This window comes from Magallana gigas, chromosome 5 (genome assembly GCF_963853765.1).
Source record: "Magallana gigas chromosome 5, xbMagGiga1.1, whole genome shotgun sequence".
In the NCBI taxonomy this organism is placed as follows: domain Eukaryota; kingdom Metazoa; phylum Mollusca; class Bivalvia; order Ostreida; family Ostreidae; genus Magallana; species Magallana gigas.
The window spans coordinates 556,395-844,752 of NC_088857.1; the positions used below are offsets into that span (position 1 = coordinate 556,395).

The 288,358-nt window shown below is 33.8% G+C and overlaps 11 protein-coding genes and 4 long non-coding RNA genes across 32 annotated transcripts; 2 read left to right on the plus strand and 13 right to left on the minus strand.

Moving 5' to 3' along the window:
• Positions 1–8,595: 8,595 nt before the first annotated feature.
• Positions 8,596–17,757, minus strand: LOC109620526 (microfibril-associated glycoprotein 4). The gene is made up of 5 exons (XM_020073154.3): positions 17,411–17,757; positions 16,673–16,797; positions 16,020–16,116; positions 11,294–11,461; positions 8,596–10,775 (listed from the first exon to the last, which is right to left on the minus strand). Exons 1-5 carry the CDS (start codon positions 17,703–17,705, stop codon positions 10,525–10,527), a joined length of 936 nt encoding a protein of 311 aa, XP_019928713.3. The 5' UTR covers positions 17,706–17,757; the 3' UTR covers positions 8,596–10,524.
• Positions 17,758–23,530: 5,773 nt separating this feature from the next.
• LOC109618963 (uncharacterized) lies at positions 23,531–28,317 on the minus strand. The gene is made up of 3 exons (XR_010714431.1): positions 27,892–28,317; positions 24,198–24,321; positions 23,531–23,762 (listed from the first exon to the last, which is right to left on the minus strand). It is a non-coding gene; the product is annotated as an uncharacterized lncRNA (long non-coding RNA).
• A 4,708-nt stretch (positions 28,318–33,025) lies between these two features.
• LOC109619623 (uncharacterized) lies at positions 33,026–36,445 on the minus strand. The gene is made up of 2 exons (XR_004600362.2): positions 33,562–36,445; positions 33,026–33,187 (listed from the first exon to the last, which is right to left on the minus strand). It is a non-coding gene; the product is annotated as an uncharacterized lncRNA (long non-coding RNA).
• A 2,518-nt stretch (positions 36,446–38,963) lies between these two features.
• Positions 38,964–41,784, minus strand: LOC105342798 (uncharacterized). The gene is made up of 5 exons (XR_004598375.2): positions 41,489–41,784; positions 41,114–41,275; positions 40,361–40,544; positions 40,017–40,213; positions 38,964–39,411 (listed from the first exon to the last, which is right to left on the minus strand). It is a non-coding gene; the product is annotated as an uncharacterized lncRNA (long non-coding RNA).
• A 15,592-nt stretch (positions 41,785–57,376) lies between these two features.
• LOC105320538 (uncharacterized) lies at positions 57,377–63,166 on the minus strand. Of its 2 annotated transcripts, XM_066085633.1 has the most exons (7): positions 63,028–63,166; positions 62,253–62,522; positions 61,680–61,925; positions 61,419–61,490; positions 61,074–61,217; positions 59,935–60,132; positions 57,377–58,732 (listed from the first exon to the last, which is right to left on the minus strand). In XM_066085633.1, exons 1-7 carry the CDS (start codon positions 63,092–63,094, stop codon positions 58,443–58,445), a joined length of 1,287 nt encoding a protein of 428 aa, XP_065941705.1. In that variant the 5' UTR covers positions 63,095–63,166; the 3' UTR covers positions 57,377–58,442. The 2 variants fall into 2 exon arrangements, with proteins under 2 accessions (XP_065941705.1, XP_034313602.2); XM_034457711.2 differs by lacking the exon at positions 59,935–60,132 and having other exon boundaries at positions 63,028–63,161.
• Positions 63,167–64,309: 1,143 nt separating this feature from the next.
• LOC105320528 (lysophospholipid acyltransferase 2) lies at positions 64,310–77,511 on the minus strand. Of its 4 annotated transcripts, XM_011418484.4 has the most exons (12): positions 77,296–77,511; positions 73,915–74,060; positions 71,720–71,890; positions 71,112–71,222; positions 70,446–70,575; positions 70,243–70,272; positions 69,780–69,870; positions 69,419–69,520; positions 69,103–69,206; positions 68,585–68,785; positions 67,859–68,010; positions 64,310–67,398 (listed from the first exon to the last, which is right to left on the minus strand). In XM_011418484.4, the coding sequence occupies exons 1-12, from the start codon at positions 77,371–77,373 to the stop codon at positions 67,287–67,289; spliced, it is 1,428 nt and encodes a 475-aa protein (XP_011416786.2). In that variant the 5' UTR covers positions 77,374–77,511; the 3' UTR covers positions 64,310–67,286. The 4 variants fall into 4 exon arrangements, with proteins under 4 accessions (XP_011416786.2, XP_034313687.2, XP_034313696.2 ...); XM_034457796.2 differs by lacking the exons at positions 73,915–74,060; positions 77,296–77,511 and adding an exon at positions 72,944–73,018; XM_034457805.2 differs by lacking the exons at positions 73,915–74,060; positions 77,296–77,511 and adding an exon at positions 72,664–72,908.
• LOC105320530 (protein PHTF2) lies at positions 75,689–97,369 on the plus strand. Of its 8 annotated transcripts, none has more exons than XM_066085636.1 (16): positions 75,689–75,822; positions 83,951–84,169; positions 85,471–85,527; positions 85,803–85,872; positions 86,054–86,150; positions 86,736–86,850; positions 87,852–87,973; positions 89,333–90,281; positions 90,716–90,964; positions 92,072–92,117; positions 92,338–92,593; positions 92,881–92,977; positions 93,240–93,371; positions 93,676–93,762; positions 93,909–94,160; positions 94,549–97,369. In XM_066085636.1, the coding sequence occupies exons 2-16, from the start codon at positions 84,128–84,130 to the stop codon at positions 94,699–94,701; spliced, it is 2,724 nt and encodes a 907-aa protein (XP_065941708.1). In that variant the 5' UTR covers positions 75,689–75,822; positions 83,951–84,127; the 3' UTR covers positions 94,702–97,369. The 8 variants fall into 8 exon arrangements, with proteins under 8 accessions (XP_065941708.1, XP_065941706.1, XP_065941711.1 ...); XM_066085634.1 differs by lacking the exon at positions 75,689–75,822 and adding an exon at positions 79,304–79,441; XM_066085639.1 differs by lacking the exon at positions 75,689–75,822 and adding an exon at positions 79,304–79,441 and having other exon boundaries at positions 90,716–90,943.
• Positions 97,370–102,570: 5,201 nt separating this feature from the next.
• Positions 102,571–113,653, minus strand: LOC105320526 (uncharacterized). Of its 2 annotated transcripts, none has more exons than XM_066084829.1 (11): positions 112,679–113,653; positions 111,083–111,145; positions 110,433–110,575; positions 110,043–110,120; positions 109,597–109,683; positions 109,384–109,494; positions 108,570–108,704; positions 105,114–105,263; positions 104,823–104,904; positions 104,599–104,723; positions 102,571–103,467 (listed from the first exon to the last, which is right to left on the minus strand). In XM_066084829.1, the coding sequence occupies exons 1-11, from the start codon at positions 112,734–112,736 to the stop codon at positions 103,033–103,035; spliced, it is 1,467 nt and encodes a 488-aa protein (XP_065940901.1). In that variant the 5' UTR covers positions 112,737–113,653; the 3' UTR covers positions 102,571–103,032. The 2 variants fall into 2 exon arrangements, with proteins under 2 accessions (XP_065940901.1, XP_065940900.1); XM_066084828.1 differs by having other exon boundaries at positions 102,571–104,439; positions 112,679–113,651.
• Positions 113,654–123,773: 10,120 nt separating this feature from the next.
• On the minus strand, positions 123,774–137,376 carry LOC105328197 (uncharacterized). 5 transcript variants are annotated; one of them, XM_034457820.2, is made up of 12 exons: positions 137,261–137,376; positions 133,919–134,101; positions 133,695–133,757; positions 133,469–133,614; positions 133,064–133,138; positions 130,002–130,088; positions 129,701–129,811; positions 125,921–126,055; positions 125,619–125,768; positions 125,422–125,494; positions 125,208–125,332; positions 123,774–124,208 (listed from the first exon to the last, which is right to left on the minus strand). In XM_034457820.2, the coding sequence occupies exons 2-12, from the start codon at positions 134,058–134,060 to the stop codon at positions 123,885–123,887; spliced, it is 1,431 nt and encodes a 476-aa protein (XP_034313711.2). In that variant the 5' UTR covers positions 134,061–134,101; positions 137,261–137,376; the 3' UTR covers positions 123,774–123,884. The 5 variants fall into 5 exon arrangements, with proteins under 5 accessions (XP_034313711.2, XP_034313708.2, XP_065941824.1 ...); XM_034457817.2 differs by lacking the exon at positions 137,261–137,376 and adding an exon at positions 134,992–135,051; XM_066085752.1 differs by lacking the exon at positions 137,261–137,376 and adding an exon at positions 134,992–135,044 and having other exon boundaries at positions 133,919–134,019.
• A 2,411-nt stretch (positions 137,377–139,787) lies between these two features.
• LOC136275339 (uncharacterized) lies at positions 139,788–141,320 on the plus strand. The gene has a single exon (XM_066084173.1). It carries the CDS (start codon positions 139,788–139,790, stop codon positions 141,318–141,320), a length of 1,533 nt encoding a protein of 510 aa, XP_065940245.1.
• An 11,261-nt stretch (positions 141,321–152,581) lies between these two features.
• On the minus strand, positions 152,582–155,644 carry LOC136275570 (uncharacterized). Its single transcript, XM_066085142.1, has 5 exons — positions 155,501–155,644; positions 154,802–154,883; positions 153,301–153,425; positions 152,958–153,162; positions 152,582–152,863 (listed from the first exon to the last, which is right to left on the minus strand). Exons 1-5 carry the CDS (start codon positions 155,573–155,575, stop codon positions 152,631–152,633), a joined length of 720 nt encoding a protein of 239 aa, XP_065941214.1. The 5' UTR covers positions 155,576–155,644; the 3' UTR covers positions 152,582–152,630.
• Positions 155,645–155,830: 186 nt separating this feature from the next.
• Positions 155,831–160,868, minus strand: LOC136275340 (uncharacterized). The gene is made up of 7 exons (XM_066084184.1): positions 160,778–160,868; positions 160,569–160,673; positions 160,335–160,480; positions 159,140–159,217; positions 157,399–157,485; positions 157,204–157,314; positions 155,831–155,986 (listed from the first exon to the last, which is right to left on the minus strand). The coding sequence occupies exons 1-7, from the start codon at positions 160,866–160,868 to the stop codon at positions 155,831–155,833; spliced, it is 774 nt and encodes a 257-aa protein (XP_065940256.1).
• A 1,608-nt stretch (positions 160,869–162,476) lies between these two features.
• LOC136275507 (uncharacterized) lies at positions 162,477–169,944 on the minus strand. Its single transcript, XM_066084918.1, has 11 exons — positions 169,756–169,944; positions 169,579–169,641; positions 169,326–169,471; positions 165,907–165,978; positions 165,556–165,642; positions 165,329–165,439; positions 164,618–164,752; positions 164,349–164,498; positions 164,160–164,244; positions 163,943–164,067; positions 162,477–163,348 (listed from the first exon to the last, which is right to left on the minus strand). Exons 1-11 carry the CDS (start codon positions 169,850–169,852, stop codon positions 163,037–163,039), a joined length of 1,383 nt encoding a protein of 460 aa, XP_065940990.1. The 5' UTR covers positions 169,853–169,944; the 3' UTR covers positions 162,477–163,036.
• A 1,281-nt stretch (positions 169,945–171,225) lies between these two features.
• On the minus strand, positions 171,226–185,832 carry LOC136275856 (uncharacterized). Its single transcript, XM_066085959.1, has 10 exons — positions 185,705–185,832; positions 185,495–185,602; positions 185,099–185,418; positions 184,764–184,850; positions 184,538–184,648; positions 173,656–173,790; positions 173,312–173,461; positions 173,093–173,177; positions 172,881–173,005; positions 171,226–171,999 (listed from the first exon to the last, which is right to left on the minus strand). The coding sequence occupies exons 5-10, from the start codon at positions 184,568–184,570 to the stop codon at positions 171,709–171,711; spliced, it is 819 nt and encodes a 272-aa protein (XP_065942031.1). The 5' UTR covers positions 184,571–184,648; positions 184,764–184,850; positions 185,099–185,418; positions 185,495–185,602; positions 185,705–185,832; the 3' UTR covers positions 171,226–171,708.
• A 23,480-nt stretch (positions 185,833–209,312) lies between these two features.
• LOC136275456 (uncharacterized) lies at positions 209,313–250,493 on the minus strand. Of its 2 annotated transcripts, XR_010714023.1 has the most exons (4): positions 250,240–250,493; positions 214,939–215,039; positions 214,551–214,650; positions 209,313–209,413 (listed from the first exon to the last, which is right to left on the minus strand). It is a non-coding gene; the product is annotated as an uncharacterized lncRNA (long non-coding RNA). The 2 variants fall into 2 exon arrangements; XR_010714024.1 differs by lacking the exon at positions 214,551–214,650 and having other exon boundaries at positions 250,240–250,489.
• Positions 250,494–288,358: the final 37,865 nt, after the last annotated feature.

Sequence of the window (288,358 nt, forward strand, 5' to 3'; positions counted from 1 at the left end):
CGATTTTTAATTAATGATTATGAAGACAAACAGCTTTATTTTTCATATAAAAGTTCAATGAATTCTCAGAAATTTTGGGTTTAGAATCAAATAAAAAGGACATTAAATAATGATAAATCACTGTTCATTAAATCAGGTCATTAGTGATCACTCTTGCTATTACGTATGAAGATATTGTAGAAATACACAACTGTCACTGTAAGTCTTTTTAATCTCCTTGAGATGCAACCCAAATGTAGAAACCACTTTGTCCAATAGTTGTTTCACAAGCAGTTTATTAAAAAGCATGATCGTATAGTTTTGCCGAAGTTGCAACATTAATAAGAAGCAGCCAATATTAAATATATCTAATTCATAATCTAAATCAAAATCTCTAATACCACACCAAATAAATATCCTATCTAACATCATTTTACAGGGGATTATGTAACATGTTATTTATGAATGACAGTTCCGACGAGGTCAGCACATCTACAATGATCATGAGTTAACATTTAGTGTTCAATTTATATTTTACTTATCTTAGTTGATAAAATCCACCGAAAAATGACAATCATATACAGGGAGGGGGGATGTAAAATTTCTTCATATAGTCCTTTTTTGCAAAAATGTTTAATGCTTACGCAGGTTAAAAATGCTGCACCTACAATGTTGGTTCTCTTGGATATCTCTAATGAGATATAAGAATATTCACAAATAAGGCTAATTCGTTAAGAAAAACTGGTCGACTGCTATGCAAAGTTTTAATCGACATTGGCAAAGCATACTGCAATCAGAAATCCTACGCAAGCTACCACGGCACAATGACTAAACATCCATTATTAAAAAAAACATGTCTGTTAACCTTGTTGGATTTAAACGGCAATCTACTTTTGAAATGATTACATCAAAGTCGATGAATTTTTTTTTATTTCAAAACTTTCAAGAACAGTTTGATAATCATACAAACGTTTAAATCAGCACTTGGAAAACGTTGTATTAAAAGAACCCATTAAATAAACATGCAATAAAAATTTTGAATTAAAAAACAACAACCACAAAAGCTTTTTACATTTAAGTTTATTGTCTGTCGCCACTACCCTATGAATGTAAAACATATGTTTATGGGAATCGATCAAAATGAATGGGTAACATATTATATGATTTCACATAATATCATGATGAAAACAAAAATCCAAAGCAACGATTCCCGTGCAATTTTCGACTTTTTACATTCATAATATCAGATAATGAACAGAATTCATGATGCCATTAAATTAAGAGTCAAAAGTCATCTATTATTTGAATGTCTGCATACACGAAACATATGAAGTAAAGTACATCCTGATGACAAAGTATATAAATAATTTATCTAATGATCCTCTGCTGACCAGTCACACCCGTCATGAGCTCTTTGTCGTAATCGGGGAAACACCCTGGAAACGTCCGTAGACAATATGGTGATTAATAATGGTCTAACAATTTGTATGACGAAGTCAGTCAGCATGCGACCCAGTGGAAGATTGTATTTGCTGACAAGGTCGTTGTATCGACCATAGAACCTACGAAAAGATGACTTCAAACGAGACTGTTTTATCAACTTGTTTGTCAGTAGCTTGCTTAGTCTTAGAAACTGTTCATACAAAGAGCATGCCCTTGTGAATCGAATTACCTGAGAGACTAAAACACGATATGCAGGTGATGAAGGTATATTGCTACATAAGTAAGGAAAGTTAACTATGGAAAAATTGAACTCATCACGTTTATCATAAAGTTATGTTGTAAAATTACAACCAGTGTCCATTTTCAGTAAAATATCCGACTATTAAACAGATGACGCAGACTCAGTGGTATATTTTATTTCAAGTTCACTGGAATATATCGAGTCGACGTAAGTATGGAAATAACAATTGTTAATTGATCATTCGTCGTCAATATACCTGAATGTCGAGTAGAAGGCCACAGCGAGTGATTTATTTATTTCACGTGCAAGTTTTTGAATAAATTCTGCTTCATAAGAATACAATAATAGGTCTGCTAACAATGGGTGACAATTATGATAGTGACATGTGTTTCAATTGAACATATACACATTGCAATATAACAATGGGGCACAATTGGTACTCATGGGTATTCCATCAGATTGTTGGAAGACTTGATTTCCAAAAACTACATAGAGCTTACTTTGTTTATATTAAAATCGCTTATTTTGAAATTCCCCTTATTTTGAAATAGAAATAAATCCCCAGTTTCTTTGCATTAAATTAACGGTTATAATGAAATCGGCTATTTTGAAATATTCCTTTTTTGAATTCACTGATCGGTCCCCAGAGGTGATGATGAGTTGTTTTCATAACGGTTATATTGAAGTACTTTCTCGGTGCCGGACATCTCATCGAAAGACATCTCTCCGAATGCGACAACTCATCGAAAGTAAAATTCACCGACGCAACATGTCAACGAAAGACAACTCGTGGATGACGACAACTCGTCGATATAAATTGAAATAAGAATATAAATGTTTGAACACTTTTCAGGTTACTGTCTTCATTTTATTCTCAGTCACGATATGGCTGAATGAGGAAGCGATTTTACATTAATTCTTTCGCAAAGGAATAAAAACAAATTATCTTACAATGGTTTTACTTACATTTGTGATCGGAAAAAAAATGTGACTTGTCGTAAGAATAACGTTCTTAGTAAGTACATGGATTTATACCGTTTTCAGTTTAAACTTAGGTGCAATTGGCAACTACCCGTATTTACTTGATCGTTTCAACATTCGGCGAACGAGTCGCGATTGGCAATTATTTACCATACAGGCACGTCACATCGTTTTTGAAAGTGTGTGTGTGGGGGGGGGGGGCAGACTCGTTCGAAAATTATTGAAAAGCATAAAAAAGAAATAAAATTCCAAAATCCTAAAAATCCTAATCCGTGGGGGGGGGGGGGGGGTCTACTTTTTCACTTTTATTTTAACTTTCGATAAGTTTCGATGAGTTTCGATGAGTATCGATGTATTGTTGTATCCATGAGATGTCTATTCCATGACTTGTCGTATCGATGAGCTGTTCCATCGGTGAGTTGTTGCATAAATGAATTTCCACATATGAGGCAATAAAGCCTAAAATATTTTGAGCCGAGGAGCCTCTGAAAGGGGTGATATTAACATTATATCTAATATGTTAATGTTTATTTCAATGTGTTTTTTTTTTATTTCTGAACAAAAGAGTCCATGTTAATTGATATTGCTAAGGTTGATTACTATATCGTCACAAAATATCTGACATCCGTTTTAAACGCCATTTTGTTCCGAATAAATAACAATCTGTCATGGCACAACGTACTTTTATACCATGTAATACAATCTTCTGACGAGGGAGATGAGGGAAGAAAGAAATCACTAAAACGCTTAGAAAATATGTCAGTTTTGTTCGTGCATTAAGCTTTCAACTAACATTGATTATCAGCTGTTTTGTACGGAAAACATGAAATATAAATGACATTCCAGCGTTACAATATACGCCATTTTTTCAAAGGGCGATAACTCTAATATACAGTACATTTGTGCAAAATCGGCCATCTTGTCCACATCGGATGACTACGTCAGATACATTTTCCTTCTTTCATTTTAGAAAAGGATTTGATAATGTCATTAATGTACTGATGAGCGGTGACAAGGAGATGAGCGCTTTCAATGTTTTAGTGCATTTTAAACACATATTTCACAGTAGTTTTTTCGTATTTACAAAAAGAACAAAATTAATATCTGCATCACAATGTTATATTTATTTTTTGTGACGTTTAACATTAAAGGTACGCGTTGGTTAAATCAATTGTAGTGTTATATGTTATCTACAATCTGTACAGATTCCATCGTTCATTGATGTGTTGATTTCTGTTGCTGAATTTTACAAAATTATTTAGCCTAGGGTTACCAACCTAAAAGATCGAAATTCTCTTATAACAGTAAAGATACAGGTTAATTTATCAATAATTAATTAATTATGACTCATAAAAATGCAATGAATATTGAAGCCATTTGTGCATGTGTCACATTTTTCTAATAACACTGAAGTGGTAAAATTTGATAGACAGTTGTGAAATTGGGGTTATCTCCCTTTTCTCATAGTTTGTTTCAAATTGTTATTTCAGATTGTTGATATTAATTTAGTTACAGTTCTGGCACTATAAACTAGAGACACTAGGTTTAAGTGCCTGTAAACAAGTCACTTTTCACTTACCATGATTTTGTTAATAACATCATTTTCAGACAACCCACATCCTTGTTTATCATTTAACTTTTTTCTTTAAAACATCTATACAATTGTACAAAAGGTATTAAGGTAAGTACATGTACTATTTAAATGTACTATGTCACGTTTCTTTATATGTTATGTGTATGTGTTATGTGTGTGTTTTGTGCTGTGTGTGTCTTGTCTTATTGTCTCACTACTATGTGTTCGATCAAGAATTCTGTCAAAACAGCCAATATAAACATGATAAATATAGTTTCATTACATTAATAAAATATTAACCCACAAGTTTGTGTTTCAAGAGGAGAGGAGGGAATATAAATGACACAATGACAATGTCAAATCATGAAAACGAACAAGAAGAAATCAGTGAATAAAAAAGCCTTGCTAAAAACAATCAAAAGAGGATCATTAAGATTAAAAAAATTGAAATTAAAAAAAACCCAAGCGAATATAAAGAATTCGAAAACTCTCACTTCATAAAAAAAGTTTCAGCAAAATTGAAACTATATGAAAACCTTGCTGAAAATTGAAGTTGAAGTTTCATGCATAATTTCTGCAATGCGGAAACCATTATATCGATATAGCAAGTATCCGTTATGTTTCAGTCAGTCAGCTGAAAGTATAAATTAGTCTAAGATTCCTTATTGAAATGTATGAAAAGTTGTGTAAATTATTATGGGGATATCAACCAGTTTCGGCATATTCCCGATAGGTTTCATTATGTGAAAACATTAAGTTGAGGTTCCAAATGGTTAACGCATCGCTGAAACCATTACATTGTACTAAACATTTATCTAATTTGAGTAGTAATATATCAATTATGTTCAGCACGCTGATGATTATATGTACAGTAAGTTCCAGCATGACTGAAACTATATGTATATATGAAACTTTTTTAAATGTGGAAAATAAAACTATTCACAAGTGTACTCTCTCTCTCTCTCTCTCTCTCTCTCTCTCTCTCTCTCTCTCTCTCTCTCTCTCTCAAATAAGATAATACAGGCAAAAATCAAATATGAATGTGCCAAATCAAATAAATAATTTGGATATCGGATGATGGTTATTTTTGTTCATAATTTTTTATGATTTATCAAATCCTTCATCTTATGTAATGGGCCATGTGTATTTTGTATGGATTGCAGGGTAGGTTTCATTAAGGTTAAGTTGAGGAAACTCTTTCTAAACAACATGTATCCCAATCGTATATGGAGGTTGAAACTATGCAGAAACTCAATGTTTCAGTCTGTTTCAGTTGCGAAACCATTTACATTCGTCGACAGCCTAAGTTTCCGCACTGCGGAAACTTAATGAAGCTTTAGGTTTCCATGTTGAAACCTGTCAAAAACCTAAAGTAACCTTAAGTTCACGCAAAGTTTCCGAAAGGTTTCTGCAGCGTTGAAACCAGATTTTTCATCCAATGTCTGAATTCAAAATTCTCATTCAAGAAATACCCGACTTAAAAATAGAGCTATTAACAGTGCATTCAACAGGCATGTATGGATTGCAGGGTAGGTTTCAGTAAGGTTCAGTTGAGGAAACTATTCGTAAACAATATGTATCCCAATCGTATATGGAGGTTGAAACTATGCAGAAACTTCAAGTTTCAGTCTGTTTCAGTTGCGAAACCATTTGGATTCGTCGACAGCCTAAGTTTCCGCACTGCGGAAACTTAATGAAGCTTTAAGTTTCCGTGTTGAAACCTGTCAAAACCTAAAGTAACCTTAAGTTTACGCAAAGTTTCCGAAAGGTTTCTGCAGCGTTGAAACCAGATTTTTAATCCAGTGTCTGAATTCAAAATTCCCATTCAAGAAATACCCGACTTAGAAATAGAGCCATTAACAGTGCATTCAACAGGCATTAACATCATTAACCTAAACAATCATTGAAAGAACAGCTACGTGCAAAAAAAAAAACAATAATAAAAACAGCGACTTAATCAAAAAATAAAAAGAAACGAAGAGCGTACATACATGAGAAGAAACATGAAAAGAAAGAGGAAGGTGGTATGGAAGGAGGAGAGGGTTAAAAAAACAACAAAATATAGTATTTTTAGATAAAAGTGCACAGTATAATATCTTCAAATATGTATTGAAAGATTTGGAGAAATAGCTGGATGTTTTATACCGTGAAAAAAAGGTTGGAGAGAAAGAAAAAGAGGGTGTGAAAGTTTTAAATTTTGAGAGAAAGAACTCGAGGAAAACCGTATGATTTTAAATTAAGAGAAGTTGTATACACTTTAAAGGTCACGTAATGTGGGAATTAATAGCATTATACCTGTTAATAATGCTGTTCTATCTCTTGTCAATTTTAAAATTTTATACAGTCCTTGTAAAAGTACAATTTCTATTTTAATATTAGATAATATGGGTTTTTGAGGTCATAATCAATTAAAAGAGCAGTATTTGAATTCTGAAAACATGACAAAGTTGCGTGATGCCACAACAAAAAAGGGCATGCATTTTTATGGAGTAAACTTCAGAACAGATGCCAATATTTTTTACCGCTGGAATAAGAGAAGTGAGTTACAGCAAGGCAAATAGATATGTTTTTACTACAAAAGACATTCTTAATGAAATACTGTGGATTAATTATTTTTTGTAGGGAGCAATATTCGTGGCTTTCGTGAGTAACCCTTGTCAGCGAATTTACATCCTTACGAGCCTATACACACCGTTTGTTTAACAATTATTAAAGTAATCCTAATTACATTACCATCGAAATACCATAAAAATTGGAGTAGTGTACTTTGTTATTGAATACTAGGGCTTACAATAATTACAAATGCATGTAACTTAAATATTCCACAGTTACTTGGTGTAAAGATCCATCTGAACATTGACCCTTTTGTTTAAAAAGATAAAGTAATACCTATATTGTAATTATATGCCAAACAATTATTTTCAATCGCTTATGAATGTGCATAAAAATATTTCTCATTACATAACATAACCATATTGTTCGAATAATACTAATGAATTACCTTGCGCAGTTGTCAGAATGCTTTCTCTTCTACAGCGCAGGGTCTGGTTTCCAACGTGGCCAAACATTTTTTGCCATACGTCAAATCTTAAGAAAGCATTAAATCATATAATTTTGTCCTTCAGATAGGGATGCGTATGGCAATATTTACACATTTTTAGATTATTAGGTCATCTGAGCTTAGTCACTCGGGTGACCTTTCGCAATTGGTCTTCGGCCATCATTGCTCGTTGTGCGTCGTTAACAATTTTATATTTTTAACTAAAAACTACAAGGCCAATTGTATTATTACCATTTTTGTGCGTAGCATCTCTATTGTAAATTCTAAATTGTGAAAAGTATGGTTCTACCACTCCTGGGGCGCCATAATCGCGGCTAAAAATGCAAAAAAGTCAAATCTTCAAAACTCGTCTTCTCTTTTACCACACATGTGAGGAAAAGTTATGATGTCCATGATACCTTTTACTAAAATTTTGAAATTCATGGCCCGAGGGTCAGAGCCAATATGGCCATAAAGGAAAAATGTATTAAATGTTAGAATTTTTTCTGTATTCCCATACACATGTATATCTAAAAAATCTAAATGCATAGTTATAACATCAATCAAGCTCTCTACTTAAATTGTAAAATACCTGGCCCCTGGGACTGGAGTTTTAGCCCTAGGACTGGCCAATATAGCCATATAATGAACATGTACTAGTATTAGATTTGGGAAATTCTGCTTCTTTACTCCCATATATGTTTGTGAAAAACTAAAAGCACAATTTTGATGTTTACGAAGTTTTCCTCATGAATTGTTAAATTCATAAATACTTAGACAGGCGTTTAGGACCTAGGGTGGGGCCAATATGGCCATATAATGAAATTATATTAAATGTTTAAAAAATTTCTTCTCTACTCCAATAGGTATTAGAGAAAAACTGAATGCATGGTTATGATTTCCATGAACACCTCCAACTAAATTGTGATATTTATGGTTTCTTGGTCAAAGGTTCAGGTCCTAGGGGTCAATATGGCTACATACTGAAAATATATTGATTTGATATGCTTTTTTACTACCACTGTCTTTGGAGATCAAGTCATGCATTGTAATTATGTTCATAATATCTTGATATTAGAGTGTAAAATTAACTGCTCAGAATTATAAAGTTGATAAATACAACGTGTTAGTTACAGAATTTAAGCGTAATTCATTCCGTGGTATTTGTATACTTTGCGAATTCAGAGGTTATATACATAAAAACTGCGAGTACAAGAAAGAACGTTTAATCTGCATGCTAACACATTACACAGTACAGAAAGTCGTATAGAGATAAGTGAGTTAATAGTAAGCATTTATTCAATTCTTTTAACATTTTGATCAGGTTAATATGTATCACACAAAAGCATAACATTTTCAGTTTGTGTAAGAATACATAAACAATATTCCTAAAGAATTCGAACAATGTTAATGAGACACTACAGACCAGTTTGCGCAAAAACAGTTTTCCCATAACTTGAAAGAATTTTCTTCTAAAGCTAAAACTTTGAACTTTGTAAAAATCACGCTTTGTAAATTCTTAGAGTTCTCAATTTATAGCTAAATTGCAAAACTTAAGACGGCCTATGCCGTGAAAAAATGACAATAACAAACTGACATCATCTAAAAAATACAGTAAACAGTAAATATTGCTAGCCCAGCATTTAGTTCAGCACTATATGCACATGGCTTGTAGACATATCGGCGTGGCTTTCAGCAGGAGTATAGAATGACCACGAATTTCTGTAAATTTGGCTAGAAATCGATCATGTGAGACGGAGACAAAACACAGGTGCGAACTATATATCTTGAACAGATAAAATAATAATTGATATTTCTGTATCATCAATGCATCGTTTTATTTAAAGAGTATTTTAACATCTTAAGATCCGCCAAACATTTCTATTTCCTTTGGTGGCTCATTTCAAATAATGCTCTAAGATCACAACAAGAGTGAACATTTCCTAACATTCAGAGCTAAGCCGGACGCATTATTTGTCATTTGCATGATTCTTTACATGAAGTATGTTCACTACCTATTTATTTCTATAAAAATATCTTAAAAATTCATTAATAACTGAAGTCATTCAAATTCGCTTGATCCAAAAAAAAAATTCAACTTTCGAGTCGATATGGTATGAATTCTGAAACATCAATGATTCAAACTTTCAGTGCATGCACGACTTCTATGCTTTTACTGAAATGTTTTAGAAATGAAAGAAAAAAAAACAGACGAGGAAAATTAGCTTCAGCGTTCAATTCTCAAGTCAAATGGTTTTCTCATGTTGAATTCCAACCCATTGAATTTGTTGGTTTAAACGTTTACCTCTTTTATGTCGCCGTAAATTTGAAATAATGATTTCTTTTTATAATCTAATGCACTCGTTATATACACGTATCATAACCAACAATAAATTGTAATATACGTTCCGTTTTATTAAAACATGAGATAATTAGATGAAGCAAAATTTTCAAATTGATAATAAAGGTTACCTTAGCAATCTTAGTCTACTGGTTTGACAAAGCTGACCCTTCCCTCTTTAAATTAAGAGAAACAGTGTATTCTGTAGAGAGTGTGATGCAGTTTGACATTATTTACTTGACCTTTTTAAAGAAATCCCAAACAAAATGTTAAGTTTGTTAGTGTCATTATATACTTTAAATATACTTTGACCTTCAATTTATGAGAGTTTCAAATATGCATTAACTTCTATTATTCCCCTAAAAGCAAGCTCAAAGTCAAGGTATGTCTAAATACATATCTAAACTTGGTATATTTACTATGTGAGAAAATAGCAGGACCAATAAAGTTGACAATGGTTTCCTCGGGGTGTCAATTTCAACTCTTACCCTCCCAAACAGGCACTATTTTTTTATTATATTTAATGTCTAAATTTTAAAGAAAACTTAACTGTTTTATATAGGAATGACGTGAATTCTATGGCGAACCGTACACGCATAATTTATGCGCATATAAAAATTCGTTCTGTTACCCGTTGCTAATGCTGAAAGTAATAGAACGGATTATCAACTGCGTCAAACCATCAGTATTTAACATGAAAGTATAATTATAAAAAACAATGTTGCCTATCATGCATTTTTTCTTGTAATGTTTTCTTCGGTATTTTATTCTCAAAATTTTTGTAACATACTGTGATAGCTTTGATTTTCCGTTATTTAAAAAAAACACTCTAGTTATACATTTAACAGTGCTGTTTTTGAGAACATTTTAAATCATATGTAGCAAGTTCATCCTTTAAATATGTTTATAGCCGGATAGTTTCTCTTTTATCTTCGCCTTAACATCATAGATGTTTTCTTAATCATATCTCCTTTTAACGGTTTCCAAGGATGTTCCCAAGATGATGACGCATAGGGGCCGTTCAGGAAAATTAAGGAACAATGATTAAACCACCAGCCGCCCTTCCATGATGAAGCACAATTCGTATTAGGGCTGTTGTCATTATCTCTGTCTAGTGTACTGAATACCATGCCCTTATTTGTGTAGTGTGGATAAGATGATAGGACCATCATGTTACCTGGTAAAAAGCAACAGAACCATCTGAATATTTCAAAGTATTTTAATGATATCTAACATAAAAGTAATAACAATTTGAGATCTTTTAAAAAAAAAAAAAAAACAATTCAAACTTGTATGTCAAAGAACATTTTTATGATTTTTGTGGATGTCTTAAAGTATGTTTTTATGGGACTGGTCATACTCTTTAAAAGGAATGAGAGACTTAAATATATATATATATATATATATATATATATATATATATATATATATATATATATATATATATATATAGATAAAAATTAAATAAGAAAACACGAAAAACGTTCAATATAGCTTAAGCGCTTTCATTTTTAAAAATGAAAGCGCTTAAGCTATATTGAACGTTTTTCGTGTTTTCTTATTTAATTTTTATCTATAACTCGCCGACCACTGTGGATTTTATTGTGTTTCAATATATATATATATATATATATATATATATGTATACAAAATATGAGTCAAAGAGAATTTCTTTTCAAATAAGATATTACATACCAAGGGTTCCACTCGCCTGTCCTTCAACAAATAGCCTGTAATTGTCATTTTCGCTGGAAACTGAGAATGTCTCATACAGTTCAAACAAGGTGGTATTGTTTGTAAGAGTTATTGATACATACAATGAGCTGGTATTAGTTTTTGTCAACTCATGAATGACATCATTTCCTACAAAATATAAGACATCAATGAATTACAAGTATGAAAGTACCAATGTACTGGGAGTTGACATCAGAAAAATGTTAATACATTATTGAGCCCAGCAGAAAAAGCTAATAAACCTTTGCTTTATCAAACGGGTGATGCGTCATCAAATACTTCAGCCCTTAGCTTCAACGCTTCGAAGATTTTTTAGCATTTTCCACGTAACTGTACTACCAAAAATTTATTCAATTTTTTTTGGAATATTTAAATTACAAATATAAACAATGAGTGTAGTTTATCAAGCTGCAAATCACGTTTGCTATCAAAGAATTCATCCGGACGACATGATAAAAACCACAACACTTTGGTTGTATTTCTATGCAAGGACGTACCGAAATAATGCCCCCAATACTTTTAATTCAACACCAGTAAGCATCCTTATTCAATATTTTCAATAACGATCATTAGGCTAGTTTTTTATAACACAAACAACTGTTCCTAGTATTAGTCAATTTAAACTGGAGTTTTCTTAATGTTGTGCATGTCAACAAACTTAATCATTCAAGTCTTCTGATCAATATTTCAATTTAATTAAGTGATTAAGCTTTAAGAAATATTATTTAGAGATAAAACATTATTTCAAGGTTATTTCAGTAAAACGTTACATTAAACCAATTAAGATTTATCTCTGAAATGACGAACTTGACGAAATTGTAATGCGGAAGGTCACAATAACTGCATAACACAACGTTGCATCATCAATTCGGGTCATAAAGGTGTTATTTAAAAAGCCTCATAATATAGATCAAATTTTATGAGATAAATTAAACATCTATACTTGTGTGATTTTATTTATATCCAACTCTTTTACATAAGTTACTTTTGTTTGGCAAGCCTCGCAGGTATACACACACACCTTATCAACTCATTGTATAAAGCAAATATAAAATCACACAATATAAATATCCTCTCTCTCTCTCTCTCTCTCTCTCTCTCTCTCTCTCTCTATCTCTCTCTCCCTCTCTCTCGACATATATACATATGGTAACGTCATATTTTATTCTGACAATCGGCAATGGCTAGCCTGCAACGCGCAATGCAGCGATAGACGACGAAGGCAACACCAGTAAATCTGACACTGCGAGTTTATTAGAAAGCCCCAAGGTTTATAAATAGTAAAAACAGGTAGCATAATTCATACATGGGGCATAATATCACCGGAGGATGTTTGGGAAATGGTCTAAGTGCAATATTAAACTCGTGATGTCTATGCTGACAAAATAACGGAGATTTGTTTAAACATTTCTTATTTTTACTTTTTAGTTGTTTATTTTTATGTAAACATCGAAAAAAGTTTTTTTTTTTCTGGCAACATTGATTATATTATTCCTATTAGAAAGAATAAATAGTGCCATCTACTTTGTGTCAGCCAAAATTTCATCAACCGAAGGCTAACCCTAGTAAATATATGTATGATATATATAGAATATCACACTGTTGTTTTGCTCTCGGCCCTGGAATCTGCCCAAGCGGTTGGTATCAGCCCAAGCCCGAAGGGCGCGGGCCGATACCATCCGAGGGCTGATACCAGGTACCAGATCAAAACAACAAATCAAAGACTTTTATTCAAATTCCAAATAAGGAATATAATTTATCATGAAAAAGCTATAGATTTTTTTCGGATTTACAAACTTTTTTGTTTTCATTCCTTTTTATATGTGTTAAAAATTGTAAGAGTTGCCGGACTTTGTTGACAAACAATCGTTATTTGAAATACAGTAGAGGGAGTCTGTCGTCAGAAATGAAGCACTATCTTCTAGAATTCAAATTATCGAGAGAGAATCTTCAATCCTACGCAGCTTCGTAATGAGTTAAATTCTTTCACTGGGATTTTGTTACTTTCCTGTCAAATTCCATTCATAAAAATTCATAAGTTGGTATAGCAAGTTGTTTGAGAACATTCATAAGAACGTCCATTACGCACTTCAACCACTTAAATTTTACAGCCTGATCTCTGGGTTTTTTAAGATTAAGTCTCGTTCCATCCTTCTCTATATCCTTCATAATTTAAATGTTGATTGATATTAAATAAAGCGTGCCTTTGTTCTAAATACACTACCGTTGTGTAGGTTACCTCTCCTTACTTAGATACATATCGCTCTTTGGCGCTATTTTTGAATTATTTTTCAATTTTCGGCAATAAACAAAAATATTCAGACGTGTAAGGTGATGTTTCGTATTATTTATCGTTATTCTATCGTTATTTCACAAACTAGTCTTCATCTAAAGCGGAGATATGTGGGAATTATCGATTTCAAATTTGAGGGCAATACACACCCTTAACGACGGGCTGAGACAGATAAATATCAGCCCCGAGGGCGATACAGCCCTAGCTTCCGGTTGCTGTCTCACCTAGTCCAAAACACGTGTATCGGGGCTGATACACTACTAGGTATATGATATACATGTAATTCAACAAGGCCTTTATTTTAAAAAAAAATGTGAAAAAGTTCAACTTTATTTCAAAAATTGTGAAGTCGTTTAATTTTTTATATGTTGAACTGTTCCTTCTTGCTAGAGGTTCTTCGTGAATCAAAGTATCAACTCAGTATGTATGAGTGATTGAGTGAGAAACTAGCCTATCAAAGTAATGGTAAGTTAAAGTTAATCACCTAAAACGAAAGATAAATACATTATTTTTGTAAGGACATGACGAATTAGAAATAATTATTTATGTGCTTATGTTTCTTTTTTGTTTCAAAACTTGTTCATAAAACGTCTTTACTAATATGTGATGAACAATTGTTTTAATTGTTTAAATCAGACTCCATAATGAAAATGTTGAATTTATTCATAAAATCTTATTTGACTTCACAGATTTTAGAATCTATTGTAACGAAGTAATAACATGTTTTTTCAACAACCTAAAACGTTTTGATATATCTTCCATATAAGTAAGTAAGTAAATCATGAAAAAATTACAATAACAAACCGTGGACCATCTCAAAGATCCATAAAACGAAATACAAATTCAAAGCAGAGCAACACGGGCCTCCAAAAAGATAGAGGTAGGATCAGGAGCCTAGAAGGTGTGAGCATCCTCTGCTAAACGGTCACACCCGCCGTGTGCTCTTTGTCGTAATGGGGGGGGGGGGGTCGGAAAAGTCCGTATACAATTAGGTATTTAATTATGGTCTAACAATTACAGTAGTATGAAAAACGTCAGTCAGCGTGCGACCCAATGGAAGATTGTATTTGCTGACAAGGTTATTTATCGACCATAGAACTTACGAAAAGATGACTTCAAGCGAGACTGTTTTATCAACTTGTTTGTCAGTAGCTTGCCTCGTCTTAGAAACTGTTTATACGAAGAACATGCCTTTGCATATCGAATCAACTGAGAGACAAAAACACCATATGCAGGTGATGAAGTTATATTGCTACAATTCACTATAGAAATCAAAGTACTAAAGTACTGACGGGAGTTGATTTTATCAATTATCATTTATTTTAAAATCAGCGATATATGTGATTATGCATGGTAAGAAGTATCAGTATTCGAAATATTTCTGAGAAATTGTATGGATCCAGGCAAGATTGAACTCTAGTTTTGTTCAACCAAACGCTCGACTGTCTCCGTTTATCTCCGACAAGCAAGAGAGACTCTCTGTTTTGTCGGATATTAACGGAGACAGCCGAGCGTCTGGTTGAACGAGACAAGTACATTGAGGTCTAGCGTATGAATACATGATACGACTTCAAAAAAATATCTAAACTGTTTGTACCATTTAAAATCTTACTATTTTCATGGTATTAATAAATAGGTTTTCTTGAAAAACATTGCTTCAGAATACATTGCATCGAATTTATCGATTATTTTCAGGAACTAAGTGTTGTCAGCGGTATTGATTTGTGCTTAGGTCTAAACACTGTTTCACTTTCGGTTTGCCCGAGTAAGTGCAAAGGAGAGTTGATTAAAATCAACTCCAAAAAATGAAGTCATCGGATGACGCAGAATCTGTAGTATCTTTTATTTCAAGTTCAGTGGGATATATCGAGTCGACGTAAGTATGGAAATAACAGTTGTTAATTGATGATACGTCGTCGATATACCTGAATGTTGAGTTGAAGGCCACAACGAGTGATTTATGTTTTCACGTTCAAGTTTTTGAATAAGAATACAAAAATAGATCTGCTAACAATGGGTGACAATTATGATAGTGACATGTGTTTCAATTGAACATATTCACATTGCAATATAACATATTATTGTCACGACCGGCCCAACGGAACTATATGTCACTGTTTTAAATTTTAATACAAATATAAAAGTCAGCGTGAAAGTTCAGTTTGTTTATCCTGAAAGCTTTAAATATGAATTGAGCACATTGTAAGGGAAAGTTCAAAGAAATGTTTTAAAGAAATCTGTGTCATTAAAAATACGCAGCCTAAAATGGCTTCTAAAGAGACTTGCGTAAGTCGTTACATAATAACCATTTTAAAATATATTAATAATGATGATAATAATGATAATAATAATAATAATAATAATAATAATAATAATGATAGTATGAACGCTTACCAATCCAGTATTCACCAGTAGCCGAACCAAATCCATTTTTGTAATCGTTCCAGGTCCTATTGAAATTTACAGATCCATCAAATCGATTCTGAATATTCTGAAGAAAAATATGACCATATTTCATAAAGCTGGTAATAGTTCGATAAAAATCCAAGTGATCAACCTATCAATTATCATGTCATTGGTGACATGAGACTTTTTGGCAATATATTTTGACAATTTCAAGTGTCTATAATAAAACGAAGAGTTTATTTGGTAACGTTTAGTCCAAAACGTTTCATCAATTTACAAATCAATACGAAATGAATAAATGTATGTCAAAAATAAAAGAGATTTTTGTCCGAATGTTGCAAATTATATTAATATAAGTAATAGAAAATAGTTAAAAAGTTGTAATTACATTCAAAATGTGTTTTCAATATACTGTCAATTACCTCATTAGATTATATCACACCATGAAACTAAACATCCCATACCCATAGAATGATTCAATATTCCTTGAATAATATGTCAATCAGAAGGAGTTGCTCTACATGTCAACTAGATATAACAAATCTTATTATTTCTAACACCAAATTCTTAAGTGTCATATGTTGATCGCATTTAACGTTGAGCATGTTTGTGAATGACATATTGTGATTGTTATAACTTACTGTCCATCCTCCTCCTATTGTTTCCATGTCGCAGATGACGTCCGTGCTAGCGCCCCCTGATGGGTAAATTCTATAAACACCAGAACGTCTGTGTCCAGCCTGATACACCGCCTGGCAGTCTTTAGCTAAGTATAAAACAGACAAATTGCACATTTGAATTTAGTCACAGCCATGATTTGGAGATTTTGAAATTATTTTAGCTCTATCCGTAAACCATCTACATAACGAATCAATATAATTAAACATGCATGTTATTGACCTATTGTCTATTAACTACATATCTTTGAAAATTCTAGTTAATGTAATGATTTTGTAATTTAGTAAATAACAAAGAAATTGCAAGACGCTTTATTAACATTTTCGACCATAGTCTTCCTTTCCATCTAGCAATTTGTTTTATGTATTGCACGTTTGAGCGCTGATCAATAACAGAAACCTAACATTTTCTAAAGTAATGCATATATATATATATATATATATATATATATATATATATATATATATATATATATATATATATAACACCATTGTCAATCTCACAATTTTATTGACAGTCTTCAGAGAGTACCAAGCATTTAATTTAATACCTACCACATAAAATATCCATCTTACTGTTTTTTACCTCTTTCACACCATTGATTAAAGACTACAGGATATAAGCAACATTCATGCATACAATTTAGCTTCTAAAACGTAACTGCAACATTGATGTTTGAATAATTTTTTAGATCAGCTTACGTTTACAATCCAAGTCATTAGAAGAATAGTATCTCCAGCCTTTCTCCTCCACGGAATTGACCAGTGTAAAACAAGTGTGAGCTCTACATTTCTTCGTCTTGAAGTTGAATCCATAATAGCTGCAATTTGGCCCACACATAGAGGCGCAGTAAAGGACAGACATAGAAGGACTCTCCGAAACTAGGGAATCATTAAACAGTTTGTCATCGTGAAAAGAGTTTGCTTTGAAATTTTTACTCACAATGGCCAAAGACGATGGACAGACAAAAAGCAGAAGCACAACAACGCCTGTCATAATTCTCGTCTCTACACTGCTTACCACTGCGTGGTTTTCATAAATATACAGGCTAAGCGTAAATTAAAGAAAATTATCATTTTGGTTGGTGGATGTAAAATGAAAAACAAATTCTATTGGTTGAAATATTTTATCGATCAACTTAATTCCAACAGTGTAACTGAATCAATAAAACATGAAGCATAAATCATGGCCATCTTGTGGAAATCGAATGTTTTAGTATCAAATAACATAACCTGAGTATACTTTGTGTAAGTATTGTGAAAGTTTCTTAGAAGTAACAAAAATGATGCAGGGAGTAAATATAAGTATAACTTTAATACTAAACCTTTATGAGACAATTATAAATAAAATATGAAACCCCTTTGACCATATTTCTTAATAACATAATGAAGTTCATCTTTGCTTCATGATTAACCATAAAAACTACATTGAACTACGCAGATGCTTAAGGAGGTTTGCTCCTCTCTTTTTGGTAACTATTTTATGTCATCTCTCATGTAAAAATTTTGCATTATATATTGATTCGATTTATTGATTTATATTTTATAATGCCATATATATATCATATCAAAAAAATTGTTAACATGATATAATTTATATACAGAGTTTAGTAAGAGATTACACTTTGTGGCGGAAGGTTTTTAAGAAGAAAATGAACAATTTTAATATTTCAGTAGTTTTACAGTACTGTTACTTTAGCCTCCTAATTTTCAGCGCAAACTAAACTTCCAGACAGTTTGTGTATTACGATACACTGTATTTATGTTGTTCTGAAAAACATTTTCAACAATATTTTGATGTAGGCTGATATAGACTGAACTTGCGAGGTCGATACCATCTTTCTGCATGTGTCTTTGGCCGATATTGCTGGGCAGGGGTCCATATAGTCACATATTTATTGTATAATGATGTCCATATTAGTTATGTTATATAATTATCCGATTAGACAGTCGTATTTCAAATACCTAGTAATTGTGGTGCACTAGCTAAACTCAGACAGCCTGATTTCTTAAGATATTTGCGTAATTATCCAAAGAAGACGATCAAGATCAGTTGACAGTAAAGACTCATTGTGAAGGGACAATTCTTAAGAATCTTAATTTTACCTGGTTTTCTTAAAACCAGTGAAAATTAAAAATATAATTTATTTGTATATAAGGTAGTTACCCACAAATGGGTCTTAATAGAATGTGCAATACAAAGCCCTGGTGACTTGATCAAAGCCATAACAAAAGCTTACTCATATGGTACTGTATAGAGAACATAAATAATTATAGAATATTAATTCATTTTAAAAACACATTTGTGAATAAATGACGCTTTGTTTGCTAATAATGTATAATATTATAACTTGAGAGGAAAAGGTGATTGAAGGAGGCAAATATTTTAGCATCGTCAAATTTGGAATAGATAGTTGTTTGACGGTCTGTTATTGTCATTTTTTTACATAGTGAAATATACTGGTCCAGTCCATTACCAGTATCGGTGAGGTCTTGATTACTGGTGTATCTTTCGCTGTTATGATGATACATTTTTACAAATTTTGAGTGATTATAAGTAATGATTACATTTTGAGTTTTTACAATTTCTTTGAGATTAACGCAAATTGTAATATTGCAAATGTTATAAATATGTATTGAGAAATGTATTCTAATTTCTTGGAACCTAACGCACATACATTTAAATTAATAAAATTTCAAATGAAAATTGTTAGATCTGTGTTATTATTTTTTTCCTGTTCCTCCCCTGGTACGTCTTGGTTGATGTGTTTAAATTAAATGTTAATTAAACTCAAGTCATGATGACAGGATGAGCCTGTGTTATCCATTCAACTGATAACTGAAATGTTGGACATTGTTAGAGATGCATGAAAAGCACAAATACGTTTGATTGCACGAACAAAGTGCTTGTAAACATCTTTATAAAATATTAATTATAAAAAAGTAATTACAAATGATGAAGGGCGAGGATTTCAAAGGAAGAAGTCTTTAAAAATATCCCTTTAATGATGTGCCATTCCCTGTTCATCAAGCAAAACCAATCTCAAATTAGTTTCTTTATAAAATGATAATTTCAAAATGCACCGAAGCATCATTCCATGCATTAATAAAACATAACGTACCATTCCGTGAAATTCATTTCAAAACACTGCAGGTAATTACAAAAAAAAAAAACGTTCTGAATTTGAAGTAAAACACAATGTGGTTTTCTGTATACAATGCTCATTTTATAATGTACCATTCTGTGTAAATCAATTAAAATGGGAACAGGGAATTGCAGTAAAAGAATTGTCTAAATTTTACGTAAGACGAATATGTCTATTTCTTTATAAAATTTTCTTTATATATTGCACCAGTCTGTGTAAATCAATCAAAATAAACCATAAATAATGGAGATGAATGCAGTGAAACAGTTCTCGGAATTAAAAGAAATGCCCAATATTTTTAGTATATAGGAAGACTGCGATTTAGGATAAAAAGATTTCAAGAAATTGACCATTTTACACATTTTCTTAAGATTTTGTGATTCTACATAATAATAAAAGCTATATATTTAAGCAATTCAAAAGCAGTCTTTGCTGCTGCGTTTTAATCAAGCACAGTATTAACTGTTTACACAATGCAAATTCAATACAGTCATTTTAAAACGTACAAAACCTCACTGGTAACCAATAAAGAAGTATTAGCTAAGAAAATTAAATATATGAATAAAAATCTTGTATTAGTTCTGTTATCGATATATTTTCATATAATTCGGTTGATTTAATTTACGGGATGGGATTTCATCCTTAATGAAAATGATAATTTTAAAAAGTATCGGAAATTGCATGCGGCCTTCTTTTTGACTAAAACTGGTATAAAAGAGTTTTTAGGCACAGACACTTGGTGCAGATATTACTGTCTAATGATAGCATCTAGTCTGGAAAAGACGTTTTGACCTTAACCTTTGACTTAATATCGAAACCACTATTCTATTTATTCCGAAAGACACTCTGTGGGATATATATGCATCATAGGGGCTAAAAGGATGATATATTAGTGCGGACAGATGATGTAAGACGGACACGTACGTCATATTGCTGATCAAATTACCACTGATCCCTCTGGCTGATGGTGCAGCATAACCAAAATATTTATTATACCCGCACTATCTAAAGGAAGTTCCGGTATATTGTTGTTACTCTGTTCCGTCCGTCCATCCGTCCGTCTGTCACATTTTACTTTCTCAAACTGCTCTTACATCTTATAAACCAGCAATCTGAACTCTTAGAGTTTGATTTGGGGTATCATGTTGTTTTGTAAAAAGGTTTCAAATATTCTCTGGTAGTCCTGGGGGTCAAATAATTGGTCAAAAATGACGTTTTTTCCCAAAAAAAACCTTCTTCCTCGAACTCCTCCTACATTTTCAACAGTAGACAAATCATCTCTTGGAATATGTTTTAGGGTATCCTATAGATGCGCAATAAGGTTTCGGAATTTTCAATTTTGTTCTGGGGGTCAACTAATTGCTAAAAAATGACTTTTTTTTTTTTACAAAAAAAACTGGTTTCATAAACGTAATTTTCTTTTTGCAGTAGCCAAATGATCTTCTAGAATATGATTGGGGGTGTCATATTGAAGTGTGATCAGGTTCCAGAATTTTTTTTTTTTATTATGGGGATCAGTGGGCAACAAAAAATGACGTTTTTTTTTGCAAAAAAAAAGTATGGTTCCCAGAACTCCTCTTACAACTTTTGGGGTAGCTACGTCATCTCTTGGGATATAATTGGGGCTGTCCTATAGATGTGCAATAAGATTTTAAAAATCTAAATTTCATCCAGGGAGTCAAATAGTAGCAGAAAATTGACGTTTATCACTCAAAAAACCCCATAGATCCCAGAACTCCTCTAATGATTTAATGGATAGACACATCATATCTTGGGATATGATAGGGACTGTTCTATAGATGTGCAGTAAGGTTTTAAAAATTTAAATTTCATCCAGGGTCAAATAGTAGCAGAAAATTGACGTTTATCACTCAAAAAAACATAGATCCTCGAACTCCTCTTATGATTTAATGGATAGACACATCATATCTTGGGATATGATAGGAACTGTTCCATAGATCAATGAAGATGTGCATTACGGTTTAAAAAAATTAAATTTAACCCTGAGGCCCATTACCTACATATCTTTTGATGCCCTTTAAGGATCAAGAATATATATGGTTCAGGGGTGGGGATCTTAACCGTTTTCGAGATATTCGTGTACTTCCTTTTCGAGAGGGGTCATGTCCACCTCCGGGGCCCATGACCTACATACCGTTTGATGCCCCTTGACACAAGAAACAAGAATATATATGGTTTAAGGGTGGGGATCTCAACTGTTTTGAAGATATTATGGGATTTGCTGTTTGAGGGGGTCAGGACCACCCACAGGGCCCATGACCTACATAACATTTGATGCCCTTTGACATTAGAAACATGAATATATATGATTTAGGGGTCATGATTATAACAGTTTCTGAGATATATGGTAATTTCAAATTCCTGTAGGGGGGGGGGGGGGTGGGGATGACCCCAGGGGTTAGATCTAATAAACCCTATATATTGCCAGTAACAGTCAATATATATATGATTATGAAAACCCTATATTATTATTTTTGTCTGTTTTCAAGTTACCATTTGAAATAGAGTCTACGATTCTTCCTACAAGATTCAATGTTAGACCCCACACCCTTTTGACACCCGTTAGGGTCATGACTTACATGCCATAATGATCTGATGCGCCATGACCTAAGGAGGAATAATATCTTTGGATTAAGGTGGGGATCTCAATGGTTTTTATGATATTTGATAATTTCAGGAAGAGCACTTGGGATCATGACCTACATACATGTACCATCTGAAATGCCTTGAACAAAGAAACAATAATATAATATGTTCATGATATGTGATTCAATTTAAGAACCCAGATATAGATCAATCATCTATGTTTTGTAATACTTCCTATGTATATATACATGTATTAGTTTGTGTTTTGTTCTATACTATTCATGTTCTTGACTGTAGTATGGCTTAGTCTTATTTTAAATTACATTAAAAAATGGTCAAATATATGACTTGGAACCCCCATCCCCAAACAAACTCAAATATAAACCGGCCCTCCCCCCTTAATTGTCGAATGATCTATTAAATCAAAATATAATTTGGGTGTCTAAAAACTTAAATAAACTGGTAAAAAATGTTATTCTTAAAAAAAAAAATACTTTACACCTTGCATAATTGACAAATGATCTATTGAGATATGATCAGAAGTCATATTTCTACCTTGGGATCAATAACTAGTATTCATTGACAAGTTAAAATTCATAACAATAAATAATTCAAATTATAAATGTTTATACTCCAGATTAATCCCCCCCCCCAACCTAACCGGGTTCTTAAGATTCAGTCTTCTTAATGCATTCTTACATGTGTGCAGTAGCAAACATTAAATCATTTCTTGATTGCTTTTTCTCTCTCGATGCACATTAACATTTTGAAATTTCTTAATACATTTTTTAAGATTTATAAACAAAATGTTATATGCATGTGTATTCGCCAATTTGAGGCAATTGTAAAGTCTCCTAAACAAAGGAGTGACATCATTAGGCTAGGAATTACCCACATGGATCAAACACTACTGTACTAACATATGAATAAGATAAAATACTTTATTGGGAGTTGATTTTAATCAACAGGGTCAGGGTCAAGATGGGGTCTGTCACAGATTTTCGAGCGGAATTAATTACAATTTATATTTACTGTAAGACAAAGACTAAGACAATATTTTACATTGTTTTTTAACATATTTAATATAGTTTGAATCAATACATATAGAAAGTAATTGTCCTAGTATGGGAACTGGTAAGGTCCTCCACTGTTGTCTATTGCCACTTGGTCTTGACAAGAATGGACTGGTGAGGTCCTCCAATGGACAATGTTCTCTACTGGCCATTTGGTCTACACAAGACGTCACCAATATTCGGCCACCATCGATGAAATTGGTTTACACAATAGATGGAACAAGGGACCTGCGCCAACATAGTACACAAACACATTAAGTACATGACAAAAGCAACTGTGGCTTTTACACCAATACGCACCATACTTTACTTACAGGCTATACGATCATGGATGACACACTTAGCATAGACGCTTATTATACACAAAATACTGATATTCAGTCTTAAAGAAGACTTACTATAAAGCATGTTAGCTTTTACACTCACAAAATACTAACTGAATTACTTAAATGCAGTGTTGCATAATACTACTCATGATTACAAAGGGAATATGACCATAATAGTCCGCCATACTTATAATAGATTCAAACAGGTGTATCTAAACATAGACATTTAAATTCAAACGTAACAAATAAGCATAAAAACGATTGAAATACCATGACTGGGTGTTTTAGGACAGTAATGAACGAAATGACGATAAAATTGACAATTAATAAACCTCACCTCAGAAAAAGCCAGTACCAGGTTCACCCCAGAGTAAGCACACAGCTATTTATATTAACAAACAGCATAGTGACTGAATGGTATGCACAAGAGAAGTATAAGAACGTCCTTCCCTCTGGACTGCCTGTAATGAAGAATAATGACCCCCGTAGAATAATGACCGGGGGTCATTTTTCGACGTAGAATAATGACCCCCCTAGCTGAAGAATAATTGGATTTTTCTGAAGAAAAAAGACCCAGGGGTTATTTTTCTTCATGTTCAACATGAAGAAAAATTACCCCCATAGAAAAATGACCCCCCCCCCCCCCCGTAAACATGAATAGAAATTGGTTACACCGTATCCAAGATATGACGTTGAAATTTACTTAATTTTTTGCACTCTGTTCAACTGATTTTGAAGTTATAAACACCGAATTTGTAAATAAATCGCTGTATATAGTTTTTCATATCCGTAGCAGGCACACAAAAAACACTCTTATATTGCCACAAATTGATTGTTAACAGTTACGTCACTTCTCTCATCGACATACGTCGGGGAATGACGCAAATAAAGACAGATTCATACACAATGAGGATATTGTGTGATAATTAACGAACAATAATCATGAAAGAATAATTGTTGTAATAATATAAGCAATATTCACTGGTGAATGAATTGTCAATCTTAGAATGATACATGTATATATCTTTATGGAAAAGGACTAAGGGGACAAATAACGTTCGATTATAATATGTAAAGATTTTTTCTAAAAGCGTTGATAAGAGGTTAGGGCCCATGTTAGGGGTTTATATCCCCCTTGATTTTGATCACACGATCTTTATTGTATCCAAAGTTACCAATGCTCATACAAACTATTAATGCATTAATCATCTTGATATTAACTAAACTTACTAAAGTATGCCGACGATAATGTAAAATATATTTTCTGTACGAGTACTTTCAATACTTTGACGATTTTCCTTATTGGCTGTTAACTTCTACTGGCGTAATGGCTGCTGTCAGTGCCTACTAATTTCAGCTTGGTTATAATGCCTAACAGTGGAGTAAACTTTTCATAATTTTAGTTTCATCATTAATTCCGCGTGATGCACTTGCATACCCAGCAGTTTGTTATAGTGGAAATTCTAAATGCAAGTATAATTCATGAACAATAGGAAGAATATAAAAGATGCGACGGCGAAGCGCGAAGATGCAAAGACGAAAGTGCCAAGTTGCGAAGGCGAAGAAGTGATACTATTATCGCTTCTTTGCCTTTGCAACTTCGCACTCTCGCCTTCGAATCTTCGCGCTTTCGCCTTTTTAGCTCACCGAGACGAAGTCAAGGGGAGCTTATGCTATACTCCCGGCGTTGACGTCCGGAGCTGGTTAAAGTTTTATATATGTATTATCATATTACATATATATTTTTGTATCATATGATACAATATGTATAATATAATTGTATTATATAATATTTTATTTTATCCCATTATATTGTTTCATTTGATATGATACAATGTTGTATCAAATTATATTGTATCATATAATACAATATCATATTATTTATCAAATATGATACAATATCATACAATACAATATCATACTGTATTATACAATATAATAACACATGTTTCAATGTTATGATGTATTATTGCAATATGATAGTGTTTCATATAATACTATATTGTATTGTGTTTTATGATATTGTATTATTTGATCAAATACAATAATGTATAACACAATACAATGTCATATCATACGTTACAATATCATATCTCACAATTTTTTTACGGTATTGTATGGTATTATATGATAAATATTGAAAGTATGATAGGATGCAATTTTTAATTTTATATTACTGTATTGATTAACATATGATCATATGATTATCATACAATTTTTTAACAGATGATATGCGATAATGTGTCAAAACAGAATCCATGAATATCCAAGATCATAAAGGATGGTTTTCATATAATATGATAAAGGTGGTCTCATAAAGGTGATGCCTCATAAAGGTGATGCCTCGTCGCGGTGAGCCTTGTAATCTGTGTTTATCTATATTCTATCGTTGCGGAGCTCTCTACCGTTTAAGGGTTCCGAGGCATATTTTGGAAATTTTGTTTTTATAAAATTAATAAAATTAAATTATTCAGAGGGATAGGGTCCGGACACCCTCTCCCCTTTTACTGCATGAAATTATTAACATTGAATTTTCCCGGGGGACGGACCCCCTCTCCCCCCTCTAGATCCATGCATGAGCAAGGAGTGTCGCATAATGAAATTAGAATGTTACTGTGTTTGGTCCACGGTAAACAGACGGCTGGTAAGTGATAGGAGTCTGGAAGTGCACACATGTTTTTACACATTATGGTGGACATTAAATTTTGTGTGGAGTATATAATGATTAGGCATAGCCAGCACTGGTAAACATATATGTCACATGTACACATTGAAATATTTATAAACATTCATAGTAAGCGCGATGGCCTAGCGCATGCGTAACAATAATAGCCTGGATTAATCGAAAAACCTTGGCGAGTACGGTGCCTGCATTAAATTCTATGTAATCGACCGAGACTTGCTGAATGCAATCAAAAAAGGCGAAGGCGAAAGTGCGAAGATGCGAAGGCCAGAGTGCGAAGTTGGGAAGGAGCGATAGTAGTATCGCCCCTTCGCCTTCGCACTTTAGGCATCACATCTTCGCGCTTCGTCGTCGCATCATCGCACTTTTGCTCCTTCGCCTTCGCACTATCGCCTTTGCAACTTCGCATCTTCGCCCTATATTAAGGTCGGAGTGGCCCTATCGGAACACCATATACTTAGATATATGTAAATGTAATTGGTAATTAAAGGGGCACGATTTTGGTCAAATTCTATTTTTCTGTTTTCATTATTTACAATGCTTAAGGAAAGCATTTCTACTGATCAAATGATTTGAGGTCAGTTGTAAAGTTATAGGCAAGATACATGGCTCACAATTCTTTGTCATGTAAACAAGGTTCGTGCCCTGTTGTTGTTTACATAAGTTCAATATACCAGTAAAACATCTTTTTTCAAGCTGATTTGTTTATCTTCTTATTCATTTTAAGCATAAATAAACAGTTCCTTACGTTTAACGCATTCATTAGGTCTAAAATTAGAATTTTCACTTCAACATTCAAGATGTAACGAATGACACTCAAATGTTGGTTGCCTATTAAAAATACCTTACTAAAGCATTGGGAACATTAAGATCGGAAAATTTTTTTTTGACTAAAATCGTGACCATGCCCCTTTAAGATGACAACCATACCCCGATGCAATACGTCAATGTCTTGTTATAACGGTAGGATTTTAATTTTCTAAGCTATACCCCTTCTTTCACTTTAAGTTTATTTGAATATGAATTATAACTTCCGTTACTTTCTGTAAACTGCAGCAGTAAAAATTACAATAGTGTAAAGACTATTTCACAAATAATAAAAAATATACTGAAAAACTTTAATCTACAAGGGGGTCATTATTCTACAGGGGTCAATTTTCTTCATGTGGAGTGTGCTCATTTTTATGAAAATGACACTTATTCTTCAGGCAAAGGAGTCATTTTTCTACGTAGAATAATGACCGGGGGGTCATTTTTCTGCGTAGAATAATGACCGGGGGGTCATTATTCTACGTCGAAAAATGACCCCCGGTCATTATTCTACGGGGGTCATTATTCTTCATTACACCGCGTCCAAACTGATACTGCACGGACTGGCGGGTTTAAGGCCCGGTGAACTGAGGTTCAATATGGGTATTTACAAATACGTTTGACTAAAACACTAAGGGGCTCACCACGGGATATGTGGTAAAGTTAAAATACGAAACTAAATATATACAATGATGAATTTTAATGTGACAGGGTCAACTTAACAGTGCAAGTCTGACAAATGAAAAAAATAACTTTTGCAACTAAAATGACAGAAACTTTACAGATGCAATAGGATAGGTAACGACGATAAGCTTATTTGAATATTAAAAGATGATGATACAGTATGCTGTCAAAGGGAGATCACATTTAGAAAGTGAAAGTAGAACTTGTGTATGCTGGCATCTCATTATATTGTGCTACTGCTACTATATGTATTATGCTTACCTATATTGGTCAGCATCATAATGATAATCCAATTAAAACACAATAATGAATTCCTTTAGCTTATCTTAACTAATCCCTTTCTGTATATGGAAAACACAGACATGTATGTATACACGAAAACCCATCTAATCGAAGAGCTGGGTAAAACTAGTACCCGCTAATGATACCTGCAGACTTGTGTTGTGTACGTTACTTCAGACAAAGATCAGTTATTTGTAACATGCATGTATTTTTATGACCTAGTCACCATTTTATTAGGTAAATAACAGCTTTAAGGTGGTGCAGGACACCTGCATATTCTGATGTATACTTCCTATTGAGATAAACAATAAAGTATATTAAATATTTAAAATTAAATATTTTCAGGGGGGGGGGGGTCTGGACCCCTCACTCCCACCCCTTCTCTAAATCTGTGCACACGATGATGTACATACGTATGCACACAGAAGCAAATCTAAAACCGGCAACCGCCACGAGGAGGGGGCATAATTTCATTTTCAATTTTGTTTGTAATAATTATGTAGATCATTATACTTTCTATGACATGAAATGTTAAGATTATTGATTAACTGAAAATTCACTGCAAACAGTTCAACCCCAATTGCACATTAAGTGCTGTTCATGTGTATTATCATATAGGAAGGGATCTCACCCGTCAGTTATGAAAATCATAATTTTTAAATGTATTACCGGAGTTTGCATGTGTCCTTCATTTTTAAATAAACTGGTACAATACAGTGTTATTTAGGGGCAAACACTTGGTGCGGGTATTACTGTCTAATGACAGCATCTATTATTCTTTTATAGTCACGTTACAAAACATGAGTAGATTAAAAGTATGCTGGGTAGACCAAAAGCATGTAAATTGATAAATATGAAGAAGGTATTACTTTTATGATGGTTCAAAAGGGGTAGAGATGATTCCTATCGTAGTATCTCCCTTAAATCTGGCTATTGGTACTTTGCGGAACGGAACGGAACGGAACGGAACCAGTTAAGAGGCCCCAAAAGGGGAAACAAGATTTATTTTAAACGTCATTATTTCAATTTAACTTATCGTAAATGGAAGATTGTTTTACAAATTTTGCTGTTTTAATGAATTGTGTATTACATAAAATATGCTACTCATTGCTCTATAAGTCAATACACGCTTCTTTCCCGAGAAAACCTAAAGTCACTAGTTGTTTTATGATGTTTGATTGACACTGTAAATATAAAGTTGAGGTTTAAACCAGACTCAATTAATCTGTGTGTGTAACGTCGATGAAAATTACTTAAGTAATCTTTCTCCTGAATATATTTCTTCTGATTCCGTTCCGTTCCGCAAAATACCATTACCCGTGTGGATATTGGTATTTAACGGAACGGAACGGAACCGTTTAAAAATTTTTAAATAAAGGAAAACATCATAACAACTACTAGCTGTTTGTTTATTTCTATGTTCTTTTGAGATAAATGAAGCAAATCATTTCATCAATTCAAACATCTTGCATATGTGCATATCACTCCTGTGTTGTGTACAGCTATAACTTTTATTTCATCTATGATACTACATTACTTACACGGATGATATTACTAGTTTATTCACAAAGCTAGCAATAACGCAATGTGCATCCCATATTACGTAGAATTCTAAAATATAACGAGCACATTCGCAAGGAAAAAGTTTAATATTCATCACTTACCTTCCGTCTGAACAATTTTCTTTTGGTTCCGTTCCGTTCCGCAAAATACCATTACCCGTGTGGATATTGGTATTTAACGGAACGGAACGGAATCTTTCAAACTTTTTAAATAATGGAAAATATCATAACAACTACTCACCGTTCCTTGAATTTTTTATCAGATTCTTTAAAGATGAATGAGTCTATCAATCAAATCAATTCAGTCATCTTATGTTTTTGCTGATTATTAATTTCAGCGTTTGTGTGCGTGTGCTGCATACAACAACAACTTTGTTTTCATTTTTTATCAATTTTATATCATTGTCACGGCAGAACTAACTAGTTGGTTAATTAAGCTAGCAAAAACACAATGCTTATATCAAGTAGAATTCATATAATACCAAGATCATTCGCAGCGCAGGGATAATATCGATAAAATACTTGATAGTCTTATTTGAAATAAATTTGAATGAATGTTGATATAACAAATGTTGTTACCATACTTATAAATAATTTTCTTCTGGTTCCGTTCCGTTCCGCAAAATACCATTACCCGTGTGGATATTGGTATTTAACGGAACGGAACGGAACCGTTTAAAAATTTTGAAATATAAAATATATCATAACAACTACTAGCTGTTTGTTTATTTCTATGTTATTTTGAGATAAATGAAGCAAACCAACAAATCATTTCATCAATTCAAACATCGTGCATATGTGCATATCACTCCTGTGTTGTATACAGCTATAACTTTTATTTCATCTATGATACTACATTACTTACACGGATGCTATTACTAGTTTGTTCATCAAGCTAGCAATAACGCAATGTGTATCCCATATTACGTAGATTTCTAAACAATAACGAGCACATTCGCAAGGGAAACGTTTAATATTCATCACTTACCTTCCGTCTGAACAATTTTCTTCTGGTTCCGTTCCGTTCCGCAAAATACCATTACCCGTGTGGATATTGGTATTTAACGGAACGGAACGGAATCTTTCAAACTTTTTAAATAATGGAAAATATCATAACATGCACGGCATTTATTCAATCTATAACGAACATGTATTTGTTACGGGAGTTTACGGGAGATTTAACGAGTTTGTTTATCAAATTAAAAATACACAATGTTTACATCCAGTAGAATTTTATATTATATCAAACATATTCTGAGGGATAACATTATTTCCAAAAATAATTGATGGCTTTATTTGTAATACATTAAAATAGATATTAATATAAGAATATGGATTCCATACTTATTAATAATTTTCTCATGATTCCGTTCCGTTCCGCAAAATACCAATACCCGTGTGGATATTGGTATTTAATGGAACGGAACGGAATCTTTTCCTTTTTTTAAAGCCATCTCAGGGCTTTGTTCGTACGATCAGTTTTATAATAAAGATTAACTGCCACTGATCATGGCTAAATATACATTTACATGCTTTATATGTTAAAAATATAATGTGCACATTAAATGGATTGCATGTCACTGAATTTTCATATCCATGATACAGCAAGAGACATATTATCATAATGTTGATTAAATGTGCTTAATCATGTGTCTCTGTATTCCGCTTGTAAGTTTGTGTTACTAATCAGTGTAGTCTAATTGCAACTTCTCGGGCCTTCCCGACAGGCTCGGAAAAAACATGAATGCATTAACATTACCGGATGTTAGAATTTTATACAAAATGGAGTTGCTTCCCATTTAAATAAGGATAGACTAAACAGCCTTGTGTGTCGTTTTTCGTGGTATAGTTTAGGATATATCGTTGGCTTTAATGAAGTCTATGTCAGATCTCAACAGATCATAGATTGTGTTGTATTTATATCAAGTTTTATAAAAATGGCTGTTACCATGTACGCCTATCTAATACTTTCAATTGTGTCAATTTCAACTGTTACCCTCCAAAACAGGACTATTAATTTTTTTATACTGAATGTTTTAATTTTAGAGAACATTTTACTGCTTCTACATAGAAATGACGAGAATTATACAGCAAACCGTACGCGTATGTAACAATTTGTGTGTTACCCGTTGCCAAGGGAGTTGCTAATGCTGAGGGTAATATAACGGATTATCAACTGCGTCTAAACCAATTAGATTTCAGTAAAATGAACATGTACAAGTTATTCACATCTTATATACTAGTATTTAGTTTTACAGTGCATACACATCATATACTCACTTCATTTGAGATTTAGAATATAAGTATAATATAGACACAGTCACATACCGAAGATTAAAAAGCACATGTACAGACAAGTGTATACACCGACAGACAGACGTATATATGCACAAACAATCTCGAAAACTTGCTTTCAAAAATTAACATAGAATTATAATAAAACAAAATATTCGGAAATGTATTTATTGGCCAATAAATCTCTCATGGACGGTAGAAACTAAAATATACATATAAAGACAAATGAATTCAAAGCACAAATCACACACCAACGCTAGATTAACATACAGACTTGAATCACAACGACAACTGATTACCCTTATGGCACGTCATACTATTACTTATTAGGTTAGTTACTGACTCACTACGCCTCGCCATCTATGAGATTGATCAACCCAATATATTTCCGTAGTGAGTCAGTAACTAACCTATAAGTGTTTTGTTTTCCCAAGGACTATCAAGCGACATGTTCATTCACAAATAGCGATGATCTACGCAAAGCCATGTACAAGATGTCTAACATCTCGTGCAATGTAACTCATTTAAACTCTTCAAAATTTTACTTTCGATAAGTTTGGCAAGTATCTAGTACATTTCGGAGAGATGTGTTTATTATGCAGCGTACAGATGTAGTCAGACGATAGGAATAAGTAATTTTAACATTTTACAACCTATATATCGTCAGAAATCGTTGGAGAAACGGAAGAACTTGTTTAAAACATAGCTTGAAATGAGGACCCCCTATAAATCCAAAATGGCGAGTGTCGTCCCTTTACTTTTTTTAATGTACATTGAATAAACTTTTTTAACATGATTGAAACGGGGGGTTTCGGTGAATTTATTTATTGCAATACACAGAAACACACATAAGATTACCAATTTTAATCAATTTTTTCTTCGGGAACAAATAATTAGGAAATTCACTATCCAACAACCAAGCCCCTGTGATTAAAGTATTCTCGTGCAAAATGTGACATAAAGTAAGCATTAAAGATTTTAATTGACAGATAACTGCAATGCGATAAGAATCTGTAATAAACAAAATACAAATAAAAATGACAGGTATTGGTTTCCATAGAAAAACAATCCAATAAAGCTTTCACATAGAATTAAGTAATGCAACATATCTTAAATATATTCTATAAATAAATTCATTAATTGAATAGAAAATAATGAGTTAAAACCGTAATCAATTGACTTTATTAAACTGACAGTACGTAATTATCAAGTTCAAAATGTAATTTTTGTCGACGAAATGGCGCACCATACTTGAAGCAAATGGTAAACTAAAATCCATCGGTAACAAGAATATGCAAATCTAAGCATAGTTGACAATAAAGACAGAGGTAAATTACATCACTAGAAGATTAATAATACCTAATTATAACAGTCAAAACACTTACACAGTGGAATTCAAGGCTTACAAAAAACTGTAGTAATCGAGCGTTTAGAAATATGGCGCAGTACTCCACCCATAAACAAACAAGTCGTACACAAAATCTTTCGTACAAAATACATGTAGTAATCAAAATAAGATATGCACAAGACATAACAGAAATAAAAGTTAACGTTGTACACAAGATAAGCACACAAGATATTTATAATTTTATATTAATGAAATGGTTTGTTAGCTTGCTTCTTATATCCCAAAATGATGTTTTGATATTTTCCATTATTTTTTTTTTTAAGATTCCGTTCCGTTCCGTTAAATACCAATATCCACACGGGTAATGGTATTTTGCGGAACGGAACGGACTCATAAGAAAATTATTCAAAAGTTTCGTAACAACATTTGTTATATCATTATTCATTTCAATGTATAACAAACAAGCTATAGGTTAGCTTTTTAAAAAGAAAGTTAAGAAAGTCAGCCAGCGGAATATTATTTTAGGTCAAACGTGAATACACAATCTATTAAAATACGGGTTATGTAGTTTTCAGAAGAATGATAATAGGCAAGTGTATTTTTAGTTTGCACTCTTATTTTCATGTCTGTTTGCATATGTGCGGAGAGAAGCTTATATATTATAGCAAAGTCCTTACATTGTACGATTGCAAATCTACTTATTACTTAAAATTGTAATTTGCAAGATTGCACTCTGAATTTCATGGTCCTGTCGCAAACTACTGCCAATGCATTTTCTCTCCAATCTCACTAAGCTGATTCCGAAGACCCCGGCCCGTGAATGCAGACGATACTTATGGGCAGTCTTTCAAGATATATACAGTAAAACTCGTTTAGTACGAACACGGATATTGAGAATTCACGGATATAGCGAAGTCATCTTGGATCCCCAGCTATGTAAATCTAATGAATTTCTTATACGGTTATAACGAATTACGGATATAACGAAGTAATTTCTTAGGTCTCAGTGACTTCGTTATAACCGAGTTTTGCAGTATCCAGTTTGACCTAGAATCTTCGAGTTTCTCTAACAAGGACTGTCTAATTCCTTCCCAGAATTTTAATTTACGGAAGCGCAATTGAAGTTTAATCCGAACTTGATAAGTCAGCCCACTCATAAGGCTATCAAGTATTTATTTTTAAAAATGATTATAACCCTGCAAATGGATTTGATATAAACTTCGACTTGATGTAAACAATGTCTTTCGCTAGCTTGATTAACCAACTAGCTAATTCTTCCTTTAAAAAAATCGAATGATTTATTATATAATGAATAAATGTTGCCTTTGTAAAAATATGTTTCACATTTTAAAAATTTTGAAAAATTCCGTTCCGTTCCGTTAAATACCAATATCCACACGGGTAATGGTATTTTGCGGAACGGAACGGAACCAGAAGAAAATTGTTCAGACGGAAGGTAAGTGATGAATATTAAACTTTTTCCTTGCGAATGTGCTCGTTATATTTTAGAAATCTACGTAATATGGGATACACATTGCGTTATTGCTAGCTTGATGAACAAACTAGTAATATCATCCGTGTAAGTAATGTAGTATCATAGATGAAATAAAAGTTATAGCTGTACACAACACAGGAGTGATATGCACATATGCACGATGTTTGAATTGATGAAATGATTTGTTGGTTTGCTTCATTTATCTCAAAATTCAAGGAACGGTGAGTAGTTGTTATGATATTTTCCATTATTTAAAAAGTTTGAAAGATTCCGTTCCGTTCCGTTAAATACCAATATCCACACGGGTAATGGTATTTTGCGGAACGGAACGGAACCAGAAGAGAATTGTTCAGACGGAAGGTAAGTGATGAATATTAAACTTTTTCCTTGCGAATGTGCTCGTTATATTTTAGAAATCTACGTAATATGGGATACACATTGCGTTATTGCTAGCTTGATGAACAAACTAGTAATATCATCTGTGTAAGTAATGTAGTATCATAGATGAAATAAAAGTTATAGCTGTACACAACACAGGAGTGATATGCACATATGCAAGATGTTTGAATTGATGAAATGATTTGTTGGTTTGCTTCATTTATCTCAAAATAACATAGAAATAAACAAACAGCTAGTAGTTGTTATGATATATTTTATATTTCAAAATTTTTAAACGGTTCCGTTCCGTTAAATACCAATATCCACACGGGTAATGGTATTTTGCGGAACGGAACGGAACCAGAAGAAAATTATTTATAAGTATGGTAACAACATTTGTTATATCATCATTCATTCAAATTTATTTCAAATAAGACTATCAAGTTTTTTTATCGATATTATCCCTGCGCTGCGAATGATCTTGGTATAATATGAATTCTACTTGATATAAGCATTGTGTTTTTGCTAGCTTAATTAACCAACTAGTTAGTTATGCCGTGACAATGATATGAAATTGATAAAAAAAAAAATGAAAACAGAGTTGTTGTTGTATGCAGCACACGCAGACAAACGCTAAAATTAATAATCAGCAAATACACAAGATGACTGAATTGATTTGATTGATAGACTCATTCATCTTTAAAGAATCTGATAAAAAATTCAAGGAACGGTGAGTAGTTGTTATGATATTTTCCATTATTTAAAAAGTTTGAAAGATTCCGTTCCGTTCCGTTAAATACCAATATCCACACGGGTAATGGTATTTTGCGGAACGGAACGGAACCAGAAGAAAATTGTTCAGACGGAAGGTAAGTGATGAATATTAAACTTTTTCCTTGCGAATGTGCTCGTTATATTTTAGAATTCTACGTAATATGGGATGCACATTGCGTTATTGCTAGCTTGGTGAACAAACTAGTAATATCATCCGTGTAAGTAATGTAGTATCATAGATGAAATAAAAGTTATAGCTGTACACAACACAGGAGTGATATGCATATATGCAAGATGTTTGAATTGATGAAATGATTTGCTTCATTTATCTCAAAAGAACATAGAAATAAACAAACAGCTAGTATTTGTTATGATGTTTTCCTTTATTTAACAAGTTTGAAAGATTCCGTTCCGTTCCGTTAAATACCAATATCCACACGGGTAATGGTATTTTGCGGAACGGAACGGAATCAGAAGAAATATATTCAGGAGAAAGATTACTTAAGTAATTTTCATCGACGTTACACACACAGATTAATTGAGTCTGGTTTAAACCTCAACTTTATATTTACAGTGTCAATCAAACATCATAAAACAACTAGTGACTTTAGGTTTTCTCGGGAAAGAAGCGTGTATTGACTTATAGAGCAATGAGTAGCATATTTTATGTAATACACAGTTCATTAAAACAGCAAAATTTGTAAAACAATCTTCCATTTACGATAAGTTAAATTGAAATAATGACGTTTAAAAAAAATCTTGTTTCCCCTTTTGGGGCCTCTTAACTGGTTCCGTTCCGTTCCGTTCCGTTCCGCAAAGTACCAATAGCCTTAAATCTCAACAAAGTTGCATCAAAAAAATATAAATTATAAAACACTGAAGTTAATCTATGAAATAAAAAAAATCATTGAGAACTTTTTATGTGCTATTACATTTTGTTGAAATTTAGAGTAACACAATCAAAATTGGAAGTGTTGATTTTAGCAGTATTTTAATAACAGTATGATATTGCTATGTAAAAAAGCCAGTGTTTTAATTAATTTTAAAATTTGTTTCGTCCTTAAAAATAAATATAATTTGCAAAAAATTACTTCAAATAAAATATTATTATAAAAATTTTAAATTGTTAAAAAATTCATGATGGCAGAAAAAGGGGATAATTTCCATTAAAAATGTCTCCATAGAAAGGTAAGAAAGTAGTCATGAAAAAAATATATATTAAAAAAAAACATTTTAATGTAAATTTTTTTAAGTTTTAAATATATTGACAAAGAATTTTACGCCGCAAAGTCCTTTCCCCCCTGAATTCTAGTTATTCACTATCTATACTACTATATTAAAATAATAGACTCGAATTTTTGGTCTTTAATACCGAGAAATCGGAAGAATACTGTCTTTTGTTTTATAGATTTTAAACATCATTGGTACTTGGAAATTACCAATTTGTTTTTATTTTTTCTCAGATAAGCTTTGCTAATTAATAATCAACGAAATTTCCTCGAAAAATCCCGGAAATCACCTGGATTTTTTGGATTTTACAATCTTGCGCTTGTAATACATTAACGCTAACGGGATTTTTAGTTTGTGTTTTCACAATATCACATCTGCATGAATAAACTCAGAAATGATAATACAAAATACGAGGAAATTTTCATTGGACTTTTGCTATATATTCTGTTAATATATTTCATGATTTCTTATGAGAGAAAGTATAAAATAATAAACATAAATTTCAACTAAGTACTTACTTTTGTATTCGTGATGACAAAAAATATTTGAATACATGCAAAAAAGTTACATTATATTTGTTAGGATTTAGTTGAAAGGTATTTGCAGTCTAAAATTGTTGTGATGAATATAACTGTTATTTTCAAGGCAACTTCATTAACTTTCTCCAAAATCGTTCCGGAGCGTTTTCTGGTACATTACGGGTATAAGGGAGGCATTATAACTGTAGTGAGGGTCTTTCCCGAGACACAGTTAGATTATTCAAACTATGGAAAGTGCAGTGAAATTAATAGCATGATTGTAGGCTTAAAGCTTTTTTATGTAAATGTCAATAATAAGGTGTGTGGATGTACCTCTTTCGTAGATGTCCGATTTGCAATGTCAACCCGTGCACGCACGGGTCAAATCTAGTATCACATCATTTAAAATATTAAGTATTTTATTTCTGTTTCACTTAATGTACTTTTATTGATTGAAATGTTAACAGTATGGTATTGTTAAATATTATGTATACAACTAAGAGAAGACCATCTATGCTTTTTAGAATTTAAGAATGTTTTCGATCCTTGTGGTGTCTGCAGACGATGACATGTAGAACGAGTGTTGATATAACTAGACGACATACTATTGTGGTTTAAGAGTGCGTTTCATTTATGATAATACCATGAACATTACTCTCATACGTACGATGTAGAAAATTTACGTCCGGTGCTTTTTTTTACTTCTGTGAAAATTTACGCGTTTGATTTTTACGGATTTATAAAACTCGTAAAAATTGGTAATAATTAGTAGCACGTAAAAAATACCCGTTATACGGTATATATGTGCTTACAAAAAATAAGCAAGAATGCTAAAAATGCCTTAGAACCTTTGCAACCGAATTCCATTGTACATGTAGGAAGAAATTGTAAAAGTAATATGCTCAGATAAAAAAAGTTATATTCATGGATGTGTAAATGATTGGTCAAATAATCTGCGATGTTGCCATTATTAAAGGCATAAACAACGCTATGAATTTAGTCTTAATAATGATTTAAGAAATGATAAAAAAAATAAACAAAAAATGCGATTTAAATATGTTCATGTTTCTAAAAAAACAAAGCATCCATAAAACAAATCGGAAAAAAATTGAAAACATATTAAGTATATATTTAGTATATATAATCTGTGCTACAGTACTAGTGCATGTTCAGCTTCGACAGGTGTTCCACGGTGCGCAAAGTCACAAAGTCGTACGGAACACTTTTCTTTGTCTTCTTGTCTTACAAGTGAAAAGATCACTACAGACGATGGCGCCAATAACAAAGGTAATCACCCCTACCCCCAGAGTCATCCCTATTCCTGTAGAGGAGGCACGTTCATCATAACTTGATATCTTCTTCCTATTAAAGGCAGACAACTCCGATCTATTCACTTCTAGAAATTTTTTGGTGTCCTCAATTCTGTTTTAGAGGACAATTCGATCTTTGATGAAATTCTGTGAAGCTAATCTTTTACAAGGGCATTTGCATCCTGAAAATTATTTTCCATCAAACATGAAAACCGTAAGCGTTGGAATTGAAGATATATAATATGCATTCAGACATTTTATTACTATAGTGGAAGAAATGTTTGATTATAAAAATAGTTGGAAAAAACATCTTTTGTTAAATCAAGTAACACCTGACTTGATAATTCCAAAGGGGGAAACAAAATGATTAGGCCCTGCTATTCAGATGCAATCGTACATATTCAAAAACTAATCTTAATTGAGCACAACGAGATATGTGTCCAAGTTTTGCTTTTTTTTAAAATAAAAGAAAACTGAATATTCATCTACCTAGCTTTAAATGCTGATAATATATGTTTACATGCCATTGTGTTTAAGACAGCTAAACCTGAGTACTAAACACCGTATTTCTTACATAATAATATCAAAATAAACCGTATTTTATGGAAATAAGTTTTTATTCTGTTAAGTTGCTTGGCGCTAATATAAATATCTCCTTAAGCTACATTCTAAAACACAATATAGCGCAAAACAAATTAATATGCATGGTGCTGCAGTATTTATCCCAACCTCAATTATAAAATGAAGAAATCTTTTTTAATTCTTAAACTAACAGAAAAATAGTTACGTTTACAAATCGGTTCTTTTCCACTCCATAATCCGTTATCCTGACAGAGTCTGGTAAGATTTCCTGCAACAAGTCTTCGGTCTTTTTTACATGTGTAAGTGACATTGTTCAGCAATGTTCACCAATGTTCAATGTGTCGTTTGGCTGAAAATACTGTGCATATGTGGTGTAAGCATTGAATGTGGCCACTGTACAAGCTTCAAAACAAAAATTGGGATACAAGTAATTTGATGGTTTATACGTCATTGATTATGATATAAAAATTTCATTTTCATTTTTAGACAAAGCTAGAGCACGTTGAATGATCATTTAATTTAATGTTTGCAAATAATAATAATCGTTACGTTTGCAAATTGGTTTTTCTCCACTCCATGAACCGTTTTTCTGGCAAACTCTGATAAGATTTTACTGCAACAAGTCTATGACCATGTTTACAGACAATGCTTAAATTATCACCAAATCTCAATGTGATTGGTCCAATGTGGTGTGCGTATGTAGTTTCAGGATTATAGGGGGCCTCCACACAAGCTGTACAACAAATTGCAAAGCAAACGTTTTATACACGGTAATACAAATATAAAAATATAAAAATAAAAATATACACGGGAAAATCTGTTTAATTGTATTTTTTGGAACAATTTGATTTTGAACTGAGTGATTTTAATAAGTTTTATGTTTATGTCACATAATTACAAAAAGGACTATATATGACATTGACCTAAGTGATTGCATAAAATGTATTGTGTCACTAGATACGTTTCCAATTAATCAAGCAAGCAAGCAAGTAAGCAAATATTTCTATTAACCTTAAGACCATTGCAAAGATGATTACTTTATGAATTTATCATATTTTATTTAAATTTACTTGAAATAAATATATACGTATGACGTGCATGATTACTTGCGAGCGGTCGGCCATATGGTTTAATGGCAACTCTTACTTGTAGAAACGAAATACAAGCCGAAGGTCTCGTATCAAGTTTAAACTAATGAAAGGGACTGAATGCTTGTGTATTGGAGGAGGTTTTGACGTCACCATGAATTTGACATTAAAAGATACTTAGAAATGCAGATTATTATTCTCATAAATTACCTACCATTTAAACAATCAAACGAAACATTGTTGCTGGGATCTTTTAAAAGAAACCTTGATTTCTTGATTTCTTGGTTTTGGTCTTTATATTTAACAAAGCCCCGATGGCATGTCAAAGTCACATTATCCTCTATGCTATGCCAGGCAACTTCCGATGACAATATTTCTTTAAGAAAAAAACATTTTTTTTAAATATAATAAAGATAAACGTTGTTTCGTAGAAAATAAACATTCAAAAAATTCTAGTGCATGTAATGTCCTTAAAATGTAATTTATTTGTTAATACCATCTAAATAAATCAAACTCTATTACGAATTATAATGCGAAAAAGTGTTTTATGTTATTTATAAGAGGGGAAATATATCAACAAGTTAACAACCTGATGGAAGAGCAGCATTCTGATGATCATGGGAACACTTGCATTTTTGATCCTCACTGTGGTTTAGACAACCTTTAAGAAAAAAAAGTTAAAATATTTTGTTGCTTTTAACAATTGCTTGTATTTAAACTACCTATGTACTTTAATGATAAGTCATTATTATAGCGTCAATCAGTCACCTTAGGTTTGAATGAAATAAAAAATTTCACATCAAATGTAAATTCATCAAAATGTATTTAAATCTCACTGTAAAAACAAAATTAAAAATCTAATTATTGTTCGCGTAAAATTCATTGTGATGACAAGTTTCATTAATAAGGTTATAGATGTTGACAAAAGCCATCGAAATGTATGATCATATAGTCACAAAGTAATTAATACTTAATAAAACCATACAGTTTAAATTCATCAACAATGATAAAATCATAATTTTATTGTTTTTCGTTACAATAAAAAATCTTTTTAAAAAACTCGACAAAATATCAAAATATAATGATAAAAAATATAATTATACACGCTTAGGTATTTTAATACCGACGTTTGTGTATTATTTGAAATTGATCCCTAAATGTCTGTCATACAGAGGGTAAACAGTAATAGTCAACATATTTGGTTATCTTAAAGTAATGATATACATGTACATCCGTTAAAAATAATAAGTGCAAGTGTTCCTATTCTTACAGTCTTTCGAAGAGTGTGTTCAGTGTATGGGATAATAAAAAGTGGACGGAAGAGATATGGAAAGATAATTCTCAAGAAATTTAAACTATTCTTAGGAATTATTTTTTTAATATAACGCACATTAAATTTGTTAATGATATCCCTACCTTATCATTGTTGTGCAGTTAAATATAGTTATTATATTTATTTAAAAAAATAAACAGCAATTTAAAAAGTTCATCGGGGTATGAAGCTGGTTGGTTACGTGATCAAATCTTGAGAAGCCAAAACGTCTGGTCTTCTCAGTAATTTAACTACGTACCAACTAACTTTATACCACTTTAGACTTTTTAACTCTGCTGTTCATTACTTATATTTCGTTTAAGAAAGACAAATCGTTCATAACTGTGAAAGATACCGAGATTTTATGTTTACAATGATCAAAGCGACAATTGATGAGCGTGCTATGATCATTGTGACGGCACAAAAACGTTCACACAGAATTAAACGTTTTATTTACTCTATAGGTTCATAGAAGGGAACATATTTGCAAATGTAAATATTGTGATAACAATTCATCATTTATGTCCAATGCATATTTCTTTCTTGACATCGTCAACATCGCGATGTATACAATATTCATACAATATCAAAACAACATCGTAAATAAATCGATATCGATTTTACATTGTCAACCGATATTTCTATGTCGTCTACGATGTTGAAACGATATCGAGATTATATTATTGACTTTGCCGATATTTCTTTCACGTTAACATTGTCGACGTTGTCGACATCGCAATGTATATGATGTTGAACCGATAATGAGTTTACATTGTTTACATGTACATTGCAAATATTTCTTTAACGTATACATCGAAGACGATAATAAAGATACGGTGTAGATATGATGTTTGCTCGATGTCAATCAACAATACAATGTCGACGATGTATATAAACAAGAAGGCATACAATATACACACACAATTTCGGCTCGTTGTTGATCAACATTGCGATCTCGACAATGACGATGATGTAAACAGTACGATGTAGACACTATGTCGACTTGGTGTCTATCAACAGTACGATGTCAACGGGGTAAACAAGAAAGGATGCGCACGATGTAGCCACAATTTCTACACGATGTTGGTCAACACTGAGAAGTTGACAATGCCAACGATATAAACTGTATATAAGAGGTACGCTGCAAATGTTAAAACAACGTCGACTCGATGTTTGCCAACACTATGATGTCGACAATATTAATAAAACATTGCATTGGACATACCTTTGAATAATGAGAAATTTACGATTTAAAAATAATAAATTACATAGGGTCAGACGACACGTCCCTCAATTTTATATAACTTTTTCCAGGAATTTGTTAATGGTTAACTACTACTTTGACAAGCTTTCTTGCAAAAAATTGGGGTACCTTACCAGGCATTTCTGCAAAATACTAGAGTATGCAATTTCCTATATAATCTTCTTGAAAATACACTTGAATTGCTGATATAAAAATAAAAAAATATACAGCACATCACAAATCACTATATTTGAACTCCATCTCGGCCGGGGCAGGGCTTTGAACTCACAACCTTTAGAACCTATACGCTTCGGGTAAAGTGCGGCCACGGTTCTAACCACTCGGCCATCTAGACATATTACCATATACAAGTAAATTTTAATCATTATAAAATTAATATTTTTTATTGGAACTCTTTATAACGAGGAGATACAAAAAAGATGCTCGAGGAACGTGTCGTCTGACCACAATTTATAACAATGGTATAATTCAGATTTAACTGCGATAATAATGATAAACAGTCTTAATAATTTCGTTTACTTCCTCTAAGTACTGTTTCTTATCAATCCCCACCATAATAAAAAAAATCCATGTGCTGTGCTATTCAAGCTTTATGAAATTTGATCACGCGACCAACCCTTATTTATATCCCGATATACATCCATAAATGATACCTTATTTCTTCACATAAACATGCATATATGATATGCCGTAACGATAGCATTATATATGCCCCATATCTCGATCTCACATATATAATATGCCGTAACGATAGCATTATAAATACCCCATATCTCGATCTCACATATGTCCAAAATACTATTATTATATTGTGAAGGCCCAGACGTGTTTTTATAGATGTACAGTTGTTTTCCAGAAATACCAACGGGAAACATGATAATATTCTGGGCACTGGGACGACTGTCGCTCTCGTAGTACACAGGGGACAAAGAAGTCAGCTCGTTCACGTCTGCTACCACTTTGTTGATGAAGACGTTGTAGCCGTTATGGCGAACATCTGTGGAAAAAAGATATTTAGTATAGAAACTTACCTACTGTTTATTTGTTCTGTTTTTTAACATGCCAATCGTATGTACACTTTTAATGGAAATCTTTTACCTTTAAATATCGATTGTTACTAAGTAAAAGGACTTTATCATATAAAAACGATAGTATTAAGACAGTAGATTAACTTATAACATAGCATGGGAAGCCAAACTCAAGGAGTAGGGATGTCAACGAGAACTCGACTCAAGACGATCATCGAATAAAATTTTCTTCGGCGATTACTCGTTATAAAGTAAACAAAAATAAAAACATGTTATTTGTTAAAATAGTAGTTTTTATTACAAATTAAATTTACACCCTATTTTCTTTGCATTATGATTCATAACTACTTGGCATTCTTAACATGTATCTCTGCTAATCTGCAAACGATATTTAGATAATATTCGTATCAAATTCAAGTAAATAAAATAGATTAAGTACATATAGTTATGTTTATGTTATTATATTTAAGTGAATCCGACAGTTACATTATTATTTTGGGAAAAGACATTAATCAAGGAGTACTCGACTACTGCTTGACTAAAGCCCTTAAATGTTATACATATATATATATATATATATATATATATATATATATATATATATATATATATATATATATATATATATATAATTTCTGATTGTAAAGCATCCTTTGATTGGCTAAACAAATTCACATACATCGTATAACATAACTTGCCTTTGTCACAATACAACGCGCGTGCGAAACGTATTAATCCGCTTGACATTACGTTTCAATTTTGTACAGATTAACATCTTTTAACTAATTAGTGGGCCCTGTTTTATGATTTTAGTACTAAAAAATTAAATTATAAGGCATTTTAAAGTTCTACCTATGTTATACGAGTATAACCTAACTTGGAACAGTTTACGCTTTTTATTAAACCGCTTCGCGGTTTATACAACGTAAAACGTCCCAAGTTATTTTATATCGTATAACATAGGTAGAACTTAAATTCCTTCCTTAAATATATAGTCAACGCTACGCATCTTTAATACGGGTCTAATTTTTAGATATAAAGCCAGAAATTATATAACATTTTATATCATTTTAAATTACATAACCTCCCCATTTAATATTTTTCATAACCGATATAATTAAGGTTCTACATTGCTAACATCAAACTTGAATCTTTGTATTGTTTTTTGGAATAACAAACTTACATCCTTGTCTGAACATTAAGTTGATCTTGTAAATGTCTGCCAGATCCGGTAGAGAAATGTTCCACCATGCCAGCTTGTTTTCTTCATCGATGTTTGTTCCTGCACAGTCGCCAGCCTCATGTTCCAGAAACTTTCCATTGACTGCTCGATCTGCTGTCAAATTGATTTTGTTTTCTGTATATCTGTAATATGATGACTGTCCCGTGCTCACATTTACTCGTCTGCATAAATTACAGACACCCCAACAGACAGTAATGTTCGTAACTGAAAAATAAAAATATACTTTCTAAATTGAGTATAATAAACCAAAGGGCATTATTGTCCACCTTAGCAATAATAGCCAACTAACTTGATTGATTCAAATACAAGCAAGAGGTCAATGGGTCAGGTACCCACTATGCTGACCTGCGCAACAATATCGTTTTTTCGCAAACTATTAGTGCCCGTAACTGATGGCATAATGTTTTTAAATAAAATAAGGAGCGTGTCAATATGTATTCAAATTGGTTTAAAATTCTAAATCCATATACCATATAAATGTAGATTTCCTTTTTCTCTTTATTAGTTTATCTTTTTGAGTTTATATATGCATATCTAACACTACAGGAGTTGTCATATTAATAATATATTGATAAAGAAAAGTGAACTATACCATATTTTTAGGGAACATTATGTAAAAATCATAAAAAGATTTAAAAAAATATAAACCATACTTACTGATGAACATCTTTTTTAAATGAAAGCTTCTGTATAAAATCATACTTACATAAAACTAGAGACGAGCTCGTTGCAAGCAACGATTAGGTTTTCCGTCGTAGCTGCGTCATACTTGTGACGTATTACAAAAAATTGATAGCTGACCATAGTACAATATTAGATGTGTAAACACTGAGAAACAAAGTATTATATTTCTGTGACCGCGTAGATTTTACGGTGATAGAGAATTCGTCTGGATCTGCATCGGTCGTGTGCAGTACGAACCGGGTGAGGGAATGTTGGCGTAAAGTGTATAAGGTAAATGGTTGGGGCGCGCTGTGGGCCGTAAGCTAAAACGAAGGGTAGGTTTGCCATATTCCCGAAGGTCCACCAGTATACAGTTTCAGAAAAATAAACAGGCAATTGATGCAGGATTCCACATTATTGGACGAGACTCAACGATGGCAACAATTTAACAGACAGACATGTTACAAACAAGTCGGATATGGCCAGAAGTGGCCTCCGGACTCAAGACTCTGGGAGAGTAGGACGTGGCCGGGGCTGGCCGCCGTATTCCAGACTGCGCATTGACAATTGTACATAACTATTTATAAGAATCTTGACAATGAGTATAAATTGCAGTTGACAGGTAACGATATAAGTAAGCTGAGTGAAAGGTTCACAGATATAAAATAATTAAATAAACTCAATGAGTCTTTGATGTCCAAGAAATGAAAATCTGATAATTGCACAATGTTGTTTTAAGAGGTTAACAGTCCTTGAGACATGACACTCTGTCTTTTTGAAATCACATATAAAGTCTGAAAAGTGTCAATCACTAAATAAAAAAAGTAACTATGTAAGAAATAAACTGTGAGAAAAAATTACGAAACAGGTGTTGAATTTTACAAGTAAAGTAAAAAAAAAAATTATAATTGAACAGTGTATTTTGCACGATGATACTACATGTTTATGAGGAAATACAGATCTTAACACGTTGTCCCTAGTTTGATTCGCCGCATTTTATTCAAAGAGTGGGACTGTGGTTATGCCCGGTACGAAGGTAAAAAGACCATTGGCAAACGTTTTACTAGCATTTTTACTAGCATGCGGAGATCCTGGAAATTTTACAAGGGGTTTTGAAGAATAATTTTGTATTTCGAGGAGGTGGAACATGCGCGGATCAGAAAATTTTTCCGGGGTGGGGGTTGAAAAGTCAGACGGTTATTTGAGTTTGCCAAGGGATGTCCGAGGCATATTTGGTAAGTTTATAATGTACACGTAATTGAAAGAAATTTCGCTGGGGGGGGGGGGGGGGGGTCTGGAACCCTTCCCCTTCTAGATCCGCGCACGGAGAAGACCGATGCCGGAAATTTTACTGTACTTTTAACCATTTTTATTTAATTATTCATGTTCATAATTATCAGAAAACCAATATTACCTTTCAAAGCAGTTAAAACTTAAAACTTAAGATACGAACCATTTAGTCTCGGTGAGTATTGCGTCCGCGTACGAAAATAATGGCAATTTTCAAGAAATTCGGATGGACGATCTGTGTCCTAGATCGTCCATCCGATTCTTTTTCTGACTAAAAGCTACAGACCTGCAGTTAGAGATTGTCAAACTCTTATTGATTATGTCAATTTGTTTGTCTCAAAGAATCATTTTTTAAATCAATAAAGTTTTACCTTAAAAAAAAGAAAGAAATCGGGCACAATTTTCAATGTTAGCATTTTACAATTTTATGGTTTAATAAAATTTCAAGAAACAACTCTTCATTGCTTTATCCGAAATATTGCATGAAAAAAATTTACATCGCATTTTTAAATTACAAAAGGATATTCAAAATGAACTTGGATTAACCGCTAACAAACAGGCATAAAGAGAGACTGAGAACCAATTTCTTCTCTTTTTTTTTTTACATCAAAAGAAATTCAAAAATAAATCAAAATATATTTTTTCTTTGTATGCGTTAATGAAAATGTAGATCAGCAAGGGGTTCTTTTTCGTGCAAGCACCTACTTAACAGATTGTTACACGGGTCTACAACGATGAGAAATATCGTTGTGGCAATATTGTGGGTGAAGGATGAATGTGTAGTTTGTTTTTTAAGTTTATTTTTGATACATGTAATTATATTTGTTTTGCCTCGGACTAGAATGTCGCAACGTCATTGGATGAAACGCGTCACGTGGCTGCCTTACAAATTTCTTTAAAAGGCAAGCGTCAAAATTTATAGCGCAACATGGCGGACGTAACGTTATTTGAACTGATTTTCCGCCTCGCCTTCTATGGACTTTACCGACCCCACAACTTTCTTTAAACAGTCAGTAACAAACCTAATAAGTAATATTATCTGGATCGGTTATGTTTGTTAGTTTGTTTTGTTTATTAAAGAGGGGAATAAAGAAATGAGTAATTTCCAAGCGCGTAGCATCGTTTTTGAAAGTGGGGGGGGGGGGGCAAACTCATCCAACAAATCTTGACAAGAAAAAAAAACAGATTTTTTTTTTGGAATTTTTCAAAATTTCACTCATAATTTCATGATTTTCATAGCATTTTTTTACATGCTACCAAAATGGGGGGGGGGGGGCAACTCCATGATAATTCAATTTTTTTTATGTAAATTTTATAAAAATAGTTGCTTCGAGAAAAAGTGGGGAGAGGACATCTTTATGTCATATAACATGTGAAACTGATTTCATTCCACCCACAAGCTTGAAATAATGAAATAATTTTAAGGAAAACAATATAAATAGACGTCATAAATCCCATATCAAACGACATATTACCACTTGATTCTGCGCGTCTTTTTAATGAATTTATAAACAGCGGCAAATTCTAAAATGTATTTTTAAAGGTAATGTTACATGTAGCTGCAAGTCTGTAGACCTTGTATGAAAAATTTCGGATGGTGGTCAATTTTTCCGGGATACAGACCGAGCGGTACATATATGCAGCGAAGGTAACTAAGAATAATTCCAATAAAATACTTTGTTGAGTAATGCAAGCTTTTAAGATTTGTATAAAATATAACACCCAAATACTTCGTCTTACATTCGCTATTTGTAGAACAAGCAGAACCAGTATCAGTCTGACCGGCCTCACCATATACATTGCTGGAATTTTATTGTCCTAGCATTGCATTGCTCTGCATGTACATGTACACAATTTCTTTTAAAAATTAAACACTTAAAGTGTTCATCTATATGGCTACACATAACGTACACACGTGATTCAAAATAACCCAGACGGAAAACGGTAAAGAATTCAGTCATTGAGTCTACGTTTTATAGATCTGGTAAGAAAACACATTGCGGGTCTGAATGTTTGTTGATATGTCAATCTATCAATATACAGTTTGTTAATTATTTTCGATTGCTAAGGCTACAGCGTATTTGATGAACATTGAACAACATTTTTTCCATGCCACTTATTTCCATGGAAGATAGCGAATACAAGTATAAAGCATTTATAAAATTTATTTAATTACCTCTTTAGAATTGTGTATGTAATAAATAATTTATAAGTTGCTGCTGAAGGTTGTTTGGTATTTTCGTTTGTAGACGTTTTGCAAGTAAAAAACCTGAAACGCGGGGCAAGTCATAATTAATATCCCTAATAACCGTAACTTAAAACTAGCGGCTTTGGATTCAAATATTATCGTATACGAATATTAAGTTTACTTTTTAAAATCATCTCCACGATGATAATTATATTATATCCATCGCAAATCAGTATGTTCTATCGGGAGCAATCCCGCGTTCGTTTAAATTGCCAGCGTACATTTGTCATGACAGTAATACACATTGTGCTTTATATGACGGCCGTGTATACGTATTGTAGAAAAGTTGAGTTTAATTACCATGCATTGGAACCATTTCATTAACACATCTCCCAGTACTGAAACAATTCAAAATGTCTCTGTTACAGTAACACAGTGGGGCGTTAATCGTGTACGTCCAGCTCTACAAGCACATGCACTGTCGTCTAGGCGACGGCCTGAATACAGCTAGCGTCCTATCGATCGGTTACCTGAGTCTCGTAATGCATCTAAATATAGACAGGGGCACAGTTATGAAACAAACAACAAAAATAAGGTCAAAGAGGTTTATCTATATGAAATGAAAATGTACATATGTATAAAACATCTGGGAATTTTATGTGGAATTATTTTTGCGCGCTACATGTATCAGTTAGTGCATTACAAGAAGCCCTTTCATAACCTCATAAACGTGCGCACCCCCACACAAATGGACCGAACTGACAACAATTGTTTCTGCAAATACTGACTATAAATTACGAAAACATTAAATTAAATACTATAGAAGGATTCAAAATTAATTTCTTTACAACTTTGCTTAAATAATGCATTAGAAATGTTTATTCCTTTTTAAGTTATTGATAAGAAACTTTGGACGCCTCAAACTCCCTAATTATAAGGGCCAGCCCCTTTTTCGGTATACCGAATGAAAGGTCTGGGTAAGACCAAGAACTTTTAAAATACATGTTATAACAAATTTTTATCAGGTAGAAAACTAACACGGAAAATACGCGAATTTTTTTGATTTGTTTTCTTACCTTTGTTTTAACATCTATACCTTCCCTTTTATTTGCATTTAAATAATAAATAAAATATATCTCGCACAAATTCAATGTATTAGCTTCCAAACCAGCCCATCTTTGAGACTCTGCCAGTCATCGTTAAAGCTAAACCCCCTGGACAAAAGAAGTCGTTAAATTTTACTTAAAGGGAAATAACTCAATACCGGATAGGGATTTTCCTCAACTAAAATATGCAACGACAACATCACGCGGCATGTTATCAGTCCTGAAACTTTCAAAACAATCAGTGAACAAACGAGCGAGATATTAAGGATCAAAGTTGGCGTCTAGAAGAAAAAAAAAATAATAAGAAATTTGAAAAAAATTTCAGAATAATAGTAAGGTTTTCCGCTGAGAGCGGAAAACCTTAATAACTACCCAAAAAGAAATCCTGAAAGACATATCAAGCAATTTTAGACACGACCAAGTAAAATTACCACGTGCATTTGTGAATTCAGTAATATATTTCGCTTTATATAGTAGTTTACTTTAAAGAAAAAAGCATATGGTTAGTATAGACATTCAATTATTCATTCTAGATAACAATCATAACCTGTAAATCAAGGTTGCTGCTTAAAGTGTAAAGTAACAATTAAAGGCAAAGAAAAATTTATACAAATCCACCATAATGTCAACAATCTGTTTACACCTTAATCAATTTCAATATCGGGGATTGTAAATAGATTTTTGATACCAGATGTGTGAAATTGAAACCAAGGAACCTGATCGAAAACATGCATGGTCTAAAAGTTATAAACATATAGAACAGGAGCAATAGTCCTCTAATCCACTTGTCCGCATTCATTTCTAATATTTATTTCCATTTACATGTTATTTCCATACTTACGTCGACTCGATATATCCCAGTGAACTTGAAATAAAAGATACTACAGATTCTGCGTCATCTGTTTCATATTGGGATATTTTACTGGAAATGAACATCGAAGGTATAATCTAACAACAAAACTTTATGATAAACGCGATGACTTCAATTTTTCTATAGTCAACTTTCCTTACTTATGTAGCAATATACCTTCATCACCTGCATATGGTGTTTTTGTCTCTCAGTTAATTCGATACGCAAGGGCTAGCTGCAGGACTGTAGCTCCCAGTCTGAAAAAATTTGGATGGACGACCTGGGAGCGACAGTGCCTACCATAGTAAAAAACTGTAATTTACGGCGCACAAAAAATGCGCTAGTTTTGGAATTATTAACCTTATTTTCACACTAATTCTGTAAAAATAATATACCATTAAATTCTTCAGCCAATTTACTACTGATATCGTCACTTTACTTGCCTCAGACTTTCTCTTAAACATGATAACCGACATCGGGAAAAGAAGTATGTTAATTTACGTCGAGATCGAGAGTCGCCATTTTTAAATGTAAACAAATTTGCACCACTTTAATTTACTGGGCTGGTGATGGTGTTTAAAAGACTATCAGAGGCAAGTGAAGTGATGATATCTGAAGTAAAATATCCGAGGAATTTTTTGGGATCAAATATCTGTACAGAATGTGTTCGTAAATGAGATTAATCACTCCAAAACTAGTGCATTTTTTGTGCGCAGTAAATTGCAGTTTTTTTTACTATGGCTACTATGACTGTAGCTCCCAGGTCGTCCATCCGAATTTTTCAGACCTGGAGCTACAGTCCTGCAGCTACGCAAAGGGCATGTTCTTCGTATGAACAGTTTCTAAGGCAAGACAAACTACTGACAAACAAGATGATAAAACAGGACTACCAACAGTCTCGTTGAAAGTTTTGTTATTTCTATGGTCGATACAACGACCTTGTCAGCAAATACAATATTCCACTTGGTCGCATGCAGACTGACGTTTTTCATACTAATTGATAGACCATAATTAATCACCTAATTGTCAACGGACTTTTCCGTTTTTTCCCGATTACGACAAAGAGCACACGGCGGGTGTACCGGTCAGCAAAGGATGCTCACTCTTCCTAGGCACCTGATCCTACAGGTCCGTGTTGCTCTGCTTTGAATTTGTTTTTTGTTTTATTGATTTTTGAGATGGTTTACAGTTTGTTATTGTCATTTTGCATTCTACCCAAATCAATCTTTGATGCTTCAACACTTGATTTTTCTAACAAAATTTACATAAGAATAATCAACGTAGTGAATCTACTGAGAGGCGTTGAGTTTTGTAGCATCATTGTTTGAACTATGTCTATTATTGCTTATTCAGTGTACTTTGTTATAATTTATCTGAAGGGAAAGATTTTTGAAAAGACTTCAAAGATATTACCCGCTATTTTAGTATGTTGCTTTTGAAGCAAATAATCCAAAATATAAAAAACTTTTTTCAAAAAAAACTAAAAAGTGGCAAACAAATTAATTCATTGAATAAACAGTCTGCCTGACTGAATTGATAACACCCACACTGATTTTTTTTTTCTAGCTAAACCCTCTCAAACCCAACCTATCCTATCCCCACTACGAGACTTATATTTACATTCATTTGATTAATTGAGTCTGTAAGCAAACAATTATATCTTATGCATAAATTGAAATTTTCTGTAAAGCAGATAAATACCAAGTTTGATAAAGGATAATATCAAATCAATATAAAATCAATGCAATCCTTCAAAACAAACCAATCAACTTTGGTTCAAACAAACTCAAAAATACAAATCGAAATGAAAACAATACAAATTGAAATTATACAAAATGGAGAATTATTCAATACAATTTGAGATTTAAAAATAACGAATAAAATTATGGAATATCAAAGTTGCTGAATATATACAAATGTAAATTATACAATACAAATAATACACTATATATATGGAAATCATCAAAATTAATATAACGACGTTGGACATGCCATAAAAATTATAATAAGGTCCCTTGCTGTTTGATTTGGGTTTCATCCTGATTATAAATATTGTCAAGTAGTTATCTAAAAGATATTCACAACCAAGAAAACAGTTGTGTGTCGTCTTATTCTTCAAATATTTGATATTTAAATAATTAAACAACTGATTAGTTGCCGTGATGTCAATGATTTTAATCAATTTTAATATCGGGAATAGTAAATAGATTTTTGATACCAGATGTGTGAGATTAAATTGAAATCAAGAAACTTGATCGAAAACATGCATGGTCTAAAAGTTATAAACATATAGAATAAAGCAAAAGTCCTCTAATCCACTTGTCAGCTTTGACTTCTAATAGTTATTTCCATTACATGTTAATTCCATACTTACGTCGACTCGATATATCCCAGTGAACTTGAAATAAAAGATACCACAGAGTCTGCGTTATCTGTTTCATATTTGGGATATTTTACTGGAAATGGAAATTGATGGTAACCTAACTACAAAACTTTATGATAAACGCGATGACTTCAATTTTTCTATAGTTAACGTTCCTTTCTTATAGCAATATACCTTCATCACCTGCATATGGTGTTTTTGTCTCTCAGTTAATTCGATATGCAAGGTCATGCTCTTCGTATGAACTATTTCTAAGGCGAGGCAAGCTACTGACAAACAAGATGATAAAACAGGACTATCAACAGTCTTGTTTGAAGTCATCTTTTCGTAAGTTCTATCGTCGATACAACGACCTTGTCAGCAAATGCAATCTTCCACTGGGTCGCATGCTGAATGATGTTTTTCATTCGGGTTTTTTTCGATTACGACAAAGAGCACACAGCGGGTGTGACCGGTCAGCAGAGGATGCCTACTACACCTAGGCAACTAAGCCTACCTCTATCTATTTAGAGGTCCGTGTTGCTCTGCTTTGAATTTGTGTTTCGTTTTATCGCTTTTAAGATGGTTGACAATTTGTTATTGTCATTTTTTTTCTTTTACTCTAGATTAAATCGAAAATAGAAAGCTATTTCAGTGCTTAAATTTTTGTTTGATCCGATCTATCAATGATGCTGTCTGACTTAAGGTTATGATCATTATAAAAACTGATTAAAACTGCGTTAACGAATAAACCGTTTCAAAAAGACTTATTTCCTTAAATACGAGCGATTTCACATCGGATGCCAAAAAAGTTTGTCCCTCGTGATTCAAATAATTTAAAGACTTGAGTATATTGTTTCTTCGCTTTCTAATTCAATTACATTTAACACTTTAAAGTTATGGCATTTCAAAAAGTGTTCGGTTTTTTTGGAATATATCATACGTTTTTATTTAAAACAGACTATGTCTCGTAATATGTAAAATTTTAATTCATAAAATTTTCAGTTTATAACTATTTAATAAATAAGCACAATGGGGCCTCTCATAGGAAATGAAAAAAATCATAAACAATAATTTATAGATACCAGGAGGGACATAAATGTAACACCATGGACAAGAGGGCAACGGGAAGGACAATCCTGATTTGATTGATTCTTAAACATGTAAAATCAACAGTTTAGAGTATACTATGTGTCTCATCGTCATTAATTCAATCAAAGTACTGAAGATGACGAACGAATAGTTTTGGGGTTTTTTGGCATTCTTTTCTTATTTTCTAAGTAACATGAAAGTCTCTCATCTACAGAAAAAGTTTTCAGCATTCAAAATACACTTTTTCTTTCGATTATAATCACATCATAGGTGTCCATTTTACGGATTTCAAGTTCACTACTCGCTAGCAGTGTTTCCTGGGTAACACGACGGAGATTTTTATTTACTCGGTACACTTCCCACATCAAGCTTTCACATACTATTAAATCTATAAATGTTACATGTAGTATTATATTATTTGTGCCTATTTGGGAGGGTAACGCGAAGCGGAGGTTGACAATGGTTTTCAAGGGTTGTCATCTGTTATCCTCCCAAACAGGCACTATTTAATTTATTATACTGAATGTCTTAATTTTAAAGAAAACTTTACTGTTTTTCTAAAGAAATAATGTGAATTTTACTGCGAACTGTACGCGCATACTTTTCGCACATGTAACAATTCGTAATGGTACCCGTTGCAAAATATGTTGCTAACGCTGAAGGTAATAGAACGGATTATAAATTGCGTCTCAACCAATCAGATTTCAGTATTTAACATGAAAGTATAACAAAATCCCTTGATTCAGAAATGCCGTTTTTATATACATGTATATAATATTTTGACATGTTATCGAGATTGTTTATGAAAGTGTTGTTTGTACATTATATTATCCTCAAAAGTCTCTTACTTAACAAAGGTATCATCCTATTAATCGACCGTGTCTTTCAAAAATTGAATTGCTCAAAGATGCGAAGAGTATTCGAGCCCACCTTTATTAAAGTTGTTATAGCAAGGTTAAATTTGATATTTTTTCTCTTGTGGTACATATAATTTGAAAATAGTCAAAAGAATGTTGACCTGTATTGTATGGCAGCTTTACCACCCTAGCAGCCCCCCTCAATGGAAAACTGCATATATAGTAGTTTTTCCCTCCGGGGGTAAGACTACTGTATAGTTGACTTTCTCCAAAGGTAGGCTGTCTCCCATTAGCTTACGCAAGAAAAATGTTCTGGATATGTAAACTCAATGTCATCAAAATTTCAGATATTTTTAAATCATTTAATCCTTCGTACGTTTGTCCGTTTGCCTGTTTGTGCAAATCTGTCCGGGTCATGTCTGTTCTCGAGAATAAATGGAAGTTTCTACGTCACATTACATTTACTGCTTTTGTGTATAATAGTCACACAATTTACATAATATACGTACAGTCATGTATATTGTTTCTTGCCTTCGTCACAAAGGACGTCGCTGACACCCGTATTAAATCCTTTGATATAAGATACATATCAATGCTGTACGACTCAATATTATTACAGATTTATGTCATTTTAAAAAGAAAATTTTCCGTATTTTTTTTTATGAAGAGAAAATTTTCATAAAATCAGACTTTCATTTAAGAAAGAAAGGAAACATGCATAAATGCATTAATCGCGCATATATGTAAGTTTCTAACAAACCTCCCAAAAATTCATGCCAAACTATATCACATGAGACAACATTTTTATTTATTTAAGAAATGAACGACTTATAGACAAAAATAAGACAAAACCACACTTGAAAAGAAATTTGTGAAAATTAATTTCCATTTCTAGTATACGCTATAGTTTATTACCCTCCCCTCCCTTTATAATATAATTGTGGTTTTCGTCTAATGACAATTAAATTAACATTGATAATAGACTTCACCAAACATTAACATTACTAATTAAAGAGTAAACTCTTCATCAAACTGCCATAAAACTTGCCAAGTTTATACAGAAACACGTTAATATATTTAGACATTTTGTCATTAGCTATAGGTTAAGGACAGCCAGATGGCATTGTGACGAAATTTTAAATTTCAAGTTTGATTTTCAAAAATGTTCAAAAATTCTAAAACTTTTACACTATGCGAATCGTATTTAAATGTGTTGTTCAGCGGAATTAAGCTTAAAATAGCCTAAAGTGAATTATGACAAACATAAGATTGAATGAGGCCGCATTTCACGTTTTAAAGATTTTCTACTCATGACTGACTAACCATGCGTATTTACAACAAAGAAACCAACTGTGAATGTAAAAGCCACTTGATTTGCTCACACATTGTTTACATTCTATAACACTGTGTTTCATATATGATTTTCTTGCAATCATATCAATGCGCTTATTGCTATCTCTAAATACCAGTATGTCAATATATGAAAACTTAGTTTTAAATTCGTGTTAATTACATTATCGATAGTACTTTCTACCTTCGCTTAGATACCCCACCTATCGAAACCAAAAGTTCTGCAGTTTCTTACTGTATTATGGCGCCTAGTCGAAATATATCCAGAAGTAGAGCTAAGTTTTGAAAATCATCAATTTGCAGAGTTAATACAATTAATGAAATACTTTCGTTTTTGCATTTACGGAATATCGCCACTTACTGGCGAATCCTAGGGAAGTCGTACTAGTCAGTATTATTAATTGATGTATTCTAGTGTAACTAAGGCATATATTTCATTTCTGATTTCTGAGTAAGTGCATATTAACAAGACCCCATTCAAATATGATTCTTTACATATATTTTCATAGCATGCTTCATCACTGTGCACAAAAAAAACTTCAGCTGTTTTCCACATCACATTTTGTTTCTGTCCAGCAACCAAATAATAGGGCACGAGCCTTGTATAGCAAAGTATTGAAAGTTCCGTATCTCGCTTAACATCTAACATTCAAATTTTAGCTTCGTTAAGCACAATACACATTAAAAATGGAAAAACAAAATTTAAAAAAATAAATAAAATCGTGACCATGTCCGTTTTATACGTTTACATGTTTGCATCATTACTTATTCCAAGAATTAAAAACAAAAATTGTAACTTGTAAAATGTTCATGTCTCATATTCAATAATACGTATGTTTTTATAAAAAAATATCGGAACCCCCTCCCCCCAAACTATTAGATGTCATCTAACTAAGCAATTGCTTTTGACTTTAGAGGGTGTTCCACGGTATAAAAAGTCACAAAGTCTTACGAAACATTCTTCTTTGATTCCTGTTTTTGCACGTGAGAAGATCACTACAGACGATGGCGCCAATAACAAAGGTTATCACCCCTACCCCCAGAGTCATCCCTATTCCTGTAGAGGAGGCACGTCCGTCATAGCTTGATATCTTCTTCCTCTTAAAAGCAGATAACTCAGATCTATTCACCGCCAGGAATTTTTTGATTTCCTCAATTCTCTGTTGAAGATCAATTGGATCTTTGATGAAATTCTGTGACGCTAATCGTTTACAAGGGCATTCGCATCCTAAAAATACAGATCAAATATTTTTTTTTCCGGAATTATTTTCCCTTTCCGCCGCCCATCGGTAGCAAGAAACAGGTTAAGATAAGGTATAATGTTTTTTTCCGCTGCCAATTTTTTACTCTGTAAGTATGATAAGTAGCACTAATTTAAAGTAATCCGAGTATCGCACTACGTCATGATACGGATTTTACAATATTGGTTCGACTTTTACACAGCGTTTTTGATACCCGGTATTGATTTTGCTCTACATCGCTGTTGTAAACAATGGCAATAATAAGCAATTAGAACGGTAATATATGTATTCTATGAGAGATAGAAATGATTAATGTTGAGAAACTCGATTCTGTAAAAGTAAAATGAAAAACGAAGTTTCTGATTAACCAGGATCTCAGGTATGCTTATATCTTCTTTGTTTTGACCCCCCCCCCCCCCCGAATTTTTTTTTCTTTTACTAAAACCGGTTTAAATTTAGAGACAGAAGCTATTTCGAATTTAATCAATCGTCAATTAATTAATGTTTAAATGATATCTAACATTGTTGACAGATCTAGGCAGAAAACTGTAGCAAAAAGTGACTTTTACGGATTTTTCGTCAGGGTCTACTTGGTTTAGAGCCTATCGCGTGAAAAGTAATCCGTCAACATATAATTTATTTTACCAAATCTTTTTTCTAAGATGTCAATCTACAGAATAAACACCATGAATTTAAGTTTGAGTCCATAAAATAGAAAAAAAAAACCAAACGCGATACTAGCATTGCAATTTTTGTATTCTATTTTGATACATCAGGTCCATAAAGCGTACTTACTTACAACAATTTGCGCAAAATTATTGATGAGATATGGCTTAAATAAATATTTATACTCTATTTTGTATGTTCAGTTCTAATTTTCCCAAAATTGGTAATTATTTTTATGAAAAACGGACGTCTGGCAAATTTCATAATTGTCAATAATTTTCGCAAGGGGGTACACCCGTCTGAGAGATGATAACAAACAAACTAGCATGTAAACACACATATTTTCTTTTGTATATGTATTGCTAGAATGTATATTTATCATTTAAAGCTAAGCTTTTAATGATTGAGCCCATTAACTGCCGAGTATAGGACTACCTTAAACTGGCAGTTATATACTGTGTATGTTCCCATTCTCCAAGTTAAGCTATAGTTACAATTATCTTAATCAAAACAAAATGATTACGTTTACACGTTGGTTCTTCTCCACTCCATGAACGATTTTCCTGACAAACTCTGGTAAGATTTCCCGACTCAAATCGGTGACCGTTTTTACAGGTAAAAGTGACGTAATCGCCAACACTCAGCATAACGTTTTTATCAGGGTTTTGTACGTCAGTAGTGCTGGCGTTGTAAGCGTTGTAAGCGTCCTTGGGGCTACAAGCTTAAAAAGATATAAACTTTATTTACAATGCAAGAATTAGCGTTTTGATCCAATCAGAAGGCATATTTGTGATGAAAAGCTGACATGCGCTTACAATGTTCTTTAATATATTCAACATTGGGCTAACATTCTCAGAAAAGTAATAGAATCGGAATATCCTGGTAATATGTATATCTACACATCGTATCCTAAATACCTACAACGTTTAACGAAACTCTGTGCAGCGGTTTAAGAGGAGTTGCGCTTTCAAAAAACAGGACTGACGGATTGACTAACAGACTGAATGACTGATGGACTGATTAAAAACCTTATGCTTCTCGTAACTTTGTTGCGTATGGTATAAATATCATTTATAATTTAATAAAAAATTAAGTGGGATTGTTTGGCGTCCTGAATATCCAAAGCGCGTCATTCACGTAATTCAAAACGGAACAATTCAAAAATCTACTGTGAACCAACTTTTAATCGCTACGACTTATGTTCGCGACCAAGCTCTATCTAGACCTGTGTTGTTATTACCTAATCAAAGGGATTTTGTTGTTTTATTACAAATTAAATATTTGCGTCTATTTTGAGCTGCCGGTCAATAGACTGCGATCTATTGGACCGCCGGTCAATAGACTGCGATCTATTGAACCGGCAACGTATTTCAGAACGCGGGTATGTTAATGTTATATCCTTTCGATAGTTGTCAGGGAATGTATATTCCTTTACATAGACGCTGTTTTTGATACTTAGTGAAACCAAATTCAATGTTATAAAAAATGGAGTTCTCACGAACTTTGCGAAAAAATTTCAGACGCGAAAAAAAGTTGGTTTAAAGGTTGCATGAAAGCTTGAAATTGTAATAAATAGGAAAGAGCAAGCACATATTAATGTTTTCTTTTTTCTAAAAACTGTGTAAATTTTGAAAGAAGGAAATCAAAGTATACATTACCCACCATCAAAACAAGTGAATGAAATTGTGTTGTTGTTGTGAGTTAAATTTAACTTTGGTTTGAATTTATCTCCGAGTTTTACATTTCCCTGGTGACATATTAAAGTCAGGCTATTGTTAGGCCAGGCAACGATCGATGATAGAATTGCTGCAAAACAATGCAATTTTATATGTGTAAAATAATATAATAAATATCATACGAAAGAAACATCTATGCGATTACTGTAATTCTAGTAAACAATTATGTATTAGAATATTTTAGTGCACCACGTATTTTAAGATTCTTAACAATAACGTACTGTAGAAAATTAAACTTGGTGAGTGTGTATTACTCTATGCAGTGACCCACCTTTTGGGAGGGGGGTGTCACTCTCATTTTGCGAACATGTGCAATTAACGTCCTCAGTGAAGTTGAAGCAACCTTTGTGGAAAGAAAATTAGAAATAAAAACATTCATTTAAAACCTTAATTCCATCTATGGACATTGAATACAAAACTAGTAGAATATTGTTTTGGTAATATCATTGAAATGGAAATGTTTATGAATTTTGCTTTCAATTTTTTTAGCCGAAAAATTATCGTAAAGTAGAAGAATATCAAAATTATATACCCCATATCTCCACCTCACAAATGTCTAACACGTTGTTTTGCTGATCGACATTATCATTTATTGGCTTGGATTTGTTCTGATAGATGTACATTTGTTTCCCTTGGATACCACCAGGGAACATGATAATATTCTGGACACCGGGATGCTTTTCATTCTCTTCGTGGTACACGGGAGTCAGGGAGGTCAAACCTTCAATGTTAATATCCTCTTTGTTGATAAAGACATAGTAACCGTAATGGCGGATATCTGCGAAAAAAATAAATATACTCTTAGTAGAGTTTTGTTTTAAAGAAAGACACGTCACTTCTTTGCACACGTTTAAATTCAAATTTATTTGTTTTTTTAGAATTTTACTTTGGGTACAAACCAATTTTTTTTTTATTTATGAACAGTATTTAAATGACATTTACTTATATTTTCAATTGTGTGAGAAGCCCAGTCAAACTCGGAAATATTTAAAATTATTATGGATAGAAACATTTTTCCTAATGAATTTATCAAAACTTTTTATCAATATTTCCACATTTCACAATGCAAACCTATATGTATCGTATTCTGGATTTACAAACTTACTATTTTCTCTGAACATTAAGTTGATTTTGTATATGATTGCCGGGTCGGGTAGAGAAATGTTCCACCATGCCTGCGTGTGTTTTTTACTGACGTCTGTTCCTGCACAGTCGCCTCCAGAATGATTCAGAAACCTTCCATTGACTGCTCGATCTGCTGTCAATTCGATATTGTGGAATGTTTGATCATATTTGTAAGTTGATGATTGGTCCGTCCTTACATTTTCTAATCTGCCTAAATTACACAAACCCCGACAGACAGTAATGGTCGTCACTGAAAAAAAATATATATTTTGTAAATTGAGAGGTTCATATTAGAATTAAAACAAGAGACTCGGTGTTCACTTCAGCAATAAAAGCCAACTGACTTCATGAAATCAAATTCAATACACGCGCCATATACCAACTTATGCTGAGCTGCGCAACCATGTCTTATTTTTGCAAATAAATTGCCCCACGTAACTGATGGCTCATCTTTTATAAATAAAATAAAATGGCATGTCAACAGGACATGGTCAGCTATTTTTAATCAATCATTATAAGTCTAGGCTTTATTTTTACTATCACTTTTTCTTTGATTTCATACAATCTAATCTTAAAAATGCACATCTGAACAACAGGGGCGGGCATTTTAATAATATATGGATAAAAAAAAAGTGAACATAGGTATATCATAAGGTAGTATATCTAAAATACAGCATAAAAGATAAAGTATATAAACCATGCTTACTGATGTACATCTTTTTTAAATGTAAGCTTCTGTATAAAATTATACTTACAAAAAGTAGCTACCCAAAAAGACATCCAGCAAGACATCTTAAGCAATTCTAGACATGACCATAACATTTGGTTATGGAAATAGAAAGATATTACGCGTTATGAAGTAGCTAAACTGGTATCCGATAAGAGAGAGCATATGGTTAGCATATATGCATTTTAATAATTCATTCTATATATACAATCGCCCAATTTTACACAATGAAATTATCATTCTCATCTTTAAGTTATAACTTGCATAACAAGGTTGCTACTTATTGTGTATAGGGACACTAAATAGAGAATAAAAAATTAACGAAAATCCACTATGATGTCAAAAACCTTTCTGAATCGTGAAAAATAAGATTAAACTTGTTTGTGCATCATGCATCATAAAAGCCCTTACTTCACCGAAGTCAAACTATGTTGCTTCAATACTTTATTTTTTTGACAATATTTACACAAGAATAATCAAAGTAGTGAAACTACTGAGAGGCGCTGGGTTCTGTATGATCGCTAAAGACGATGCTTCAAGCAAAAATATCACTTCAACACCTAGAGTCATTTCTAAAATTCTTAATAAAATGGAAGATGTAAGGTGTGCAGCTATGTCAGATTTTTAGACGCATAAATATCCCGCGTATAGTATACTATTACAAATTGGGTCATAGTTATATTATTAATATTTCTGATGGGGAGACTGGACTATCATTGTTTGAAATTGCCTACTTCCAATCTTTTTTTTCGGTTTCATAAATCTCTTTTGATGGACTATTGGGTCTTTTATGAAACTTTGTGATGTTAATCTGATGTTGATTCTAATATTTTTTTGGTGATTGGTTTCATTTCAGGGATAGTCAGACTTTTGATGAACATGCTGCGCTAGAAAATCGATGATATGTCGAGACTGGTTATTACTAAATATTAACGGTAAAGTTAAAAAAATGATTTTGGTAATTAAAGGTGTTTGAATGAACTTTGATTACACTAGGAAACACGCCTCTAAAACAGGTTAAACATACACTGGCGGGAGTTTATTTTTCTCGAAGGTGATTCGATTGTTCATACGCAGGCAAATTGCATATGAAAAATTTAAAATCGTCATTCTGATCAAACTAATTTTTCCCTATAACCTCTGTTGAATAGCTTGAAATGGTGATGCCGATTTCGATTTTTCATTTATTTCATTTTATTTTTTTTTTTTTGTGAAATGTTTGAGGACGGTTATTTCGTTATGTAGATAAGCTGAATAATGAATAGACAAGGTTGACGAATTTGTTTTTAAAAAAAACCCAGAAACATGCATTCAGAAAAAAATGTTTATTTTTCTGCTTTGATATGTAAGTAACACAAAATATTGCAGTCACTAACGCCACGGAATGAACACAGATCATTAATCAACACTATCAACACACGCCTCTAATTAAGACACACAATGTCAGATTCACTCAATACCTGGTTTTAACGGAGTAAGGTATACTATATAAACACTTCTAGCACTTCTCCACTTATGTCATGTCATTTTTTATGTAACTTACAAGGAATATTTCGAAGAAAAAAAAAGAAATACGTCATTGCTTCATAATATCTTTAAAAAAAATGTTTTTTTTGTACAAAAATTACAAATAACTATTGACAAAAACATAACCCAATTGAAATAACCTTTCCCTTTTGTATTTAATAAACTGTTTGATAGAAATTGTTTGTTTCTTATCATGGACAAAAACGCCAATTTTATAACAGTTTCCTATGGGTAATAATATCCAAAAAAGTTACCCACTTACCAACTTTACAGAACATCACTATCGGATCAAATGCCATATTTTATATGCTAAATAAAAAGTTTAATAATATATTTCCTATTCCTAAATCCCTGCATAGAAAATTGCAGCGCCTGGTGTTTAGACTAGATATTCACGGAGTATCCTCAGTTACCTGTAAACATTCAAGCATTACATGAAATGCGCTCCCGCTGACAGGCAGGGATAAGGTGTGGCAGTTATAATCCAAACTGTTTATTCCAGACAGTTAAATTACCAACACAGATTTAAAAATCAGGTTACTTAAAACTAACCCCTAACGTACAGCATGATTACTAAAAACAAAAAAGAAAACAGAAAAAACAAGAGCTATTTCAAAAACACAATATACCCCCTCCCCTGGAAGCAATTGCAACTGCAAATAACTGAAACATTTGCAAAGAAAATGAACGGAAAAACTACAAATAATTGAAATTTTTCTAAGTCCAACTCTGTCAAAAAATGCTTGATTGTAAAATTAAACTTGACCAAAATATTATTTTGAATAATCTGTTTACCAAATTCCATTTCAATTGTGCATCCTCTGCGAAGAAAATAAACGGAAACTGCAAATAATTGAAAGTTTTCTACATCCAAGGGGCATAACTCTGATGAAAATTGCTTGACCGTACCCAAAATCAAACTTTACCTGGATATTATCATGATCGACCTGTATACTAAATTTCATTTCAATATGTGCATCCTCTGCAAAGAAAATGAACGGAAATTGTTGTGAACAAACCGACAGACAGCAGCAAAGCAATATGCCCTCCCTTCTTCGAAGAGGGGCATAAATAAAAAACAAATGTTGATCAATTGAAGTAATGTACCGGTACTCAAAGTTAGGAAACAAATATACAATATAACATTGTAAAGATGACAAAAATAATGCACATTTTTGGTGATGAACATGTAAAAATACTCAAGGTACTACCATTAACTATGAGCAATGCTTATTGAGTGAGCCTATATATCAGGGAGTTAACACTCAAGATGTGAGCCTATTATCTGAAAGTAATACTTAGGCGAGTCTATATGATTGTACAGTTGATCAGACTCTAACTACTTCATATTTAATTAATAATAAAACAACATAATAGATTTTACATGTATATCTAAACATTTTACATTTCAGTTGAGCCTCTAATTCCACTACTCTCTGAGAGGTTGACCCAGTCTGTGTTGTATATCCAAGAGAAGTACTGAGCAATAATTGTTATGGATCAGTTAGTGGTCTCAGAAATAAATTTTTTTCGTTGTTTCGTAAAGAGTAGATTTGAGAAAACCACTGAAATGTTGATTTAGTGTTGATATCCAGCCTATTTATGTGAAAAAAAAACTCCATAGAGAGCCTATTACTGTGTGAAAAGTGATCAGCAAGGTAGAGCCAAATGCCACATAAAAATGGGCCTACAAAAAGTTGCTACATGGATCTGTATCCATTTTGGACAATATTTTGACATTCTGACAATGTGGGCAAGTTATCCAACCTGTTACCTGTAAATACTAAATATTAGTCTAGGTCATCTTTAATTAGAACTATTAATATTTATGTGGTAAAAATGTTTTCAAATAAACCTGTAGGTTTATAACAAATTCTTCATACACTTAATATGAGTTCCATTGTTGTTCAGATATAAGCTTGATACGAGGTAAATGGCCGATTTTGATCAAAGCTTTGATTGATAATCACATATTTACTTGTAAAGCATTTGATTGAAGCCTTTAAAAACAAAACGAAATATACACATTTCAATATCAGAAGCTGTACTGTTTGATTTGGAGGACAAAAAAACATGTTGCTACCAAGGAAACCAAGCACAGAATAAAATGACACATGCTTTTTGAAAAGAAGAAACCAAAATTCTGGGTTTAAATGTTTTCCACAAATTTTAAATTTGTAAGCTCTATCATTATACATGTAAGTTTCAAGAACCTAGTTATCCTGAGAGCATTCAATATATCTATTAATAAAGTATATTTTTCCTTTGAAGATAAGTCCATCAAATAACTCATTACATCATATCATCAAAATAATTGTTTGTACCTTCACAACTTACAAATAAATACACCCAAACCTACCAAGATTTTCAGGACATTTGAACTGGATAGACTTTCTTCCCTGAGTTTGATTATATTCCATGACATTTGATCTTAGTCTTCTCTAATTCTACCATCAATAAGAACCTAGTCATTCCACCTTTGGACATTTCTAGCATAAAAAAACTGCTGTAAAAAATCTCCTTTTCTCTCTTGGAACGAAAAACTCCAGAACAGCTTTCTGTTCTTTGACATAAGTAAACAACTCAACATCAAAAATACAACTAATACTAGACATAACAGTCAAACTCACATTCACATCAACTCATAAACAACCAATTAATAACTAATTATGACAAGTTTGTCATCAGAACTGTATAGGTCTGTTGCGTCACACACAAAGATACGGTTCAGCATTCACAACCTCTCACATCAGGAACTAACTACTGCGACTTCTCCGTTCTCTCCTTCGTGTCCAATTTCTTTTTTGGATGTAAATATGTAAAGTAAACAATCACACCTATTGCACTCAGGTGAATCCAGAAAAAAAGAGACCTGAAATATAGACATATATATCATAAAGTACTCTACTCTTACAAAACCTGACAAAAATTACTTATGGTGCTGTATTTTTAAAAATCTGGGCTATTATGTTACCTTTTCTCTTTAATAAACAGTTTTAGCTACCTCCACACTCACTGATAAAGCCTAACAATTGAAGCCTTACCAAAACTTTTGGTTTATCTGACGTGTGTTATTCATTTATATAAAGTAAATGCAAAGAGCCTTACTAATATTTTCAAAAGTCAGAACTAATTTTAGTGTTTTTTATGATTGCAGATCCCTAGTTATTAAAATTTTGGAAAAAACTTCCAATTTAACAAATATCATGGCTTAAAAATAAAGTATTATTTCTATGACATTCACTAGACTTAAAATTTAGTCAACATATAAAACTAAGGAAACCTATTAGCAGTATAAATAGGGTCACCATACTTTGTTCCACTTTTCTTACCATAATAAAGTTAAACATGGAACTAATTCAAGCAGGCAGAAATTGGAGGCCAGGTAGACATTGGTGAATCTCGTATAGAAGAAGGTGCCGGCATCATACACGGCCTTCTTGTCCGGGGAATCCAGGAAATATGGCCGGACGTTTCTCCTCATCTGAAAGAGTCCGCAGAGTTTTACTGAATATGGATACAAGGTCTGTTTTGGCAGAGACAAGATAATTCTAATTTTGGACAAAACCATAATAAAGAGGACTGAATTGTCATGCATGGCCAATTTTTGACTGTATTAATCTCATTTAGAAGTAGACCTCTATAAAGATATAGGAAAATACTCAAATTTAAAAGCTGAAATATTTGGATCATTATTTTCGTTACTAAATAATACATCATAGCAAGACAAACCATATTTAAAAAGTTTAAGGTTGATCTGTGGGTATTTCATTGACTAATCAGCCTCCTTTATCAGCAAATTACCATAAATTTGTACATGTACATGTGAATGTAAGTTCATTGTCATTAATCTAAAACAAGGCTACAAAGAATGAACTCAAGCATGGATGAGTTCAACATGCAAATGTAAAATGGGGGTCTATCTGCAGTGAGCAATTGGTCTGTATTCCCATATTGAGGAAGAATGTCAGTTAATAACAATATTATTACCTACATAGAGTGTAAACAAATTTCTTAAATAAAGGCACAGAATTACATCAGAATTTGTATATACTTACCAGGCGGGCTGCCACGGTGCATAGTGCAGCCCCCGTGAAACATATATAGTACCCCGGGTAGAACCCATGCCACAGGGCACTGACCATAAAGGTTGACACGGTCCGGTACTTGGGGGGCACCCGGTCATAGATCACTCGCCGCAACCAGACCAAGGTCGTGATGTTCCAACAATCTATGTTCACTTTGAGGCTGTTTGATACCTACAAGTAACAAGAAATGCAAATAGAAAATGAGAATCGTAAAGTTTACATAAACTTTTTTGTTTTTTTTATAATATCTCAATAAAAAATCACTTTCTAACCGTCAATAACAATTCTTCAACATATTTCCTACATATTCAAAGCCCCAAAATTAAAATATAAAGCTAAACAAATAAATAGCTATAATATAAGGTATACTTTACTCACATAAAATGTCAGATCAGAACGATCAATACTGCATTATGTACAAGTTTAATTTTTATCATTTTATATACTGGAAAACTATGACATTTTTCAAAATTTCTAACAATACATACCTCTAGCTCATAAATTTTGACATTATTAAGAAGATCCCACTTGGCATTCCCTTTGTCATCATAACCATTAAACCCAAGACCAGCGGCGTTATTCACTGCTTCACCTTTGATAAAATTATTGTATACACAATTATCTTACAACAAACCGTCAATCACATGGTTAAACTGAGCATTTGACTTAATTTAGGTATTTTTTCACCTGCGACAAAAATTATTGAAATGTATATTACACAATTATGATACAGCAAACCTTGAATCAGGCGAGTTAAATTTAACATATGATTTTTTTTAGCTGTTTTGATTGGACGGAACTGACCTAGTTTCCAAGCACAGTAATACTTCCCACGAACTAGAGAGACACAGATCAACACGTACAGGTTCCGATACACCCAGTTTGTTCCGTACAGGAATTCCTCATCTACAAGTCAACAGAGACAAAGTTTATAGTCAGAAAATAGGCTATTGGTGTAGACTTTACTTTCTTGGTATATAACCCGTCTAATATGACAAATAGTTTCTTTGAATACAAAAGCCAAAACCAAGTTCATGAGGATGAGAATTAGTGGATAAGGGTGATCAACACAATCCACAAACATTGAACTATCATGAACAACAATGACCCCTCGAACACTGAACCATCATAAACAACGACTCCACTGTATGAGACCAGCTCCCACCTGTCATATAGTTCACAGGAATGAAGAGTGGAGCCAGCACCATCACCGCTCCCGATATCGCGGCTACCACCAGCTTCTCTCTGACCGCTGCCTGTAATAACAAGAGACCTTCTTCCATGATAAGAACCTACTGAGACTACTGCTCTCTGTTTTATATGTACCTGTACTGGATATCAACATTTAACCAATCTGCAACAGGTTTACCTTCTATTATCAAATGTACCTCAAGAGGTAAGTGCAGAATCCAATTTAAAGTCATTCTTCCATTTACCAGGTAATTTCTTTTACTTGATTTTTTTGTTACATTCATACAACATCTAACAATATTTCAAAGCATTACTGTGAAAGATCAGAAGTCATGACCATTTTTTTAATCAATTTTCAGACAGTTTTAATTTTAAACTGATGAGTTAACCATAACAGGCTATTAGTTATAGCAGCCTTGATTTACACAAGGACAAACCTCTGGGTTTGGCTCTGTTGGAGTTTTATCCTGGAAGGAAAAAAAAAGAAAACTTATAAAGACTCATTCTTTCCAAGTCCATGTGTACAAAATTCTTTTGTCAATCAAGATTATTCTAAAATATGCACACAGGGAAGGCGAGCGTTTGTTAAAAGTCATAAAGTCACATTTTACATTTACAGAATAAAAGTACACAGTCATACTGGAGATTCGTAGGATCCGTCGCTGCCCTCGATAAACTTGATGTAGTCGTTGAAGAACACAGTGGGTCCAACCATGACGTTGTGGAAACTGAAGAGGTAGCTGAAGTACTCCAGGACCGTGGGAGTCTTTCTGAAGTCAGCAAAATTAAGATTTTTTAACTAAAAACTAAGATGCTTAAAAGAAGATCTCTATATAAAAACATAGGAAAAAAACAAATTTAGAATTTATCAATATTTTTTCTTTACTAAACAATACTTTATAGCTGAACAAATCATATCTTAAAAAAATTGTGAAGTAGATTTGATGGTGAATTTGTTGACCATCTCGCCAACTAAAACCATGGTACTGCGTTATCTCAAACTTGATTAGGGGCATTTGGAGCCAAAATAAACTTTGAGATATCTGACAATTCATGATATCAAGGATAAGAAACCATGCTTGGGACTTCTGACCCACTTCAATACATCAAAGACTTTTTATGGCAATTGAAAAATTAATGTACTATGTTAATATTGATGCATTTTTTAAGTGATACATGTACAAGTACGGTAGTACATATATAAAGGTTTTCCAGAGATTAATACACTTTTATAAGAAGCAACTAATATCAATTCTTATGATTTCAGTTTTCATGATGAGAAATGAAATAGTCAACTAAAAATTACTTTATTTTCATTATCTTCTGATCTGGATTCAAGTCCTGGTCTTTTTTCTGCATCCCATCATGCATTGCAAAAGCAATGCTGGTCACCTTCTGAGTCAAAATCATCAAAGGACTGAAAGAAGAAAAAGCGAAAGATAAATGCAAACTAAAAACTCAATTACCACAAGGAAAACTTTTTAACAATGTGTCTTTTCTTTGCCTTAATCAAGTATCTGTAATTAAAATTTGACTATTCAGAATGGCCAATATCTGGGAAATGTTGACAAAATATCAGAGGAGAAGACAGTTTATTCTACATTTATACTGATATAATATAATCTATACAAATTAGCAGTGCATAAAAAGAAACACTTTATGCTAATCTTTTAAATGAGGAAAACAAGAGAATCATCTTCAAGTTGGTTCGAAGGAAAGCTATTTTTAGATTTTAAAAAACATCTATTATATAATAAATCTCAATGCATAGAAACCGTTTAAGCTATGGGAAGATCAGATAACTGCCCTTGATAAACAGGATGAATGAAGAAAGCAAGAGAATGACAAGGTCTTACTTATGTTATTCCTTGTTATTGGTTATAAATATTGTATTAAAGTAGACCTAATACAAACCCTGTAATATCCAGTGAATATCCTCCATAGTCGTAGTACTGGCGATATATATGCATGATACAGAGGTAGCCCATTCCAAAGATAAAGACCAGGACATGGAACTTGTCGCGTGGAGCGTGGAGAATCAGAGCGTAACACAGCCACCCCATCAGCACCACATGGATCACCTGACTGGAACAGACCAACAGGAAATGTGGAGCACACATTATCTAATGTCATTAATTGAGATTTCACATAGGCATTTCAATAGTGTGTATGATATATCATACCAATAATTGATAAATATCAGAATGACGCTAAAAACAAACCTGCCTAGAACCTGATTGATATAGATGTCTGACAATATTAGATATCCAAACAGACACTGCTAGATATCCAGACATATACTGCTAGATATCCAGATTGACACTTTTAGATATCCAGACTGACACTGCTATATATCCATACATTTACTGCTAGATATCCAGACTGACACTGTTAGATATCCAGACATATACTATTAGATATCGAGACTGACACTACTAGATATCCAGATTGACACTGCTAGATATCCAAACTGACACTACTTGATATCCAGATTGACACCACTAGATATCCAGACATATACTACTAGATATCCAGACATATACTGCTAGATATCCAGACAAACAGGCTAGATCAATATATCAGACTTTCAATGCTAGATATCCAGACTGATACTGCTAGATAGCTGGACATAGAAATGTTAGACTGACAGATATCTGACTGACATTTCTAGATATCACTTTCAATGATAGATATCCAGACTGATGCATAAACATCACAGAATATCAGAGCTACATAACTATATCTCAAGATTATTACTTTAAGATTTCAGATCATAATAGCAACATATGACAGATAGAAGCAAGTATCAAACTTTCAGAGCATATACATAAGACATTCAAACAAATTTTTAGTTATACCTACTCAGCTAGATGTCTGAGAAGGATAAGTTGACATCAGACTTTATGACCAGACATTATTTTTGAACCAGGAGATTTCAGATTTCCACAGCCACTCAGATATAAAATATATTAGAAGCAGAAAACAGATGTTACAGCTGGATATTTAAGACAAATGCAATTTGTTAAGATATGCATAAATCAGACTATAGTGTAAAGCCAGATATCAAATAAATACTTGAATTATTACATTAGTTAACAGAAAAATCATGAGAGAGCATGACATTGATGATGCCCATACCAAATTCTTCTGATGCTATTGTGAAATAAACCATCCTGAACTTTGGTTCCATCACATGCACTTAATATTCTGTTAAATCCACATTAGTACTTCTACAAAATAATTGGGTGGCTGGTTGAGGTAACCAGCACAGATATAATTTATCAATGGCTAAATGCACTTTAAGTTGAGGTAACCATGGGTATCATTTATCAATGGCTGAATGCACTTTTAGGTGAGGTAACCACATAATTATATAATTTATCAATGGCTGAATGCACTTTCAGTTGAGGTAACCACATATATAATTTATCAATGGCTGAATGCACTTTGTAGTGAGGTAACCACATATATAATTTATCAAAGGCTGAATGCACTTTTAGGTGAGGTAACCACATATATAATTTATCAATGGCTGAATGCACTTTGCGGTGAGGTAACCACATATATAATTTATCAATGGCTGAATGCACTTTAAGTTGAGGTAACCACAGATATCATTAATTTTATCAATGGCTGAATACACACTGAGAGTACACTTTAGTACTTCTAAAAACAAACTGTACTTTGGAGTTGTTAGACAGTTAGTAGATGAAGTAAAAGAGATGTGTTCCAACCATTAATACACACAGTGGCACAGTACGTATATCTCGATTACTGACAACAAAGGCTAAGTCATTGTAATCTATACACTGGTCAGCCATGAAATATATAACAACATGTACTAATGCCAAAGATTTTCCAAATTTCTAATGAAATTAACTGTACGATGTTACATATAGGTACACACGCATGATAAACTAGCAGCCAAACTGAGTTAAACTTACTTCTATCTGGTGTTATTTGAAGATATGACAGCTACTGGAGGTAAAATGAATTACTATAATTCTGTGTTATGTGTACAAAGTAAAGATATAAGACTAGTCACTATTTTGTTGTGTTTATGATAGCTTAATCTACTATAGTACTGGGTACATAGGCCGGTAACTTACTATCCAAAGCAGAAAAAGGTCAGGAGGAAGCCGACGGCCATCTCCAGGGCGTGGCGATGCACCACGCTGATCTTCTGGGGCGACCAGTTCTTCCTGAAGTAGAAACCCAGGAACAGGGCGGTCAGCTGACATACCAGGAAGTTGATCTAAAGAAAACAGATAGTAACGTTATAAGAAGCTGACATTCCAGAGAGAAATGATCTAAAACAAGAAACATAGTCAATCATATTTCCTGAAAAAATATGCAAATAAAATTATATAAATCAAAACTAAAAGTGAAACTTTGGTGAATTAGAAATCAACTACTTTGCATTAAAATCTTTTCATTTAATATAATGATATAAATAAGAATTCCCATTGAAATCAAATAATTCAATACAGTGTTTCACATGAAATGAATAATCAAATAAGATGAAACAGGACCCACAGCAGTGCTGTAGGAAATGTATATATATTTATATATATACAGGCACTATCAATTAGATCACTTGCCATCTGTTGTATAGAAATGGATTAATTCCAATTAGATTGCAGATTAAAATTCATAGGATAATTTGTTTTATGTACGGTATATTTTTTTTATTGGTTTTAACAATTTGAAAATTGTTGCATTAATTGTTTCAAATTATCTAACCAAAGCACTAGCTGAAAATACTACTTAGCAATTCACATGACTTTTTCTGAATGTCAACTGCAAACAAATATTTGCATCTTCTTCATGTGCAAAAAAAGTAACATTACTGATATCATAGATATAAATAGATGATTTTATATAATATATAGAATAATAGGAATGGTGAATAAACATGATAAAGGTACACTCATTAATAGGGCTGGGACGATTCCTTACTTAGCCGATTCAGTACATATCACGATACATGAGATGCGATACGATACATATCACAATACATTGCAACTAAAGCATCAATCTGTCGATGTATTACCGCATGTCCAAAGTTATTTTGATATATTTAAAATGAGCGTTGCACAATTTACAAATTACTTAAGTGTCATATACACTACTTTTTCAAAAACAAGTAATCCAAAAGTTGTCCACACTCCAGATTTAGCTTCCTAACAGTTTTGACAACTTTACGAGGTTTTCTGCCATCTTTGTACTTTCATATTAGGCGCACAGACTAAAAATAGCTGATATATGAAGCTCGGATATTTTTGGAAAATAAAAAAAAGTTCGCTTGGTATCGTTGTATTAATGGTAAATGTATCGATCCAAATATCGTCAAAATAAATACCGTGATGCACCGGTGCAACGGTGGATCGTCCCATCCCTACTCATTAAAAGAGTGGCACCTGATTTGGTACTTCAAACTGATTTACATTTTAGTGTGTTCATAACATAACCTCAGTTATATTAAATATTTCAATGTTACTCTACTTGAACTGAATCTAATTTCCCATTAAACCTCTGACCTACAGTAACACAGTCAGTTAATACATCTACTTGAAAGAAATCTGATTTCTTATTGAATCTCTGACCCAAAGTAACATGAGTTGAATTCTCCTTGATCTCTCATCCTTGTACTCGGGGCTACAGTGAAGGTCTCGTGGACAATAGCCCCGAACTTGTTCATTAATTCACAAGTATCCAGTGTACGACAAACAAGAGAACTGATCCTGGTGTCAAAACCTCATTTCTCATTGACATGCACTTCATTAAAACGGCATACTACTGCATGTGATCTATCAAAAGGGCACATGATATATTTAGTGCCATATTTAAAGGTTTTATGTTTCATCCACACATCATAAAGCTTCACCTCCAATGTGCATTACATACAAGTCAACAGGAAGCGGTGCCACTTTTAAAACATTGATCAGGACTTCAGCTAATTCAGGACAGCATGTAATACAATCTACCTCAGGTCAACTTACTACTGGTGAATTCAGGTGACTATTGATTCCATTGTGAAGATCTGATGTTTAATTTTCCATGTATATATATGTATATATGTATTTGTCAGAAAATATACTTGGGTTCCTTAAAAACAATGCATTATAACTACTGCACTGTGGTGACGATGACGATGATGATGATGATGATGATAAGGTAGTTGTAATTAAATAATCCAATGTTACTATTAATTTAATGTCTTACTTCTAAATATGCCACAAGTTTGCCTCTAAAATTCTGGAAATGGATCCAAATGTTACTTAATTCTGAAATATTTGTTCAGTGGGGGGGGGGGGGGGGGGGGGGGGGGGGGGGGGGGGATGGGGAACCAAAAAATATTTGGACAATGATTACACTTTGAAAGATATTGAAAAAACTTCAAGAGATTGAATTTTGAGCTATCAAGTGTGACATATAGCTCCTGAAACATTTTGGATGGATGACCTGGGAGTAACAGTTACATATGTCTTAAAAAGTTGCATTTAACGGCGTGCAATAAAAAGGTGCTAGGTTTGAACTGGTTAATCCTATCTTTGAAGTGTAAGAAGTATTTGATTCCAAAAAATTTCTTGGATATTTTACATGTTTTACTACAGATATTGTCACTTTACTTTACTTGCCTCTAAAGTTCTATTAATCATCATCACAAGCCCTCTAAACTAAAGTGTTACTGTTCTAAACTGAAATGTTAAAATGGCGACTCTCGATATTGACGTGAATTTAACATACTTCATTTTCCAAGGTCGGTTAGCACGTGTAAGAGAAAGTCTGGGGCAGGTCAAGTGATGATATCAGTAGTAGCTTGAATAATTAATGGCACTAATGTTTTTCATAAAATTTGTGTTCAAATAAGGTTAATCAGCCAAAACCTAGCAAATTTTTGTACACAGTAAATTGCAACTTTAAACATGCACAGTTCTAACTGTAGCTACCAAGTTGTTCATCCGAATTTATTTACACCGGGAGCTACACACCTACAGCTGAAACAAAAAACCAGGGGGCTCATATCATATTTAGTTATGTGCTTGTACACATTAATGACTGTCCTCAATCTAATGGTAGCAACGTCATCCTGGTAATTATGGTAAACAGCAATTATAGAACATAACGACGTCAGCTCGATGCATGTTTGCATCATTGAGGACATTGGACTTGCATGCACTGCATTCATGCACATGCCTCTGAATTTCTATCAATAAGCTGATAATGTAGGGAAAGGAGAAATATATATATACCCTACCTATTTGGATAGGGTATATATCTCTCTTTTCCTCTACCTTTAACAGCTTATTTACAGAAATTCAGAGGCCTGTGATTCCTGCATGTTTATCGACATGATAAAACGAATGTTGATTAAAATAACATCTAGTAGACTAAAATTTTTAAAACCGTCGCTGAGCAGCAATGGTAAAAGAAGGTTATTTTTTCTGTAACAAACTGAGTGACATTCAACTGACATTAAATCTCACCTGATCTAGAGGTAATCCAATGACAGTCAGAGGCTGTAACAGCCCGGAGCCCATGTAGAACTCTCCTCGGTGCACCATGTCGCCTAGAGTAACGATATCAACTACAGGATATGATCTGGTCAAAGTACACCACAAACAAACTCGTCGTCACTCACACCACACGCCTAATTATTTATTTCCCGGCATTCCAATACTAAGATGGCCATGTAAACAAAGATAAGGAATAATGTGAACAACGACCCCGATAGCTGCTTTTTTAGCTCACCTGGCCACACTCCCGCGTCCCAGCAAACAAAATTATTCCCCGGATCTCTGTGAAAAAAATCTGGATCCGCGCAAGACTTTTGACCTCAGTCTCACTTTTCTCCAGATATGCCATTTCATTCTGTAAAAATGAAACAGACCCTGGCCTGTCTAAGTTTGATGGCCCCTGGGCCTGAATTAGAGTTAAATTTGGCCCCCATAATTCGCCATTTTTTGAGTGTAAATTGTTAACTAATTTTTTAGAGGAGTTGATATAAAATATATTTTTCATCTATTTATTTGAACTACGTTAAAAGTCTGGTTTTCTTCATTAAAACGTAACAAACACGTACTATACCCTACTTTTTTAACCGTGGAAAAATATTTTAATGCAGAAATATCTGTCTATCTAAAGATTAAAAAAAACAACAACAAAACATTGGCATGGATTGTTTCACCTGATTTTTTTTTCAGAAAGGGAACGAAATTAATTTGTAATTTTGGATTCATTATGTAAATAAATTGGTATGAATTTTATGAACCTTCATTTATTTACCGTGATCTCCAAATTTCATATTGTTTTCAATTCATGTGCCGGATCTAGAGCATGGGCGCTCCCCAGCTAATTTAGTAAATGACGAACGATATCTATTTATATATGTCTACCCTCTACATTGATTTTATAGTATAGATGGTAGACATAAATATCGTTCGTCATTTAAAAATTATCTGGTAAGCGCCTATGATCTAGAGGGACTAAAGGTTCTGTGATCTCTTAGCTTCCCATAAAGGGTCCCTGTAATACATGTAGATATGCAATGCAGGTATTCACATATTGACAATTTATATATGTAATAAATTCAATGTTTAAAGTAACGTATTAAATCATAATTTACATATGTTGATTAAGTTCGGTGCTTGAGTTACTGTACATGTAAATTATTAAATTACCGCAATTTTTCAACGTTATCATCCGGGCTTGCTGCAATACAAAATCTCCGTAGACATCACATTTTTTAGCATTGTATCGAAACCCGATAAGCTAACGGGGGCGTTTCGACTAAGAAATCTTGGAAATTGTTCATACTTTTGAATGAACATCGTTTGAACCCTGAGGTATTTATGAATATCAAGCAATTAAGCCAAATGTAAATCCAAAATATCTTGGGACAGAGTATAATAGTAAAATCACTCATAGGCCATTGCTTAGAAAGTCATATAGTCTGATTACAGCATCTAGATCTCAGTTCACTTAGAAGTGAACCATTCTACATGTAAATTAAGAGGCTGTCCTCGGGCAGTCTAAATGAGCAGTATAGTAAATGACGATATTCCAATAGGACACATTCTGCTTGATTTCTAAAAGTCATATCACTTTGGATTTATACATCTAAGTACATGTATATAAATTTTAGTTCCAATTATCTTTAGTTTTGATATCAATTTTAAATTGAAATCAATTACATTACTTACGTTCAAATTCTATAAGAATTAAATGCCCACATGAATTAAAGAATAGCATTTCCTACCATGATTATGACTACTTATTACTTACTTATACGGTAATATGTCGGTAAGACAAACAAATGACAAAGGTGCCATGTTTTTTCCCCCGGAGAAGGATGAAAACATAAAATAAAAACTTAACTTTTTAATGTATACCGTAATCTTAATCTTTTTTTTACATGACACCTATAACATGCAACAAAATAATAAGTGGTTTTATTTTTTTTGGGGGGGGGGGGGGGGGGGGGGCTAAAAGGGGGCTACAATTTACATCGGGCTTGGGGTTCACACACATTTTCGAAATCTCCAGTGAAAGGAGGTAATGGAGTAGAAGAGGAACGAAATCGATAAATTTCATTCATCTTCTCTATGAAAAACAGACAAATGGCGGAATAAGGTAGGTAATCAAATGAAAAGTCTTCTTAACGTGTCAGGACATTCGATAGTCAATATTTAAGAGTGTAGTAACTTGTAATCGTTTAAAATGTAATGCTGTAGGTGCCTTTGCATTGAGCTGTTGAGTGATTACGCAAGGTGCACAGCTGCCATTAAATGTAGTAGTCAGTTAATGGCAGAGCATCAGTAACAGTGAATAAGAGGCAATAAAATCTTTTGTTGGCAACAGAAACCATACATTACCGTGACCTGGTTACATAATTCACAAGTGGTATTGATGAAGAAAGGTATATAGTATATGCCATTCTTCATCAGTACCAATTATGAATTATGTGATAAGCTCACCTTTTTACAGAGCATCTCTTCAATCACTTTTTTTTTAAAGGATTTTTTTGTTTTACTCTTTGGTTTTTTTTTTCTTAATACACATACGTAACATTAAAGAACAACTGAAATTGATTCAAGTATTAAAAAAGTCCAAACTTCTGATCATTGACACTCTGAGGTGTTTATTATTCTGAGAAATTGAATGAAAATTGATGTATGATACAGTCTGTCCCAAGATATTCATGCCACACATTTTCTTGAATTATTCTACATTGTAAAATACATCTGGGTGCAAACGATGTTCATTCAATAGTATGAAAAAATCCCAAGATTTCCTCTTTAAAACGTCTCCTCTAGCTTGTCAGGTTTCAATACACGGCTAAAAATTTAAAGTCTACTGGGATTTTGCATTGCAACAGACCTTGAAGATAATGTTGAAAATTTGTGCAACATGTTTTTAGTGACCTTTAATTGGATGATGTAAAGATGTAAAGATTTCCCATTTTAAATCATGTAAGAAATCTGTTCTTGTTCCTTTAAATTTTTTTGAGTGAAAAATTGATAATGTGTCAATGAAGATATCTTGGATATCTTTCCTTTCATCGATTTCAATTGCACTTCTCTCCCAGGTTTTTGTATTTTTATTAGTAATCGTCAATATGTGCTGCATAAATATCTTGGGACAGACTATACAGAGATGCAATTTGATCGATATCTTCAATCCAAATCTTCCGAAGGGTTGTAATGTTTCCAAGGAGAAATCTTGCAATTAATACAATGCCAAAACTATGATCATTCACCAGATTCTTTTACAATCTGGTGAATGATCCTAGTTTTGGCTTTAAGGTACCAATATCTATGAATATCATTAAATACAATAGCAAAATAAGAATCTAAAACATTATTGAACGAAGTATGATGTAAAATCTGACAACTCTAGTATGTCTTTGGGAATCAACAATGATCAAGGATTGAATATCAGAGAGGAGTCGAGATTTGTATGGTTGGACACATTTAATTATATTCAAGATAGTCAGGTTATTCCACAAGATTCTGTTTCCAGACTGTGATTCAAGACTTGTTATGCTCATGTATCCAAACATGGATTGAGTTTCAGTAACGTGGTCTCTAGGTGCTCAATAAAGCATGCAGGGTTTACTGGTAAATAATGCTGGACACTTTTACTTCTTGGACTTCAATTTGTGTTATTAAAAAAATTGTGTATTATATTTAAAAATTTAAATTGCCGCCTCGATCACTAGATCCCAATCCAGGCTGGTCAATCAGTTGTCATTGTAATCCAGTGATGAATTCATTATCAATGCATGCATTTTCTCTACAATGTGAAAATCCATGCATGTTTTAAATCTTTAATCCTTTCTGCTACTTTGCATTGATTTGTTTTTTATCACTAAGACCAGTTTTAGGTTGACCTTTTTGAAGTAATTTGCCTGTAAAACATTACAAATAACTTTTTTATAGTCAGATAAATTTGTGTTTATATATGTAGTCAGAAACACAAAGAGGCTAAGAGAAGAAAAAGATTAACTGGCAACAGTATCGTGTATCTTTGACCAATCATTGAATCTGATATGGTGGGGTATATATATGAAGTATGATACTCCATATATCTAATTTCTTTGTCCTTTTATTTCACAAAAAAATAATTGATCTGTTACATATCTTTTCTTTGATTCCATTTAAAGAATTTGACAAAGCAAAAAATGTTTAACCTAAGATAGGAATAGAAATGCCGCAGTCTTTTAACTAAACTGATATCACTGATAGACTTTAATTACTGCACTGAACACTTAATCCTCATTACATTCTACACACATTGACCCCATTTTACATGTAAAGGAAAGGCCTCTAACATGTCTAATGGAACACATATGTAAAGCAGTTGAGAACTGATCTATCTTATTTCTTATGTTTGGTGTATATATGGGCACAATATTGCTAATCTTAAAAATTTACTAATCAATTTCAAGTTGCACTAAGCTTCTATTTATCTACTTGCTAATCCAGTAGATAATTTGTTGAAATATCACTTACTGTAATTTTGAGAGGAGTATTTCCCCTTTAATTTTCCCTCTCTATTAATAGGAATGACTTCATTGTTTTTTTTAAAGAGAAGCCGGCCTTTCAAGAGATTTTGATGTGTGATTCAAATATAATTTTTAAGTTTTAAAGTGATTGTATAGATTTATTTCACGGTTGCATTTACAGGCAAGTAATAGTTTGGGATTACTTTCAGCAAATTAAAGTATTATCTTGTTTGTTCATCTACTGATGTCACATGTATTGAGCTTATTGTTTGAAAGTTACTCTAAATTTGTGTATGGTTTACCTATGGCTGTGGATCCTTTAATTTACAGCGTTTTATTAATTTACAGCGTTTTATTAATTTACAATGCATAATACTCAGATTATTGTAAAGAAACTAAAACTAGGCCTCTTGTGTCTTAAAATCTGTGTCTATTAACGGTCCCATTGTAAATAAATGGTCCTTTAGAATTAATGGCTGGTTGTCAACCGGATTCATCTAAGGAAATAATTAATATATGTCTTAAGTACAAATATATCTTGATGAATTTCCATTAGCGCCTATGCACAGTGATTTTCTTCATATGAACATAGGTGCCTGTTGCTCTTAAATTGGGGAAAAATCATTAAATTTTTGGTTAGCTGCAATAGTAATTACAGATATAGAAATTTGAGAGGGCTACATTATTGTAGCATTTCTTGGTTAATTGGAAAGAGTACATAATGAATAAGTTTTAATATAGATTATATTGATTTGTACAAATTTCATCCATTGAACATTGTAATGTTATGTATCTGCACTTCTCTTTTACTCTTTAAAATCATAAACATTTATTTGTTTGTTGGGTTTCCTTTGGCCAGAAAAGTTTTGATATGGGAAAGGTTCAGTTGAGAAAAAGTATGCAAGGGGAAAAGGACTGAAATTTGGACCTTTGAATTAACTGTAGAAAAATTACGAATTAAATGAAGTCTCAAATGATATTCCATTCACATGGATAAAAGCTAATTACAGTAGCATTAGAAATATTTTGATTGTGTCAGGGATCAGATATCAAGTCCTGGTATATTGCTGTTATTATGAGTACATCATTCCATTAGTTCCAGTGATATCATAAGTACATCATTCCATTAGTTCCAGTGACATCACACTATAAGTACATCATTCCATTAGTTCCAGTGACATCACACCGATTTTATGTTTTTAAAGGCCCTTTTCTTGGTGATGCAACTCAACAATACTCTACAAGTCTCGGATATGGTTTTTATTGCAATAATAGATGACCTTTAACCTGGAAATAACAGTTTTATTTATGATTATGTTTGACCTGATTTCCCTCTATGCCAGTGCTAGAGGACATAGGTTTGGATCGAGAGCCAGAGAATTTCCTCAATCATGTCCGGGGAGTTTTATAACCATCAGATTAATTATCAGATTTAATGATTAAAATCCTTGGGTGATGAAAATAAGGAATGAACTAGGAACCAGTGGTCGTTTTTATCCAGACTTGGAAGTGCACGGTTCTCAAGGTAGGCATGGGGCACTACACAGAGGTCACTGCACGTAGGAGGGGCAGGGACCTAGTGTAGTAGACGTGCACGGAACTGATATGGAATTACGGTATCAAAAGATGGTGACCCTGTAATGGTTCTGTTACATGCTAAGAGTTCTTGTCACATTTAAAAGTGCTGATTCAGGTTCATGCCTGGATTAATTAGTGGACGGTATAATAAGCGTATAATTAATAAGAGAAATTTGTCAGGATAAACTTCCTAGTATTTATTATCTGACATGACATGGAAACTAAATATATAGGGCTATTTATAGATGACAACTTCACACGATGTTTAAATGAAATGCCCCGGCTATACAGACTGGCATATTAAAAATTGCAAAGCCATCAGAATTGATTTTTACTTTTATGTTGATTTCATGCTGAGAGAGTCAGCTATCAACCCTCCATTTAGAAACTGTTTTTGTCCTGGGTGACTGTTTTTGTCCTGGCACATGTAGTTTAGGATTGTCAGTTAAAAGTACGTAAGGTTTAAACATATTCGGTTTTACACCTGTGTGAACTGCAGGAGGGAGGTTTAACATTGGTTGATCGTAACATGACACTTTCCACTCTCTGTATTTCAGATGCTGTCTGGTTGACACTGAGAACAGATTAAGCAGGGGACTGTCTTTCACATTTTATGTGTGTGTGGGGTTGATATCAAACTAATACAGAGAAACTCTAGAGCTGTGACAGAGGGACAGCAGACTAAGCCTGACCGGGGTAGCTGAGCATCACCATCAGAGGGCGGTCAGCGAGGAATGGATAAAGTCCATGACACGGTAGCCTGGTATCAGAAACAGGTCAGAGTTTTCACAAAATAATCTCTAAAAAATACCCAGTAAAAAGTTCAGCCTGTATGACATTTACTTTATAAACTACTCAATAAAGAGATTTTCCTTGATATATATTTTGTACTTATGGTGCAGGTTAGTTCATCTGATTTGAGAGCTTAATGTACATATATACCATTTATCCAATCTTAGATAAGCTTCTAAATTTGACATTTTTAACTTCCTCTCCAGAACCCCTGATCTAATCTCAACAAAGCTGTGCTCAAGTTATCCTTGCATGAATAAAATAAAGTGCTCTCAAATCTATAAATTAAGTAGATGGTCTTTCAAAGGGGAGGTTATTAAGAAAAAAAATGAATTAGGTTAGTTAAAGATTGCTTTTTAAGAACTAACTAGCAATTGATAGCAAAACTTTTCCCAGGTAAATTACTTTCTATATGTTTGTTATATGTTAGATTAATTTGTTTACTTAAAACCATTATCTCCCTGTGAATCAGGAAAGGTAAAAAAGGTTCAGTGTTCATTTTGTAAATACATAGAAACTTTCAAATTTGGAATCTGACTTGTATTTCATGTCTTTCCGAATGTACCATAAAGTTAATTCATATGACCATGTGTTGTGATTTTCTGTAGTTTTAATATTTGTCCATAGGCAATGCAACTCTTGCCTGTTTTGTGGAGAGAGTTGGTCTAAAAAGGCAGAGTGCTTTGTTATGAAAAAATTAATGCAATACACAATGATTCAGGCTACTTTATTGACATTTTGTCAAGTTATGTAAACAAGAGAACTATGAGAAAGTCTTACATGTCAGAATTGATAGAAATTTATCCAATGTCTTTATTAATATTAACTCAGATTTATACTGCGCTCTCTGTTCTAATTACATTGTTATGACTAAATGTATAAGACAGACGATTGAACAGAAGATAAATACTTGTTTAAATATAATCTTTCCAGTTTATAGTCTGTTGTCTTTTGAAAATTTATTATACATGCATTCTCTCTCTCTCTCTCTCTCTCTCTCTCTCTCTCTCTCTCTCTCTCTCTCTCTCTCTCTCTCATATTGTTAGTTAACTGTTACCTGTGTTAAGTCATTATTAAAGTCTTGTTTTCCTTTGTAACAATCATGTATAAAAATCTGTAGATTCGTTTTTCTGGCAGATTCCCCAGTTTTCTGTTCAATAAATTTAATTGTTTCATTTTCCTTTTGGAATGGAAATTTCTCTTTCCTTGTGAGTTTAGCTTTGATTTAGAAGAGATTTAATTTCAGAAGATGTTTGACTTGAAGGAAGATGTTGTATCTTTTCAGATTGGGTCGTATGACAGACAACTTTGGGAGCAGTCTGTAGAATCACGAGTACTACAGGTGAGGGTGAACTTATACAGTAACCATGTTAAAAGTGGTGTTCGGGGTATAATGAAGTGTAGATCTATGTGCATATTATGCTGGAAGTTTTGATGTGAGGATTTTTTGGCAGTTATTTTTTTGTGTATTTAATGCATACCTTGCCATGCAGTATGTGTAGCATTGTCAAGTAATGGTGGAGCTTGGGTATGTGAGCTTGCTCACTTTTTCTTTCATTAACTGTATGGTACACATATAGACTTGTCACACTAACCCTCTTTCCTTGGATCTTTCAGGGAATACAGTATGCACCCAGAAGAAATGTAAAGTTAAAGACAGAATTGATTGATGTTGATTTAGTAAGAGGTAAGAGTGAGAGAGAGAGAGATTTGTCTATTGATGAATTTGTGAAAAAAGATGACATAAAAACATGTATATTTATCCTAATTCATTTGGACAAATGTGGTGATTTTCTTTCAATGCCAAGAGAGATTGGTAAATTATCAAGAGAATATTTAATGCCTGTTTATTTCAATTGTTTAAATAGGTTCAACCTTTTCCAAAGCAAAGCCCCAAGTGTCTTGGACTTATATTGCTCACAAGGCAGTATGCAGGGTTGTGTTTTATCCCCTTTGTTATCGATGGTAAGTTCCACAAAGTAATATTATTTAAATATTGGACATTATGTCCTTCAATACTAGTTCATATAAATATATTTATGTCAGGGAAAAAACTCACAAAATAACAAGAAATAAAGCATTACGTTTTCCTCATCCTGTATGACTTGGGTTTTATATACAGGAAAACTATTATAGGTCGCATTTGTTTTTATTTACTTATTTGTTGTTCTATATGGATTGTTGTCAATTGACAATTTGGCTTTTGATATGACTCTCATTGTATCATTATGTTGAATACTTGTAGAGTCATCAAGTGAAATGTTGTTTGTATTATTATACAGTTTGTATAACTGTAGGTAGAGCCATTGTTATCCTAAAAGTATATGATTTGTATTGCTGGTGGAACCATCATTATAGAATAAGAATATGGTTTATTTTATGGGTGGTGCCATTAGAACTATAAGTATAAGGTCATATTGTAAGTGATGTTATCATCCCTATATAAGTATTTGGTTTATATTGTAGGTAGAGCCATTATCATACTAGAAGAAAAAGGTTTATTTTGTAAGGGATGTCCTTGTCACTATAAGTATACGGTTTGTTTTGTAGGTGGCGGCAGCAGGTGACGTTCCGTTTCTGGTTCTTTCTCCTCATCATGTACATCCTCCAGGTCTCCACCATCATAGTCTTCATCCGCAATGTCGGTGACAGCATCACCAAACACGTAAGTTGTGTCGTATAATATGTAGATGACAGCATCACCAGACACGAAAGTTGTGTCGTATAATATGTCGGTGACAGCATCACCAAACACGAAAGTTGTGTCGTATAATATGTCGGTGACAGCATCACCAAACACGTAAGTTTTGTCGTATAGTATGTAGATGATAGCATCACCAAACACTTAAGTTGTGTCGTATAATATGTAGATGACAGCATCAACAAACACGTAAGTTGTGTCGTATAATATGTAGATGACAGCATCAACAAACACGTAAGTTGTGTCGTATAATATGTCGGTGACAGCATCACCAAACACGAAAGTTGTGTCGTATAATATGTAGATGACAGCATCAACAAACACGTAAGTTGTGTCGTATAATATGTCGGTGACAGCATCACCAAACACGAAAGTTGTGTCGTATAATATGTCGGTGACAGCATCACCAGACACGTAAGTTTTGTCGTATAATATGTCGGTGACAGCATCACCAAACACGAAAGTTGTGTCGTATAATATGTCGGTGACAGCATCACCAAACACGAAAGTTGTGTCGTATAATATGTCGGTGACAGCATCACCAAACACGAAAGTTGTGTCGTATAATATGTCGGTGACAGCATCACCAAACACGAAAGTTGTGTCGTATAATATGTCGGTGACAGCATCACCAAACACTTAAGTTGTGTCGTATAATATGTAGATGACAGCATCAACAAACACGTAAGTTGTGTCATATAATATGTCGGTGAAAGCATCACTAAACACGTAAGTTGTGTCAAATTTTTAGCCAGAAGGTTATCTTTTATTACAATGTATTTACATTTGATGTACAGTTTTATATTATACACAAATGATGAAAACTTTCAATACATATTTTTTGTATTGGGAATTTTCAATGCAGTTTTAATGTCTTCCTGTGCATTTAGCCATTACTACCTTGTGAGATGTTTCTGAGTTCTGTTTACTGGAGATTTACGGTTAATTGTTTTATGTGTCCCCAGGAGATGAGCCTGACCCTGGTTATGATTCCGTCCATCCTGATGTTGCTCCTGGGGGTGGTTCACTCACACACAGTGGCCTCCCATGTCTCTCACCGCCCCCCGCACAGAGATGGAAAAAACAGGTGGGTGTAGAACATGTATCACAGAGAGGGCAAAAACAGTTTGGTGTATCACAGAGAGGGCAAAAACAGTTGGGTGTGTCACAGAGAGGGCAAAAAACAGTTGGGTGTATCACAGAGAGGGCAAAAAACAGTTTGTATATCACAGAGAGGGCAAAAAACATTTGGGTATATAACAGAGAGGGCAAAAACAGTTGAGTGCATCACAGAGGGTACAAAAAAAAGTTTGTGTATAGCAAAAAGGTGAAAACAAGTGAGATAGAACATGTATCACAGATTAAAAATCAGCTGTGCAGAGAACTAATACAATTCCTGTAAGCCAACATTTATTTGCGTGAAAGAAATTTTCATGAGGTTTGCAAGAACCTCCTTATAGCGAATTTTTCTCATTTCATGATAATCCACATCTCTATAGCGAATATAAATCTCTTGGAAGGAGTTTATCTCCTGTTAATCGCAAAATAAAGTTGTCGCGAATAATAGTTGCCAATGGCAACAGCACTAGGTTTAGAACTATCAAAGAGAGGGCGAAAACAGATGGGTGTATATTTATCAAGGAGAGGGCAAAAACAGATGGGTTTAGAACAAGAACAGAGAGGGCAAAAGCAGGTGAGTGTATATTTATCAAAGAGAGGGCAAAAACAGATGGGTTTAGAACAAGAACAGAGAGGGGGGGGGGAGGTTGATGTGGAACATTGAGGGCAAAAGCAGATGGATGTAATTAAAGAGAGGGCAAAAACAGATGGATGTAATTAAAGAGAGGGCAAAAACGTGGATGTAATTAAAGAGAGGGCAAAAACAGATGGATGTATTTAAAGACAGGGCAAAAACAGGTGGATGTAATTAAAGAGAGGGCAAAACAAGTGGGTTTTGAACAATATAGAGAGAGGGGGCAAAAACAGGTGGATGTATATCAAAGAAAGGGCAAAAACAGGTGGGTACAGAACAATCACATGGAAAGGGCCAAAAAGGGGGGACATGGTATAAATAAAAATATCAATGAAGGAAATTGTGTAGAACAAGGCACCGAGTAGATGGATATGAGTTTAATAAGAACATCAAAATTGGCTCCCTTTGTATTGGCGCTATTGACCTGGACTGCGTTTTACAAAAGAACTTACGACAAAGTCGTAATTATTTTCAGTCTCATGGAATAATCTTAAATGAAGAAAACTTAGACAAAACCAATTATATTCAACCATTCATATATCCATAGTTAAATTTCACAGCAATGAGAATAAAATATTGATAAGTTTGTGATTAATTAACATTCATTAATTTGGTCGTAAGTCGTAAGTTCTTTTGTAAAACGCAGCCCTGCTTCTTACCTGTAGTTTATGAATTGAATTTTCTCTATCCTAGGGATGGCAAAAGAAGTCGAAGAAATACCTTCAGAAGTAACTCTACTTGTGGGGTCAGTAGTTCAGAACAGGCAGGTCAAAGGTCATCAGAACCCAGCAAAGAGAGTGTCATTCAAGCGGACAGAAATCTGAAGGTTGGGGAACCGTCCCTCAGCATGGGGGATAAGAAATCCCCACTAGAGTCCAAGTCTGTCAGCTGGAGCAACAGTGATAATAAGTGCAGATCTAGTCCAGGAAAATTGTCCCAAAAATCTAGTCAAGAAAGCGACTCAGGGCCAGAAATGGAAAGAGAAAGGAAGAGGAAAGCCAGCACTGAAGAGTTCCAATCCAAGAAAGACAATCCATCTATTCCAATGGAATGTCAGGGAGCAAGTAGCACTGAGGGTATTCACACCAGTGCTAGCGCAGTGGATATTCTCTCAGCAGACAACATAGCCATTGAAAAACTTGAGGGTGAAATTGCATTTCATTTGGAGACACCACTTACAACAGATGGCCAGATAGTCATGCTCAATTCGGAGGGGGATGTTGACTACGAATTGACAGAAACACTCAATCCAGAAAACAGTATCAGAAAACGAGAAGAGGGAAGTGAAGAAGAAAAGAAAAGACAAAGTCCACCAAAGATAGAGAAGAGCTCCAGCTCCAGTGACTTTCGTGGGGAGATAAGTGAGGGGGAGGAAACTAAGCCCCCCGGCCCCCGGGTAGATCAACTCTCACCTACCTACAGCAAGGATCTGAAAAAGGAGTCAGAGTCAGACTCGGAGAGGGCCGAATCTGACCTGGATGTCAGGACTTTCCAGGGTGTGAGACGACGTAAAACTCGGCTTGACGACAGCAGTGAATCCGGGGCGTCATATTGTCGACCCCGACGTCAGACTAAGGATAGCAAGACCAACAGGAAGGAGCGGGAGCTTTCACCAAATCTGGAGAGAGATGACTGTAACAAGGTTTGTTATAACATTTTCTGTCATATAAAGTTTGGCATTATTAGCTATGATTTTTAGAATAATTGATAACATCTGTCATTGGATTAACTCTGATATATAAAGTTTGGCGTTAATGATTATGAGTTTTTCATAATTTAAATGTATTAAAATGTACACAGATTTAGCATTCCTTGTTCCAATGGGCAAAATTTTATAGGCTGAAATAGCCTTTTAGAATCACCATTTTACAAAGGAATTCATATGTCATATTGAGAGTTGCCTCTTATCAAATTTCAAGGTAATCTGTTCACCTTAAATGTTTATACATGTATATAAAACATATATATATATATATATATTTATTTGAATTTTTCATCTCCTTTTTTGAAAAAGCTAAAGAAATTTTACTGTGACTGTTTACAAAAATTAATTTATGCTTGAATTCTTTATGACAGAAATCTGTGAACTGTCATTTTCAGGGTACGGTCAGTTCTGAGGAGTGGGAGGACAGAGTCCAATCAGACGTTACCACCTCCACTTACTCCACCAGCTCGGACAGCGATCTCACTGAGAACGAGATACAGGCCGAGTTCTCGGAGGGAAGCCTCTCTTCCAAGAGCATCAATGTGAACTCGGGGGCGTTACCGCCGGAGAGCGCGGAACGCCAAGGCAGTAGTCAACATGTAATAAATCTACTACAACCTGTATGTATCACTCGCTATCATATCTGTTTCCATGGCAACAGGCTCTCTGCTCTGCACTTTGAAAAACTTAACTTAAAACTGTTTAAAAAAAGAATACTGTTAACAAATTTTTCTTATTTTGTTCATTTTGGACCGAATGATCATCAGTTGTAAATGTATTGAAAGATGTCAACAGTTTCTGCTGACGACTACTTGACTCTTTCATTTTAAACGCTTTTATAATGCGTAAGAAAAACTTCTCTATGAATAATGATCATCAGTGTAGATTTGGGCAGGGAATCTGTTGCTGTCTTATTTTGGCTGTGTGAACTGTTTTTTTTAAGGCTGTGATATAACTAGGTATGAGACTTTACTACGAGGGCTAGCATGGGTCTGTGTTCTTACTAGGAATTAACCAACAGTATTAAGCTTGAGAGCATATTAACAGTGACATCTCATTCATTGTGGAAATACATGGACAGATGTTGAGAAATTATTATATTTTTTCTTTCTTTATGTATGCAATGCATGATGAAGGATATATTCATTTGGTACACTCAGTGTAAATTTCATCGCAATATTTTTTAATCTTAATTTCAAGTTGAGTTTTTAAAACTGACATGCCTGCCCATTAAAGTTTGCAAATATAGTTATATATGCTTATATGATTTCTAATTATGATGAATTTCATTATTTCATTTATTTTGATTTTAAAATATAGGAAATCTCCTTTTTAAGAGTTCTCTGAAATAGGTAAAAATAAAGTAGCTGATCTCTTGTGGTCAGACTTTAGCCTCCTATATGTATATATAGAACTTGAGTAGATATTCAATGTCTCTGTGTTTCTGTAGACAAATAACATCTTGTTAGTTCTACTTAATATCAAAAGGATCTTTAATAGGACCAATTTACTGTTATTTATAAATTGATAAATAAATTGAGAAAGTCCTTTCATTTCTTATTATAAATAATGTTATGTGTATTAAATGAATCTTTAAGCTTAAAAGCCAGTAACTAAGCTTATACAACACTGTACATGTCCTTGTATAGAGATGTTGGATGACGTTACATCAGCGCGGACACACACTGACTCTCTGACTGTTACATGTCTTCTACTTTCTGTTTCAGCCCACAAGCTGCTCTGGCCTAGGTCACCACACACCCCCAGATAAAGGTTGGTAACTTATATGATTATTGAACTTTTTAGTAAACTTAGTTTATATTTGTCCATAATTACAGTTATCATCTCTTAGCTATAGGTTAAGGTCGAGGTCTTATTAATGATTCCATAGTGTATTTTTGACAGTGAACTGTCGATATTTGGTTCTATTCTGTCAGTGAGCTGTCAGTGGTTGTACTTTGACAGTAAATTGTCAGTGTTTTTTATTTGACAGTGAGCTGTCTGATCTGGGAGGGCAGTGAGGTGAAGAAAGTCGAACTGACGGGGATTGACATCGGGTGGACGATCATCGAGAAGGTGGACAACATTCCGGAGAGCTCCGACTATATTTGGATCGGACTGGTCTTTTCTCTGATCATCGGGTGTATCCCCATCTTCTTCAAGATCTATCACACCAAGGAATTCTTCAGTCTTCTCAACCTGCATGCTTTGGTTGACCTCCTCTGGAGCCTAAACGCTGATTCCTGGAGGTCTGTTACACAACATAACAAATCAAGATCAGCAGAACGTACAGTGTAGTTACTATGAGCTATGTCTTAAACCTTCATACACAGATAAATATTGTCCAACTGATGTAGACAAGCTGGAATAGATATGTATACATAGTAATGTAAAGCATTATATTCTTTATTCTCATGCACATAATAATAACAGCAATTTCAGTCTTTATTCATAAGGACAATATGTAAATATGTGAAGTCTGACAGTCATGTTTTCTCAGGATTCCTTGTGATTGTTTTGTTTTTCCTGCTTTCAGATTTAACTTGATCCTTGCCAATGGTGTAATACAGAGATTCGCTCTCAGCTGTATCTTCTTCTTTCTTCTCTCTGTAGCCGATAGAACCTTCAAACAAGTAAGTGTATGAAGGTCATAGGGTCATTCCCATTGGCTCATTTAAATCAAAGGTTTTGAACAGATGGACTAATATTTCCTTCATGGATGAATCCCAAGAAAAGATATGTGCTTCATGTGATTTTCAGAGGTTACTTTATGCCTTGTTTTTGTGATTTTCAGAGGTTACTTTATGCCTTGTTTTTGTGATTTTCAGAGGTTACTTTATGCCTATTTTTGTGATTTTCAGAGGTTACTTTATGCCTATTTATTTTAATTTTCAGAGGTTACTTTATGCCAAACACTTCTGTTACCTGACTTCGTCGAGACGAGCCCGTAAGTTTGACATGCCTCATTTCCGTCTAAACAAAGTCAGAAACATCAAGACCTGGCTCTCTCTCAGATCCTACTTAAAGGTATTTATCACCTGTAGTTCACAAGTTTCATGTCGATTGGACAAAGCTACAAAAATCAATGAGAAAAATGATTTAACAATTTTGTGCTTTTATAGCAAATAATTGAAACCAGCCTATTATGTGAGTACTGTAATACTGAAAGATTTTGTCAGAAATTAAATTTTCATTATTGACATTCAGCCAGAGTATAGACTTTTATTTAACTTCATGTATTTCTTTTTTATTATGTACCTTTATTATCTACTTTGTAAAGAGTTGTCTGTGTGTATTGTATGGACACTATAACTTGTTCTGATACCTGCAGAAACGTGGCCCCCAGAGGTCAGTGGATGTGATCGTTTCCTCATCCTTTATGACCACTATCATCATCCTTACCCTGATGTGTGTGCAGGTCAGTAGTCATAGTAACAGCCATTTAAAAGCTGTCATTGAGATCAATTTTTAGTCTCACTGTCAATCAGGGCACTAAGTAGATTAATCTGACAGTGTCAAAAAATGTAACAGAAACTGGGGATTGTTATCTTGGTCTATTTATAGCTCCTGAAGGACACGGACACTTACCTGGACTTCCTGTGTAACTGGGAGCTGCTGGTTTGGTGCATGGCACTGGGGGTGTACCTGATGAGGTTCATGACCCTTGGCCTCAAGATCAACAAGAAGTACCGTAACCTTTCTGTACTGATCACGGAGCAGATCAACCTGTACCTTCAGATGGAGCAGAAGCCTCACAAGAAGGAGGAGCTGATGGTGGCCAACAATGTCCTCAAGTTGGCTGAGGACCTCCTCAAGGTCAGTCAGGACCTCTAGTAATGAAAACCTCAGAGTATAGTCAGAGCATGGTGACCTCAGAATCTTGTTATGAGGAACTCAGACTTGACTTATGTGGGACCTCAAAGTTGAATTATGAGTCCTCAGTTGTAGTTTGAATTACACACTATCCATATTTTGAATGAGATAACTGCACACCTTGTTGTGTGATGCCATAGATGCTAATTGCTAATACTTGTATGAAATGAACATGTTTTCAAATCACATTTATTTATTTTATGTGTTTATGTTACAAAATACAAGTAAAGGTTGATAATTTTTAATGAATAGAACAAAAGCAAATATTTCACAAGTTTAACCCTTAACTCATTATTTTATACAATAACTGTTTGTTTAATTTTTTTTCTAGGAACTGGAAAGTCCCTTCAAAATTTCAGGAGTGTCTGCCAACCCCGTTCTGTACAATATTGTCAAGGTCGTAGTCCTTTCTGCGTTCTCTGCCGTTCTGACTGAAATCTGTGGCTTCAAACTGAAGCTCTACAAAATCAAACTGAAAGGCTAGCTTGATGCCTGCCTGTCAGTATTAGCCAATAACAAATGGATGGCGGTCAACGGTTAACACCGACGAACAGAAAGTCAGCATCAAGCTGTAGTATTTCTTTGTAGTCAGGGAGTGATTTTAATTTATTTTTTATTTGATGACCTGAGAAAGTTTTGAATTTTATTGTTCTTGTTTTTATTTGAGTCCTTCTGAAATCCTTAGAGTGAGAGTCAAAAATGGTCAGTATCTTAGCATGTACTTAGTGAACTTTGTAAATAGGCTTTTGGAATTTTAATGATCAAATGCTCAGATTTATGAATAGAGTTTTATTCTATTTAGTAGTTTGCAGTATTTTTGTAGTGATTTATCAAAGAGGTTTACCATTTCCATTCTATTGACTGACTGATTGAACTAGTGAGGCATGATTGAAGCCGCTTCTAATGCTCAGTCTCTCTAGATCCGGTCACCATTGCAATACTTAGGATGCCAAATTATTTTCTCCTGTTCCGAGTGTGCTGTTCTTGCCCCTATTGTGTGGGATGGTAGGAACGTTATGTTTTATTTAATTATTCTTGATTGATACAGATTTTAAAGGTTGTAGCAAACATTTTGCCTTAGTAATAATGGTGTTCAAACGGTCTACTTAATATCGACAGTCATCTGCATTGTACTGTGTACTTTTAATATTTCCATGTAATCTATTCCTTTGTTTACTTTGTTTTTAAACTATGTAATCTTTCAATGGCTCATATTTGGTATTTCCTTCCTTATATATATGTACACATCCTGATTTAATTTTTATCAGACCCTTTTATCTTGTAAATTATATATCTTAAATAAGCAGAATTTGTAGTATGAATTTGAGCATGTGTTAAATTGTTATTGCAAGTTATCAATGGGAATAGGAGGCTTTGACCTTGAACTTTTGAACTTTTTTTGTACATAGTATAATTACATATACCATACATGTGGACTATAGTATATTTGTGATATCTAAATGATGCTACAGCCATCAAATCAGAGATCACAAAATATTTATCTAAACAATCACAATGGAACTACTTTTTGCTTGGAGTTAAACAACTTAATTTTTAACGATATACATTTAGAAAGAGTTGATGAATGTTCAGAGTGAAAATAGTTGTTGGTTTTGAGTCTGTTGTGGCAGTATGTAAATTCTGTGTGAAAGTACTAGTTAATTTGTTGGATTTTATGATTGTATTCATCACTGTTATAAAATTTATACAGTTTATGTACAGTATATTTATTGTGTATTTTTTATGTTATGAAAGCGAAGCATAATGACATTTAATTTCAGTGTTTTTAGTGTCTGTGTAATAAGTGTATATTCTTCACTATATATTAAGACCCATCCAATAATTCTAAAAAAAAAATTAGTTTCCTTTTCCATTTATTCAGTGTTGTTACATCCGTCATTATTATTTAATCCTGACCAGCGTATGATTTGGCTTTTGAAACTAAACCAGTTGCTTTTTACTTGTAATGATTATTATAAGGTTCAGTTAGACATTTGAATTAGGGTACAATTCTGTGCTTTCATCATTGCCCAGTATATGTGGTGTATTCCATTGTCTGAGTTCCGTGCTGTCTGTCAACACATTACCATTCTTTGTTGTGTACTTAATCTCTGTGTTTCAGCATTTCTCCAAGTCTTATGAAGATCATGATCTGGTTTTGCTGTTTTAAGTGGTAAATAATTATTGTTTTGATATTGTTGTTTTAATCTTTTAATTTTCTAGAGAAATATTTTTTCTTTAGCATTAATCCCCATCATTTTGATATAAATAAACCGGTTAAACACAACAATGAAATGTTGCAGAAGTTAAGGAGTGAGATCAAAACATTCTATGCTGATAATTGATGGCTTGAATTTTCCATACATGTAGAGACAAACTTTTAAACACTAACAAATAATTGTAGCGTGTATAAATTTAAAAGATGTTAAGAGATTGGGATCAGATATTTATTTAAAAATGTGTAAATTTTCTCTTCAATTACTCTTCAATTTGGGTGATTTGGTATTGAAATTTATGTACAAAGTGAACCAAAATTATCACCTTACCAAAAACAACCTGCTGTATGTTACCCTTAAGGTTGAGTACAATGCACCATGTGCCATATTCCATTGCTATTGCTGTAGAAAGAAACAAATGAAAACAGGTAAAGGACCAATGAATCTGACTCTACCAAACTATGGTAATCTTCAACTCATTGTTTTATTGATATCAGACATTGGTCTTTTGATCTCATACCTAATTAAATGGAGTCACTTACGGTATCCACGAAACACAATATTCTGCTCACAGATCTTGTGTATAATACTGCATTAAATTAATTCATCTTTAATCAGCATCCATCATAACTTATTTGTACTGGACACAGAAATACCCTCAGAGAACGTATTGGACACTTTTATAGCAGTTTCACTCACACTATAAGTGAAACTGCTAAAAAAATGTACAATGCATTATTATACAGCCACTGATGAAGGTTCATGGTGTAAGGGGTATAACTCTACAACAGCTCTAACAATCTGCAAAGATTATAAAGGACCATTCAGTTATCACCACATTTCAGATTTTTTTTAGTTTTTACACTGTCCCAAGGACTGACTATTGTATATTGTACTTGTTTTGTGTGTTGAAAATAAATGTTACTCTATTTTGAATTTGCTTGTTTCTTATTCATTAAAAAAAAAGAAACAATTGTAAATCTTTAGGATAATAACGGTATAACCATCAAATATGATATGATAGTTTTGGTGCCTTCTTTGACAAACAGTTGAAAAGTTGAGAGTACGTAATGGGAATGGAGTAAACATGACTGACTACTGACCAGAGCAGGATTGGAACCACTATTTAAATATGTTTTGAGAGATAAATTGTTCTCATCTAGTTTCCATGTTTGCCTACAATTCAGATTCTGGTTTCCTGCATACAGCTGTGCCATGATCTCAAGTACCTTTAATCCTTACTTTCTCTGAAACTCTGCATGGGTGTTATGCACAATACTTGTTAGGTAATAAAAGTTCCCCATGACATGCGCACATGTATAACACACAGTTGATTTACATATCCCACAGGTTTGGTATAGATAGGTTTAGTTTGATTACTACTGGCACAGTTTTCTGTAACCAAAGATTACCTCATTTAAGTGATAGTGGAAAAATTGAAATATGACAATGCAAAGTCTCTGTTGAGATTTTTTATAAAAAATGGTAAAGTGACCAAATATCATAACAAATAGAAATATATTGAGCTATATACATAGACGCTGCATATCCATGTGGATAGCTAAGAGATAGATCTGCTGAGTGATTATGCAGCAGATCATGAGTTTGATTGCAACATACTTATACAGTATACATGTTGATTCTTCCCTTTCAACGTCATTGACTTTGGAAGTACAAAACGAGGCAAACATTTACTAATAATGAAACAATTTATTTAATGACAATAAATAAATCAACAAATTCCACAATAAAATTTAAATGACTTATGAACTTAAATAATATAGCACAACTTCATCTTAATCTTTACACAGTTTTATATACAATGTCTTATTTTGTGAGACAAGACCATCACATGATGCAACATCTGGCAGAATCCAATTTGATCACCGTCCACACATACTTATGTCCCTTGTTGCAATCCTCCACAGTCCATGAGACACATCACTGATGACGAATATAAAAAACATCCAGAAAGGAACCATGGCATAATACATGGATATTTCTTCGTTATAGTACTCCAGCTTCATGCACAGAATAACTTGGAATGACATTTTTAACAGAACGAAACTCATGTAGCACACTTTCCGCGTCATTGAGACTTGTCCCGAGTTGTATCGATTCTTACACTGTGCGATCATTTTAAACGTGATGTAGATAACAATGACGGCATCAAAGATCCACATCGGAATAAAAACCAGGAACCAATTCCATTTCACTTTCTTGTCCAGCTTCAGAGCAAGAAGTATCAAAAACGCAAGTAGGCTGAAACAAGTAAACAGAGATCGGTGTAAAATTGCCATTGTTAACAGCCTTTTACCAGTCTCTACAATATCTAGAACTGCTCACATTTTCCAGGTTACAGATCATTTTTGAGTAGGCTATCTGAAATTTTTTGTTTTTATCTATGTATAGAAAAAGCTTTGAAAATCTGGTAAGAAATATATGATGTTTAAGTGCTTTGGTGACTAAGATCTTAAGTTATAAATGCAAAAACCCAAAATGAAGACACAAAAGATATCCGTAAAGGTTCGATTTATGCGGAGACTCAACCCCTTTCCATTTTTTAACTAAAATTATCCACTGACTCTTTTTATTTCTACACTTAAAACAACTAACCATGACCAAACAATTCATAAATAAATTGGAAAAATAATACACTCAAATATATTCATTGCATTGACATTTTTATCTAGCTGTGGTCAGAACGCCTGATTCAGAGAGAGAGAGAGAGAGAGAGAGAGAGAGAGAGAGAGAGAGAGAGAGAGAGAGAGAGAGAGAGAGAGAGAGAGAGAGAGAGAGAGTTTCATGTTAAAAGATTTTAAGAAAAAACAGTTTTTTAAAAGAAAACACTCAACTCGATAAATTTGGCATTTTAAAATATTTACATATGCATAAATCATAGCAATTTAAAGCAAAATGTGCTTATTTTACTGCTAAAAAGTGCAAAAAAATGCTTTAATGATAATATTCTACTCCTAGCTTATTTCATTCTTTGTGGTAAAACAAACTTCAATTTGACTACTCATTTCCTAATTTTCATACCAATTTTTTACTAACTTCCAAAAAAGTGGGGGGGCCAACTCCATTATAATTCATTTTTTTATATGTAAATTTTAAAAAATTTGTTGCTGCGAGAAAAAGTGGGGGGGGGGGGGGGGGGGGGGGCAGGCCCCCCCTGGCCCCCCCTGATGCTACGTGCCTGCACTAGAAGTAAAACCATTTTTTAAGTGTAATTTTGCTACAAACTGGGTCCCTGAATAGGTTTTACCAAACATATGTATTACTAATAGAATTTAATAAAATTAATCGTTTTTGTTATTACAATTTCTGACTGTAGAATTGTTTAATAAAGCTTTATAAGCAATACACGGTGTTATTAGGATGTGCAGAACCCATTATTTAGCAATTGACTGTAAAATAGACATGTTCGATAAAATTATCAAACCAATATTATTATATGGATGCGAAGTTTGGGGTTTTTTTAACACTATAGTCTTTAAAATTTTGTACCATTTATGGTATATGGGGAACTTGGAAGATACCCCTTAACAATTAATGTTAAAGTACATGTAAGAATGATTTCTTTCTGGGTAAATTACATGTGCTTTATTTCCAGCACTCAAAATTGTCAGCAAAACTTTTTAATGTATTGAAGAATTTTGATAACCCATGGTGCGAAGCTATTAAGAAAATCTTAAATCAATGTGGACATTGATGTGACATATATATATATATATATATGGTATGAAAACGCAATAAACATACCCTGGTTAAAATCTAAAGTATACAATATTTTATTAGACCAATTTAAGCAAGTAAGATAAGTAGATGGTTAAATATTCCTACAGAATTTGTAAATTATGTGCTTGCAATAAAATTGGGGATGAATTTCACTATCTTTTGAAATGTACTGATGTATATATATATCCAATGCAAATGTTATATGTTTACCAAAATATTTTATAACAAATCCAAAATTTGTAAAATTTGAAACGCTGTTAAATGTCACAAACATTAGCCGACTTACTAATATTTGTAACCAGACTGAAGCTAGCAGCCACTAACAGCAGCCACTAAGCCCGAAGAAGCTAGCAGCCAATAAGGAAATTCATCAAAGTGCTGAGAGTACTCGAACAGAAAATTATATTTTACTTAATTATCGACATATTTTAATTAATATCAAAATGATTAATGCTCAATAATTTGTACGAACATTGACGACTTCCGAAGCAGTAAAGCTCGCCTGGATAAGAGTTATAAAAGCGTCTTCGTTGGATAGAAATGAAATACGTCTATACGGGTCATAAGTTATGAAAATAACTTAATAAATGTAATGAAAATTATAAAGCTGTTGTCTGTTGTAAAGCTGGCACCAAGGAAAGGTCATGATGACCCTATGTGTAATAAGAATCAAGTAACAATGCATGTCAGGTCTTGTGGGGCAGTGATTACCTGACTGTTCAATTTAACTGTACGTGCGTAAGTATTTTCTCTACAGTGTAAATTCAGTTATGAGAATAAAGTTCATACTCATTCATTGTCATTGTAACTCAAATTTCTTTAAACACAGGCTTTTGTAATTATTGCCAAAAGCTAGGGTATTAGCATCAACCAACATCAACCCTCACCAACATCTTTAAATACCAAACGTGTTACACAATGACCTGCCTAAATCAATATACCAGCAGGTGTTTACCCCCCCCCCCCCATCCCCCCCCCCGCCCCCACCGATTTAGATCCCGGGTAGATGACTCTCCTTTTGCTAGAAATTCCTATAAAGTTCTGTACATAGTATGTTCCTTTCCAAAAATCTGAAAATGACTATGAAAAATCGAATTAATTATGTTAATTTAAACTCTCCAATATGCATATAATACATGTATAACTATATAAGCATATTTGGAAGATTGGGTTGTGTTTTTACATAACGTTCAATTGAATTTTTTTATTGCGTTCTAGCTCAGATATTTCGAAAGCGACATGTCGCTTGTTAACATGACATTAAAGGGGCATGGTCACGATTTTGGTCAAATTTTATTTTTCTGTTTTTATTATTTACAATGCTTTATGAATGCATTTCAAATGATCAAATGAAATTTGGGTGCCCGTCGACGAGTTTTAAGCAAGATACAGGGCTCACAATTCTTCCTCATGTAAACAAGGCTCCTGCCCTGTTTTTGTTTACATAGGTTCAATATACCAGTAAAAAATCTTTTTCAAGATGATTTGTCTATAATCCTATTCTTTTTAAGCATAAATAAACAGTTCCTAACGATTAACACATTCATTTTAGGTCTAAAACTGGAATTTTCACTTCAACATTCAAAATGTAAACAAAAGCTTTGTTTACATAGCGAGGAATTGAAAGCTCTGTAACTCGCTTATAACTCAACAAATGGCACTCAAATTTTGGTTGCCTATTAAAAATGCCTCACTGAAGCATTATAAACATTAAAATCGAAAAAATAATTTTTGACCAAAATTGTGACCATGTCCCTTTAAAGGAATTGCCATCAAAAGGAGAGTCAATTTTAACTACCCCGCGGGTCTAAATCGGGGATCGAGGATCGTCTTTAAGCACATGTGAATAAATACACAGTATTAATACATGTACATTATATAGCTTATAAATATGTGTCGGTTTATTTAGAATATGCTAAATATTTAATGATTAGTTCGTAGCTCACCTTCTCTAACCACTTCATATCAGTTCAAGTATTTATTTAGTTTATTAAATATCTTAAGTTTATATTCACTTAAAAGGTATTATGAACACTGTTTTATTTTCAATTTACAAGTTTATCATAGAAATAATACATCTGGACCGTGGTGATTTCGCAGAGAAATATTCCAGCATCTGAGTCAAAGTACATGAGACTAGACACATAAAAACAACTAATATGTTTCCACATCAACAAGTTCCCATTCTTCGAAGTAATTACATTGTCAAATACAACTTGCTGATGAATATTTTAAGAGGATGGTGTGATGTAAACCAACTCTTATATTGAGAATTTAAAAAAGTTGAATGTTTCATTTTTATTAGCTTATATTACCCCCCCCCCCAAAAAAAAAGATAAAAAAAGAGTGAGTTTTCTACAACTTTTTTCGTTTTTATTCAAAGAATTGTTCGTAGATTCATACAAAATTTAATCCATGATTGAAATATGCATGCTCTGAAGTCTTACACAGACGTACGTGATTGTGTTACATGTATGATAATTGTGAATAAAACTAATCAGGATGAAAAATGACTCAAATCAAACAAACGGTACATAAAATATTACAATCTGAAATGCATATACATATTATATAAATGACGTATAAAATATAACAATCTTATTTATGTAAGAATAACGGCAAGAATAATGTCCAGAAATTCAGTAGAAAACAAGCGAGATTACTAGTGCAGATTTCTCATTTATGATCAGTCATATTTATACCGCACCAAACTACAAGACAAAACCTGATAAAAAATACAATAAATTTAGACATAATCACTTTCTATGTTATTTTATGTTTTTTGGGTTGTTTTTTTTGCATTCGTTGTCTACACATTTACATTAGAAATAATTAAGATCTCAACAACAAAACTACAATCAGTCCGATTCTAAATCTACAGTCGCTTCTTTATCCTTATTTATTTCACTGTACAGAGGGTTTTTGGTACCTTTTTCTAAGTAATCGGAATTTTCTTTAGTTTCATCTACAAATCGTTTTTCTGGTGCCGTATCCACAGGATCTATCACGGCGTTTTTCTCCATCTTTTCGGTGTTTGTGACGTCATCATCAGTTTCGTTTTCTTTTCGTTTTGTACTTACGCGGTATTTCTTATTGTTCTGTGGTTTAGATCTCTTTAGAAAGAAAACTAGAACGACAACTAGGATGATCACAAGCACCCCTGCGCATGTCACAGCAACAGCAATCACCGGAAAATCAGATGTTGCTGGAGAACGTCCGTCTATGACTTTCACATTTATCGTGACATGTAAAGTCTCCGACTCCCGAGTTCCATTGCCGTTGTTTTCAAAGGCCTATTTTTAAAATCAACCAAGCATTTGGATATCTTAATGTTGTCTTTCAGAAATAAATCACCAAATTTTCTCAAAAACATAAATAACTAAAATTTACTCTTTCATTTCTTAATTATATATGTAAGGAGTTACAAAGATCTTTGTGCAATGCATATATTTACTTTGTGTATTTATAACCGATACAATCCACCACATTACTCTACTTCGCTATTACAAAGCAAACCACAGAACCACACCCAGTCAAATGCGACTCACTAGACAAACTACTGGTAATGATCATAAGTTATCGAACTTTGACATATATGGCACATGAAAATTCTGTCTATTGATGAAATACACAAAAATTGCATACACGTTTATATATTGCAAAAAATATCAAATATTGAATTTTGATTGATGTTTAAACCCAGTGTTGTTTCTAACACAGAAGCACCTGTTCAACTATATCACTCGAAACACACTCCATACACACATATTAACGACATCATGACACGTGACTCGGCATCATGACACGTGAACCAACTCGCTGTCTGCTCACACGCCGTCCTTATCACCGTCAAACACGGGGTTATCAGCCGTCATTTCTTTCTCCGGCGCGCCGCCATTTGCTGCCGTACCGTTGAACTCTTTCGTATCCTTCAAGTTGTACTTTTGCTGCGGCTGTTTGTTCCTGACTTTGTAGACGACGACAATTAGGATGAGGACTACCACGCCCCCTATGACTGCTAGAACAATGATCAATATTTTGTTGTCATCGCTTGAGTCAGAGTTAGCGTCTCTTTCCGGGGCCGGGGTGGTGGTCGTTGGTGGCGCTGTTGTTGATGTCGTCACTTCCTGTGTTGTGGTGCTCGGCGTTGTTGTTGTTGTTGTCGTCGTCGTTGTTGTGGTTGTCGTTGTTGTTGTTGTTGGAGGAACTTTTACGTTGATTGATAAAGTTAAATTATCCGACATCTGACCATTACTGCCTGTTGCCTGAAACGTCATGCTGTATTAATGAACTAGACATTAAGCGTCAGAGGGCAAGACGATGAAACAGCAAGACTGAAACCCTAGACCAACACATAACCCAACTACCGATAATCTACTTAGCCATTGCCAAACAAACACACACAATGCCTTGCTATATTTTACCTGCATGGTCACCGTGACAGTGAAGTCCGATTCCTCCTCATACCCGGAGAAATTCGCAAACGACTGTAGAAGTACGAAGGTTCCATTCTCAAACAGGACGTTGTCTCTGTACTTCTCAGGATATACTAGATTACAAAACACGAACACATGATATAATGCTGACATTTTAAATATGGTTATATAAATAGCATTGATGTAATACATGTACGTTATACTAGTATTACCCTCCATGTTGTACGTAATGTTTGTGGGGTCGGTGTCTGGGTCCAGCGCCTTGATGCTGGGTGGGTCTGTGACCATGGTACCCTGTAATTGTAGAAGATGTTAACCCTTCAGTTGCTTTATCTTCAAGTAAGATAGACAAGATCAAAAAGATATGCTATTATACATGATGAAATCAGTCCGATCAATTCACATTTTTTGTAATTAAACATATGTATTCTTTAGGGCTATGATACAGACCCATTATTTTATAAGCCTGCGTGATAAAATATGCTCAAACTTTCTTGAATTACCTGATAAGCATATTCAACGTTTGCGATAATAGCTGATACTGGGCATGAATAGCACGTCGAAGAACATTCACTCTTAACAAACACCGGTGGAGTATCATCTACGTCCACAAACGTCACCTCCAGGGGCTTTGAAGTCGTGTGGGGTCCGTCCTGAAATAGGTGTAAATGGTCGTTTTTTTCATTCAATTCAATCCATTCGTGGCGTGCGGATCTATGGGTCAAAGTCTCTCAATAGCAGCATTTTTTTTCAAAAGATTAAAAATATATTTTATTCACAGGTGCTTACAGACCAGACATCCCCCCATCACCAGTTTTTACCCCTGGGGTAGTTGACTTTCCTTTGGAAAAAAAACCATCTTTAAAACTAAATACACAATATTTTACATTTCCATCGCTCATGTACTCAGAATTTAATTAGATTGGGAGGTGTGCAATTTTTTTTTCTTTTAGAAGTGTAAGTCGTAGTTTAGGGTTAATCAAAGACCTGTCTTTAGGTCTAGTCATAAATGGCATTTAGGTACGAATGCGCATTTTTTGATCGAGTTCGCAGACATGTGAATGTTCAGATTGTTTATATTCTTACTTAGTACCTGCCTCATATAAATCGAGTTGTTTGAGAGTTTTTCAACAAATATAAACAAAACGAAGATGTAGGCCTCCGGTAAATATACAAAAAAATAAATTTTGGCATTTTGTTACATTTTGTATGAGCATAATCTTTAATACATGTATCCTCATTAAATTTCCTCTTTTATCTCAGATGAAACAATAGAAGAAAAATAATGCCCCATTATTTATGGTAGGGGTACATTATTTACATTCATTCCCCATTGAACTTTAGCTCCGCCCCAAATTTAAAAGCCTTTAAAATACACGAGCGTAATTAGATACATTTCTCTCCTTCAGCTGGTCAGTGTATTTTATCAAGATTTATCTTTTTTTGAAAGAAAAAACATTATCTTACAGTACTACATCTAGATGTATTTATTTTAAAAGTTGCAAAAACCAAAATGACTTCCCCATTAGAGCGAGTTTGATCACAAACTACGGTCACCGTAGTTCGACTAAAATGAGATCGAACTCACTTTTGTCTGACTATTATGAAACCATGGTTCAAGGCCAGCGGAGTGACTCTGGACAGGGTAGTTAAACGATTGCGGAGGGAAGCGCAACCTCTAGCCAAAGTACTGAAGTACTGACGGGAGTCGATTTTATCGATTATCATTCATTTTAAAATCAACCTATCTTTTATGGCAATTAGTTTCTAGTCTGTATTTGAATTACGCGCTTTTTTATAATATGGATTTTTAGACTTTTCTGACAAGAATTTCGAGAAACCCAATATGGATCATGTTGTGTAATATATAAAGATGGATTTTAAACTATGTATTAGTAATCGAAACAATTCTTAAAATTGTATGGATCCAAGCATTATTGATATCGAACTCTCCCCTCGTTCAACCAGACCTTCGGCTGTCTCCGTTAATCTCCGACAAGCAAGAGAGCCTCTCTGCTTGTTTGAGATATACGGAGACAGCCGAGCGTTAGTTGAACGAGATTATATTATTAAACTCTGACGTAGGAATATATGAGACTACAAAAATATCTAACTTGTTCGTATTATATAAAATCTCACTATTTTCAAAGTGTTGATAGATAAGTTTCCTTGAAAAACAATGCTTCAGCATACATTACATCGAATTTTTCTACTATTTTCAAGAACTAAGTCTTGTAAGCGGTGGTGATTTGTGCTTAGGTCCAAACACTGTTTTACTTTCGGTTTGTCAGAGTAACTGCATATGAGAGTTGATTAAAATCTACTCCCAAAAAACAGCAAAACATGCTTTCTGTTAAATTTAAGCGCACACATATGTAGGATTTAATACGTTATCATTGTAATATCCTTCCTTTTTAATTTAGTGAACAATAAAACTACGAGTAGTAATTTATATTTTCTCATTATTTTAACTAGAAATCGACCAATGTCCGTTCTAACATGGACATGTGCACCGATGTTCGACTCTACTTAATAATAGAACTCGCCTTTTCACTGATGTTGTTTACCTGGTTTAAACTCTTAATCTTTCATAATATCACTCGTCTATACCACGCATGTCACATGACATACAGTAGTTGGCCATAAGTATGTTCCCAAGATGGCCGCCGTAACATTTTTTTTGCCTGTAAGGTACATTTTAAAAGGAAATAAGGCATATTTTTCTTTGATGGCCAGATTTAAAAAATGTGCCCAATGATTCTCCGACTTTTTTTCTTCTTTTGCCGAGTTTATTTTTGGAGTTATTCCCCTTTGGTAAACATTTATCGTCTGCACAACAACATGGCGACGAACGACAGAAAACATATGGGTAGACAGAAACAAGTCGTAATACAGATGTCAGATTTGGGATTTATTTGCATAAATAAAACTGGGAGGATCAACGGAATAAACAGCCGAAACTGTTATGTAAAGTTTAAAAATACGGAAGACCGGAATAATGGTAAAATCGTAGCTCGATCTAGAAGTTGTAAGATTAGGTAACCGCGAGATGACAGAATCCCTTTCAATGTCCCCAGAGACAACCAAAAACATGCTTTCAAAAATCAAACAGCTTGATTTACAGCAAGACCAAAGTAAAATGTGATGAATAAACCGTAAGTAGACTGCTTCTCATCAGTAATTGTTCGTCACTCAACAAATCGCCAATATTTTGGTCAAAAAAGATAACCAGACTTCTTGGCCCAATTAAACAGAGCAGAAAGACAGGATCAATACATATTTTGGCTTACATACTGCTCAGACATTAATATCTTTGAAATTATGTGAAAAATGCTAATTATACGGTTTCAAATGTCAAAAAACGAAATCCGAATTTTCCATGACCTAGAAAAAGTTGTAGTTGACATTTCGTGTATTCTCACTTTATATTGAATGCCAGCCTTTACATCGTTAAACGAGGACAATTTCAAGAATATTTCATATCCTAAGATATAATACAAAGTAATATATATGTTTGCCTAGTCATTTTTTCTTTGTTGTTAGAAGTAGTAAGTCAAAAAACTTCAGGTGATATGAAGAGATCTATGTTAACGTCGGCCATTTTGGGAACATACTTATGGCCAACTACTGTATATTTTATAAAGCGTGTTCGAATAGACTATACTGTAGAAGCAGAAATATTCGTTGAGGATTTAATTTCGTTATTTTCGTTGGCAGTATAAATCAACGAAATTAAATCCATGACGAATTTTTAACCAAAGTATTAATGAATACAAAGAGATAAAAATATAACGAAATTAAATGCCAACGGAATTTTATTTGGTTAAAAAAACCCGAAATTTTGACCCAACGAAAATATGTGTTTCTACAGTATATGCCAATATTTATATTTTTTATGCCAATATCATATATGATAGAACTCATGTGAAAAACATCAGCTAGCAAACATGTTTGATTACCTCTGCAGTAACGTTTAGGAACCCTCCACCTTTTCCCATACCACACTGTATGGTTTTATCCTCGTAATCAAAGTGTTTCATCTGGTAGAGGTATCCTGTTGTTATGTTTATCATGAAATATTGACTGGCATCTCTCTATTAGAAAATAACAATAATAAAAATAATACATACGATTTTCCACATCAAACCCTGTATAACCTGACCTTTGACATTAATATCAGCCAAAAGGGCAAACATCAAGCTAATATTGCTCAATGTGACTGGTCTGATGCAAGGCGTGATAATTATGGAAAAGGGCATGTATTACTCATTACATATACATCTAACTCAACTATTTTGTAAACTTTTGAGGTGTTTACCATATGTACAACTAATATTAAAGTACAGATATTTGAAAGAAATTATCAAAGTGATTCAGCTAACAAAAATTTTACGAATAAAAATTGAAAAAAAGTTTGGTATCACTGATACCATTGTTAAAATTTTAAGAAAATCATGCCATATTCCAATCAAACTTAAGTCAGTTTTAAATGCTACATTCAAGATTCGAATATTGATATATGAAATGCCCATTTTAATGTTTGAATTTATAGTTAATCACTATTATTGAAAATTGGCCACCTCACCATTAACAGTTTATCATTTGTATTATAAATAACAACAACTATCTCATATATCGATATATCTTTTACTGAAGTTCACTTTCATTTATAGGAAAACTCTGCAACCATTCTTGATATTAATTATTAAAATCATTAAATATTCATTGATATATATTTTCAAAATACTTATTTACTACAAATTGTGTTAATACCTCAGTGCTTGAGTATTTTGTAATATTTAACACCAAGTGTTCCTTGGGACAATCTCTGTCTTTGAAATAATCCAGAAGACCCGCTAGATAATATGGCAATGAAACATTTCCCTACAAGAAATGAAATCATGCAATTTTGATACCATTTGTCAGTTATCGAATAGAATGCATGTATTATTACAAAAGTTTTTTTATTCAATAGACAGAGCTGACCTCAGATATCACGATACGAGGAACTGCATCCACATCAGGCGGGTACTCATTCTCTGGAAGTACGTGGAATGTTACTTGTTTGGTAACCTTAAACAGATTAGTAAGCTCGTGATAAACATTCAACCCCAGATGATACCTGGTAAACTACAGACAACCCCTCAACTCTAGTGGGACTCGGGTAATCGTAATCAGTAATTACCTAAAATCAATATAGCTAAGTAATCATGAGATTTTTGTAATCATCCATTTTTCTAATCATAACCGATTACACATTGGTGCAGGGTTATCCTATTACAATGTGGTGTTTATGATCAATTTAAAATATCAAAAATCATTGTCTTTAATCAATTACAAGAAATGCCTAGTAACCCCTATTATAAAATGGCATATTTTTTTCCTGTTGACAATTTGTTGTTAATGATTGCTGTTCACCAATGTTCACTTACCGGTTCTTTTCCATCGGTTCTGGTGCATGTTACAGTATGCCCAAATTGTCCTAGCCCAGAAACGCAATTGTCACTTGGCTGAAAAAAATTGCAAATTAGAAAATTTGCATATTTAAGTAAGTATTGTACAAAAATTATTTGCACCATCTGCAAAATATTGATAGTAAAATTAAATCATCATAAAAGTTAATAAAATTAAAATACGCATTGTTTCACATATAAAATTGAAATCAATTACGAAGCCAAGAGCTCTTTATAAAGTGTTGAGTTGAAATAAAGTAATTAAAGGGAGAAATTTGTATAGGAATGGGTATATGAATTTACTTAGTCGATGACATTATAATACATATTTATGTATATCGGTTTAAACAAATTTTGTTAACTACATACATTGGTCACGTCCAAATCCACAGCGGTAAGCAATGTGATCTGATAAGTCTGGTTCACAAACGTCAGTTCAACCTGAGAATTGATAGACATGATCCAGTCCTGTTTAGTGGAATTGGTCTCGTTTGATACAAAAATAGTAGAACCTATATAAAGTTTGTATTAATTATAGTGACTGCAAATGAACAAATAGACAAACATTATGATAAATTATATCAGTTTATTTACATTTCACGATGTCTTTGCGAAGTAAAATGTAACGTTAATTTGTTCTTTATGTCTCAATAGGCGGATATATTGCATGTGGCTTGAAATAAGAGAAAGAAATCACGCGATTCCATCATATACACTCATAGAATATTGAGGTGGGTATGGATAATGGAATGCAAATTACGTTAAATTCACATTTTGTTTATTGTCACATCTGGAATTTGACAAACGTAAGATGATGTAAATGTCAGAAACACCAGTCAACCTTTTGCAATTTCTGACGTAAATGACATGCTAATTTATTTATAAACACCCTATGCAATAACATCGTGATTGCAATCGATTTAATTTAATCACTTACTCCAAAACACGGATATTGTTTCTTAAATGCGCCCAAATTTTGCGAGGAAGTAAATTTCATGATCTTGAAAATTACATTTTACCTGCAACTGATGTTTCGTTGAAGTAAATGTTATCCGGAATAGGAAAATGTTGACAAGGTTCAACTAGAAATAAAGTAAAAAGCATTGATACATTAAAAACGTCTTTGCACAGTTGCTTAGGACAGAACACAGCCACAACCCCCCCCCCCCCCCCTTTTCGCCTGTCCTCGATTTAAACCTCCGGGGTAGTTGACTTTTTGACAGAAATATGTTCCATTTTAAATATCTAAAAATTAACGGAAAATACCACCCTTATATTCCTTGCATATATGCAGGTTGGGTTTGTTTTAAATAAATCGTTTATTTTCAATTAATTTTCAGATATTTGATATGGAACATGTAAATGAATTTAAAGAATTTCCGTCAAGAACGCGTTAAACTACCCCGATGGTCTAAATCGGAGGAAGGGGAGGGGTCCTGTCCTCACGCACCTGTGCGTATTTGTTAAAAAGAAATACGTGCACGTAACATGCTTGAGTTTGTAAATCTAATGTAGATGGTGCTCTGGTCATATATTTCACTGCTCACTGCAATCGAAGTATGGAGTGTTCAAGAGAATATAGTGGTTAGCTGCAGAACTGTAGCTCTCCGGAAAAAAAAATATTGACAGACCGGAGAGCTACAGGGCCACCCATTGAAAAAATTGTATATTTATTGCGCAGAAAAACGTGCGCTAGTTTTCGACTAATTTACCTTATTTATTCGCAAATTCTGTGAAAACAATTAGTACCATTAAATTCTTCATGCAATTTACTACTGATATCGTCTCTTCACTTGCCTCGGATAGTCTTTTAAACACCATCACCAGTCCCGTAAATTCATGTGGTGCACTTTGTTAACATGTAAAAATGGCGACTCTCGATCTCGATGTAAATTCAACATACTTGAATTTCCGAGGTCGGTAGCGTGTTTCGGAGAAATTCTTAGGCAAATAAAGAGGCGATATCAGTAGTAAATTGCATGAAGAATTTAATGGTACTAATTGTTTTCATAGAATTTGCGTATAAATAAGGTAAATCAGTCCAAAACTAGCGCACGTTTTTCTGCGCAATAAATATACAATTTTTTCAATGGGTGGCCCTGTAGCTCTCCGGTCTGTCAATATTTTTTTCCGGAGAGCTACAGTTCTGCAGCTATATAGTGGTATGAGTTGATGAAAACTGAACGTGTATCTAATCAATTCATGTCATATAATTCACTGCTTTGCAAGTATGAATTTTCCGAGAGAATATCTAGTGGTAACAATTGATGAAAAACCGAAGGTGTATCTATTAAATTCATATTTATTGCATTATCTCTTAACATTTCCTACACTTTCATATAGCTACCAGTTGCGTTCGTGACTCAACGATTCGGATACCTAATACACAGTAAATTGGTGTCAGCTTTGTAGGGCCAAAATAGTTATAACCAAGCAGGGCATGGGGAATATCTTTAACTAATAAGATTAACATTTTGTAAAAGACTCAACTTTTTCCGATGCATGGATAGCCTACTCATTTGAAACGCATGCATCACGTGACATTTATACATGTATGTATGAGTATAGACTACCTTTTGAAAAAGCTGAAATGTAAAATGATTTGAAATTCTTACCTTGTGCAACAATAGTTTTTATGTAGTAAAATAAAACAAAAGTTATTATTCCCTTCATGGTGTTTTAAAATTCCTTAAAAACGTAAAGTATATGTAAATCCGTAATTTTGATCAAGTTATTTTGATCAGAAAAGTTTTAGACAAAGCCTCTTTTATTTTTCACAGGGCCATGCACCGTTGTCTCAGCACTCTGGGTCCCACTATTTGTGTTTTATCAATTCTTCATTCGCCAGCGATAGCCTGTCACCAAAAGAATCGATACCGTTTAACTCGATAAGATTAATTTACCCAAACTGGGCTAATTTTATCGTTTACGTTCTCTCCTTAGCCCTGCCTAAACCCAAACGTGTGGTAACTGTTCATTTTCCTTATTGCACATGCCTCGAGAAATCGATCTGAGAAGTAAAATTGAAAATGTGCGCATAATTACACCCCTCCTTCTGGGTCCCGTGCGGTATAAAACTGTTTGTAGAACAAGTGGAAATCGCTTCGTGTAACAATCGCTACATTTATAATTTCTTCTTTATCGTCATTCAATATTTGCTGTAAATATGATAAAAGAAGTCAAGCGGTATTTTACCGATTGAAAAGGTTAAATGAATTTATGATGCCTGGTTCAAGGAAGAAATATTCTACTGACCAATAGAACTCATGTTTAAGTATGTTAAAATAGAATTATGGCGAGAGGGTTGAAGGACCATTGACATATTTTATCTTTAAACAGTGTGAAAAGTGGTAGTCTGGCTCAAGATTTGACAATAAATAAATCCCAAAGAATAAAAAGGTCTCACAGCAGGGTTTCTTGTAGTTTCTCACTTTACAATGTTTTTGTATCAACGATTAATCTTGTTATTCGCGTAAAGGCATGCAGAAAATAAATTGACATTTAAAGTTTATCCGTTTTATCAAGCTCCAAATAATGACCATAAATAACAAGCACGGCCCTCTCTCAATGTTCCAGAGTTATGTTGAGAAGTTTGATAAAATACAGACCTCACGTTTAAGCTTATATTGCGGCATACAGAACTTGAACTTCAACATAAATGACCTTAGAGACTATTTGTTGCGTTCAGCAAAGACGTGCTCACGGTTTAGAACCAGTCTTTGCTCTACAGTTTAGAGAGGAGAGGGGGGGGGGGGATGCCCATAGATTTTAGTGTCCCACCTGTGTACCTATCTCCCCGGATGTGATAACTGGGCCCCACAGTCAATAGCTACTCAATAGTGCATTTAGATCAGATTAGGGAGAGATATATCTTTCTACAACTCTACAGCTAGGCCAAAGTCCACGGGAAAAGTTCAACCAAATCTCTAAAATATCCACAGCAAACAATTTAAATGATTTGAAAACAAACCGCTATTTATTTTATGTTTGTTCTCGTGTTCTTACTTTTAACTAAAATCTCTTATCTTTTTTCGTTGAAAATGTCTTTTTCTTGACATCGGTGTTGTTATTTGTTCCGACTAAATGTTTTATTTGTCCAAACTCGCATAATGTCCGCAATTGTTCGGAATACACAAATATTCTAGAATGGGTATGGAATGAAATTCCGTATACACGAAATTCTGGAAATTTTCTAAATCTGATATCGATCACGCTTATCTGTAAGTGGTGCTCTGTGTGGGTTTATACCGACTCTTGTGTTGGGTAGCAGGTGCTTCGATTATGCACAATTTGCCAGGAAACAATAACATGCAAATACAACTCGTTTGTCTTCATTAGGTGCATTTGCATTTTATATTGCACAGTGTAAAACGTTTAAACAAGAACGCAGTGGCGTAAAATATGCCAAGAACATAAAGAATGCATAGTTAAAATAAGCAAAAAACGTATTTCTTTTTCAACAATTTCGAGCGTCTTCAAAACACCGTGAACACACTTCTATTCCAAACTTATTTGAATTCAATAGTCAAAACTAATGATATCATTTTTAAAAAATACAATTTTCACTCAGACACCTTCTTTTTTCGTATTGGACCCCAATTTCAATTTTTATTGCATTTGGTATGATTTAATACTTTGCCTAATATTAATATTTCAAATCTCAGTACATATTCTCCTCTACAACTGAACCATTTGAATTAACTTAGCGCCATAAACCATCCGTTTCCTTAAGACAATCAATCGATAAATGTCATTGGAATTTTCCCTTGCATTATCTTGCACACGTTCAACAATTTAATGTAAAACAAACACTTTTTCCAAATTATCAAACAGAGACAGTCAGTCTGCTTTTCATTTTGACAACTTATCTTGTCAAAATTTTGAACGATAGAAAGGCATTTCAATTAAATTTTTATGTAGCAAGTTGCTGGTTTGTAGATGCATTAGGAGCATGCTTTTCCCGTCAATTTTATTGTTTTATATTAGTTATTTATATCAAGTGTATACGAGGATTTACCCTGGATGGTATTTCATAAACTATGTAGCTGCAACCTGTTTGGAGCACACAGTTTTACACACAATTTTTATTTTGTGGGTTAATTTAAGGTTTAATCTAATTTCATTGTGAGGTCACTTTGCATAAATAGCATTGCATGAAAACTAGTGCATCTGTAGTTCTAACAATCTGTAGTCATTTACACCTGGCTTGCTAACAAATCAGATGTCATCGTACATATAAACGGGTTGGTAAATGTAGATGGTCAATCTACTGAGAACCCATTCTGAGAAGCAAGGTTTGGTGTCTGAACGCTCTTAATGTTCGTTGTTGTTCTATCTCCCTGCAGTATTAAGACAACTGTTAATATATGTCTCATTCACACTTTAAAAAAATCAGACATGATAAAAATTACAGTCATAAGGGGGATGGTAAATACTCTAGTTCATGTTTCTGATATCAAAGCTTAGTTAAACAGGAAATATCAAATAATAAACAAATGACAGAAAAACAACTGTCATCCGTTATTACCAACAACAAGTAAACAAATTTTCTCTTTCTTTCAAAATTAAATTGCTATTTCCTCTTATTTTACTTTCCTTGTTTATCTTGACAAGGAAATAGATTAAACGATAGAAGGGTGTGGCCACTAGAAGGCAGCTGCCTACTCAGACCATAGGTAATTACACTTTCATGTTAACAAATCCATAATGCATGTTAATATGCATAATGTAGACATGAAATAGTGCCTACGGGTCCAACTTCTCGTGCGCTAATGTATATATTCATACCGTGATATATGACATCAAATGACTATTGTAAAAAATCAATTTTAGGGAAAACGAGAGTCGTCACTTTAAAAATAAAACTGCACCATGATGTCGTAAACATTATTTGGACAATACAGTGTACACAAATATGTTTGTGTATCCATCAAGAGGATGTTGCTGATACTACTCTTGAATATTTAAATATACAAGTTGAATGGTCAATTATATTATCAGTGCACTTTATTAAAACAAGATGTCTATGACAGACCAGGTTTTGTATTAACTGAAAAAGTACACGTTCCCATGGGACTATTTTTACTTCTGTTCTACAGAGAATACACAGGAACTTCACACATTCTTTACGATGTGAACATATATCTCATGCCTTAAGGTGGAAAATGTGTAAAGATTAAACACACATCCAGGTAAAATAAGCACCTGCTTGAGTCGATGGCTATTTTATAACACGTCATATAATTTACAATGGGGATAACACATATGTCGGAAGTAAAATACCAACTTCGTTTATATTCTTTGAAAAAGCTAGTTTTAAAAGTTTCTTTTTTTTTCAACTTAAAATACATTTTAACGTTTTATCACAACTTATATTGCAATCTATTTTATAAATGGACTCTGTCTTTTAAAGGTTGATTGATTGTATCCTATATACTGATGCTTAAATTAATATTCATAACGGGATTATTTTCAGTATTAAACGGTACAAATCGAGAGGCCAATGGGCAACAACGCTCTTAGAAAATATATTTGATTTCGACCTGATAGGAATTAATTTTAAGAGGGTTTGATGGCCTCTCGAATAGATTATTTCATTTCAATAAAAGGTATCTATATGTCCACAATCATTGCTGACTGCTATAGATATACATACCTTTAACCTATCATCCTGATAAATAGATTGGACCTATAGTCGCTCGTTGACCTTCAGCCTCTTTGTATTTAGCTTAAGTGTACAACCTCATACTTGACGACTACTGTTAAATTTATTTACTGTTCCCCATTTTATCTATCTTATCTGAAAAAAACCCATGTGCTGACATTCTTTTAATTAAACACCGATAATTTAGTTTCAGTGGAAGTTGAAGAAGCAATTAAAAGATTGTTGGAAGCTTCTTTGATTTTTAATTTATATTCTCTTAAATGTATGCTTGTACATAACGATGTAATTAGTACAGAAATGGACGTTTATGATAAAGTGGGTATTTTATTTGTAGATAGTGTAAGTAACGAATAAGACTCAGGTAGCAAGAAAACATCCACAAGTATGTTTAAAAGTTTAACCTTAAGTTAGGTTTGGATGTATACATATAGATTTAATTGATGCACTTATCTTTTCGCGAACATTTTACTTTGATGTCGTAAAACACGTATTTCCCTAGTAAATTAATTTAAAACAAAGTACGCTCAAATAATGACTGCCAAATCTATTAACTGTTAGGTACTTAAAAATAAGATAACCAAAGTGTATAAAACTTGACATATAGATAAGCAATTTAACTGATGATATTATGTAAATCACATTTCATGTAAATTAAAAAAAAATCTTCTTATTTGGACGCCTAGGTCTTGTAGGTTTGGATTACTGAAAAAATTGCAAGCTTTCAATGTTTGACCTGTTAAGCTGTATTTCAATATTCTCTACAAAATGTAGGAATTTTAAATACCCCCTCCCCTTAAAAACCCTGGCATATATCCCCAACCACGACAAATCCAAATTTTATATCATCCGATCGATTTCCTTCAAGAATATTGATTTTCCAACTGTTATACCTTGCACATGCTTTGAAATTTTAATATAAACAAACCTTGCGTCCTTTTCCCAGAAAAGTTTTGGATGACTTGATTATATCACCTACTTTATTAAATTGAGAAGGTTTTGGAAAATAATCAAGGTAGTTTCAGTTTATAAGGTTGCGTAAGTGATCATGAATTGTATGAAGATTGATCACTGCTGCATGCCTTCTGCGACAAGTATCTTCCGGAAAATCTTAGTTATACTCAGTGAATAAAGTACGAGGGTCAATCAACGAACACGAAGATAATGTGACTGTCTATTACATATTTTTAAAAAATTCATAACCAATAAATTAATTTATGCAGCAACACTTATTTTATTTATTTTTATCTTATTTGTATTGATATGATGTTTCATTTCATTTGATAAACGGCTTTTTTTTAATTTGTTACCCGGTTAAAATGTTTCAATGTTTTCTTAAAACGTCATGTTTTGTCATAACGATTGGAACATCCAAAACATGACGTCATGATTGCGTACGCACAATTGAAAAAAAATTACGAGAAACGGCACTATGCCACTTGACATTTTATTTGCTTACATTTGTTCGAGAATTTAATTTCGTTCTTCGAAATTTTCATTTATTCCGTTTATCTCATCGTTTACGGAAAACCATGAACTTTAGATGACGTTACTTATTCTTTAGAACAAATATGAACTAATATTTATTTTCTGTTCGGGCTTTTTGATGTTCAAAAATCAATTACCATCACCCCATCAAAATATATTACACACTAATGTGTAAACACCTGTGTGCAAATACCATTTGCAGTAATATTTTGATCATTATTTTATTACAGTTAAGAGAATTTCCATTGCTTGATATTCGACCTTTCCCGAGTTAACTCCATACTGTTTGCACTTGTCGTTGCGCCGTGAGGTCCGGCAGCGTTAACGTTTTCAGTCAATATTAATGAGGACTAGATCTAACTGTATTGTGTAACTAATTTCTGTTAAACGAAACAATATATACCGTCGTAGTGTAATACATAGAATAATCATGACAAAACTTAATTTAAAGATTCAATGATATTTGGTTTTAAACCTAATTTAAAGAAATATTACTATCGACATTATATGGTTTATATTGACATAACACAAAATTTGACCGTGCGCAATGACCTATTTTTTTTTCAGAATTCTATTTTAAATGATGCTTAAAAATATAGGAGTAATGATATGATGAATGGTTTCTATGTACAAAATGTATATTTACAAACATTTTAGTCTGATGTCTAGACTTGAAACACATCATCTGAATCCTTATTTCTCATTAAACAAGAAAGCTCATGCATTCGAATATCATACATTCAGTCTCACAAATAAAGGTATTTCTACACTGAATAACAATGGATGTTTTTCATCTAAGAAGGATTTCTGAAACTCTATTTACACACTATCAAGTACACTCATAATGTGTTATCAAGTCGACATGCAGTAAGTCTGATGGAGGGTCACCGGCATCCGGTGAAAACATTCTACAGAGCAAGATAATTTGTTGAAGTACTCTAATAAAGTGTGTAACTTTGCTTAGACAGAAAAACAGTGGGACATTGGCGAAAGATCAGATTATCTTAAAGCTGAAGAGTTTCTTTACAAAAATATTAGAGAAATGCAAAGATAAAAGCAATATAAAGTCTATAAAACGAGCATGGACTTTAACCTCTACGTCATGGGTTTTGCATAATACCTGTTCCTTCCAATAAGACCTTAGACAAACCATGTCTTACAATCCAATCATCTCTGATATTAAAATGTATCTTTTGTTTTAAACCAATTGAAAAAAATCCAAAACATTTTAAATTACAACAATGATGTTATTTCTTTGACACAGAGATAACAACATAAAGAAAACATTTTGGATCACTTCAAATCGTCCTCTATTTTTGCATCAGCCACTGTGTCTGCTTCACTGAAGTTTAATGATAAGATTTGAATATCTTTTACTGTACAAATAAACAATTAAAATTGGGCACAAGGTCAGAAACTTAGACAGTGCTTTCCCTAATCCTCCGTAAAAATCTGATTCTTTGAAACTTGAGATTATTAAGTTCATTTTATTGAATTCTTATGTTTTATTAAAATTTAAATGTTCTGATGTATCCTATAAGATTACATGGTTAAGGTCGTCAATATAGGCAACCGCCCCTTTTAATATACTCAAATCAGAATGGGTGAGCATTTAGACGAATAAATCCAAGATGCCTAAAAGTGTTCCCACACAAATTACAAGTAAATACTAACATCATATTAAACATGTTCTTGAAAGTAATGCTAGTGAAACGTTTTTAAAAATCTTTCTTTACTTTATTTCCTGATGACAAGACGACAACAATTCCACACTATTAGGTGTTTTCTTATAAAGCGTGTTTATCCTTCAGGCTAATTACTCCATTAAGAGGTAACTCTGTGAGGTTACCAAATTACGACACAGTGCATGTTGAGGGTGTTTTAAATTAGGATGTATCATCTTTTTAAATATGGGAAATAAAACAGGTATTATATATCAGGATAGTGATTATTATGTAAAAAGCATATAATGGTGTACGATTGTATGATTTGTTTAGCTAGTTCTCGTGCTAGTTTTGTACGTTCTAGTCATACTTTTCCATGCACATACATTATCAATGATATATGATATCCTTAGTCTTACTCTTAAATTGTACCAATAGGGGTCGCTACAATTTATTAACATCATTATGAGTTGATGTGTCAGGTTTGGCATTACATTACATTTTGGCCTAGAAACAATGAAGTTTCGATAAGAGACCAGTTTACTTTGGTATTGAAGGGCTAAGCTTGCATATTTAAAAGTTGTGTTGTGACATAAATTAAAATGATATGTAGTATCTGCAGGGGGTCATAGAAATCAAACGATCGCCAACCACGGGATTTGCAAAAAATAAATTCTTTCTGGTGGGAATGTTGATAAAATTTGTCCTATACAGGTCACTCAGCCACTTCAAACATTTTTAACGTTGTCAAAATATTTTAATTGCCTTTAGATGTTGTAACTTTGTAAAGATAAAACACTAAAGTAAAACAAAAAAAAACCCAGCACCTGCACAGCTGAATGTCTTCTTTTATAGTCCACGTCATTTGTGGCCTACAATTAGTTAAAAATGTCATAAATGTTGTTAGGTTAATGTTGTTATGATTTGTGGTCACAAGGTGAGTTACTGTATAACTATATGTCCACATCAACAATAGAGTAGTGATAAATCATAGAAGGGTTGGTATATTTGGCTACTCCCTTGCATGTCTTTTACCAACACTATAAAATGATATGCCAACAATGGGAAGCGATACCTATTAGAATTAAAATATGAACTTGGTTAAAGGTGGTGCTCACATCTAAATTAGAATTTCAATCAATTTTCAAATCATAATTGTCAAAAAAAACAATTTTCTAATCATGGAAGCTAATACCTTATGGCGATAAATATATATCATTTTTGCAATCAGTGTAAGGTTATCATTGTATAATTAGGAAAAATATGACCTAAACAACTAGAATTTTGAAAATTACATCCTTCAAATAATATCCTTACGACAGGTAACCTAAAAGTTGCATAAATCTGCAAGTCCGTAAACATACCATAGCTCCTAGACTTGGTGTTTGCTAGAGTAAATGTTTCTATTCATATTACATTCGGTTTTTAAATAGCTGAAGAGTTTATGTATTTTTGGTAATATTTGTATTTTTTGAAAAAAAAATGTGAATGTAACAATGTATTTTGATTTCATACCGATTGATTTTCTCTGACTGTTCATATGTCACAAAAAGGTTTTTGTTACTTTTTTCAATTTTATATTTCTTTCAACTTGAATATTATTATAAAAAATAAAGTAATTATCTTTATTTAATTCAATTTCAAATAAGAACGTCTGAGGTTTAAACATAGTTTCCAGTATATTTTTGTAAGTAAAGTTATTTAGATATTCAAACTTTTGTACGATATTTAAGCCCTGAAAATGATTGAAGAAATGTTACTGGCCTAACAATATGTGTATTCTTTTGAAATATAATTTTAATTTTAATTTGAACGCTAACAATTTAACAACGTAAAACTTACTCAAATGTTAGATATACATGTTAATGCATTTCATATTTTGATGAAATACATATATTTAATATATCCATTCATTCACACACCATATTGGAAACTATGCTTAAAAACATAGTTCTAACAGACGTATTCTTTATTTTTGTGGAACAAACCGGCATATTTGAATTTTATATCACATGACGTATGTAATCGATGTTTCCAAAATAGACCAAAATCATATTATGTACAGATCTAAGCAACATTTTAATTGATTTCATCGCAAAACGACCTTATAGATAGTAACCCTTTCATAATTGATAGAACTCCTCAATAAAATACTTTTATCGCTTCAACGAAACATCATAAATATCTTATTATTGACGAGGTCAAACAAATATGAATATTTAATAACATGCAGTGCATGCTTGTGCAACTCAAGTGTTAACAGAACGATAACTCTATGTTCCTGATCATCTAACTTCCGTTGATAGCCTTTTTATATAGATAATGAGATTATTGAACATAAGGAAAGTAACATTAAGATTGTGGATTTTAGTTTAGTATATTTCATAATTTTATAGTTTGAATAGGTCTTATGCCTTTACTATTATTTGACAAAAGTGGGGAAAACAGAAATTTGATCTAGCCGTAAAGTGCCATCATATAATATAATACGATATTATATGTTGTTATACTTTCATGTTAAATACTGAAATCTGATTGGTTAAAACGCAGTTAATAATATTTACTATTACCCTCAGCGTTAGCAACGCACTTGGCAACGGGTAACATTAAAAAATGTTACATGCGCGAAAATTATGCGCGTACGGTTCGCTGTAGAATTCACGTTATTCCTATATAAAAGCAGTAAAATTTTCTTAAAATTTTTTAAAAAGACATTCAGTATAACAAAATAAATAGTGCCTATTTGGGAGGATAACAGTTGAAATTGACACCCCTCGAAAACCATTGTCAACCTCCGCTTCGCGTCGGTTGACAATGGTTTTCTCGGGGTGTCAATTTCAACTATTACCCTCCCAAACAGGCACTATTTATATAATATATTATAAGTGATCAAAATCAAAAGTCCAAAGGAAATTTACAAACCAGGATCAGGTGCCTTGGAGGAATGAACATCAACTGCTGACTGGTCACATCCGCCGTGTGCTCTGTCGTAATTGAAAAAAAGGCAAAAATCTTTAGACAATTAGGTAAGTAATTATGGTCTTACAACAAGTAAGAAAAAGACAGTCAGCATGCAACCAAGTGGAAGATAGTATTTGCTGACAAGGTCGTTGTATCGACCATAGAACTTGCGAAAAGATGACTTCAAACGAAATTGTTGAGTCCTGTTTTATCAACTTGTTTGTCAGTAGCCTGCCTCGCCTCAGAAACTGTCCATTCATAGAGCATGCCCTTGCTTACCGAATTAACTGAGAGACAAAAACTAAATATGCAGGATGGATAAAAAATGTAAATATTTCCCAAAATGAAACTCTGTGAGAAATCTGCTTTCGTCCCTGTGAATTTTTCTGAGTGAAAAATGATAATGTGTCAATGAAGATATATTAAACATTTTCCCTTTCATCGATTTCAATTGCACTTCTTTCACAGATATGTGTATTATTATTATTAATCGTCTAATTGTGCTGCACACATATCTTGACATATTTTAGATGTGATGTACCCCGTCAGAAGTATACCCCTGCAAGCAGACGCTATGTATTTGGAATATACAAGGAGCAGGAATTACAGGCAGTAGGATGTAAGATATAAGATGGGTCTGCTTCACACTTCAGTGCGTACAGTTGATCTCAAAGGCAATTTCCAAGTAAACCCAAAGTAAACCCCAAGTGGCCCCAAACTTTTTAAAAAGCAAACCCAGAGTGAACCACAAGTAAACCCCAAGAGTAAACCCGAGGTTTAGTTGGGGTTTACTCTGATGTTGGGTCGGGTCTGATCGGTACCGTATAAGGTCAGTACTATTTAATTTTTTTTCATACACTAATCACGAAAAAAAGGTTTAAGAACCAAGTTTAATGAGTAGAATACTTAAAAAGTATTTTAGATTAACAAAAATTGACTGTAAGATGAACATAATAAACATCGTATATAGCGATTTCCAAACACTACAATGTGTTTAATGAAATTCAGTACACATTTCAATACATGCATAACGTTTGTTTCTAAAGTTTATGCAATTGTATATATATGTTCGATTTCTATGCTGTTTCTTTGCAGTTCCGAATAAACCGGTTCAATAGATACTGATTTCGTTTTGTGAAATCTATATCTGTAAACAACGTTAACTATGATAATTGTTAGAAGAAGGACGACAACCACGACCAGTACAATGATAATGACGTCATTTGTTGACTGACGTATGACCGTTATGTATTTTGTTGGACACGATGATGTTTGGTCAGTAATCTGCTGACTTGTTGAAGAAATCGGACGAGTGTTCACATGTATCGAGAAAGGAAATTTATCCGAAGTCTGTCCATTACTTCCCGTTGCCTGAAACAAAACATAAAAAAGAAGAATCAATTGATGTAATTAAACACTAAAACCCCAAACCAGACCAAGAAACTTATAAAAACAAATTTACAACAACCACCCCCTCCCCAAATTGAAATAAACAGGACAATTTGTATATAAGATTAAATATCAATTTCACTTAACGTCCAAATTTGCCCCGCCCAACGACCCAAACTCATGATGCAGAGGCTATGAATAACACAATTTTTGTAAAGAGATTCATGAACATCATAATCATACATTCATTAATCTCTTACAAGTGAAAGTAAAAAAAGGATTTTCAAAGATTAAAAACATATTTACTATATGGCCATTAAACCCATTTAGTGCCCGAATCCCTGATTTTATAATTAAAGTAGTTAGTTTTCAGGGCTTAACGAACATTGCATTATCATGCATTTGGTTTTAATGAAATAAAAGAAATAGTTCACGGACGACGCCTGACGCATCACGGACATAGACTATTGTTATACTTTCATGTTAAATACTGAAATTTGATTGGTTTAGACGCAGTTCATAATCTTTTCTATTACCCTCAGCGTTAGCAACGCACTTAGCAACGGGTAACATTAAAAATTGTTACATGCGCGAAAATTATGCGCGTACGGTTCGCCGTAGAATTCACGTTATTCCTATGTAAAAGCAGTTAAGTTTTCTTTAAAATTAAGACACTCTGTATAACAAAATAAATAGTGCCTGTTTGGTAGGATAACAGTTGAAATTGACACCCCTCGAAAACCATTGTCAACCTCCACTTCGCGTCGGTTGACAATGGTTTTCTCGGGTTGTCAATTTCAACTGTTACCCTCCCAAACAGGCACTATTTATATAATGACAATTGTTACCAAAGTGGCTCCGCTGACCTAATAAAATCTTAAACATGAATTTTATTTCAATCAAGAAGATATTCACGTTTTTTTTTTAGAGTTATCAAAGATTGAATAGGACCAAGACACCTACCTCTCAGTAGAACTTTACCTGCATTATCACTGTCACAGTAAAGTCCGATTCCTCCGCATATCCCGAGAAATTTGCAAATGACTGTGGTAGAACGAAGGTTCCATTCTCAAACCGGATGTTGTCGCTGTACTTCGTAGGATAGACTGTCGGATTCAATTCACTTGTAATTAACAATGCTATTGACACTGATTACAAACAAAATACGAGATTAAATATAACTATAAATACTCACCATCCATATCATAGACAACATTTGACCCAAGATATATTGCTTTAATGGCGGGTGGGTTTGTAGGTATAAGACCCTGAAATCATTGAGAACAAATCAAAGATGTACGTTTTGGGGGAAAGAAATACACACATACGTCAAGATTAATTTGAAGACAACTAATGAAAATAGGTTTCCAGTTGGACGGTTGACTGATTTACCTGATGAGTAATGTGAACAAAAGTACTGAGAGAAGACAGTGGACATTTTAAGCACACGTTGGAACAATCACTGTTAACAAACACTGGAGGAGCATCATCAATGTTGATAAAGGCCACACTCAGAGATATGAATGTTTTGTGTAGGCCATCCTTAATAAAATAAAATTGAAATAATGATAAACAATAAATAGAGGACAATAATGAAATAAAGATGTTATAGAATTAAATAATATTAAATAAATGTGTAATTTGCATTTACATAAACTTTTAAAAGCCAATTGCGATATGTAAATGTAAATTACCTCAGCAGTTATGTTAAGGAACCCTCCTTCCTTTCCTATTCCACACTGTATGGTTGATTCTTCGTAATCAAATTGTTTGGTCTGATAGAGATATCCAGTTGTGCTGTTTACAGTGAAATATTCACTTGCATCTTTCTGAATTGAAAATAACGGTGTAACAAAAGTAATTAATCTTATTACTATATATGTACCTTGTTGAATTTAGCAAAAATATCTGTATATTTTTTAGATGTTTTGATACAAAGAAAAATTATAATGATTGTTCATAATTTAGTTAAGAAAATTCAAAATGATATAACTTTCATTTAAGAGGATAGAGAGCTAAAAAAATAACTCACGAGAGCCCTTTTAGGTTTTTTAAATGCTTTTTTCAACTATAATGTATCGTTTTGAAAATGAAATATTTACTATTTAAAGTTGGAACAAATCTTTATATTATTAAACAGTTTTTAAAGATCTATATAATATTAAAATGGCCACTTTCATTCAGTCCTCTTTAGTAAATTATAGGAAAAAATTACTTGAGTGGTCATTTTAAAAGGATTATCAACAAATAGTCAACAATTTTAGCATTCGTCGATTAGAACAATACTCAAATAATAATCTGATTAAATCACTTAAACAGAAATATCAAACCACGTTATGCAGTTTATCAATTTGCCTATAAAAACTTAAATATTTGATGCGTAGAGTGTTTTTACATAGTATATTTTGCAACACAGTTATTGATTCATCTTACAATATACAAGCCTAAGCGAAAGACAGGGCTTGCAATGCATTGTTTTGCTATTAAACCGTACTGTTTTCTTTGTTATTTGTAGGGATAACAATGTTTTACCGGTTAACCGGTTACTCGATCAGACTGACGATAGTCAGTTACAAAATCAATAATCCTTTAGTCGCATTAAAACATTTTATACTTTGACGCAAATTTATTTACATCTTTTGAAACATTGATATCTGAGGTTAAATGTAAATTGGAGACAGTTAAGACCCCGAAAAAAAATTGTTCAGAAGGCGTTATTTAAAATGACTATTAGACAACCTGCATGTCTGTTCACCATTTATCTAATCATGTATGAATCGTATTAAAATTAAGAGTACAATTACAATTATAAAAGTATTAATTGTCCCCACTTTCAGTGTTTATATCTTCCTTTTTTCATTTATTATGACATTAATTCATTGAAATGACTGCAAATGCCTTTGTTTATGTTAATGCATATGCATGTAAATACAATAATGATGATGAATACTTCAAATGGAACATCTTTGTCGTAATCGGGGAAAAAACCTCGGAAAAGTCCGTAGACAATTAGGTGATTGATTATGGTTTAACATTTAGTATAAAAAACGTCAGTCAGCATGCGACCCAGTGGAAGATTGTATTTACTGACAAGGTTTTCAAAGCAGACGGTTGATAGTCCTGTTTTATCAACTAGTTTGTCAGTAGCTTCCTTCGCCTTAGAAACTGTTCATACGAAGAGCATGTCCTTACGTATCGAATCAAATGAGAGACAAAAACACCATATGCAAGTGATGAAGGTATATTGCTACATAAGTAAGGAAAGTTGACTATAGAAAAATTGAAATCATTGCGTTTATCATAAAGTTTTGTTGTTAGGTTACCATTAATGTCCGTTTCCAGTAAAATATCCAAATATGAAACAGATGACACAGACTCTGTGGTATCTTTTAATTCAACTTCACCGGGATAAATTGAGTCGACGTAAGTATGGAAATAACAATTTAATTTAGTTAATTTAGTTAATTGATAATACGTCGTCGATATACCTGAATGTTGGGTTAAAGACCACGGCGAGTGTTTCATTTTTTTCACGTACAAGTTTTTGAATAAATTCTGCTTCATAAGAATACAAAAATAGATCCGCTAACAATGGGGCACAATTGGTACCTATGAAAATTCCAACAGACTGTTTGAAGACTTGATTTCCAAAAACTGCATACATGTTGTCTATCAGAAACTCAATCATCTTTTTAATGTCAACTTCAGAGGACTTGTGTGTACAATTAGAATAATTTTTAACAAAATAGTTTTTTAGATTTCCAATGACAAGGTAAGCATGTTTATGACTTCCATTTTTATGGAAGAAACAACTATCGATGATATCAAAAAACCTAGATTTTAATTTGTCTTGAGGAATGGTTGCATAAAGCGTTGAAAAACGTTTTGATGCTATTGATTTTGGTAAGATTTAAAGATCCAAAGGTCTTTATGTCAGAATTGAACCAAAGGGTGAGAGACTGTGCCCTACAGGATTGGAACTCAAAGTTAGACAATTCACCAAAGTGTGCTTTCTATGTGATGTTCAAAAAACAACTTACATGTGAGAGTTACCTCACCTTTCTAAGCTACCCCTTAAAACAGGCATTAGCCTCTTTCAGGTGTTCCTTACATAAATTACGTATTGAAGAAGGTAGATTTGAGGGAATTGATAGTGCGGATAGATTTTGTCAACTTTGTAATTTAAGACAAATTGAAAATGAAGTACATTTTCTATTTCACTGTCCAATGTTAGCGGACTTAAGAAGAAATTTTTTATTTCACTGTCCATCAGAAAGAAAAAAGGTTCCAATTTGTATTGACCAGCTTTTTAACAGCAATGACCAAAATGTCATCAAATGTACAGCAATTTTTATCAAAAAAGGTCTGTCAATAAGACAAGAAATGTTAACTCTATGACAATCTATGTCAAAACAATACAGTATTGTTACAAATTTTGTATGTATATGCATTATGTATATAACATGTTTATGTTGCATATTAATATGATGCCTAGATGTACAGTGGGCAATGGCCTTTAAGTACCAAATAAAACATCTTATCTTATCTTATCTTGGTAAGATTTTTTGATCTCAAAGTATTTAATAATTCTTTAAAGTTTTTTAATATCCATATCTGATTTACACCACTTCTGGAGTATATCGTTGTGCAGTACTCTTGACGTTTCTCCTTCACCACTGTAATAATTTTAGTAAGGTTTAATAGAACATTGACTGGAACCTGCTATATATCTCTGTTTGTAAGGACTTTTGTGAAGCTTTGGAATCTAGTACAAATTAGTTAAATCAAATTCATTTTGTGTATCGGAGATATTAAAGATATCCATTACAGATTTATAATTTTGAAATATTTCCTGCTTGGAAAGGCTGCTATGGGTGTAAGGAGGATTACCATGTGTAGAATCAAAACCTAGTTCTTTGAAAATGCAATTAATATATTATGCCTTACAAACAAAGACAATGGTGTTACTTGCCTTTTCAGCAGGGACCACTACATACTGATTGTGCAATCGAAGTTTAAAAATTCATGGAATTTTTCTTTATTTTTTAAAAATATTCAATGGCCATCAACTCAAAAAGTAGGTCACTGAACTGCTTTTTTGAAAGTGATAAATAACACTACAATAAAAGTATAACTATTGTATACAATAGATGTTTTTTTATTATCATCAGTGGAATTTTTTTTTCATTCTGAGTAAATGTCATCCTTAACTTAATTAACATCACCAGTAATGTCGTGTCCGACAGGACTATAGTTGTAGAGTGAAGAAGAACATGAGCACATTGGAGGATTATCTTTCAGATGTTCGATATTAAGGTCTTGTAGAGTTTATATTCTATATATATATATATTCTATTTATTCTTATAATCTGCTATTTCCTCTCGATTGGTCCACGTTTGAAAAGTGGAACCAATTTCAAGAACACTTGTATAAACAGAAACATTTTGATACAAGTCAATACTTATACGTGTACCTCCACGCTTGAGTATTTTGATATGCTGAGGAATAAACGTTCTTTTGGACAATCCCGGTCTTTAAAGTAATCAAATAGCCGATGTAGAAACAATGGCACAGACACATTTCCCTACAGAGAAAGATGTCAAATGTCATAACATTCCGTACATTGTCAACAGAATAGCTTGTCCATTGATTTTATCATGTATATCTAACTATTACTCACAGAGTAAATTGAATGATTATTACATCACATTATTATTTCAAATATTATATATATTTTAATAAACATAGGTAGGAGTTCTGGCGGGAAAACTGACCTCAGATATCTGGATGTCAGGAAGTTTTTCGGCTTCAGGTGGGTTGTCGTTGACTTGTCGCACATGAAATGTTACCCAATGGATAATCTAGACCCATTGCAGGTAAAATGTAAAGACAAATTCATTATTTAGAGACATATTTATGTATTTATATATTTACAATTAAGATTGCATAACTAGATATTGAACTCAGATACATTTTCTAAATCATGGACTTACAACGCTGGATTGTACAATTAAAAAAAGAATGAATAATTTTTTTTTAAACGGGTTAGTTACTATAGGTTTTAATTTTTTATATTTATAAAGTTGTATTGTGTTTGCTGATAATAAAACAGACACAAATTTACATTTTTTGACAATCTTTGTTCTGAAAATCCCCGTTCTATAAACAATGTTAAATCAGATCAGTTGAGAAAAGTAGACCCGGCAAAAAATTTATTGATGCAGGTTTCAAAGAATTTTTTCGACCGATCAGAAGCGTCAATATCTTATCAAACTAACAAATATTAAATGATTGGAAATTTCATTCAGCAGGATTTTTCTGTGTGTGGGCGATAAGAACTGTTACTCATGTTAAATTTACCTATATGTTTAAAAAAATAAATACAGCCCAAGTCTAATTTGTACGGAAGCTCATTGAGGCCAGTTCAGTAAATAAATTAATTTATATTGCGTTAAATCGCAATAGTTATTGCGTTTTAATGCAATCTTTTGCGTTTATTCGCAATGTATTTTGCGTTTAAACGCAAAAGATTGCGATAAAACGCAAAAAGTTATGCGATTAAACGCAAAGTGGATTGCGTTTAAACGCATTGTTTTGCGTTTAAACGCAATGTATTGCGTTTAATCGCAAAAGTATTGCGTTTAAACGCAAAATAAATATTGCGTTTAAACGCAAAGCTATTATTGCGTTTAAACGCATTTTTTTGCGAATAAATGCAAACGTTTTTGCGATTAAACGCAATAGTTTTTGCGATTAAACGCAATAGTTTTTGCGATTAAACGCAATAATTTTGCGATTAAATGCAATGATTTTGCGATTTAACGCAATGATTTTTGCGTTAAATCGCAATTAATTCCTTTGCTTATATATAAACTTAGTATATGCACCAAGTTCGTGATTTGATGACACCACTTGACACATCACAAAGACTCAATTTCTGGTTTTCACTTATAATGAAATAGTAAGTTGTCATAACTTGAAAGCATCAGGCACTTCTAAGCAAACGTATCCTGAAAAGAAGGATCGCGCTATAAATAAATACAAGAGAAAAATAAGTCTTTGCTTATATTTGTTTCCAAATTCTTCCTTAGAGATGAAATGCAAAATGGCTATTGATGGATGCACCAGTGATGTTTGCTTGCCGGATACTTTGTATCTAGACTGTGAGAAACAGTTGGATTGAAAAAACGGAAAAGACTCCATCGCAAAGAGCATTATGCCAAGGGGCCTTATAAATACAGGCATGTCGATTCGTGTGACAAATAAAACAAATGGAACTTGAACAAACAGTTGCATTGATGGCTATACTATGAAAATTTATTGTCTCCAAGATATTACCAAATTGAATAGGTTATATAACCTTTTCAAAAAGTAAAATCATCTATTTGAATAGGTGATTGCATCTATTCACACTCAAAGAGTGATACATGTAGCATGTTTTTTTAAATATGTGATATCCCTTGTTCACATCACAAGATAAAGAAGTGATTGATAGGTAATAATACCAATTCTTATAAATGCTATCACTTTTTCAATAGGTGATATCACTAATTCAAATCAGTGATATAACAATTACAATAAAAAATAATTTCTTTTGCGTTTAAACGCAATAACTATTGCGTTTAATCGCAATCTTTTGCGTTAAATCGCAATACTTTTGCGTTTAAACGCAAAACTTTGCGTTTAAACGCAAACCTTTGCGTTAAAACGCAATGTTCTTTGCGTTAAAACGCAATAGCTATTGCGTTTAATCGCAATCTTTTGCGTTTAATCACAAAACTTATTGCGATTTAACGCAAAAGATTGCGATTAAACGCAATAGTTATTGCGTTTAAACGCAAAAGAAATTATTTTTTTCTGCTTAGCTGGCCTCAATAAGCTTCCGTAGATTTGAGTGTCATTTGTATTGAAAAATTTGAATTCATAAGATCAGAATTTGTTTGGTTGATTTTAGTAGACTCTCCAAGTTACATTATTAATCGTTGAGTGGTGTACTTCATCCCTAATCAAAAGATAAAATTGTGAATTTGGTAAATCTACAGGTCAATGGCTTGGTGATAGAAAGAACTTTTGGGGAGTGAAAAATACAGTTGCCAAATGCAAACCTAAATACTGTAAGTACTGGCGTGTGAGTCTCCACCTCAAAAAACTAAGATGAAAAAATCAAGAACAAAACAAACAAACGCCTCTTCTATTGAATGAAAAATGACAATAACAAACTGTCAACCATCTCAAAAATCCATAAAACGACATACAAAGCAAAGCAGAGCAACACGGACCTCCAGAAAGACAGAGGTAGGATAAGGGAGTGAGCATCCTCTGCTGACGGGTCACACCCGCCGTGTGCTCTTTGTCGTAATCGGGGAAAACCCGGTAAAGTCCGTAGACAATTAGGTGATTAAATATGGTTGAATAAGAATTATGAAAAACCGTCAGTCAGCATGTGTATTGTATATGTCAGACAGAATGCCTATGGTAAAGTCTTTCATCAAGAGCATTTTCTCATCAAAAGTGACAATAATAGCGTTACCTTAGCATAACTTTTGATAAATTGGAGAATATTGAAAACATATCCTGAATAAACCTTTTCAGATTTGACAAATTAAGGCTAAACTAAAAGTTTTTATGGATGTTGACTGCGGTAGTGGTTGGGTTGAAAGTTATTCAGCAAACTTTGAAAATTATTTTAAAAGATCAAGTATTCGTTATCAAAACTATTACAAAATAAGACTATATGCAAAGCCGCACACGGTCATAGCAAAACCTATGAAAAGAATAAAACAGGCTAAAATAGGTTGTAGTTATTATCTCCGTGTGATAGTGTGTGTTTACTGACCGGATCAAGAAAATGTCGAAAACAAGTTATTCTCTGCATGAATTGTAGCTGTGGTGGAAAGCAGGTGTCGCTCGGCTACAAAATTAAAATTTGTAGACATAATGTGTAAAAAATTCACAAGATGAGGGAAAAAATTTTATGGTTCAATTTTATATCTCAAAATATAAAAAAGAATAATTAATATAGGGTATTGATTTTGAGAGTATATTGACTGCTATTAGATTTTATTGCTTCTTATTGATATAGATAAATAAGTTAATATATTTGCATGTGATATGAAATTATCATTATCGCTGTAATTTGCAAAAATGATAAATTCGTTAAATTCATATTTAAAAAACTAAATCTAAAATAAAGTGTTCGATTTATTAATTAGTATATTTGAGTTTCAAAATGATATCTTACGTTTGGCACATCCAAATCTACTTCTGACAACAGTACCAATTGATAAGTCTGTTTCACAAACGTCAGAGCAACTCGTGGTTCAATGCTTGTCACAAACCACTCTTTTGTCTGTGAGTTGGTCTCACTCGATACAAAAATTACGGACCCTATATCAACAGAAAAATAAGTTAAGCAAAATATCAACGTAACAGTGTATGTAATTAATGGCCTTTAATAGTAAAGTTACCTGAGGCTGAAGATTCGTTAAAGTAAATATTCATCGGAACTGGAAATGATAGACACCCATCACCTGTTTTTAAATAAAACGACACTGTCAGATAAATCTTTATTCCAACAAACTTTTATTGCATTACAGAGATTTAGAAAAAAAAACCCATTAAATTCCTTAACAATTGTACGATGTGAAGAAGAATATATTTATTAATTTAACAGTCATCGCAGTTAACATACCTTTACAATAAATTCTAGAACCGACCAGTAGATAAACATACACAGGAAGCAATGTTCTTCCACACCTAGTCCAAAGATGCAAAAAGCCACCCATTTTCAACCTAAAACAGCAAACATCCTGCTTGCTACCACCACGAAACATTAAATGGCATTTATTGTTTCATTGGGGCGTATTTGGTTTTTCTGCAGAATAATTAATATGATATTTGAAATGGCGGAGAAAGTTAATTGAACAAGAAATTGAACCTAAAATACATTTCCTTATATCAAATCAATCATTCCCTTTCTGATAATTAAGATACCTTACACTTGAATACGCCTTAATTCGCATTATACTACATTTAAATATTCAAACATCTGATACCATAAATATTCCAAAGTAGGTGTTTACGTTAGATTCAAGTCAATGATATGAAGAAACTTTATCTTGTAAGTAATTCATTATTTAGATTTAGGATTTGTATATTATGAACTTGATAAAAAAATTGCAAACGGAGCTATGATAATTATAATGTTTTCTAATTGATGATTTTTCATTATCTACAAAACCCCAAAATTTAAGGCTTTGAATTTTCAATGTAAATTAATTCCATTAATGTTGAAGACAAATTATATTCATTATTTAAGAAGATAGACAATTTCATAAAATACAAGATTGTAAATTGCTTATAATTCAATCATTATAGAATTAACAAGCTAGGCAATAATTTTGTCGTAGAGCAAGCTGTTGTACTTGAACAATACATTTTCCAATAACATATCGGGAACAGGAACCACGTGTATATGATATATATCAAACAATATTTAAAAAAAAATAAAAAACCAAATAACTCTCATTAACACATACGCAGGAAAATTGTGGGTAACGGTGTTGCAAATATCGTATTTCCATATGTTATTTGGGTCGGACTAAACTAGTATTTAAAACTAAAAATAAAATTCCTGTTTACATTTTATGTAACCCTAACCCTTATCCTGAACATAAATGCTACAAATTTATCCAACGATCGGTTTATTGATTCTCATTCTAGACAATATCAGCACAAAGTATGCATGATAATTTGAAAACTTACCACTGCGGATTATTACTTTTCACAACTGTACAGTAATACATCTTCTACTTTCATTTTGAATTAAAGTACTGAAGAACTGACCGGAGTTGATTTTGTCGATGTTTATTTATTTTAAAATCAATGATATGTTATTTTGCATGACAAGTACATGTAAACGTAGTTTCTAATTTGAATTACGCATATTTTTATAATATGATTTTTTTGAACTTTTTCGACTAGAATGTCGAGAAACCTCCATATGAATCATGTTAAATAATATTTAAAGATAAAATTAATTCAATCAAACTATGTATCAGTGGTAGAAATATTTCTCGCAAATTGTATGGATCCAAGCAATTATTTTATATTGAACTCTAGTCTCGTTAAACCAAGCGCTCGACTGACACCGTAAATCTCCGACAAGGGTTTACGGAGACAGCCGAGCGTCGAGTTGAACGAGACTATATTGAACTCTGGCGTAGGAATACATACGACTACAAAAAATATTTAAATTGTTCGTACCATTTAAAATCTGACTATTTTTAAGGTATTTGTAAATAAGTTTCCTTGAAAAACAATGCTTTAGCATACATCACATCGAATTCATCAATTATTTTCAAGAACTAAGTCTTGTCAGGAGCAATGATTTGTGCTGAGGTCCAAACACTGTTTCACTTTCGGTTTGTCCGAGTGACTGCATAGGAGAGTTGATTAAAAATCAACTCCCAAAAACTGAATTTTACCGGGTGTTTAGTTTCAGGTCAGGGTGCAGCTTAAGTTTTACAGGTGAGAATCATCGAGGGCTTGCAGTCTTCTTGTGGTTGTGAATGCTGATCATGCGTGCATATCAAATTATTTGACAGCAAAAAATAAATTAGTTTTAATAAAATTGAAACAGAAGCATATAAAGAACAAGAGAGTTTTTCATCATTTTTTTTTTTTACTTAATCGTTTCTTGCCATTTTTTCATATTTCACATTTCTTATATACCAATGGCGGTAAAATTAAATGATAAATGTCTCATAAATGAAACTTGCTCATTTTTGGTAATTTTTAAAACGTACAGAATAACTAAATTTTTGCGGTAAAACATGGCAATGTGAATCTATTTTATGTTAAAATAATTCGTATACTAGTTTCCGAATATATTTGTTTGTACCATTTTAAAACCATGCTTGTAGATACTTTTCCGTTACTTCACAATGTCAGATGTCCTAGCTGTTCACATCACCTTGTGGATAATGCGTATTCGACATTGTGAAAATGAAGTGTTGCAGCTGCGTTGGTATCGTATTATTGTTATAAAATAGAAGTACAAGCATTTTTTTTAATAATAGTGTACGATGCCTGCAAACCGTTATTATTTTATAATCCGCAGGCTCTCTGAAGTCGACGAACATGCCAAAGGCCGAGAAGATAAAAACTTCCATTCATAAACCGGATAATACCCTTGTACTTCGTAGGATAGACTGAAATATGTAGTGTACATGTACGAATAATAATTTTCTCACATTAAAAAGTACGTTGTAAGAAGATATTCTTGTTCCTCAAATCAAACTTTAAAGGAGATAATAAAAGACACTTCTGTAAAGTACGTACAGTAAATATAATAATTAGTATTTGATTTAAACTCAATAAAACGATTATTGAATATGCATGCGTAGTTAGAGATACAATTTATAAACTTTCATTTCCTTACTTATCATTGGTATATTTGATTCCAGGAAGTATTTTGATGAGCTTAGTAATGAAAGTCAGAATCTCGCTAGTCAAAGTTGACCTTTATCTACACATCTTGATATCTAATATGTCTTCGAAAAGGTTATTGTTGTTTTCTACAAACATATTGACAAGTCAGCTATAAACCATTGTTGTCAGTAAAGTTTGTTATGAAGAGACGCTATATTCTTAAAGTGGTGTTGGTATACCATTACATGTAAAAGCTCATGTCAAATAATTACCGGATTGCAATAACGACTTGCCTTTCCGATACGCGGAAAAACAACCCTGAATAAAAACTGCCTCGATTGTATAACGAGGATTTAATTAAATTATTAAATTATCATAAAAGAAACTTGATACAAGGAGTCGGATAACGCTGCATTTTGTTGCCACTTGCCAGGCGTGGATCATCAGATCAAAATCGAGAAGCGTCTCGTTTGACCTGACAATCCCTCCCAGGCAAATGGACGTGAAGTGATCTGACACTTTCTGATTACGTTAGTTACTATTCTGATAATATTTATTAATTTGAATATCTTTAGAAATATTTTATGACATAATTACTTACATTATTATTGAAATGACTTTCTCGAGACCAACCAATAATAGCCAAAGTAAAACAGATTCAGTCGGAATGTCTTTTCCTACTTCTCTTTCTCTTTTAGAACTAAAGTTAACAAATATTCTTTTCCGACGTAATGATATTCTATTGAATCTCGACAGAAAGATGTTTGTTAAAGAAACTATTCAACCAGTGAGTCAAGTTTAAAGCTAACAAGAAACATTATCTTCCTGTATTGTAAAATAAAGCATAGTACTTGTGTCATGATCTAAGGCCTTGATGTTGGGTCGGTAGGTAAAAACCAAAACCCTGTAGATTGATCAACAGATGAATGGTTGATTTCATAAAATACTTTAAACTAATGTTTGAAAGTGTATGATAAATCTCAGCGATAATTTCTCGCAAACAATGACATTTATCTGAGACTGATACCAAACTTAAGAATAAAAATAAAATAATGAAGTATATCTTTCTGACTAGTATTTAACATAACACTAGCAAACTAAAACTAGTAGGCTAATTGTTCTCGAACAATTAGAGGTCTTTCCACCTAATTTTTTACATGAATTGCTAGATTGCTCAATAAGGTATACAAAAAATTATTATACCTATGATACATGTTGTACTATAAAATGGGAAAACCACGAAGCTATTAATTGATAAATGGTTTTTAAAGAGATTTTTTATTATTATCAAGGCAATACTATAGAAATAGATTTAACTAACAATAGAAGGGAGTGCTCTAGAGGCTAGCTGTCTTTGAACAAAATGAATGGCAAGTTCCACTTGAGTAACCACAGGACTTGATGTGATACCTGGCTGACCCAATTGAATACCTTATTGCGCAATCCAACAAGCTATTGAAACCCTTGCTATAATTCTGTAATTCAAATGATATGAAAATTCATTAATTAACGGACTTCCAAATGACGTTGACCTTTGACCTTTATGTCATTTTGTTCGCCCAAGGTAGATGCTTCTATTCCAAGTGGTCCAAAGTCTGTACAACTAATAATAAAAAAGTTGGAAATGATTTCATAGAAATTTAAAAACTTTCAGGGGCAATAACTACTAGAAGGGGGCCTTAGATCCTTTCGGTATGAATAGATTGAAGAACCCTCCAAGTGTACTGAATACATTGGTAAAAGTTCCAAGTCTCTATCTCTTATGGTTTCAGAGGAGTAGCGATAACAAGCATTTCGTACAATAGGGGCTATAACTCTGTAATTATTCAAAAGTATGAGCCAAGGGGCTATATTTTAAATTGTCTTAAGATGTCCTACTAAATCCATCAAAAAGTTTTTCTCTACCACCCTTAACAAAAGAAATATAAAAACTTATTAATTAACAGCTTCTCAAATGTCCTTGACCTTTGACCTTTATGTCATTTTGTTCGGCCAAGGTAGACGCTTCCATCCCAAGTGGTCCGAAGTCTCTATGATAAATAATAAAGAAGTTGGAAGTGATTTTATGAAAATTGAAATACTTTCAGGGGCAATAACTACTACAAGGGGGCCTCAGATCTTTTTGGTATGAATAGATTGAAGAAACCTCTAACTGTAATGAAGACATTGGTAAAAGTTCCAAATCTCTATCTCTTATGGTTTCAGAGGAGTAGCGATAACAAGCATTTTCTTCTCAAAGGGCAATTACTCTGTAAGTTCTGGGAGTTCTTTGACACAGGGTCAATTGGTACCATAACTTTTAATGAGCAATTACATAAAGTTTAAATTGTTTGGATAACTCTAATAATAAAAAAGTCACCCCGAGCTAAATAGAAAAAAAGAAGAAGAATAAACTAGTAGACTAATTGTTCTCGAACAATTAGAGGTCTTTCCACCTCATTGTTTTTTATGTTCTAAATAAGATTGCTTCAATAGAATAAAGTAATTTTTCTGCGTTACTTCATAAAAAAGTGCCAAACGATTAAGTTTGCAATTTTTTATTGTTGATCTTGACCTTTGACCTTTATGCCATTTTGATCTCACAAGGTAGACTATCTAATACCAAGCGGTCCGATGTATCTATGATTATTGATTCAAAAGTTATTTGTGTTTTTTATTGAATGTTCGAAACTTTCAGGGACAATAACTGCTAGAAAGGGACTTTGGACCCTGTCGGTATGAATAGATTAAAGAAGCGTCTAAGTTTACCGAATAGATTAGTAAAAGTTTCAAGTCTCTATCTCTAACGGTTAATGAGGAGTAGCGATAACAAGCAATTTTACAATAGGGGCAATAACTCTATAATTGTTACATGGTAAGGGTCAAAGGGTTATGTTTTGAAATGTCTTAAGATGTCTTACTACATCCATGAAAAAGTTTTTTTCTACCATCAATGTAATGATTATATGTAAGAACAATAACTCTGTATGTAATGTATCTTTGGATTATTGCCCTTGATTAAAAGAGTCTGAAATGCATAGTGTGTTCCATGTGATGGGTCATTGACAATCGATATTAATCTATAGTAATCCAGTGCTTAAGGATACTACATTGGCGACGAGGATGGTGAATGGACTCTATGATTTAGAATGGCGCAGTTAATTACGACTGATTTAGGGGGAATTCCTACATTTGATTGTGATGGAGAACCGACTACGGTAGGGGTCAGATGGCAAAAATGGCACAGAGCTTTTGAGTTATTTGTTGTCGGTAAAGGGATAGAAAATGCGGCACAGAAGAGAGCATTATTATTGCATTACGGAGGTATGAAGATGCAAGATATATATTTCACATTTCCCGCGGCTCGCGAACCTGATGGAGATGAGACGGTGTACGACATAGCTATGGAACAACTTGACAACTACTTCCGGCCTAGAGTAAACACACCATTCGAAAGGCATGGATTTCGTTTGATGACACAAGAACCGACAGAGAGTGTGGATCAGTTTGTGACTCGATTGAAACAGAAAGCGCAACATTGTAATTTTGACAATGCAGACGAACATATTAGGGATCAAGTCATCGAAAAATGCAAATCATCTCACTTACGTAGGAAATTACTGGAAAGAGGGGGTGATTTGACACTCGAGCAAACGTTAACTACAGCAAGGGCTTTTGAACAAAGTCAACAACAAGCTACCGGAATTGAAGGAGGAAGGAATTCAGAAGCTTTTGTGAATAAAGTAAGTGTACGAAAACACAAACCGAACTCAAGTATAACTTGTTATAGGTGTGGTCAAAGAGGACACATTAAGTCAGATCCAGCATGTCCAGCCATCGGTCAAAAATGTCTTAAATGCAACAAGCCCGATCACTTTGCTAAGTGCTGTAAATCGTTCACACCAAAGACTCACAATTATAGTCACAAATATTCCGGACGCAGCAAACCGAAGCCACGAGTTAGACTGGTGGACACAACAGATCAGGAGGATTCTGATGAAGCTTATGCATTTACATTGTCTATGGATAACCCACAAGAAACACTTGAAACACTTACAGTCAATGGACCGTATCACCCAACCGTTACCACAAATATTGGTGGAGTAGAAGATATTGTGATGATTGTCGACTCTGGTGCTAGTTGTAACGTACTGGATCACTCCTTATGGGAGGAGTTAAAGAAGAAAAGAGTAAGATGTACGTCACAGCGATCTAGTAAAAAACTTTATCCGTATGGAAGTTCAAAACCACTGGACACCCTAGGAAGCTTTATGGCAGACATTTCAGTGGGAAATTCTTCAGTGAAAGCAGAGTTCATTGTGATTCAAGGTAAAGGACAGGCCCTGTTAGGACATAAAACAGCAACAGAGCTCGGAATTCTGAAGGTGGCACATGCAAATTTCCTGTCAGAAGCCAGTATATTTACCAAATATGAAAAGTACTTTAATGGTGTGGGAAAGTTAAAGAACTTTAAGTTGATGTTACATATAGATGAGAATGTTACCCCTGTAGCACAGCAAGTCAGGAGGATTCCGTTCGCTATGAGGGAGAAGGTTGAGGCAAAACTCAAGGAGTTACAGGACATGGATATCATTGAGCCAGTTGAGGGACCATCATTAGGGTCAGCCCTATTGTTGTCACACCGAGGCAGTCTGGAGATATTCGTCTGTGCGTGGACATGAGGCAAGCTAATGAGGCCATTATTAGAGAGAGACATCCAATACCTACCATTGATGAGATCCTGCATGAGCTAAATGGGAGTTGTATTTTCAGCAAGTTAGACCTTAAGTGGGGTTTTCATCAATTGGAGCTAGCTGATGAATCTCGTGACATTACCACTTTTGTTACTCATATTGGACTGTTTCGCTACAAGAGACTTAGTTTTGGTGTCACGTCTGCACCTGAGATTTATCAGCACACCATTCAGCAGGCACTTCATGGATGTGATGGAGTGAGAAATATGTCGGACGACATTATTGTACATGCCAAAACAATGGAAGAGCACGACCGCAGATTGCTAGCTGTGATTGAGAAATTAGGCAGCAAGGGATTAACATTTAATAAGGAAAAATGTCAACTTCGTCTCCGAAAACTAGAGTTCATGGGACACGTCTTATCAGACAAAGGAATCGACCCGACCCGAGAGAAGGTGAAAGCTATAGTAGAAGCTAGACCACCAACAAACGCATCAGAAGTCAGAAGTTTCCTGGGATTGGTTACATAATGTGGAAAGTTCATTCCAAACCTAGCATCACTGTCAGAACCGTTGAGACTTTTGACGAGGAAAAACCAACCATTTACTTGGGGTCCTGAACAAGACAAAGCATTCCGAAAGCTGAAGACAAGTTTATCGAAAGCTGAGACTTTAGGATATTTTGATCCAAAAGCGAGAACTCAAGTGATAGCGGATGCCAGTCCTGTGGGACTTGGTGCAGTGTTAGTACAGATACAACAGGGAGAGCCCTGTATTATTTGCTTTGCAAGCAAAAGTTTTACAGATGTTGAAAGAAGATACTCGCAGACCGAGAAAGAAGCCCTAGCACTGGTGTGGGCGTGTGAACGCTTTTACATGTATTTGTATGGCATCGAGTTTGATTTGCTGACAGATCATAAGCCTTTACAGTTCATTTACAGCAAGAAATCAAACCCGTGTGCACGCATTCAGCGATGGGTATTGAGACTCCAACCCTTTCAGTTCACAGTAAAGTATATTCCCGGACACAAAAATGTTGCTGATGTACTTTCTCGACTGTGTATATATAAATCTGATACACCCTCACCAAGTGAAATATCAGAGGATTTTGTGAGATTCGTGGCTCTGCAAGCCGTACCAAGAACCTTGACGATTCAGGAGGTGGAGAAAGAGTCCGCTGGAGATCTTGAGTTACACCGAGTGAAGGAAGCCTTACTAACTGGAAATTGGACAGATTGTGAGGAAAGCTACGTATCCGTTAAAACTGAACTGTGCAGCATAGGAAAGGTGATCCTCAGAGGTACACGTATTGTGATTCCAACCAGTTTGAGGGAGAGAGTTTTAAGCGCTGCTCATGAGGGACACCAAGGAATCACTAAAACCAAACAACGACTGAGAGAGAAAGTATGGTGGCCAAAGATTGACAGTGATGCTGAACGTGTTTGCAAGAAATGTTACGCATGTCAAGTAGTAGGAGGTCCATCGTCACCTGAGCTGTTACGCCGTAAAGTGCTTCCAGATTATCCATGGCAAGCTACAGCAATTGATCTAATGGGACCGTTTCCAACAGGAGAATCAGTATTGGTGTATGTGGACTATTACAGCCGTTTCTTTGAAACTTTTATTTTGAAGAACACAGGATCAACCAAGATCATTGAATGTTTGGAGGAGATTTTTGCACGATATGGTATTCCTGACACCTTGAGGAGTGACAATGGAGCCCAATTTCGTTCAGCAGAATTTGAAAAGTTTTTAGAGGAATACGGCATCAACCATGAAACATCCACACCTTATTGGCCACAAGCTAATGGAGAAGTCGAGCGACAGAACAAGACCTTACTCAAGGCTATCAGGACAGCTCATGTTGAGGGAAAGGATTGGAGAAAGGAGTTACCAAAATTTCTATCAGCTTATAGAAACACACCACATACAGTAACTGGAGTTGCACCAAACAAACTCATTTTCCGATATCCAGTGAAGACCAAGATTCCCAGTTTTTCAGAGAGAGATGAGGGAGATATCCGAGTTAAAGACTGGATAAAAAAGAAGAAAGAGAAAGAATATGCAGACAAGAGTAGAAATGCAAAATACAGCCAAGTACAAGTTGGAGACCAAGTGTTGGTTCAGCAGCCAAAAGAAAACAAACTTTCACCTGCCTTTGAGACAAAACCATACGAGGTCGTTGGACGTACAGGAAATGAAGTTTTGCTGAAGGCACCACATGGAGGTACATATCGCAGGAACGTAAAGCAAGTGAAAAATCTGGAGATTGACGGTAGCGTTCCACTTGATGATGCAGACGATGTGACTGACCTAGATCTTCCACAAAGTAAACTACCAGATGATGGGGACGACCTGAAGATCACTGACATGGACGATGACCAGAAGATTGAGACAAAGACTTTGTTTTGACATAAAGTGAAAATTTTATGGACTGTTAAAAAAATTTTGACGCAACTCATTTCAGTGAATTTTATCTTGATTTTGGACTTTAAAGTTAAAACTCATTTCAGTTTAAATTTCAAATAAATTTGAATTATGTTTAAATTTAAGAAAAGGAGGAATGTAATGATTATATGTAAGAACAATAACTCTGTATGTAATGTATCTTTGGATTATTGCCCTTGATTAAAAGAGTCTGAAATGCATAGTGTGTTCCATGTGATGGGTCATTGACAATCGATATTAATCTATAGTAATCCAGTGCTTAAGGATACTACAATCCTAAACAAAAGAGATACAAAAATTCATTAATTAAGAGATTTCCAAGTGACCTTGACCTTTGACCTTTATATCATTTTGTTCGGCCAAGGTAGACGTTTCCATCCCAAGTGGTCCGAAGTCTCTATGATAAGTAATACAAAAGTTGAAAGTGATTTTATAGAAATGTAAATACTTTCAGGGGCAATAAATACTAGAAGGGGGGCTCAGATCCTTTCGGTATGAATAGACTGAAGAACCCTCTAAGTGTACTAAAGACATTGGTAAAAGTTCCGAGTTTCTATCTCTTATGGTTTCAGAGGGGTAGCGATAACAAGCTTTTCGTACAAAAGGGGCAATAACTCTGTAACTATTTAAAAGAAGGAGCCAAGGGTATATATTTTAAAATGTCTTAAGATAACCTATTACAGTACAGGCAACGCGGATCCCGTGTTTCCCGCGCCCCGTCACGGTATAAACACATCGAGGTGATCGGCCAGGTGAGACAGGTATACCGCGTTCCCATCACGGTAAACTCATCATCTACCTGTCCCCGCCACGGTAAAATTATCGATGGAAAAGTATCGTATACAAGCGGGAGTTATCTCCCCGAATGACAAATAAACTGCATGTTTCTTTATATTTAATGACGATATTTAACCAGATTTTGACAGAGATTATAATCGAAATACTTGGAGTCTTTTTTACAATTGTTTTTTTTTTTATTTAATAGCCATTTAATAAATTATAAAAGTATTTAATTTAATACTTGTGCAGGAATTGCAAATAAAATATTTTCGAATCCATTATCATATTTTAAAAAGGTCGTTAAATTAAAAATTATCATGAAATGAAAATATATATTTGTACGCAGGGCGGTTGTGTTTTCTTAACAATTAATTGGTCCGCCTACATTTGTATTGTTTGTTGTTGAAGTCCATGCGTGTCAACTAATGATGAGCAAGTGATTAAAAATTAGGGCTTCCTATAAAATTACCAACACGGTAATTTTAGCACGCTCCGTTCATTTCTTACAAGGTCTTCTACGTGTAAAGAACATTTTTTGTGAATTCACGTTTTAGTGATTTTGTGTTGTGTTACTTTAAGTATGGCTCGTCGTTTGTCATTGCACGAGGATTCCCACTTTATAGTGCGTTACGTTTGCGACGACAATCTTCAAGTGCAAAGCCGTGTGTTCTTCAAGACTCAGTTTGACTTGAATATTCAGTGTGGAAATGAGTATGATGTTCAGTGGGGCCGGCCTGAGGAAGTCGATCGAGCTGTGGTCTTTCATGCTGGATGTGAGCAGGACATGAGGGCCAAGCTGCGAGAGATGGAAGATACCGAGTGTCTACCAGCCTGTCCTTTCTTATCAACTTCTTTGCCACCTTCGAATACGCCCCATTGTAATGCGAAAAATCAAATTAACGTGTATCTCTCTGAACTGAATTATAACAAATAGAGAGTAAGGAGCCTTAGAGATACCAAGAGTTGCATAAAATTACGTAATCTTAAAAGATATTGTGGGTATCCCATGTCATGGTGTCGTGGTGGTGTACCAGCTACCCGCCGTGACGGAGGTTACCGTTCGCTCGCGACCGAGCCCCCCCTCTCTCTCTCTCAACAGAATAACTAGATTTTTTTTTGAGAAGGAAATGTTGTTAAACGTTCTTACACATTTCAAAGAAATTAAGAACATGTTTTGAAAGTTTTGCTGTTGATATTTCATGCCGATAAAAACATTTAAATTAAACATTTCAGAAAATGTATTGATATCATTTTATGTGTGCATGTGCAAGTAATCTTATTGAAAGCTACTACAAATATGCATGTAAACCCGTTTCCTGTTATCGTAACCTTAAACCCCCCCCCCCCCCCCCTCACCGCTTTATGACTCTCGAAGTTAACTTTATTTGACTTTAGTCCCAATTGTTTTACACAAAGGTGTGAAACCGTCGCACTGACAGGAAATCACTCTATGCTTGAACGCACAGAATACACAGGAATGAGGCAGGTAGATAATCTGTGTAACGATTGCATGGACAAAGAAGAATTCTACATGCATATCAAACAATTTTACTAATAGTTATATCAAATAATTGATTCATTTTACTTCGTTCTTTAACCGCTTAACGTGTTGAAGATGTTCCTTCCCGCAAAAAACCTCCAGTATAAACTAATAAAACGAGAGATAGAGAAAAAACACAACGATTTAAACTTTCCAAACACAATATATCATGCATCACGAAAATTGTAAAAAAAACTTAACTGTTAAACATACTTCTTATTTTCTTTATTAAAAATAGAACTAATAGAACGAAACTTTATCATTGAGGAAACACGTGGTAGAGCTAGCGGGCTGATTTGATTGACAGGTGCAGCACATGGACTCAAATCTGAAATTGCATGATGGATTCAATCACAGTGTACCAGATTCCTTTATGAATACTAATTTTATGAATATTTAGTATTGGATATTAGTATATTTCACATAAGTGTACGTTAAATTACGCCTAAACGCCTCTCTCTCTCTCTCTCTCTCTCTCTCTCTCTCTCTCTCTCTCTCCTGTAAGGTGTTTTGCGATAAGACGAAGTCATACGCGATATAGACTTTTTCTTTTGTCGTGAATAGGTGTGAAAACCCCCAAGGGCATGTCGTTTTCTACCATGAGTTTGTTAATCACTACATGTATACACAGAAAATGATCGTGACTTAAACTTTATATGTCTACACAGGAAACGCATACTGAAAACACGTTATGATCCATGTGCTTTAACGCAGCACCAACTTTATATATGAATGATAATTTTTTATTGAATGGAAAAAAAAAAAGATTTGTTAGTCGATTCCCGGCATTTGTTCATTTCTCAATTTAAAACATACAAATGTATTGACAGTTTACGGCGCTATGCGTGTCAACTTATAAAATGAGAAGATGAAATTGCTCTGCAGTGATACGAGTTCATCTAATGAAAATATTTAATTTTAAGATTGTTATAAAAACAGGATTATCAACTTATAGAAATAATAACTGAAATAAGCACGTCAAATACAAAGATATGTGTTCTTATTTACACATCACAAAATTTAACAGCGTAATAATCATGTTATGTTGTAATTCGAATATAGTTTCCGATTTCATGAAATTCTATTTCATATATATAATTTATTAATTTTATAATAATATGGACCACAATTTATTTACAATGTTATGCTTACATCTGAAGTCGCATATTTTACGTGGATTTACGCGACCCGCATTGTACAGTACAGGTAAAGTAACAACAACAAGCAGCAGCAGGAATAACGGTAAATCACACCGTCGCGGTGTTATCACGGTCGCAATCCATACCGCGATCAAAAACCGCGATGGTGTATCGCGGGACCGATAAAAATACCGTGACGGTAACGCGGGCCAATACGGGATCCGCGTTGCCTGTACTGTACATCCATGAAAAAGTTTTTCTTTACTACACTAAACAAAAGAGATCTAAAAACTCATTAATTAACAGATTTTCAGATGACCTTGACCTTTGACCTTTATGTCATTTTGTTTGGCCAAGATGCACGCTTCTATCCCAAGTGGTCCGAAGTCTCTATGACAAATAATAAAAAAGTTGGAAGTGATTTTATAGAAATATAAATACTTTCAGGGGCAATAACTACTAGAATGGGGCCTCAGATCCTTTCGAAATGCATAGACTGAAGAACCCTCTAAGTGTACTGAAGACATTGGTAAAAGTTCCAAGTCTCTATCTCTTATGGTTTCAGAGGAGTAGCGATAACAAGCTTTTCGTAAACAAGGGCAATAACTTTGTAAGCTCTGGGAGTTTTCAAGCAAAGGGTCATTTGGTACCATAACTTTTCATGACCAATAACATTAAGAATAAATTGTTTCAATATTTCTTGAAATAAAAAAGCTGTCCCAAGGAAAATAGAAAAGAAAAATTATAAGAATAATAAAAAACATAAAGAAAACTAGTATACTAATTGTTCTCGAACAATTAGAGGTCTTTCCACCTCATTGTTTTTTATGTTTGAAATAAGATTGCTTCAATAGAATAAAGTATTTTTTCTGCGTTACTTCATAAAAAAAAGTGTCAAACGATTATGTTTGCAATTTATTACTGCTTGACCTTGACCTTTGACCTTTATGTCATTTTGATCTGACAAGGTAGACGCTTCAATACCAAATGGTCCGATGGATTCAAAAGTTATTTGTGTTTTTATTGAATGTTCGAAACTTTCAGGGGCAATAACTGCTAGAAAGGGACTTTGGACCCTGTCGGTATGAGTAGACTGAAGAAGCGTCTCAATATACTGAATACATTAGTAAAAGTTTCAAGTCTCTATCTCTAACGGTTAATGAGGGGTAGCGATAACAAGCATTTTGTACAATAGGGGCAATAACTCTATAATTGTTACATGGTAAGGGTCAAAGGGTGATATTTTGAAATGTCTTAAGATGTCCTACTAAATCCATGAAAAAGTTTTTCTCTACCATCCTAAACAAAAGAGATACTAAAACTCATTAATTAAGAGATTTCCAAATGACCTTGACCTTTGACATTCATGTCATTTTGTTCGGCCAAGGTAGACGCTTCCATCCCAAGTGGTCCGAAGTCTCTATGATAAGTAATAAAAAAGTTAAAAGTGATTTTATAGAAATGTAAATACTTTCAGGGGCAATAAATACTAAAAGGGGGGCTCAGATCCTTTCGGTATAAATAGATTGAAGAACCCTCTAATTGTACTGAAGACATTGGTAAAAGTTCCAAGTTTCTATCTCTTATGGTTTCAGAGGAGTAGCGATAACAAGCTTTTCGTAAACAAGGGCTATAACTTTGTAAGTTCTAGGGGTTATCAGGATCAGGGTCATTTGGTATTATAACTTTAAATGGTCAATTACATGAAGAAAAAATTGTTTCAATATGTCTTATAATAAAAAAGGTGTCCCTTGGAAAATAGAAAAGAAAAATAATAAGAACTAGTAGACTAATTGTTCTCGAACAATTAGAGGTCTTTCCACCTCATTGTTTTTTATGTTTGAAATAAGATTGCTTTAATAGAATAAAGTATTTTTTCTGCGTTACTTCATAAGAAAGTGTCAAACGATTAAGTTTGCAATTTTTTATTGCTTGACCTTTCACTTTTATGTCATTTTGATCTCACAAGGTAGACGCTTCAATACCAAGTGGTCCAATGTATCTATGATTATTGATTCAAAATTTTTTTTGTGTTTTTATCAAATGTTCAAAACTTTGAGGGGCAATAACTGCTAGAAATGGACTTTGGACCCTTTCGGTATGAATGAATTGAAGGAGTGTCTAAGTGAACTGAATACATTAGTAAACGTTTCAAGTCTCTATCTCTAACGGTTAATGAGGAGTAGTGATAACAAGCATTTTGTACAATAGGGGCAATAACTCTATAATTGTTACATGGTAAGGGTCAATGGGTTATATTTAGATGTGTCTTATGATGTCCTACTACATCCATGAAAAAGTTTTTCTCTACCACCCTAAACAAAAGAGATCTAAAAACTCATTCATTTTGAGATTTCCAAATGACCTTGACCTTTATGTCATTTTGTTCGGCCAAGGTAAACGCTTCCATCCCAAGTGGTCCGAAGTCTCTATGATAAGTAATAAAAAAGTTAGATGTGATTTAATAGAAATGTAAATACTTTCAGGGGCAATAACTACTAAAAGGGGGCCTCAGATCCTTTCGGTATGAATAGATTGAAGAACCCTCTAAGTGTACTAAAGACATTGGTAAAAGTTTCAAGCCTCTATCTCTTACGATTAATGAGGAGTAGCGATAACAAACATTTTGTACAATAGGGGCAATAACTCTGTTATTATTTAAAAGAAAAAGCCAAGGGGCTATATTCTAAAATGTCTTAAGATGTCCTATTTCATCCATGAAAAAAGTTTTTCTCTACCACACTAGACAAAAGAGATCTAAAAACTCACTAATCAACGGATTTCCAAATGACCTTGACCTTTGACCTTAATGTCATTTTGATCGGCCAAGGTAGACGCTTCCATCCCAAGTGGTCCGAAGTCTCTGTGACAAATAATAAAAAAGTTGGAAGTGATTTTATAGAAATGTAAATACTTTCAGGGGCAATAACTACTAGAAGGGGGCCTCATATCCTTTCGGTATGATAGATTGAAGAACCCTCTAAGTGTACTGAAGACATTGGTAAAAGTTCCAAGTTTCTATCTCTATTGGTTTCAGAGGAGTAGCGATAACAAGCTTTTCGTAAACAAGGGCAATAACTTTGTAAGTTCTGGGGGTTTTCAGGGACAGGGTCATTTGGTATCATAACTTTAAATGATCAATTACATGAAGGAAAAATTGTTTCAATATGTCTTATAATGAAAAAGCTGTCCCTTGGAAAATAGAAAAAAAAAATAAGAATAAAAAACATAAAGAAAACAAAAGGTCTTTCACCTGAAAGGTGGAAAGACCTAATAAAAAACATAAAGAAAACAAAAGGTCTTTCACCTGAAAGGTAGAAAGACCTAACAAAAGGTCTTTCACCTGAAAGGTGGAAAGACCTAAAACATAAAGAAATCAAGAGGTCTTTCACCTGAAAGGTGGAAAGACCTAAATATTAGAATACTTGCATTGTTTTATAACAATCTTATTATTATACAGGACGTGTAACAAATATTTTGATATTCTATTTTTAATCACGGGAAAAGTAATCCCGGTACCTATATTCTATTTGATATAAATTTAAAGAGGAGATCAAGAGCTTGTAAAATGCCGTTTTTGGAGAGACTGTAGGCATTCTAGATACAGTAAAACTCGTTTATTTCGAACACAGATATAACGAATTCTCGGATATAGCGAAGTTTTTTTGAGTCCCTGGTAAAATTTTCAACAAATCTTTGCAAAATTTTACGGTTATAACGAATTCGGATACAACGAATTTACGGATGTAGCGAACTAATTTTGAGTCCCGCAGAAGTGAATTACATGTGTATAATGAAATTTAACACTTCTATAGCGGATTATGTTACGTTACAGTTTAAAAATGTTTGCACTACCATTTAACTATTTAGTTTGAAGTATACTAGAGATACGGATATAACGAATTACGGATATATCGAAGTAAACCCAACGGTCCCTATGACTTCGCTATAACCGAGTTTTACTGTATATTTCATTAGTCAAAAATGGACAAAACTCTGATATTTGTTACCTCAATCCTTCATATTTCATTGAAAATGATTGTTTAAGACATGATTTTTCATTGTGTTTACCAAAAAATCAAGCCCCGGTACACCCTATGAAACAATGATATTGGTATGAAGCATCATTAAAAGAATTTATATCTTGAATTTCAAAAACCAGTAAGCACCTTTCATTTACTATGATCTTGACCTTAACACGTTTTTGACATAGTTTATACGAATACATTTTCAATTAGATGACTCGACATGATTTCCAGTCCTGAAATTTTTTTAACAATTGAAAAGTACCTAAATTACTGCAAGACGCCGTGCCCAACTTGTACTGTGTAAGTCAAACTGGAACCAAACTTGCGGATAGAGTGCGCATCCACAAACACCAGATTAAAGACCCATTGAAAATATAAATATACATCAAGTTACTATATTTGAAAAGTATTTATTGACGAAACTTCATTCAGGTATTCAGGGATAGATCATAATTACTTTTCTTTCACAATTCTAAAGATAAATGTATGCTATATAAAAATTGGTGAAATCTTTTGTCGTATTTTTATAGATCAAATGTTTTTCATACATAATATTTATCAAACAGAGTCAACCATTTAACCTACATCATTACGATTATTTCAATAAAATAGATTAACAACACCGTATTGGCAGTCCCTGTCATAGCTTTATTTTAATCTATCAGTACATCATAAACTATTCAATTGTATGCAAAAAATTGCAAATATAGCAATAGAGTAAGTTAAATGATCCACATCGACTTTTGGGTAGACATGATGTTAGATCTTCAATAAACCAAACAATCAATCAATCAAGATGAATCAATGAATGAAATCAATCAATCAGTAATTCAAACAATATTTCAATGAATCAATCAATATGCAAATCAATAAAGTATAATCAATGTTTTGCTTTAGTGAATGTCTCAATGTGACAATCAATTATCAATTTAATTGATTACTCAATGTATTCAATTATGACAATCAACCGACTGCAATGTATCAATAGAATTATTCAATTACTCAGTGTATTCAATGACTCACTGTCAATCAATGTCTGAATCAAACAAAGTGTTAATTAAAGTAAGCCCGATTATTGGCCACGGACCTGGAAGTAAACAGAATCCGGGGCAGGCTTAAGCAAAATTCGTTAGACTTATGACAGCTGCACGCTACACGTGTCGTTGTAAAGTCATGACTCTTATCTTTGGATGTAAACGTGTACTCGTTAATTATCTTAATGAAATGATATGTCACAGAGGAAAACATAGATCAGAAACGTACATTTTTTAATACTTCTATGGAATTAGCAAATAAGATCAGTATTATACACCGATTCATATTTATTAAGATAGCCGTCTGCTGAAATTGAAAAGCCTATTCAGCTAATTTTGAATCGTGGCATATTCATTTTCCTTTGTATCGTTGTTCCTTTTAACTTCTTCATAGCTTGGTACTTTGTCATCTGACTTCGTTTTCTGATTTCTGATTCTGCATACAGTGTAGATGATACATGCAGAGATCAGAAGACCAACAACCACGGCCAGTACAATGATTACGATGTCTTTCGTTGAGTCTGACATAGCATGGGAAGATTGAGGCTGTTTAATGGCTCTATCTGATGACGAAACAAATGTTAATACAATGTAAGTCTGCAACAAACATGGATAGTACTCTCACGAACAATGTGAATAAAAAAGTTTATACATTACCCGATGTCGTATTAGATGGTGTATATCTGCTTCCCGTTGGCAATGACGTCATTTCCTGTAATTTGGTGAACAAAGTGTTTGACGTCGTTGTTGGTGTTGTCTCAAACTTCTTTGTTATCGTCGTTTGTTTGAATGCTGTACCCGGAGTATCTACTACGCGTATTAGTAATGTACAATTTCCTGTCTGACCATTACTCTCTGTTGCCTAGATGGGCAAACTTTATAATTTGACTAAAAACAGACTATGAAATTTACAATATGAAACTCAAAATCTTATTGATGATTTGAAACTGATCGTAATCTAATAGAAATACATAAAATGCTTCATGAAATTGTACGATACCTGCAAAACCACGGTTATTTTAAATTCCGCAAGCTCCCGAAAGTCGGTGAAATTTGCCAACGGTTGCAGAAGGTGAAAACTCCCATTCACAAACCGGATATTGTCCTTGTACTTTTTTGGATAGACTGAAATAAATTGTGTACGAATAATCATTATATAACATTAAATACAAACGATATAAGATATCTATTCTTTTATAATGATTGAAAGTGTGTTGTAAGTTAAGATCAGTTAAAAGATTAAAACATAATGTATTTAGTACTAGAAACATATTTATGAATGTACAATATAGAAAAAAATGCAATATTGGATCCTTAAATAAGAAAACTTAAATATGAATTAAGAGACACAATTGATTTATTTTTCCTTCACTCCTATAAAATGACAATAGCTAAAGAATCTGGTATAATTTACAATTAATGTTGGAATAAAATGTAAATAACACGAAGATATTAATATATATGGATAAATCATGATACTGTTCATTTTACAAAGTGTGATCCGATTTTCAGGATCACCACACTGTGATTTTCAGATTCCAAATCACCCTTCTTTGAAACTGATAACGTAATGCACATTAGTTAACGTCAGTAAAGTAGAACGATGTTAAGGGAAGTTCAATCAACATCCGTAAACCGTGCACTGTACAGTACCGATCAGACCCCACCTAATACCAGAGTATACCCTAACTAAACCCCGGATTTACTTTGTGTTTACTCCGGGTTTACTTTGTGTTTACTCCGGGTTTACTTTTTGAAAATTTGGGTCCACTCGGGATTTACTTTGGGTTTAATTTGGATTTGGATTTACTCTAGAATGGCTTTTAGGGTCAAATAATTTAATTCTGGTTGTAACGCGCTTTCTCATTGGCTAAAAAATTATTTTTTATCGTATAAAGAATGTTGCCTACGCAATAGTAAGACTAACGTCAAAAACATATCAATACGCCTGACGTTACGTTTGAATTTTGTACAATTTACCGTCATTTTAAAGGTCAAATGACCGTTTCTATCTACCATGAAGAGTAAAAAAATTAAATTATAAGCAATGAATTCAATATTTATTTGTTTTATACGATATAAAATGGTTTGAAACAGTTTACGCTTTTTTTATAAAGCGTAAACTGCCCCAAACCATTTTACATCTTATAAAACAAATAAATATTGAATTCATTCCTTAAATGTATGCACTGAAGTGTGATGCAGACCTGTATTCTATCTTACAATCTTACTGCCAGTAATTCCTGCCCCTTGTATATTCCAAATACACATGTAGGGTCTGCTTTCATACTTATGATCGGGTTTACTCTTTGTGTCCACTCTGGGTCTACTTTGAATTTACTCTGGGTCCACTCTAGTAAACCCGGACTTAACCCAGAGTAAACCCAGAAAGTCAACCCAGGGTTTAGTTGGGGTTTACTTTCTGTTAGGTTGTGTCTGACCTTTACTGTAGGTAGAGCTTGGTCATTGCTTACGCAATGAGCCCAGCTAAAAACCATTACCTTCCATATCGTATGTGAAATTTGTGGTACTTGTGTCAGGATCTAAGACCTTGATGTAGGGTGGGTAGGTGTTGATACTATCCTGTAACATTGTTGATGAAAAATAAATGTTACAAAATATTGTAGACTGTGCATGTGAATGCTATCTCAAGTTTATACCGAACTTTAGAATGAAAAATTTATAAATATTTTTCTGAGGAGATTAATAGTCAGAACAAGACACTTCCAAACTAGAAATAATAAAATACTTACAACATTATTTATAGTAACCAAATTAAAATGTTTGCTGTAACTTGTTTGTGGTGCAATTTCGATGATTTCAAATTAGCTTCTTATTTACATACACTTTCTTCATTTTTATTCGGTTTAATCTTATTTAAAGTTCAAATGGTGAATATTTCTCAATAAAAAGGTACTTTGCATAAGATATGTAAACATAAATTTAATTACGACTCAGGTGTTGGTTTATTACGTAAGATGAATTACGATACGGTACTCATTTTTTTAAACGCAAAAAGATGTGAAGATGTGATGAAATGCTAGTTTACTTTTACCTAAGCACTCAGGAGATATTTAAAAGAGAGAAGGTTTGAACCAAATAATGGTGTATGTATTTTGTTTTTCAAATAAAATGTTTTGCGCCAAACTACTATTTTACATTCATATAATAATTTCAATAAAATTTTATTCTTGAATTACCTGACCATAATAGTTAACGGTAGCGTCCAGATACGTCCTCGGACAAACATAGCATATTGTAGTACATCCGCCCATTACAAAAACAGGAGGATGGTCATCTATGTCGACAAACGTCACCCTCACGGACTTAGATGTTTTGTGAATTCCGTCCTATAATTATAACATTATTTAGCACTCATCGTATATAAGTTTGTAACTTAATAGGAGAAATACAGCTTATCCACAAGAGTAGCAATAACATTGTGATCAGCGATTTTTAGAAGAAAGTCAATTATATAACAATTTTGAAACTGTGGCAGTTCCCTTTTAATTTTTATAAGGCAAAACTATTTAATTTACATTTGCTGTAATGTTCAGAAATCCTCCTTCTTTCCACTGGTCGCATTGTATGAAGTGAGCAGTGTCTTCATTGTCAAAGACTTTGCTCTGGTAGAGAAATCCTGAAGTACTATTAATCATGAAAAAGTAGCTGGCATCGTGAGCCACCTGCATTTAGAATAAAAGATATTTTCAAGTATAATTGGTAAAGATATCCATTTCTCAGTTTTGAACACTGAATATTAGATAACAATCATTTTCATATTAACCTGAAGTCATTCCTTTAATTGTTCATTGATTTTAAAAAAACGTATATGTATATTTGGCAGTCAGATTTCAAAGCATAAACCAGTAAAACACATAAAAGTGCTTTGCTTTTGCAATGATACAGGATTAAATTGTGTCATGGAAAACAACATATGATGTCAAGGGGTAACAATACGTTTTTGGCTTTATTTAATTCTGCCCTTGGTTTGTTCGACCTTTATTTTTTTCGTACCTTCGTAGTTTCGGTTTCAGATACCTAGCCGTTTAAACTTGAGAAAATGAAAATAATAAAGTTGCTTCAAATTCATAAATATGCTTATTAAAATTTGTTCTGTTATTTGCCAAAACAGAATTTGTCTAAACGATGGACCAAAGAGGCTCTAGTCTCTGACAAATAAGAGAAGTATTTATATAATAACAAGCGTAATTCAACAATTGAACAGAGAGAACATAATATTGCAAAAAAAAAACAGTCGAATGAAAAATTACGAGACATAAATAATGACAATTTAATTGGCATTAGTATCATAAAAGAGAAAAAGCGAGGAATGAAAAGCTGTGATTACAATTAACAGGGCATTGCAATAGATTAGATAGGGTTGGCATAAAAAATATGCCTATCGATGCTCACTGGCTATGATGCAATTGTTCGAAACTACTGTAACGTTTCTGAGTTTGATATGAGATTTGACTGGTCTGCCTGAGCAAATCAAAAAAGAGAATTACATAAAAATTTTCTCGGAAACCGATTTTGATTTAAAACGTATACAATGACTATCCCCGGTTTTCTGTGGCGCACGCACTTTGAATGCGTTTCGGGCAGCGTACTAATCACAGTTAACAAGCCACTCTGTATATCAACTTATTTAAATATAAACCTACAGTCTTGAAAGCCTATTTCAGGCACTTTAGACTATGGACATGTTACATTTACCTACATATGTACAAAAAAGCATTTCTGTGGTTTTTTTTAAAAAGCAAATTCTCAGATATTCCATCCTTTTTCGAGAGTTTAAGAGACTGGTTAAAAAGTCTTAATGTGTCTTGCTAAAGGCAGAATGAACACAATAGAAATAATTTTAAAAAATCAATACAATGTCAACAAAATTTGTGTATACCCCTGTAGCTGTGTATTCCGAAATATTAAGCACCAAGTGTTCCTTCGGGCAATCCCGGTCTGTGAAGAAGTCCGAAAGACGCAGTATAAAATTTGGTACAGAATATGTTTCCTACAATGATAAGGTTGGTCAGTAATACCATCTGACTTACATATTACAACGTATATATCATCAAAATGTGTCGTAAGAACCGACCTCTGATATCTGGATTCCAGGTAGGTCACCTACAGTAGGAGGGTGTTCGTTCACGGGCCGCACGTGAAACGTGACATCTTTGTCGACCTAAGAATGTAACTACTGTTATATATCACTATCAGTCATGAAACTTTATATTTGTCGGTACATATATAAAGCGTTTCACATCATAATAAAATAGATACAGCATATTTTAATGCAATCGTGTATTATGGGTATGGTACAAGTTCTAAAAACTTTCCTAAATATATGTATTGAGAGTCCGTCTGATGAACGGATTATTTAAAGGAAACTTGAGAAATTTAGAGATTAGCAAACAAGTAATGTATGACCACGTAGAGGCACAAGACGTTTATATAACTTATTTTTAAGTTCCAAGAAAAGAAGGCAAGGAACAATCTGTAAGTTTGCATTAATACTGAGGATGCAGGTTTTTATTTTGAACAATGGGGTATGCCGGCGTTCTTTTTCTGATTCCCGTTTTTCCGGTACACAATGATAAGAAAACCGAAACTATAGAAGTAGAACATAATACATCAGGAATATACTCAAATATCATAAGCTTACTTGAGTGACTCGCTGACAGATACTTGCCCACTAATTTTAACAAGCTACTTATCTGAAAACATTTTAAACAATTTAAATATTAAATCTAGTTTGAAAGTTAATGTTTGTTTTATCAAATAAAAAAAATTGCTTGATTTTTAACATATTTGTATTGTTATACACCTGTAAATTAGATACTATACAACTGTATACGAAAAAAATTCCAGCATTTTGACTGTTGGACTGAAACTGTTAAATTTGAACTGTTAAAATCGACTGTTAAAAAGACTGTTGACCGCGAAAACGTGTTATTGATTAGAAGGGGTATAACAAAACAGTTGTTGACTGTGTCTTGGGCAACAGCTGATCTGTCGGACCGGCTCGCAAACTGTTTCCCAAGGCCGAAGGCCCAGTCAACAACTGTATAATAAATCTTAGAGGACCAAATATTTTATGAACTTGCTAACAATTATAATTCTTTTTTGTTCATATATTATTATCATAAATATTCCCTCTGATATTAAATTTAATAATCTGATCTATACATTTAACAATTTTTGATAATTATATCAAGCATGTTAAGCTAGACTGATAGTTTTTCGCATAGAAATTATATTACTTAAATCATATTTTAATCAGCTCAATAATGAGATTGATCATTTAGAGGTTTTTTTTTTACTTATCATGATTGCACCTCTTCACCACACAATATGACTGAACTCTATTTCAACAAGTAAATAATTTTTACAATTAGAAAAAAAATGAATATGTATATGGAATAGCGTACTTCACAACACATCCAAATAGTTATTTTATCCATTAACAACAATATACAGTTGTTGACTGGGGTCGAAGGCAACTGTTGATCTGTCGGACCGGCTCGCAAACTGTTGCCCAAGGCCGAAGGCCGCGGACAACAGTTTGCAAGCCGGTCCGACAGATCAGCTGTTGCCCGAGACACAGTCAACAACTGTTTTGTTATACCCCTTCTAATCAATAACATTTTAAAAAATTAAATTTTATTTATAAGTGAACTTGTTATTTTCTGTAAGTTCCTTCTTCTTCCATCTTTTCTGTATATAACGTTAAGTGGTCGGCGGCTTGTATGGGAAATTCTTTATGTGGAATGATTCATGTTTTACATTTATCTTTTAGTAGCCTATCAAGGTAAGTATTATTCATTTATCACACTTACCTTTTCAAAGTTAGCACCGCTAAAGCACGATATTCTTTGCACAAATGTTTGCAATAGATTGTTGCAGGTGTCATGCGGCTAAAAATAAACATGTATATATTATCTATATTGTATACAGTCATAGATAGATAGATAGATAGATAGATAGATAGATAGATAGATAGATAGATAGATAGATAGATAGATAGATAGATAGATAGATAGATAGATAGATAAACATTGTTGTGGTTATTTGGGTTGTAAATTTTTATCTCATTTAAAAGAAGATTGTTTTCAGATAAATAAATTTCGTCTTTTAAACACAAATCAAATTTAAAGTAACAATTATATTAGTAAACTATGATGCATACAGATAACAAATAACCTGTGAGAAATCAGCATTCAAAACACAGGATACAAGACAATGGCAAAAATCACAGACTAACTGATAGCTTGTTATCAATATTAATATCATTTTAGTATTTGAAATTATTAAAGAGTCAGGACAGGCCTATACCACAGTTAAAATGCCTCCCATATACCCGTTATATAGCAACAAATTGCAGAATCGCTCCCAAACGATTTTAAAGAAAAATAATGAAGCTGCATTAAAAATATAATAGTCAAATTATTCATAATAAACCATTTTGAGGCTGTAAATACCTTTCATCTAAAAATTTAATTCATATTAATGAAGAATTCAACACTTTCTCCGGTAACGTTTTTCACTCGCTTCGAGTTGACATTCGGAACTATCGGGATTTTTCATATTAAATGCAATGAGTTAGAGTTAGATGAACAGAATATATATATGATAAATTTTCAATGAAAATTAACACTTATTTATAATATCGTTTCTGAGTTTATCGATGCAAATGTGCACTTGTGGAAGCCTCTCGTGATTTAGCGTGAATGTAATGCGCATGATAGTAAAATCCGAAAAATCCATGATTTTCGGATTTTTTAAAGGAAATTTCTTTGATTATTAAATAACGAAGCTTGATTGAGAAAAAATAAAAACAAATTAGTAATCTTCAAGTGCTAATAATGTTTTAAAATATATAAACCGAATGAAAGTACTCGTCCGATTTCTCGGCATTAAAGGTAAAAAATTCGAGTCTATAATTTTAATATAGTAGTATATATATACCAACTAGGATAATTTAATCTAAATTGTCAGAGAATATTTCATATTGTTTTAAAAATCACAACTTACATTAGTCACGTCCAAATCAACATTTGTCAGCAAGATAATGTTGTACCGCTTATCATAAAGCGTTATTGCAACTCGGTGATTCCTGCTTGTAACATTCAAATCTTGCTTCGTTGAAGTGATCTCATTTGATACAAAAATAACCGAACCTTGAAAGATCGATATTAAAACCTTGTAAATACTCTAGTATTCATTAAAATATTTTTAACAACATCACAATCAGAATTCAATTCTCACCAAAAGTAGACGTTTCGTCAAAATAAACATGGTCAGGGAGAGGAGAATTAGAACAGGGTAATTCTGCAGCGCTGTTAGGTGGTGTCCTGTCCCTGCTATGTATTCCTGCTTTTTAAAGTTTTAAAAAAATCAAACAAAAATTTGGTAACTATTAATCCACATCTTTTCATTGTCTTTCTTGTCATCACATGATTTAATGGTTAACATACCGTCACACAAGGGCATGGCCAGTAAATGTAGGTACAGAGCAAACCTTAAACAACAACACATGGCAAAAGGACTCAATAAACTTCCATCCATTAAACCCGCTACCCGATCTGAAAATGCATGCATATTGGAGTGAAGCGTTCCTTTATCGATTTTCATTACTGATTTAGCAATTATTGTGTAGACCCGAGATAATGATAATTATTTGGCAGCAGACTAATGTTTATTGTCTGATTGCTTACAATTTTTTTTATCTTTAATTAGCATAGGCTTTAATTTATTGTACTTGTACGTGCATGGTAAAATGTTTGTACTTTGCACAAGGTTCTTACAAAATTGCAAATCATATCACAGAGCTATCTCTTAAAAATAAAGACTTGTATTTAAGACGACTATTTACAAAATTAATATTTACTAATTCACCTAGAAAATGTTGAAAAAAATTAAATTATTGATATTTTTCTAAGGTCAAGTTGATCAAACGAAATGGAGGGTATCCATGACCTAAAAGTTGTAGAAAGAGCATGTTAACCCCTATATCCTTGAAGTTTTAAAAGTGCAACGGATAAAAATCAAAACTCAAAAGAAAGAAAGCCAGCTGACAATCCAATTAAAAAATATGTTAAGATATTTCAAATTTTGGAATAACATTGTTTTCCTGTCTCGTTTTCTTTTCCTACAAAATTTGAAATATCTGCTTGCGATGCATTGTCAATCTTGTTTTTTAAAGCAGGATTTTAATGTTAAATAAATGTTTCAATTAAACTTTCTCTTCTATATCATTGTAATATCCACTCTGTTACAAAATAGAAACTTAAGGTTTCGTCAAAGAGTCCAACTACAGGTCTAATGAAAATACCCGTCACACTTGCTTTGTTTATAGACCTGGTGCTCTACAATTTGGTTGTTAGATTCTCCTGAGATAACCCTTTGCTCTCTCTACATAACCTTTAATTTACTTTCTTGTCTAGCATGCCTTTGTGTTCCTTTTGTCTAGTTTGTGAGGCCAGAAGTTGTCTGCACTTGTCGTTCTCTAGAGACACCGGAGTATCAAAAATATTGTTAAAGGTTCCGGATGCACTCAGATAATAATGTGTATTTGTATTCACTGCTTAATTAGATATTTGTTGATTTTGTAAAACATGTAGTTTCTATGATATATATTAATTTGGGAGGATTACTTTAAAACAATAAGTATACAAGTTTTTGTCAATTTTCTTAAGGTACCTCACTACACCTACACTTATACTTTTTATGACACTACCTCACAAGATGGCGATTCAAATGTTTCGTTGAACGGTTTATATCGCTCAACTGTGTTGTATATCATCGTAGCTCAGTGGATAAAGTAATGGGCTTCTGAACTGCAGATCATGAGTTCGAATCCGCCTGGAGCTTTTCATCATGTTAACTGAATTAAATTTTTGAAAATGTAATTTTTCATCCAAACTTGCACATTTTTTTGCCTATTAGACTTAAATACTTCTTATCCATTATAATATCTAACATAATCAAGAAATTTTCTGCTGATTTGAGAAAATATTTCACGATGTAGTGAGCCACCTTAACTCGCTGGACTTTTTAATTCATGGGCCCGCTGAACAACGCATCCAACATTAAACTTAAAAGATATTAATGAACCACTAAGACATACATTTTAACTTATTTAATGGTATTAAATAAATAGTTATACTACATAATAGTACATATATCGTGAGAGAATATATTCCATGTTTTACTCCACTACTCTGTGTTGTTATAAACCAGACACTCAACTTTGATGTTTGTAAACAAGTTCAATATTTTAAGGATTAATCGCTCTAAAGCAAATCCTTCTCCTCCATTTTATAATCAAGTCTTGTCTTTTTCACAAGTAAATTTACCATACTTTCGCTCAAGGTAATGTAAAAAACAATACAATTATCATGCCCTCACGTTATACGTTAAATGTGAAGAAAATAAAACTATGTTATTCTGTCAAACGAAAGAAATCTAAAAAATCTGCAATAGGCCACTTGTTGACCTATCTGTGAACATGAATTCTTTTTCATATACAAACGGTGTCTTACAACACGTCCAAAACTTTTTACACAATAAATACATAAAGCAGAAACATTGAAAAGACTTAAAACTAGGGTGTTGAAGTTTTACAAATATATTTACATTTGCACATGCACATAAAAAGCCAATATAATATCAGTAACAGTATGTTTTGATTCTCTAGATTAGAAAGTGTGCATATTTCTTCAAAGATTATGTAACTAATTTTGAATAGTAGCATAAACGTTTTCATTTGTTACGGTATTCCGTTTGACTTCATCATAACTAGTATCACCATCTTTTGCCTTCTTTTGCTGGCTTCTAATTTTGTAAACAGCATATACAAGAGCAACGGAGAGAAGGACAACAACCACACCCAATACAATGATTATGATGTTCTTTGTTGACTGACTCAGGATCATAATCTCGTCTGTTTGACTCAATGAAGTTTGCTGACTGGAAGAAATTGGAGCAACCATTACGTATATAGTGAAAGAAAATTTGTCCGAAGTCTGTCCATTACTCCCTGTTGCCTGAAATAACATTTTTCAACACAATTTATACAGAAGTAGACGTAAAGGCAACATAAATGCAAACTGAAATCTACAACGCCATGTGAATAAATGTTAATCTTACAAGACTTTGACCCGTGCGTGCACGGGTTGATATTGCATATGATATTAGGCATTTACAAAATAGATACATTGAAACACCGTATATTGTTGACATTTGCATAAGCAAACTTCAAGCCTTCAATAATGTTATTAATTTTGTTGCACTCTGTTGAGTTGGATAATCTAACAGTGTCTCAGGAAAGGCCTTTACCACAGTTAAAATGCCTCGAATTTAATGCGCATGCGCAGGATTGTAAAACCCCAAAAAATCAGATGATTTCCGAATTTTTTTTAAAGGAATTTTCTTTGATTATTAATTAGCGAAGCTTGATTGAGAAAAATTAAAAACAAATTGGTAATCTTCAAGTACCAATGATGTTTAAAATATATAAAACAAAAGACAGTACTCTTCCGATTCATCGGCATTAAAGCTAAAAAATTCGAGTCTATTAATTTAATATAGTAGTATAGATAATAATATAGAATGATGATACTGGACAAGCTTGCACTTACCCGGATGGTCACTATTACAGTGAAGTCGGATTCCTCCCTATATTCAGAGAAATTCGCAAACGACTGCAAAAGGACAAATCTGCCATTCTCAAACCGTATAACGTCCTTGTACTTTGTAGGGTAGACTATCAGAAACAAGAAACTATTAGTTATTGATACCTTTTAATTCTTTATGATTAAAAACAATCTTTATATATATATAGCTTTCTTCACTTACTATCTAAATTATAGTCGATGATATTTGACTGTTCTGTATCCAGGTCTATCGCTTTTATACCGGGTGGGTTTGTGAGAATCGGGCCCTGAAATATAAAGACTGGTTGTTCCTTTATTTTGGGAAAACCACACATATGATAGAAATACAATCTTATATTACATGTAAAACCGAGATGCTGAATTGATTTACATGATAGGTAAAGTGAACAATAGCACTGAGAGACAATATCGGACACTTAGAGCACACAGTGGAACAATCACTGTTAACAAACAGTGGAGGAGCATCATCAATGTTGATAAACGTCACACTCAGGGATTTTGATGTTTTGTAGAGTCCATCCTGAAATAAGTAAGAGGTCAACCATATCTCTGAATAGTAAACATATAATCACATAGTTGTTGAATACAATTATTCTATTCAAATTACACATCTCGAATAAAAAAAAATCTACGATTCACCTCAGCTATAATCTTCACAAACCCTCCTCCTTTTCCCAGGTTGCATTGTATTTCTGTATCTTCGTAATCAAAGTGTTTGACTTGGGAAAGGAATCCTGTTGAGCTGTTTATCATGAAATACTCACCCACATCTTTCTGAATTAAAGATAAGGTATTGATATAAAAGTATGCAGTGTAAAGCTATATTTCAAGATACCATTTTATGATAGGTAGTTTGAAAATAAAACAAAAAAGGAGCAAACAAATATGTGGATTTGTTCTTGAGACGCGTGTCAATTAAAGAATTATTCCAGTAACTTTCACCTGTATGAATAAAAAGAGTGTCAACAGATATTTAACTAATATCTAAATTTATCAAAAGCAATAAATGAGAAAACGTTTGCATTGAATTCTGTTTTGTGTTTGCTTCTTATCTATTGTGTGTAAAATGGCTTTGATTTGGACAAATGTTTTGATGCCGTAAAAGGTTGTAAAATTTGATAAATTAATCAACACGGTAACAATTTAATAACATTAAATGGAATACCTACACTATTCTTATTCAGCAATAGCAAGATGACATATGTACTATTACTAGTCATTTGGTATATGTTTTCGTTTTCTTTATCTGCCTTATCAGAAAAGTGTCCTATTGAAATTTATTAGGCTGTAGATTTCATACGAATCAAAATTGTTTTCACAATACAATGTCCAAAACTGTTGTATCTCTACCTTATTCCTAGAGTTTTTTGAAATGCTGAGAACCAAGCGTTCTTTCGGACAATCCCGATCCTTGAAGTAGTCCAGCAGTGGATAAAGAAACAATGGCAAAGAAACATTTCCCTACAAAACAAGGTGTCAATTGTTTGCATTCTTTTCTTTATTACTTCTCTTAATAACAAGATAAGTTGTAAATTGCATGGGTATCGTATGAGTTCTTGAGGAAAAAACAAACTGACCTCCGATATCTGAATATCAGGAAGTGTATCGACATTAGGCGGGTTTTCGTTGACTGGTTGAGCTTGAAACGTAATCCAATGGATAATCTAAAACAATAGCAAGTAGAGGGTAATGCCAAAGTCTTCATTTCGACACAAATTCAATTAAGTGGTCTTCAGAAAATAAAATGATTGTATGATTGTATGATAAAATTGTTTGTAACGGTATGGGAGAAAATATTTGAAGTGTTTTTTTTTAACAGTAAAGCATCATAAAAAACTGACATTTTTAAGCATTGCTCTAAATTGCATGACCACTCACTGGTCCTATTGCCTTGTTTTCCTAAAAAAACAAATGGTATGTAAACGTACCGGATCTTGGCCATTTCGATAGCAAGTTATTCTCTGCACAAATTGTTCTGGTGGAGAGCAGACGTCTCCCAGCTACATAAATAGAAGTTTGTAGAATCTTATGTATAGATGTTATGTTTGAAATAGACTATTTATATTAATATATCTTTTGATAACTATAGACACTTTCAGGTATTTTGATTTTCATTACATTACTTGATCATATAATTGAGCAAAATAATAGAATAAAAACAACTGCCGGAAATTGCCAATACTCAAGATTAGGAAAAGTAATAAAGAATATAACATATCGGAACTTAGAGCTTTGTTTTCATTGTGAATTAGAAAAAACATTTTTTTTCTGTTATCGTATTCATTTAAGTTTAATTTAAAAATGAAAAATCAACACCTTTATAATATTGATAAGTTGGGTATACTAAAATTTAGTTTCGAGTTAATGGCATATGTTAAAATTGAATAAAAACTGTTTCAATCAATCATCCTTCAATCTTTGTAGCTGCGGTGAATTGAAATATAAAAACACACGTTTATTAAACAACAAGTTGCTGTCCTTTAAAAAAGGACTACAATATGTGGACCATTTGCATGTGTTTCCAACGAAAACGTGAAAGCTTTTTTTAAGATTATCAGAGATTCTACTGACTCTATAGCCCTCTGCTTTTAACCACTAAATTTGTACGTTGTATTACGTATACATGTATGTATAGCCCTGACTTTTTATCTCAGAATTTAAAGGATTCATACTTCTAAAATAATTTTGATCTATCTATGAATGAAGTTTGCATGTATAGTATCAGGCATTCGGTGAATTCTACTATTTGCATACACATTACGATTCGCACTACTTTGTTGACTATGCAGTGACAGCTTTGTGTAAATTAAAAATTTCATATTTTGATGCATTTTTCTTGAGATTCAAACTTTTATAGTGACATAATTATTCAATCATACTTAAATGCTTAAAAAGAATTAATCGGGAAGTTCTCTGGCCTCGCCTACTATAAATGTAAAGTTAAGTTACATGTCACGATGTGTATTCGGAAAACAACAAAACATTGCAAATTATGCTACCGGTATTTGATGCATGTTGTAGTTACGGCATAACATTAACTTATTTCATAATACTGATAGTTCATATCACATGCCAATCATTTCTTAAAAAGGAATACTTTGTTTCTGTACTGTTTACCGACAACTTTACAATTACAGCGCCTTTGAACTTATGTGTGCATATGGCACGGAATCCCGATCCCGATTCAGATAAACGTGCTAGCCTGGTTCCCTGAGCTACCCATTACGCACAGGAACCAAGCTTGCTCATGCGCAGGCTGAATTTTCCCCACATCATCCGGTTTAACCTCGCTTATATATTTTCTGCGTGGACCTCAGGGTCCACGCAATAATGAAATCTGTTTGTAACGCCTCGTTTAATTAGCACGCTCGTCGTATTATGACGTAGGCAAGTTATCTTATACAACAATAACGATTTTTTTAGTCAATCATGACGCGATACAAGCAGAATTAAATAAACATCAATATGAATATAAATATAAGCATTGAATGCTTATTTTTGGAACGTTTGTTTAATCAGTTGACAACACTTTAGGCTATTTGATAAGATTTTTTTCCTAGCTGCAGGTCTGTACTTCACGGTCTGAAAAAAGGTGGAGATACACTTCCGTACTTGCTTTAAGAGGTTGCAATTTACCATGCAAAAAAATTTGCGCTGGCAATGGACTGATTAATCTCATTTCCACATAAATACTGTGCTCATCATTAGTACAATGACAAAATGACAATAACAAACGGTCAACCATCTCAAAAATCCATTAAACGAAATACAAATTCAATGCAGAGCAACAAGGACCTCTAAAAAGATAAAGACATGATCAGGCGCCATGGAGGAGTGAGCATCCTCTGCTGACCGGGCACACCCGCCGTGTGCTTTTTATCGTAATCGGATGAAAAACCCCCGGAAAAGTCCGTAGACAATTCGGGGATTAATTATTATCTAACAATTAGTATGAAAAACGTCAGTCAGCATGCGACCCAGTGGAAGATTGTATTTGCTGACATTAGGTCGTTGTATCGACCATAGAACTTACGAAATGATGACTTCAAACAAGACTTTTGATAGTCCTGTTTTATCAACGTGTTTGTCAGTAGCTTGTCTCGTCTTAGAAACTCTTCTTACGAAGCGCATGCCCTTGTGTATCGAATTAATCAATTCGATACACAACTGTTACAACTGGGGACAATAACACCATATGCATTTGATGAAGGTGTATTGCTACGTAAGTAAGGAAAGTTAAAAAATTGAAGTCATCGCGTTTATAATAAAATTCTTCAGACAATTTAGTACTGATGTCGTTGCCTTACTTGCCGCAGACTCTCTATAAACACGCTAATCGACCACGGATAATGAAATATGTTAAATTTACGTGCAGATCGAGAGCCGCCATTTTTATGACAATAACAAACCGTGAACCATCTCAAAAATCCATAATACGAAACACAAATTCAAAGCAGAGCAACATGGACCTCCAAATAGATAGAGGTAGGATCAGGTGCCTAGGAGGAGTGAGCATCCTCTGCTGACCGGTCACACCCAAATTATTTTACTTCACTTTAAGGAGCTGGTGATGTTGTTTAAAAGAACATTAGGAGAAAGTCAAGTGACGATGTCTGTTGTAAAATGTCTTTAAACGTTTTTGGAATCAAATATATTTACAAATTATATTTGGATATATAATAAATCATACCAAAACTAGTGCAAAATATTAAAACTTTTAAACACGTTTAAAATTGGAAGTCCCAAGAAGTCCACTGGAGTTTTTTCAGACCTGCAGCTAAGTTCTTTCAAACATAGTCATACATTTTTCCGAGCAATGTTATGAACTGATTTGCGTTCTGAAATTAGAAATATACAACTTAAAAATAAAATTTGTTGTTGAATATTTTTTAAATTCTATTTCCGGTTTTTGTGTTTAAATTGCTTCAGTAGGGCACAGCTAATGCTAATCAAAACTTCAATGCCAGTTGCCAAGTTATAATCAAGATAAAGGAGTTACATTTTCAGCAATATTGCCCTTTTTAAATCAGCAAGAACGCTTTTTTTGCTTGGATCAATAAGTTCCAAATATAATTTATCATATATCATACCTTTACCAATGCATAGTGTTAGATAAAAGTATCTTAGTAAAATTTTGAGTTTTTTTATGATTTAATTTTTTTTATCAAATTACCTTTCATCACAATTTAGAGGATCGGTCTTTTTTATCTTTACAAATTCGGCTCGGGGCTTTAATTTCAGTACCAGCGACATTATTTTTTACAAGAATAACACACTCGTAAAACATTCATGTTTAATTACTTAGAAAACATGAACTCTTAGTTCTAAGGTAAAAACTTGAGCTTACGTTTGTCACGTCCAAATCAACTGCCGACAGTAACACTACTTGGTAAGTTCCTTTCACAAACGTCAGGGCAACTCTCGGTTCGGAGCTACTTAAACTCCACTCCTTTCTTATTGCATTGGTTTCGTTTGATACAAAAATAACAGAACCTTAATGTATTTAGAAAAACTAAAATGAACACAAATTCAAAATGAAAAGTAGATATTAACGATTAAGTGCAGATAAATTTTCAGAATTCATTAACCTTGAGACATACCTGAAGCTGCAGTTTCGTTAAAATAAACATACATCGGGATTGGATATGGTAAACATGCATCCCCTGTGTTTGATTAATATATTACTGTTAAATTAAAAAAATAATTTTAAAACAAAAAAACATTTTTACAACTTTTCTTCATCACTGTCCTATTATCACAAAGTCTTGTTTGCATACCTTTACAACACATCCTTGAAAGTATCAGTAGATACAGGTAAAGGGGAAACAAGGTTCTGCAACACTTGATCCAAGGATACCAAGCACCGGTTCCCATGATAAATTAAAGTTGCGACCTCCTTGCTTACTACCCCCTCATGGCGGCATAAAATGACCTGAATTATATCGCTGGTGAAGGCCTTCCAGGTATTGATTTTCCGATAAAGTATTATTTACGATGCACCCGACTACATTTGTCTGAACGGGGATTTGAGTCTAGAATGCATCTCTTTCGTAAAACTTTTTATGTAAACAAAAAATATCCCTCTAAGTTGACGTGTAGATTTTGTCATTGAATTATTAACAAGATACATGTAGGTATAGGTTTTGTTGACATATATTTAGACGCATTAGTTCTCTGTCTCTCTCTCTCTGTCTCTCTCTCTCTTAAATTTATCAACTGATCGAACGAACGAACAAGCGAACAAAAACAGCAGATGATAAAACAACATATCACTTTTACCAATGGTATGTTCAAAATGTAAAATGATGTTTGTTTTTTTTATCAATCACTCCATTCTTTTTAAGAATAGCATGCACGTAGATGAAGCTATTTAAACTTCGAGTTTATATTAACGGACATTGGAATTGATTGGTTCGTTCAACAACAAAATCAACCTTGTTGGGGGCTAAATGAATCTAAGAACCACAAAGGAGTAAATTTCAATTATTCTAGAATCTTAAGTATTAAGGTAGAGACTTACAATTTCGGTTGAGTGGTTTTCCCAAACTATTATGATTAATCATATTAGAAAACTCTTTTTTCACTTGCGGACATGTGCATTTTTTTACCCTTGAAGATCCTTTCAAAAATTGGGTCTGTTACAAATAAGACTTTTTCTATCATTACGATTAGTTGTTAGAACTTGTTGTTTATAAAACATGTTGTTTACAACAAACCAAGAGCGTCCAGTATGGTAAACAACACGTTACAATAAATAAAAAAACTAAACATTATGCAGAAATAAAAGATGTATTTTTGATTTTGTTTAAAATTGAATTCATGATATTTTACATGATTAATTGGAAATACTAGTTGTACTATATCTGAAATTTGCTGTTTTGAAAGCTCTTTGTTTTGAATCATTCATCTAGAATACAATGACAAACACAGTTCTGTCAAATGAATGTTTACTGAAATGCAACCATATTCACTTAGTAAGTAATCAAATATTCTTCTTCAGGACTATCTCAATCACCAATTGTCTTTCCAAAAAACCGTCTCCACCAAGTTTTGCTTACTTTTTCGATTTATTTTAATACATGTATATCCAAATGTCATTCATTCACTAGAATAGAAAATGTCCAGGTATTTTAATTGACACCCTCCCTCAGAATTTCCCATAATAAATCCCCGTAATAATGTATTCTCTTTCGCGTCAATTTCTGCAGGTATTTTTTAGCTTATAGCTTATAGCGATTTTAATTACTCTTTGCCTAAAACTATGTGAATTTATCAAGAAAATCTACAACAAATGGTAGATCACTCTTGGCATCAGCAAATGTCACAATTGATCATGTGCTAGAATGAAGTAAGATATTACATCATGCACAACGGTCGATATCCAAATGCATATTTTACATTATGAGAAACCGTTTCTTGGATTCACAGTTTACAAATTACAACATGTTCAATCAGTATGCATATAGTGAGTCAAGTTTACCAAATGAATACTGCATGGAATGACAACGTTTTACAAACAACAGAATATACCTGTAAAAAAGTCATTTTACAACACTTTTTTAAAACAATTTTCTACACAGTTACTACTTTTTAAAACATAAAAAATTAAAATATTTGAAATAAATTGTATATATATCATCTACACGAAAAATTTGTTGTAAATAACAATATTTTTTTACTTGATACATTTACAAGACTAAGTGTTTATTTGTCTTTCGATAACTAATTAACTAAGTTTGAATGATGGCATAAACATTTTCACCGTTATTTCTTTTCACTTCTTCATAACTCATTACATTGTTTTCCGACTTCTTTTTGTGAACTCTAACTCTGTAAATAGCATATACTAGAATAACTGAGAGTAGAGCGACGACCACTGCCAATACAATAATAATGATGTCCTTTATTGGACTCGATGACGCTCGTTCTTTGATTTGCTGACTTGTGGAAGCAATTGGACGAACAACTACGTATATTGTGAAAACAAATTTGTCCGACGTTTGTCCATTACTTCCTGTTGCCTGAAAAAACATTGATTTAATCCTATACAGATTGTAAAACAATGGACATCACTATAATTCCAATGTTGAATAGCAGCTTTTCATCCTAGTAACTTTTTCCCACGGAAAACTGGCTATATAGTAGTTTTTTCCCATGAGGGGAAAGCCTACTATATAGTAGACTTTTTCCGATAGTAGGCTTTCTCTCCCAAGTTTTTGTTTCAGAATTTTAGAAGAAAGATTATGTAAAGCCAAGAGCTAAGATATGTACAGAATGACGTTTCACGGTAAATTGAGTTTGCAGTAGAAACAATGCGAATTTTTAGTTAAAAAAATCAAGAATATAGAGTATACGTAAATGATGCATCTTAAAATAAAAACAACAGAAATGAGGAATAACTCATTATCTGTTTTAACATGTTTTCTGTTAATTTGTAAGCTGTTAAAACATATGAGCAAGAAGACGCGTTGCGATGAGTTTGTGGTTGCTCCGGGTCATTGGATGTAAGCAAGGTTGTCAGCTTACAAGGAATAATCCAATGATGTCCTTGAATAGAATTTTTCTCATGTTAATAATCGGTATCCCGAATCATTTTTTGGTGAAATTTCAATTGTTTATCTATTTTCTTAATTTCAAATGTCTCAATATTTCCGAACTGGCATCGTATAGCCAGTTTTCCGTTGGGGAAAATCTACTACACGTCAACCGTTTTTCCTTGGGGGGGGGGGGGGGGGGGATACTGCTATATACATTGTACCTATTTTTCAAGAGGGAAAGATGGGTAGGGGAAATTACACTACACAACAACGGTTCAACTTGGTATGTTGGTAACATGAATATTTACAAACTACACGACTATACCAAAACAAGGGAAAAAAACACTAGTTTAGAAGTATCATACCTGCACAATCACTGTCACAATGAAGTCAGACTTTTCGTCATATCCCGAGAAATTCGCAAACGACTGCAGTAGGCCAAATCTGCCGTTCTCAAATTGTATTATGTTTTTGTACTTAGAGGGAAAAACTGTATTAAAAATGACAAGACCATTAAAGATGTATGAAAACTTTGTCAAAAACCGTTAAAACTTAAAACTTTGTGCTTCTGATTTACCATTCATGTTGTAGGTGATAGTGCTTGGCGTCAGTGTATCGGGATCTAGTGCCTTGATAAAGGGTGGATCCGATAAAATAGGACCCTACAACCGTTTAACACTTTTACTGAGCAAATTCAGAAGTTCTTTGAAGAAAACCACATGCATAGATATTTTCGTTAACAATTCGTTTTCTTTAGCAAAAGGGGTATTCCAAATAAATTAGTGATGTACTTTACCTTGTCAGAATCGAGAACCTTAGCGCTGAAAGACGATACTGGACATGTATAGCACGTTCCATAACACTGACTGTTGACAAACACCGGCGGAGAATCATCCACGTCCAAAAACGTCACACTCAGGGACTTGGATGTCTTGTGGGGTCCATCCTAATTATGTTCAAATTAATCACAGATTGATAAATTAATTGATTTCGGTTTGAAATTTATTTTATTCAGAATCGATAACTTTAAAGAGATACGTGTATGTAGTAACATGTTTCATAAATTTTATTAAATAATAAGCACAAAATTGTGTGGGTGGGTGTGTGTATGTGTGTGTGTGTGTGTGTGTGTAGTGTTACCTCCGCGGTAATGTTAAGAAACCCTCCTCCTCTCCCCAAACCACATTGTATTTCAGTATCTTCAAAGTCAAATTGTCTGATTTGGAAGAGGTAACCAAATGTTTTGTTTATCGTGAAATATTGACTGGCATCTCTCTGTATTAAAAATAAAAATATCTTATATAATATCAAAGTAAAAAACATCACATGCTTATGTACATGTAATTAAGACTGAAACATTACATATACAACTTATATTAGCTACGTTCTTGATATTTGCCTTCGTCAGTACATAAAACTTTCACACCTTTTCCTTCAAAATAGCAATACAATCTATCTATTTGCATGCTGTGATCAACTCGTTTTTTTTTAAAATTATTATGGCCAATATTGGACTGTTTAAGCTCATTACTTTTCAAATGATACTGTAATTTTGGTTTTCATTCCTCTTCCCGAATACAAACTTAATCATGAATTTTTATTCAATCAAGAAGATATTCATGTTTTTAGGAGTAATCAAAGATTGGATTTGACAAATAATTTTGATTTGATATCAAACACCAATAAATATTTACGATAATATTCATCTCGCAATGACGTCTTTTAAAAACTAATATATTTACAAATCCTAATTATACAAAATATATATCTCAATAAAACATGCAATTCTGCGTTTGAAGTCAAAGTAAATTTCAGAGTATACTTATTCACATGAAAGTTATATTGAATAAATGAAAATCAAAACAAGAGGCCCATGGGCCACATCGCTCACCTGAGCAACAATAGGCATGACAAAATCAGCTTCATGGAGTCATAATACAAATATATAGACAATGTGGTATAATACATGTAGATCCTGTATAAAAAAAATCACTTTCCCTTGAATATTCTTATATTTATAATCAAGTCCCTTTTCTAACCTGATGATTTTATGGTCATATCCCATTCAGCATTGCAGTTCTTAAAAGACCCTAAACAATTATTTACATACAGGATATAAACCTACATCAAACTCTGAACCCCTTGTGAGGCCCAAGAATCGTCCAGGGGCCAAAGTTTAAACAATTTTAAAGAAATAGCATTATGTAAGAATGCTTGCATATAAATAAAAGCATATGCATATATAATAACATTTCAGTTTTTGTGAAAAATGTTTTCCTTTGTAAAACTGGATCCCCAATGTGGCCCCAACCTACTCCTAAAGATTTTGATTTGAACAAATTTAAATGTACACTATCTGACGTTGCTTTCAATAAATCTACAGCTTTTCTACGCAAATATTTATTAAATTAAAGGATTTTAAAGATTAAATCTAATTTAATTATAGCTACCCCCGGGGGTCATGCTTTTCACAACTTTGAATTTATACTACCTTTGGATGCTTCCACATAAGTTTCCTGGCCTGACAGCTTCTGAGAAGAATATTTTTAAAGATTTACTCTATATATTCCTATGTATAAATTCAACCCCCATTGAGGCCCCACCCTAACCTAAGGAGTCATGCTTTTCACAACGTTGAATCTATATTACCTGAGGATGCTTCTACACAAGTGTCAGCTTTCCCGGTCTAATGGTTTCTGACAAGAAGATTTTTAAAGCTTTACTCAATATATTCCTATGTAAAAAGTCGAACCCCATTGTGGCCCCATCCTATCCCCGGGGTTCATGATTTTCCACAACCTTTACTAACTGAGACTGTTTCCACATAAGTTTCAGCTTTCGTTGCCGAATGGTTTCTGATAAGAAGATTTAAAAAATTTTACTCTATAAATTCCAATGTAAAACTTCGACCCCCATTGTGGCCCCACCCTACCCCCGGGGGTCATGATTTTCACAACTTTAAATTAACAACACTTAAGGATGCTACCACATAAGTTTCAGTTTTCCTGACCGAACAGTTTCTGAGAAGAGTTTTAAAGATTTACTTTTTATATTCCGATGTTAAAACTCAACCCCAAATTGTGGCACCATCCTAACCCCATGATTTTCACAACTTTGAATCAACAAAACCTGAGGATGTTTCTATACAAGTTTCAGCTTTTCTGGCCAATTGGTTTCTGAGAAGAAGATTTTCAAAGATTTACTCTTTATATTCCTATGAAAAATTCGACCCCCATGGTGGCCTCACCCTACCCCAAGGGGTCATGATTTTCACAACTCTGAATCTACACTATCTAACACTGCTTCCATATAAGTTTCAGCTTTCCTGGCCAAATGGTTCTTAAGAGGAAGATTTTAAAGATATACTCTATATATTTCTATGTAAACTTCGATCCCACCTTGTTGCCCCACCCTGCCATCGGGGGGGGGGGGGGGGGGTCATGATTTTCACAACTTGAATCTACACCTGAGGATGCTTCGTCATACGTTTCAGCTTTCCTGACCTAACGTTTTCTGAGAAGAAGATTTTAAAAGATTCACTCTATATATTCCTATGTATAAATTCAACTCCTCATTGTGGCCCCATCCTACCCCTAGAGGTCATGATTTCCACAACACCTGAGGATGCTTCCACACAGGTTTCAGCTTTTCTTGCTTTATAGTTCTTGAGAAGAAGATTTTTAAAGATTTACTATATAACCTCTTGTTAAAAGGCGTGGTCCTTAATTTTCACAACTTTGAAACCCCTTAGCCTTAGGATGCTTTGTGTCAAGTTTGGTTAAAATTGAACCAGTGGTTCTTGAGAAGATGTTGAAAATGTGAAAAGTTTACAGACGGACAGACGGACGACAGATAAAATGTGATCAGAATTGCTCACTTCATCTTCGCTAGCCAATGTTTTTCAGTCCACTTTGCTCTCCATAAACCCTTGGTGAATTTCATTACGAAAACTCGGTGATGTGGTGGCGCTATCTAGTGATCAACTTGAGTTGCGCCCCTTGCATTATTCCATTTTAATCGAATTAAACAATGGGTTATGTAATATACACACTACGGCATTAATACAATTTGAAAACATGTTGACTACTGAATATCGGAACATAATTAACGATGCTATTAAATAGGAATTAAGTTATAACATTGGGAAAGCACGGAATGTTTTATTCATAGTGTTTTGCAGGGACGTCCCTGTGTTTTGTAAGGTAAGGACCTGTACCGGGAGTGAAAAAGTCGCCGATTTATATGAAAGCTTTCATGCCATAAAACCAGGTATCGTTGTCGTGAATATTGCAGACCAAAGAAATTAAATAAAACAAAGGACATTGAACCTTTAAAAGCATTCACCATAAGCAGGAACGTATATACTAACGGGATAGGCAACTTCTACATTCGCCATGTCTACTTCCCATGCTATCACGCAAGCCTTGACAAGTCTGTAGAACAATGTTCAATCCCAGTAAAATATATAGGTTTTAAATCGATATGGTTAGACCATCGCTGGGGAAGCACTGTACTCGAGAACTTGTGTCTCATCTTGTAACAAGAGGCCCATGGGGCCACATCGCTCACCTGAGCAACAATAGCTTTATATGGTAGTTCAAAGGATATTGTGCCATATGGCCCCTCGGTACAAAAACAAAAAAAGAATATCATAAAATAAACTGTATTCAAATTTTACACTTATTTTCGAACGCTTAATCTATGACAATATACCCTTATGAAATACCATTTTTACCAAAAATAAGATCCTATGCAAGATAGAAAACACAATTTGGGTAGGTGTACACTCTTACCTTCCAATTCTCTTTATTTTAGTTCTGCCTCCTCACTTTATAGAACGATCAAATTATATATGAGAATATGCACATAGGTACATATTCATCTTCAACTACATTGTACTAGCTAGTCATTGTATTTTATTAAAAAAGATTCCTATATGTGAAAGAGGAAAATTGTAAATCAAGGTTCTCAAATTAAAAACATTCAAATATTTAATTGGTCTTCCACATTATAAACGATTGTTGTTTACCAGGTGTGAACTCGTGCCACGTTTTATAACCTTACTCACTTGATCGATAAATACACTCGAATGGAAAATGTTGTCATGTAATATGTTAAAGAGCTTTTACATGTATAAGCAATACATAGGCGTTGGAACTGGGTTGAGGGGTAGGGGTCCCCCCCCCCTTTTTATTTTTGGCAAAGTTAGACATAGCCATAATCGAAATCATTTTTTTTTTTATTGTCAAGATTTCAGATAAGGTCACCCCCCCCCCCCCCCCCAATGAGCATCAGACTGCAATGTATTGACAGGCATATCGCTCTATTTTACTAAGGCCCACACTTTATTTTCATCTTTATTCAAGATCAACGTTAAAAAATGGCTACAAATCAAGATGATTTTCCGCTGTATTTGTTTCTTAAGAATAGCGACAATAGATTTATCTCCGTAACAGTAATGTTTTAAACTGTTTTAAAGAGGTCGTTTTAATTTGTGTCTGAAAAACCATTAAAGTTGGTGTAGATTCATCGTATAAGAAGGGGGCCCCTAAAAAGTTGTTATAGCATATCATCCTTTTAATTTTTCCGTACAAGTATTTACGTTTAGTGAGACATTTATAGTGATAAATCAAAATTTCAGCGTCAATCGTAGAATTATAAGCAAGATACAGGCTTCGGGGTCACCAACATGTAAAAATCTCAGCTCAAATCTCAGCCTCAAATCTTAAATTTCTGACTCTGGTGAGATTCTGCTAAAACGGCGTGCCACCAAACTTTCTCAGAGTCGCCTCACGAGAGTTGAGTTTTACGGAAAAATCTCAGCTTATTTTCGTTACCGCAAGCGGCCTCTCAGGAAAAATGGCGTCGATCGGGTAAGTCAACTCTACTTTCATTTTTTTGTTTATCGCGTTATTTATGTAAATTACATGTGAAAATTATAACTGACGTCACATGTGATAGTCGTCTGCATGTAAATATTATTCATTACGTTCAGAAATGGCGAGCGAGTGTTCTGAAAGTGTCTCAGACGCCAGTTTGAAAATTAAAAAACCTAACTGGACCGAGTTAGAAAAGAAAATTTTGGTGGAAGAAGTGCATTTGAGGGAGGGTTTATTGTTTGGGAAATTTAAGGGTGCTGGGGGTGGGAAGATTGCGAAGGACGTCGCCTGGAGAGAGGTTGCACAGGCAGTGAACGGGTATGTTTATCTTCACCAGTTGAAATTGTTGTTTTTATTTTAGGGAAATCCCAAAGTGTCACATGGTTTTGACCGATAAATATAGAATAAACTTCCATGCAGGTTCACAGAGTTGGATGGGTTTTCTTCAGATGCAGAACCAGTCTTCAAAAAAAATGCGATAAGTTTTGTTTTTATATGCCTTTTGAGTGATAAATTAATTGCTTAATGGCATAATTTGAACTTGGTATAATACAGATGAGTACACTGCTCTATAAATCAAATGTGATATTAGAAGAAGCAGGCCCTTAATCATCTTAAATCTATAAGTGCAAACCAAACAGTTGTTGTTATGCATGTATATCTTGTCTAGATTTTGTGCATTGCTCATTAGTAATTTGAATATCATTTCTGAAGAAAAAAAAATTCAAAGTACAGTACGTACACAAAGGAAAAAATGTTATATACTATAAAAATTACTTCTTATTTAGGGGCATATAAATTATGGAAAACTTTTCATTTTCAAGACTGTTCATTGGTTATGTTTTATAAATTGTATAATGATGTGCAATGTACACAAATCATTTATCCAAATTAAACATGACAATAAACACCATTTTAGGAGCAGTGGTTCAGGCTTCGGGGTCACCAACATGTAAAAATCTCAGCTCAAATCTCAGCCTCAAATCTTAAATTTCTGACTCTGGTGAGATTCTGCTAAAACGGCGTGCCACCAAACTTTCTGCTTGGTTTGAGTCAATTTTTTGTTCACAAGAGTTAATTACATTCAACTTAAGATTTTTAAACTTGGTATTTCCTATTCAGAATGAACAAAAGCATGGCCTCAGTTTTTGGAGCAAAGCTTTGTATATTGCTTATAATTCGAAACTTTATCAGCTCAAAATGATTAGTAAAGAGAAAATTGTAAATAAACAATTAAAACAGAAGAGACATGCACTAAAACAAAGAAAGAGCACAATTTATTTTTCATAATATAAATATACCTATATATTTCTAGCAGCAAAAACAATCTCCGTTTAGACTGAAAATGCAGAGCATCTTATCAAAACACGTTGCATTTTAACCAACCATAACGTAGAGATCGTACCGAATTAACAATAAAATGTATAGTATTTATAATATGATATGCTGTTAGTGCATCAGATTATGCTAATTTTGCGCAGGTAAAATATTAACTGTCTGATTTACCGATGTCTCTATTTGATTCGGTACATAAAAATCCCAAAATACAGGCAACGTTTCCTCTCAAGTTTAAAAGCATAAACAAAATTCAAAACAACGTAAAACCACGGTCATGAGTGAAAAGGTCAACGCATGGAAAGGTTGAATCTCAATTGACTTCACGAAATTGGCACAAATATATTTAGCGCGTTTCAAGTATTCCTTCGCATGTAAACTGTTGCACAACAAGCAAATACAGATTCTAATGAAAAAATAGCTGCCTGCTTCAATTTTATAGTCATATCACATTTGGAGTATTGCAGTTCTCAAAAAGATCCTTTACAATTGTTTATATATGGGATATTTAGCTGCATCAAACTCTGAACCTTCTTGTGAGGCCGAAGAATTGTCCTGGTGCCAAAGTCTTAACAGTTATAAAGAATCATTTTGCTGATTAGTTTCTGAGAAGAAGATTTTTAAAGATTTACTCTATATATTCCTATGTAAAACTTTAACACCCCCCCCCCCCAAATGTGGCCTCACCCTACCCCCAGGGATCATGATTTTCACAACTTTGAATCTACACTACCTGAGGATACTTCCACACAAGTTTCAAGTTTCAGCTTTCCTAGCTGATTAGTTTCTGAGAAGAAGATTTTAAAATATTTACTCTATATATTCCTATGTAAAACTTCGACCCCCATTGTGGCCCCACCCTACCCCCGGGGGTCATAATTTTCACAACATTGAATTTACACAGCCTGAGGATGCTTCCGCACAAGTTTCAGCTTTCCTGGCTGATTAGTTTCTGAGAAGAAGATTTTTAAAGATTTACTCTATATATTTCTATGTAAAATTTTAACAACCCCCCCCCCTAATGTGGCCTGAACTTACCCCCAGGGATCATGATTTTCACAGCGTTGAATCTACACTGCCTGAGGATGCTTCCACACAAGTTTCAGCTTTCCTAGCTGATTAGTTTCTGAGAAGAAGATTTTTAAAGATTTACTCTATATATTTCTATGTAAAATTTTAACACCCCCCCCCCCCCCAATGTGACCTCAACTTACCCCCAGGGATCATGATTTTCACAACTTTGAATCTACACTACCTGAGGATGCTTCCACACAAGTTCCAGCTTTCCTGGCTGATTAGTTTCTGAGCAGAAGAATTTTAAAGATTTACTCTATATATTCCTATGTTAAACTTCAACCCCCCATTGTGGCCCCACCCTTCCCCCAGGGTTCATGATTTTCATAACTTTGAATCTACACTACCTGAGTATGCTTCCACACTAGTTCCAGCTTTCCTGGCTGATTAGTTTTTTAAAGATTTACTCTATATATTCCTATGTAAAACTTTAACACCCCATTGTGGCCCCACCCTACCCCCAGGGGTCATGATTTTCACAACTTTGAATCTACACTTCCTGAGAATGCTTCCACACAAGTTCCAGCTTTCCTGGCTGATAAGTTTTCTGAGAAGAAGAATTTTAAAGATTTACTTTATATATTCCTATGTAAAACTTCGACCCCCATTTTGGCCCCACCCTACCCCCGGGGGTCATGATTTTCACAACATTGAATTTACACTCCTTGAGGATGCTTCCACACAAGTGACAGCTTTCCTGGCTGATAAGTTTCCTGAGAAGAAGATTTTTAAAGATTTACACTATATATTCCTATGTTAAACTTCAACCCCCCATTGTGGCCCCACCCTACCCCCGGGGGTCATGATTTTCATAACTTTGAATCAACACTACCTGGGAATGCTTCCACACACGTGTCAGCTTTCCTGGCTGATAGGTTTTCTGAGAAGAAGATTTTTAAAGATTTATTCTGTATATTCCTATATTAAACTTCGACCCACCATTGTGGCCCCACCCTACCCCCGGGGGTCATGATTTTCACAACATTGAATTTACACTACCTGAGGATGCTTCCACACAAGTTTCAGCTTTCCTGGCTGATAGGTTTTTTGAGAAGAAGATTTTTAAAGATTTACTCTATATATTCCTATGTAAAACTTCGACCCCCCATTGTGGCCCTACCCTACCCCCAGGGGTCATGATTTTCATAAGTTTGAATTTACACTACCTGAGGATGCTTCCACACAAGTTCAAGCTTTCCTGGCTGATTAGTTTCTGAGAAGACGATTTTTAAAGATTTACTCTATATTCCTAATTAAAATTTCGACCCCCATTGTGGCCCCACCCTAACCCCGGGGGTCATGATTTTCACAACATTAAATTAACACTACCTGAGGATGCTTCCAGACAGGTTTCAGCTTTCCTGGCTGGTTAGTTTCTGAGAAAAAGATTTTTAAAGATTTACACTATATATTCCTATGTTAAACTTCAACCCACCATTGTGGTGCCACCCTACCCCCAGGGGTCATGATTTTCATAACTTTGAATCTACACTACCTGAGAATGCTTCCACACAAGTTCCAGTTTTCCTGGCTGATTAGTTTCTTAGAAGAAGATTTTTAAAGATTTACTCTATATATTCCTATGTAAAACTTCGACCCCCCATTGTGGCCCCACCCTACCCCCGGGGGTCATGATTTTCACAACATTGAATTTACACTCCTTGAGGATGCTTCCACACAAGTGACAGCTTTCCTGGCCGATTAGTTTCTGAGAAGAAGATTTTTTTAAAGATTTACTCTATTTATTCCTATGTTAATCTTCAACCCCCCATGGTGACCCCTCCTTACCCCCAGGGCTCATAATTTTACAACATTGAATCAACACTACCTGTACATTGCCGCCATAAAGCCATTATTTACGCTCTTAGTCAGTTATTTGAAACATACATGGAACAGCCATATTAACATGTTAATTAGCTATAGTCTGTCCCAAGATATCTTGGATTCACATTTTGCTTAATTGCTTGATACATGTATTTATAGATACCTCAGGTGTTCAAACGATGTTCATTCAAAAGTATAAAAAAAAATTTAAGATTTCTCAGTCGAAATGCTCCTGTTAGCTTATTAGGTTTCAATACAATGCTAAATAATGAGATGTCTACGGAGATTTAGTATTGCAGCAAGCCCGGATGATAACGTTGAAAAATTGCGCGATGTATTCCGAGTGTATTCCGAATGGAGTAAAGATGTAAACATTCCCAATTATAAATCTCCGTAAAGAATCTGTTTTCGTTCCTGTGAATTTTTCTGAGTGACAGTTGATAATGTGTCAATGAAATAATCTTGAAAATTATCCCTTTCAACTATTGCAATTGCACTTCTTTCAAAGGTATGTTTATTTTTTTTTTAAAATCGTCCAAATGTGCTGCATAAATATCTTGGGACAGACTATAGCTTCCGCGACAAAAAAAATAGTGCTAGAGACTTTGTGGAGAAAAATCATTTTCATTAATGAGTAGATATATATTAATGATTGTTTTTCAAAGTACACATCAAATTGGTTATGTAAGATTAAAAGTTTCATTTAATGTTTCATAAATGAATATCAATAAAACGAGTAAAGACGCTTAAACTTATGATCTACCCGAAAATAGTATAGCTGTAATGACAACAAATATGGCTTTAAAAATAATTACTACCCACAAATTCACCATAAAAATTGGGGTTGGGTATTGACTGTGGTAATTCTTAAGGTATGGAGAAAAGCTCATGGTCGATTTTGTAAATACTACGTAAATATTCATTTAATATAGAATTGAAAATGGATCTCGTTCCTTTACAATGTCCAAAACTAGCACAGTTAAAGCCCCTTTTACAATTGGCGCACGAGCACTTTACAATACTTGGCGATCGGAATTTTTTGGATTCGCACGAGCTATCGCATACGTTGCAGGAGCTATCGCATACGTTGCACGAACTCTCGCATTCGTTGCATGCATTTTTGCGGTCTCGTCAAGTCTTAGAATCTTAGAATAGTGGACATGCAAACTATTCAGACGCGATGGAATGCGAATAAAAATTTTGTAATGCAACGCACGAACATTAGTACGAACGTTTTCCAACGTTTTGTGAACTCGCGAGATGCACGATTTTGAAAGATCGTATGATGAATCTTGGCTGTGTATGCGTGTGTTGTGCGATCATGAGACTATTGTTCAACAGGTTTCATGTAATTTTGCAATGTTTTACTATCATTGCGAGATTTATCACATATAGACGCAAGATACATGTATATTGCAAGATTCAATGCGTTTACATCGCACAAAGGTCGCTTAAATGGTGCAAGTTTCGTACGACTTTTTTTCAAACGCGATTATTTTGGCAACAGTTTACGAACCATATTTAATTTTTCCGATAGCACAAATATTTTGTCCTTCTGCTCGTGCGCCAATTGTTAAAGGGGCTTGAGGAAGGACATTTACCCGTTGGACTCATTGAGAAAAGATGAGTTGCGTTGTATGAAAGTGGATACAAATAGGAGAAAATGTCAGCAATTTTGAAAATACAACAGCAGTGCTCAATTTATTCAATACTCTTTAAACGTGTCATAAGGATCCTAACTTCTGCTTTTTATGACAGTTCGTTGGTGATTTTGACCCTTAATTAAAAAGACATTTCAATGTATGATATAGACAGTAATCTTCTTATTAAAGACGAATAAATGAAAATTATTGTGTAATATAATACATGTTAATTTGATCTATAACTATCATAAAACGCATACAATGTACCTCACTGCTTGAGTATTTCGTAATGCTGAACATCAAGTGTTTTTTGGGACAATCCCGGTCCTTGAAGTACTCCAGAAGACCGGCTAGATAGTATGGTAAACTCACGTTTCCCTTTAAAAAAATGTCACGCAATTTTGATATCAACTGACAAGTATTGTCTACAATGCAGATTCGATGAACTCAATATTGCTATGTTTTCGTATTTTAAAAAAGACAGAGAGCTGACCTCAGATATCACAATACCAGGAACTGCATCCACATCAGGCCAGTACTCGTTAACGGGTAACACGTGAAATGTTACTACTTTCGTAATCTGAATGTATTGCACGTGAAACATAATCCATTTAAAACTCAATTGAAATTATTTTTACAGGTCTTCTAAAATTATATCGAAAATTTTAAATTCAACACGTTTGAAGAAGATAAAGTTTTTAATTACATATTTGATTCAATATTCATTTTATAATTTTTTTAGAACAATTATGTGTTATCTTTCATCATTCTATTGATTATCATGCAGTAACAAAGGAGATATTGCTGTGGACTATATTTTACACTTACTGGTTCCAGGCCACCGGTCCTAGAACACGTCAAGGTTGTTACAAATTGTTCTAACCCAGAAATGCAGTTCTCACTGGACTACCAACAAAAGTTGTATACATTGTAGCTGGACAGCAAATACATGAATCAAAATAGACCATAGGAATGATTTAACGATCAGTAACGCTTGGATCTTACACTTGCCACGTCCAAATCCACAGCAGTAAGCAATATGACCTGGTAAGCCTGGTTCATAAAGGTCAGTTCAACACGAGTATTGGTAGACCAGGTCCAGTCCTGCTTCGTGGAATCTGTCTTGTTTGATTTAAAAATAATGGAACCTATAATTATAAAGTTTTCGCGTACAGCACTTTTTAAAAATACAATGACAGTAGAGTCAATACTAATAAAATCTACCTGCAACAGACGTTTCGTCGAAGTATACATGGTCCGGAAATGGAAACGTTTGACAGGGATCCCGTGTGGCAGCATTATATAGCGATTTGTCGCTGCTAAGACTTCCGGCTTTAAAATATGAAAAAAGCGTTGTTATAATTAGTCAAGGAATCAAAACAGTACTATTTATAATAATTGTCTTTTTACATATATAAATTTTCTCATATATACCTTCAAAACAAGTTCTAGGAATAATCAGGAGATACAGCAGGGGGAGCAAAGCCCTACCAGAGCTGGTGCAAGGGTACAGTGCGCCTACAGACATTGTCAAACAAAAGATTTGAACTTTTCGCCAGCTATTCGAATAGTATGAGTTGTAAATGTGTTCTTCTATCGATTTTCAGATAACACAATATTCACGATGCACCTGACTTTAAAAGTCTGCTCTTAAATTGATTTAGACCTTAAAGTATTTTTTATCAGTGGTATATAAATCTTCACTGACATTCATATACGTTTTAGCTCGTTTGCTATATGAGATACCATACATGTAAGTATACCGCTATATTAATTGCTTTTATTTAAGTCATAGATACTCCGAAGTACTTATCATAAGGTAGACATAGTCCTAACAAAATTCAAAACTAAGAGACAACTGTATATCATTGACTTGTGTAAATTAAAGCAATATTGTCAACAAATATTGTTGTTTATAAGGTAAAATGCAATGTAGAAGATATGTACTTTTATCAATTTTTCCATTTTGAAAATTTTATTTTTCCATTAAAGCTAAAAGCAATTTATTATTCCCATTAAATCTTTGTATGATCTAGACAAAATATTCATGCTGCTGTTCATAAATCCATTGATGGAAATTGCAGTTTAAGTTGATAATTATGTCCTTTATCTTTGATATACCTGTATGCATGTATATTATTCATAATTCATTATTTTTTATGACATGCACAACACACTCTTATGTGCGCAGAGAGAAGAACTCATAAGTTGCCCGAACTTGTTTCCTATCTTTTACATTTGTTCAATAAAATATATTCAAATCTAAACTAGAATGAAATATAATTGATACAGTCATGAATTTGTGAGTCACATGACTTGATCTTTTTAAAAAAATCTTTTTTTATAAATAGATCGTTACACTTTTTATAATGACAACTTATGAATTATAACACGTGGAATTATTTAGATGTATTAGGAAAGAAATAAATTTAAGTTCTTGTGGTCCAGGTTTTTCCATTTTTTTCACAAAGACCAGATTAGAGTAATTAATGATATGATTAATAAATAGAAAAAATGTAGTTGTTGAACTACTTGACGCATGCATTTTGACCTTGCATTTTTGATTATCAAAAGAAAATATTCATTAGGGGTTTTTTTGGAGGGGGGGGGGTCTGTGTTTTTTTAGGAGGTGAACCAATGTCATTATCTCTCTTGAGGCTGCAGACACATAAGATGTAGTTTTAGGAGATAATATTTCTCTACTTTTCAAAGAAAGACATGGTCATCTATATTTGACTTAACTCGTGATCCCGCCCCCGAAAAAAATGTGTAAGGCCAGTTCAAGAGGAATAACTCGAAGTATTCACATACATAGTTATAAATAATTGGTACATCAGAAATGATGATTATATTGATATTGTCTCTTCAAAATCACTTTCTTTAATCTGTACTTACAAGATAACGAAAACGATTAAAACACGTTAATTTGAAAAACCCTTCTGTCTGCCAAAACAGAAGGTTTTATTAATAAATTTGTTTTAAGCGTGTTCTTTATCTTGTCAGTACAGATTACAAATTATTGGTCCTACTTCGATTGATTGAATGGTTGATTGAATGAAAGTTACTAGCCTTGTAACATTATCATTAGCCTGTAGGTCATTGGAGCTATACCATTTAGATCCGATATACATGCTAATTTCCCCAAACTAAATTGTGTTTTAACTGTTCAACTGACTAAAATACCAAAAGTGGGCATGAAACCTGGTAAATCGATATACAAGGAATTTGAAGATAAAGGATTTGATGTCAGAAAATTTATCATACAACTTCTAAAAATCCCAGAACCTATCAAAAATAGGGGGGAAATTCTTAGTTTTTTGAAACCCCATTAGCCAGTTAGCCAGTTGTACAATTGCTAGATGGTTAAAACCAGTATTTTGAAATGCAGGTATTGATACAAGCATTTTTAAGCACATTATACAACAGGGGTCAATACGTCTAAATCAAATAAGCTTGGATTGTCTGTCAAGCATATTATAGAGTTAGCAAACCGAAAATCAGCGAATAATTTCTATACGTTTTACAATAAACCAAAAGAAAACGAGTCAGTTTTCTAATTCAGTTCTGAAGTAAAAGAAGATAAAAAATCTTACACATATTAGGCTTTAAATCTACATCGTTATACCTTACATCAGTTTTATCTTCAGTTTTATGAGATAAAGTCAAAAATGTTATATGTGCGCTTTAGCACATGCAATGAAATTGAAATTTTATGAATAAAACTGAAGTAATGTAAAAGCCTCTCATCCTCCTCATCCTAAGGGTCTATGCTTACTTCAGGTGTTTGATATAGTTTTGGATTTTACATTTTGTGTTCACTTTAATCAACTTTATGTGACCATTTGTTACATGTCATAAATGTCAGTATTCTTTGTTGATCGAGCGCAATATTCGGACAGCAAGAAGACAGCTTGACTCAGAGACTCTGTTACCTTGACAACAAAATTAGAAAAAAAAATTGTTTTATTTTCATTTAAATGTAACTTTACATACAGCAATGAAATTAAAATTTTATGAGCATTTACTTTTTATTTTTCATATTCAACAACAACAAAAAATATATTTATATATACATATTTATGCCAAACTAAAGTATGAAGATCTCACAAGATCTTTCTGTTTAAATAGACAGGGATTACCGGAAGCCAGGAAGAAAACACCATTAAAGCTTACTTTAGTTTTATTTACAAAATTTTTATTTCATTGCATGCACTAAAGCGCATTTATAAATATTTTTAATTATCCTTCCAGAATACAATAACTTTGTTTTTCTGCGACTACTAGAATGCAGATGTAAAGATATTAAAACAAACAATGCGGTTCTGTCCAATGAATATTTTCTGAAATACAGCCTGTCATTTTTTTCACCGTTTAAAATCAACAATAGTCTATCTTAATTTACCGTTTCCGCCGATTTGTACTTACTATTTCGATAAATATCAATGCCCAAACAACATTCATCCTCTAGAATAGAAAGTTTCCAGAAATTCTATATTGAAAATCCTCCTAATTTAACATTATAAATCCATGTAAAGATGAACTATCGTTTGTATCATTTATCCAGATTTAAAGAAAAAATCCACAAGATGGTATTTTGACCATTCTTTACTGAATACTAATACATTATATGATGCAAACTTTTCGGATTTCAAAATGAACATTTCACATCAAAAGAAAACATTCCTTGGAGTCATAGTTTACAACATATTCAATCAGTATACCTGTAGCGAGTCAAGTTTACAAAATGTATATAGCATTAAATAATACAACATTTAGAAACTGCATTATCTACCCGGTGATTTACAATGATGTACAACAAGGGTATTGAAATATTACACATACATTTACATGTATTTCATAAACATGCCTAAAGCTTGTATAATGTAAGTAAGAATATTTTCTGATTATTTACAAGAATGTATATGTCTTTCGACAACTATTTAACTAATTTTGAATAGTGGCATATACATTTTTCAATTTCATCGCTGTTTCTTTTCACTTCTTCATAACTCATTACATTGTCTTTCGACTTCTTTTTGTCAACTCTAATTCTGTAAACAGTATATACTAGAATGACGGAGAGAAGGGCGACGACCACGGCCAGTATAGTGATAATGATGTCCTTTATTGGACTCGATGACGCGCGTTCAGTGATTTGCTGACTTGTGGACGAAATCGGACGAACAACTACATATATTGTAAGAACACATTTTCCCAAAGTTTGTCCATTACTACCTGTTGCCTGAAATAACATTCATGTTATCACATACATAAGTAAAAATGATAAAAGTCCGTATAACTTGTTCATAATTAATATGTTGGTATAACAAATATTTACAAACAGCGATACTAAAACAAGAAAAAGACTAACTGTTTAGAAGTATCATACCTGCACAATCACTGTCACTATGAAGTCAGATTTCCCTTAGATTCCGAGAAATTTGCAAACGACTGAAGTAGACCAAATGTGCCGTTTTCAAATTTTATTATGCCATTGTACTTAGAAGGATAAACTGTTTTAAAAAAACACAACACCAATAAAAATGGAAGAATCTTTGGTCAAACAGCGTTAAAACAGCGAACTCAAATCAACGCACTAATGATTTACCTTCCATCTTACAGGTGAGGGTGCTTGGTGGCGTCATATCAGGATCTAGCGCTTTGATAGAGGGTTGATCTAATGGAATAAAAGGACCCTAAAAATGTTGAAGACTTTAACGAAGTAAATTGGTAATTTCATTTGAATACATATTTGAATTTGAAGATAGATAGATAGATAGATGATAGATAGATAGATAGATATTTTTTTTTAAAAACGTCTGAAGATTGAATGAAAGCACTAACATTTACTCTGTGTTGTCTTTCATTTTTCAAATTATATATATATATATATACATGGCGGACAAATTCAACCTGAATTCTCATTGTCTGTCCCAAAATAAAACCGATCAAGGTCAGTAAACATGGGGGACAAATTCAACCTTTGAACAATATGACTTGAGCCGAAATTGTTGCGGGAGTAATGCACCATTACGGAGAGTTGTAGCACCCCCACCCCGGGAGGGATCTCGAGGGCTACATTATTGATTATTGCAGCTAATATTTGTTAAAAACTAAATGCATGATTATGATGTCCCTGAAGTATTCTACCTGAATTGTAAAATTTATGGCCCCTGGGACAGGAGTTTAGGCTCTAGGGCGTGGTCAAAAACTTTGACTTTCTCAAACAAAAAGTAAACAATTTACACCTTACCGATAATCACCTAAACCGTAGCTCGCAGCGCCATTTGTGGTAGTATTTATTTATACTATAAAATCAATACATGGATTACCAGGTTCCCGGCTTAAGTGGATCAGTTCTCTCGTCTGCTCTGTACGTCTCGATCTCTCCGGCTTCGTACTCAACTGGTTCCCTCTCTATCCCGAATTACCTCTATGTGCTGCTTTGTTAGGTCGTACGTCGGTCTAGTCGGTCGAATAGCTTAATACACTACACTCTCCCCCCTTTTAAAAAATGCGGATGCCCCTGCATCCCTAGTCTATTTTGAGGAGAACTTGTATAAAAGAGTTTTCAACATGATACTATATATAAGAATATCCCCGCGTAACCGGGAAACTACACAAGGGAAAAAAATCATTAAAGAACTAGGCACCATTCCCTATGAGTACCTCCATAAACTGGTTAACAAAAAAAACATTCTGTCATATTTATGAATGACGGGGCACTTCGCAAGGTGGTTCCTTACCACTTCCCCCTGCCAGGGTCCTAGCGTTGCTGGAATGCAACAGGGCATAAGGAAAGACCGAGCTCTGGACATTGTCTAAATTAGACATAAATGCATGCCCAAAGTGGAGGAACTCCAACCTTTGGGCAGGCTCCAGCTTTTCCGCCATCAGTACCTGGTATCTCCAATGAATTAGGACGCTAGGAGAATTAATAGGTCTTAATTGGAACTGCCCTGGGTCCACCCATCGCATCCATCTTGATAGGCTCCTCATCTGTTGTTGTGACTGGTCCAGGATTTGAGACTGGACGGGCACAAGGGGAGATAATACTTCCTCTGCCCACCGAACGAGATCCTCCACCCTCTCTGATCCAACTAAAGCTTTTGAGAGGAATAGCAGGAGTTGGTACCTCCCCTCTGTCCATTCCCCTAACTTTTCCTCCTTTATGGGCGGCTGGGGGTTATCCCATACGATTCGAGGCAGGTGTTCGCTTTGGACGTGGAACTTTAACTTCCGGCCCACAAAAGGGCACTCCCTGACTGGGCATCCGGAATCTCTTGAGCGTGCACCGGGAGCCCTACTAATCCTGCTACTACACTGTTGTTCGATTGTTGGCTCTGGGCTCGAACGAATCGGTTTCTGTGGAGAGGAGTGGTGGGACCAATCAGACTCTGATGTCTTCTGCGTCTGCCAGAAGTTCCTCCATACTTGCCCGCTCTTCACGATGAAAAACCAGCTCCCCATTGTCACCATACTGCACAAAGGTATCGTCCTCCTCCAACACATCACTGTCACTTGACATTCTTAACCAAATACACAATACACCGTAAACACGGTTATCAAAAGTCAGACCTTGACCTGCAAAAGAAAAAAAAAATCACTATACATCCCTATACATCTAATACACTGCTTTTTTACACTGATTTTCTCTGGCAGGCTGGACAAAAATACTCTGTCCACTTATCTGCTTGCTCTGCATTCACACCCACACAATCACCATGATACCACTCATCACACCTGTCACACTGTATCATGAACGATCCATTATCCCCTTTTCGACAGAAACAGAATATTTCCAAATCACCAGTATCCATATTTGCCGGGACACCATCAATCACCTCCTTCTGTTTCTTTTTTACCCAAGTGGGTGTCTCGAGGTCACAACATCTTTTCATTCGGTCGTGATTAATGACGGTTATCATTTTCTCAAGCTGCACTTTGTAAACATATGATGTTATTTTTGCAAGGACTACTCCCGGCCCTTTCCACGGAGATTCTAATTTTTTACTTTTGCCTTTCCGATTTGCCATATTCAATATATAGACTAAATCTCCTGGCTTATATTCCACCTGGCGTATGCGAACGTCGTAGTCCCTTTTCATATAGGAATAAGAGGTTTTCAACTTTTGTCTTGCAATCTCGTGAGCACGAATAATAGCTTCCTTTAGTTTGCAGACATATTCTGCCTCATCTGTAGTGGTATCGGAGGCTGGAGGCTGAAAAACCAAGTCAGCTGGCATGTTAACCTCTCGTCCATACATCATCATATTGGGTGTTAGGCCCGTCATCCTGTTCACTGACGATCTGATTGCCCCTGCCAGTTGAGGAAGGTACTCATCCCAATCTGTCTGAGAGTTGCTAACAAAACAGCGGACAGCATCCATAATAGTGCGATTGAATCTCTCCACTTGCCCGTTCGCACAGGGCCTGTATGGTGTGGTTCTAGTCTTATGGACGTGAAAAGCTTCACAAATGGATTTAAACAAAGAGCTTTCAAAATTCCTCCCTTGATCACTATGAATAGTTAGAGGACATCCAATTCTAGTAAACACTTGATCCACCATAGCCCTTGCTGTTTCTTCGGCTGTCTGAGACGGCAGTGGTATGATTTCAACCCACTTTGTAAATTGGTCTACCATCACCAAAATATTCGTGTTCCCTTTAGGTGTTTCAGGGAGGGGTCCCATAAAATCAATATGCACCCGTTCCAACGGGACGCCTGCATGATACTGAGATAATGGACATTTTGCTTTCCTCGTTGGTTTCTTGTTCTTGTTGCATATTGCACATGCTTGAACATATGCTTTGATTGTTTCATTCATTTTGTACCAATAGAATTTCTCTTTTATTCTTGCCCTTGTCCTATCAACCCCCTGGTGGCCTGTCATTGGTAAGTCATGGTTTAGTGAGAGAACTTCCTGTATGTATGGTTTTGGCACAACTAACCTGGTCAGGTTGTTCTTTGACCTATTACGAAGAACTCCATCACTATCCAAGAAAAATTGCTCTCTATTGATGTGGTATTTCTTGGCAGCTTGATCTGCTAGAAACAGGTCCGTCTCTGCTGGTTCTTCCTGGTTCTTCAGCCAATGTAATACCAGATGCAGATCTTTGTCCTTAGCTTGTTCAGCAGACAACTGCTCAGTTGTATACTGGATACCATAACTTGTCGCAACTGTGTTTACGCTTACTGCCTCCTCGGTTTTGATTGTCTCTGTGTTTGTGGCATTTGGTACATGAATAACAATTTCCTGTACAACAGTAGTGTTTTGACCCGCCTCTTCTGTTATTCCCCTATTCGTTTTTTCGGCTAGTGGGACAACGTTATCAATTTTTATAAAATCTTGCCACTTCTCATGAACTTTCACACAATATTTACATCCCCCGCATGGAAGAGATGAAGGTGGGTTAAAAATGGACATCTCCTTGCAAGGTTCATTGTCGTCCAGCCTAGATAAAACATCTGCGTTCACATGTTTTTTCCCAGAACGATGTTGAATTTGCATATGATATTGGCTGAGGACCTCCAACCATCTCGCAAGTTGCCCTTGTGGCTCCTTAAAGTTCATCAGCCACTGTAGACTGCTATGATCTGTGCGCACCAGGAATTCACGACCCAGGAGATAATGTCTAAAATGCTGTGTGAAGCGCACTACTGCCAACAATTCTTTCCTAGTGGTACAATACCTCCTCTGTGCTGCAGATAAGGTGAAACTACCATATGCAACAACCCTCTCTTGTCCATCTTGTACCTGTAAGAGCTCCGCGCCAATGGCATTGTTCGAGGCATCGGTGTCCAAAATAAACTTGTCAGTTGAATTTGGCAATGTCAACACTGGAGTTGTTTGAAGCGCACTCTTTAAGGTATCGTATGCTTTTTGTTGTTCCTGGCCCCACTCAAAAGGTTTCTTTCCTGTGATTAATGTCAGGGGTTTCGCAATGGCTGAATACCCTTTGATAAAGTTTCGATGGTAGTTCACGAATCCCAAGAACTGTTCCACCTCCTTGGTACATGTTGGTACTTTCCAAGTCCTAATCGCCTCCACATATTCTTCACCAATGGCCATACCACACTTGTTCACAGTTCGTCCAAGAAAACTCACTTCCTGTTTGCATAGATCACATTTGCGGGGTTTAAGTTTGATTCCGTACTGACGGAAGCGTTCAAACACTGCTCTTAAGTTGCACAAGTGATCACAAAAGTTTTTCCCCATAACAAGTATATCATCCAGAAAACAAAGGACAATTTGCCAATTAAGTCCACGCAAGACTAAATCCATGGCACGTGCATACGTAGATGGCGCATTGCATAACCCGAAACTCATCCGCGTGAATTGGTATAAACCATATTTTGTAATGAATGCAGTTTTCGGTTGGTCCTCCTCTTTCACTCTTACTTGCCAGTAGGCACTGTTTGCATCTAGTTTGGAGAACCATTCATTCCCCACCAATGTATCCAAGCACTCCTCAATTAGGGGTAAGGGATATACATCCTTTCTTGTCACTGTGTTCAACTTACGGTAGTCTATGGCATATCGCACTTTACCATCCGATTTTCTGATTAGGACGGGAGCCGATGCCCATTCCGAGACACTCGGTTCAATCACACCCGCTGCCAACATCCGTGACAATTGCTGTTTTTCCTCTTCTACAAACTGTAACGGCGTTCTTCTCATTCGCTGTTTGATTGGCTGCGCTGCCCCTGTATCAATACTATGCTCAACTTTCTTAAATGTACCAATGTCAAACTCATCTCTGGAGAATATGTCCCGGAATTCTAGCAGCAAAGTTCTGAGCTCTTGTTTTTCCTTACTCGATAGCTTAGTTGTGATGTTGTTAATCAGTTGGGTGAGCTCCTCAGGAACAGGACTTTCCCCACCACTTGCTTCTGTTACACATGTAGCTCTTACAAACTGTTCTGTATCTTGTACATCTTCTGCTCTCCCTACTACTGTATTACTTATAATAGTGAAGTACCTATCTGATGCATTCACTAAACACACCACTGGCTTGTTTTGATTCTTGTACAGACACCTTGGTATCAAAATTGGCAAGTCCTCATTACATGGTTCTATCACATACTGTTTCATTTCTCTTTCTAGCTGAGCAGGAACGTGCACCACCGAGTGGGGTGGAACCACTGTGCGCTTGGAAACCACCACGTTAGAAACTACAGGAATAATTCCCTTAGGTCCCGAGGTTAAATCCAGTCGCTCACCTCCAACACTGAGAGTATGACTTTTCAGATCCAACACTACTCCATAAGTCACCATAAAGTTTAGCCCTAACAACATATCATCCTTTATTGGGGCTACGTATACCTCCGTGGCATACGACCTAGACCCAATCTTCAAATACACTGGACCAACCACCACAGTCTTCATTACCATACCCCGACCTGCTGCATGCATCATGGTTTCTTTCAGCACCCGTGGTCTTGGCTCCAGTGTGGCATAAACCTTGTCTGATATAATGGTAACTTCTGCTGCCGTGTCCACAGCCGCTTCCACCAACGTCTCATCTAACTTTAACTTCACTCTCAGAATTGAGGAATTGCAAATCTGCATTGCGGTAAATACTCTCTCGGAACCATTTTTACCCAGCACACTATGCGAATCAGCCTCCTCTCTAACAGTCGTTTCAGTTGGAATGACCATGGTAAACGGTGATTCCACTACTGCCTCGGTCTGCTGATTACCATGCACCTTGTCCTGGTTAACTTCCTGTTGGCTACCACTCGTCTCACTGGAGGTCTGTTCCTGTTCAGGTTTTCCCCTCTTTACTTCCTCAGATAGACCCACTTTAGGAATAACTTCTTTATTTCTCAGTTCAGTATCCTTGCCACCTTTAATATCATCCGCGCCTGTACACCTGTACTGCGGGGCTCCGCCAACAACAGTTGTTTGTTCAGTTGCCATGTGGTCACAGGGAACTAATGTGTTTTGGCGATTTTCCGCAATTCGGGTCGACATTACGCCTACTTGGCCGACCCCTTTTCGTTTAAATTTTGTGTAAACCGAAGTGATGTGCTCGACTGGACTTTCTTTGGCTGTCTGCAAGCCCTCGCCAAGTGTCCGAACTCTCCACAGTTGTAGCAATTATATCCACTTTTGAGATCTCTCCGTGGTGATCCCATTTTTGCCAATCCTTGGTTTTCACCTATTGATTTCTTCACCTCTGTCCCTTTTCCTTGGATTTCTGCTAATTCTCGTTGCCATCTTTTTTCCATACTATTCATTTCTTCCTGCACCGCCTTCAGTTTACTGTCCACATTATCCTGCATTTTACTGATGTTAGCCTGAATGGCTTGTGTATTCTGGTCCATGCTTTCTGTAATTTTGTTCATACACTTCATCAGCTGCTCATTTGGACCTACTTGTACGGTGTTCACTGTTGGTTCCTCATTATCTGAAAAATCTGCTGATTCTGGCGTTCCCCGTACATTGCGGGTATGCACACCATTGCCAAACACAGCTTTGTCACTATACTGCTGCCACTTTATTCTTTCTAGAGCCTCATCCACGGTTCTTGGTCGAAAGGACGCAGCCATACTCCCTGCATGTTTGTCTACACATCCTTGACATAACTTATTAATGACCTCACTTGTAACATACTCTTCTGGCAAGTCGCCAAATGCCTTATCTGCCAAACTAAGAAGCCTCTCTGCCCACTCATCGAGATCCTCTCCTGGGGCTTGTCTCGCACTCTGAAATTGTATTCTTACCGTCTCAGTTAATTTCCTTAGATTAAATCTTTTCTCCATGCACTGTATGAGCTCATCATAGCTGATTTCTTTGTTTCTTCTTACTCGTCCCAAACAAAAGCGTGCTGCACTGCCCGTCATTGACCAACATAAGTGTGCACGTTTCTCAGGCTCCAGCAAACCATGCATTTCAGCATACATCTCAAATTTGCCAAGAAATGATACCCAATCATCCCCTTTGTCGGAACCGTCAAACTTCAAAGATTTCAGGGGGACTGCACTGGTTACTCTATGTTGTGTGGGCTGACTTGGAAGGTATTGTTCCTGCCTCTGATGCTCCTGTTCTGGCACCGCTGTGTGCAGTGGATGACTTGGCCTGCCAAGTAGATCACCCTCGGTATACTTTCTTGCTGGTTCAGATCTCTGTAAAAGTTGTGTTTTCTTACTTACAACTGTTGGTTTCCTGGCTACAGGGGTGTACAATCCTGGCTCTGATTTACAAGTGTATGGGTCAACGTTGGGCACGGACTCCCGTACAGACGGGAAAATGCCTGCTTCCTGTTTAGTTGTTTGGGGTGGGAAGCTAAACTTTACACTTTCCTGTGCCGGTCTTGGTTTTCGTACAGTTGTTACACTTTTCGCTGAAGGTAATTGAAGGATGGATGCTTTCCGAGGTGTGCCCTGCCAATCTTGTCGAGGCTTCTTAAGGTCTGCCTTAATAGACATAGCACTCACACTTTTAAAGTCTGCTTGTGTGCTAGGTGCCGTTTCCCTTAGCCTTGACTCACTGCTCACCTCATCTCCTGCGGGTGGGGGAATAAAACTGCATGCCAGTCTCCGAGGACTGGTGGATTGCCCCTCAAATACACTTGGAGTCATCAGATGGCTGGTATTCTCAACAACAGTGTCCTCTGCCGCACTATACTCATCCAATGTACATCTGTCCTCCAAGTCCTCATCTAACTTGTCCCAGAACATATAATCATCTAGTGTGCAGAAGTCTACATACCCTAGGATTTTATGCATTCTGATGTGTGGTATCGTTGCAAGAATCTCTGGGGTGACATCACCTTCTTTTCTCAATTCCCAGATGCGATTTGCTGTCGTCTCCCCCACAGTTGGGATTGATAACAGCTCATCAAAACTGCAGAAATTGATGTACACTTTTTCCTTGTCCATATGATCCATAACTGTTTCACTGGCTGCCATCTTAGAATTGATTTGATAAATCTTTCACAATATTCTTGAACAGCAAGAACTCAGACACATTACTTTACACAATGGATTATATACTATATAGAGATGTTATTGCGTGAATACCCGTACTGACCGCTTAAACGGTGGGGTATACTATGTCACGTTTTCCCGCCATACTTCAGTTTATATTATTCAGATTCATTCACACAAAACCTAATATTTCAAAATTTTAAGCTACAAACACATAAAATTCTACAGTTACAACTCCAAATTTTAATCGATAATCTTAAAAAACTTATTAAATTCCTACGCAACCTACTCAATTTACCATGCGGTGTTCACATTCCACGAGCACGTGATCGCCAGACGCGCGAAGCAAACTTCCAAAAACTTTGACTTTCTCAAACAAAAAGTAAACAATTTACACCTTACCGATAATCACCTAAACCGTAGCTCGCAGCGCCATTTGTGGTAGTATTTATTTATACTATAAAATCAATACATGGATTACCAGGTTCCCGGCTTAAGTGGATCAGTTCTCCCGTCTGCTCTGTACGTCTCGATCTCTCCGGCTCCGTACTCAACTGGTTCCCTCTCTATCCCGAATTACCTCTATGTGCTGCTTTGTTAGGTCGTACGTCGGTCTAGTCGGTCGAATAGCTTAATACACTACATAGCCATATAGTGAAATTTATTAAAAATCTTCTTTACGCCCACACATGTCAACCAAATACAGAATGGATGGGTTATTATGTCCATTAACTCCTCTACCTATATTGTGAAATTAATTGCCCTTGGGTCAGGGGTTCAGGACCTCGGGGGGAGGGGCAATATGGCCGTATAGTGTTAATGTTTATACTGTTTCAAAGTCTTCTTCTCGACTCTCTCACATCTGTAGAAAAAACTGTGTTCACAATTATGTTTACTAGAAAGCCTTCTACTAAAATTTAAATATCATACCCCTTAGTTTATGGGTTTTGACTCCATGGCGGAGCCAATATGAATGTATAGTGTTAATGCATATATTGTTAAAAGATTATTTCTCCACTCCAACACACCTGTAAGGAAAACTGAATTCAAGGTTTCGTAGACCATGAAGCCCTCTACCAAAATTTTAAATTTCATGTCCCCCGAGGTAGGGTTTTGACTCTGAGGCGAGGCCAAAATAGTCATATAGTGTTGATGCATTTAATGTTTTATAATCGTCTTCTTTACTTCAGCCGATACTGAATAAAATCTGACTGTATAATAAACAGAAAATAGAGCCGTCTATCACAATTTTAAATTGTATGTCTCCAAATGTAGGGATTTGAATGTAGGGCGGGACCAAAACACTAATATAATATAGGGTAGGGTTCTTAATGCAGGGTGTGGCCAAAATGGTAATTTAGTGTTAATTAATATATATAATGTTTCAAAAAGTCTACCTACACAGAATAATGAGCCACATCGCTCACCTGAGCAACGCTTTATATGGGCGTTCAATAAAGAAATAAACGGCAATTTAAAAAGTTCACCGGGATATGAAGTCGGTTGGTCACGTGTTCAAATCCTGTTAAGCCCGAAGGGCTTTTCAGTAGATTTGATAATGTACCAACCAACTTCATGATCATATCCCGGTGAACTTTTAAACATTGCTGTTTATTACTTATATTTACGCTTGAAAAAGACAAATCGTTCAGAAGTGTGTAAATTACCGAAATTCTAAGTTTACAAAAATCCAAGCGACAAGCGCGTGCTATGATCATTGTGAGGTCATGAAAAAGTTTATACAGATTTGAACGTTTTCGCTATTCTATAGGTTCAGATAAGGAAACTAATTTGCAAATGTAAATATACAGAATGGAACGTTTTCGCTTTTCTATAGGTTCATATAAGGAAAAATGTTTTCAATTGTATATATAAACATATTGTACACTTTTTTACACATACTTAATCTTTGACATATTTGCCTTTATGGAATACTGTTTATACCGAAAATTAGATCATATGCAATATAAATAACTAAATTTTCAGTTGGTGTTCACGGTTAACTTCAAGTTCCCTTTATTATAGCCCCCCCACCACATTACTTTATAAAACGATTAAAATACATGAGAGCATAAAAGTACATTTTCTCCCTCCACAACTCACTATACTCTGTCCCAATTTTTTGCTTTCACCGCTTTTCGCCTCATATTTCGATAATAATAAATACCTTTGTGGTCAAACTATGTTCATCCACTAATATAAAAATGTCCAGATTATCTGTTTTGAAACCCCCCCTCTACCGCTTTAGGTTTCAATACACATCCCAAAATAAAAAGTCTATGTGGATTTCACATTGCATCAGCCATTAATTAGCCTGGATGATAACGTTGAAAAATTGCGCGGTGTCCCGAGTACTTCCGAATGGAGAAAAGATGTAAACATTCCTCATTATAAATTTCTGTAAGAAATTTGTTTTCGTCCCTGTAAACTTTTATGAGAGAAAAGGGATAATTTGTCAATGAAGATATCTTCGATATTTTCATTTCATTAATTACAACTGTACTTCTTTCACAGGTATGTGTAATCAAAAAGTGATGGAAGCTTTAACTTTGGACTGACCATAGTTATTGTATTTTCTTTTTTAAAATCCTATATGTGAAAAAAAGTGTACCTCAATGCACCAGAATGAATGTGCTCAATTCCTCAAATTAAAATCATTGAATAAATTAATAGGCCTTCTCCATTATAAACGATTGTCGTTTACCAGGCATGAATTCATTTCGTATGACGTTTCATATCCTTACTAACTTGATTGATGAATAAACTTAACTGAAAAATGTTGTCACATATGTTAAAGAGTTATAATTCAAATTTATGTATTGGCAGGCATGTCGCTCTATTGTACCAAGGCCCACCCATTATTTTCATTTTATGCTGAAAAAACAACAAATGTCTACAAACAAAGATGATTTTCCGTTGCAATAATTTTTTAAGAACACCGATAATGCTTTTATCCTCATAATTATAATGTGTCAGGACTATAGAATCTGTTTAAAAGACGTCGTTTTTAGCTCACCTGAGCTGAAAGCTCAAGTGAGCTATTCTGATCACATTTTGTCCGTCGTCCGTCTGTCCGTCTGTAAACTTTTGACATTTTGAACTTCTTCTCAAAAACCACTTAACCAAATTCAACCAAATTTGGCTCAAAGCATTCTTATGGAAAGATGAATATAAATTGCAGAAATGAAAGAAAAATTTTCATTGAAAGCGGAGAAAACCTCAAAACTGTAAAAAAAAAAAAAAAAAAAAAAAGGGTGCATTTTAAAAAATCTTCTTCTCAAGAACTACTGAGGCAAATTCAACGTAATTTAGCATGAATAATCCTTATGGAAAGGAAAATATAAATTGCAAAAATTAAGTGCTAATTCTGTTTCAAATCTGAGTTATTACGAAAATAATAACAAAGCAAATGCGTGTTTCAATCAGTTTAATAGCTTCGGGTTCGGCATCCGGTAAAATGGGTTGGCAAGACTTGGCCTGGGCAAAACAAAAGATTGGCAGTTATTAATCTGTTAAATACTTGTACACAAAAAAATTAAAGAATGATATGCTTTATATAACTACTCTCTGGGGCCCCCTCTTTATACAATGAATAATGTGAAATGTTAGTAAATAAAAACGACATCGTTAAAAATTTTTCCATAATTCTGACACACTTCTGTTGCGTGGATAAAAGAATTATCGCTATTCCTAAGAAAATATTACAGCGGAAAATTATCCTGGTTTGTAGCTATTTGTTATTTTTGAATAAAAATGAAAATAATGGGTTGGCCATAGTAAATTAGAGTGATGTGCCTGTCAATACGGTAACATTGATTTTTATAGCTCTTTAACATGTCACGTGACAACATTTTTCATTCCAGTGTATTCATCAATCAAGTGTGAGTAAAGTTATAAAAGTCACGAGTTTACGCGAGGTAAACAACAGTCATTTAATTATAATGGAGAAGACAAATTAAATTGTTGAATATATTTAATTTGAGAACTTGAGCGCATTGAGGTGCAATTTTCTTCTTCACATATATACATGTAGGATTTTTTTTTGGATAAAATACAATAACTTTAATATTTAAAAAAAATACAATAACTAGTAAGTAGTTGAGGAAGAAAATGTACCCATATGCTCTCATATATTTTGATCGCTTTATTAAGTGGGGGAGGGGGCAGAACGAAAATACAGGGAATTAGAAGTTATATAACAGTGTAACCCTACCAAATATTTAGTTCTATATCTTGCGTAGGATTTTCTTATTCTGTGTAAAAACAGTAGTTCGTGAAGGTACAATGTCAAAGATTATGTGTATGCAAAAATAAGTGTAAAATTCGAATACTTTACAATATTTATTATTTTTGTTATTCTACCGAGGGCCATATGGCACAATATCTTTTGAAAGCCGATTGTTGTTCAGGTGAGGGATGTGGCCCCATGGGCCTCTTGTTATTTACTTGTGTTCGAAAACTATCAAAAATTTGTGTAGATTTTATGCAATTCATCGTTGAAGAAGGGGCACCAGAAAGTAGTTACAGCATATCATCCTTTTAGCAAGACATTTCTATTGATCAACCAAAATTTCAGCGTCAATCGTGGAATTATAAGAAAGATAGATAGCTTTAATCGAGTCATGTTTTTGTTCACATGAGTCTATTACATTCAACTTTAAGATTTTTAAACTTGGTATTTCCTATTCAGCATAGCTGCATTTAAAGCAATATGAGCTGCAATTTTCATGATGAAATTTTTTTTAACGAAAATATTATTTTCTTCTTAAATGACAAAAATATCATGGTTTTTAAATTTCTTTTCGCCAAATTTTTGTGAAAAGGGCCATTAAGGAGTCTTAATTAAGCGAAATTGAATTATTGTCGTCCTGTACAAAAATTGATTTGCTATAAGTTCCTTAGAAGAGGTATCTTTCCTCTGACAAAAATTAATGATTTTTTCCAACCTTATTTATCATAAAAGTTTAAGTTACATGCAGACTTAGCATACTAGCAGGTTTTTACAGCAAATAAAATTCTAAAAAATACAGCTCATGTTGCTTTTAAATATAAAGGAACTAAGGCATGACCTCAGCTTTGTGTACAAACATACAGTAGGATTGTGCAAAGCTCTGTATCTTGCTTGCACTAAAACAAAAAAAAAACCCCACAATTTATTTTTCATCATATATATACTTATATATTTCTAGCAGCAAGAATAATCTCCGTTTAGATTGAAATCGCTGAGCATCTTAATGTACAATGGTGCATTAATTAATCATTACGTAGAGATCGTACCGATTACATACTAGCAGGTTTTTACAGCAAATAAAATTCTAAAAAATACAGCTCATGTTGCTTTTAAATATAGAGGAACTAAGGCATGACCTCAGCTTTGTGTACAAACATACAGTAGGATTGTGCAAAGCTCTGTATCTTGCTTGCACTAAAACAAAAAAAACCCCACAATTTATTTTTCATCATATATATACTTATATATTTCTAGCAGCAAGAATAATCTCCGTATAGATTGAAATTGCTGAGCATCTTAATGTACCACGGTGCATTAATTAATCATTACGTTGAGATCGTACCGAATTACATGTACCAACATAATGAATAGTATTCTGTAATATGTTGTAAGTGCATTAGATTTTGCGCAGGTACATGTAAACAATCAGCTGTCTGATTAACAGGTCTACTCGTAAAAATTTTAAATTCGAAAACACAGACGACTTTTCCTCTCAAGTTAAACTAAACTAGCTGCAGGTCTGTAGCCCCCGGTCTGACCAAATTCGGATGGACGACCTGGGAGCTACAATGCCTCTCATACTAAAAATCTGCAATTTACTACTGATATTGTTCCTTTACTTGCCTCGGACTTTCTCTTAAACATGCTAACCGACCTCGGAAAACGAAGTATATTAATTTACCTCGAGATCGAGAGTCGCCATTTTCACGTGTAAACAAACTGCTCCACTTCACTTTACGGTATTTGTGATGGTGTTTAAAAGAATACCAGAGGCAAGTGAAGTGATGATATCTGTGGTAAAATGTCCGAGGAATATTTTGGAAACAAATATTTGTACAGAATGTGTTTGGAAATAAGGTGAATCAGTTCAAAACTAGCGCATTTTTTGTGCGCCGTAAATTGCAGTTTTTTTTTACTACGGGGGGCCCTGTAGCTCCCAGGTCGTCCGTCCGAATTTTTTCAGACCGGGAGCTACAGACCTGCAACTAAAACTAAACATGCTTAACGAAAATCAAAGCAAGCTAAAACCACCGTCACAAATGCAAATGTCAACGCATTGAAATATTTAACCTCAATTTACTTCACATAAACGGCACAAATATATTTTGGATGTTTCAAATATACCCATCGCAGATAAACTGTTGCACAACAACCAAATTCATCTCCGTTCAACTTCAAGCATAGACTGGTTTTCGATATATGAAATATCGTGCCCGAAGTTAAACTGATTGCCCCCCCCCCCCACCTTTCTCTCTGTCTTTTTATTATTTTCTTAAATTACTCAAATTCGAAACAGAATTAGCCCTTAACTTTTGCAATTTATTTTTTTCTTCCCATAAGGATGAATTGTGCTAAACTACGTTGAATTTGACTCAGACGTTCTTGAGAAGAAGATTTTAAAAATGCACCCCCCCCCTTTTTCTATAGTTTCGAGGTTTTCTCCGCTTTGAATAAAGATCGGTCTTTCATATCTGCAATTTATATTTGCATTCCCATAAGGATGCTTTGTGCCAAATTTGGTTGAAATTGGCCAAGTGGTTTTAGAGAAGAAGTTCAAAATGTAAAAATTTTACAGACTGACAGACAGACAGACAGACGGACAAAATGTGATCAGAATAGCTCACTTGCGCTTTCAGCTCAGGTGAGCTAAAAACTGACTACATATTTAGAAATAAACATTAAGCTGTTATCTTTAGTAATATTTCATCTAAGGCAAGAGTTATACCTAGGAAAGGGGGAGGGGGGTATTCTTCTCAGGAATTTCAATGAAAGAAATGAGTAAATTTACAAATATAGCAAAAAGTAAGAATGGAGCTGTCTATCAAAGTTAAAAGACTGTGAAACCATTTGGAAAGAGTTCAAGGGGGATGGGTATCAGTTAATCAAGTTATCTTGCCTTGCTTCTTCATAATGGAGTTATCTTCCTTTGCTGGTTCATATTTAGTAATTAATCATTGAATATAATGTAATTATAAAGAAGTTGTATGATCAAAAAGTTATGGAAGTATATATATTTTTATTATTGGAAACAAAAACAGTTTTTAAACTTTCTAGATAAACAAATAAACTAAAGGTAAAGTATTAATTGGCTAATTTAAATCCCTGATACATGTAAAATAATTTTCGTATATAAATGCCAGGTGGTGATTAATCTTCAATGATGGTTGAAAATTCAAAACAGGAGAAGTGAGTATCTCATGATTACCTTTAAAGCCATTTATTTGTATTTTGTACAAATGCCCACAGGGAGTGTTTCTGTCTGTCCCTGGGGATGTTGGATGGGAGGTTGTTTTAGATAAAACATGTATACTAGCCACATTGTTTTAGATTATCCATGAAAACATATACTGTGGAATCATTTAATTTCGTGGGGGCCAATTTTCGAGGATTGTGGGTTTTTTGCTTGTTCGTGGGGATCTAATTTCGTGGATGAGTCAGTTTTCAGTTTCAGTAGGTAAACCAAACCTTTTATGATTACTTTTCATTGAGGATCTAAATTCATGGGTGAGAGCTACCCACGAATACCACGAAAATTGAGCCACCACGAATTCTAATGATTCCACAGTACATAAAGCCTATCATGAAAGTTAACAAATATCTGAAAACTATTTTCTATCAGTCTTGCAACGTTTTAATATCAGGTCATACATTCTATTATGATCTTTAAGTTTCTTTTGGAATAACAGGTGCTGCCTTGTCTTGGATACAGTCATACCTCAGTGATCGACTTCAATGTATTGCTATCGGCCAGTCTAAGTCTAGAGACTTTCAATTGAATTTTGGTGTTCCACAAGGTTCGGTCCTTGGACCAAAGCTTTACAACTTGTTTGCTAAACCAATTTGTGATATTTTCCGTAAGCACAACACGAGTTTTCAGTGCTATACTGACGATACTCAATTGTATATGGCAATTACACCTACTAGCAACTGCATAGATATAGCATCTCGTCTGCAGATTTGCCCGTCTGATATTGGTTCTTGGATACGTTCCAACTATTTGAAGATTAATCAAGAAAAAACAGAGCTAACTGTCTTCGCTCTAAAACACAAAATTAATTACTCGGCATCAATTTTGATGGCAACAAAATTAACGTCTCATCAATTGTAAAACATTTTGGTGTCATTTCATATTCGGTACTGAACATGGATAACCAGGTTCGAAACATCGTACAATCATGTTACCACCAACTACGGAACATTGGTCGCATTCAACCCTTAATATCAGAAAGCGCTAGTAAAACCCTTGTATGCTCACTTGTGACCTCTCGTTTGGACTACGGCAATGCCTTACTTCACGGTGTATGTACCAGCAGTTTCTTGTCAAGACTTCAAAGGATTCAAAACACAGCTGCTAGGATTATAACGCGTACTAGGAAATATGACCACAATACACCAGTGCTGGTCAAGTTACAATGGCTTCCAATCGAGCAGCGAATTCAATACAAGCTGATCCTACAGGCTTTCAAAGCCTTACACAGAACATCGCCATTTTATATACAAGAACTGGTCCAGGTCTACAAGCCAAATAGGGCTCTGCGCTCAGAGAGCTCTATGCTCCTTGTTCAGTCGCGTTCGCGAACTAGGTCGTATGGTGACAGGCGGTTCGACGTGGCCAGTTCCACATTGTGGAACAACCTTCCCCAAAATCTTAGATAAAAGGAGAATTTTATTCGTTTTAAAAAAATATTGAAAACTTATTTTTTCAGCAAGGCTTATCCAGACTATTCTCAAGTATTTATGCATTTTAAACTGTATTGTATTGAGTACAGAGACAGCACAGCATTGATTTTTACAAGTAAACGGAATTTAGTGTTATATAAGTACGTAGTTTTTAAAATTTAGTGTATTTAGGTATATTATTTATGTTCCTAGCTTATTTATGCCAATAACTTTCATATGTACAGCGCTATAGAGTAATTAAATATTAGTTAAATATGGCGCTTTTTATAAATTTTGTTTCATAATAATAATAAAAATATAGGAATTGCGAAAATGATTTGACAGCAGGTTAGTTTTGATTTTTTTTGGTGTGATAAATGAATGCATTAATGTTTAAAATGTAGAAATAATAGGTCTGTTACGAAAATTCAGGGAAACTTGAGTCAAAACATGGGTTGAAGCGTAGGCCGTCTTCAGTTCCGATATTTTCACGTATTCCAGAATCAAAATATGAGATCGAGGGCTTGCGAAAAGAAGTGGGTGTAGGCTAGCTATGCCTGTTCACTTCTCAAAAGAGAATAACGTTTTAAAGGGACTTGGACACGAATTGAGATCAATTTTTATTTTTTACCTTTATGTTTAAAATGGTTTACTTGTGCATTTTGAATGATTGACCAAACTATACATGTTAGATGTGAAGTGTCAAGCAAGATACAGACATAAGAATTCATTGTTATGTTAAAAAAGATCGAGTCTTACAAATAATATAAAGTAAAGAAATAACCATTTATTTGAGAAATGACTCGTGGCAAACAAGATAAACTGATTCAATGTGTTCATAAATAATATTAGCAACAAAAGGAAGCACCTTTTCATTGAAACTAATTTCAATAGAACACATATTTAAACAATAACAAGACTCAAGCTTCGTTTACTTAAAAAAGAATTTCAAACTCTCTATTTTGCTTCTTACTCAATATTTGACTTTAAAATTTTGATGAAGCAATAACAATATCCATATTAACCATTCTATACATTAAAAGTGGCAAAATAAATGTTGAGCTTAAATCATGTCCAAGTCCCTTTAACCTACTTAGCAATGTTAAGAAACTACAAAATTGTAAACAAAAATACATAATGGTTATTTGATTTCATTATTTATTTCGAAAGAAAGTTCATCCCAATATGATTGTGTCCCATCCTCGTTTTTGTAAAGACAAACATTTTTAGGAATATTTCATTATCTACATTCAATTTTCTAGACTGCTGAACTAACATAAACACATACATGTACCAATGCATTTAGTTCATAAAAATATGATTCATAAGAAGATGAAAAAAGTTCATACCCAAATAATCAAACCAGGATTGATGCATTTTTTAGAATCCTGCATCTCTACATTTGTTTTCATTTTGATCAGACACTCAGGAAATATAAAAAGAAGGCATTTGTCTCACAACTGAATGGATACGCATCAATTCTTAATTTAGAAAACATTTTTTCACACAACTGAATTGATAAGACAGGAGATATTATAAAAATAAGGCATTTCTCTCACAACTGAATGGATGGGCAACTTTTTAATAGAAAACATTTTTCTCACAAATGAATGGCTGGGCAGTGCTGCATAATGCATCATTCCAAGTTTTGGGTAGTCGTCGTCTTCTAAACTCCAGACAATGTTCCCCCTTTCCATCACGATTATTATTTGGTTCACCAGTTTGTAGGGATGGGACGATCCACCGATGCACCGGTGCATCGCGGTATTTATTTTGACGATATTTGGATCGATACATTTACCATTAATACAACGATACCTTACCGAACTTTTTTTAATTTTTCAAAAATATCCGAGCTTCATATATCGGCTATTTTTAGTCCGCGCGCCTAATATGAAAGTACAAAGATGGCGGAAAACCTCGTAAAGTTGTCAAAACTGTTAGGAAGCTAAATATGGAGTGTGGAAAACTTTTGGAGTACTTGTTTATGAAAAACTAGTGTACACGAGACTAAAGTAATTTGTAAATTGTGCAACGCTCATTATGAATATAACAAAATAAATTTGGACATGCGGTAATACATCAGCAGGTTGAATAAATTTTAAACTTTTATTCATGTTTTCATTTAATTGCAATGTATCGTGATATGTATCGTATCGCACCTCATGTATCGTGATATGTACCGAATAGGCTCAGTACAGTATCGTCCCAGCCCTACCAGTTTGCCAGCTTTCAAACATTGTAAAGGGTTTTCCTGTCATTGACCAAATCCAGTTTCCCTCATCATAAGCATCTGTTCCACCAGTCCAAAAACCGTCTATTGAAACAAATAAGTGAGCAATTTCTAAGAGAATCTATTGAACTCACGGGTAAGAAAAGATTAATATCATAATTACAGAACAAATATGTAAACATCACACTTCAATTTTACAGATGTAATTAACATATACAATTATATGATTAGGATTTGGACACATTGAAAGTGCATATCCAAACAAGCTAAGCTGGGCATCCCCTTGCGACAGGACATAATTTTAAACATGAGTTATACATGTATTTAGTGATAACTGTGAAATGACACAAAACTTTTTTGTAAGAAACCTGGTTCGCGTTCTATGCACACGTATTTACCTTTTATCTGAATAGACAGGATTAGTCACGCCTCAATGCATGTGGCTTAAGTATCTTTACACTGTGCACCTGTCAAGCGACACCACTTTTTTAAAACACTACTCTATTTCAAAAAAAAGAATGTGCTTAATAAATCTGGAACTTTTTTATAGCTTTGTTGTATTTATCTTCAAAATTACACACCATGTTGACATTCGCAACTCTCGAAATTTTTAAATTTAAAGCACTGAGTTAGAGTTATCCCTCTTTTCTCTGTATCACATTTTCAATGAAAATTTACACGTATTTGTATTATCGTTTCTGGATTTATTCATGCAAATGTGATCTTGTGGAAACATAAACTAAAGAGCTTCCCGTGATTTAGCGTGAATGTACATGTAATGCGCATGCGCAAGATTGCAAAATCAAAAATAAAAAAAGAATTCAGATGATTTCCGGATTTTTAAAAGGAATTTTCATTGATTATTCATTAGCGAAGCTTGATTGAGAAAAACATAAAAACAAACTGGTAATCTTTAAGTGCCAATGATGTTTAAAATATATAAAACAAAAGACAGTACTCTTACGATTTCTCGGTATTAAAGCCAAACAATTCGAGTCTATTATTTTAATATAGACAGGGGTTTTCCTACTGTTTTTAAACTGGGTCCAGGGTCCGTGGAATTGAGAAAATTGACGCGTAAACTGTTCAAATTAGGAAATTACAAAAACGTTTTAGTTTTATTTTAAGACCAACCTATGGCAGAATTTCATACTTTATTACTTCTCCCCCACAGAAATTAGTGAGAAGTTTGGCAGACTTAATTTATTTTATGATGTATCAATGATATATACAGATTTTAATCTAAATTTTTAAATAATAAGTGATACTGAAATAAAATAGAAGTGAAACGGAATAGGGGTAGTGACAAGCAGAGAAACACATCCATGAAGTTTTAGTAATAAAGCACACCCGTACACGTAATAGAGTACACCCATTGAAAAGGAATGACCTGGTGCCCCCTTGGAAGTAAACTCGCCCAAGGGTATATAAGCAGACACATCTAGCAGATTAGGCAGAGTAGGTCTGAAACCCACAGCTCTCAGAAGAACCCGCAAGACCTGGAAGGTAATAGAAACCTGATAGATGTAATTTGTGAGGTTGTAAGTAGGCAGACTAGGGGAAGGAATACTCCTCAGCGGTAATTGGAAATGGAATCTTAATTGGTTGTCGGGAGGTAGTAAGTCTTTATGACTGAGGCGCCTGACTTCCTGTAATACCGGTATTAAGAACCCTTTACCAAGGCACGCGGGGATAAGTATCCCAGGTAAACAATACTAAGTGATTTAAATACGCCTCCAATCAATTGTAAATCAAGTTTAACCATTGTACTCAGGAAGAGTAGAAGTAAAATTGATATATGTCTAATCATTGCACTCAAAGTCCTAGGAAAATCTTATATCCCTTAAAAAGAACCCAGTATTTTGTTTAGGTAAAACACGTTACAGTAGCAAACACACACTTACATTCAAAGATTAAAAGAAAATGCTTTTTCCTCCAAATTTCTTAGCTTTCCAATTTGTAGAAGTTAATTAAATTCAAGCATTTTTACCTTTTATAGATGAAATGTTTCTCAATTATGTAAGCCAATTGACAAACATGCAATAAAATAATTCATTGCAGTATGGCAATGATATTTGCATATGGGGGTATTACTCCTACCCTTTGACCCAATTACAACCATTATACAGGGAAACTGTTTAATTTTAAAAATAACTGCAGATTTACGATTTTATGATAGTTAAAGCATTTAAATTACACAATTAGTAACGAATTATAAATTACCAATTTTAAAAATCACCACTATAAAAGCAAAAAACATCGGTTGAATTTAATGCACAGAATGAGGAAATTCTGGCGAAGTTACGAAAAGCGAATGTGTCAATGAAGTCGCCCCTAGTTGGTCCATTATTTATGCTTAGTAATAAACAAATATGAAGAAAAAAAAGCTGTTTAAGTTGCATTTTATATACCAGCAGAACATGTTCTGATATATAAAACTATTGACACTTAATTGGGAAAAATGGATCTAAATTTGGGAAAATATCGGTAATTTTTGGATTGGGAATGGGTCCGGTAAACGGACCCAAAACTAAGCAATGAAAACCCCTGATAGAAGTTTAGATTTACGACGATAGATTCATTTCAGATATCTGGACGCCTCACCCATCCAGACGATTGGAAATGGGAATAGTCCGAATAAATGAGGCCTTACTGTAATTATGAATTATGGTTAAAATGTATAGTTATGAGGGGACTGCTAAAACGCGGAACGGAAATTGGAACGGAATGAGAAACGTAATATCCAATTATTCACAAAAATAAGGGACATGTTTTTTCGTTCATATATTTGTTTTTTAAATTTATGAAACTCACAGTCTTATTTTGCTCAGATTCGTAATGCACAAATAGTAAAACCAAAATTTATCTTACTAGTATATTCGATGATCACTTATATGCGAGGACTTAAACCGGACGTTCATCATCATTAAAGCGGGTATATTTTTAAGTACACATGTGCTTAGGTACTTTTTTGAAACATTCTTGTACTCATGTATGTTTTAAAACAAACGACGATACAGAATTTAGACATGCAACAATTGTCAATATTAAAGAAATGAAAAAGTCATGTATCAGAAACATACAACGCTTTTGATACGATAAAATGAAACTGGTTTGTTTAGTTATTTTAAAACGCTGCAATTTCCCTTAAAATGATCTTTTATATTGCTGTATGTCCCGTAATTAAGTACATTGTTCTGAATGATACTCACTCTTTTAGGTCACAAGAGTCACTCGGGTGACCTATTGCAATTCATTTCGTCCGTTGTCGTGCGTCTTGTGTTAACAATTAAACTTTTTAAATTCGGAAAAACTACATCGATTTAAAACGTGTCAATGTTTTACAGTGAGCACATTTGATAAAAGTTTACCTGGATAGAACCCACGTGATTGTTTGAAATAGTTTATTCCATGCGTGGGTTCAAACATGGGTCACGTAGGTAATAGCTTTCGCTTGCTATAGGAAAACCATTGAATTTTTCATACGTTTTTCATTTTTTAGGTACCAGCTAAATGTAGTACAAAATTCCTGCTTTCACAGGAGTTTTCTAAATGTATAATGCGTATTTTGTCTTTTCCACAAGTTTGTACTTGGTTAGGCTGACAGTAAACAAAGGCTTTGAAATGAATACCCGTCCTCAATTTACTTTTCAAAATCACGAATGTCTGCTGACCCCTACTATGTTTTAAAGCTTTGTACTTTTTAGATGCAATAAATTCAGCGCTAAAAATTGTTAATTCTTATGGAATAGATATCAGTAGATAATGTTAGGGGAATATATAACACTGTGCCGGATAATTATGCTAGTGCCAAGGTGGCATTTTTGCACCCGCTTAAGATGCAGTTTCGGAAAAATCCATGTATACCAAATGATAGACCATTGTCTAGAGAGTATATAACCACTTTTGTTTTTAGTGTATTTTACCTGACAGGTGAGATATTTACCTTTAAAATTAAATATCCCATCGGAAAATGATAATTCCCATAGGAGAATTGACTCTCCTACAGGAAATATTGACAATCCTATAGGATTTTTTAAAAGTCCTGTAGGAATTATATTTCCTATAGGAGAATGGTAATCCCTGTAGGAATTTGATTCACACATGTAGTTTCCTATAGGATATTAAGTTTTCCTATCGGATTTTATCAAATCCTATAGGAATTGAAATTCCCATAGAAAGTTCTTGTATTCCGATAGGAAATTTTAAATTACCTAAAGGAATATCGATTTTACTATGGGTAAATTATTTTCCTATAGGAATTTATTTTTGAAAGGTAAATATCTTACCTGACAGGTGAGATACACTGATAACAAATGGTCTATCATATGGCATATTTGAATTGTTCGATATATGCAGCTTAAGCGGGTGCCAAAAATGCCACCTTGGCACTGGCATAATTATCCGGCACAGTGTTATATGCTTAATTTGAATCTTCATTTTTTCACTTTTAACCGGGGTCCATAAGTGCACTCGTCCTTTTATGTATCCCGATGTAGGGATCCTGACTCTAGGGTGGTGCCAAAAAAAAAAATCAGAGGTTCTGGGGCTAGGGTGGGGCTCAAATAATTCTACAGTTAAAATACATTAATTGTTTTAAAATCTTCTCTGCTCCAGGATATTAAGCAAATGAGCTAAGTACATAGTTATGATGAGAATGAATGTCTCTTCCAAAATTGTAAATCCCATGGCCCCAGAGTCAGGTGTTCTGATGTTACGGCAGGGCTTTAATGATTATACATGTATAGAGAAAATGCATTCATTCAAAAATCATCTTTGCTCCTGGATATTAAGCAGATGAACTAAGTACAAAGTTATGATGAGAAAGAATGCCTCTTCCAAACTTCTGAATTTCATGGCCCCTTGGTGAGGGGTTCTTGTGTTCGTGATTTAATGATTATATAGAGAAAATATATTAACTATTTGAAAATCGTCTCCTTTGCTCCTGAATTTTAAGCAGATGAACTGTAAGTATAAAGTAATGAGGAGGAAGAACGCGTCTTACAAAATTGTGAAGGTCACTGCCCCTGGGTCAGGGGTTTGGTGTTAGAGCGGGGCTCTAAATGCTACATGATTATAAAATGTTTTGCATAGGGTTAGATTCATTTAGTGCAGCTACCTAGTTAGACAATATTTTCTTTTGATTTGAAAGAATTCACATGATAATACTATAAGCGAGGAAAAGCTGAATTAAAATATAAACGGCATTACAAAAACATACCACCGTCATGTGATGGACTCAGTAGATTATTTCTTATAAACCCATTTTCCTCCCCCGTTTCAATTTCCACCAATTTGGAACCATATCGTATGCAGTGCATCTGAAAGTGTTGCTATATAGATTGTTTGGCAGGTGCTGTGGTTTCATCAATATTCATTGACTACCAATTTTCGTGGATCTTGTTGTTAAGTTGATCAACGAAATTAAATGTTCATTGAAGTGCAACTTCTTTTACATTTTGTATTATAAGGGTCCTTGACCATGTATTTACATATCCTTGAAACTGATTTTCATTTTGGTTATTAATGAAACCACAGTTATATACGTTCGCTATGATGTTATAAAATAAGCCAATAAATTATCTTTACAGCCATGTAAGTTAACTTACAGCGGCATCTTCGTGCGTCCTGTTTTCGTTCCATACCAAGTAACAAGATGTTTCAAAACTAGTCCAATTTGGTGGACAAGAATGCTGATTTGGGAACCGTTCTACAAAAGTGGAATAAGATTTATATTATTAATCGGTTGATATAAAATTTCATTAATTCTAAACATGTCATCGTAATTTATCGAAGTTTTTAAAGCCAAAAATATGATTTCAAATTTGAATGCAGATTCCATTTATTCTATTTTTGAATCAATAAGGTCATTAAGCTATAATTGCTAGTCAACTTAGCAGTCTCACATCTTTCACTGTCGATAGGTCGTAAACTTTTAATTAGTTTCAGTTTCTTTTCATAAACGTTTTAGCCTCTTTTGTGCAAATTATGAATATCTCACCTGTACGGGAATAAGAACCTACAAATAACGAAGTTCACGAAACCCACACCCCGTAGTAATTGGGATTAACATCTTAAAAATATAACTTATAGGCTAAGAGAGTGTTCTACAGGCTAGCTGTCTTTTACAAAATGAATGGGTTGACCACATAAAAACGAGTTCCACTTGAGTAACCACAGGACTTGATGTGATACCTGGCCATCCAAAGCCTGTAGGCCTCTTGTTAAGTTATTAGGTCTTTCCACCTTTCAGGTGAAAGACCTCTTGTTTTCTTTATGTTTTAGGTCTTCCCACCTTTCAGGTGAAAGACCTTTTGTATTTCCTTTTAGGTCTTTCCATCTTTCAGGTGAAAGACTTTTTGTGTTTCTTGTGTTTTTTATTATCATTATTAGGTCTTTCCACCTTTCAGGTGAAAGACCTTTTGTATTTCCTTTTAGGTCTTTCTATCTTTCAGGTGAAAGACCTTTTGTATTTCTTATTTTTTTAGGGTCTTCCGTCTTCAGCGGAAGACCCTTCTATTATTCTATTGTTTTTTTTCACTTTTTAAGGTCTTCCGTTTCCAACGGAAGACCTTATTGTTTTCGTTCGGTTTCTTTTTCCCTATTCTTCTTCTTATTAAGGTCTTCCGTTTCCAACGGAAGACCTTATTGTTTTCGTTCGGTTTCTTTTTCCCTATTATTATTATTTTTTTTCTTTTTTTTTCCAACCAATTTTGTGTACGCGATTTCTCTGAATCTACCCGACCGATTTACATGAAACTTTCAGGTCTGATAGATAATGATCTGAACCTTATTGGAAATTTTTTTTAATGATGACGTCACTTCCGGTTTTGAGTTATTTACAATTTAACGATTTTCAGAGGGTCGGCTTGTCCAGGGGTAAACTCCTAAACGATTTAAGATATTGAGTTCAAAATTTCAGGGATTGTAGACAAAAGGTTGTAGATCTGACATGTGGTATATATATTTTCCTGTGACCAAAAGCGCCGAAGCTCGCCCGAGCTCGAAAATTACAGTTAAAAAAGCGTCGTGATTTTTCGTGGTTTTCTTTCAATATCTCTTTCCTCGATAGTATTTTGTTATAACATGTAGAACAAAAAATCTTTATAAAGTCATGAGCTTTGATGTGACATCAAGAAAAAGGGGCTGACCCTTCAAATAAGGGGCTGAGGGGGCTCTAAAGTCTTTAAATGATAACTTGTTACCGTGAAATATTTTGTGATACGTTATAGAAGCAATTATGTTCATTCTAACGTTATCCACCTACACATGGCAATTATTTACTCCTATGTTACGTAATTAGGGATTTTAAGGGGCCAAAAGTCCAAAACTTTCATGCTAAATATCTCAAAATGGAGGAACATTTTGAAAAGCAATATTGAACAAAAGATGCTCAAAATATTAAGCTTAACAATAATTAACCATTATTTCTTTGTTATGCGGTCCCTAAAAGGAGTTACAGGGTCGGCCCCTAAAACGACCCTTTCAAAATATCTCGAGAACGATACAAAATTTGTAAACACATGTTGAACAAAATGTGTTTGAATTGATTAGAGCTTTCATTTAAAATCATGAAAAAGGGGCTGGCCCTTCAAATAAGGGGCTGAGGGGGCTTTAAAGTCTTTTAATGATAACTTTTTACTGTGATATATTTTGTGATACGTTATAGAAGCAATTATGTTCATTCTAACGTTATCCACATATACATGGTAATCATTCCCTCCTATGTTACGTAATTAGGGATTCTAAGGGGCCAGAAGTCCAAAACTTTGATGCTCAATATCTCAAAATGGAGGAAAATTTTGAAAAGCAATATTGAACAAAAGATGCTCAAAATACTGAGCTTAACAATAATTAACCATTATTTCTTTGTTATGTGGTCCTTTAAGGGAGTTAAGGATCGGCTTCTAAAACGACCCTCTCAAGATATCTCAAGAATGGTACAAAATTTGTAATTACTTATTGAACAAAAAATGTTTTAATTGATTAGAGTTTTTATTTGAAATCTTGAAACAGAGGCTGGCCCTTTAAATAAGGGGCTGAGGGGGCCTCAAGTCTTTTAATGATAACTTTTTACTGAGAGATATTTTGTGAAAGGTTATAGAAGCAAATATGTTTATCCCACAGTTATAATATATCCAAGCAATGTAATGATTTTTTCATGTGTTACGTAATTAAGGGTTTTTAGGGACCAAAATTCCAAAATTTTGGACACCCATATCTCAGAAAGGAAAAATATTTTGAAATGCAGTACAGAAGAATAGTTGTTCAGAACGATGTTCTTAACAATATGTAACCTTTAAAATATCGTTAAAGGGCCCCTTTAAGGAGAAATGGGATCGGCCCCTAAAACCTCCTTTCTCATATATCTCCAAAACGGTAACGAATTTTTGAACATTTGTTGACAAAATGTGTTTAGATTTAAATGTCCTTTCATTTAATATCAAGAAAAAGGGGCTGGTCCCTTAAATTAGCGGATCAAAGGGCTCTAAAATCGTTTATCTGTAGCCCTTTCAAGAGAGCCATTTTGTGAAAGGTTATTAAAGATAGATTAGGTATGAAACGTTATTATATACGTTATAATATAACAATTTTCTCTTGTGTTACCCAATTAGGGTTTTTGAGGGACCAGAGGTAAAGAAGTTTAATCTTTTTTATCTTAATTGGAAGAAATGCTAGTATTTAATAAAGCAATGTAAGAGAACTTATAAAAAGCGGTACAAAAAAGCATGAGTACTTCACTCTTTTTTACCATATCATGTTTTGTTGTCGAAATTCAAAGTCGATGATGTCATATTTCCTTCTAAAAAATCGGACGGAAGACCTCCTCGTTGCTCGCAACGAGATCGTGTCTAGTTATTTTTCTTTTTTTTTCTTACAAATTTTGTGTACGCGATTTCTCGGAAACTGCTCGACCGATTTACACGAAACTTTCAGATTTGATAGATAATGATCTACACCTTATTGGAAATTTTTTTTACCGATGACGTCAGTTCCGGTTTTGATTTATTCACAATTTAACGATTTTCAGAGGGTCGGCTTGTCCAGGGGTAAACTCCTAAACAGTTTAAGTTATTGAGTTCAAAATTTCAGGGATTGTAGACAAAAGGTTGTAGATCTGACATGTGGTATATGTATTTATTTTCCTGTGACCAAAAGCGCCGAAGGTCGCCCGAGCTCGAAAATTACGGTTAAAAAAGCGTCGTGATTTTTCGTGGTTTTCTTTCAATATCTCTTTCCTCGATAGTATTTTGTTATAAAATGTAGAACAAAAAATCTTTATAATGTCAAGAGCTTTCATTTGAAATCAAGAAAGTGGGGCTGGCCCTTCAAATAAGGGGCTGAGGGGGCTCTAAAGTCTTTTCATGATAACTTTTTACTGTGAAATATTTTGTGATACGTTATAGAAGCAATTATGTTCATTCTAACGTTATTCACCTACACATGGCAATCATTTCCTCCTACCTTACGTCATTAGGGATTTTCAGGGGCCAGAAGTCCAAAACGTTGATCCTCAATATCTCAAAATGGAGAAAAATTTTGAAAAGCAATATTGAACAAAAGATGCTCAAAATATTGAGCTTAACATTCTGCAACCATAATTTCTTTGTTATGCAGTCATTAAAGGGAGAAGCAATTATGTTCATTCTAACGTTATTCAACTATACATGGCAATCATTTACTCCTATGTTATGTAATTAGGGATTTTAAGGGGCCAGAAGTCCACCATTTTGATCCTCAATATCTCGAAATAGAGGAAAGTTCTGGAAAGCAGTATTTAACAGAAGATGCTCAAAATAATGTGCTGAACAATGTACAACCATATATTGTTTGTTATCTGGATCCTAAAATAAGTTTTAGGACCGGATATCAAAACGATTTTTCCCTGATATCTCAAAAACGGTAACCAATTTCTAAACACTTATTAGCGGTACACAAAAATACCTTTTAACTAAAATGAATGAAAAGGAACTGATCCTTCAAATAAGGGACACCAAAGGGATGGATAGTCTTTCATCCATTACTCTTAGATCCCGCCTCCTTTTCCTGATACGTTTCGTTGACGAAGATCAAGAGTAAGGTCATTCCATATTCTAAAAATCGGACGGAAGACCTCCTCGTTGCTCGCAATGAGATCGTGTCTAGTCTTATTATTAGGGTCTTCCGTCTTCAGCGGAAGACCCTTCTATTATTCTTCGGTTTCTTTTTCACTTTTCTTATTAGGGTTTTCCGTTTTTCAACGGAAAACCCTTCTGTTATTCTACTGTTTCTTATTAGGGTTTTCCGTTTTTCAACGGAAAACCCTTCTGTTATTCTACTGTTTCTTATTATTATTTTTTTTTTTTATCCGCAAATTTTGTGTAGGCCATTTCTCGTACATTTGTTGTCTGATTGTTATGAAACTTTCGGGGTATGTAGACAATGTTTATATCTAGAGACGTTTTTTTCAAATTTTTAAAATTCACTTCCGGTTATGAGTTATTGCCCTTTAATTGAAAATTGGGGGGTCTTTTGTCCAGAGTTGATCTCGGGAACTACAAAAGATAGTTGCATGAAATTTAGCAGAATTGTTGGTAACATTTTATAGTTTTGCTGGCATGAAAATTTTGGCAAAATGGTTTTTAGTTTTTAAGCTATTTGCCGGTAAAGTTTAAGGTTTTGGGGGGTCTGAAATTTTGTTGCTTTTTGTATAATAACCTTTAAACTAAAAATAATTTGTTAACACATATAGAACAAAAGTTGTTAAGAATAACGAGAGCTTTCATTTAAATTTAAGAAAAAAAGGCTGGCCCCTATAATTAGGGGTCAGCAGCTCATACACGTATTTTTCTGATAGCAAAAATCGTTATCATTTTATGAAAAAAAATTAATTCAGTTATTGTTAATATATTAAATAATGTCATTTGGTGTCAAATTTAAAAAGTTCTGTGCCCTATTTTTGTCAAATTTCATAAAACAAATATGTGTGAATCATACATGAACGAGTTAATTTGTCTACATAGACACACAAGCGAAGAAATGCCGTTTTAAGGCCCAGGCATTTACTGCATTACATTGTGTTGCGTCTTAGATAAATTGTTGTGATTCAATTTCATTTTTTTTTCATCTAGGCTATATCATTTATGAATTCAACTACTTATTTAACACGTTCTAATCGGCCACACAGAACAAATGTTTGCAATGTTTGTCGCGGACCCGCGAATGTAAACAGTAACGAACGGCATTGTAGAAAAGAGAGAGCGTAATGCAGAAGATAAGTTGTGCATTTTTCGGTGTACACATGCATTTTCAAGTTACTGTGAAACATATGAACATGCACAGGGAACAATACTACATATTTGTATAAGGAGGGATATATTCTCTTTGGTCCAATCTGGCTAATACTCGCAGAGTGTCTCTATCGTTAAACAATGTGCAGTGACCTTGCATGAAATTTCTAGGTAACGGGTGAAGATCATATCGGATCGTGCAAAAATCCTTTTTTGAGAGCATATATAATTTCTACTAACCCCTGTTTGGCTCAGACTTCACATAAGCAGAGCTTTTGAGTAAAGGGTGAAAGGGTGTGTAGTGACCTTGAACCTATTTTCAGTGAAAAGAAACTGTGAAGGTCATACCAGAATTATATTTTTAAAAATCCTTGTCCGGAGTATATCTTCTCTCCCTTTGCTCCATTCAGCCTCATACTTCACCCACATGATGCCTTTGTTCAAAATATATGCAATGACCTCGAATGATATTTGTAGATGAAGAGTCAAGGTCATATCAGATCACACAAAAATCCATATTTTAAGAGCATAGATATACTCTCCTTTTAGCCCCTATTTGGCTAATATTTTACCTATACAGAGTTTATTGGTTAATGGCGTGCAGTGACCTTGAACCAAGTCTGTCAATGTGAAGGTCATAGCAGATCTTTTTAAAATTAGTTTTAGATAGTAGATTATTTTTCAAATATTCTTAATCTTGGTCAGATTGAACAAAAATGCATGTATGTTAGGGGGAATGAAATTGAATTAAAAGTTCTATGCCAGCTGGAAAAATTTCAAGTTATAGGTCAAGGTCAAAGCAGAATTCTCAAAAATAACATAAGTGGGGCCCTTTGAAATGTTCACCATTTCAATGTTGTCTGGTTCATAGTAATTTTACATAGAAAATATTCACAGAAGTACAGTAAAGTAAATTTTACATCGATAAGTTTCTGACAATGACGCAACGAGCACACAGTACGAAAGGTCAACCTTTTGAAAAGCAGTGAAGAGGAAAAATTGCTCAGAATTATGTTTTAAACAAAATTGATTTTTTACATAAATTTTAATTTTGCATTCTGGGTTAAGAAAAAAGATGTTAGTTCAAGGTAAAGTAAACGTGTACTTACAATGAAGTCAAATTTGTTAAGTCGTACTTAAACACATTGTTTTTTTTGTTAAGTCGTTCTTGAAATGGTTAAGGGTTTTTGGTTAAGTCGTACTTAAAAACATTCGGATCATGTTAAGTTGTACCAAGAATCATTCTATTTTTTTTATCTTTTTGTACTTAGGTTTCTTTGTTACTAGATTAAGAACTCTGCTTCTTAGACGTACTTCTAGCGTTGCTTTCGACATTAGCGGAAAACCCACTCGTTGCTTTGCAACGAGCTTTGCTCTAGTTATTATTAAGGTCTTCCGTTTCCAACGGAAGACCTTATTGTTTTCGTACTGTTTCTTCTTATTATTTTTTTCCACAAATTTTGTGCACGCGATTTCTCAGAAACTATTCAGCCGATTTGGACCATTTTTTCACAGATGATTGCCAGAGGTCATAATTTTAGACGTTTTTTGAAATTTTGAAATCGTCACTTCCGGTACCGAGTTACGGCGGATTTTCTATCTTTTTACGACCTATTTTGTGCAGAGCTGATCTCAGAAACTATTACAGATATGAATACGAAATTTTCAGGATAGGTAGTCTATAGTTTGAAGTTGTGCACTATTATATTGTTTTACGCCAGTGGCGCCATTTCATGGAGCTCGCCTAGACACAAAAATTGGGTACGAATTTTCATTCAAAATTGTCATACGTTTTGATCTGTATCTTTTTATCAGTTGACATTTTGTTAAATAATATATAACAAAAGTGGTAGGTAATCAAAAGTTCTTTCCAATAAAATAAAGAAAAAGGGGCTGGCCCCTTTAATTAGGGACCAAGAGACTCGTAAAGTCTATTACGAATAACTTAAAAACGATAAATATTTTGTTATGCATTATAGAATCAAAGTTGTTGAACACTACATTATCGGTTTGAAAAAAACTCATCGTCAGGCCCATGTTTGACGTAATTAGAGATTTTTATCCAATATTTTAATTAATTTTTTTTTGGTGGGGGGGGGTGTTAAATATGAAATTGTATCAATATTTCATGGTATCATTTAAAATAACAAAAAAAAAATCGGACGGAAGACCTACTCGTTACTCGTAACGAGGTCGTATCTAGTTATTATTAAGGTCTTCCGTTTCCAACGGAAGACCTTATTGTTATTGCTTTGTTTCTTTTTCCCTATTCTTATTATTAAGGTCTTCCGTTTCCAACGGAAGACCTTATTGTTTTCGTACGATTTCTTTTTCCCTATTATTATTATTTTTCTTTTTTTCTTACAATTTTTGTGCACGCGATTTTTCAGAAACGGCTCGGCCGATTTTCATGAAACTTTCAGATCTGTTAGATAATGATCTAAACCTGATAGGTTTTTTATTATTTCGATGACGTCACTTCCGTTTTTGAGAAATTGACGTTTTAACGATTTTTAAGGGGGTTGCTTGTCTGTGGAACTTCTCCTAAACTATAAAAGATATCGAGTTCAAACTTTCAGGGATAGTAGACAAAAGAATGTAGATTTGTAATTTTATTTTCATTTTGATCTGTCTTGAAAGGCGCCGAAGCTCGCCTGGACCCGAAAATTGAGATGGAAAAAACGTCGAAATTTTTTCTGGTTTTCTTGAATTATCTCTTTTCTGAAAACTATTTTGTTAAGACATGTAATGTAAAAAAAGTTTCTATTTACATGACCTTTTCTTTGAAATCAAGAAAAAGGGGCTGGCCCCTCAAATAAGGGGTCCAAAGGGCTCTAAAGTCTCTAATCTGTAGCCCTTTACTGAGAGATATTTTGTGAAAGGTTATAGAAGCAAATATGTTTATCTCACAGTTATGTATCCAACCAATGTAATGATTTCATTATGTGTTACGTAATTAAGGGTTTTTAGGGTCCAAAAGTCCAAAATTTTGATCACCCATATCTCAGAAAGGAAAAATATTTTGTAATGCAATACAGAAGAAAAGTTGTTCAAATTAATGTTCTTAACAATATGCAACCTTCAAAATTTCGTTAAACGGCCCCTTTAAGGAGATAAGGGATCGGCCCCTAAAATCTTCTTTGTCATATATCTCTAGAACGGTATCGGTTTTCTAAACACTTGTTGAACAAAATTTGTTTAAATTTAAATGACCTTTCATTTAATATCAAGAAAAAGGGGCTGGCCCCTCAAATAAGGGGATCAAAGGGCTCTAAAGTCTCTAATCTGTAGCCCTTTACTGAGAGATATTTTGTGAAAGGTTATAGAAGCAAATATGTTTATCTCACAGTTATGTATCCAACCAATGTAATGATTTCATTATGTGTTACTTAATAAAGGGTTTTTAGGGGCCAAAAGTCCAAAATTTCGATCACCCATATCTCGGAAAGGAAAAATATTTTGAAATGCAATACAGAAGAAAAGTTGTTCAAATTAATGTTCTTAACAATAAGCAACCTTCAACATTTTGTTAAACGGCCCCTATAGGGAGATAAGGGATCGGCCCCTAAAACCTTCTTTCTCATATATCTCCAGAACGATAATGAATTTTTAAACACTTGTTGACAAAATGTGTTCAGAATTAAATGTCCTTTCATTTGAATCCAAGAAAAAGGGGCTGGCCCTTTAAATTAGGAGATCAAAGGGCTCTTAAAGAATTTTATCTATAGCCCTTTAATGAGAGCCATCTTGTGAAAGGTTATTAAAGCTAGATTAAGTATAATACGTCTACATATCCTAACAGTATGATGATATGCTCTTGCGTTACCCAATTAGGGTTTTTAGGGACCAGATGTAACAAGTTTAATATTTTCAATCTTATTTGGAAGAAATGCAAGTATTTTAAAAAGCAATGTAATAGACCTAAAAAGCAATACTTTAAAGCATTAGTACTTCACTCCTTTTTCCATATCATGTTTTGATGTCGAAAATCAAAAGTCGATGATGTCATATTTTCTTCTAAAAATCGGACGGAAGACCTCCTCGTTGCTCGCAACGAGATCGTGTCTAGTTATTATTTTTTTTCTTCCTATTTTTGTGCACGCGATTTCTCAGAAACGGCTCGGCCGATCTTCATGAAAGTTTCAGATATGATAGATATTGGTCTGAACCTGATTAAAAAAAATTTGTGTTGATGACGTCACATCCGTTTTTGAGATATTGAGATTTTTCTAATTTTTATATGGGTATTTTGTCTTCTGTTGTTCTCCTAAACTATAAGAGATATTAAGCTCAAATTTCTACGGTAGGTAAAGGAAAGATTGAAGTTTTGCATGATTGTTGTTTTGTATGTTTAGCACTACTGGCGCCAAAGCTCGCTACGGCTCGAAAATTGACATTAAAAAAGCGTCGTGAATTTTTGTGCTTTTCTCTCTATCTCTTTTCTGGAAAATATTTTGTTAAAACATGTAATGTAAAAAAAGTTTATATTTACAAGACCTTTCAGCTGATATCAAGAAAAAGGGGCTGGCCCCTCCAATAAGGGACTTAGAGGGCTCTAAAGTCTTTTAACCATAACTCTTTACCGAGGGATATTTTGTAATAAATTATAGAAGCAAATATGTTTATTATACAGTTATGAAGCCAAGCAGTATAAGGATTTTCTCATATGTTACGTAATTAGGGGTTTTTAGGGGCCAAAAGTCCAATATTTCGATCACCCATGTCTCACAAAGGAAAAATATTTTGTAATGCAGTACAGAAGAAAAGTTGTTCAAAATTATGTTCCTAACGAAATGCAACCGTCAAAATTTCGTTAAACGGCCCCTAAAAGGAGAAAAGGGACCGGCTCCTAAAACCTTCTTTCTCATATATTTCCAAAACGGTAACGAATTTCTAAACACTTGTTGATTAAAATTTGTGTAGAATTAAATGACCTTTTATTTGATATCAAGAAAAAGGGGCTGGCCCCTCAAATTAGGGGACCAAAGGGCTCTAAAATCTTTAATCTGTAGCCCTTTACTGAGAGATATTTTGTGAAATATTATAGAAGCAAATGTGTTGATCTTATAGTTCCGTATTCAAGCAATGTAATGATTTTATCATGTGTTACGTAATTAAAGGTTTTTAGGGGCCAAAAGTCCAAAATTTCGATCACCCATATCTCAAAAAGGAAAAATATTTTGTAATGCAGTAAAAAAGAAAAGTTGTTCAAAATGATGTTCTCAACAAATTGCAACCGTCAAAATTTCGTTGAACGGCCCCTAAAAGAAGATAAGGGACCGGCCCCTAAAACCTTCTTTCTCATATATCTCCAAAACGGTAACGAAATTCTAAACACTTGTTGAACAAAATTTGTTTAGAATTAAATGACCTTTTATTTGATATCAAGAAAAAGGGGCTGGCCCTTCAAATTAGGGGACCAAAGGGCTCTAAAATCTTTCATCTGTAGCTCTTTACTGAGAGATATTTTGTGAAATATTATAGAAGCAAATGTGTTGATCTTATAGTTCTGTATTCAAGCAATGTAATGATTTTATCATGTGTTACGTAATTAAGGGTTTTTAGGGGCCAAAAGTCAAAAAATTTGATCACCCTTATCTCAGAAAGGAAAAATATTTTGTTATGCAGTATAAAAGAAAAGTTGTTCAAAATGATGTTCTCAACAAATTGCAACCGTCAAAATTTTGTTGAACGGCCCCTAAAAGGAAATAAGGGACCGGCCCCTAAAACCTTCTTTCTCATCTATCTCCAAAACGGTAACGAATTACTAAACATGTGTTGAACAAAATTTGTTTAGAATTTAATGACCTTTCATTCCATATCAAGAAAAAGGGGCTGGGCCCTAATAAAAGGGGACCAAAGGGCTCTAAAATCGTTAATCTGTAGCCCTTTACTGAGAAATATTTTGTGAAATGTTATAGAAGCAAATGTGTTTATCTTATAGTTATATATTCAAGCAATGTAATGATTTTATCATGTGTTACGTAATTAAGGGTTTTTAGGGGCCAAATATTTTCTAAACACTTGCTGACAAAATGTGTTCAGAATTAAATGTCCTTTCATTTGAATCCAAGAAAAAGGAACTTGCCCCTTAAATTAGGGGATCAAAGAGCTCTAAAATCTTTTATCTCTAGCCCTATAATGAGAGCCATTTTGTGAAAGGATATTAAAGCTAGATTAAGTTAAAAAAGCAAGAGAACTTATACAAAAACAATACAATAAAGCATTAGTACTTCACTCCTTTTCCATAACATGTTTGCTGTCGAAAATCAAACTCGATGATGTCATATTTCATTCTAAAAATCGAACGGAAGACCTCCTCGTTGCTCGCAACGAGATCGTGTCTAGTTATTAGGGTCTTCCGTTTTCAACGGAAGACCCTCTTGTTATTCTTCGGTTTCTTTTTAGGGTCTTCCGTTTCCAACGGAAGACCCTCTTGTTATTCTATTGTTTCTTTCTATTATTATTATTATTCTTTTTATTTTTTTTTCTGACTCCTTTTCGGCTTTATAACTCAAAAAGTTTACAACCGATTTTGATGAAATTTTCAGAGGTTGTGTGCAACTATAATACCTCAAAGTTTGTGAACTTTCTTTGAAAACGTCACTTCTGTTTTTACGTTACGTCATTTTTAAAATTTTCAAAAAGTCATTTTATCCGCGGGTTTTCTTAAAAACGCTTTAAGATAGAGGTTTGAAATTTTCAATGCTTATGATTTAATCGATTTTCCTCTGTAATAAGGCTGGAAATGAAAATCTGTCACTTCCGGTCGAAACCGGAAGGGAATCAAATTTTTCGAAAAAATAAATTTTCTGATCAAATCAAAAATAAATATGTGTTTTATAGAGCTTATTAAGCTGAATCTAACACTGAAAGCCGTTTTAAAATCGGACGATGCATTACAGAGATATACGAGTTCAAAAAATGATTTTTCCGGAAATTTTGATTCCGCGTTTTTGGTTAATAAATTAGTATCAAGTTCTTGGTTAATTTAACTTGTACCTAAAAATTAATTGTTAAGTCGTACTGTAACACATTCGGATTTTTTTTGTTAAGTCGTTCTTGAAATCGGAAAGGTTTTTGTTAAGTCGTACGTAAAATTATTCGGTTTTTGTTAAGTCGTACCAAGAATAATTCGATTATTTCATCTTTTAATTTAAGGTACTCTTGTTATTGGTTTAAGAGCTCTGCTTCTTACAGGAACTTCCAGCTTTACTTCCGACATTAACGGAAGTCCCACTCGTTGCTTTGCAACGAGCTTTGCTCTAGTTATTATTAGGGTCTTCCGTTTCCAACGGAAGACCCTCTTGTTATTCTACGGTTTCTTTTTCTTTATTAGGGTTTTCCGTTTTCAACGGAAAACCCTTCTGTTATTCTACGGTTTCTTTTTCTTTATTATTATACTTTTTTTTCTTTTTCTGACTTTTTTGGAGCCTTATTTTTCAGAAACTATTCAACCGATTTACACCAAATTTTTACGAGTTATAAAGCATTAATGTCGCTACTGATCATTAAAATTTCAAATGATTACGTCACTTCCGGTTTCAGATATGGACGATTTTGTAAATTTTTAAGGGTCATTTTGTCCACGCATCTTCTCTAAAACTAATCAAGATAAAAGCTTGAAATTTGCAGGGATTGTAGATGAATGTCTGTAGATTTCCCTCCATGCTTCCAGTTGCGAAAAATGCGCAAGGCCTAGAAGCTCGCCTGAACCTGAAAATTAGCACCAAATTTTTTCACAAAATTTTCGCACATTTTCCGTAATATCTTTTGACGTATAAATATTTTGTTAAAACATATAATGCAAAAGCTGTTTCAATTTGCACGGGCTTTTATTTGATATCAAGGAAAAGGGGCTGTCCCCTCAAATTAGGGGCCAAGAGGGCTCTTAACACAGGACGAAAAACCACCTTTAAGCATGTCCTTAAAGGTGGCTTAAAGGTGACTTAAAGGAGCTTAAAGGCTATACGACCTTTAAGCCGCCTTTAAGTCACCTTTAAGCAAGTGCTTATAGGTCCTTAATGTCCAAACTTCTTTAAGCCACCTTTAAGCCACCTTTACGCATCTTTAAGTGGCATTTACGCTCTCTTTACAATGCCTTTACACTGTCTTTAAGTGTCCTTTAAGTCAATATTGATCAAGCTGAACAATAAACACATATATTAAATGCAAAAGCTCGTTTATAGAGATGGAAGGGGGTCATCCGAGTGATAATATAATTTCCAAGGAAGGGGGGGGGGTGTTCCAGGCGGTTTTAATCGTCGCTCCATTAAACACAGATCGCTATCATCAGCACCGCTCCGATGGACACAGATTGCCGTTATAAAATCTTTTTAATTTTTTAGGGGTTTCAAAATTATTGTAGGGATGAGCGCAGTCTCTGTATCTTAATATGTGCATAAAACTAATTAAAGTATGTTTGTTTCCTATTATAAATTAATCGGTGAAAAAAATCTCTCTCTCTCTCTCTCTCTCTCTCTCTCTCTCTCTCTCTCTCTCTCTCTCTCTCTCTCAGTTCATCCGGTTATTAAACAAAATAAAGATAATGAACCAAAAATGCATGATTTAATTTGTTAATCGGTTTAAGGTTTGTATTTTTTTTTCAATTTTCATTATTTCTAACTCTAGATCTGCTAGATACATGTTAAAGATGAAAAGACTCTCAACTGCCTTTGTTATATCGGGCAGGATATTACTGCTTTGTTTGTCTAGACATAGTTTTGTTCGTTTGTGTATATCTAATAAGAGTCTATTGTTTGTACAACTTAAAAAAAACCCTGGAACTAACACAGAATATACAAGATATACACAACAGTTGTGTCGTGTGCCCAGGTGCATGTTTGTGTATATCTAATTAAAGTCTATTGTTTGTCCAACTTAAGAAAACCCCTGGAACTAACACAGAATATACAATATATACACAACAGGTGTGTCGTGTGCCCAGGTGCACGTCAGGGTTTCTAAAGGCGTTGAATTTTAGTATGTACGAGTATACGATAAGTCTAGTGAATAAAAGTTAATTTACATTTGTAATTCATTTTCAAAGTATTATTTCCTAGCTCTGGGTTTCAAAGATGTTACGTCTACAAATTAACGATACATGTATGTAAGAGTAAAATCTTGAGGCTAATTAATTAATGTACCGGTGATCATAAATAGGGGTTGATTATTTAAATATATGTATAAGGGTAAATATGTCAATTATACCCGGCCTGGCACATCATACAATTGTATGTACAAGTCATTTGCAATTGCCACATGCAGTAAATACGTCACCGGTAATTGGTAATTTTGTTTGTTATAGAATTGATAGTTTATAAATCATGTACATACAATTACATGTAAATATTTAAACATATTGGAACGGCGCCGCGATCATGAAAACCTGGAAATTGCGGGAAATTGAACAAATACCCTAATAGTATCAATGCATTTAATAAAAGAAATGATTTCATTTTCTTTCTTACATTTTTATAGCTATAAATAAGATGAACGTATATCTACTCGGTTTAAATTTATTAACTACATGTCAGAAAGCCTACTATAGTGAACCTAACGGTTTCCATTTAGGTATAATATATTTTTGTTCACTGAAGACCAAGTTCCGTATTTCATTCTAAATACAAGCATGCATGTAATTTATAAATTAGATATAATTGATTGTTACAAACTGAATGGTTTGTCAACATCTTTTCAAGTAAACGCATTCAATACAGTGATTCAATATCCACTGATATATAGGATATAAAAACGCGTACATATATGTAAGTTGCCGTGGCGCAGAGGATGTGTGGTGATGCTAGTAAACTAAGGGTCCCGGGTTCAATTCTCGCCGTGGCCGTTTTTTTTTGTGTTTTTTTTTTCATTTTTCTTTCTAGAACAAAAACCGTTCTAATAACTTTTCTTTCATAAAGTTAATACATTTTGTTGGAAATTAAGCACAACATTGAATTAAATTTTTTTTAATGGCTTAAAGGTGGCTTAAAGGTAGCTTAAAGGTGGCTTAAAGGTGGCTTAAAGAAGTTTGGACATTAAGGACCTATAAGTTGTCCTTAAAGGTGGCTTAAAGGTGACTTAAAGATAGTCTTTAAGCTGCCTTTAAGTCATCTTTACGCTTTCTTTAAGCCACCTTTAAGCAATACATATAGCTTAAAGGTAGCTTAAAGGTGGCTTAAAGATCGTCTTTAAGCTACCTTTAAACACCTTTAAGCTATCTTTAAGGAGGACTTAAAGATGGTCATTCATCCTGTGTAAGTCTATTTGCAATAACTTTTTAGTGAACAATAATTTGTTATCAATTATTGAAGCAAAAATGTTCATTGTACAGCTGTTTAGCTATACAGTACCATACCTAAGTCATATATTACGTATTTAGGGGTTTCAAGGGGCCAGAAGTTCAAAACTTTGATCATTGATATCTTAAAAAGAAGAAATATTTTGAAAAGCAATGTAGAACAAAAGTTCTTCAAAATAATGTTTTGTACAATATGCTACCTTAAATGCTTTTGTTTATGACCCCATTTAGGAGTTAAAGGGTCGGCCCCTAAAACACATTTGTACAGATATCTCAAGAACGGTAAACATTTTGTGAACACTTGTTACAGTGCTGCTATCCTGAAAGTTGACAAGGATAGGATAGGATGCAGGATGCACGATACATGATAGAAATATAAAAGTTAAGTTCTATCCTATCCTATCCTATCCTATCCTGCATCCTGTAGCCAATCAGATTCGAGTATAAATTTCAGAGTTATTTTGCGAAACGAAAATTGGCTAAACAATGTCAATTTAATACGTTTGACAAGTTAAACCATTTAAGAATAATTATTTTATCAAGAACGCGGTGCATAACATTAATGCGTGCTAAAATGTCGGCGCTATATCTTTGTCAATTCGTACGCAAGTACGGAGTTACTGCGAGAATTCGTTGCAACATTTGACAACGTCAGAAATAGATTTCTGTATTTACTTCATTTAAAGTCTGCAAATTAATAAAAGCTTGAATTTATAAACGACTAATTTGGCATTTTAAAAGATAAACATGTATACAAGAAACAGACATTGCTTCACGTCTCATATAATTTCTTCGATGCCCAATAACAGGGACGCATATTTTTGTCCGATATTAACCTGAACATATCGAATTAATAAATGTCAGATAGCTATAATGGCTTAAGAATTTATACTTTAAAAATAACTCCGAGTGGTTTAACTATAAACGATATAAACTTCCTAAAGGAATCATTTATTTTCAGATCGTGTTTACATTTATCGCCGAACGAATCGCTCGAATAATGAGAATTACGCTCAGTTATATGTGATAAGAAAATAATTTGATAAAAATATGTGACTAAACAGTTCCTCAATAAGTGCATCGAAGTTATTTATCTGTTTTTTATGCATATATATAATTAAATCAAAAATCTAATCGCTTACTTTGTTTGTTTACGTTATTGTTTCCATTCCGCGTACGATTTAATTTTACCGTAGCACAGGTAATTAAGTTATCCCGCTCGATGATTATTCGGTTTTAAGATTTAATTATTCATTTTGAGTACTACATTAATTGATAAAATTATTTTATTTTTAAATTTCGTTTCATTTAACTTGCATTCCTATATTTTGAAAGTATGGGATAGGATAGGATAGGATAGAACTTATTTGCAGGATAGGATGCAGGATACAGGATATAGGATAGGATAGGATAGTTTTGTCAACTTTCACGATAGCAGCACTGTAAACAAAATATGTTTATATTTACAAGACCTTTTAGTTAATGTCAAGAAAAAGGGGCTAGCCCCTCAAATTAGGGGCCAAGAGGGCTCTAATGTTTTCTTACAATAACTCTTTACTGAAAAATATTTTGTTATTAATTATAAAAGCAAAAATGTTCATTGTACAGCTGTTCATCTATACATTACCATACCTAAGTCATATATTACGTAATTAGGGGTTTCAAGGGGCCAGAACTCAAATCTCTGATCATAAATATCTGAAAAAGAAGAAATATTTTTAAAAGCAATGCAGAACAAAAGTTCTTCAAAATTATGTTCTTAACAATATGATACCAAACATTTTGTTGTTAGTGGCCCCGGTAAGGGTTAAAGGGTCGGCCCCTAAAACGCATTTGTACAGATATCTTGAGAACGGTTTACAATTCACGAACACTTGTAAAACAAAATATGTTTATATAAGCGAGACCTTTTATTTGATATCAAGAAAAAGGGGCTGACCCCTCAAATTAGGGGCCAGAAGGGCTACTAAGTCTTTTCATAATAACTCCTTCCTGACCAATAATTTGCTATTAATCATAAAGCAGCAAAGAAACTTTTATTAAGCTTAATTTAAAACCGAAACCTGTTTTAAAATCGGACGATGCATTACAGAGATATCGGGGTTTAAAAATTGATTTTTCTGGAAATTTTGATTCCGCGTCCTTGGTTTAAAAAATAGCGTAATGTTCAAAGTAAAATTAACTCGTACCAAAAATAAATGTTAAGTCGTACTTGAACACATTCGGATTTTTTTTTGTTAAGTTGTTCTTGAAATCGGAAAGTTGTTTGTTAAGTCGTACTTAAAATCATTCGTATTTTGTTAAGTCATACCAGGAACAATTCGATTTTTTTCATCTTTTATATTTTAGTTACTCTTGTTATTGGTTTAAAAGCTCTGTTTTTTACAGGAACTTCCAGCTTTACTTCCGACATTAACGGAAGACCTACTCGTTGCTTTGCAACGAGCTTTGCTCTAGTTATTCTTTTTTTTCTTTTTCTGACTTTTTTGGAGCGCTATTTCTCAAAAACTATCCAACCGATTCGCACAAAATTTTCAGGACGGATAAAACATGATCGGCGCTACATATTATAAAATTTTTGAATTATGACGTCACTTCCGGTTTCAGATATTGACGATTTTGTAAATTTTTAAGGGTCATTTTGTCCACGCATCTCCTCCGAAACTAATCAAGATAGAAGCTTGAAATTTTCAGGGATTGTAGATGAATGTGTGTAGATGTACCCCCATGCTTCCAATGATGAAAATTTGTAAAGGGCTCAAAGCTCGCCTGAACCTGAAAATTGGCACCAAATTTTTTCACGAAATTTTTGCACATTTTCTGTGATATCTTTTGATGTATAAATATTTTGTTAAAACATGTAATACAAAAGTCGTTTCAAATTACACGGGCTTTCGGTTAATATCAAGAAAAAGGGGCTGGCCCCTCAAATTAGGGGCCAAGAGGGATGTAAAGTCTTCTTACAATAACTCTTTACTGAATAATAATTTGTTATTAATTATAGAAGCAAAAATGTTCATTGTTGGGCTGTTTATCTATACAGTACCATACTTAAGCCATATATTACGTAACTAGGGGTTTCAAAGGGCCAGAATTCAAAACTTTGATCATTAATATCTGAAAAAGGAGAAATATTTTTAAAAGCAATGTAGAACAAAAGTTGTTCAAAATAATGTTCTAAACAACATAATACCATTAATTTTGTTGTTAGTGGCCCCGGTGAAGAGTTAAAGGGTCGGCCCCTAAAATACAGTTGTTTAGATATATCGATAACGGTAAACCATTCGTTAACATTTGTTGAACAAAATATGTTTATATTAGCGAGACCTTTACTTTGATATCAAGAAAAAGGGGCTGACCCTCAAATTTGGGGCCAGAAGGGCTACTTAGTCTTTTTATAATAACTCTTTTCTGACCAATAATTTGATATAAATCATAAAGCAACAAAGCAGCGTTTATTAAGCTTAATTTAAAACTGAAATCCGTTTTAAAATCGGACGATGCATTACAAAAATATTGGGATTTAAAAATTGAGTTTTCCGGAAATTTTGATTCCACGTTCTTGGTAAAGAAAATAGTGTTATGTTAAAAGTTAAATTAACTCGTACCTAAAATAATTCGGAAATTGTTAATTCGTACTTGAAGACATTCGGGACTTTTTTATTAAGTCGTTCTAGAAATTGTAAAGATTTTTGTTCTTGAAATCATTCAGACATTGTTAAGTCGTACTAAGAATTATTCGATTTTTTAAAAATATTTTTTTTATTTTCTTTGTAGTTGGTTTTAGAACTCTGCTTCTTTCAGGAACTTCTATCTTTACTCTCGACACCACAGGAAGACCCACTCGTTGCTTTGCAACGAGCTTTGCTCTAGTTATTATTAGGGTCTTCCGTTTCCAACGGAAGACCCTCTTGTTATTCTATTGTTTCTTTTTATTATTATTAGGGTCTTCCGTTTTCAACGGAAGACCCTCTTGTTATTCTTCGGTTTCTTTTTATTAGGGTCTTCCGTTTTCAACGGAAGACCCTCTTGTTATTCTTCGGTTTCTTTTTATTATTATTATACTTTTTCTTTTTTTTTCTGACTCCTTCTCGGCTTTATAACTCAAAAAGTTTCCTACCGATTTCGATGAAATTCTCAGAAATAATGTGAAACTATTATCCCTCAAAGATGTTAAAGTTTTCTTGACAACGTCACTTCCGTTTTTACGTTACGTCATTTTTAAAATTTTCAAAAAGTCATTTTGTCCGCGGCGTTTCTCAAAAACGCTTTAAGATAGAGGCTTGAAATTTTGAATGGTTATGATTTGGTCGATTTACCTCTGTAATAAGGCTCGAAATGAAAATCTGTCACTTCTGGTCGAAACCGGAAGTGAAACAAATTTTTCGAAAAAATGAATTTTCTGATCAAATCAAAAACGAATATGCGTTTTGTAGAGCTTATTAAGCTGAATCTAACACTGAAATCCGTTTTAAAATCGGACAATGCATAACCGAGATATCGGAGTTTAAAAATTGATTTTTCCGGAAATTTTGATTCCGCTTCCTTGGTTTAAAAAATAGCGTAATGTTCAAAGTAAAATTAACTCGTACCAAAAATAATTGTTAAGTCGTACTTGAACACATTCGGATTTTTTTTGTTAAGTCGTTCTTGAAATCGGAAATGTTTTTGTTAAGTCGTACTTAAAATCATTCTAATTTTGTTAAGTCGTACCAGGAATAATTCGATTTTTTCATCTTTTTATTTGCGTAGTCTTGTAGTTGGTTTAAGAGCTCTGCTTCTAACAGGAACTTCCAGCTTTACTTCCGACATTAACGGAAGACCTACTCGTTGCTTTGCAACGAGCTTTGCTCTAGTTATTATTATACTTTTTCTTTTTTTTTCTGACTCCTTCTCGGCTTTATAACTCAAAAAATTTCCAACTGATTTTGATGAAATTTTCAGAGATTATGTGAAACTATTATCCCTCAAAGATCTTAAATTTTTCTTGACAACATCACCTTCGTTTTCACGTTACGTCATTTTTAAAATTTTCAAAAAGTCATTTTGTCCGCGGCGTTTCTCAAAAATGCTTTAAGATAGAGGCTTGAAATTTTCAATGCTTATGGTTTGGTCGATTAACCTCTGTAATAAGGCTTGAAATTAAAATCTGTCACTTCTGGTCGAAACCGGAAGTGAAACAAATTTTTCGAAAAAATGAATTTTCTGATCAAATCAAAAACGAGTATGTGTTTTGTAGAGCTTATTAAGCTGAATCTAACACTGAAAGCCGGTTTAAAAATCGAACGATGCATAACAGAGATATCGGAGTTTAAAAATTGATTTTTCCGGAAATTTTGATTCCGCTTCCTTGGTTTAAAAAGTAGCGTAATGTTCAAAGTAAAATTAACTCGTACCAAAAATATTTGTTAAGTCGTACTTGAACACATTCGGATTTTTTTTGTAAAGTTGTTCTTGAAATCGGAATTTTTTTGTTAAGTCGTACTTAAAATCATTCGGATTTTGTTAAGTCGTACCAGGAATAATTCGATTTTTTTTTCATCTTTTTAATTTAGTAACTCTTGTTATTGGTTTAAGAGCTCCGCTTCTTACAGGAACTTCCAGCTTTGCCTCCGACATTAAAGGAAGACCCACTCGTTGCTTTGCAATGAGCTTTGCTCTAGTTATTATTCTTTTTCTTTTCTTCTGACTCCTTTTTTGCTTCATAACTCAAAAAGTCTTTAACCGATTTTGATGAAATTTTCAGAGATGTTTGCAAGTTGGCGTCCCTCAAAAATATTAAAGTTTTAAAAAGAACGTCACCTCCGTTTTGACGTGACGTCATTTTCAAAAATTTCAAAAAGTCATTTTGTCCCGGACTTTTCTCAAAAATGCTTTAAGAAAGAGGCTTGAAAATTTCAATGGTGAGTATTTGGTCGATTTACATCTGTAATAAGGCTGGAATTGAAATTCTGTCACTTCCGGTCGAAACTGGAAGTGAAACAAATTTTTCGAAAAAATGAATTTTCTGATCAAATGAAAAATGAATATGTGTTTTGTAGAGCTTATTAAGCTGAATCTAACACTGAAAGCCGTTTTAAAATCGGACGATGCATTACAGAGATATCGGGGTTTAAAAATTGATTTTTCCGGAAATTTTGATTCCGCGTCCTTGGTTTAAAAAATAGCATAATGTTTATCGTAAAGTTAACTCGTACCAAAAATAATTGTTAAGTCATACTTGAACAATTCGGATTTTTTTTGTTAAGTTGTTCTTGAAATCGGAAAGGTGTTTGTTAAGTCGTACTTAAAATCATTCGTATTTTGGTAAGTCGTACCAGGAATAATTCGATTTTTTTATCTTTTCATTTTAGTTACTCTTGTTATTGGTTTAAGAGCTCTGCTTCTTACATGAACTTCCAGCTTTACTTCCGACATTAACGGAAGACCCACTCGTTGCCTTGCAACGAGCTTTGCTCTAGTTATTATTCTTTTTCTTTTCTTCTGACTCCTTTTTTGCTTCATAACTCAAAAAGTGTTTAACCGATTTTAATGAAATTTTCAGAGATTTTTGTAAGTTGGCGTCCCTCAAAAATATTAAAGTTTTAAAGAGAACGTCACTCCCGTTTTGACGTGACGTCATTTTTAAAAATTTTAAAAAGTCATTTTGTCCCGGACTTTTCTCAAAAACGCTTTAAGATAGAGGCTTGAAATTTTGAATGGTTATGATTTGATCGATTTACCTCTGTAATAAGGCTGGAAATGAAAATCTATCACTTCCGGTCGAAACCAGAAGTAAAACAAAATTTTCGAAAAAATGAATTTTCTGATTTAATCAAAAATGTATATGTGTTTTGTAGAGCTTATTAAGCTGAATCTAACACTGAAAGCCGTTTTAAAATCGGACGATGCATTGCAGAGATATCGGGGTTTAAAAATTGATTTTTCCGGAAATTTTGATTCTGCGTCTTTGGTTTAAAAAATAGCGTAATGTTCAAAGTAATATTAACTCGTACCAAAAATAATTGTTAAGTCGTACTTGGACACATTCGGATTTTTTTGTTAAGTCGTTCTTGAAATCAGAAAGGTTTTTGTTAAGTCGTACTTAAAATCATTCGGATTTTGTTAAGTCGTACCAGGAATAATTCGATTTTTCATCTTTTTATTTTAGTTACTCTTGTTATTGGTTTAAGAGCTCTGCTTCTTACAGGAACTTCCAGCTTTACTTCCGACATTAACGGAAGACCCACTCGTTGCTTTGCAACGAGCTTTGCTCTAGTTAGGGTCTTCCGTCTTCAGCGGAAGACCCTTCTATTATTCTTCGGTTTCTTTTTCAATTCTATTATTATTATTATTCTTTTTTTCCTTACACATTTTGTGCAGGCGATTTCTCGGAAATGGCTGATTCGATTTCCGTCAAATTTTGACTGATGATGCCTCGCCATCTGAAGTTTGTACCCCAGTGACATTTTTTCAAAATTCACTTCCGGTCGGAAGTAATCGTCAATAAACGATTTTTTAAAGTCAATTTTGTCTGTCAAGTTTCTCAAAAACGAGTAAAGATATAGGGCTGAAACTTTCAGAGATGATAGATCTATCGTTTATCTGGTGCACCTCGGTCAAGAGAATGTCAGCCGTCACTTCCGGTCGTCACCGGAAGGAAATTTGAAAAATTGAATTTTTCGACTTTTTTATTTTTGAATATTTTTTTTTGAAATTTTTACACCTGATAGTGACCCTCTCACTGATTTAGAATATGTAATTTATTTAAAAATCGATGAAGGCATTCTCGAGAAATTAAGCGTCAAAGTTCTGAAGCGAGAGTCCGAGTAGCTCAGTCGATAGAGTCGTGGACATGGCTAAGGCGACCCGGGTTCAAGCCCCGAGTGCCGCAAATTTTTTTTTCACTTGTTTACGCTTAAATCTATGTTTTTATCTTTGAATTGATAAGTATGATCTAATCTATTCAAAAATCGTACGGAAGACCCACTCGTTGCTCGCAACGAGATCGCATCTAGTTATTATTATTATTCTTTTTTTGTCTTACAAATTTTGTGCAGACGATTTCTCAGAGATGGCACACTCGATTTCTTTCACATTTTCAGGACTTAAGCCTCGTTATCTGAAATTTATACCGCTGCAACAGATTTTGAAAATTCACTTCCGGTCGGAAGTTATCGTCGTTTTACGATTTTTAAAAGTCAATTTTGTCTGTCACGTTTCTGAAAAACGAGCGAAGATAGAGATCTGAAATTTTCAGAGATGATAGATCTAGCAATATCCTCGTGTACCTCGGTCACGAGAATGTTGGCCGTCACTTCCGCTCGTCACCGGAAGCAAAATTAAAAAATGAAAATTTTCAACTTTTTATTTTTATATATTTTTTCCAAAAAGATGATAGTGACCCTTTTACTGATTCAGAATATGTAATTTGTTTCAAAATCGATCAAGGCGTTCTCGAGAAATTAAGCGTCAAAGTCCTGAAGCGAGAGTCCGAGTAGCTCAGTCGATAGGGTCGTGGATATGGCCCGGGCGACCCGGGTTCAAGCCCCTAGTGCCGCAAAATTTTTTTCTCTTTTTTTCGCTTAGATCTACGATATTATCTTTGAATTGATAAGTTTAATCTAATCTATTCAAAAATCGGACGGAAGACCCACTCGTTGCTCGCAACGAGATCGAATCTAGTTCTAATTCTTTTTTTTTCTTCTTACCGATTTTGTGCAGGCGATTTCTTGGAGATGGCTTGCCTGATTTCAGTCAAATTTTCAGGGAAGATGCCTTGTCATCTGAAGTTTGTACCGCTGGAACAGTTTTTTAAAATTTACTTCCGTTCGGAAGTTATCGTCATTAAACGCTTTTTTTAAAGTGAAATTTGTCTGCGACGTTTCTCAAAAACGACTGAAGATATAGAGCTGAAATTTTCAGAGATGATAGATGTAACGTTTTTCTGGTGCACTATTGTCTAAAAAACGTTCGCCGTCACTTCCGGTCGTCACCGGAAGGAAATTTGAAAAATTGAATTTTTCGATTTTTTTATTTTTTAATATTTATTTTGGAAATTTTTACACCTTATAGTGACCCTCTTACTAATTCAGAATATGTAATTTGTTTTAAAATCGATCAACGCGTTTTCGAGAAATTAAGCGTCAAAGTTCTGAAGCGAGAGTCCAAGTAGCTCAGTCGATAGAGTCGTGGACATGGCCCAGACGACCCGGGTTCAAACCTCGAGTGCCGAAATTTTTTTTTTTTACTATTTTTCGCTTAGATGTACGTTTTTATCTTTGAATTGATAGGTTTGATCTAATCTATTCAAAAATCGAACGGAAGACCCACTCGTTGCTCGCAACGAGATCGAATCTAGTTTATTATTATTACGTCTTTCCACCTTTCAGGTGAAAACCCTTTTGTATTTCTTACGTTTTTAGGTCTTTCCACCTTTCAGGTGAAAGACCTTTTGTATTTCTTATGTTTTTTATTATTAGGGTCTTCCGTCTTCAACGGAAGACCCTACTATTATTCTATTGTTTCTTTTTCACTTTTCTTATTATTATTAGGGTCTTCCGTCTTCAGCGGAAGACCCTTCTATTATTCTTTTGTTTCTTTTTCACTTTTCTTCTTCTTATTCTTTTTTTTTTCTTACCGATTTTGTGCAGACGATTTCTCGGAGATGGCAAGGTCGATTTCGCTCAAATTTTCAATATAAACGTGTTTTATCTAAAGCTGATAAATTTTTTTGCATTTTTGAAAAAACACTTCCGGTCAGAAGTTATCGTCCGTTTACGATTTTAAAAAGTCAATTTTGTCTGTCGGGTTTCTCAAAAACGAGCAAAGATATAGAGCTGAAATTTTCAGAGATGATAGATCAAGCGTTTTTCTGGTGAACCTCGGTCATGAGAATGTCCGCCGTCACTTCCGGTCGTCACCGGAAGGAAATTTGAAAAATTGAATTTTTCGACTTTTTTATTTTTTGATATTTTTCTTTGAAATTTTTACACCTTATAGTGACCCTTTTACTGATTAAGTCATTCTCGAGAAATTAAGCGTCAAATTTCTGAAGCGGAGTCCGAGTAGTTCAGTCGTTATAGTCGTGGACATGGCCCAGGCGACCCGGGTTCAAGCCTCGAGTGCCGCAAAATTTTTTTCCCTTTTTTTTCGCTTAGATCTACGATTTTATTTTTGAATTGATAAGTTTAATCTAATCTATTCAAAAATCAGACGGAAGACCCACTCGTTGCTCGCAACGAGATCGAATCTAGTTATTATTATTATTATTATTAATTTTTTTTTCTTCTCTTTTTTTCCAGGGACAGCTTTTTTATTTCAAGAGATGAATTTTTTACCAATGTCTTCAGTACACTTAGAGGATTCTTTAATATATTCATACCGAAAGGATCTGAGCCCCCCTTCTAGTAGTTATTGCCCCTGAAAGTATTTACATTTCTACGAAATCATTTCCAACTTAGCAACTCGGACCACTTGGAATAGAAGCGTCTACCTTGGCCAAACAAAATGACATAAAGGTCAAAGGTTAAAGTCATTTGGAAGTTTGTTAATGAATGGATTTTCATATCATTTGATATACAGAATTATAGTAAGGATTTCAATAGCTTGCTGTATTGCGCAATAATGTATTCACTTGGGTCAGTAATCTGAGTGCCATAGCCCCTTTGGATTGTAACAAGAGACTCCTCTGACTATGACTGTCACATTTCATTGTTTAATGTTTAAAAATATCAATACATTTTGCAAATAAACTACAAAGTGCCTGTGCTAGAGTAACTTCTTACACCTTTTGTATTTCAACACATGTAAGTTGATGACCGTAAGCTATATTTGAACTTTACCTGATATGTATTAATTGTAAAATAAATTAGAGACCTACTTTCATTTTCGAGCTCGAAATAGCAAATATATATATGTGTGTGAATACTTGCTATAAAATAATGTGGAATAATTATGTAAAGAGAAAATTTATTTATTTGAAACATATTCATGGTATTTATAGCAATAGAGATTTTACAAATGATAATAAATAAAATGGGCCAATTCGTTTCTTGACTGCACGGTTTTAGTTTTGATGGAGAGAACTTTCCAGAACGGGGTATCCACGGACGCGGATTGACTTCGTCGTGGCGAAGAGTGTAGGATGAGTTCATTATGCACCCTGGATCGGATAATAAATAAAATGTGCCAAATTGATGCGATTTCAGTTTTGTTGGAAAGAACATTAGAGAACGGGGTGCGGAAAAAACGCGGTTTAACTAATTAACGACATGGCCGAAAGTGAAGAGCGAGTTACGTGTAATCATCGGGAAGGATTACAACTTTGAGTTTATGTATGCAAATAGATATACATACATGTTTAAAATAAATTACATACATTTTAATACCACGACAGAATGGTAGTTAAACTAATCGATTTAGTTGTAAACCGTTCACAAATTGTAATAACGTCTATACGAATAAATGATGTATGCATAAAACGGAAGTTGAATCCTGAAATTTGAGTTTTTTGACAGGCTTTTATATAAAATTCTAATTTGGGACTGATAAAACTTAGTGAAATTTGACCTAAAAATCAAAACTTGGAAAAGAAAAAGGAAGCACTACACACCCACGCCCTGGTTTGAAATAACACATTAAAAATGTAATTTCCTCCAGTCATCTGAAACAAAAGGAATATAGGAAAGAAATGATAGGTATATATAATGATTTTAGTTTAGATTTTCATCACTGCCTGCTTCTCTAAATAATATGTTTTACGGTGTGACCGTTGGGGCGAGCGCAGAAGGAGTCACACATCTGTCATCATTGTTAAATGCAACCCGTGGACTTACCCAAACCAAAAAACTTTGGCTTTGTCTCGAAAACTTTTACCACCGCAAGGAACCGGAAGATATCAAACTTTTATTCCAATGGTCCCTTCCTAGGTTTATACACTTAAACAAAAAACTACCACTGAGCATTAATAAAATGTTAAACAGACTTATTAAAATATTTTGATAAACACAAAGCCGGTTTTTTTAAATTTTTTATCTCTTCTTTACCTTTTAATAATGATCATTAAAATCAATAAATTGTGTGTCTGTGTTATTTCTCATTTTGTTCCTTGTTGTTACCGGTGTTTTAGTTTTCCTCTGTGACATCAATTTTGTTTTTAATCTTTTTAATTTTTGTACGCTATACGTTGTAGACATGTTCCCTCCCCCTTTTTTTAGTGTGTGATATCCACTATTATTGAAAGGTTTGACCACATATGCAACTATAACAAATACATGTAGATATTTTAACAGTTTAATTTTTTTCTTTTATTTATTCATTACAAAATGACGTGGCTACACGTAGATCTAATAATGATTAGATTTTTCTTTTTTAATAAGTTTTTGTCACCTACCTAACGTATACAATGATTGGATCAATATGACAATAAATTTATCATGGAACTTGCATGTGTATTTACTGAGCAAAAAAAAATCATTAAAACAAAACTAATCAGCCAAAGAGTCACCGTTAATAGTGAGCGCAGTATCAGTATTAACGGTGACTCCCTACTGTGTACTTCCTACACGTTACATTCAGTACAGATGCTTGATCCACCTCTAAATGTATCGCGGGAATATAAAACGCCAGATCACTGTGACGTCATACTTAACTTTTTGCGCTCGACAGTTTTCGTAAATTGTCGGACAAATTCGGGGAAGGAAATGACGTCATAGGTACAGTTTTTTACGTAAGCATATGTGTTGTTTACTTTAATGTTTTTAAAAGGATTTTTTATTGTTAAATGAAAATGTTGTATGCGATTTACAGGTAAGAAGTTTCCTTAGAAACGCTTCCTGTTCCGCCAAGTTGCTATGCACCGCAAAGGATCACTGGGATAGTAGAACGTTTTCACGCGGGTCCACAAAATTTTCTTTGAACAATGTGCAGATTTCAACTCGAATTTCCTCCGTTCGTACACGTTGTCTATGGAGCTCGCTACGCGAGCGGCGCTCCGCGCCGCCTCGCTATTAAGCAATGCAGATGCTTTTTGATTTCAGTTGTATATAAAAGGATAACAAAAGCAATAGAGAAAGACTTCGGACACAGTACTTAACAAGTGAAAAGCTGTCAATGTGACAAACCAGGTTTTCTTTTATGAAAACTGTATCCATAATCCATTTCAACCCTTATCCAGTGAAATGGAGTACCCTACATGTATATGCAACATTTTGCCAAAAAATGACTAAGTTCTAAGCTAGTATTTTTTTCATAAATTATCAGAAATCAAAATCCTAGCAATATGCACACCTCTGATACATGTACAATTGATCTGCAAAAGAACAACTTCCTATCTTGAGAACTGTAGGAAGAGTTATCCGTACAATGAGGGTACCCTATATGCAATATTTTGCCAAGAAATGACTAAGTTCAAAAGCTGGTATTTTTTCGATAAATTATCGGAAATCAAAATCCTAGCAATATGCACACCTCTGATATATGTACAATTGATCTGCAAAAGAACAACTTCCTATCTTGAGAACTGTAGGAGGAGTTATCCGTACAATGAGGGTACCCTTTTGGCAGCCGCCCGCCCGCCATTTTAATAACCGGATTTTTTCGTTGAAAAACCCGGTTAAAAATAAACAAAAACAGTCTGGTTCAAAATATCATCGTATCATATTCATGTGAGTAAGTGTTGATTCCCGCGCTTGCGCGGAATTACATATAGTTTATTAATTGAGGGGGTAAGGGGCAAGAGTAGGGAGAGTTTTGGATTATATATACCTTAACTCCAGGTGCAGGCCTTTTAATGGTCGATCTTTTAAAAGGATTAAATTTCTTCTGATATAAATTTTCAACTCACAATTCGATTATTAAAGATATCAAAGTAATGTATTTTTATTCTAAGCCGCAATTAGCAAATATTAAAGACTAGTGAAAGAAAACGAGTATATAGTTAACTCGCTATAGTTATTATAATTCGTTATACGGATAAAACGAATTACGGATACAGCGTAGTAAATCCATTAGTCTATAAGACTTCGCTTTAACCGAGTTTTACTATATATAATTATGTATATAATTTACAACTTAAAACATTATCATTATATGATATAATGCTTAATATGTTAAACCATATATTTTTTTTTATAATATACTTTGTCCGATTTTTTCCTAATCCTATTTTTTGAAATTGAAATAAAAGACAAATTGGCTTTTTATTGCTTTTATTTCAAACCTGTGAATGGGCATGAATTGTATCCCTTACTGAATTTGGTTCGTTTAGTCAATTTTCAGATTGAAACAATCTGAAGCGGAGGGGGACATCCCCATTAAACTTCCCCGTTTTATGCATACATCATTTATCCATATAGACGTGGAATACAATAATCTGTTCATTAATGTTTATAAATTAATGTCTAAGGTTTACAACCAATCTGTCGTGGTATGAAAGTGAAATTAAAACACGCTAGGTTATGCATTATTATCCATTTATATATTTGTATGCATATAATTATTTTAAACCAAAGATGTTAGATTCAAAGTATGTGCCCGATGGTTCTTTTCGCCATGATGTCAATAAGTCAAACCGTTTCTGGCACCCTGCTCTAGAAAGTTCTTCCCATTAATACTATAGTCGCAATAATTGATCCATTTTATTTGTTAAATTTTTGTATTATTCGAAGTCCGATTCAATGTATATGCCCGCGATGCATGATGAACTCGTCCTACACTTTTCGTTATTAGTCAATTCGCGTTCTTGGTTACCCCGTTCTGGAAAGTCTTATCCCATTCTTTCACCACAGGTCGTGCTTCGCAAGCGATCGAATGAGTATCAAAACTAAAATCGCCCTCTAAAGAAACGAATTGACTCATTTTATTTATTTAATTTAATTGTCAAATCTTTTCTTTTATGTATTCTCTAAATAGGCTCACAGTCAATATATTCACTCTTTCCGTAATCATTCAATATTATTTCATTGTGCACAAGTATGTGTTTTGATGCAAACTATCCCTGACTTAGATTCACCACCTTACTCTCATTTTTGCTATTTCGGGCTTGTTTATCGAAAATAAGAGTAGGTGTTTGAAGAATTTTACTATAACAACTTATCAGTTAAAATTCAATTTTTTATATCTTACGGACATCATCATGCATGTGTTGAAAAACCATCGGTGTAAGAAAGTACTCCGTGCAGGCATTTTGTTGGACTGAATATGGATCATTTTTATGATGAAAACTAACTTCACTATAGTGGAACAAAGAGAGTTTTATTAGTGGTTAAAGGAACTTTATCCTGCTCTTGTGATGTGGAGCCTGCTATTTCAATGCTTTAGTATAATGAGACATTATCTTCCTCTAACTTGTATTCATTGTGAATTGTGGACTTTCTGTATTGTGACATAATTGGTTTTTTTTGTTCGTGGTTGTGAAACAGATCTGCTTTAGTTGTGAACATTTGGGAAAAAATAGAGTTTTTTTCATGTGGTGGATTTCATTATTTTTGTAGTTGTGATCACACAAAGAAGAAAGAAAAACTACAACTATAAGCCTTTTGAATATTTTCTACACATCATATATTTGTTAAGATTTATATAACATCACAATATTCAACAATACTTTTGCACCATACGTCTTGAGACATCGGACCACTTAAGATTAAAGCGTCTACTTTGGCCGATCAAAAACATATAAAGGTCAATAGTGATGGTTAATCTGAAAATCTGTATAAATCACATAAAGATTGCTGATGACCTGGGGGCGTGTCATGACCTTCACTTAATGTCATTTGGTCAAAGTGACTGGCAGGAAAATTGGAGAACTCGTGTCCGGCCACTATCTTTCTTAATTATCAGTCACATTACCCAGCGATTGGGTTAACGATGTGCTACCAATGCGTTTTTAGATTAAAATGATGTGGATGCCGGCCGAACATTCATTGTAATCGGCCGGTGACTGAGGTCATCGGGAACATCGGTAGAAGTCATTGGAAGAAAATAAGTTGAAGTTAAAACTCGGCGATGTCTCCACCGATTTTGGGGCATCGCTCATATCACCGATTACCATCGGTCTACCACGACCGTCCGAGTAATGTTACTAAGACATTATGGAGAAACAGTGAAATTTCTTACTTCACACAAAGATTTCTTATGACCTAAATGTTTGTCCTGGCCTTGACCAAAGGGTTTTAGGGCAAATAAAGGCCATTGTTTAAAGAATGCTTAATTCCTGCCTGTGTCATGTCTTGTATTAATGGCAATGATTAGAGGGTAAAAGTTGACAAAAAGCTTGCTCGTGCCAGGCCACATAAAACTAATTCTTAGATTCTAATCCCCGTCTGCCCGTCTCACGGTGTAGTACCTAAACGGCTTCTATTGTTAAAAATAACGCGGTAAATGATTCTATTCGAAAACGATACGACTACTAGCTGAAAAAATATGGACGAAATAGTAAGTAATTTTCTTCATACATTGAACAAAATGCCCTTATATTCACACATTTTAGTTTAGTAGAGTAGTTGACAACCCTTACGGAACAAAAGACACGCTTTGACTTTAGAATGTCAAACTTTTTTTCTACAAAATAAAGAATTTACATTATACATGTACTTGGCGAATAAATGTTGATTTAGGCACATGTCCAAGCAAATGAAGCGACAGATTATTTGATATTAGTAATTAATATGTAAAGTTAGCTGTTCAGAATTTCCCATTTTAATCTTTTATTTAAAGAATTGTTCAGATTTTACTTCAAAACGGCTACTATTAGACACCAACACCGGTTTCTATTGGAAATATGCAGTTCCTAATTTTAATGAAGATACTTCCCCGTTATGTATTGAATTAAACAATTTTATTATGTTCAGTATTTCTATATATTATATTTAATAATTGGTCTAAAAATTATGCATCAATAGATTTCTTTTCTATTAAAACTTACTTGTACCATACTAATTCTATGTATATATTTACTGCCATTGTCAATGAGTACCTTGGTCAATATTATCATCGTTTAGTAAATTTTACTTTTTATTAAAATGAAATAGTTCGGCAAGGAATAGGTTTATTAAATAAATGTTGATGTGAACACTCAGTGTAACGGATTGTAATTTTTATTTTTATTTTCTCTGTTGCCAAAACAAGATTTTTTTTAAATAGCTTTTTTTTATAAAGCTATTTACGTTCGAATTAAATGAAAAAATTGTATTTTTGAAGTGTTGTATAGTCACCATGATACATGTAACAGTATAAAACTATTCATTTGCTCATTTAAAAACTTTCAATAAATTAAAAATTCACAATACTTTGAATGCGATAATTTTATTCTGTTTAGATAAAACTGCTGCAGTATCTTAGAATTTGTGTACAAAAGCTTTAAATGGCTATTCTTCAATCTTTTGCGTCTGTTACCATAATAACCGGTCCCCATAGCAACCGTTTAAAGTAGTCCTGCATTTTATTTACCAAATGGTATCAAGATACGAAATAAGAACAAAATCTTTAAATGTTTAATAAAAAGCATAACTTACACATATGCCCTAGTGCAAGTAAAAAAGGCAATGATGCCGCTTGCAGGTATCGTTGTCATTGGATTGTAAAGAATATTTGATTTTAAAAAGGGTAACGTTTTAAAGCGTGTATTATTTTTGAAAGATGTGCAAAAAGGGGACGTTTGAAAGGTATCAGGAGAAAACGTACCCAAGAGAAAACGTACCCAAGATAAAACGTACCCATTTCCTAGGGTACGTTTTCTCCAAGAGAGAACGTACCCAGGTACGTTTTCTGTTGGAGAAAACTTACTATTCACTCTTGGAGAAAACGCACCCTAGGAAATGGGTACGTTTTCTCCTGGGTACGTTTTATCTTGGGTACGTTTTTTCTTGGGTACGTTTTCTCCAGCATTCGTTTGAAGTGTCCTTTGTTTACATAATAACTTCAAACAGTAAAACACCTGAAGGTGTGAACCCTTTACACCTGCAGGGTGGTGTGTGTATATAACACCTGGTTCAAGCCATTGCCAACCAGTTTCATTTCCTGTAAGATCGACCAGCAAAACTAAAGTTGAAAAGAAAACCAGTTTTAAACTGTAATTATTATTGTTATTTATTTGTGTTCATTAAGCTACATGTGTATTTTTATTTATACTCTGTGTTGGATATTTACTAACTCACTTCGGGTGGGTACTCATTTAAAAGGATTACAAAATAATACCACTTATTTTGTTCCAAAAACTCGAAATAGAAAAAAACATACCCAGGACCTTTTATGTTAGGTGGACGTTTCTTATACGGGCCAGGCCCATTTAGAGCAAAGGCGGACCCTAAATGTTGATATTTAAAATTTAAAGGTCCGCCCCGGACCATATTACGGGGCGGGCCTTGAATTATACGACACCGGTCACACCCGCCGTGTGCTCTTTTTCGCAATCGGGGAAAAACGGAAAAATTCGTAGACAACCCGGCAATTAACCATGGTCTAATAATCAGTATGAAAAACGTGAGCCAGCATGCGACCAAGTGGAAGACTGCACTTGCTGACACGGTCGTTGTATCGACCATAGAACTTACGAAAAGATGACTTCAAACCAGGCTGTTGATAGTCCCGTTTTATCAACCCGTTTGTCAGCAACTTGCCTCGCCCTGCAGTTTGTTTTTTATTTCAATTTTAAAGGATTAAGATAAGGAAAAATTTTGACAAAGTGTATACAAAAATGAAAAAAAAAATATGGTTCAACGTATAAAGCATTATATCACAATAATGTGTAACGTGTTAATTCCCGCGCTTGCGCGGGGTATTATCTAGTGTATCAAAAATGTTTCAATATTAAAAATAATGTGGAAAGACCTTCAATTGATCGAGAGCAGTTCGTATACTGTTTGTTTTCTTTATTTGTTCACCTTGTTTCTTTAATATTTATGTTACATTACATTCTTATAAAAATATTCATTTTATAAAGTAAGCTTTAAATCTAATCTGTTAGAACTTATTAGTATGTCATTTGATTTCCAATTTTGGTCACATGAAACTTTTTTTTCGGAAACTGTATACCATGGATTCACTGCGGTAAGTTATTTATGAATAGCTATAACAGGCAAATGGGAATAAAAGTAGATGCGCGATGTAAATATGGCATTAAAAGACCAGTATCATACTATTTGTCTTTAGAGCCAAGTAGTTCTCATTTATATTGAAAAGATAAATTGCAATTCTTTTTAAAATACGATATAAAATAACCGGGGCAGTAACTTTATACTCGTAGTAATATAATGTATGTTTTGTACCCAGTTCCATGTTTCTGGTCAACATTCGGATAATTTGAATTTCCTGATTAATAGCTATTTATCTAAACGGATTTGTAAAAGTATTGATTTTTAACATACCCTTGATGGCAACAAGTTCTTCTCTGAGCTGGTTTATTTCATTTTGAATTCGCAGGACTTCGTCATGATCATCTGCCATCTCTCTAGAGTATAAATGTTGACAAGCTGTAAAACCGAGAGCAGCCAAGAGAGTTACACCAATATAACGGTTCCTCGTCATATTCATTATAATTAGACTGTATATATCCGGTAAATATGATACGTGTATCTTCCAAGTCAATACACAATATTACTGAGAAAGGAAGTAATACATGTATAGCATGTGTAGCATACAGGAACTGAATATGGATTCAAGTAGACACTTCCTTTTTTAGAAGAAGATCTGTTCTTTTCGTTTTTCATTTTTTGCTTACTTCCAAATGAAATAACTTGAATCGTATATAAGTCATATGAACTTCGTATTATTTCATACCTTTTATTCAGTGCAATGTATCAACCTCTAATGATAAAACCCCCCTAAATGAAACAAATATCATTAAGCATTGCAATTGCAACCCTTAATGCTATATTAATTGCATCAATAGTTGACAACATCAACCGCTAATGATAAATCGCCACTTAATGATACAATTTTATCATTAAGCGTCGCAAATGCACAGCAGACCTAACGCTTAATGAAACAAGCCAAAAGCTACATGGTCAACCCCTAATGATAAAACATTTATAGCATTAAGCGTTGCATTTGCACTCTTAATGATATAATGACATACCAAAATGTAGAAATCTAGCCATTTTTTTAAGTCTAGGAAGGAAAGACAAGGATTGATGCCAGGAAAATTAGACTTGCACAGCTATTACAGAGAGAAAAATGAACAGGTTTTTTATCAATGTTCGCCTTAAACTTCAAAAGTTGTTTTAATCTGATGAAAATACACATAAACTATCTTGAATATGTGTGTGTATATAAAGTACCAAGTAATACACTTATATCTTGTTTCAAGTAAATAATCATGACTTCAAAATTTCGGCATATTTTTAAGATTAAGACGAAAGTGATGAAAACAGTGCATTTTCTCGTAGTTTTTTGAAGAGGATAATGTTTCTTCAGCCATCGCTAATAATGAAATTAATATGTTCTAATGAAATATCCCATAATAAAAATGTGAGTTTCATCGACAACTGCAAACACAGTTTTCTATTTAAAATAAAAACACCGATGAATTAAGGTAACTCCGTACCTATAAAATTTAGGGTTCAAAGTTAAAAAACTTAACTTTTTTAAACTTATTGGACTTGAATTTCATCAAAAAATAAATAAAATATATATGTATCCGTACTATTTAAGATGTAAGGTAATAAAAACCAAAGGCTAAAATTATCATCTGAAAATTACACTTTTTTGTTTTAAAATTAAATATAAGTGGATGGATACTTGTTTGTTATATTTAAATTTCATTGCTTACTATGCCAGAAAACTAAAATTAATTCAAAAAAAAAGAAAAAAATTGTTTACATTAGAAAAATTATAGTATTTAGATATATCACTTAGAGGAAAATAGAAAAGAGTTATTTCCCTTTGTCATTATTGAATTATGTCGAATATAAGGATGAAAAACGCTTATTAAATATCTCAACGTAAACAATGATTTGAGTTTTTGATGTGCACCTATAATAACATAGAAATTACAAATCTACTTGCAAGAATTTTAATGAATTCATGGTTTATGTAAAATGTATGACGTCACAGTAGGGTCGATTTACTTTAACAGAGGAAAATATAACTTAAACTGTACCTAGTTATTTACGAATACTTTAAACCCTTGGTTTTTTGTAAACATTTCTACAGTTATCTGTGTTTATTTTAATTAAAATACAGTCTTTGGTCAAAAGTATTGGTAAAAAATGGCGGCCGTCATTTTCACTACTGCGCTTCGCTTCCCATTTCAGCGTCGTTATTGACGCACAAACTAGAGTTATCCCTCTTACTTGGTACAAATATACACAAGCACATGACGGATCACGTGGCTGTGTTATGACGTATTTTGTCGTCTGCAAATGTTTTGTTTCCGCTATCAAAACAAATGGGTAGAAAAGGATCTGAACTGTGTGCATCCGAAAAAGAAAGTATTCTTTCATTGTCTAAAGCTAATATAAAGTTAAAAGTTATCTCAGAAATAACAGGAAGACCAATATCTATAATATGCAGTTTTTTAAGCGACAGGAAAGACGTGGAATTACAGAAAACAAGAATCGAAGTGGCAGGCCGCGTAAGTGTAGTGTCCAAGGGGAAAGGCAACTTATTCGACTAGTGAAAAATAATCGTCGAAGGACTTTGACTGAATTAACGAATGTTTCCAATGAGAATGGAGCTAGTAGACTGTCGGAAAGTACGGTAAAAAGAATTTTGAGAAAAGGGGGATATCGGAGAAGGCTTGTAAAGAAAAAACTCCAGATTCGTGAAGTGAACAAGAAAAAGCGAGTTAATTGGTGTAAACAATACAGACACAAAACTGTCGATGATTTTTGGAATAATATAATATTCAGTGATGAATGTAAGGTGATGATTGATGGAGAACAACGCGTGTATGTATGGCGAAAGGATGGTGAAGAGTGGGACCCCCCTTGTGTTGCACCCCCTCTTGGACGGCGCCTTGATTTGATGGTGTGGGGATGTATAACAGCTCACGGTGTACGTACTTTATGTATTGTCGACGGTAACATAAATGCCGAAAAATATATTGAAATCATTGATAGCAACTTATGGCCTGTTGTAGCCATGCATTTCCCTAGCAATCAGTATATATTTTAAGACGACAATGCGCCTGTGCATAGAGCGAGAGTAGTGAAAGATTTCGTGACTAGAGAGGGAATAACAACACTTGAATGGCCAGCCCAAAGTCCTGACTTAAATATTATTGAAAATTGCTGGAAAAAATGAAACACGAAATTAATAGAAATGTTCATAATCTGAGGACCAACGATGACCTGGCAGCTGCCGTTCGACAGGCCTGGGAAAACATCCCGCTTCAATTTATTCAGACATTTTACCAGTCGATTCCAAGAAGAATTCAAGCAGTAATCAAGTATAAAGGCTGTCTTACGAAATATTAAGGTTGGTGCAAATTTAATTAAGTTAAAAAGTTGATGAAACTAAGGTGACCTAGATTTGTTTACATCGCCGCCATTTTGTTTTTTTACGAATACTTATGACCCGAGACTGTATATAATTTTATTTGTAGGTGTAATTGTATAATACAAAATTGCAATGAAGGATACTTTATTTTATCATAACATATATTATGCAATACAATTGCGTATTATACGAAACTCTACCAAATGAATGTAACATATTACACAATACAATATCAATTCATATATTATAATGTCTCCTGTCAGTTTGTTGCAATATATTCAATACTCATCAATTGTCGCAAGGTATACAAAGGGTTTATCTAGCGTAAGCATACTATGCCGAAATAGAGCACGGCAAAACTTTACAGGCGCCGACAGCAGGTTCCGAACTCTTGATTATAAAATCATTACGTCTTGAAGCCCAACACGTTACCGTTACGCTACATATTATTGAGTCACGTTATGTCCGCTGTCACGTTATGTCCGCCGTCACGATATGTTCGCTACTTTTTAAAAAAAATCGTCACGTTATGTCCGCCATCACGAAATGTCCGCCACTTTTTTGGAAAAATCTTCACGTTATGTCTACCATCACGAAATGTCCGCCACATTTTCTAAAAAATCATCACGTTTTGCCCGCCTTTACAAAAATACCGTATATTCCCCCAAAAGTCATTACCATATGTCCACCGCCTTAACGTGGAAGGTTACATCGTCACAATATGTTTGACATCCGTTTGAAACGCCATTTTGTTTCGGATTGATAGCATTATGTCGTGGTACAAAATAGCTATGCACCGTTCAATTGAACTCTTCTATCGAGGGAGATGAAATAAGAATGAAATCACCAAAACGCTTAGAAAATATGTCAATTCCCTTCGTGATTAGAGCTTTTAACTAACATTGATTATCAGCTGTTATGTACAAAAACGTGAAATCGAAATAATATACTGTTTCTCTGCTATTGGCAATACATATTTGTCAAGTCATCTGCAACAGATGATCATAAATATGTGACGGATTATCGATAAAGGTGAGCAGATATAATTAATCACTTGAACTATATTAAATGATTAATATAAGACTAAAGTTCCGTAGTACCATCGCTCGTATTAATTGATCCCAACTTCCCAAAATTAAAACATTTGAAGCATAAGACTTGCATTGAAAGTTTGACACTTAAATACTGTATTTTAATTAAAATAGATATAGCTAGGTAGTAAAAGCAGCGAAAGCCCCGATTTGCAAGCAAAATGAGGGAATGACAGAATCTTGAAAAAGAGCATGTTTTATTACCACACGTACATGTGTATCACTATGGACATCTATTGTATGTATAAATATGCATATGGTTGCTTATAATTTGTATTGTATATAAAAAAGTAAAAGGCAATGTAACTACTAACATTTTGTTTTAAAGAGTTAAATATAAATATTATGGATTCATCAAAAATATAATTTTTCGGATTCAAACATTATCATAAGCACTCCTCACCTTATTTCTACATTTTAGCATATACTTGTACCTTTTTTAAATTTTCATTCATGATTCTTTTTAATTAGAAAATTGGTCCCAAGTAAAATCAAAAAAGACAACTCTTAAACAGGATCTTTCAAACCAAGATTTTTGCAATAATTCAGTATTTCTTTTAATTTTTCAATTTTTTTTCAATTTCTTTTTTTCATCTCATTAACCAACGGATAATGTTTCTGTTTTCAGATTTTTGTGGGATTTCATTCAACAGTTTGCCTTAAAAGAATTTTTAAATATTTTAGTTTCATATGTATGTGGATTCCAATAAAATCATACAAACTTCATTAATGATTATTTTGTTTTTCATTTTTAAACTTTATAAAATTTCACTTTCATAAGAGTTCTAAAATAGAAATGTTTAAAAATCTGACATATAAGGGGTTATCTGGAAGCAGACTTATATTTTAAAAATTCTCTAAAAAAAATAAAGTATTATACTTTGAGGTCTATTATTGTTGAATGCTGTGCCTATTATTTGTAACAAACGCATGCAACAAAAATCTCCTACACTTATTTGGTGTAGACACTCCCCTTAATGTACTCCAGTTTTCTATTTGTCGTTACGTACTGTCTGCCGCCTTAACTTTTGGAGAAAACGTTTTCTGTCTACGCTAAAATCTGTGAAAAATATGGCATAATGTCTGCAAATAGGAAATGTGACGCAACATTATGTCTACCAGTAAAAAAAAATGATCACTTATTTCTTTTAAAAGTCGTAACATTTTGTTTGTCGCCTTTAAATTTTGAAAAAAAAAATGCTTATGCCCACGTTATAAATTGTGGTATAATGTCCGCCATCAGGAATTCATGTTTAAATTGTAAGTCGTTAAGTTCGACATTAAAAAGTGTTATCCTATTTTTAAAGTTACGCCGCATTAACTTTTGGAGAAATCATAAATGATTATTACCACGCTAAAACTTGTGGCCGAATATAATGTATGCCATAGCATTATATTACCCATTTCAAATATTCACCTATTTTCCAAAAGTCGTAATATTATGTCCACCGTTACATTTTTAAAGAGATTATATATTGACCTAGCTAAAATTGAAAAATAAAATGGCATAACATCCACTAAGGCGTAACACTATATCCGACATTAAAAAATGTTATTTTTTAGTAGTCGTAACATTATGTCCGCCACTTTGAAATTTTGGAGAAATCGTATTATGACTACGCAAAACATTGTGAACATTGTTGCATAATGTCTGCCTACTTGATTGTATGTCGAAACATAATTTCCTTAATTAAAAAAGGTTGCCCAGTTTCTAAAAGTCGTAACATTACGTTCGCCGCATTTGAATTTTAAAGAAATCGTATTATGCCTACGCTAAACATTGTGAAAAAAACGTGACAAAATGTCCGCCAACAGGAATTTACGTTTAAAAAAATACTATTAAAGATTATTGTATGACAAAATCTGTATCACGTCGTACATGTACATGGACCTGAGGGCTGAAATTGGTGTCTTAAATATTATGAAATGTATTTTTGTTTTCATTACGAATTTCAGATTGTTGTAACTTGATGGGTGTGCCATTTTGGGCCGTTGTTAGACATGTTCTGATTCCTTTAATGAGGTAGCTTTTCGAAAAATGTGAAAGGCCCTTTAAAGGGCCGTTTATTGTCTACTCAAAAGAGCGACTCCTTACTGCCTGCTTATGGAAAGCATGAATATGACAGACCCAGTATCGTTGAAATGGATTTCGTCTGGTAGATCGTGTCCGGGAAACCTGACTCAATTCTGATGAAGGTTCATACAAGGATATTTTTCATCTTATTGTTGACGGTTCTCCTCTTTGCGTCAAATTTCTCTTGATGTAGAGAAGAACTGAATTTTCCCTTGGAGACTATTTCCGTGTAGAAAATATCGGATTGTCGGGGGTGAATTCTCTTATTCTGTGGAAGAGGCTTGTCAGACAGTGAATGACAATAGACTGCTCTGCTCCACTGGAAAGGTCGTTACCCCCCAAACAAACGACAACGATGTCCGGGCTGTATCGCACTATTTTGGAGATTAGGTTTGAGCAGGGTTGGGAGGTTGTCATACCACTCCGATCCACACTACTCCAAATGGCATGGCAAAGTCTGCAAAATAAGAAGCTCGCTTCACGTATAAGCATCCGAAGATGGCGACTCTCATAGTTAATATACAAAATAAAATGCATGTTTCATAGTTATAGCAAACGTGGGACAATGCAGGCGATTGAATAATTATCACCTCACATTTATCTCCTCTTAATTAAACAGTAATGACAATAGCATCGTCTATTATAAGCGATTATATTTACGAAAATTTTTAAAAAATTTAAAAAAAAACACGTAATTTACGAAAATTCTTCGTACGACTTGACTTTTTTCAAACATCAAAAACGAAAATAGGGTTAAACAAAATGGCGGCACCATGTGCAAGCCTCACGGACGAGGCAAATGCCGCAAATCATGATCCAAACAATAACATTACCCAGGAAATATTTCTATATCCAAATACAAACGTTAAATCCACGGTGTTGAAGTATTTTGGATTTTTAAAGAAAAACGAGGGAGCAGCTACAAAAGCCAACTTGGATATGACCTACGCAGTTTGCCGATTAAGTTTTAAAAAAATATGCCAATAAAATCTGTAATTATTTCTATCGTTGCTAATAAACAATCGTATCAATCTAATTAAAATTAGAACTTCCATCCGCTCCCCGGTTTTCGATATGCGACATATCGAAAACCGGGGAGCGGATGGAAGTTCTAATTTTAATTAGATTGACAATCGTATTAACTGTTTAGTATTCATTTGGTACTTACGACAGTATTATTTTCATCTTGGGAAACACAACGGACTTTAAAAATCACATTGAGTCTGAACACCCTAGAGAATCTTCTAACAAAGTTACAGATTCCAAAAACCCCATCCAAAGCACCATAAGCAATTATGTAGGTTCCACACCGAAGGGGAAAATTTCTCCCGAGAGGCAAAGAAATATTGATGATGCTCTAGCAAAGCTGGTTGCTGGGAAAATGTTGCCAGTTAGTATTGTGGACAATAATTATTTCACATCGTTTGTGGGACTTCTGGATCCAAGGTAATTTTTTTAACTTACCAGTTACCTCATTTAATAGAAAATTTATGAAAAAATATTAATTTGAAAAATTACTATCACTAATATTTTAGTTCAAAACACTCAAATAATTTCAATTTTCCAAATTTTTACATCAAAACATATAGAATTTAAAATAAAATTAACATTTTTTCAAATTGTTACAGATACAAACTACCACGTAGAAAAACTATGTTTAGCCGTTTGCAGAAGAAAAAAGATCAAATGGTTGTGTAGTTAAAAGAGAATCTAAAGAACTCTCCTAATGTTGCCATGACACACATGATGGATGGACCAGCCTCAACACAGAATCATACTTTACCACCACTGTTCATATCATAGACCATGATTGGGTCCTAAAAATGCAGTTCTTGGTACTATAAAGATGGAAAATGTCACACATCAGAAAACATTGCTTTGGAGTTGAAAAAAGTTCAAGCAGACTGGTCCATCACTGAATTTATTGCTACAACGGACAATGCTAGAAATGAGCAAAAGGCATATGAAATCCAAGGAATGCAACGCTTTGGCTGTTATGGACACAGAATCAACCTTATAGGAAAAAATGCCCTTGCTTTTCCAAAGGTTGGTAGAATTTTGGGCAAGGCTCGCAAGATTGTTACATTCTTTCATCAGTCAAGCAGTTATTCTGAAATGTTAAAAGCAAAGCAAAGATTACTCTTGGATGAAAAGCTGGTAGGTCACAAGTTAGTGATTGATGTTGTCACAAGGTGGAACTCGACACTCTACATGTTGCGCATACTTCTTGAGCAATATTCATGTCTAATGGCTCTTGCAAATGAACCAAGTCTGTCGAAGTCAGCGTCAACAACAATCAAAAATTGTGTTTTTACCTTTGATGAACATGCAGTTGTAGAAAGTCTTGTTCACATTCTGGACCCATTTTAAAAGGAAACTACTATAGTATGTTCTGAAACCATACCAACAATTCAGAAAGTCCTACCAATGGTAACAAAACTATATCGTGCAGTTGAAATTAAAGAGGACGACATTCCTACTATCAGGAAAGTGAAGGAGAAGATTTCCTTTGAGATGAAGAACAGAACAAAACCAGAATCTATCTCATTGCTATGTTCTGCACTGAATCCTTTTGCAAAGGACCTAACATTTTTGAGTCAAGAAGACAGAGACACAGCACTTAAGTTGCTTCGTGACATTTTGATACCCTTGAATGTTACCTTAAATATTAAAAAAAAGAAACGGATACTAGTAAACCAGATGAGAGAACCGTCCCCATACCACAAGAGGAAAATGAACCTAGACTTCCCTCCCTCCCCACACTGGTAGTTGAAGATTCAGTTGAGGAAATTGATTATAGTCCACCTTCAAAGATACAGAAAAAGTCTGTTGATACAGATGATTGGCTAGCTGATATTATTTGCACAGGAGAAAACAAAATGAACAACTCAGCAGCAGCAGAAGTGGAACTGAATAGATATTTTGGATGTAAACTTACAGAGGCCGACTTCAACCTTACGCTACTAGAATGGTGAAAAAAAAATGAAAGTTATTTCTCTCGTTTATCACAGGTTGCCAAATTTTTTTAAACAGTACCAGCATCCTCAGTTCCCTCTGAGAGAATGTTTAGTATAGCAGGGGAAATAGTTAATAAAGAAAGAAGCAGACTACATTGTGCAAATGTTGATTTGCTCATTTTCTTGAATAAAAACCTCAAAACATCATAAAATCAAATCACTTATGATTTACATGTAACAAAGTTAGCACTTCAGAGCAGCAAAGCAATGATAGTCACGTGATCAGTGTCCTCTATCTTCTTAAATTTGGTAGAAATCATCGTAATAGATATGAATATGTTAATTGTTTAAATTTAAGAACAATTTATTTCCAAAAGTAAAATTACTGCAAAACTTATACAAAAGGAGACCAAAAGTTCATATTCAATGACATTTTGGTTCAAGCATTCTTAATTGTAAATCAAAATAGCAAATATTGATTTAAAAAAAAAACCTCTAGGAAAGTGTTCTGTGCTGAAATAGAATGAGATACATAGCTTTTCTATTAAGCAGTGTATATATGTGTTTTGGCCAGTGCTTTATGAAATTAGGTGATCAATGTGGTCCACGCCTCTCTCGTTGTTAGTTTTTAATCAATGTAAGGGGGTTTGATGCCATTTCAGAATGAATTTGGGCATTATAAAGATATAGTCTGCTATATGTTAATCTCAAAAATCTATTTTTTTATGCGTGTTTTTTTTTAAATCATTGACCAATTAATACACAAATTTTTTCCTGCACATAATTGATTTTTTAAAACATTTTATACAAGAAACCAAAATCCTTTTCAACAGCTTTGAACAGTTTTTAAATTCATAGTATCACGAAATAAGAAGTCCAGGGGTCACATCACTCACCTGAGCAACAAATAGGTAAAAAATTTGATCCCCCGGTGTGGCCCTATACTGCTCCTGGGGGCTGGGTCATGATTTGAATAAACTAGAATCAAAACTACATAGATCTGTTTCCAAATAAGTTTTATCTGATTCTTGGTAAAAAGATTTTTAAAGATTTTCACTATAATATTCTACCATTTAACACTTCGACCCCACCTCACATTTGTGGCCCCACCCTATCCCTGAAGGTCATAAAATGACCAAATGGTTAGTTTAAAATAGGGTGTGGTCCTTCTTTTGTACACACTTGAATTTTCTTGGCCCAAGAGTGCTCTGTGCCAAGTTGTTTGAAATTAACCTAGTGATTCTGTAGGAGGAGAGGAAAATAAGAAAAGTGTACGACTAAGACAGAGACCGGACAACTTGTTATCAGAATAACTCACTTGAGATTTCGTCTTAAGCGAGCTAAATTTGTAACCTTAGATATTTGTTTCCTTTGCTTTTATATGTTATATAAGCTTATTGGTATAACGTATCAGTATTTTGTATTAGGTCAAATTCCATTCACTAAGTTTGGCATTCTATAAATGGGGAAAAAAGTGCAAACGTTATTTTTCACGTTCAAATACTTAAGGGAAAATGATTACAAAACAAAGTTCTTCTTAATAAATTCTTTAATCGTTTTGTTTTAGATACAATCGTAGATTATGAAATAATGTTAATAAATACACATCATTTGAATTCAAGAAAGATTTTCCTTGAAGACTTTGCTTCTTATTATTTTGTTTTGGCAATATCTAACGGTTTATAGAGAGCATATATGACAGTAATGCAATACACTATACTATAAGGAAATGTTTAAAGGTGAATATCAATAGCTAATATCGGCAAGCTACAATATTTAACAAAATGTTCAAAGGTGAATTTTACAGCCAGTACTACATGCCTAAATATTATTAAATGTTTAACGGTATATGTCGATGTCGATAGCCATTAACTGCAAGCTACACACATGGTCACGATTTTGGTTAAAAATTATTTTTCCGAATTTAATGTTTACAGTTTTTCATTAAGGAAATTTAGATAGTCAACCAAAAATTGAGTTTCAGTCGCCAGTTTATAAGCGAGATACAGAGCTCACAATTCACAGAGTCACAAGACTTTAATTGAATGTAATAATCACTAGGGTCTATTTATTTCTGCCTAAAACGAGTTATAAAAGAGAAAAATCAGCTTGAAAAATAACGTTTACCGGTACATTGAACCATTGTAAACTAAAGCATGGCATTCGTCTTATTTACATGACAAAGCATTGTGAGCTCTGTATTTTGCTTATAACTCTACGACTGACACTTAAATTTAATTTATCACTAGAAATCTTTTCTAAAGTATTTTTATCAATGACAAATGTTTAAAATGTTTGACGGTGAATGTCAGCAGACTGTACTTGCATGCTATAATATTATTAGATAAATGTTCAATGATGCCAGTGCTTTCAGACTGCAATATGATTAAAAGTGTATATAAAATGAATATGTAGCTAAGACTTAAATTTATTTTTTCTAGATAAGTATTTTAGCCATGAATTGACTATGTCGAATACCAACTGACTTTGTTAGAATTATTCTTTAACCATTTTTGTAAGTAAGTCTGTTTATATAATTTATTTTAAAGGGCTTTGGGACAATATTTTTTTTCTGAATATGATACTTATTTCTACTGTAATTTTTTAAATCAAAGCAAATACATGTATGTTATTCTGTAACATAGATCACTATTTGGTAACTTGCCCTAGCATTTTTCTTTTTATTAAGATGTTTAAATCATACAGATTTGGTTTAAATGTATCAATGGTGCTATCATTTAACGAGTATAAAATAATCACATCTCTTATCACTCTCATAGGGACATAAAAATGCTATTTTGAAAAGTATGGTTTTAACCTATACATACTTAGATATGTTCTACCTTTTACATTTTTGCTTTAAGGAATTCGTGTGCAAATTTTTACAATATTAGTATTTCAATTTGACTTATGGGCATACTGTTTTCTTTTTAGAAAAAAAAGGAAAAGGAAAAATTTAAAGATACAGAGCAAAAAAAAACACAAAAAGATAATAAGAAAAAGGGACATTAAGGAAACAATATAGATGGTGATGAATGTTCCAAACATTGAAAGATATCTTTCCAATAAATATCAAACAAATGATAATTACATTTTTTCAAAAGCAAAAGTTTTTCAATAAACCGTCATCTGGTTATAGATTTCTTAATGTTTTCTACATTTAGCCTTGATGTTTTCATTTTAGTTTGCAGAATACATTGTTTTGTGAAAAGAATGATTAAATTCTCCAACCTATGAATATCTCTAATATCACATTTTCCAAAAAGGATTGAATATTTGTCAAAATTTGTTTGTAAACCGAAGGTATCTGTCATCCATTTCTCCAAATCAATCCAAATTTCTCTCACTAAATAACAGTCAACAAAAATATGTTCTATTGTCTCAGGGGTCTGTTGACAAAAGTAACACAGTAGAGAATTTACTATCCCTACTCTATGTAAATGATAATTGATTGGCAAGATCCTTTGTAATAATTGGTATTGAAGCCACAGTAATTTTGAATCTTTTGTGCACTTAAATGGCAGACTATAAATTTTCCTCCATTGTTTTTGAGTTAATTTGATTACTGACATCCATTTTTTTCTGATTTTAGATAAGTTCTTTTCTTTGATATCAAGAGATTGTACAAAATATTTCTACTATATTTGGGTAACCAATATTACAATTCTTAGTTAACGGTATATTTAATACTTTCACATAATTTTGTAATGCCTGTGTTAGACCGAGATATTGAACAAAATTTGTTTTTAAGTTGAACTTAAAAAAAAGAAATGTTTTAAAGTCCACAGATCACTACTTTCAAGGATTATTTAGCTTAATTACAGGAGAAAGGAAAGCAAAATTTTTTCCAAAGGGTTTTGTTGTGAAATCCACCATTCATAGTCAATATTTAGACTGCATTGGAGTACAGCATGCAATAAGGAACATCTGCAATGAATGAATAACAAGAAATGAAGTCATAAAAAAATTGTTACAAAATAAAGCTTGAATAATAATAAAATGTAATGTAGTTTCATGATAGTCAATATCATTGAAATTGATTGAAAAAAAAACACAAAAAAAATTAACTGTACCCGAGTCATATTAATATTCATAGCATCCCACAGCTTGTTGATTTCATCCAAGGTTAAGAACCTCACGCACCATCGTCACATATTTGAAAAAAGATTGAGACATTGAACATATTGTGCACATTTGCATGGTACATGTGGGATATTATATGTGAAATACAGATTCTTACCTTTTTTTATTTAGACTGAAAATTAGTATCAATATTGATAATTTAATTTTGCATATAGTCTATATACATTGTGGAGCAATGGTACTGTTATTTGAATTTTTCATTAAAAAAATATTGAATAGAGAGTTAATTTTTTTCTTTAAACATAAACTATTAAAAAAAAGTGTACACACTTGTGCATGAGCAACATATATCGTCTGTTTCGAGTGCGTGAAACATCATGTTGCTTTAGCTGAAGAAACAATCTATGTTGTGGTTCCTGAAAATAGACAGTAAGTACAATTTAATTATTAATAGTAATATGATTTATTGGTTAAATATTACATATTATAAGATATTTCATATTGATTATAATAATCATAATTTCATCAATAAAATAACAGAAACTTGCTCATTCCCAGGTGAAAAATCTGGTAAATGTTAATTAATGTTTTTGTCGATTGGCTCCAGTTGTATTCTCTTTTGAGAAGTGGACAGGCATAGCCTATATACATTGATGTAGGCTATGCCTGTGCACTTCTTAAAAGAGAATACTCCAGTTGTTTTATGGCTCATAAGCAACAACAGACCCCACCTACCCTACCCCCCCCCCCTCCAAAAAATAAAAAAATAAAAAGTTTCTAGTTAAAAATAAATTGACTTCAAAAAAAATGTAAAGAAAATTTTTCTAAGAATATAAAAAATTAAAGCGTAAAGTATAACCATATGAATCGAATTGTAAGGTGTGAGGGTGTTAAAAATGTTAATAGCCGATACTTAATTTGATCGGGCTTGGTATTCACAAGGAACAAATTTTGGAGCATTTTCAATCCTTAATATCATGTGAATGTGTGGAGATCCTTGCATTTGAAATTTACTTTGTAGAAGAAATCCAACACCTTTCCAATGGGGGAAACTGAACTTTTTAGAACTTGGTTTATAAAAACTTGAACTTAATGGTCAAAATGTCTTGCACAAGTAACAGATTCTTTTCTTAAAAGATCTGCTTTTTTAAAGAAATTGAACTCCATTACCTCCTCTGTAAAATATTGTTTTTTATCGACAGTCTGTCCCAATATTTGCAGTAAGTGAACCCAATGTGTTTCAGCTGCGGAAAAAGAGGTAAACCATGTTGGTATTCCCAGTTGGCGTATAAGTGCAAAAATATCCTTTTTGGCTTGTTCCCAGTATGGGGGAGATCCACGAACATCACGGAAAATACGAAATCCTTCATCCAGTCTGCATAAATTTTGAATATTGTCTGAATTGTTCATTTTATTCAAAACACTTTTGGTTTGTAGCTTTTTAAACTTAAAAAAAAATATTGGGAATATGACTGGCAAATCTTCTGTCTACATTTCTTAACTCTGATTTACAAATATCTCCATAAGACACATTCACTTCTCTCTCTGTATTCTCTGCTCTATTTTTCCCGCAGAATATTGTTGGGAAACTCATTTCTTCAGCATTTTTGTCAAAAAATATATTCAGTGGAGTATTCCCCTCTGCTGGTGCAAATGAAAAAACTTCTGCCCCCTCTGTTGTAAGATCTAGTGGATGAAGAAGAGTGTCAACAGTTCCACATGATAGCTCCTCTTCAGGTACTTTTTATTTTCATTATCTCTGTGCTCTTTGCTCTTCCTCATAGTTCTTTTATGTTCTTTTTCTTGTTTTCTGCTGGTTTTTGATGATTTTTTTCCTTGGTTTTCTTTTGCTCTTTTCTCAGAAGATGCTCTCTTGTGTTTCTCATGGTCGCATTCATTTTTACGGCTATAATCTGATGACCGCTTTGCCTGATTTTCCTTACTTCTTAATTCCTCATCCATTCGAATTTAATCTGTTTAAACGATGAACGTTTGCCAAAATTCTCTTTTTCTCTTTGGCTAATGTTGATTCAGATTTCTTTTTTATGAATGCATTCTTTTTTTCTATTGTGTTGGGACTCCCTTTTTCTTTTGTTTTCATTTTGTCTGACAACATTATCTTTTCTCTTAATTTTTTTCTGAACCTTTTCTTTGTATCTATTTTCAAGTGACAATCTTTGTTTTCATTTTCTTTTGCTCTGTAATTTTGATCTAGTCTTAGAATTCTTCACATGATGAAACTCTGCCATTCGGTCAACTGAATGTTAACTGAAAGGTCTGGAAAGGTTACTGAATGGCATAGCTATGCCATTCAGTCACATTTCAGTTATCATTCAGTCACATTTCAGTTGACTTAATGACAGGGATTCATCCTGTGCTTTTCCGTTCCTTGTCTTTTTCTTTTACAGTCATCTGTTGAAACATTTTCTTTTTTGTTGATTGAAATTTCAAATAATTTTGCAATAAAGGTTATCTGGTGCTGAATACATAGTTTGAAAATCCAAAACAATTTAATAGTGGTTCAAGTTTCTGTGATAAAGATAAATATCTCCTGCATATGTATAAAGATGTGCATCTATAAATTGTCCGGAAAATTTCATCCATGTCCAGTTGTGACCACTTAGACTGTATACATGGTTTTTAATAAATGTGCCAAGGCAAATTTTTCCACTTGAGTAGCCCAAACTATGGATTCCATCATCCTTGTTCTTTGAAGGTAATTTTCTATTGGTTCATTTATTAATGATGATAACTTCCTTTCAATTTTAATCATATGTTCGCATGTTTTTTTTTTCTAATTTCATGATGGTGATGCTGTGGCCCTGTTATTGCATATGAAATGGCCCGAAAAAAAAACAATTTCCATCTGATATGATTTCAGATGTTTGTACAGGTTTTCCTTACATGACATTACTTCTTTTTGGAAAAGTTTCTGGTATATTTCCATTTGAATGGATAAATTAGCAGATAATGTCTTCTGTAATTCCACGGTTATTGGATTGTAAGTAAATTCTTGTGTTTCTGAAATTTTTGTAATGTATACTTCTTTGTTGATGTTCTGAATTTCATCTATTGATTTGATGTTCTCTTCCGATTCATTTGTGCTGCTCTGTAGTTGTTCTAAATTTGAAGAGTCTTCTTTGCAATTACCCTTTTCCTTTTTTGATTTCTCTAATAGAATATTCTCTGAAGAATTCTTCTGTTTTTTACACATATGATTTGAGAACTTTTGATAGGTACTGTAAATAATATTGCATTTTGTGCAAAAAGAACAATTGTGTTTTTTTTTAAATTTACTTCGCTCTTGTAAATTTAATTGACCGCTCTTGTAAATTTTATGTCAATTAGAGCACTTATGCTCTGAACTAAATAACTTACATTTGTGTTTTTTCAGTTGATATTTTGAAGGAAAATGTTTGCCGCAATCAACACATACACTGCATTTATGACCTAAGGCCCTTATTGGTCTTGTAGCTTTTCCCACACTTCTTGCAATCCCAGAAAACATATTTTTTCAACTCCATGTTTTATTCTGAAAACAAGTTGTAAATATATTCATTCAAACTAATAAAACTTTCAAAATAAGTTCGATGTTTAATGACAGGACACCTTCCTATTCATTTGTATCCCCTCGCGCAACTTGTTGCGAGGGGATATAGCATCGCTACCGTGCGTGTGTTCGTATGTGTGTATGTATGTGTGTATGTATGAATGTATGTGTGTGTGTGTGCACTCCATTTCATTTTTTTAGTAAATTAATATAAAACCTTCCAATAGAATTTCCTCAACCTTTGGACAAATATGCCTCATTGTAAAAGATTAAAACAAATGCAATGTCATATTAATTGGTAAAATTTTTATGCAAAAACTTAGATAAAATTACACCATTGTAAAGGAAGGAGGGGGGGGGGCATACATTATGACAAAATTCGTTCAAAACTAAAAAAATATTTATCATAGATTGCACAGTTCTGTAAAATAACAAATAAAAAATGCATGTGCCTTTCCAAACCATTAATACTACTACAAATTATTATTTCATTAAATCAATGTCATAATCAATTTTGTATACGAGTTATCAATCGAAATTTCTGAGTAAGAGTTATCAATCTTCCGCTTCACTTCGAAAGTAAGCAGTTCAAATCAACAACTTGATATTTTTTGGATTTAGATGTAGAACAAGAAAAGAAAATGTAGTTTTTGCAGTAATGGAGGGTTAGTAGAATGTGGTTTTCTCATTAACATAACTATATATTGCTAAATAATGCATCCCTACACACAATAACTCATGTCGCAAGGGGATGCTCCGCTTAGCGGTGCCCTTGTTAAAATTTATTTTCCTTTAAATTGCAATTCCAACACTTTAATTGAAATTTGCAATTTGATAAATTAAAATCATGTTTATGTGGCATAATGCTTCAATGAAAGAACTATGTGCAGTATAAAGTATTTCTATACCCAAAATTCAAAGTTATTTATAGTGCTTTGGAAATTTATATAATGATAAATTGTGTGATTGATGTCATGGTATAAGTAATAAGGAATCATTCTTTGAGTATTATGAGTTGATAATTTCGGTGGGGTGAAATCAAATTTAATTTCTGAAGAGCTTTATGATAGATTTGATCACGCCCCAACCAAAATTATCGCCTCATAATACTCAAAGAATGATTCCTTATTACTTATATTTATATAATTTAAAGCCATCGTACGATTAAAAATTTAAATATAAATAAGCAAACCCCGCTAGCGCCTCAACTTGGCGTTATTTGAAATTATGGGTTATATAGTACAAAATTGATACGTAATGTTATCAAAGGCAAAAACGTTAACACTTCAAAATGTAAATATAAAGATTTAATATATTTATGGTTATCTAATATCTCAAAAAGTACATATTTAGGAGTTTCGCTCTGCAGGCGCACTATAGTAATTTGTCTATCCATTGACTTACCGGTCTGTCCATCCGAGATTACTTGTCCAATGTACATCATCTCACCACTTGGCCCAATTTGACTCCTTTTAAAATTCTTTTATCCTATTTTCCAAAGATTAAATGAGGCATTTTCAAATAGTCAGCATCTCAATGATGTCTAGAAAAGTTCGTCTTCTGCTTCAGATGACACTATACAGCTAAAATTGTCTTTAAACAAAGAGAGCTCTTCGCACTTTCGCCTTCGCATATTTGCCCTATAGACGAAATGCTAAGGTCGAAATGGCCTTATCGGAACACCATACTAAATACTACCTATTCAGAGAAATAAAGTACTCTATATGCAATATTTTTTACCAAAATGACTAAGTTCAACAGCTGGTGTTTGTTTTCATAAATTATCAGGAATCAAAATCCTAGCAATTTGCATACCTCTGGTAAATGTATAATTTATCTGCAAAAGAACAAATACCTATCTTAAAAACTGTACGAGTAGTTATCGGTACAAAAGGGTACCCTTTTGACAGCCAATCGCCATTTTCACTACTGCAATACCCCTATCAACACTTTTCTTAAGCGTGTTACAAGCGGCCCCGGTCAAAGATCACCCGGACATAGCGATATAAACAAATTGGCTTCCGAAAAGCAAATCGACGAAATAAAAGCAAGATTTCTATGACAGTATAAGAAAATATGTGTTTAAAAATCAACATAAAAAAATCACGTAAGATCTGCTTTTTCCTAGCAAAAGCAAATAATAATCCATTCATAAATTTTGTGTTTTATTGGTTTCAACAATGCTTGGTTTTGATGATGATCGTCATTCCCGGTCATATTCATTGGAATTGAGTGATAACTTCACACTAAAATTTAAGTAAAAAAAAATTAAATGAATATTCTTTTATACATTTAAATTAAAAACATCATGTATTTCATATTTTTTGTAGAACATATAGAGTTTATGGGTAATATATAATTGATTTAACGTTGCTTTATTTTCAACGTTTTTCTGCATAAAGTTTCACGTTCTAAAGTTTTACAAAATCATCAAAAAATGTCAACCAGGTGCTGTACTTTAAACTTTTGTACAAATAATGCGATCAAAATTACAAAATGGAAAAAACAGATGTGTGAAATTCATCAAATTCAGCATGGGCTCGGTTCCTGTATTGGCGACCCGCCACTCTTAACTTTTCCCGTTTCCAACTGAACTGAAAGATAAATATGGACGGCAAAAGTGGACCAGTATAATTAACAGAAAAAAGGCTCAGAAAATTGAATGCCCAAAGATGACTCAAGGGTGTGTTCTGACCATCTTATTGATGGGAGGCCAACTCCAACAAACCCATTCCCCATGCTGAAACTAGGGTACACACCCCATAAGACCATTGTATCTAGACCACCCCCCCCCCCCCCAAAGGAAAGAACTCTGCAGCCCACTTAAGAAAAAAGAAGAAGAATTGAAAACAGCCTTCTCCAATCCCAACATGTGACAAGGAAGAGAGTAACAATTTTATAAATGTGCAGCCAAGTTGCTCATGTGATAATGAGGGAAAAATCGCCCTTTTAGGGGCTAAAATTAAAGACCTTGATATAAAACTAGATGCAAGACCAAGGGAAAAACCAGATCCCCTCAATAGATTTTAATTAAGCAAAGTTTTAAAATCAGATACAAAAGTTAAATTTTACACTGGTTTTTCCCAATTTCGCATCTTTCAATACTGTCTTCTATCAAACTATACACCCCCATATTCATAAACTGCGCTACTGAAAGAGTCCAAAAAGGGTTTGTAATCCTTTAAAACAAAGAACAAGTTCTCAAGCCATTACAGAACACTAGTTCCTAAAGAAGAAATGGTAATATGTCTAATGAAATTAAGATTAGGCTACCTCAATGACGATATTACAGACAGGTTTTGTGTGTCAGCCACACATGTATCCAGTGTATTTACAACTTGGATAAAACTCGTAAGCTTAGTCCTTAGCACACTAGTATTCAACCCACCCAGAGAGGTAGTAATGTCAAATTTGCCCCTTCTTTCCAAAATAATACTTATCGAAATGTACGAAATATAATTGACTGTACAGAAATTTTTATTGAAACACCAAACAATTTTCAGATAGCAGCCCAAATCTGGAGTGATTACAAGCACCATAATACTGCGAAAATCTTAATCAGTATCACACCAGCTGGAATGATCAACTTTGTATCTGAGGCTTGGACTGGTCGTGCCAGTGATAAGTTTATAACACTAAATTCTGGCTTTCTAAAAATAATAGAGCCCTATGATAAGGTTATGGCTGATAGGGGGTTCCCTATAAGAGAAGAGCTCACCCTGTTAAGAGCAGAGCTTTTGATTCATCCAGGTAGGCGCGGGGGGGGGGGGTTGTCAAATGTGTCAAAAACTAAAGCTATTGCAAATAGGCGTACATACGTAGAGCAGGTAGTACGCCGTATGAAACAGTTTCATATCATCAAGAATGAAATGCCAGTTACCCTATAACATCACATAGATGATACAATTAAAATAATTGGTGGCATTTGCAATTTATACCCACCACTACCTAGATATTACATTTTGTAAGTGGGTACATGTATTTTCAAATGTCTTTGTAAAATTCAGTAATGTACTTGTTAGGTGCATATGATTGTTATGTACCTGTTATTGATATATATTGAGGACTATTAAAGGGGCATGGTCACGATTCTGGTCAAATTTTATTTTTATGTTTAAATTATGTGCAATGCTTTAGGAATGCATTTCTAATGATCATATGAAATTTGGGTGCCAGTCGTTGAGTGTTAAGCAAGATACAGGGCTCGTGCCCTGTTGGTTCAATATACCAGTAAAAAATCTTTTTAAAGCTGGTTTGTCTATCTTATTATTCATTTAAAGCTTAAATAAGCAGTTCCTAACGATTAACACATTTATATAAGGTCTAAAACTGGAATTTTCACTTCAACATTCGAAATGTAAACAAAAGCTTTTTTTTACATAGTGAAGATTTGTAAACTCTCTAACTCGCTTATAACTCATCAAATGACACTCAAATTTTGGTTGCCTATTAAAATGCCTTACTTAAGCATTGTAAACATTAGAATTGAAAAAATAATTTTTTCCCAAAATCGTGGCCATGCCCCTTTAATCTACACATGTTCATATTTAACATTAATAAAAAATATATTTCAAAATCATTTTCATGGAGAGGTTAATTTTAAATCTATATTCCACTACAGAAACTATATTAAACTTGTATTACATCATAAGAAATTTACAAGTCCAGTGTATCTGTTGATAAATTGGTATGCAGTTTATACATTACATGATTAAAAGTTTTACAAAACCAAGAAGAAGTAGTGATCAAAACAGACTTTGACATGCCTACACATTTAAATTGATACCAATTATCATACATTTCACAACAAAGGTTGCGCTATGAAAATGATTTTACATTTTCTAGTTCTTGAATCTGGCTTTTACAAATCAAACAGAAATAAACACCTCCATTACTTTCAACCTCCATTGGTTTTGGTTCACATTCATTCAACATTTTTACTTGACATGAAATAACAGGTATATTAAGTTTTTCACAAACTTTTGGTGCAATGATTGTTTTAAAGAAATCTATCAAGTTAACTTGAACATCTGCAAAGTATTTTTCCTCAAAATTAATTCTTTTCAGAAACTTACCATTACAGGAATACACAAAAAAATCACACCACCTGCGCTTTGTAATGGTGATCTGTCCTTGAACTTGACAAAAATAGCTGTGATTTTTCCTAATGTCTATTTCATCATCAGTAGATAAAAGATAATCTGGTAAATTACATAAACAAAATGAAAGGCATAAATCACATTTTGGTTTCAATGTTGATTTTACTTCAAAAAGCCCTTCACCACAACAGTCACATGACACCAACATACATGTATCAGGAATAGCAGCTAAATAAGAAAACTCATGATGTAAAAAGATTCCACATTCCCTAAATTTTGCATTGACATGATTATCTTTATACATACTACAGTAGATAGTCCTTGCAAGTGGCTCAGATTCTCTTCCAAACTTCAATGCTTTGTTGTTAGAATTAGGAGGTGATTCACCTATTATCACCGACACAATCGAACTCATATCTACTTCAGGATTTTTCTTCAGTGAATTCATGCGAGTATGAACAGCATAAAAATTAAAAGCAGTAATCCTGCCTTTTATCAGATCGTGCCAGAAAGGGTTACTACTTTGTCCTACAGTCTTTCCCTCAATGAGGTTGACTTCATTTTCTGTCAGCAATTGATGGTCAATAAAGTCCTCAACTGTCTGATGACCTGTGGCGATGTTGTTGAGGCAGTACCGGTAGGCTTCCACTTCACATGCTTGTTGTCCAAGTTCTTGAGAATTTTCAAGAGGCAATACTTCAGATATACTGTATAACGGGTAATTTTTACTGCTGTGATTTTTTACGAATTTTACTTAAAATAGGGCGATTTGAATTTTTACGCGTTATTTTTTTTACGAATTGGACATGTCCGTAAAATTTAAAATCATATGGGTAAAAAACGGGGGGGGGGGGGGGGGGGTTGGGGGGGGGGGGTTACCGTGACTTTATTACAGTTAACACACATACAAATCAGAAAATCGTTTTTCTGTTAGCTTCGTATCCCCGTCATAGTTATTGACTGAGTGATTGAAATCTAGCTAATAACGTGGCATTATACGTAGTTTTAAAAAATACTCAAGACTAGATAGAAAGATCTGAACTGTTATCACCACGTGACCAAAAACGCTCAAATATACCTACATGTACAGCCGTCAGGGACTGAGCTGAAGGTAATGAACATTACTCTCATACATACGATGTAGAAAATTTACGTGCGGTGTTTTTTTTTAATTCTGTGAAAATTTACGGATTTATAAAACTCGTAAAAATTAGCAGCACGTAAAAAATACCCGTTATACGGTATCTGTACCTGTTAATAACAGAAAAGGAGCACAAGAATTTTGACAACTTTTTCATTGTATATATGTGTATTAATTTACTTAAAAGGAAAAGTCAAACAACAATCACTTCTATACATAAACACACATAAAGTTAAAGACTGGTTGAAATTTGCTATAATACCTTTCAACAGACAAGCATTTGGAACTGCTTTTCTTAGATCATCAATAAATGTATTCCTGTCAATATTCAAGGACTCAAGCGGTTTAAACTGGTTCTTCAGATTGGAAATTAACAGTCTTGTTTTTCTACAGAATAAAAAAGAGGGAAAATATATATTTATCCACAACAGTATAAATTAAAAAAGAAAATTATTAAATTTCAAACATAAAATAAGACAATATTTATAAACATAGGTAATCACAGATTAAAAAGCTAACTGAGAGGAGGCATCTTCTTTATGAGACCTTTATCATATTATATGATAATTATAGTTAATGATCTTGAATATTTATGGATACTGTAGTAAAATACATCATTATATAATAAAACATAATATGTATTGTATCGTGTTATTAATTATTGTATTTCAGCACATAATACATTATCAAAACATAATATTATAATTAAAAGTATCATATAATATCACATCATATAATACATCACAATATTGTAACATATGATATTATATTATATGATTTAATATAATATCATATAATAAATAATATCATAATCTTATATTGTATCATTAATGTTTTTTGTATGATATTTAAGCATTGAATCATTATTTTTTTAAAGATGTGGTCTCATAACTGCACCGGTGTGTGCATACAAATTGAATAACGCGCGCTAGCGCGTTATGAAAATTTGTTTGCACACACCGTTTATATTTACGTTTTTTAACATTTTTTCTCTTTCTGCAAATATGATCTATTTTTAAAAATCTCGACATTATTCAATGAGTAATGCACAATTAACGGAAGAGCCGTTGGAACAGCCAAACTATGCTGACAAAAATAGTGCACAGCGTTTTTAATTCTAATAACACAATTTTATTTATCTGGTATTTAGTATACCAAATTTATTTTCTGTATTCTAAGAAATTAATCAATTGAATTCATTTAGATCTTTAAAAAATATTTACATCCATGAAATATTAATCAGCCCAAGTATAATATCAGGTCGTGATCCGGTTTGAAGTCGGGAGGAGAGTCGGTCATGCTCTGAAGGAAGACTGAATGTATTCATACGCACCAGATTTGGTGATTGGGTCTTCTGTGTTATGCGTAAATATCACTCAAATCTATCAATGCATTTTAATAGGAGGAAAGAATGTGAATGTAAATATTGTATAATATACAGGATTGTCTTTAAGATCCGGGAGGTGGGGAATTCCCCTGCCTATAATGCCTTAACTACCCAGCTATTATTGCATTTCAACACAATGTAGCTGTAAGAAAGACCCCCAGACCCCCCATTTATTTTTTTTATTTCTACTTCTACTTCAATTTTTTTAGAGACAACCCTGGATATATGATACATAGTATGATTTAGTATCATGAATATAATACAATTTGATACAAAATTTTATCTTATATGATACAATACCATGTAATAAAATTATATAATATCATATTATACGATACCATATGATACAATACAATGTCTTTATACAATATGGTTTCATAATATACAATATTTTATAAAACACTATCATATGATACATGAAGCAAGTTTGATTGAGGTAGGATTTCTTTTAGCATCCTTGATAATGGAGACCATAGATAATGGAGACCACGCTCTGCATCTGAAGTTACCTCTGCGATTCATCTACATCATAGGTAAATCAACAAAGCAAGTTTTGAATAATATTATTATCTATTAAACATGTGACCGTTCTAAAATAATAAACGTCCTCCGCATTGGAACCCTATGGCTCAGATTTAGCATACTTGCCTGTGCAGTGCATTAGAAGAGTGAACCAATAACAAGTAAAATTTGTGTATCAAAGGGCACCTGCTCTAAAAAATTTTAACCAGCTCTAAAAACCTTAACCTCATCCAGCATCTGAAACCTATGGTCTAAATTCAGCATTCAAGCCTGTCAGGTGCATCAGTATCAAAAGATGCACCATCGATTCAAGTTTAGTGATGCTAGAACTAGTAATGCCTAAGATTTGTTAATCAAAGGGCACCTGCTCCAAAATCTTTAACCAGCTCTAAAAACCTTAACCTCCTTCAGCATCCGAAACCTATGGCTAAGATTCAGCATCCATGCCTGTCATGTGCATCAGTATCAAATGATGCACAATCGATGCAAGTTTAGTGATGTTGGGACTAGTAATACAAAAGATTTGTTTAGCAAAGGACACCTGCTCTAAAATCTATAACCAGCTCTAAAAACCTTAACCTCCTTCAACATCCGGAACCTATGGCTCAGATACAGCACCCATGCCTGTCAGGTGCATCAGTATCAAAAGATGCACCATCGATGCAAGTTTAGTGATGCTAAAACTAGTAATACCTAAGATTTGTTTATCAAAGGGCACCTGCTCCAAATTCTATAACCAGCTCTAAAAACCTTAACCTCCTTGAGCATCCGGAACCTATGGCTCAGATTCAACATCCATGCCTGTCAGATGCATCAGTGTCATAAGACGCACCATCCTTGAAAGTTAAGTGATGTTAGGACTAGTAATAACTAAGATGTGTTTATTAAAGAGCACCTGCTCTAAAAACTTAAAGCAGCTCAAAAACCTTAATTTCATCAAGCATTTGAAACCTTTTCATGCCTGTCAGATGCATCAGTGTCATAAGACGCACCATCCTTTAAAGTTAAGTGATGTTAGGACAAGTAATAACTAAGATTTGTTTATTAAAGGGCACCTGTTCTAAAAACTTAAAGCAACTCAAAAACCTTAATTTCATCCAGCATTTGAAACCTTTTCATGCCTGTCAGGTGCATCAGTGTCATAAGACGCACCATCCTTGAAAGTTTAGTGATGTTAGGACTAGTAATAACTAAGATTTGTTTATTAAAGGGCACCTGTTCTAAAATCTTAAAGCAGCTCAAAAACCTTAATTTCATCCAGCATTTCAAACCTTTTCCATGAAGTATGAAAATAAATCAAGTGTAAAATAAGAGTTTTGTATACATTATACAATTTCATTTATGATCAATAATAGGTTTAAAGAATTGCTTTATTTAAAAACTATTACTAGAACTTATAATACAATACAATGAAATTGTAAAATAGAACTTATATAACATGTGTTGTGATAATTCTCCTGTTAAGTTACAAAATTATTCAAAACTAATATTTCCTTATGATGAACAAATATACTGAAGTTCTAACATGAAAGAAGGGTAATTTTCAGGCACATGCACAAGAAAATCATTACAATCTCTTCTCTCTCTTTCTCTTTCTCTCTCTCTCTCTCTCTCTCTCTCTCTCTCTCTTTCTGTTGCTAAAAATGTTAACAGTCCTTCATATTGGGGAGAGATTGGTTGGTTAAAAATGGTGTCAGGCTTTATTTTGATTTGGGGAGTTGACGAATTGGTAAAACGTATGTCCCTATGGTTGAAGATATTCATATTGCTTCTATTTTACGTGCATGTAAGAAAACAATACTTAGACCTCAGACATCGACTGTTTGTTATGCCAGACATAGAAATCATACCAACTTTGATAATAAAACTGTGGAAGTGAATGCTATAGAAAAATGTTTTATAAATGATGAACCAGGACTTATGATAGGTAGTGCCGTTGCTCGAACGAAGAAATCACGCAAAGTTCCTGTATTATTGGTCAACAACACCAACAAAACCTTTAAGATCAAACGAGGATATGTCATTGGAAGAATAAACGCCATCGATGAGACATCAATTGAACCATCAACTATGGAAGCGACAAACAATAAAGCTTTTCAAGACCCGATGACGGACCTTAATGTCCCACCGGAACATCGGCCAAGGATAGAGAGGTTAGTTGATCAAAACAGCGATTTATTTGCAAGCACTGATGCGGATTTCGGACACACAAGTGCAATACAGATGAAAATCGACACCGGAAATCATCCACCAATACAAATGAAGCCTTACCGGACATCCTTAAACAAACGTGAGATTGTAGACAAGGCCATTGATGATATGCTTGATTCTAACATTATTCGAAGATCAAAATCATCATGGAGTTTCCCTATCGTTGTGGTTGATAAGAAAGATGGTTCAAAAAGATTCTGTGTTGATTTTAGACAATTGAATAAAATTACAAAGACTAATTCTTGGCCTTTACCTTTGATTGATGATTTACTTGACCAATTAGGAAAAGCCTCATATTTCACCTCCTTGGATTTGAAGTCCGGATATTGGCAAGTGCAGATGCAGGAACAAGATAAAGATAAAACCGCTTTTGTGTGTCACAGAGGACTTTTTGAATTTAATATGATGCCATTTGGACTGTGTAATGCAACACAAGTATTCTCCGAACTTATGAGTGTGGTGTTACAGGGACTCGATTCGTTCGCATTAGCTTATTTGGATGACATTCTCATATTCAAAGTTAATTGAAGAACATGAACGACACCTTAGGACAGTGTTCGATAGACTGAAACAACATGGACTAAAGTTGAAAGCCAAGCAGTACTCCTTTATGAAAGAACAGACACAATATTTAGGATTCTTTATAGACAAAAGAGGAGTACGACCAGACCCTGATAAAGTAGCTGCCATTCGATCCTTACCTAGTCCTACCAGTGTCAGAGAAGTAAGAAGTTTCATTGGAATGTGCAGTTACTATCGGAGATTTGTACCGAACTTTTCAAAGATTTCACTAACAAAGAAGTACGCCAAGTTCAAGTGGGATGATCAGTGCCAGCAGGCTTTTGATTATATCAAAGACGGTCTTACCGTTATTCCATTACTATCGTACCCCGATCCGAACAAAGAATACATATTGTACACAGACGCCTCGGATACAGCCGTCGGCGCATGTTTGGTTCAACCAATGGACGATAATGACGATGAAGTAATTCCAGGAGTCAGGAAAGAAAACCACTATATTACTTATCCCACAAGCTGAGGGATACCCAGACTCGTTGTTCGACTGTGGAAAAAGAAGCATTTGAAATACACTTTGCGCTCCAGAAGTTAGATCATTATCTACATAACGCAAAATTCATCATACGGACTGATCACAAACCCTTGAAATACCTTCTTGATGCTCCAATGAAGAACAAGATGATTCAACTATGGGCTCTTAGCATTGCTAGATATAACTGCCAAATTGAGTACATTCCAGATACAGAGAACACGTGTGCAGATCTTCTATCCAGAACCCCTATTGATGTTGGGTCGAAAACAAGTGAAGCAGATGAACCTGATGCACATGATAATTCGTTAGAAATTAACTTCATCAACTCTAATGCCCTCAATCCAAGGGACTATACCAACCTTGACATTGGAGAACCAGACATTCCACATAAACCAAATATTGAGTTGACGGAAGATGGTGAAGTTAACATAGCCGATGAACAAGCCAAGGACCCAGGAATAGCTTTACTTATCAGACAGTTGCAATTAGGACAAGTAAAGAAATCAGCGGGAGATAAACGTCTACTTATAGACGATGTTCTCTATTATTTAACAAATGCTGACAATGATCCTATCTTGAGACTGTATGTACCATTCCATTATCGCTCTGGTGTAATTAAGAAGTATCATGATGACAATGGTCACTTGGAAATTGACAAGACGTTTGATGCAATAAGGCAGAAATATTACTGGCCTAATTTGTACAAAGAATTGTACGATTATGTTAGAAAGTGTGTGACTTGCACAACGAGAAACCTGAAGCAACTGAAACAGTCAGTTCAGATAACGGATGTTCCACCCTTTTCATTTGCCAAAATTGGGTTAGATCTCTCAGGTCCTTATCCGAAGTCTTTATCGGGAAACAAGTACATTGTGGGATTTGTAGATCTTAACTCTTGATGGCCTGAGGCATTTGCAGTACCAGACAAGACTGCTGCAACAATTGCGCATTTGATCATTGAGGAGATATTTCCACGCTATGGAGCTCCATTGGAACTCATCACCGACAATGGAACAGAAAACGAAAACAGGACTGTCAAAGAAACATTAGACGCTTTAAACATCTCTCATGTGAAGACGTCCTATTATCATCCACAAAGTAATGCCAAGTATGAACGATTCCATAGAACCTTGCATGATGTAATGGCTAAGAAGTTAGAAGACAATTTATCAACTTGGGATGTTTTCCTGAATCAGACTCTAGCAGCTATTCGATTCAATGTCAACGAATCCGCAGGATACACTACATTCTATCTGCTTTACACCCGTCATGTCGTTTTGCCAATAGACAACATTCTGAAATCAAGACATCGATATTTAGGTGAAGACCCTCACAAGATTGCGCTTGAACAACAACACAGAGCCTTCACAATGGTTCACCGGATTCTTAGGCGTTCCAAACGACGACAAGCGAGATATGCCAACAGACGAGCAGTGGGTGTAGATCTTAAGGTTGGAGACCCAGTCTACTACAAAAACAACCAGCGTCAGAGTTAGCTCCAATCGAAATGGAAGCCATTCTACAGAATCATCGAACAGACCTCGCCAGTGACATTTAAGATCAAGAACCAGCTGGATGGCAAGGTAACCAAAGCGCACAAAGAACTGCTAAGATTTGCAAATATAGATGAATGGGACATTCCAAAAGATGATGGTGGAAGACCATTACGCAAAGCAGCATATGTTATGCCTCAAGACTCTGAATCTGACAATGGCGATGCCGACATTGACAATGACACGAATGATGAATCAAACCAGGAACCAAGTTCTGATGTTAAATCAGGTGCTGTATCTGTAAGTTCAGATAAAGATTCATTAAGGGTCAATGAAAGTTTTGATGAAGAATTATCTGCCGAGAGTGATGGAGATGACGAAAATGTGCCTCTCGCCCAGCTAGCTCGGAAATACAGAAACGAACGGGATAATTCCTCATCAGAGGATGATATTCCTCTCTTTGAACTGCAAAAGAGATTAAGAGGTCAAGATAATAATGACATGACGTTTGACGGCATTGTAGACTCTGATATTGAGGATGGGTCTCTTATGGACATTAATGAATGTCGTATAAGACCGAAAAAGTCTAAAAAGCCAAAATCCCATAAGCAAAAGTTTAAAGCGCTCATGCGTTTTGCAGTTGAGTTAATGTAAATCCTCTCTGATTTTCTTCTTATTACAGATCATGACATCGGCCTTTCTGCCACTGTTTTATATAATTTGTCTGACCAACGGAATGATTATTAGACAAAATGTAATTTTTGAACAATCCCATGATATTTCCACCACTAGACGTCGATGGTTAGTGACCATGGTTATTGATTTATCGATATGTGACCAATCTATAGATGAGTTCTATAATAGCTTGGATGAAATAATTAAAGTAAAAAATGTCCTTATAAAGTACTACGACGTTCCTCTGAAAGACAAATATTTTCCAACCTTTTAAGAATTAGAGACAGAGAAAATTAATTTACGCACTGCTCAAAATGCTGTGTATAACAGTTTTCAAATTTTAAATCCACTCCATGATATGATAGGTTACCGACGACGCAGGTCTCTATTACCTATTATTGGTAAGGCCTTTAGTTTTCTATTTCGAACAGTGTCGGAAAGTGACTTACAAGGGATTCGTAAAAATATCAATAATTTGGCCAACAATCAACAAAAGATAACACATGTGGTAAAAGAAAGTTTAACTTTGATTAACAGTACAAAAAACATTTGAGCATAAAGGATATAATATTTAAAGAAGTTCAAAAAGGGAATTTTTTGTTTTTTTTAATCAATGGGGGAAGTGATAAGTGTGAATATTGTTATTTCATTTATATTTTAATTTGTTTGAAGTTGCGCTTCTTATTTTTCAACATCCTACTTTATTGGAAAAAAGTCTTAAAAACAACCAATAAAAATATGGCCAAAGGAAACAGAATGATATATAATATGGTTTTGATTCCATGGAGTAACAGACGCTTTTGTGACTGTTTTAAAGTCGGAAGTCTTTGTTGAGACTGATCACCATCTGTTGAAAAGGTAAGAACAGGTTTCGGCTCTTACTGATAAACACTTAATATTTATTTTTTAACCATTTGCAAGCAGGAAGTCTAAGCTGGGACCAATTACACTCTAACGCTGACATACTGGATCCCTGTCTATTGCTTCCATTCCCGGACAAAGTATACTTCGACGAAACGTCTTCTGCAGGTAGAGTGTATTGCTGTATCTGCTACACGTGTATACTTTTTGTTCTTAAAACTACATGCCTCACAGTTCTTCTGGGTACTTTGTAATTAAAGGTTCCATTATTTTTGTATCAAACGAGACAAGCTCAACTTACCAGGGTTGGTACATTGCTACGAGTACTCGTGTTGAACTGACGTTTGTGAAGCAGACTTATCAAATTGCATTACTTAGTGCAGTTGATTTGGAATTGGCAGATGTAAGAAGAACCAACATTACCCATCTGTTTAATAATTTCATTCATTCCTATTACGGTCCTTATTTGGTTAACATTTCTGATTAAAATATCTGATGTCTAAATACAATGTATACAACTTTTGTAGCCTAGAGACAACTGCATATCTTGGTTACAACAATTTGTCCAGATTTTGACGTGCTTTAGAACCGGTTGTCTTGAACCAGTAAGGTAAATATATATAGAGGATGTCTATATTGAGTTATTTTACATTTGCCTTATCTATTACGAGCTGAACTGGTGTATATATTCCGGGGCTTGGCGAACGAATATAACATTATTTCAACGAGTTTGATAAAACAAATATCAAATTACATTTTATAAAACCTTTAGGACATCCCATTAAACCTTGAAAATAGTCAGATTTTAAATGGTACGAATAATTTATATATTTTTTGTAGTCGTATGTATTTCTACGCCAGATTGTATAGCTTTAGGACAGCTATATTTATCTCTAAAATGACGTACTAGTTGTATTGCACAAGGTCAAAATAACTGCAAATCACACATAACATCATCGATTATAATTTAAAATCAAAGTACTGAAGAACAGACGGGAGTTGATTTTGTCGATGCTTATTTATTTTAATATGAATAATATGTTATTTTGGATGACAAGTCTCTTATTTGTATTTGAATGACGCACATTTTTAGAATATGAATTTTGGACTTTTTCGACAAAAATGTCGAGAAACCCTCATCTAAAAAAGAAACATTCTTCGAAAATTGTATGGATCCAAGCAATATTGAACTCTTTTGTCGTTCAACCAAACGCTCGGCTGACACCGTAAATCTCCGACAAGCAAGAGAGACTCTCTGCTTGTCGGAGATTTACGGAGACAGCCGAGCGTCGAGTTGAACGAGTCTATATTGAACTCTGGCGTAGGAATACATACGACTGCAAAAAATATATAAATTATTCGTGCCATTTAAAATCTGACTATTTTCTAGGTATTTATAAATTAGTTTCCTTGAAAAACAATGCTTTATCATACATTACATTGAATTTATCAATTATTTTCAAGAACTAAGTCTTGTCAGCAGCGATGATTTGTGCTGAGGTCCAAACACTGTTTCACTTTCGGTTTGTCTGAGTAACTGCATAGGAGAGTTGATTAAAATCAACTCCCAAAAAAGTCAATATTCGTGGCATTTAATGGGATGTCCTAAAGGTTTTATGAAATGTAATTTGATATTTGTTTTATCAAACTCGTTGAAATAATGTTATATTCGTTCGCCCCGGAATATATACACCAGTTCAGCTTGTTATATAGATAAGGCAAATGTAAAATAACTCAATATAGACATCCTCTATATATATTTACCTTACTGGTTCAAGACAACCGGTTCTAAAGCACGTCAAAATCTGGACAAATTGTTGTAACCAAGATATGCAGTTGTCTCTAGGCTACAAAAGTTTAATACATTGTACTTAGACATCAGATATTTTAATCAGAAATGTTAACCAATTAAGGACCGTAATAGGAATGAAATTATTTAACAGGTGGGTAATGTTGATTCTTACATCTGCCATGTCCAAATCAACTGCACTAAGTAATGCAATTTGATAAGTCTGCTTCACAAACGTCAGTTCAACACGAGTACTCGTAGCAATGTACCAACCCTGGTAAGTTGAGCTTGTCTCGTTTGATACAAAAATAATGGAACCTTTAATTACAAAGTACCCAGAAGAACTGTGAGGCATGTAGTTTTAAGAACAAAAAGTATACACGTGTAGCAGATACAGCAGTACAACCTACCTGCAGAAGACGTTTCGTCGAAGTATACTTTGTCCGGGAATGGAAGCAATAGACAGGGATCCCAAATGTCAGCGTTAGAGTGTAATTTGTCCCAGCTTAGACTTCCTGCTTGCAAATGGTTAAAAAATAAATATTAAGTGTTTATCAGTAAGAGCCGAAACCTGTTCTTACCTTTTTAACAGATGGTGATCAGTCTCAACAAAGACTTCCGACTTTAAAACAGTCACAAAAGCGTCTGTTACTCAATGGAATCAAAACCATATTATATATCATTCTGTTTTCTTTGGCCATATTTTTATTGGTTGTTTTAAAGACTTTTTTCTAATAAGGTAGGTGGTTGAAACATAAGAAGCGCAACTTCAAACAAATTAAAATATCAATGAAATAACAATATTCACACTTATCACTTCCCCCTTTGATAAAAAAACCAAAAAATTCCCTTTTTGAACTTCTTTAAATATTATATCCTTTATGCTCAAATGTTTCATATGATGGTTTTGCTTTTTTTCATTTACCTGATTTACCTGAAAACAAACAATTTTTTTTCATATTCGTGAAAAATTGAGTTAGTCTTCAGAAAAAAACCCCAATAAAAACTAAATGGCCTTACGTATTATTGTTTCTACCTTTACAGCAAGTCGTAGCAATGACCAGAAGATCCAGGTACAGATGAAGGAGAGCAGGCTGGACCAATGGTTTAATACGCCAACAGACATGGTCAAACTCCTCTATAAAATGTATAGCTAGGAAATATCCATGTATTTGCTGTGAGTTAAAATGTTTTTTTATCGATTTTTAGATAAAACAATATTCATGGTACACCTGTCATTAAAGTTCTGCTTTAAATTGTTTTAGATTTTGGGCATTTTTTTATCGTTGGTATTTACTATCGTTCATTTAAGGAAGGAGTCGTATCATACTTCTTATTCAGAAATTCATAAAATTTTATACAGTCAAACAGACTATGCTACAAAGTGAAAGTAGAAGTTTTATCAAATTTGACCTTCTTGATTTCGCAGGAAAGACAGGATATTATCTTTTTCCTAAACTTAAAAATGGTAAATATACCGGGTAGATGTTAATATATGTAGTCATTTGTCACTGAAACTGTTATAATATATTAAGTTTTTATTCTTCAATGAAATGAGGCCAACAATGTCAATCATCTATACTACTAAATTGAAATCAATCTTTAAAACAAAATTGATACTTCACCTGCATTCCTCTAATTAAGGTTTTCCGTTGAAAACGGAAGACCTTATTGTTATTCTTCAGATTCTTTTTCTCCTTCTTTTTTTTTTCTTAACACTTTTTGTGCACGCGATATCTCAGAAATGGCTCGACCGATTTGCATGAAATTTTTAGATCTTACTACCTATGTTATAAACCTTATCGGAAAAGTTTTTGGTTGATGACGTCATTTCCGTTCTTGATATATTGGCATTTTAAGGATTTTTTAGGGGGTTGGTTTGTCCAAGAGTGTTCTCATAAACTACAAACGATATCAATTTCAAAATTTCAGGGATGATAGATTGTTTGTATGCACAAAAGCATTCATGTTTGCCTAGCACAAAAAACGGCGGAGCTCGATAGGGCTCGCAAATGGAGATAAAAAAGCGTTGTAATTTTGCTTGGCATTCTTAGCTTATCTCTTTTCTCGCAAATATTTTGTTAAGACATGTAGAACATGTAGAAGAAAAAATATTTTAAGTTACATTATCTTTTGTTTGACATCAAGAAATGGGGCTGACTTCTCAGATTAGAGACCTAGAACCCTTGAAAGTTTTCACTTTATAACTCAAAAGCGGTTAAGATTTCGATATGGCTGTCGCTGCAAAATTTGTTCATTATGATCTTATCAATGTCGTAACAATAATATTTTGTTCGGGTATTGCGTAATATGAATGAAAGAAGATAGAATTGTTACCATGTGTGTTTTATTTTTTTTATTAATAAACGGGGTATTTGTGCGTATTACCGACATAAAGGGTACCAGATTACATACGGAAAGTGTTTAAACATTTAATTATTTTCTAGTGAAACACATTATGGACAAAAGAAATGCTTCTATACAATGCATTTGAGTCGCATTTAAAATCCAACTGGATTCCGAGCTTTGTATGTGAACAATTACGTATCCGATCCCTTGCCCGCGGCCGCATGCCTATTTAAAAGAACAAAAATAAAGCAGTGTTCATTTGTTCATTAATAGTTTTGAAGTTTACATATTTTATTTGTTATAATAGATCATATGAAAAGGACAGATGTCAAAAGTCGTAATACAACCATACTAGCTACGACGTAAGGGCTGAGTTTAAACACGAGGCGAAATAATTTTGTAAATATCTTGTCTAATCCGGTGGTTCTAAAAACATTGGCCGGATTAGGCAACATCCTGTTTAGAGGACAATGTTGCAAATTAATTATAGTATTTAATGCAAAAGGTCGTGTATTCTTGCAAAATTTTCAATTCTTCTGATATATATTAGATTTCATCGATCTTATTTACAGGACCAATTTTGATTTTCGTTTTTTTTTTGGGAAAACAATAAGTTCATAACGGATCTTTTATCAATAGCTCTGTACTGAGAGATATTTTGTGAAAGGTCATAAAAGCAGATATGTTAATGATTTTATGATGTGTTACGTTATACATGTAAATTAGAGGTTTTTAGAGGTCAAATGTCCAACATTTTAATCATTCATAGATCAAAAATGAAATACCTTTGGAAATGCAGTATAGAAGAAAAGATGCTCAAAATGATGTACTAAACAATATTAAACCTTCAAAATGTTAAACGTTATTTATTATTCATTAAAAAGCCCCTATAAAGAGATAAGGAATCGGCCTCTAAAACTTTCTTTCCCATATCTTTCAGGAACGGTAATCAATTTCTTAACACTAGTTGAACGAAATGTACTTTTTTCTAGTCCTTTACTGAGAGATATTTTGTGAAATGTCATTAAAACAAGTATGTTATGTTACAGTTATGTATCCAAGCAATGTAATGATTTTATCGTGTGTTACCTAATTAGGTGTTTTTAAAGGTCAAATGTCTGTAAAATTAATCACTCATATATCAGAAAGTAAAAATCTTTTGAAATGCGGTATAGAAGATAAATTTCGTTAAACAGTCCCTATAAGGGGATAATGGATCAGCCCCTAAAACATTTTTTCCCATATATTTCATGAAGAGTAAGGAATTTCAAAAAACTTGTTGAACAAAAATGTTTAAAATTTAAAGACCTTTCATTTGATATCAAGAAAAAGGGAGTGACTCCTCAAATTAGGGATCAAGATGATCCTAAAGTCTTTTATCTATATAGTCGTTTACTGAGAGATGTTTTGTAATATGATATAAAAGCATAATTAAGTATGATACGTTTATATATCCTGATTTTCTCATGCGTTACCTAACTAGGGTTTTTAGGGACCAGAGGTAAAAAAATTTAATCTTTTCTATCTTAATTGGAAGAAATGCAAGTATTTAAAAATGTAACGTAAGAGAACTTATAAAAAGCATAACAGGAAAGCATTAGTACTCAACTCCTATTTCCAGATCATGTTTTGTTGTCAAAAATTATAGTCGATGACGTCATATCACCTTCTAAAAATCGGAAGGAAGACCTCCTCGTTGCTCGCAACGAGATCGTGTCTAGTTCTTCTTATTCTTCTTCGTCCAAATTTGTCCAGGCCGTAACTTAAATACCCTTTGACATTAAAGCTTCTAACTTAGTACAGATGTAGATTGTATTGAGGAGTGCAAGCCACCAAAAGTTTTGACCTTGACCTATTTTGTTTTTCAAGGTCAAGCGTTTAATGAAAAATATTGTCCAGACCATTACACAAGACTCCTTAAAAATACAGACTTTTAACTTGTATCATAGATAGATGGTATATAACCTAGTTGATCTTTTTCAAAAATTTTGACCTATAATTTTTATTTCAACGTCATATTATAAAAACACTTTATTGTTCAAGTCCTAAATATACTTTGACAGAAGTACTTCAAACTTTAAACGAAGAACAAGAATAATACACTGAGGTGTACTATTGATTAAAATTTGACCTTGACCTTGTTTAACTCAGGTCAAATTAAAAAAAATGTAAAAAAAAAAAATGTCTGGGTCGTAACTTCAACACCCTTTGACATTTAGACTTCAAACTTAGAACATATGTAGATGGTATTGAGAAGGAACGCACGCCATCAAAAGTTTTGACCTTGACTTTTTTTGTTTTTCAAGGTCAAGCGTTTTATAAAAAATATTGTCCGGACAATAACACAAGACTCCTTAAACATACTGACTTTTAACTTGTTTCGTAGATAGATGGTATATAACCTAGTTGAACCTTAGCAAAATGTTTGACCTTGACCTAAAAATTTTATTTCAAGGTAAAATTAGAAAAAAAAAGTTCATTGTTCAACTCCTGAATATCCTTTGACAAAAGGACTTCAAACTTTTAACAAAGAATAATAATAATGCACTGAGGTGTACTATTGATTTATATATCACCTTGACCATGTTTTACTCAAGGTCAAATTAAGAAAAAAATGTTGTCTGGGTCTGGGTAATATATTGCCGACATCATTCTTTTTCACTTGTTAAATTTGCCCCAAATTACAATCCTTGGGGAGAAGGGGAGACATGTG

Coding starts and splice junctions, on each gene's coding strand:
- LOC105320528 (XM_011418484.4), bottom strand. CDS start 77,373: ATGGTGCACCGAGGAGAGTTCTACATGGGCTCCGGGCTGTTACAGCCT. Junction 71,891..73,914: donor ACCTTTTTCTGCTTTGGATA/GTAAGTTACCGG, acceptor GGTCTGTTCCAG/TCAGGTGATCCATGTGGTGC. Junction 70,273..70,445: donor ACGGATCCTACGAATCTCCA/GTATGACTGTGT, acceptor TTTTCCTTCCAG/GATAAAACTCCAACAGAGCC.
- LOC136275507 (XM_066084918.1), bottom strand. CDS start 169,852: ATGGGAACCGGTGCTTGGTATCCTTGGATCAAGTGTTGCAGAACCTTG. Junction 169,642..169,755: donor TTCAAGGATGTGTTGTAAAG/GTATGCAAACAA, acceptor AATCAAACACAG/GGGATGCATGTTTACCATAT. Junction 164,068..164,159: donor CATCGACTATAATTTAGATA/GTAAGTGAAGAA, acceptor TGTTTCTGATAG/TCTACCCTACAAAGTACAAG.
- LOC109620526 (XM_020073154.3), bottom strand. CDS start 17,705: ATGACAGGCGTTGTTGTGCTTCTGCTTTTTGTCTGTCCATCGTCTTTG. Junction 11,462..16,019: donor TACTGGTGAATACTGGATTG/GTAAGCGTTCAT, acceptor TATATTTTGTAG/GAAATGATGTCATTCATGAG. Junction 10,776..11,293: donor ACAGGCGAGTGGAACCCTTG/GTATGTAATATC, acceptor GCTTTTTACCAG/GTAACATGATGGTCCTATCA.
- LOC136275339 (XM_066084173.1), top strand. CDS start 139,788: ATGGCGCAGTTAATTACGACTGATTTAGGGGGAATTCCTACATTTGAT.
- LOC136275340 (XM_066084184.1), bottom strand. CDS start 160,868: ATGGATGGAAGTTTATTGAGTCCTTTTGCCATGTGTTGTTGTTTAAGG. Junction 160,481..160,568: donor TGACGAAACGTCTACTTTTG/GTGAGAATTGAA, acceptor CGATCTTTCAAG/GTTCGGTTATTTTTGTATCA. Junction 155,987..157,203: donor CGGAATACACAGCTACAGGG/GTATACACAAAT, acceptor TTCTAAATGCAG/GTGGCTCACGATGCCAGCTA.
- LOC136275856 (XM_066085959.1), bottom strand. CDS start 184,570: ATGTTCAGCATTACGAAATACTCAAGCAGTGAG. Junction 173,462..173,655: donor TTCTTAACATTACCGCGGAG/GTAACACTACAC, acceptor GAACATAATTAG/GATGGACCCCACAAGACATC. Junction 173,006..173,092: donor TATCACCTACAACATGAATG/GTAAATCAGAAG, acceptor TTTTTAATACAG/TTTTTCCCTCTAAGTACAAA.
- LOC136275570 (XM_066085142.1), bottom strand. CDS start 155,575: ATGGGCGGATGTACTACAATATGCTATGTTTGTCCGAGGACGTATCTG. Junction 153,426..154,801: donor TTTCACATACGATATGGAAG/GTAATGGTTTTT, acceptor AATTTATTTCAG/TCTATCCAAAAAAGTACAAG. Junction 153,163..153,300: donor AAATAACCGTGGTTTTGCAG/GTATCGTACAAT, acceptor TTGCCCATCTAG/GCAACAGAGAGTAATGGTCA.
- LOC105320538 (XM_066085633.1), bottom strand. CDS start 63,094: ATGTTATGGTCATGTCTAGAATTGCTTAAGATGTCTTGCTGGATGTCT. Junction 62,523..63,027: donor TTTTTGGGTAGCTACTTTTT/GTAAGTATAATT, acceptor ATTTTTTTTCAG/TGACGACCATTACTGTCTGT. Junction 61,926..62,252: donor CTTAATGTTCAGAGAAAATA/GTAAGTTTGTAA, acceptor TTTTTTTCGCAG/ATATCCGCCATTACGGTTAC.
- LOC105320526 (XM_066084828.1), bottom strand. CDS start 112,736: ATGAAGGGAATAATAACTTTTGTTTTATTTTACTACATAAAAACTATT. Junction 111,146..112,678: donor AAAAACTATTGTTGCACAAG/GTAAGAATTTCA, acceptor CTTTATTTCTAG/TTGAACCTTGTCAACATTTT. Junction 104,905..105,113: donor ACGTTGAATATGCTTATCAG/GTAATTCAAGAA, acceptor CTACAATTACAG/GGTACCATGGTCACAGACCC.
- LOC105320530 (XM_066085636.1), top strand. CDS start 84,128: ATGGATAAAGTCCATGACACGGTAGCCTGGTATCAGAAACAG. Junction 87,974..89,332: donor CACAGAGATGGAAAAAACAG/GTGGGTGTAGAA, acceptor TCTCTATCCTAG/GGATGGCAAAAGAAGTCGAA. Junction 92,118..92,337: donor CCACACACCCCCAGATAAAG/GTTGGTAACTTA, acceptor TTTATTTGACAG/TGAGCTGTCTGATCTGGGAG.
- LOC105328197 (XM_034457820.2), bottom strand. CDS start 134,060: ATGTTTCGTGGTGGTAGCAAGCAGGATGTTTGCTGTTTTAGGTTGAAA. Junction 125,495..125,618: donor TTGTTCACATTACTCATCAG/GTAAATCAGTCA, acceptor CAATGATTTCAG/GGTCTTATACCTACAAACCC. Junction 125,333..125,421: donor TGTTGTCTATGATATGGATG/GTGAGTATTTAT, acceptor TGAATCCGACAG/TCTATCCTACGAAGTACAGC.